General features: G+C 42.0%; 1 protein-coding gene across 2 annotated transcripts; it reads right to left on the bottom strand.

Annotated features, from left to right (window-relative positions):
- Positions 1 to 6,201: 6,201 nt before the first annotated feature.
- Positions 6,202 to 208,926, bottom strand: Sntg2 (syntrophin gamma 2). 2 transcript variants are annotated; one of them, XM_032907580.1, is made up of 17 exons: positions 208,729 to 208,926; positions 137,174 to 137,311; positions 131,965 to 132,021; positions 131,810 to 131,867; positions 112,964 to 113,007; positions 112,821 to 112,862; positions 100,197 to 100,284; positions 90,053 to 90,144; positions 80,175 to 80,302; positions 67,232 to 67,361; positions 65,278 to 65,316; positions 58,500 to 58,619; positions 50,763 to 50,834; positions 47,930 to 48,136; positions 25,373 to 25,465; positions 18,850 to 18,960; positions 6,202 to 6,976 (listed from the first exon to the last, which is right to left on the bottom strand). In XM_032907580.1, the coding sequence occupies exons 1-17, from the start codon at positions 208,798 to 208,800 to the stop codon at positions 6,845 to 6,847; spliced, it is 1,623 nt and encodes a 540-aa protein (XP_032763471.1). In that variant the 5' UTR covers positions 208,801 to 208,926; the 3' UTR covers positions 6,202 to 6,844. The 2 variants fall into 2 exon arrangements, with proteins under 2 accessions (XP_032763471.1, XP_032763472.1); XM_032907581.1 differs by lacking the exon at positions 208,729 to 208,926 and having other exon boundaries at positions 131,965 to 132,016; positions 137,174 to 137,382.
- Between the last annotated feature and the right edge of the window lie 46,961 nt (positions 208,927 to 255,887).

A 255,887-nucleotide genomic window follows, 5' to 3' on the forward strand; every position in this document is an offset into this window, starting at 1 on the left:
AGGGATAGCTTAGCAACTGGGACTCCCCCCCACACACACACACCTGTATCCAAACAAAGCACCCCTTCCTAGTACTTTCCTAACATCTGGTTAGAATCTCCCCACCACCACACTCAATTATTTATTTAGCCAAACACATGCTCAACTACATCCTGGAGGTAACATCAGTATAGCATTCAAGCCTAGACTGATTTGGGGTATATGCACAGTAAGGCAAACTTTGTCACAAACTGAACTTTTGGGAGAGAGGAAATCCTCTATTTACCATCTTATGCCTATGCATGACTGGCCATGCACATTATTAAAATCAGATGCATCTTGGGAAAGACTGTGAGTAGAGAATAAAGGCTTATGTAACCTGTCAATCAAAACAGAAAACATTCATGCTTCTGCTTCTAGTGATCAACTCCTCCAGGAGCCATGGATAGAAGCCCTGAGAAATAGTCCTGAGCAAATCTCCCTCAGGGCCTGCAGCCCTACTGCAGTATGTCCCCTCTACTTTCATTTCACCTTTGAATAAACTCTCTTATCATTTTGCTATTTGTGAGCACTTTTAAATTCTTAGAACTAGACATTAAAAGCAGGAAATACTCAGTCCATACAGTGATCACTGGTTACCATTTCTTCATTCAACATTTCAACCTCGATGATGCTACAATACTGTGTCATGTGATAATGAGTCCGATAATGCAGCCCACGGTCAAGGTAAACAGTTTTCTAAGGAAATAATGGAATAAATGAGGTTTTAGTTGGGAAAACTCTTTTTTTATGTTATTAGATAACATAAAGAACAGGCTTTCTTTTTTCTTTCTTACTTACTTTCTTCCTTCCTTCCTTTTCTTTTCTTCTTCTTCCTTTTTTTTTTTTTTTTTTTTTTTTTTTGCTGAGCACTTGTCAAAGCAGAATGGAATAAGGTAGATGACACATGTTCCTAAAAAGAAATCAACGTCTATTGTGTTAGCACTGTGTCTATGAAATATACAAACAATTGAGGTAGATTCCTTTTTCATTTCTTATGGTAGGGCCTCACTAAATGGTCAAGGCTGGCTTCAAATTTGTGATCCTCCTGCTTCAGCATCTGGAGTCCTGGGATTAACAGCACCACCATGCATGGTTTCAAAATTCATCTTTTAAGAAGCCAGTAGAAAATATTTCTCTAAGTTTAGTAGAACAATGCATATAGAAACATGGTCAAAGTCTTCTTATGGACAAAGTCGTAGCCTGTTTAACGTAAATTTATTTTCAAGGTTTAATATGTCAGACAGCCAATATGAGCTCAGTGACATACATACCAATGTAAGAGTCCTCAGCAGATGGACAATTTCATGGATGCTCCAGGGAAGGTATCACAGAGTGACTGAAATCGGCGGCAGGGGAAAGGAGCTAGCAGGGGAGTTTTCCACAACTTGGGATACTTGGCCTGGAAGGTTGACACTTGTGGAAAGGACAGATGGATGCAGGAGGAGGATGAGCTATGGGATGGTTTGAGGATGCAGGGACCAAGAGCCTGATTCTCCATCTCATGCTAATCCCTATGGCTTTCATTAACATTCCTGCAAGAGGCTTTTGAGTCCCAACAGGAGGTGGCCATTGCAATCTCTATTGTACTCCTCTCCAGATCACTGCTCTCTTTGCCCTCCCCCACTCAGCTGGATACACCTCTGTGGAGTTTGACACTGCTCTCTGAGGCATCCTGGGCACTGACATTATTCTCCTCATCAAATTCCTGTCCTCCCTGCAGACCTTAGTGGACCACAGGTGGAGTCAGATGTCATCATCTCTGATTCCCCTCAGCCTTATGCATAAAGCTGCCCTGGAAACCCTTTGTAAATGGAAGAGGAAGCCCACTCTTGGAAACCAAAGGTAGCACATATGCTGCTAGATCTTCATGTACACAGGGTTAGGCGACTCTGCCTGGTCCCACAGTGGTGGTGTGGAAGCATCTGGGAGATTCGAAGGTGAAGGAATGAAGCTGGGATCTGGGGAAGGGATTCACAGAAACAGATGATAGGAGCAGATCTGACCTATTTACTGATATTTTCTGGTCCCTCCACAGTGAACACTGACCAATTTAAAATATCAGAGATTGCCACATGAGTTCTGTGTGTCCAAAGTTTTAAGTCAATGCAGAGTGGTCCAGAGGAATTCACTATTCTTTGAGTGTCTGCCCTTAAACAAGCCAACACTCTCTGGATCTACAGCTCCGTACCTACAGCGCCTTCCGGAAACAACTGATGTGGGATGGGAAGCCTTTGGTGTCTGTCTGAGTTTTCTCCCCTGTTGCTGTGATGAAACATCCTGATAGACAAAGGGTTTATATCCATTCACTGTTCACAGTTCTCCATGGTAGGGAAGGCAAGTGAGTAGGAGCTTGAAGTAGCTTAAGGTGGAGAAGCTCCTCTGACACATATTCCTACTGACATGTTATGCTCAAAGGCATATTTAAAGCAACACTAGACTGAATCTTTTGAAATTGTGAACCAAAGTAATGACCTGACTTTGTGATGTTTACATCTAGCATTTTGGTCATGGCTATGCAAAAGTCATTGACCTTCTCCTCCTGATCTGAAATTCTGGTACAGCCTATAAAGTTTCCCCAAACCAACTTGCACAGAAAGCCCGTTTCTGTGTCTAGCCTCCTCCCTGCTGCCTTTGAAGGTTGAGCTAAAGAACTGCCACAAATCTACCCAAAAGGGAAGTGTCTTCCCTCTCTCTGCGGAGTATGCCAAGCCTCAAATTTGCTCTGAATCCCAGTTTTAAATGAGCAATTTATCGCACGAGAAACATTTTTCTTGGTGGTAAATATATGTTGTTCAAGTTTTCTAGCTGCTACTCTGGTGAAAATGTAAGAGTTAAGAACCAATAAAATATCCATCCTTCACCCAGCCAAATCCTGTGGAATCTATTTTGCCACTTCCAAATATAAAATATATTTTTTTAAAGCCAAGTGTTCACTAAAGCTGTCTCCACTGCCTCCCTATGCACTGTTCTTTTAATACTGCTGTCATACTGCCAAAGCTGTTGGGGGATTTATTTTTAAATTCAGAGATATGAATTTGGCTTTCCACTCACTTTCAGAACCATTTAAGTTTCTTCAGCTTTTAGAATGATGCTGTTCTGTCAAGAGATGTGGTTTCTCTGTTAGATGTTTGTACTGTTGGATTAGTCAGGGTTCTCTAGAGGGACAGAAATAATAGAACAAGTACATATTACAAATGGGATTTATTAGCTTGACTTACACAAGGACTGGGTAGGTCAACAATGACAATTTGCATGCTGGAGAGGCTGGGAACCCAGTAGCTACTCAGTCTAGATTCTCATGATTCTTGTGCCTCAACAGTCTTAATCTGATCCTGGAGGACTGGAAGGTTCTAGAGAGCCACTGGTCTTCAGTCCAGGGAGAATACTGAGGAGGATGGGTTTTGATGTTAGTGAATGCTGCTAGCAACAGTTCAGAAATGATTCCTCAGAGCTTCCTGTCAGGATTAAGGGTCCAAATAGGTTTCATTGCTTTGTCCTTCTCTGTTTCCGGCCTTTGTTGACTGGAGACAAATGTTTCCTCCACGATCCAGACAGAAATACCTGGACTTAGCTGCAAACAAACTGGAAGTGTTTTGGGAAATGGGGCCTATTGTTCTTCTTCAAGGTTATCTGGGCCCCTAGTCCTGAATATAACTAGTGGAAGGTGTAACAGAGCATATCGGGGAAGAGGGAAGGGCAAAGTGTGGCAGATGGATACACTGAGTTCCCATAAAATCAACTGTAAATACAGGATTTTGGTTTTTGGGAAAAGAACTTATTTTGATGTGTGTGTGTGTGTGTGTGTGTGTGTGTGTGTGTGTGTGTGTATCCCTGTGTAAGTACACATATATGCATTCAGCTGTCAGCAGAGGCCAGAAAAAGTGTTGAATGACGAGAACTGTAGTTACAGGTAGTTGTATACTGGGAGTGAAGGCTGATCCTTTGGAAGAGCAACAAGTGCTGTTAACCAGCAAGCCATATCTGCAGACCCCCATTAAGAGTTTTGAAACACCATCTTCCTTTTTGAAGCGGGAAAAGGCTTCTCCAGTAGCTGTTGGCACTCTATATTGATGACTCTGTTAAAAAGCTAGTCACAGGACGGAGCCCTGGTCCCAAACTCAGTGCTTTAACCCAGTCTAAGAAGCTCTGCTGGTGCAGTGGCTTCCTGATCTCCATGCTCAGACCAGAACCCATTATGAATTTTATATATTTATCTCTTTTTTTTTTTTTAAATCTAGCTTACATTTTTGAAATCTGTTTTTACTCATTGGCTTGCGATCATTTATTTTGAAAGTATGTCTCAACTGATTTCTTTCTAAAAGATGGGGTTCTTGTTTTTTCCCTCAGTAACAGAGTCCAATCATACCTGCTAGCCTCACTTTGTTAAAATCTAAGGTGCTGTGAATGGGCCACACAAACTCAATCCGAAGGCAAGACACACAGATGTGTTGGGTGCTACCCCATGACACATACAATGAATTTCTTTTAATCTCACTTTTTTTTTGCCTTTTAGGGTCATTGGTATTCCTAGTCTTCCTCATGAAGGTTGTGAATAAAGTATCAAGATAAACAATGATCAAGAGATGTTAACCAATGGGAATTATCTATTTGGAATGAGCTTCTACCTATATTTGAATCGCAAATTAAATGAGGGTTGATGACTTGGTTTACAATAATTTCCAAAATGAGACTCTTCCCCATTTACACACACTTAGTCAGTAGAAAGCTTTCTGTTCTTAGTATTCAAATGAGAGAACATGCATGAATGTTTGTGTTTATAATGAGAGCTAACGTACATGAATGTTCATGTTTATAAGATGATCACACTTAGCAGCTCAGAGTCTACAGGTTGCTTGGTAGAACTAAGACACCAAGTGGGACGTGGTGGGCATCGGGGACACTGGCTTGGCTCATTGCCAGTCTCGTCATGCCTCATAAGCCTCAGTGTCTTCATCCTGGAAGTAAGAGCCCAAGACAGAGTTTACTCACACCTGAGTGAGCTGGGAGCTGCCAAGGACCCCACAAATGGCCTCTACAGAGAGCACAGCCATTTTTTTTTATTTTCTAATAAAATATAGAACTGAGATGATCTTAAGATTAGTTAGGTATCTCAAAAGAAAATAAACATCTGACCCAGGAGCACGTACTGAGATCCTTAAGGTAGCTTGTCCTGAGAATGGTTTGGATGTGAAGGGTGAAGGTTTTGGTACCTGGAGGAGCCTGGGCTTAAAATGTGCCCACAACCACTTCACTTCAGGGTGCAATATTTGGCACCTGTGTAGTGTAGAGAAGGCAGTGGGCATCTGGCTATTTTTAAAATGTGCACCTTCCAGAAAGAGCTGTGCATTCACACACATATGAAAATAAACTGTAGGGTTTAATCTTCTGGGGGAAATGCTGTCACCTTCTCTGGTATCCAGTAAGGTCCATATTGGATACTGAGCATTTTCATAAAAAACAAAATGAAAAATTTCCCCATTTCTTCAACTGTAGTTCAGAACACCTTCCAATTTTGAGTGGGTTTTGTTTCTTTGTGGGTTTTTTTTATATAGAGAAAAATCTGTTCAACTTGGAGATCAGTGTATATATCCCCAAAGAGGATTTGGAGGGAGGGCACTTCATCACTCAGTCTTTTTCCCCTTTAAGTGTATGTTCACAGAACTCTTAACCTCCTGTTGCTACAGATAGTCAACTAACAGGAAGTCTGGGTAGAAACATGAGAACCAAGCCCCACACAGACAGTTCAAGGGTAGAATCGGAGGACCACTCCATTCCCACTAGAGTCTGAAAGGGCATCATGTATAACACATATGCTATATACATGATGGAGAAATATTGTATAAGAAGGAGGTTGCAATTTCAACAACAGAAGCACAAAACTAGTTTGATAGGGTGAAACTATATCCTTCCTCCCAGATATCAGATAAACATCTGTGGATGGCAGATAAGGAGCTGTTGCTGAGTGCCTTCATTGCTTCAAGGTCTGAAGGATAGCTAGCCCTCGGTGGTGTTTGTCTCTGCTTTCCACACGGCCCCTGTGTTTCCTTCCTCTCTGCAGTCAGATGGTTACACTCACCCTTTTCTAGAAGCCTTGACAAATGAGCATAGAATCACACCTTTCCCTAACCACAGCCTGAATTTCTGAAAGGAAACTCAAGAATTCCATTAAATTGCTTTTAATAAGAAAAATAGAAAAGTCCCAGATTAGAAGTTATAAACAATATGAAAGACAAGGAAACCAAAAGCATGTGCTGTATTTGATTAATTAGGAAAAAATAGAATTCACATTTAAATGATATATAATTCAATTGCATAATAAACATGTAAGCATTTAATATAAAACTAAATAATTCAAATTCCCTCATCTCTCTCTTCATTTATCACCCTGTTCATTTCACAACCCAAATGCCTGTCCCACCCGTGACAGAGAGTTTGGTAATTGTAGGCCTGTAGGAACCCCATTTCTCCTAAGAAAGAGTAAATGGTGGCTTCTGACTCTCCTACCTGGCACTTTGCAAAAATAAAATTTGGATTTCAAGAATGCAAGCAGTGAACTGTGGCGTTACATCACCGGCTGTTTGACAGGCTGGGACGGGATAGTTTCAGAGGACCCTGAGTTCCTACCACCACTGTGCCTGGTCAGGTTGATACCCCATTGTCAGATTCAACAGTCTGACCCATCTGTGAAACTAGCGATGTCTTTATTGGTATCACAACTATAGGCTCATTATAAAACCACACAAAGTTGCAACATTGTGCAGGAAAGGTTTGTTTCTTAAGAAAATAATTTAACTGTTCGCACGCAGCACTCCTTAGACTTGTTTTAGCTGCTGCACATGTATCTTCTTGCCACGCTCTGGCTGTCCATGAATGCAGGGTCTAGGGAGGCCACCTTGGCAGCAATGAAGGAGTGGATGCAGTGGAGGACTGCTGTCAAATCCTGGAACTCCAGCTCCTGAGGATGAACGAAACAAGACTATGGTCACTGAGAAGATGCATTATGGTAACTTTCAGCAAATTCAGTTCTTTGTGTACGCCAAGACTCGTTCTCCAAGTAAATACAAGTGCACGGTAAACCAGGTGATGTTAAAATAAAGGCGGTATTGCACAGTCAACATATATTTATAAAGATGGATATGCTGTTGTTGGCATTGGTACTCAGACAATGTAGGCTGTGTCTCCTTAATCTCCATACAGGTTGAGATGCATGTCCTTTACTCAGCATTCCTCCTTAGTTGGTGATAGGTCTGAAGCTAGGGTTTCTGTCTTCACCGCAGGCGAAAATGCCAGGGCTAACAATGACTGTGCGATCAGAGTCTCATGGTGATGGGGCTACCTGTTTGCTTACCCTAGTTGCATGTGTGCCCTTTTCCAAGTGTGGCTTGTAATGGGCCTTTTTAGAAGCGCAGTCAGAGTCCTGCTATGTGAACAGCACGTGGAGGGAGAGACCTTGGTTCCTCCACATCCAGTTGTCATGTCAACAAAAGGGAGAAAGGATGCTCAAGAACAAGATACTTTAGAAGGTGATACTTTAGAAGCTTTTTAAATTTAAGGTAAAAATACCTTAAATTCATGGGTCCTTACTTCTCCACCTTAAAGCTCTCAAAGACTAATATTGAAGAATAAAACCTATATAAGCCATTACAATTATTTTAAAAGAAGTAGTAGTAATAAGTAGTAGTAGTAGTAGTAGTAGTAGTAGTAGTAGTAGTAGTAGTAGTAATAGGAACTTGCCCAAATTTAGGAAATAATAATAATAGTAATAAATAATAATAATAATTATTATTATTATTTTGTGAGTGCTACTCTTGTAGAGGTCAGAGGACACTTTGTAGAGTCAATTCTCTTCTTCTACAATGGGTTCTGAGATCAAATTCAGATGGGTTCTGAGCCATCTCACTGGTCTCTGAGATTATTTTCTCCCCTACAAATTTCCCCACACAAAGTTCCCAGTCCCAACCAACAAAATTGGCAATGAGCCTACAAGACAATATACAAGCTGAAGTCTTCAAATGTCATGCTGTTACAGAGAAAAGCAATATTAGTGTCTTGGGATACAAATCCACCCCAACCTGCCACCCATCCAACAGGCAGAAAAGGTGATTTCAGTACACGACTGATGATTTTTTTTCTACTCTATGCTGTATCAATATGATGAATTTCCAATATGGCAAAGAACAGCACAGTTCCTTTTAAAGTGACTGTTCATTCATTGACATACCACTTATTAAAATTGAGCAAAATTCAATCATATTCTAAACTGCTGAGATAAGACCACAGAGAAAACGTCATCATTTTCAGGAGGACAGTCTGCTCAGGCTTGTCAGTCCCTCAGTTGTACTTGACAGGACCTCTGGGATGGGAAGTCAGCACACCTGCCTACAGGAGAGATGGCAACTCATCACAGGTGCTGAAGTCCTCCTGGACACCTGATGTGATATTTTTACTAAGATTACTAAGGTGCTTCCTAAGAGAAGGACCTCATACTGTAAAGCTAGCTTCTATCTTCCTTTACAGAAGGCCCCACCCACATGCCTCTCTTGGTGTGTCATCCATTCCCTTCAGAAACTGCTCCTGTACTGGTACTCAGGACCCTGAACCAACCAGAGTGCCAGGGAAGGGGATAGGAGAATTCGCTTAGAAATGGCAAAGTTGAACTGCTGGTACATGGAAAGTGTGAGTCAACTGGAAAATGAATCCCGTTGAAATCATACCTGGCCAGAGAGGGAAAAGGCACAGGTATGGGGTCCCTTGCACTTAGAAGCTGTCCTCTACCTCCTTATACCTGTGACCCAAAGGTTCTCTTTTCTTCTTGACAATGTAAGATCCTCCTTTGCATGGAGGTAAAGCTTAACCTTGACTTTTTACCTGCATGAAATAATTACTTTTTTTTTTTTTTTTTTTTTTGGTATGGGTAAAGAACAAGATGTCTCGGATGCTTAGGGTTTCCTTTATACCACTAAAGGGATTTCATAGCAGAACTCTATACTTGCTCCATGAGCACCCACATCCTGGTTGTTGGATCCATGAGTTGAATTACCTAGCTGCTTTTCTGGATGTCAACCCGTCCTTGTGTTTTCTGTACACCGTGAGATGATAGTCAGGATGTTTTATCACTTTCAATTTTTCTCCATAAGAGAGGAAGACCAAGGAACATTCTTGAACAAACACAACATTCTTGCAAGCTTACCAAAACTCTTACTTTCATCTGCATACGCTCCTGATCGTAATCATCTTCTCTGGGGGATGAGTGGAAGGACAAAGTCACAAAGCCCCACATCACGTATGCTTCCACAGCTGTGCTTTATGTACAAAAGCTGAAAATTGCTTTACAAATTCCTACGATTCGCTCAATAACAGCACGGCACTCTGGAAGAAGCAGCCAGATGGCCACTGGCATGGAGATGCACATCTCAAAGCAGCCTTGGCATTTCCTGGCATGGCAATTTGAAGCCACGTGAAAAAAAAATTGAAAAGACTATCTACCACAAGAGAGTCACTCTGTGCAAGATCTCAGCCAAGAGTGTTCCTGCCCAGGAATCAAGTGTGAGCTTCTGAAAGCAGGAATCAGTCTTGATCCAAATACCGAATCTGAACACTTCACAGAACATCCTTGGTTTGAGCCAAGGGCCACGTCATGGTACCTGCTGCTCGGCCTAGATCCTAAGCAGATGCTGCCAGCAGGGCCATCCTGAACTACCCTTTTTGCAAGAGTTGTGAGCCAAAGACACGTTTGGCTTCTGTTGGGACAGGACATTCATAGTGAGTCCAGCGTTGTCTCTGTGCCTGCCACTCCCTGCTGGCCCCTTAAACATGTGTCCCAGGGGTGGCAGGCTGCCAACTCCCACCCGCTGAGAAAGAGAATCTGTACACTTGAGTTGGACGTCATACAGCAGGGGTACAGCAACTGCCTCCAAATTTGTCTGACAGACCTTAGATAAAGATAATTGTTTTTAAAAACAAGTTTAGAGAAAAGCCAAGAAAGCCATATCTGTAACTATAGACTGACCCTTTCTCAGGTCAGCTGAGCTGTCTTGTCTAGGAGTGACGCATGGGCTGTTTTTTTCAAACACATTTGACATTTTGAGAATGGGGTCTTCCGCCACAAGTGCAATGGAGCCCTGAGAAGCCCAGGAGAGGATGATTCTTGGCGAGCTATACTGCTAAAAATATAAATAAATAAACGCTATTTCTACATTTAGTCGTAGCTTCTTGTCAGTGGAGCCTCAGTACAGCGCCTGAGTAATAAAGCAGGCAAATCTGGAAGGAAACCCTGACCGGTGACCCAGTCCCTGCTCACCCGTGTCAGGCTGGGTTGGAATGGAGTTGATGGCTAATGCCTGTGACAGAGATGTCGCCTTGCAATGTGGACTCTGGTTCCTCCACATACTGGCTGGGCAGTCAGGTAGTGAGTAAGCCAGTGCCAACAGCCCTCCAATGTTTTTAGCATGTGTTACTAGCTCTAGTGTCAACCATCCTCCCATGATTACTAATGGCTTGCCACACGGCTAGGAAATTTTCTGAAAATTTACTTCATGAATCTGGTGCCATTTTGATCAGATACAGTGAATGATTGAGCTGGACAACCAGGAGATTGTGTAATCTCCCTGTCAGTGAACCTGTAACCTCATAGCAGCTCCTGTACCATCCCTGAGGAACTAAGGGTGATGACAGGGATCAGGGGACAGTCACTGGAGCGTCATCAGTGTGAGATGGATATTATCCCTTTATCCACATAGCTTTGTCAAATCAATAACATCGCCTTGCCTCAAAATTACAATTTAAATGAAGATAAAAGTCAGAGACCACCATTCCAGCTTTAAAATGAGGAAATGGAGTTCAAAACAATCTTCCAAAGTGACAAGGCAGAAATGTCACTTGAAGTCAGGGATCCAAGAAGCCCCATAGGACTTCGCTGTGTCCCCTGCTAGAGTTTTAGGAACTTGGTACAACAGTGTCACTATGTTGCAAGCTGCCTGGGGAGAGTAACCTCAAACAATTCTTCATCACCAGGATTCCTGAGTTTCTCTGAAGAACAGAATTTAAGCCTTTTCCAACTTCCCTATTCTGCAGATGTCTTTGTCGACAGGTGGGTAGCATTGTTGAAGGGATGTCCAGCTGCCATCACACTAGAGGAACTTGGCCAGGAACCCCACCATAACGGTATCAAGGAATGGAGGGGAAGGTAATTTTGATGGTTCCTTCTTCCCTTGATTCAATTCTTGAATAAAGCATTTTTACATTTGTGCAGGGGTGGGGTTAGAGACATTCCAGAATAGGGCAGGAGCCAAGGAGCAAAAGCAAAACGCCGATGGTAGCTATGGGTCTGTGCATGTGTATCATTAGGGAGAAACTATGAGTGGGTTCTGAGATATCCTTAAGGTCACGGCCCAGAGCACACAGCACACACATCACTCTAAGGACGACCCTTCAGGAAGTACAGGGAGCTATGGATGGAGGGTGTGTAGGAGGCAGAGTCATGTCTACGGGGCAAGGACGCCTGTCTAGTATGAGACAGAGAAGAAGGCCTATGGAAAGAAATTCTTTTCAGACAAGGACAAGAGTCTGTGAGAAAAGATGAGGGCTCGAGTTAAGGTAGACGAAAGGCAATGCCAGCTTTGAGAGGTGCAGATATATGCAGGGTTAGGGCTGCTCTTCTTGGTACAACCTGGATAAAAGATCCCCAAAGAATCAGGACTGCACCTGCGAGGGGTGAAGCAACCAGTGTGTGTGTGTGTGTGTGTGTGTGTGTGTGTGTGAGAGAGAGAGAGAGAGAGAGAGAGAGAGAGAGAGACAGAGACAGAGACAGAGACAGAGACAGAGACAGAGAGACAGAGTAAAAGACAGACAGAGACAGAGACAGACAGAGAGGAAGAAGCAGGAGAAGACGGGGAGATCAACTCATGGTAGTCAGTCTGGAGCTGGAGGGAATAATGGAGAGTGTAAGAATCCACTCTTTGCCTCAAAGGAGGCGCCTCTCCTCACTTTATTTGCAATTTTCTTGCCTCAGGTAGGCTGTCTCTGGTTTCACTCTCCCAGTCTTAGCCACATGTGGCTCACTGAAATGTGAAAGTACTAGAAATTTCCAGAAGTCAACAATTTGTAAGCTTTAAGTTCCCCACTAATTTGTGTAGCTTGATGGAACCACACGGTCTCCTGTTTGTTATACCAGGATGCAGACATCCTTTGGCCCAGTGAGTCCACACTGCATACACTGCCTGCTGCTAGTCACTTAGGAGCCATCTGTTGTCACACCAACTGTCTTGGCACCACGGTCACCCTTACTCTGCTTAACGATGACCCTAAAGTAGAAGAATAGTGATACTCGGCAATTCAGATATGACAATAAGAAGATATAACCTGCAACAAGTTATGTTTATTACAAATTTGTATAAGAATATTTGTTTGGCATACACTGGAGGACATATCGACAGATGCACAGGTTTTAGTGTTAAATTAATTACTTTTAGGAATCACTGTGATCTGTGATCTGGCTCAAGGAATTTAAGGGAGGAAATTTTACTTTGGCTCAAGATTTCAAGAGATTGACGTTCGTCACGCTAGGCACCAGGTAGGAGCTGCTCATGGTGGGTGGGAGTGTATGGAGCATGGGGAGGCAGCTCTTCATATCCTGAAAGACCAAGAAGCAGAGGCCTCAAGCCAGAAGCAGATATATAACCTTCAAGTGCTACCCCAGACACTCAGGTCTGCTAGCTGGAGCCTGGAGCTAAAGTTTCGACAAGGTCTGGAATCAGCAATAGTAGCTGTGGACCAAGAGTTCAAACACATGTGGGGAATATCTCAGATTCAGCTCAAATAGGTATTGTCTGTGACTTCTGGTAGCCACTGGGTCGGGAGGTGTAAGAACATTCCTTCTGGAAAGGGAGATCCTCTTATAGCAAGTTCATGTTTGTCTCAGTCCCTGTTCTATTGCTTGGAGAAGCACCGTGACCAAGGCAACCCTTGTAAAAGAAGGCATTTAATTGTAGGCTTTCTTACAGTTTCAAAGGCTTAGTCCATTCTCATCATGGCAGGGAGCATGGCAGCATGCATGGCACGAGAGAACTAGCTGAGAGCTTTGCATCCTGATCTGCACAGAGGCAGAGAGAGACTGGGTCTGGCATGGGCTTTTGAAACCTCGAAGCTCACCCCCAGTGACACTTCCTCCAAAATGGCCATGGTACTTAATCCCTCTAATTCTTTCAAATAGTTCAACATTTGAACATCTGGCATTTACATACATGGCCAGCAGTGCCATACTTACTCAAACCTCCATGGTATTTGGCAGGCTTTGAAGGCATATATTTTAAAATGTTTGCTGTCACCCTCAAAATTGGCGTCGTAATCTGACTGTAGGCAGTGGTCTGCGTTAGGTGATGAAATTGTCTGTTTTCTCTGGTTCACATTTTTTTTCAAAAAGGATTCATTTTAATTAAAAAAATTATTTGTATGGCTATATGTCTGTGCCAGGTATGTACATATGACAGCAGGTGTCAGTGGAAGCCAAAACGTGATATCAGATCCCCTAGAATTGAATTAAAGGCATTGCAGGCCATAAGGCATAGGTCCTGTAAATTGAACTTGGTTCTAAGTCATCTCTCAAGCACCCCTGGTATACATTCTTAGTCTTTCTCCTTCAGTAAATAACAGAATTACAAATTAATGCCTCTTATTGACATTGGCAAGATTTTTTTTTTAAGACAAACATGACTTCTCTAAGTAACCTTGATTCTGTCACATTTGGTGCGTCCACATATTTTAAGATGGACGAGAACTTTTGGCAAAGCTGTTTTAACTAATACTTTTTTTTTTTTTTTTTTGTAATTTGCACTGACTCCAGGGTATCTCACACACATACCGAGAGCGAAAGAAGCTGGGAATGAGGAATGACTGCGTGGTTTCACCTTTTTTTTCCCTGTGCTGGTAAATATTTTATTTGGAAATTTCCATGTTCCGACAAATACAAATAACTCCTACACATTTTATTCAACCAAGGTCAACATCTTGAAGGACAGTATAGAATTTCCCTCATTTTTAATTTAATGTTGAGGGGTAAGTTATTGATGGTGATGCCCTGGGAAGATACCTTCAGGTTGCTCTGGTGTACAAATAATTTACAAATGCATGAAGCTGGCACTGGCTCATACCACGATGGGCTTTGCCACTTGGGGTGTCACCAGGCTCTGCAAGGCTACTCAGCGCAGCCTCCTGGGCTTTCTTCTTGGCCCAGTGAGGACGGCAGGAATAACTTCCATCTCTCTTTTTAGGGAGGCACACCCACACTTTTGCTTCTCTTTCCCTTTTTAAAAACATGGTGCTCAAATCCACTTTTCATTCTATCAGTAACATGAGTTGTTTCTTTGAACCCAAACCTTCACTCATCTCCAGGGGCAGTGAATAAGGAGAGTGCACTCACATTCCAAAACATAGAGGGAAATTGGGCCCAGCTGTCTCTGCTTGTAGAATCTGTTATTTCATCAACTATAATTAGAAGCAAAGTGATTAATAAAATGGACGGGGAGTGGAAGAGATAATCTACGCAGTTCCCTTGCACAGAGGAAAAAGCAAGTTTACAGCACATGTCTGCAGGGGCAGCTAGACCAGCCATGCTTCAGGGTGTCTAATACTCTCGTGATGCTTGGCCATGGGGACAGTGTCTTTTCATATGTGGAGATAATCCTTTGACAAAGTTCCTAGCAACCCAGTTAGCTTTCTAGATATCTCCCCTTTCCAGGACCTAGGGCTTGAAGCTCCTATGAACAGACTTGTCCTCAAACCCAAGCTATATGCTGGCGTTCACCGGTATCCACCTGCCTCACTTTAGAAAGAACATCTCAATGTTATGCTAGTTTTTTTCTGCCTTGAGATTTTTTTCTTCCTTCCTCTAGCCTAGAGAGAGTTAGCAGCAAAGCTTCAGAGATCACTCTTAGGGAACAGACTTCCTATATGCTTGCCTCACTATACGGTCAGCTTGTTCAGGAAGCTTAGGATGCGAGTTGCCACAGAGCCTCAGAAACTAGCTCCAGCCTGGGGACATCTTAGAGGGGTAACTGTATCATCAAGTTACCACTTGGTACAGAGTATCTTCTGGTGGAAGGAGAGTTACATACTTGCCTATAGAGCACATTTAGCTGTGTGTTTCTGTTAATAGGCTAGTTCTAATTCCACGGTCAGTCGGAACACTGTGATTCTAATCTCACAATGAACAGGACACACTCGAAACAAAACTAAGCCAAAGAAAGCCACCTGCTACTGTGTAATGGCTGAGTGGCGTGAGCAAGCTTGCATGGGAGCAGACTCAAATGACCCTGAGGAACATTGGAACTGAGCACCGCTCCTGAGGGGTGCTGCACCTCTGCCTCTGTTCTTCCTCTCTTTCTGCTGCAGAGGTCATTCAGTTGTCCCTGGTTTCTCCTCATGAGCAGTGTAACGATCTGTCTAATGGCTGGGTTGGGTTGGCTACTCCATTTTGCTTCTTCTGACTCCGAAATAGTTTTTCAGTGTGACTAGGGCAGCAGCATCAGTAACCCATGCCTGGCATTGCTCTCTGTCTCTCTGCTGCCTGCTCTCAGCTCAGGTTACTCACACCCAGGTCTCCGCTCTGCATCACACAGACTTTATTGGCTTCCTGATGACAGAGACAACTCTTACAGAGCGAAAATTATGTGCTATTGTTTCTCCCAAAGACAGAATTATTCTTCATTAGACCGTGCTTTGTTACAAGGATACAGATGGGGATATTAGGGGTAAGATTGGTCTGCAATGATGAAAGCACTTCATTTTAATAATGAGAATATTTTTCTTCTGAGAAACTTGTAAAACGCTGGGTATATTTAGTACCCCCCCTCTTCTTCCCCTCCTCCTCTCTTATCCTTCCCCACTCTCTTTCTTCCTTGAGACAGGGTCTCACGTATTTCAGGGTGATCTCGAGCTTGCTGTACAGCTAAGGATGACTTTCAACCTGTGATGCTCTTCTACCTCCCAAACGCTGGGATTACGGGCATGTGCCACTGCACCCAACATTTTACAGTACTTTGTGTGTTTCTGTACTAAGTTTCTCTTTCTTTCAGTGTTAAGACGGACTTATTAAACACACGTTCGGTGGACTTCATGCTGCAAAGATAACCTATCTAAACCTGTCCCAAGAAGCTCAGTCTCAGACACTGAAGAGACTATCAGAAACATAAATATATCCAATGGACCCAGGAATAAGGTGTGGGGTGGTGGAGTCACATCACAACAGGAGCTAGCTGAGGGGGTGGGGACAGTTGTTTCACCATTACCCAATCCTGCATCTCCTCATAATCTCATGGCGAGTCATATAAGCAGTCAGCTTAATAGAACTCCAGGAAAGCAAGTCTTTCATTTATGAAGATTTTAGAAGTGGGGGAGATGGCTCAGTTGGCAAAGTGTTTGTCACACAAGCATGAAGACATGAATTCAGATACTCAGCAACCACATAAAGACACCATCTTCCGTCCCAGCGCTGGGCAGGCAAAGACAGGTGGATTTCTGGAGCTCACTGGCCAGCCAGCCTGGCTGAATTAGTGAGCACCAATACAGAGAAAACTCAAAAAAAATAAGGCATAAGGCAGAGAGGAACTGAGAGAGGCATCAAACACCAGCCTCTGGCCTCTACACACAGTATGCGTACATGTGCACACACCTACATGAACACACATATCAGAGAGAGAGAGAGAGAGAGAGAGAGAGAGAGAGAGAGAGAGACAGAGAGAGACAGAGAGAGACAGAGAGAGACAGAGAGAGACAGAGAGAGAGAGCGCAACTGACTGATGATTGAATGATTGAGGCTGTGTGCTAACTCCAAGGACATCTAGAGGTCTAATTTCCCCCCTGCTTCATACACTGTAGCATCTTCAGCTGGGCAGGTTATTTCTGAGTGAAGCAGAGTTATGTAAGGCAAGGCATCACCCCTGTTTCTTTCCCTCACTGTGGTGAGATTGGGGCTGGACCTGCAGAAGCCTCCAAGGCCAGGAAGTGAGCCTTGTTTTTGCTTTACTTCACTTAAAACCTCAGCCCTTTTATGCCTCATCCATGCTTGTGTTTCCAGAGAAATCCTGGTAGTCTGAGATCTATGAAGGATCAGGGCTGGGCTGCAAGTCTGTGCATCTCAATCTGTTGAGATGTATCCACAAGCCTCCCAGGCATTTCTAGGTATGTACATAAAATTTCTCATTTTTTTCTTAAAAAGATCTTCACGTGTTGTTTAAAATTTTTGTTTAAACTAAACTTATTAACTACCATCATCATCATCATTAAACTAATTTAAATGAGATTTAAAATTTTTAGTTTAAAATCCTTATTTACCCACTATTCATCTACGTGACCTCTATAAATATTAGGTCTTTTTTTTATTTTTAAACCAACCAGGATGGAAATCTGCATAATTCACGCTAAGGGCCACAGAGAAGTTAGCATTCATTTCAGATCACTACCTGACAATTCCCTTTCATCACAGGCTGACACACCTTCCCCTTTATCAACATGGCTGACCTTCAGTGGACTGACTGATGGTTAACAGATAGGAAATTAGACCTTTAAGTCCCACAGTACCTAAAGGGGCAGCCCAGATGCTAGGCAACCATGCGCTGTTCCTTCAACATGTGTTCCAGGGTACAACAGTGCCTCAAGCCTACCATGAACCAACATCCTCGGGACCCTGTGACTCCCGGGCTGAAGGAGTGAGTGGACAGATGCAGGGAAAGGTGACAGACCCCTCCTGACAGGAAAAATGCTGACAGGAAAGTGCTGCAAGTCACTCTCTGCTCCACTTTCCTCACACTAATCCCCACTCAGGCCCCAGGACTTGGCTCAAAGTAGAGGGTAAGATGCAACTTTCTGAGACAGCCCAGTGTGCTAAGAGTCTTGTCCCCTCACTTTAAACCTCAACACAGGGGTCCACAGCTAACCCCAGCTTAGGGCTTCACAGGATGTCCCCCCGCCCCAGAGCGTCATACCTGTCCTCCAGCTCAGGGCTTTACAGCTTTTCTCTTTCCCCCAGTGCAGCACCTCAGGCCTCCACAGTCTGCCCTCTCCACCTCAGGAACCAAAGCCTGAATGTCCCATGTAAGGAACCTGCAGCCTCCCACTTCCCTTCAGGGCTCTACACCCTTGTACTGACCATGGCCTGTCTAGTATGCACCTCTATCGCCGGCTTCGGCCAATTCCTCACATAGAAAAGCCAAGCAATTGTATGTAATTTCTCTTCTTCGTGGAAACATTCTTTCGTGGAGTGAGACAAGGGCAGGATAAAAATAGACCCTAATCCTTCACATATAACAATGTCAGGTGGGTTGTGTTGCTCAGGTTAATTTCATAAGAAAGAAATTCAAGGAAAGAGGTGACATTCTGTCTCTAAACAATGCATATGTGTTACACACACACACACACACACACACACACACACACACACCCAGAAATCTTTTAATACACTAAATTTATGCTTTCATTTGACAATAGTATGTATTAAAGTTAGTTTGTTGATGATGACACACATGTAAAACCATGAAGAACATCTACCTATTAATAATGAAGAGATATCTCAGTGTAGCACCTCTGAAAGGGACAAGGGACATTTTCGTTTATTCTGTGCCTCAGACATTCTATCAGACAATGCAGCTTGCAAAACTCGATTAGATTTTGGCTTCTAGAGCATTTTCATTGCATCGGCTTCCTACTGCTATTTACCAAGCAAATTGTGGATTTTGTTAGAGTTAAATACTTTGTCTCATCTGTCACAGCTTCAGGTCACAAACCCTCCATGACCTCTCCCTGTGTGTCTGTGGGTGCAGGGTGCACAGGCGTTACCTTCGTTTCAATCTGTTTGGTGTCCGGATTCTGAAACAGCAGCTTTACTCGAGTTTTCCCGTCATCTGAAGATCCCTTAAGCTGGGAGAACTTGAATCTCCAGAGTACGTTCTGCAGGGAGATGAACCAAATGAGTGATTTATAAGCAGGGCTATAGTTAATTAATCGATTCATTTAATTAGTAACTGTTATTAATATGAAGCACCTATTGGGTAAATGCCACTTGTTCTGACATGACCTTCAGTGTTGAGAGGCTGACCCCATCCCTAGCCAGTTCAGGGTCTCATACGGGCCTTTCTAGTCCTCACCCTGCTTTTTCCAGTCTGGCTTTCCTGTGCCTCTCCTGGAAGCTTCCTTCTTTGCTTATAGGACTATGAAGTCAACCGAAGGCTGGCCTCAGGCCCTGTAGGATGCCCACCCATTAAAATGGAAAGCTTGTATCCTGGTTGATCACCTCACTATGGCTACACAGGATCATTCAGCCTCGGGTTCCCGAGAACCAACAGGAGGACGCGGGCAGCTCTGCCTTCCACCACTACCTCAAGTGCCTCTGAAGCACATGCTGAGGTGTTTCAGAGGTAAAATGTAGTCCCAGTCCTTAGGAGGCTAATATGGTAGGGTAACCGTAAGTTTGAGGCTAATCTGCCTCACATAACTTCAAACCAGCAAGGGCTACCAAGGGAGAACATGCCTCGCAAAATAAGAAAAATGCAATCTTTGTTGTCCTAGAAAAATACCAATGGGGATTAGCAATGTTTTAGCCACCTACAGGTTGTTTCTATTGCAAGCATCATTTTCTAAATGAACAAAGCATTTTCAGCATTAGGCAGACAAGAAGAGGAGAATGGAAAGTCTCAAAAGCAGTTCTGTTCCTCTAGATGGTAAGCCGTGTGCCATGCCATCCACACTGGCCTCAGGATTCCTTGTGAGATTTTTCATAATGAACCGTGGACATGGATCAAGAGAAAAGTCTCGGAGCTCATGCTGATCTCATACTTCAAGACATTTGGACTCCGCAGTATCTTGAGAACCATTCACTCTATCCCTGCATTTCCTCTGTGCTGAGGCCAAGTCTCTGCCAGCTCTGGCAGATCTGAGTACCAGGCTGTTTTCAGAGTAGGAATTAAGAGAACATGAAAGAGTTTCACCCCAGTTACAGCACAGGGTCACCAGTTTCCTCATGTAGCCCTTATTTGGGGTAATGGAAGAAAATGATGTTCGGCTTCTCCTGTTTTGGATTGTGTTACAAGACATCCAGGCCCACATGGTGCATGGGGTGGTCAGCAGGCTTATTCCCTTTTTTATTTCGTGTGAGCCTTATGTCCTCAGCATGGTGATGCCATGAGCACCTTGTTTGACACTTATTTAGTTCGTTGTCTTTAATGGCTCACTGTCTGTTCTTTTCAGTTTTAAACATTCTGAGCTTTCTTTCATGCATCTAAAATGTAATTTTTTTTATTTAAAAGGAAACTATTTCAGAAAACCGTGAATACTATTTCTGCCCGTGGTCCTAGCAAGCTACTAAATCTCCAAACGCCAAGCCCTTCTTAAATATGCAACTGAGCCTCTGTACACAGATCTGGGCTTGCAAGCTGGGAACTCAGAGCTCAGATTGGTTGCTTAGAGATCATGACACAAATAGTGCTCACTTTAGTTTAGACATCAGGAGATGGATTTGAAAGGGCATTGAGTCCCACTGGAGTAATAAAGGCCAAGGGGCATCTCAACACTCAGTTCTCAGTCATGGAGCTGGGAGACATCTTTGTGTGGTTTTAGCAACCACGGCATGCATGCATATATGAAGTACATGACCTTTGCTTTCCTCTCAACAGTGACAATTTCATTGATAGTCACTGCTCGCCCCTTCAAAACCACTTGGGGCTTTAAGGTATTGAAGGTGAAAGTGACACGGATACCCATTTAGGAAGCCTGGTGGGGTCCACAGGGGCCGTAACACTGGGATCGTGGTGTTTTGCTTCTGCCAGTAGAATGACCTCAGTTCCTCAGTCACTTCCTTTTTCTTTTGAATTTGAAGGAGAGGCTTTTTTTTTTTTTTTGGTTCTTTTTTTCGGAGCTAGGGACCGAACCCAGGGCCTTGCGCTTCCTAGGCAAGCGCTCTACCACTGAGCTAAATCCCCAACCCCTTCTTTTGAATTTGAACTTCTCTAGTCCTAACCTTTTAGAATTATGGGATTCCAGCCTGGATTCAGGCTTCACAGGCACCATCCCAGCATCAAGCAACCAGGAGCTGTGCACTGAGAAAGTTGGAGCACTGCTGCTGTTAGCAAGGAACACCCATGAGGTAAGAAAATTTCATAAGGCAGGAAATTCTGGAGTGTGACTTATTTCATAGAGGGACAGATCCCCGGTGTTGCTGGAAATCTGAGTGGCATAAACCCTGGAGTCCTCAGCCCTTTGTGGTTGCTGTAATCTTACTAGAGACAAGGCTGGGTATTCACACTGTTCGAGATAGCTGGTGGGGGAGGAGGAAGATCTTCTTTGGGTATCTGGCTGTTCTTTATTCTATACATGTGAGCCTGGAACTTGGCTATTAAAGGGAAGTAGTCAGTCTCTGCTTTACTTCTTCACTTCCAGCTCTTCCCCTGCCTCCACAGACCACGACAAGACCAGAACATCAGTTAGCATCAAACTAAGGAGCAAAAAATGTGTTGACTGGTGCTATGCCAGCTAGCCTGTAGACATATCAGGTCCAGGACTGAGGCCACATACCTAGAATGGTGTTCTTGTTTATTCCCATTTTGATGACTTTAAAATACCTTTGTAGAAATGGAAAAATGTTCTGTGGTCTTCTCATTTAGTATCAGGGGAGAAAACCTGCTTGGCTGTGTTTCCTGCCCTTCCTAATTACTCCTTACGTTGGTGAAATAGATGCTGATAAGAATAGACTGATGCTCGGAGACAAATGCTTGTCTCTCCCTGGTAAAAGAGAAATGAGGATTACAGAACTGAGCCATTAGTATATGAGGGACAACTACGCGGATATCTACTAAAGCACAGACAGTTATCAGAATCCTAGCACTGTGTGTGTGTGTGTGTGTGTGTGTGTGTGTGTGTGTGTGTGTGTGTACTGAAGATGAAACTTAAGGCCTTGTGCATACTATCATCCTCTCCCACCAAATCATAGTCTACCCTCAAACTGTGTTTTCTTAGGCCTTTGATAAGGAGAGCTACTACCAAGTCATGGATGTAGCTGTGTCTCAGCAAAGATGCAGTAATGAACTGATTCAATGGAGTGAAGGCTTGAAAGAGTCTCTCACATTCCTCGCCCCCTCTTTGTCTAGGTGTGTATGCAGAAGCCAGAGGGTTAACTTCGGTTGTTCCTCAGGTGCCATTCACATTGTTATTATTATTATTATTATTATTATTATTATTATTATTATTATTATTGACAGTCCTGTTATTAGTTTGGAATTTACCAAATAGGTAGGGCTGGTTGCCAATAAGCTCCCAGGATTGACCTGTCTTTGGCTCCTCTGACTCCCTTATGTGGTTCTGGGGCTGGACCTCATGCTTGCAAGGCAATCACTGTATTGACTGAGTGACCTCTGACCCCATCCTTGTCCATGACATTCTGGGTAAGGGGCAGCCTACTTTATCTAGCCCAAGGAGGTATTAAATGCTTGACATAAATTCTAATGCTTAATGGCCAAGGGTCAGACTGATCAGATAGTCTGTCACCATGCAGTCTAGTTCCCAAGGGCTCATAGCAGTCCTGAACAACATTATGAAACAAACGATACCATTTAAAACCTTTGAAAGGTTGATTTTCAGGGAAAGATGCTAGATAAATGGTAAGACGTGTCCTCAGAGCCTCCTTTGAGACCTACCATGGGAATAAGGGGCATTGCTTGGTAAAAAGGAGGACAAGGGAGCAGGAAGGAATTTAAAAGCGAAGGAAGATGGCGGATGCATGACTTAGTTGATACTGTGTACTGTGGGTTCAACCCCCACACAAGAGCAAGGGGCCGTGCAACCAGGAGGCTGAACATCCTGCTTGTAGCCTGTGCAGAGCAGCTCAGAACTTCCCACAGATCTTTATAGAAACAGGAAGGGAACTACAGAACACTAGGCCCCTCTTCTAACTCACTAGGTACCAGACTTCACACCAAGCTCTTCCCTTGCAGTGTTGCTACCCCTGGCTGCACACCGGACAGTGGGTAGACATGGGAAGAGTCTCACAAATGGTCTGCTGAAGAATCTTGTGTGTATTGTTCTATTCCCTGGAGTGACAGGAAGACTGGCTAAACAAGCCAAATACAGAAACACGAGTGGACCATCTGTGGAGTCTCCAGCAGGCAGTAGGACTGCTGTGTTGTGCTTTGCTCTTCCTAAGTAAGGGCCTTGGCCAGGATCTAGTCCAGGATATTGCCAAGTGCAGCACAAAAGACACACAGAATCCTTCAGACTATGTTCTATCCTTCAGAACACGCAAACCTGCCCTTAAAGCAGAATCCTGAAGGTCTTAGATTTGGCGTCCTGAAGGGCAATACTGTGCATATCAGAAAGGAAGAAGCAGAAACTACACGGAAGACGTTTCTTCCTCCAAACCATACGCATCCTTGAAGGACACACTTGACAAGAATATTCGGGTCTGGCTTCTAGATCATATTAGTAGCAAGGGCAGGTCCTGTATCTGCACAGGTGCCACGGCTACAGAAAAGTACAGCAGGAAGAACCCTTGACAAGGATCAAGAAGTCATTTGCTCACTGATTCTGTGCTGTAAGCAGGAATGGCCTTTGATGTTGGATGCAGAATTGAAATCCATTCTTGGCATTACATTTTTATGCAACTGCATTTTATTTTTACTACGATCACCACATGACTCCACGGGGAACATCATGATAATTTCCCTGCGAGGAAGTGAAGTGAAAATGTTTTTAGTGAGTTTTCAGGCACCAGGCTTCTGTAACAAAAGCCTTCCTTTTCTGTCTCAGGATTTCTTCACCTCTGTACACAGACTTCTTGGCTATTTTAAATGGTGCTCTCTCTATTCTGTTAATGGCAGTGGCTAAGCAGCACTGTGGTCCCCTCTCATGGACATCCGAAGCAGCACAGTACAGTACCCTTCCAGGTACTGGTACTGAAAAACCTTCTCCAGACATCTCCACGTGTCCCCTAGAGGGCAGACTTGTCCTGGCTGAAATCTTTGTTCTGGCAGAAGGAAGGGCATGGGGAAGAGCTCTAGACAAAGTTGCTGCCTGGGAGTACTTATCAACTGCCTGAGAGACTGGGTCACGAAACAGCATAGCCTAAGAGGCTCAGAGACCGCAGTTTGGAAACAGCTATGAGAAAAAGATTGCTGGTTTTTAGAAGCCTTCGGTGAGCCTTCACTTCTTCAGCGTAGGCTCTGGGAACGAGGGGAGGCCAAAGCTGAGCCTGCCCAAGGCATGTGGAAAACAGGTTTCTGGAAATGTCGTTATGGTTAGTAACAGAAATGAAGACACGATCCAGTAGAATCCATGTGTATGAATGAGCTTAAGCACGAGGCCCCAAAGACCAGACCACATTGCCATCATTCATGTCGACGGCACATCATCAAACTGAAGCTTTATGCAACAAGAAAAGCTCCAATAGTCCAGAGGTTCCTAAGTGCTGATGGGCAGCAGCCAATCGGATGGGACCCACGCTAGCCCGAATGGACAATGGGGACGACCATTCTGCTTTGCTCTGCAAGAGAAACCACAGGAAGCTGCTTCCTGTGAGCCATGGGGTTCTGTAGCAGGAGGCCCCTGGATGCTGCTTGAGCCACCCACGGAAACCACTCTTCTGCTCCCACGGAAACCACTCTTCTGCTCCGTGGGGCTGCAGTAGGCTGTTATGCTTTGTCCTTGCTAATAAAACCCAATGAGATCTTCAAACTAAATCTGTTGGTATCCCAGGGCCACAGCTCCTCACAGGCACGCTTCCTCAGGCATCGAGCATTTGTAATTAGCAAAGTAGGTTTTTATAAATACTATGTGAAAAAAGCCTTGGCTCCTCACGCTGGCAAAGAACTCCTTAACACTCATGTAATTTGGAGAGCCCTCAGATGATGGTGGAAATAATCCAGCGATTTCTATTGCTTACACCGGCAGCTTAATCAATACAGCTGGAATCAAGGGTGGCTTTTCTATTCCTGGACACATGCTCCCAACACGTGGCGCTTACTCTCACCAAAAACGATGACTCAGGTTTTAAGCGATGGTTCTTTTCATTATGTTCTCGTGTTGTGGGTTTTTCCTTCAGAGAGATTATGAAAACCCATCCACTCTGCGTTTTTCTCTCTCCTTCCCTCCCCGTCTCTGTCTCTGTCTGTCTGTCTCTGCATCATAGTTACTAAACGCCATTTCACTGGAGTCTTTGCTGCATAGATTCTACGGCCCCAAACTAGCAAGTCGGGAGGCAGATAATATAGGCAGACCTTGGGTTCACGCACAACTGGAGGGAGCTGCCTCCTCTCAGGCATATCAGAGTAAGTGCAAAGTAGCATGCACAGGGCCACAGGACTTCCTGCCATCTTACCTTTGTTTTACTGTCAAAGCAGGTGAATCCCAGAGCAAAGTCCACCGTGAAGCACAGCATTTCTCCTTGCCAGCTGCACAGATACGTTTTGGACTAGAAAAGAGTATTAATAGTGAATGAGCGCTCTGCAATAGTTCTGGTTAACTGTAGGAAGGAAGCTGGCACATTAGCTACTTTAGTCAAAGTACACTGTTTTAATTCCGAACACACAAACTATGTAGAATTAAAGGGAAGGTTTGGGGGTTGCAGGGAACTGCAGAGACACGTGTAGGCACTGAGATCGTCCTGGCTTTACAGTTTTAGACAGACAGAGGTTGTCTTTAAAGGCATCCACTGAACAAAACCAAATCACGAAAACATTTCAACAGGTGTCTGTTCTCCGATGTACTTTTAAAAACTCTCCCTGCAATATCTGTGTGCTTTAAGTGTTTCACGGCAGTCTAGGGAATATAAAAGGTATATAGTTAGGAACAGTCCTAAAACTGGAAAAGCTGTTTTTATTAACGTCAGTAATCAGTCTGCAGGTGAAGTTACCCCAGACTACAGAAGATGTGAAGCCATCACTTGTGTGGGGAAAATCAGGGTGCTTCTCATGGGATAGATCTGAGGGTCTTGCTTAGGGATGATGATGGGACAGGACTTGATTGTCTGACTCTCCGACTTATGTACTCAACATTGGGAAGTCAGGAGGAGCCCACCTCACTCCTGCACTGCTCCTTATCACTCTACCCAGGATGCCGTGGGCATCCTCCGCACTGTTACTGACTCTCCCACTTAGATCTGTTATATTATATTCTCTTCCTAGCAGCAAGACAGATGCCTGGAATAGCATTAAAATATATCAAAGATCCCTGGTGAGGTTGTCACTACATCTTGGCTCTACTCTCTCCCTCACCTTTCATGGGGTACAGAGAGCAGGCCCATGAAGAGAGGACCCTGTGCAACATGACTTGACAACCCTTCATCTTTCTCAGCCTTCCATCAGCTCCCTAATGCTGCCAGGTATTCATTTCTGCTCATAAACATGCACACAGTAGCAGCTGCCCACTGCCCACTATGTGGGCTACTAGTGCTTTGATGCTGGTAGGAAATGGATGCTCCAATAATGGTCCCAGCTTTTCCCCTAACTCACCTTCCCTAACTTGACCCAGAGCAGAAGACGTTGCCTTTTGCAAGTCCATGGCAATTTATGTTCTCATAGTTTAGGACTCACTACACTTCTAGAATTTACATGTAGTGATTATAAACTGAGAGAAAAGATTTATTTCTAGGGAATCACTAGTTTCTTGTAGCCCAGGTCTCTGACATCATGAGAATAGTAGAACTGTGAACCCCAGTGGATACAGCCTGGTCTTTGGAGGAAAACACTGTTGTAGAATGTTCCAAACTCCTGTGCTTTTCCAGCCCCTCAGAGTCTCAGAAAGGACAGGGAGAGACATGGAAGGTTTGTGCAGAGGCTCAGCCCTGTGGAATCTCACGGAAGAGGCAGCCAGTGGTTGCCAGGCATCTTTAGAGTCTGGCATGGTGTGCATATGTGCATTAAAGCTCAGCATCTCCATTGTGTTGTATGTTAACTCCTCTTCTTTAATATGTTGGAAAACACCTCAAGTTCACATCTGCTTCCAGTCCTCTGAGAAGAGTAGGCCTCATGGTCCATTCAGTGGGAGAAGAGTATCAGAGAAGTGGCCACTTTAAAGGTACCCTTGTGGACTGCTTACATTTTAAAAATATACCAGCAGCTTAAACATTGTAATGTAACCGATAGGGAGAATTCTTCTGACACATATTTGGAATTGTTCAAGATATACAGGCTATAAGAATGACTTACTGAATAGCTTTAGAGCTGCTGTTTAAAGTATGGATAAAAGTTACACACAGAACACTTTGACTGGCTGGGCAGAGAAGACCTGCCTATATTTAAGGGACACTACAGCATGGCATACAATGACCCATAAAACAATGCTTCATGGTGACTGTGGCATAGGACACCTAACAAAGCTCTCTGAATAAATTACTATGCTCAGGAGAGATGTATTAAATGCCTCCCACTACAAATGCCTAGACCTTAGAACAAGTTTGCAGAGCATTTTAGAACATATTATATGAAAATGTCAGAGAGGCCTTAATAATAGCTCAAAGTATATGGCTGTGAAGGTCAGCATCAGAACAAAAGAAACGGCAGCGACAAAGACTAACCAGTGTTTAAGAAAAACATCAAAAACCTCAAGCACAGAATCATATGGAGCTTTTGTTTTAAAAAAAAAATCTCAAGACAAAAACCAAATGAGAATACTAGTGATCAAAAATGCCTTCTCAACTTTGTTCTGGAGAAAGAGCCTTGTTGCCTAGAGATGGTGCAGAGTTAGCCCCCTGCAATTGCTCGTATCCAAGGAGGAGACTGTGCAAAGAATTAACAGTCGGTTGGGTTCAGTATGGCTTAACGGCAATGCCAGCTTTTAGGAGGCAAAGGCAGGAAGACTGTTAGCCTGGGCTAGCTTAGCCCAGACAGTCTGACTCTATCTAAGATAACAATAAAAATGAGGATGTCAATGATGATTATGATAAAGACATCAATACAAGCAACTTGGAAAAGTCCTGGGCTTTAACACAGAAAAGCAAGGAACAGGTCTGATCACATACCCCTATGTCAAGCTTGTCTGTATTCGTGAAGGATGTGATGATGTATAGTGTCCTTTCTAGTGCTGTGTGTGTGTGTGTGTGTGTGTGTGTGTGTGTGTGTGTGTTTATATGAACGTATATCAATGTTTGATTTTATATGTGTATGTATATATGTATGCATGCATGCCTCTGTCTCCTGCTTTCCTTCCCTTCCATTTCCTTTCCCTTCCATTTCCCTTCCCTTCCCTTCCCTTCCATTTCCCTTCCCTTCCCTTCCCTTCCCTTCCCTTCCCTTCCCTTCCCTTCCCTTCCCTTCCCTTCCCTTCCTCCTCCCTTTCTCCTCCCTTGATTAAGGGTAACTGCTTTCAATTCTTTTCTAAATATTTGGTCGAATTCTCCAATAGCATCTAGTCTAGGTATCTCTTTCTTGGGGAAGATGATCTGCCTCACCTTGATTGGAACCCTTGATTTTTGTCACTTGCTCTATGTATTCAGTGCTCCACAGGACCTGTCTACAAGAAGTCTTCTGCCATGGTGGTTTTCTTTGCTGGTTCTAGCAGTTTATGTTTTTCCCTCTCTTTCTTTCCTGTGAGCTTTTGTATATAGGCTCGTCAAAGTTAATGATATTTACAGAGAGCCAGCTTTGTGATTTGCCTTAATACTTCTCTGACACATTAATGACATAATGTTTTCAAGTATTTGAGTATGTTCCTGTTATCTTTCAGTTACTGTTTACTGTTTCCAATTTTGGTTGGAGAACACAATTTAAATGGTTTTAGTTCTTATCGGTTTTCTGTGGTTACTTCATAGTCTGGGTATGGTTGATGTTGGTCTATGTCTCACAATCCTTCAAAATAACTTCCAGTCAGCTACTGTTCAGTGGAATGCTCCGTAAATGCTTCTTGTGATTTGCTGTTGGTTTGTTTCCTTTGGCTCCGTCAACTTTTACTTCATATATTTTGCAGTTCTGTGTCTAGTGAACACACACACATTGCCAAGTCTCCTTGGCCGGGAGTTGGCTGCTCATCATCCCACAATTCCGCCCGCTGTAGCATTCTTTGCTTTGAAGTCTACTTGATTTGATGACTGCTACCCTTGCTTTCCTTTGACCCCAGCCACATGGTGATATTTGAGGCAGCCTCTCTGTAGACATCACATGGTTGGGTGGTACTTGCTGTCAGCGTAACGCATTCATTTCTATGTTTAATTGCTCATACAGGTTTTAATTGAGGGGATTTGTGATGTCTCAGTTTCTGCCTGCCATTTCCTGTTTCCAGTTTGCTTCCTTTCTGCTTAATGCCATGCTAGTTAGGAAAATGTTAGCATTCTGTTCTTATTTGCCTGAAGGGTTCTGAGTTTTGTCATGGCTTTCCTCACCCGAGAGACTTACAGAGGCTCACCTATGTCCATATGGCCTCCCTTCCCCATTCACTTGATTTAAGCATTTTCTCTACGTACATTTGGACTCAGATGGACAGTTGGTACGGCTTTTGCTTCAACCACGGCATGTGAAGATCTCTACCCTTTTCTTCCCTCCTCCTAAACACTCTGGGTTCCTACTCTTGCTTTTTCTTTTCTGTTTAGAGAAATCCTTTATCTAGTCCTTTCAGGAATGTCTGCCAAGGATGATTCATCTTCATTCCTCCTTAATTAGGAAATGCCTGGAAAGACATTTTTCATCTTTGAAAGGTATTTTCAATAGCTATGGGATCTGTAAGACAATGTCTTTCCTGGCACTTAAATATTGGGACCCTTCTGTCTGCCATCATTCTTTTTTTTATGAGAAATTTCGTGCAATCTGCATTATTTTACTCTGTAATCTTCTGCTCTCTCTGGCTGATTTCAAGATAGTTTCTTTTTTTTTTTTTAATCTAATTTTCTGAGGTTTAATCACAGCGTGTCTGTTGGTGTGGGCTGCTTGCGGTGTTTCTGTTTAGCATCTGCTCACCTCTTAAATGCACAGGCTTCTATCTTTGAAACTTTGAGCCTGCTGTAGCCTGTCTTTCCTGCGTTCTCCTCTCAGGTCTCTGGTCAGAGGCATTACACCTCAGTCTACGTCTTAAACCTGCCCTCCCTCTCATCTGTACTCTCTTTGTTACTCACATAGACAGTTTTTGTCAGCCCGGGTTTGGCCCCAGCCCCACCTTCTACACTTATCTTACCTCATTGGCTGAGTTTTTAATTCAGTCACAATAATTCACACATTTTCATTTTCTATTTTATTCTTTCTCTCCTCTGTTGTGTTAGTTTTCTTTGTGCTTATGATATTTTTATTTGTTAGCATATATTCATACTTGCTTTTTGAAGCATATATTTTTTAAAGACACAGCTGCCCTCAAATCTTTCCCAAAATAAGTTTAACATTTCTGAATTTCAATGTTGGCACCTGGGGACTGTCTAGCAAGTCTCTGAGATGTTCCTAGGTCTTGGCACGACAGGTGGTTTTCTTTTGCAGTCTGGGGAGTTTTGTCTTATGAGATGTCTGATCTTAGGCAAATGTTCTGTTTGAACCAATTCCTTGATATTGTCTCAGCAGAGGGCAGGGTGTCAGGTGGGCTAGACGCGCAACTCCCCCTCTTGCTTGGATTCCTTGTTCACCCTCGATGAAGATAAAAATCCTGGCCATCTACTTGTCTGCTGTGAATACCCCTAGGAAGGATGTTTGGGCTTTCCCATAGCTGGCAACGGTGGAAATCCTGGCTCAAGAAAATTTCCTACCTCAAAGTCAGAACCATAAAACAGGCTTCAAAACCATGTGAACCATGGAATTTCAGTAAGCAGGCATACCCAGCATATGCCTGGAGCCAGGGGTTGCAAAACAACTTGGCTTATCTCTCACCTTGTAATTTATTAAAAACCAAGTAATAATAATAATAATAATAATAATAATAATAATAATAATAATAATTAGAAAACATTGTCTGGGCCTGGTAAAGCTGGGCCCTACCTGACCCCATTCTCTAGTACTACAAAACCTGATTCTCAGATCCTGCATGGCCCGTCCTCCTGTCCCCTCAGATACTGAGCAGCAGGTTTGTGGTCACCACGATCTTATACCAGTAAGCCTGTTGTAGCTGTTTACATGGAAGAGCTGCTATGTAGATGATTTTTTGTTTACTAGGCTGCACCTTTAATTTAGCATAGGGCTTTTGTGAGTCAGTTACTGGGTTTCCTGGTAATGGCTTCTTCAGTTCCAAATCTGAGAAAGTGAGGCAGAATGAAACCCAGGAATCACCCACTTGGTTCTTTCTATCCCAAGGCTGCTAGCTAGTCAGTTTCTGCTGTGGTTTGGATGTAAGTGTCCCTGGAATAGATGGATGCATGGAGGAGTTGGTTCCTAACTGGTGGCCCTATTTTGGGAGGGCACAGAAACTTTGTGGCTGCCACAAGCCGAGAAACTTTGTCTACAGACTGCCTCCCCACAACCCAATGATATTTTTCCTCACAGCTGGCCAGGAAAAAGTGATCATGAACTGAACCCCCTGAAACCAAGAGGTAAAGAACATTTCTCTTTCCTGGCTCTGCCAGCTGTTCTGTGCTAGTTACACAGAAACTACCAATTGTTTCCCTGTTTTCCTATTCCCAGAGATATCCTACATATGATGTGTAATATCTAGGGTTTTACCCCACTTAGTGGAAAAGAAAGGGGCCTTATGCTATCCTTTAGTAATAGTGTCATAAGAGTATTTCTAAAGATTGTATTTTTAGTTTTTGGTCATGACATGATGTAATGGTTTACTGAAAACATTTCAAAACAATCTACTGCTATTGAAATTCCAGTGAAGGTTTTCTGTGACAGTCCCCTGGATTCTTAGTTCTGCATGCAGTTCTTTCTAGAAGAGAGGCAAGCACATAGCTTGGCTTTCCCTCCCTTTCTGGTGGCCACGGTAGTTCTGCGTACTGCAAGTCTACACAGGAGCACAGGAGAGCACGCTGCAGCTGAGTGTGGTGGGCTGTGGAGCCGCTTCTATCTGAGCTATATTCAGAGACCATCTCAACTCTTCCACCTGTCCCTGAGAAGTGAACGGATTAGCTCATTAGCTCCAGTGAACCATGAACAGGGACCCTGCCACCCTCAGCATGACAGGATAGACCCTGTCCTTACAAGGAAATGCAGAGATTGGGTTTAGAGCTGGCCCATGTCCACAGACAGCTCATCCTTACTAAGTACAGATCACTTTCCAAGGCTGTGGAGGACCCAGTGTATGGGTGGTTTTCCACAGACACCGCATCACAGAGAAACCGAGGCTTAAGCTGAGCGCTGTGAGAACTGGAGATCTCGCGCTGCCCAGTGTGCAGAGCTGTGGGCGTCTCCTGCTACCTTCTTTTGGCACAGTGTGCCTGTTGCTAATCAAGACTCCCAGACCCTGAGAAGGCACAATCAGAAAGGTTCTGAATACCTACCTATGCTTTCATCTCCAAAATGCCACTCCAGAAAATTACATGTGTGGTAGTAGCAGGAAAATCAAGATAATTAAGATTAAAATAGCTCTTTGTACGATGGTGGGTTGTGAACTAAATCAGACTGTGCTAAAATGTAGTTTTAAATAGCACATTTGGGTTCATTTTCACATATTAAAAAATATTCACACTCTGGTACCATTAAATAAACAAAGGCATGGATATTAGCTTTTGAAATATCATAGAGAACATGGAAGGATGTTTAAATGGAGGCTGATAAATAACAAAGGAGCTGGGGAAGCAATTCTTTTCATTGAGAGGAGCAGGAAGCCTGGGGCTGTTTGGAGACACCAGGGCAGCGAAGAGATTGAAAAGCAGCTGCTGCAGAAGCCCTTCTGGGGCAGCACAGACACAGGGCAGCCTTCAAGCCCCAGCCCACTATCCACTTTAAATTATAGAAGAACAATGCTAAGTCCTGCAGATCATACCCTCTCAGTTACGTAGGTCTCTTGATTCCCTTTTAAGGTGCACAGCTTGCAAAGCAAAGGGAGGAGCTCACTGTCCTTGTCCTAGTGCAGGCTCCTAATCTTGCTACACACCACTAGAGATCAGAGCTGAGATCAGATGCGACGAGGGGTTGAGTCCCTTCTAGGTTGTAATGTGCTCCCCTGAAAAGTATGTCATGATCCTAAATCAAGTGAACACAGTGCTAAATGGGAGGTTTACAGAGTTAGATGTGGACATTCAATAAAGAATACAGATAGCAGCCCAACATTATGCTGTGACGAACTAGAAAAAGAAGAAAAAAAGTGGAATAGAAATCTAGAAAAAGGAAAAAAGATAAGAAAAAGATAAGAAAGGTAAAAAGAAATGTAAATAAAGGAGGAAATAGAAAGACAACACAGGACATTTACAGACTAAAAACCTTGAAAAGAGTTTTTTTTTTTAAAAAAAAAATTTAAAGCCCCAAGTCTAGCTGTATTGGTGAAGTACAAAGAAGACTCAAATAACTCAAGTCAGAAATCAAACAGGGCATACAGTTGCTGATTTTGCAGAAATAAAAACACTGCAAGAAAATACTGACAATTTCACATAAATAAATTAGATAAATTAGATGAAATGGATGTGTTCTTATGAGACACACAATCTTCCAAGACTGACTGTTATGAGGGAAAAAGTGGGAACGTTTAGAGAGCTGGTAAAGGCACTGAGCCTCAGCTAATCGACCAACCCAAAGGAATCCAACAAGCCACTCGGCTTCACTGGCAAATGCTACCAAATACCTAAAAATGAATGAAAATCTCTTAAAAACTTGAAATTTCATATTTCCAGGCTTGCCTCCTGAGACAAAATCTGCCTGATCTTGATGCCAAAAACCAAAGCCCCTCCAGGAGAAAAGTAAAGACCAGTCTTTCTAATGGATACCAGTGCCCAAGTTTACCACCACCAAGAGCAGCCAGAATTCAACAATGCATTATAATCATTGCATACTTCGACAAAGTGTTCTTTATCTCTGTTAAAAAGAAAAAAGATAGCCGGGACCAGAAACTCAATCAATGCCCTGTAGTATATTAAAAAAGGAGGGAGGAAACTTTATCATTTCAATTTACCTAAGAAAGGTATCGGCACAATCCAACACCATTCTATGAGTCAGACAAAGAGACCACTGATATACACATACTGAAACTGTACCATCTGAGAAGGGCTGTGTGTGAAATCCCATGGCTAACATCAGTGGTAAAAGACTGTGAGGGTTTCGTGTCTCTGAAAGAAACAAAAAGCATGCAAACTGGAAATAGAGACAAACAGAAACTCATCTTTGTTCACAAATAATGTGAACTTTTATGTAGAAAATCTTTAAAAAAAATCAAGAAAATTGAACACTATTCATGCATAGAAAATAAGTAATGGAAGCCAATTATGCTTCTACATGCCAATCATGAACAGCCTAAAAAGATATTAAGGAATAATCTCATTTATAATTACATCACAAAAAATAAAATATGAGGATTAGAACAGTCAACCAAGTAACAGAATACTAACCAATGAATAAAGTATTTAAATTAAAATACGTAACCAAGGAATTTAAAAAGTCATACACTTAAACCTTGAGAAGTCATCTTGTGTTTCTACACAGGAGATGTAATGTGGAGGTGCCTGTACTACTGGGATTCACCAATGCAAACTCATACAAACTCCAAAGACATTTTCATAAGATTATAAACTGTTGCAATCGGGCTGTGCTCGAAGTTATTCCAATTGTGTAAACATCCAGTGTTTTTTGTTTTGTTTTGTTCTGCTTTGTTTTGTTTTGTTTTTGTTGTCTTCTTGGAGGGGAGCTGTGCCTTGTTTTTGAGACTCTCCATTTTAAAAGCAGCATTTCATTCTGACTTGCATACAAGCACAATGCATGCACCTTGCTATGGTCTTAAATATCGCCTATCTACATGCTCTAGGAATTGCCTTAAACTTTGTAGTTAACAACCATTTACCAACAGTGAAACAACCCTTGGGAATTAATTCTCTTAGTTCCAATTTATAGATAAGGAAACTGAGGCACCACGCCCCAACCCCAGCCCAGTGGAAATGTCATGGGGACCTTTCTTCACTTCGCAGACATTTCAGTCCAGCCATTGAGGCTCAGAACAATAGTTGGTACTGTGAGTATAAGTACGGCCTTGCTCATTGTGACCTTGGGCATTCTGTGGAGCATTCCAAGTGAGGATGGTGCTATTAATAGTGTTCTCATTTAGCTTCCCAATCAACAGTATTGCTCTAATTTCCCGTCTCCTGCTGATTGCTCAGGTCAGAGCCGCTTGCTTCTGTCCCACTGCCTGAGCCCACAAGCTCATGGTGGTGGCTTCAGTGTTCTCTGGTCCCAAGTGTGGCTTCCCACATTGCCTCCATGACCTGTATCTGTGAATCCTACTAATTTGGGTGCAATGTAGTGAGGTTATCCAGTGGAAGGCATGGCATCTGTGGTTTCCCCAAGGCCCATTTATCTTTGAAGCCCTGGCTCTGAGCAGGAAGAGAACCCTGGTGAACAGGCTCATGAGGAAGCGAATAAGGAAGGACAATAGCAATAATAAAGGCCATTTGTTGACAAATTTTCTTTGAACTTGGTTGTCCTGGTTTGTTTATTTGTTGACAACTTGACACAAATTAGAGTTGTCGGAAGTAATACTCTACTAATATTTTACTAGTTATGTAAAACTATCATTTTAAGTAAAAAAAAAAAGTAAAAGCAAACTAATTTTCTTTGGTTTATTCAGTGAATACGTGTCATATTTTTATAAAGATCTACCAATAAACTATAAAATATAGTGGTTTGGAGTGTATACCAGAAGAATATACTACCGGTTTTTAGGTTGCTTTGTAAATTTGGGGAGTACTTCATTTGTGAGAGCATTCCTTGAAGATTTGGGGTTCTAGTGTCAAAGAAAATAGGATGCTGGTTACCATGAACTTGTGTTCTGGAAGGCCATCTGGACTCTACTGTTAGACATATAACCAGGTCAGTGGTCATCCCTCCCTACACCATCCACCAGAATGCGATTGTTAGGACAGAGAGACCAGAACCTTCAAGTTGAAAGCAATTAATAAAAGCTAATTTGGCAGGCTCTTCTGGAGAAGGAATGGATTAAACCCTGAAACATAGTAAGTTGCAGAAATAAAAACAGTAGCACAAGTAATCCAATTAAATTAAGCTATGATGTGCTTTACAGGAATACTGTGACAGCTCTAACCCAATGTAGGCTCCAGCAGCTTTCGGATAATATCCAGAGAAGCTAATGTGCCAAGAACAACACTAGGTAAGAGTCTTCATCACCTCAGGTCATGATGTCTTCTGGATTTATCCACTGAGCCACCTTATAATGACACTACCCTAGACTGACCTCAACACACTGAATAGCTACACAGAAGCTTTTGGTACCTGGAGTGGGGCAGTACCACATGATGTCCCTGAGCATTGTAAAGTTGTCAGGAGGCCCAACAGGGGCCTAGACAAGTGAAAAAGACTGTTGTACTCACAGTGTGGTGAGTCTAGCCTGCTAGAGTACTGGACAGAATAGAATACCCAGTAGCATCATGGTAGAATTATCCATAGAGAACACACTCCGTAGGTCTGGCTTTGATCCTCAAAGACAGCCTCATGGAAAGATGTTTGGCTCTTCTTCAGGAATTCTTGGCTCTAAGATGTGTGACATAGACCACTGAAAGTCAGTGTGGAGTGGATAAGAGAAGTATACAGCAGAGAAAAAGGGTTCTTAGACATTGCTCATCGATGCTGATGGGCACAGGCAAATCACATTGGGCAGAGCCTGATCCAAGATAGTAGCCAAAGACTTCAGGATCAAGCAGGAGCAAAATGGATATAGGTACAAATGTGTCCGTCCTTGGCAAATCAGGATCTCAGTAGCTTGAGAGGACACTCAGAAACTGTCCTGCCTTCCTTCCTTCCTGAGAATGTGGGCTCCCTTGTGAATGCTGCCTGTTGGCTTAGACGATGTCCTCTATAACCACTCCAGTATGGTCTCCATGTATGTATTCTATGCCTCCTGATACCAATTTCCCAGCTCAGGTGCTAGCTTGGGCTCACAGTGTACTGTCTGGTTTCAACTTGATTGTGCCCCCTGAGGAATGCAGAGCCCACAGCATAAGGCATAATTCAGTAAGTGTCTGCTGTGAGAAAAAACATGCCACACTGAAAACACCCAGTTATCTCTTAGAAGGAGGTGAATTCTGGGCAGCTAGTAGATAGAAGGAAGACACTGACAGGGAAATCAACTTATTTTCAAACACTGCAAAGATGAAGCGGGCACACTGTCCCCAGTCAGGCTCTAGAGGCCACTGGTCACCTACTTCTTTGCTCCCAACATGGTATCTTCTCACACCCCTTGTCTGAATGTATCTTCTAGGGGTCTCCAACTGCAGAGGTACCCTAGTGAGATATTTGAGGATGAGGGCAGCCCAGTGTGCCGTTCTTGACTGGTCTGTGCCCAGGGTTGGTTAAGGGCCTGAAGAACATGTTTGAGTCAGTACAGACCCCAGTGCTCTTTTAAGCTATTCACCAGCACACAGCTAAGACCATCCTGCCAACCTCGAAAACTTGTGAGTCTCGTATGTTAGTGGTAAAAGGAACATGAGCTTCCCTATCTCCCTAAGGACTGTTGGTGACAAGCTGTCCTGCCTTTCTACAGTCTGATTTCTGCCATGTGTTTTTGCCCATCTGCCATGTCAAGATACTGCATCAAATGTCCTATGTCCATCCTTGGCATCTGAAAGGAACTCTTAAGTTCTCAGATATTCTCCTCTCTGGATGAAGTGTCTTTTGGGAATTCCTGTTGTTGGGCTTGTGGTTTAACTTCTCATGTAAGTGACAATGACATCTTGGGATGGGTCCTTGAAGGATACCTGAACTCAGCTTCATGTTATCCACAGAGCACTGCTATGGTGCTTCCTGAGAAGGTTTGTGGGAGGGAGGAGGTCAGAAAGGAGGCGATTCACCAACTTTCCTCCACAGATGGTCTGCTCACTCCCTTTAAATGTAGTAATTCATTGTATGATGCTTGACTCGCAGCTGGTCTTATGGTGGTGAGATGATATTAGTTATGAATACAATTCTGATGCACGGGGAAGTAGGGCAATGGAATCAAGAGAACCAGACCAATGGCGCTAGGAAAAGAAGTCCCAGGCTTAATTCAGATCAGAAACTGGACAGACAGAAGCCACTGATGCAGATAGTGCTAGACCAGCATCCAGGGAGAGGTTGGGGATCAGTAGTCTAGGAGAAGACAAGGAAACTCCACAGGGCTCTGTTCAGAAACTACACATCCCTACATGTGGGGCAAACGGTATGAGTTTCATGTGCATAGAGAATGGGCCAACAATGGGAGTGGGAGGGAGGACTGCGGGAGGGGCAGAGAAGAGCTAAGGCAGCAGAGTGAGGAGAGGTGATGAGGGGAAGGGATGCTAGGCCTGAGACAAGAGGCTGCAGGACCTTTAACTGGAGGGTGTTCTAACCACAACACTCAGGGTACATTCAGACTCTTGCTGGAGCATGAGGAGTCTGAGCACTTTCTGCCTGTGGCTTGTCATGGGGCAGGCCCAAGAGGAGGCTAGGAAACCTGAAGAGAGATCACATGCCATCTAGTCCGTGACTAGCTCACTACGGAAAAGTCTCTGCTGCCTTTTGCTCTACGTGCTGTGCATGCACACATGGGAGCAGACGAAAGATGGAAGGGCAGCTAAGCCTTAGCCTGCACAGCAGATTCAGGTGTGAGAACAACCAAAACTTAAACATGTTAGCAAATCAGCACACAGGCGGAGAGCTTCACGACATGGATTTCCTTCTTTTGGTGAGGTCACATTCCCATGGGAGTGAAGGCACAGCAACATCAATCGGTATTCTAACAAAGTAACTCTGCTCAAGGCCAAGGTCTTCTTGAAATGACTAACTTTGCTCTTTCACAAAGTCATGAGAGAAAAAAAAAAACATGTTGGAAACAGCTGCTTCTTGGCAACAGGAGATAAGATTGGCCACTATATACCTGGTTGGAACTGTGTACACCATACACTCATATGCACACATAAACACATCACACAAACAACAAGCACAACACATACCACATACATATACACAAACATACAAACACAACACACACATATACACACACATACATATACACATACACATACACACACACACATACACATACACATACACATACACATACACATACACATACACATACACATACACATACACATACACATACTGACTAGCTTCAGTCAAGCCCTAAATTCTACATTCAATGATAGTCTAGCCTCAGAAGATGCTTGAGGCCATGGTCAGCAGCATCATTACCTCTAAATATCCACCAGTAATGCCTAGGACTTTGGGCTATATCGTTAAGTGGCCAAAGGGGTTCTTCATGTATGACAGGAAAAAAAAAAAAGACCTTCATAAAAATAATCTGGGTCATCAGTCAAACCTCCTGAGCCCTCACTATAGGAAACCTGTTGTCAGTACAGACCTATCCCAGGCTTCATAGATAGACCAGAGCCAGGGCAGAGGTATGGGGTGAAACTTTTCAGCCAGTTGCTGCGTATAGCTCTATAAACCCACCCCAGAGCTCCAACCCACAGAGCTGTGGGAGAGAACACCATAGTGCCAGGTAAGCCAGAACACACACGGTAACTCCTGTGTCAATAATCCCAAGGCTCCCGTGCTCAGTCTTTCAGGATACTACCATTTTCCTGTGATGGTTAGCGAATCCATTATCTTATTTCACTCTCGAGGCTGGCTGAAAATACATCATATCCTCATTTAGATCTCTGTTACTTTACATTTCATATTTGCCTTTTCCAAATAGTTTCCTGGGAGGTGTTTGTGTTGGGCAAACATAAACACAATCTAAATCTACCTCCTGTGTGCAAACATCAGGAGGGGCAGCCACTGCTAAGTGTTTTCATGGATATTCATTCCTGGATTGCTCACCAGCCTGACGGGAGGAGCCGGTGGTGCTGAGCTCACCTCTCCTGGGCACTCCTTTCAGGACCCATTAGCATGAACCATAACTGATGATATCACTGGAGGTTATGAATTAAGCCCAGAGAACGAGTGGGTAATGATAAACATGTGGTCAATGTAACCTCCCACATATGTCTACCATGATAACAGACTATACCTCTATAGGTGGTAGATTGTTATGAATTGTGAATATTTGATTTTGATGGGTTAAATAATACTGCAAAATGCTTAACAGAGACAAAATTCTAATAGAATTATAAATTTCAAATAGATTTAAATTAAAAAAATTGTTACTTGGATGTGTCCATGACATGTGTGTGAAAGTGTATATGAAAAGGCTATGTAGGAACTAAGAGGATGATTTTATGCACAGAGTTCTCTTGTTTCACCTTTAGATGGAGTTAAGAATTTGAACTCAGGTCCTCAGACTCGTGTGGCATGTACTTTGCTTCCTGAGTCAGTTAGCCAACACAGATTTTAAGGAAAATTTTAAGAATGTGAAATGAATAATATCCCTATGAAGTCAATGTCCCCTTAATGGTGAAGAATATCTCCCAGAGAATGTTCAAGTAAGTGAATGATTGGAAAGGCTCATTTCAATGTGGATTTATATGGAACTTTAAAAAGGAGGCAACCCCAGTGTCTGTTTTGTAGGCTGAGAAGCAACAGGAGAATGCTAGAGAGAAAGAAAATACAATTTGAAGAGTAATGGGCATTGCATTGATGGTTTTAAATTAAAATGAAAACCTGGCTAATAAGCGACTTCTGTAAACAGCTCAGCAAGCCAGAACTGAGGTACTCTGCTTTGTGTACAAAATTAAAATAAACTAAAACTTAATTGCTTTTGGTAGCAAAGCGGTGATGATCTTTTAATCATCTCATTAATCTACCCAACTACTCTTTAGTATTCCATCCGGTGTCTCTTTGGTTCTTTTTCTCTTTAAGAATAAACAATAAAACATATTTGTAGTAGTCACAAGGTATTAGAATTCTCTTACTAACAGTGGTTTTTTGAAATGACTCCAAGATTGAGATTTCTCTAAAAATTATCTGGAAAATTAATGGAAGCACTTAGGGAATTGTATTTTGCATATTCCAAAGTGAAGTGTATTTTAAACGTTAATTAGCTAAATTACTGGTATCACTGGAGAGATAAATAGTAATCGCTTTAGAAACAATATGCAAAAGGAAGGCAGTTTGCTTTCCCATCCTCTGACAAACTCAAATCAACAAAGTCAGGTCAGCAAATGTCCACCTTCCCTAGGGATCTCCACAGCACATGCTCCTAGGTAGGCAGTCATGATGTGCAGAAAGTATATTGCCTTCTAACCTCATGTTATCTGTGGTGGTCAGAACCAGATCTCTCCTGTCTGTCCCTTTTGCTTACAAGGTGGGAATACCTCCTGGAGGAAGTGGTCCCAGTCAGCTGCTGTTCACTGGTTCTGTGGGTTCAAAGAACCCATCAGGCTAAAAGGATCGAAGATTTACCACAGTCCCTAAGACAATGCAAACTGAGAAACTTGATAAGTAAAGACTCCAGGGGTAGCAGAACAACTCACACACTAAATTTTAACTCCTGTATGTCACCCGCCCTCAGATTTCACTTGGGTTTATTTGCCCATTATTGAGGAACACTGATGGGATGGTTAGTGTTTGTTTTCTCTGGTGACAGAAGACACAGTAACCTAACTTGGAAGAAGAAGGCATGAGCAAGAAAAAAAGAACTAATACTTGAAGAATGAATGAGGACCTCGATAATTCAAGAAATGAAGGATAGAGCAGTTAAGACAGTCAGTGTTAGGTAAGGGCAAGTCTCACCAGTATGCCTAGTGTGCATCCCTGCCTTATGATATTCTGGTCATTCTGTGGGTTCTCCCTAACTGAGGTTACGTGGAGTGTGGTAAAGGAGTGGAGAACATATGATGTTTGGCAATTTGTCCATAACAATGTAGTTCTGGGTTTGTTTACAACTGAAAGAAATGTCCTCCACTGTTCAGACAGCATTGAGGGTCAGCTGATGACATTTGACCAGTAGAATCATGCCAATGGTTTCATGATATCCAGTAGATTTGGTGTGCCTTGGTGTTGGAGAGGATTCTGCTAACTGGGAAGCTATGCCAGCATTATCTCTGTCACAAGTCTTAAAATAAGACAGTCACATATCCTCAGTAGATCTCCCAGTGCTTGCCTTGGTACTGAGCTCCTGCTTCATGACTTCAGGGGAGGGGGATCCCCTCCAGGACTCCACTGTGTAGTTGTAGCCAACTTCCCTGCAAAATGCATGCTGTGGCACTATCATGAGAGACATCACCAGCTCCTTTCCTGGTATCCTCACAGAGCCCACATAAGCGACAAGCTGTTGTCTCTGTTGTCACGTGTCATCCATCAGACGAATCCCTTTCCATCTCTGAATATAGATTTCAGTTGCTTAACATGGTTTTCAGGTTGTTGCAGATTTCAGTTGTTAAAAGTGTAGCTGTTTTGAGCACTTTCCTGAATGTCTAGGTGAGCAGGGCACCACTGACCTATAGTAGTGTACTAGTCTATATTGAAGACCCTGACAAGCCTGGGACATAGTTCAATTTGCTAAGAGTGGAGACTCCAGCTTCTTCAACCTTATAGGTAAGTGACTCCCTCCTCCTCCTCCTCCTCCTCCTCTTCTTCTTCTTCATCCTCGTCTTCCTCCTCCCCTCTTCTTCTTCCTTCTTTTTCTTGAGTCAATCATTTGCCACATATTCTTCCCTGAGAATTCCTGACAAGTGAGATAGTAATGACTGTCCCCAAATCAACCTTCTCTGCTTTTAAATAACTCTAAAATTAGGACACATATCTTGTCACTGTCAAAATGGCGGGGCCCTGTCCTGTGTTCTTCTTATAGAAGGATAAACTAGGGTAAATATCTCACTTATGTCTAGACTGTCCATGAGTGCTCCCCTGGCTACACAGAGTTAGGTTTTACAAAGGAAAAGACTCAAAAAGCTTCCCCTGAATACCAGGACGCTCGCTGGTCCCATATCACTCCAGATTCCCTATGTGTGGGCAGCCTGGGATGAATCACTCCTCTGCACAGCTGGGGTCAGGTGGGCCATCAGACGATCCTGAGTAATGGGGAAAAATGTAACCTTGGATGACAGTAATCGCAGAGGCTACACCCCTTTCATGTGTGACTACTTACTTCTTTATTGTTTTATTTGGGAACACTGAGAGTGGCCAAGTGCATATAAAATACATGATGTACCAACAATCAAATCAACCCTGGTGTAGTGATACTTCTGAGTATACTTTGAAAACCAAGCTTTGTTCAAAGAATAGTTTTCCAAGCACTGGAGATCAGGTAGAGGTGCAAAGCCTCTTGCAGAAAATCGTGCTTCCCTCCTAGAGATGTCATGCAGTCAGTTCCCATGGGTGGCAGAGGGCCTTTGATGTGAAGCACAAGAATAATGATATCAGAGCATCAAATGTCGCAACTGAGGCCTTGATCTTCCTGCACTCTGAGCCTTGCTGCTCGCCGCCCAGCAAAGGCATCACAGAGGACCCAGCTGCCCTGTGTTCATTCAAAGGTGAGAGTTACTCTCCAGCAGGGAGACCTGTAGATTAGCCTCTTTGATCTGCTAGAGCAGAATGGTGGTGGTGGTGCTAGTGCGGAGAACAAACACCATCACAAGGGTTCTGATACAGAGACAAGATGTGCACGTAGGTGTCTCTACAACCATGAACAAATGAAGGCCTGCAGCTAGGTGTAAGCAGCACTGTTCAGACAAACCTCTTAGGCCCAAGTCTCCACACCATGCTTCTCACCTATAGTTACAGGTCACTCAGTAAAGTAGTGTCCTTAGTGGACATTCAGCTTGTCCTTGTTTAACTCATTCACTCTTCTTAAGTTGTTCACATGCAATTTAAAAATAATTCCCTTCTCCCCTTCCACTTTCTTTTCCAAGCCTTAGGTGTTGGCTATAGAATCTGTGATTGGAAATAATTAAGTAGGAAATACTTGAAAGAATTCATGTGTTTAAATTCTGTTCTGTTCTGAGTGGCGCAGTGAATTCCTGCTTCATCTCCCTCAGTTTAGCACTGGATGTAAATCCTCCCTGGTCTAGCATGTCCATGCCGTGTGTATTACCTTCTCATTAATTACTTAGAGGTTGTCACGACCCTTCCATCCTCTCAACTCTGATGGCATTTCTTGTAGACTGTCACATCTCTTGTTTGTACAGTTCTTTTACAGTAGCCTGAGCCTACATCACATACTACAACAGCCATGTTGGCACCTCCTCTCTTTCCATCAGGCACTGTATCATCTTACAGCATCATGCCTCACAGCAGGGGGGTGAAGGCAGTTCTGGAAGCTATTTAGGAGAATTGGGTTTCCTTCACATTACTTACTACATTGTCATTGCTACATTATACCTTAACATAGGTACACATGTACAAGTAAACATTGTATGCAGGATTCAATACATCCAAGGTTTTGGTAACCGCTGGGGGCCTTGGAACATAACCAGACCTTGAAGGTACAGGGGATGTAGAAATGAAGACAGTTTTACCATTGATTCTGAGATGGCATGTGCTTTAAAAATCTCTGGGGAGTATGGGATTCCTCTTGTACTCAGATCCCCTTGTCTTTTAGAAAGTCTGCAGTGGTCTGACAGTCTGTTATCTATGACAAGGTCCTCTTTCCCATAACTGAGATGCTTCTAGCCCTCTCCCACTCTGCTTCAGGGGAACTGATGTCTTCCCAGTCCCCAAAGTGGAGGTTAGTGGCAGAGACCTTTTAGCAGATGATGTTCCCTATATAACAGTGTGGTCTGATGGGCTCCTGTTCCAACCTGGCAGAATCAGCCTGAAGAAGAGACCTGAATTTTATCATTTTCTATATGTCCTTGTCACCTAAACATTCATAAGGAAATGCCTTGCTTCTGAGAGGTGATCTATTGGGTAGTTACCCAGAAAATACATCCAAGTCTGAAGCTTAGCAAAGGGGAGTTACTGGGGGGCCACCTTCTCTTCTCACTGCTGTTGGCAGAACTAGTCCTGTTACTTGTAGCCAATAGCAACCTATTAGACAGATATTTTACACTTGCTGGCTCTATGTTATTACAAAAAAATATTTCCTTTCCATTTTAATTGCTAACAAAATGCTGATACTGTAAACAAAAAGTTAGAGGAATTGATGCAGGGAAAATGCATGCAAATATTTCAAACTTCAGAATAATATGCACAAAGTAATGGATATATATTTTAATAAAAATATTCTGGCCTGTATAGCAAGGCAGTTTAAAAGCTACCTACTATGATTTTGGCATTTTCACTGGAATTCTGGACACAGTAATGGGGAAAGTGGATCAACAGAAAATGTTAGACAATGAAACTTTAATGATTCAATGATATCTGTAATATGGATATTATTTAAAACAATATCACATTAAGACAATGTCAGTTGATGAGTCTGATTAGTAAGAAGCCTCAACTTACTGTTCTGAATCTGAGGGCTTTTCTGCACAATGTCTTGTCCATGTGGGCAAGATATAGAGGATCTTATCTATAGACATGTACCCTGAGTCCATGAGGCACAAAAGACACCATTCAGAAGTCTTTCTGTAGAGGTGATGAGTCAGCTAATACATGCAGGAAAATGAGCTCACAGCTGCCCCAGGGCAAAAGAACCAATGATATCAACACTACAATCATGCATATCACCCTGACTTAACACTATGAACCTTGGGTTGGCACAAGATCCAAGTCAGTATACATAAGGCCAGTGAAACAAGAAAAAAATAGAGATGGGAGGTGCATGAAGTAAATGTGGCTTTGTTCATTGTCATCATCAAACGAGACTGGTACTTACTATGTCTGAGATGTAGCAGTTAGGAAGTGCCTTCATTTTGTCTCTAGGGAGGCTGTATGTCTTATTAGAACAGGGCATATAGCATAGGAACTCCTAGGCTACACCACTATAATTTAATTTCTAGGTAGCTGTGAAAAATCATTAGAGTCCTTATGTGCAGAGAAGTAGGAAGGAAATCAATGTTGCCTTCTCTGCACATTTAAAAGTCAAATGTGGTATGTGGAATGCGGGAGGCCTGGCATAAAGTATGTATGGGCTTCTAGGGTAGTCTGTGATGCATCTATGTTAGAATGCATCATGCTATAGTTTGGAGGACAACTTTGAGCAAGTCACTGAAAGAGAAAGATGTCTAGAGTTGAGCTTGCCTGAAAATCAGAAAGGCATCCATCCCTTCTCCTGTCTACCTGTTTCTTAGAAGGAACCCAGGAATTCAATGACTATAAGTCACTTCCTGAGTAGAGCATTGTTGAAAATAGCATCAGGACCATTCCTAGGTTTTTAGAACAGAGTATCAAGTTCAAGTAAAAGTGAAGCCTTCAGACTCTCTTGAGTTTCTGGGTCATCTTCCCTCCTTTTTTAATGAACCATGAAAGACCTGTACAAGCTCCATACTTGATGCTAATACTATTTCCTTCTGAATTTGACTCCTCTCTTCCAACCTTAATCAATCTCTCTCTCTCTCTCTCTCTCTCTCTCTCTCTCTCTCTCTCTCTCTTCTTGTCTGTGGTAATTTCCCTTAGTTACCTTTACCCTCTTTTAGAAAATGAACACACATAAGGACTCACTGTCCTTTGTGAGGAGAAGTTCTCCTTTCTAACAACACTACAGACACAACCATCTATCAGACTGAATAACTCATAGTGCCCACCAGCTTCCCTCCAACACTAAGTTCCATGATTGAGCTTCCTCTTTATCTCAGCGTATCTCCTGGTTGTCTGACTATGTTGTCTCAGGTCCCTGGACTGAAGCTCTGTAGAGCAGTGGCTAGATGGGCACCATCCATGTGTCTCCAAAGCAGAATCCGTGCTACTGTTGTCAGAGCAAAGTAGCCTCAAAGTCTCTCCCCTACAAGGGACATCTCAAAGCTGCCTTCTGGTGGCATGAGCTACCTATATAGATGTTTTCTAGGTAGCTACAAGGTATCATATCTAGTAAGTGCTTGAGGAAGGAGAGCCAGTGTTGTGGACTTTCCCTTCAATGTCATATTCTATAAAAAGTGAGACACCAGGTTGGTGCCTCAGCTCCAAGATGCTAATGAGGATCAGGAGCCAATTACTCCATACCATGAATGATGGCCAGTTCAGTGGACGATCTCACTTTCTGGATGTTAGGGCATTTATTGATTTAAGAGACTTCACATGTAATGAATTTTCAGGGCTGATCAGTGCTCAGTAATGGCTCAGCACATCCCAGAGCCCATGTGCATGTTGGCAGCTGAATGAGAGGCGAATAAACAGAATCGTTTCCTGCTGGAAACGCAGCACTTGCTTTTAGTTTCTGTGATCACACTCTTAGTGTTATCACCAGGCTAGTCATGAACCCAGAACCTTGGCTAGGAGACAGACCTTGTCTGATGCATTGCTTCATTTATTTCCTGTCATTCTCTAGCAGGACACGTCCTATGAAGAGGCCCATATTTACGACAACAGAGACCATAATGCCCTCTTCCTTATCTGCTCAGTGGACACACATTTAAATTTGTGGATGATTTATTTGCTGTCCTCAAGAACAGAGAAGCAATTCAGACACACGGCTGTATCATGTTCTCCTTTGGGGCATTAAATCTGAGAGGAAAGGCCATTAAGTGCCTTAAAATATTGCACATCCAGGTGATACAGAGCAGGTTATAGCTGTCTCCAAGTCTACTGCTTTGCAGCCTGCAAACCCCTCCCACAGCAGCAGGTGAGTCCCGCAGTGGAAGGAGAGTCAGCCCTTTCTTCACAGTAAATAGGAATGCAGATATGAACCTAGATGCAAGCGCCCATGACAGACAGCTCTCCTTATTAATGAAGGCCCTGCTCGGCATGGATGATGGCTCTGACGTTCACCTCTCACAATTCTCTTTCCTGAAATAAATCCTTATTTCTACTCTAACCAGGTGTCAGATGTTGTCCAAAAGCTGATAGTGAAGAAAGTGTGAGTCCCCCAACATACTCACCCCAGTTCTCTGAACTTCCATGAAAGTTGCTCTTTGGAATGCCTTTTCCCACACAGCTAGCTCGTTACCCAGCTCCACACTGAAGATGTGGCTTTTCCCGTGGCTGGCTAGGACGCTGAAGCAGTATGACCTGGGGTCTTCACAGTCTAAATCTTGGAGACCAAGATACAAGTTTGCCTGTAGCCAGTAGTTATCTGAAAGCCAAAACTGAAGAACAGAATGGATTGGAAATGGGTCAGGACTGGAGAGTTGAGCCAAGACTTCAGAACCCAACCCATTCTTTGGGAAGAGGGTTGCATTTGCCTGGTGTGGTAGATGTAACCTCTTCCTTACAATCACCAAGTAGGGCAAGTGCTTTAGAAATGTTTTCAGAACAACAGCTGAAGCAATCAAATAGGGATAGAGCACGGTGATCCATCACAGACTCACCCAGCTGCCCATACTTAATAACAGGCCGCCATAGCCTCAGAATGTGTCTCTGATGTGCTTGTTTGGGATACAGCCCATTGGGATTCTTCATGTTGAGGTTAGCTACAGGGACCTGGATGTCACCAGTTGTCCCTGCTTCCAGATGAGGGGTAAGGAAGCAGGCAACAGGGACTACTAAAGGAGGCTTCTGGGACAGTCCATCCTCCCACCCCCCAATACAGATATAAAAATGACCCACAAAAATATTGTACATAAGATATGCTCAGGCTCTGATCATTGGAAGCTAGCCTTTCTTAAAAACAAAACAAAACTCTGATACCTACCTTTAAAAAACGTTGTTTTAAATATAAAAACCTTTGAGACTCTCGTTTAGTATAAACCCAACAAACTAAGAAAAGCATAGGGGAAGTTTTTGCCTACACTGGCTCTTCAGAGGGGCTGGGCTCGGTGCTCCTAAGGAGACGTTTAGGTGCAGTGCTGCAGAATGGCGGGTTGTTATAACTGCTGAGTTGTAAAGGGAATTGCTATCTAGTGATATCTCTCTACTGCAGAGTCAAAAGCATACCCTTGTTCTTTCTCCTTTTCAGCTATAAATTGTAGGGAGTGAGCTCACAGTGGAATGAATAAACCTTAACTAGAGGGAGGAGCAAGGAAGAGATGGTACTTAGAGAAGAAACTGAGCCAAGAGGTATAAACGGAGACCACTAGCATCCTTATTAATCATCCTTATTAATGGATTCATCATAGCAACTATGTGTTTATATTGTCATGCTAACAATACTAAGATGACAGAAACTCTGATCGCTAAGACATAACACAGCTAGCTTAATATCTAATAACTCTAAATAACAGGTGCAATAAAATGTAATTTATTTATAAAGAAATTGTTTCTGGATAGACTATGAAGTAAAGAGCGGTAATTCACAGATCCGGCCACACAGTGACATTCTAAGGAACATTAATGTAAATTGAACTCAGATGTCTGAGTCACATCTCACACCATGTAAAATTAGATCCTTTGCCTTTGGTAAAGCTCCCTCTAGATAAGCGCAATGCAGAGAAGGTTGAGAATCCCCACAGTGCATTGTCCAGGCCTTGAAGAGCTGAAAACTATGGTTCATGACACAGGGGACATGAAGGATGTGGTAGTGTCATCCCTAGCAAGTTTTTCCCATGTTAAGGGCCTGCCATCATACCAGTACCTAATTGGCAGAGACAGAAGGGTGAGTCCAAAGCCACCCTCAAATATAGAATGAATTTGAGACTAGTCTGGGATATATTAAAATACAAAATAAAACAAAATCAGACCAACCAATCAAACAAAAGATATACCAAAGCTTCTAACAACATGACTAAAAGAATTCCCTCTAAAACTGAAAGCCCTGGATTTCGGTGAAGCCCTATGTGTCCCAGGGGGCTCGTGGCATCCTGCTCATTATTCCCACCATGTCAGTACAGCAATGGAAATAGACAGGACTCACAAAGACTCACTCCAGCTATGCCTGTGTCCCTTACGCTGAGCCCTTGTCAGTGATGACACCTTCCCAGTTGGGGAAACTGTCTTTCTGGCTATGGATCCACCACACCAGAGCTGTTAAATACATGGGACAATTCTGACAGCATCAGATGATTGCTGCGGGCAATCCTCCCTCTTTATTATCTTTGAAACTTTCCTCTGATTGGATTGAATTGCCTTACTTGTTTTTCTGGCCTGTCCAGCCTAGGTCACAAACTTGAATTTCATTACTAAAATAATTCTCAACAGGTGCAAGATGTTGGATTGGCAGTTAAGAGTGCTTGCTGTACAAGCATGAGGACCTGAGTTCAAATCTCCTTTACTTGTAGAAAAGTCGGGATGACCATATGCATCAGGAACCCCAGCATAGTTAGGGACAGAGAGGAGAATTGCTGGTGTACCTCCAGGTTCAAGGGAATGAGGTGGAAAGAACGAGGTACCTAGCATATTCTCTTTGCCTCTGCATATTCAAGGGTGTGGGCATTTACACACACACACACACACACACACACACACACACATACACACACACACACACACATGCACACACACACAAACACATGTATACACACACCACTGCTGCTGCTACCACCCACCCATACATCCATTCATCCAAATGCCCATCCATCCATCCATCCATCCATCCATCCATCCATCCATCCATCCATCCATCCATCCCAACACCCACCCGTCCTTTCAGCATCCAGCCCCCATCCATCCATCCAACTCAGTAAGCAATACCATGGCAACGTCACTAGACTGGAAAAGCTGGGAGAACAAGAAAGGCTCATCCTACTTTCTCATAATACCCCTCAATGAACACATTGCCCCTCCCACTCTGGAGGCCATCTTATCTCTATGAGGCATCTAAATGCCAAGGATACCTACCTTGTGAACTTTAAACAGCACCTCACAGAGGTTATAGGCACGTTCTGCTCGTCCCCAATCCAGTGTGCTTACCTGTGGGTAAGCAAACAGAGACATTCGTGTCGAAGAGGAAGCTGCTTTAGCTAAGAACGCAAGCCCTTCTACCATGGAATGATTCCACAGGTCTCTACGTAGATGTTAAACTTCCCTTGCCTTGAGTGGCAATCGACCTTGTAGTCTGTTGTGGGTTCTGATTCTGCATCCTCCTCTGATGTACACCATGAACACATGAATACAAAGAATAATACTTTGAGAAGCACACTGGTAATATGAGAACTTTATACTCCTGGGGATAATTTTAATTTAAATGAGGGTTTGACTCAATTAAATTTTAGTTAAATGAAGAAAATATAAGGTGAGTGCAGAAAATGTAAGGTGAGTCTGAGTATAGGATGGATTAGTGTGACAGTCAAGCACACACACTGTTGGCTGGTCCTCTGTCCCTCAAGACTACACTCCCCAAGTGTTTCTGCCTCAGAAATGAATGGAACATTTACCTAATCAATTTACCTGTTTTTGGTTGGTTTGGCATATCCCATTTCATAACTACTAACTTTTAAATGATGTGCTATGATTTGTAACTTACACTCACATATATGATCTCAGAGTTAAACTGTTTCTGGTTAAAAACTATATAGAATTCTGAGCAGTGTCAGAGATAGCTCTCTTCTGTTGACCATGCACATAGTCTTTCAGGCATTAACTCGAACAGGGCTTTTCTTGTTGCCTTTGAGACACTGAATCCACAGGTATTTAATTAGCTCGTGGCTTCCTAGCAATTGTCCCATCACGCAAAATGCTGCCCGAGTTCTTAGATGCCAAGTAGCTGGAGCTGGACCACTAGCCAAGAGTGAGCTTGACACAGAAGCATCATTGATGGGTGACCATTTAACCAGTCCTTGCTCCAGAGCCAGCTCTCTGCTACTGGAATTCAACAACGAAAATACTGGACAAACAAACCTTGATTGAAAGCAAGCAGGATAAAAGTGCTAATGTGAAGCTTGGCTTTGGAACAATTAGGCCTCCGTGGCTTCTGCAATCAGCAGATGGTAGTCCTGGCTGCATCTTTCTGATTCAAAATGTCTAAGACGTTCTCACCCCTCCCCAATGCTGAAGTGTTCAGGGTTCTCAAGACAGCACTGTCCTAACTCAAAGACAATGCTCTCTGTTCCTATCCTCTTCCCCTGTAGTCCTATTTGCATGAACAGAGGATATACAGATGTCCCTCAGGGTAGAGCCCCATAGCCATTGGTATTACTGGACCAAAATAAATCACATATGGTGGGTGCCCCATTCAACCTTCCCATTAGAGAATTGCTGATTATTATAAGAGAATAAAAAAACAACAACAAATGATTAAACACACTATTCAGAGACATGCTCCCTTAAGATCTGATGGGATGTTTAAATATACATCACTCATAGTCATAATTTTGCCTTTTCAAAATATAGTTTGTAAAAGAAGCATTTTCCTATGTTATTTTTCCCCCCAGAAACAAAATGTGAATGATAACTCAGAACTTCAGTGTGTAGATTTATCACTTTTGTAAGCCTGACCTTTGTGCTGGACATTTTAGGTTGTGGTTATATTTTAATCATTGTAACAGTGCCATGATTATTACATTGAAGACATTACATTCGTGTCTCCTGTTGTGTCAAATGCATCTTCTTTATTAGATTGTCATCTGTATATGGTAGAATGGCCTGCCTTCTATGTTCTAAGGTAAAAGTGGAAGTGTTTCTTATTGTTGGCAAACTCCAGGCCTTCTTGTGCTATATTTAAGGCATTTTCTGGGCTCCTAAGTTCCTTCTGCCAGGAGGCCATGCCTATCAAGTGGGGATGACCCCATCTTCATACTAGCCCCTGAGATGCTGAAAGTGACTGATACTCCCATCTTGAATTCTGCATAAATCATGCCCTGCCCCTCATCCTCTCACTGTGATGGATTCGGGGAAGAGACCCTGTCCAGTTAAAGTGGTGAGACAGAAGGCGCTCAGGTCTCTGGGATGAGACTATCCATCATAGGACTTGGGGCAAATGCCCCACCTGAGGATTGCTGGAAGTCACGATGGGTGTTAAAGACTTTGGTTACTGACAATGCCTGGACAGAGGTTCCTCTGTTATAATAACATGTCGCAAAGATGCAAAGTGACCTGAATGACGGGGGTTAGGAGGGATATGGCTGCCCTCTATCTTGTGTTTGTCTGTAAGCCTAAACTCTCTAAAAGCAGACTGTTTAAGAAGCAGCTCTTTCTCTTTGTCTGCTTTCCCCAGGCTACCTGAACTCCATGTTTTCCTAAAGGCTTGTCAGAGACCAAGACCTGATGTCATCCCTCATATCCATAAAAAAGACTTAGTAGCCATGTATCCAAGCAGCTGTGTACCAAAGCACTCACCTAGCACTTCATCCCTGCCAGTGTTTGCCCATCTAGTGTACCCTGGCTTACTACCCAGCAGGCCCTGGGAGCACACTGGCAACGTTTTCAGAGAGGAACACATCTGCTGAGCCAAGTCCCACCTTGGAGCTTAGCCAGTAGAGTCAGATTTGATAGTCCGCAGCCAGCCTGGTTCTAGCCTTTCCCCACACGTCTGGGGCGTGGATATGTCTAATCCAGTAGAAAGGCAAACAGGAGACATTTTTGTTTCTCCTTACAGAAAGGATATTATCAGCAAGACATTTGTCACATTCCACAGGCTTCTGTTCACTTTGTATTAGTTATATGCAACTCTACAGCCCAGCTGTGAATTCTGAACACAGCAATCTCTCAGGTACCTGTCCAGATATCTACATAGCTGACGGAGGAAACAGTTGATGCGAACAGCCATTTGACACCGTCTGACGGATATTTACATATTCATAACCAGAATATAAACGCAGAGTTCAGAATCTCAGGTCTGCCTGGTTAACAGTGTTGTGACAAAAGTGAAGGTCTGTGGAGCTCTGAAGTTCTCTGCCTTAGTGCTCAGGGTTGAAGCCTTCGAGTAGCTACTGTGCCTGCTATGCCTGCCAAGACAGAGGTCCTTGGCCTTGTGGGGGGGTTTCAGATGAAGCTCAGTGACATCAGTTTTCATTTCTAAGTCAAGTGACACTGGCACATCAGGAAAATCTCTAGTGGGACAGGTGAGTTGGCCACCTCAGCTTCTCCTGGCACTGTGAACAATCGAGTTTCAGGTCACCCCAGGATTAATCATCAGTGCCCACTACTGAGGAGCTGCATGACCACCCTGTTATCCTTGTCTGGTGGGTTTGTGAGGAAACACAGAGGACCCCAAGCTCTGTGAAGGAAGAGGAAGATGGAAGGGAGAGGAGGGAGGGCTTTTAAATAAAAACACCGAATTTACAGTGCAGCATGCATTTAATTATTGCTCTCCTTACAAAAGAATTGCTGATTCTGCAAACCAGGTTCTCTGTGATATTGTTTCCTTAAGTGGAAGCATCTCTCATGTGTCAAGCACAACTTGCATCCTGCTATGATGCTTTCACGGTGTTTCTCTCATGGAAGGGATGAGACCACAAACAGAGAAGGGGTGCTCAGTTCTGTGCTGAGCTATGATCTAGCTAGCCTCCTGTCTCAGTCACTGGCCCTGATGATAACTTTGCCTGGTAAGGCAGAGTCAAGACAAGCAGAGACTAAGCCAGCTGACCTCAAAAGTGCATTGCACAGAGGGCAACAAGCAGGCATTCACGTGAGGAGAGACTAAGGATTTCTAAACCACATGTCCTTCTTGTTTCCCTAAGCAATGGCACTTGGCGATTTTCTGCCCTTCCTGGCCATTCGTGGCTTTGGGTAAAGCAAACATTTTAGACTCTAAGATAGACAATATTGATATGTTTTAGGGTTACTGTGGGATATAGGTCACATCAGGATGACATAGCAGTTCCACATGGGAGCCATCCTCATCTGCAGACTTAAGTCCATTCTTTCCAGATAAACTTTTACAAATGATAGAATATATCTGCCTAATTGACACTTGGAAAATTACTGTTAGTATTTCCTGCAGGCACAAGAGCCTTCACCACATAATTTATACAGCAGTGCTATGTGATGCTGTTAAAATGATTTCACAACCTTAATTTTTTAACACATTTTGATGGTGTTTGAAAACATGAAGAGATGAAGCATCACCTTTTAGATTTCTGTTTGCAAGGCAGAAATAAATATTCTATCAATGAAGTTGAGCAAAGTGAAGATTGGGGGTTAGGGACGGTGAGGTTCATTTCATGCTGGACCCTGCTTCTTCCTCAGCAGGATACCTCACATAAAGGCTGCTGGTCCCCATACCCCTCCCCTCCTCCCACCTTTTGCCTGGAGAAAGTCAGAAACAAACCGTCCTTGAATAAAGGACATTACATTTTAGCTCTTCCTAAATTTTCTGTGGTAAGAATGTCTAGGTCCTTCTAGATTACATTTCAACATTCTGACAAGACATGTTGAAAACTACAGCTTAGTGAATATTTTGACTTTTCTGCCATGTCAAGCTTTTCTAAATGCCCTTGGGATGAGGGCTAGTTGTGCTGTAACTACTTCAGGGAAGGAAGTGACAATCATTTGGGGACATTTGCAGAGTCACCTGTGTGGCTTCAAACTCCTGGCATAGGAAATTCCACTTCCTTCCTCTAGAGAGGTCGAGAGGACGGATTGACTTTACTCAGATGAAGTCTATCCTGTGGAAAGATAAGTGTGTGCCCTGCTTGCTGCATAAGGTCTCCAAAGAGAGTAGTAACTTGGGAGATCTTGTCTGGAACTCTGGGCTCTGCATATGACCATGACCACTCACTACTGGGTCTACCCAGTAAGATATGTGTCAGAGCATCCTGACACTGGATTGTCTGCAAGTCATTTATTACTTGTCTCTGATCCACGAACTTCAAGTTTCATGTACGATTAAATAAATAATAATATATTTATTAAAACTTAATGTTTAAGATTTGGGAAAACTGAAAACTGTTATTGAAAATTACTAGCAATGCCAAGATATAAATCCCAGACTCAGGAAATACATATAAATATTTAGGTATAAATTTACTTACCATATTGTGTGCATTGCTATGACAACAAAAAGCTGTTTAATATTAAAAGCGTGACTTTTATCTCTTAAATTTTATGTGCTTCAGAACTTTAAAATTCACTCATATAAGAAAGCTATCCTGTGTTCACCTTGGCTCAGCGAGATGTTTCAGTCAAGATTTATTATCTCTGACATACAACAGGGGAAAAATTGGGATAAGGAATGTAAATAAGTTGCCTTGTGTCCGTGGCTGGTAAGTGGAACAATTATGAAGAAAACTTGTAGCTTCAAGCCAATTCCAGTGAGACACAGAATAATTCTTCTTCATTGTCCTACACAATCTCTCCTAGCTTGATGTAAAATATGCTTTGGTAATTGTGGACAAAAGATGAATTGTTTAAAACATTTCATTTTGTTCAACACTATTCTGTTATGTAAGGTAAATTTTTATCTTTCTATTTAACGCATTGTCTGGGCTGCTTTTGGCTTTTTCCATTTTTGTTTCTTGAAAGGCTGTCCATCTTGGAGCACACGGCGAATGAATGAACCTCACCTGTTTGTCTCTAGAAATGGATAGGCATTGAGCTAAGTTTATGGTATAAAAACAAACGAATATAAAAACTTTGCTTTCATTGTCTAGCTTCTAAGCTATTGTGTTTTGCATTTTTGTCTTTACTCCTCCTGGCTGATAGTGTACAATATGTAATCAAGGCTTTCAAATTACTCAGAAACTAATTATAACCCTTTCCTTTGTTGCCCTTAATTCGAAATGGAAACAGCTGTTACGTCTACTTCCAATGGCGTTGCTGGGCATTGTAGATGCCATCACGCTGCCCTACACTGTGAAGACCCTTGTCCTGGCTGCCCCTGCTGTATGGAGGTCTTGCCCTGTGGGGCCAGTTGACTTGGCTAAGTGCTTGGATGGGTTTCCTCCATGCATTCTCTTTCCTTCTCTTGTAGAGTCTAACATTTGGGAACACTTGCAATAGTACATCATCTGTTTCTTCCTGAAAATTGCTTCATATTGATTTGAGGGCTTCAACCACAAAATGCTTTTGAGACTTGCAAGCTTCCCCCACCTGAAAATATCCAAGCGGTTGATTTTCCCCTTTATATCTCATTTCGAGATTTTTCTGACATCTCCAATTCACTGAGAACAGCTGTAGAGTTCCACTATCTTCCAACAGAGGGGATTAGCCAGCCAGTGACCATTCAGCCATCAGAGTGTCTATGTAAGTCAGTTTACCTCCTAACAAGCAGTGACTTTATTATCATTTCAAAGGGCTAGCAATGACAGCTATGTTACCAGAGAATTGAAAATTACACAAAGACATAGAGTCTGTTCAAAGGGAACCCTCTATGTTGGTCTGACTCTGAGTTGGATATTCATTCACACTTCACACTGCTTGCTTTGACCATTTTGTTTCTTTCACATAATTACCACAGAAAAGGAAACTCCTTCGGATGAGGCCTAGGGGAAGCATAGAGCACGTTTAGCAATCACAATAAAAAATCCAGAGAGATGAGCAATGTGCTCATATGGTCCCTACTGTTAAAACTACCTGCATGCCACTGATATCACTATCCTGGTATCATATCTGAGTATGATACTACTATGCAAAAATATCTACCTACTCTCTGAGACAAAAGCATATAAATCAATTAGTAACCTTAAGGAACATTAATTAGTTTACTTTCCAGAGGGTTTAATCAATGCTTATGGAAACATATAGGTGATTGTAATGTGAATAAATTTTCAACATAAGATTTTTTTTTAAATAAAAAAGCCAAACTTGTGTCTAGGTACACTGTTATCCTAATCCAATTCCAGGGAAGGAAAAAAACACATTAAAGAGCAAACCAGTGAAGCAGCAGTTCTTAGTGAATCAATTTTCCTACCCTTAGCCTTTCAGCTCATACAGGATGTACACCCTAAGGGAAGCTGGGAAAGGGTGCAGCTTCAGAAAATATAAAATTGTGCCAAACATTTGTGTAACTTTAATCTCATTTTAATGGTAGAAATTTATGTCATATCTGTGTAGATTCTGATTTTTCAGAGACACCGAACTAAGTTTCATTTCTTGCTTGCAGTTCTGATGGGTCAGACTCCCCAAAAGTTAAAAAAAAAATCTTCAAATGATGAGCATTTGGGCAGAGCACTTAAAACCCATTCGGCCAATCTGAGAACAGTGTGGGTAGGAATTGGAAAATAAAACTGTAGAACGGCAGTATCCACTCTTAACATTTGTGTGATAAATCCCACTAAAGCAGGCTGTTAGGTGTAATCAAATCTGGAAATTGTGTAAGAAAGAGCGGCTTTGGAAATTTCATTATTTAGACAGTTTCGTTAGAAATATCTAAAGAGGGGACTGCGCTTTGCTTTGATTGCATTCTGGATTCTTCAACCATGTAACTGTCTACATCCCACCTCCACACCAGCTGATACTTGAAGCAGAGAAATGCTACAGCTGTTTGAACTGAAAGACAGAAATGGATTCCCTTTATGAGTTTGAAATAAGTCACTTGTGGTTAATCCATAAGCATTCTAACCACTGAGATCTAGAGGAGGCTATAAGCACCCATCTAGTCTCTGCCTTCTTGCAAGACCCAATCTATCTTCTGCCGGGCCCATATGAGTAACCCTAGCAACAGGCCCTGTCACCCACCAGATGCACAGGCATCCTTACCGGAGGAGCGCTAAAAATGTAGAATGATGAACCTCTCAGGGCCAAGAACTTGGATCTGAAGTTCTGAGGGTTGTTGTCAGCTCCTTGGAGCCTCTCATTTACCCATCCCATGTGCACCACCTGCAGAGGGAAACCTTGGAAAATTAAAAGCCAAGCCTTAATGAAAACGTCTTAAGAGCAGAATACTAACCATATTCAACACACCACGTTCTGTGCCTTCAACCCAACATGCCCAGGAAAGACGGTAAACCAAAGAAGCCTGTATGAATCTTTGAGTTCTAACTCAAACTCGATAGAGGATAAAAGTATATGATAGTTTGTGGTGGATACTCAGATCCTTGTGGAGTAAGGCTCTACACAGTAGCTGAGTTGTGGGTTTCTCATACTTCTTAAAAATGTGTTGTTACAAGGCTGGAGAGATGGCTTAGCTTTTAAAGGCAAAGGATCATAAGTAAAAGGACAAAAACACACTGTTCAATTACACTGTACTACAGGATGGTTTTTCTCATTCTCTTGTGCAGATTCAAAAATAGGTCATTATATTTTCATTGTTTATAGTAAAATATAAGGCATCCTACAATGTGAAAAAATGACTAAGACTTTCTTTAGCATTTGACTCCTTAGTAGTGAAAGTAATGCAAAACAAAACATTTTTACAACTCAGATAGTTTCAGTCTTACTCCACGGAATGTAAAGTACAAAGTCAGAACGGGGTTCAGGTGAATCAGGGAAACAGTGATACAACTTGAGAATCCAGTGCATGACTTCAGCCTGTTAAAGAACAATCCCTTATCACCTACTTTTATATGTGGCACATACATTTTAGTAAATGGCATGAGTCACTTCAGTTTAATTTTCCCATCTCCACTCACTATAAAAAAAAAAAAACAAAACCTTATTGAAGAAAAACTTAAAGTAAGACAGAGTTCCCAACTACTCCTTACTTCTATCTCTACTTTGTAGGTAATGTCTATATGTAGTCCTGGTTGTCCCAGTAAGCTATGTAGACCATGCCGGCCTCAACCACATAGATATCTGCCTGCTTCTGTCTCCCTACCACTGTGACTAAAGGTGAGTTCCATGTCTGGCTTTAGCACTTTAAATGATATATGCACTATTTCAACCAACATTACCCAGCATCCTTTGGGGCTGAAGACCTTGAGTCCAAAGGTTTTGGACAGAAACAGAAAGCTCACTAGCAATTCCCATAGCCCAAAGTGGAGCATCCCTTCATCAACTCTTACTGAGTAACTCCTGGCAGCATTCACTGTCACACACCATAGACCTATCCTCAGGGTCAAGATGTCAGCTGACAGCTAAAATGCAAACAAGGCAGACTGTGTGGAAAATAGTCGTCATGGCTGAACAGAATCACTGCTATGATATGTAATGAATACAAATGAACGAATGCCCCTCAGATCTGTAACTTTGTCATTGATTAAATCTGCATGTGTGTATAGAAGCAATATGTATGGATATTCAAGGGTGTGTAGTGCTTGTCTGTGCATTCATGTAATGTCCAGAACTCTATCTTGGCTGTCATTTCTCAGGTACTGTCTTCCTTGGCTTTTTGAGATGGACTCTCACGCTGGCTTAGAACTTGTCGACTCTGGTAGGCTGACATGCCTACAGCTCCAGGGTTCTACTTGTCTCTGGGTTATGAGCATATATCACCACATCAAGTTTATTTCTTACCAACTACATGAGGTGCTTATGAGGCAAGGACCTCACCAACTGAGCTACCCACCTCCTCAGCCTTAACTTTGTCTTACATGTGCTCCAAGAAGGTGAGTCAGATTAATGTGATATGATAAAGTGACTATAATAGTATCAAAAATCTCATGTGACTTGGGATACCTTTAACATAGTTTGGCTTTTATTATAAAAGAGGCTAGAATGCACAATATTGCATGATAACCATGAGAATTTAATCCTGTGTCTTAGAAAAGCCCCAGGCACAGAGACTGCAGACGGAAACAAAACAGTATTTGCACTGTAAGAAAACTGCTGGAATTGAAGTCCTTGAAGGTCTTTTGGATTTGGCAACGTTCCAGATAGAAACGTGACAGCATTGGGGTCTTTTGTCTTCCTCCTCTTCATATACATTGCAATGAGCTGTGACATGTGGGCACAGCAGAGAGGATGGTGACATTCACAGGTGAATGAATGAGTGTGGATAAGTCTGAGTGCAGGCACCACAGACAGCTGGAAGGTAAAGTCAAGGCTGCAGGTCTGGATTCCCAGTTGAAATAGAGAAGCTACGATCTCTTCTCCCAGCAGCAGAATTCAAACAAGGATGAACAACCCTTGGGTTCCTGTTCATTTGAGGGCCACCATGGGTCGTCAGAGCTACAGGCATTAGCTGAGAACCCAGTGCCACCTCTGAAAGTGCTGCAACCAGCATTTGGCTCTCCTTGTCTGCTCTGTCCTTCCCTTCATCAGTGTCTGGGTGACTTCACGCTCGGTCAATACCATGCGCTCACATAATTCAACAGGAATTCCATACTGGGGAGTGGCCAAGAAGCTGCCGCTGTAGCCAACATGACAGCTCAGGTTGGTAAGAATGTGAATCACCAATTAGTTGGATGTGAACTTAATTAAATCCCAAGTGTAATTTAATGCTGCCCAGATAGCACAGAAGTAAGTTATGGCTTTGCTGTTATTCAGAACACTGGCTACCTTGTGAATCTTCTTTATGTATGTATAGCTAGTTCGTAAATAATCTCCAGGAAGCTAATCTTATCTTTCACATTATGAATTTTTTAATGACTTGCTGCATGTTGTAAGAAGTGTATATCACACTTTCATGGATGCTGCCCTGATGGCATTAGGTGATATAATTAACTGGGAACCCAGGGTTTCACCACCTCCACAGAGAAGTACAATTTCATCTATCTGTTCTGGTGTCCTTTCTGTGAAAGTCCTGTTTCTTGCTGGGCCAGCATAGGTACTTGGTTAAGCCTACAAAAAATTGTGACTACACGCCTGACTTTTTATTCTGTACAAAAAATGCTACTAACATTATCCTTGGGGTGTTAATCAAGGCATCATCTCTGTCAGTTGGAAACCAAGTTAGAAATTTTAGAAGAAATTTACTTTGGAAATAAATAAAGCTGTTTGCAGTTTTACTAGGGTGGATGCATCCTCAGAGTGTGCTTAGTTTGTGCTTAATGTCATTATGTTTATGTTGGCTCTGTGTGTGTGTGTGTGTGTGTGTGTGTGTATAGACCAAAGGGCAACAATAGGTGTAATTCCTTATGGCTGTCTAGCTGTCTACTTTTTTTTTGTTTTTTCTTTTAAAAGGGTCTCTTATTGGCCTAGAATTCACCAAGACTAGACTAGCTGGTCAGTTAGCCACAGGGCTCTTTCTGTCTCTGCTTCCTTAATACTGGAGTTATAAACATGTACCACTATGCTTGGCTATTTTCAATGGGGATTCTGGGGACCAAACTCAGGTCTTTATGCCTACAAGGCAAGCACTTTACAAGCTGAGCCATTCCCCCCACCCCCAGCACAACTTGGCCTTTGTTTAAGACAAGAGTCCTCCAGTTTGAGCAACAATTTATAAGGTTAAATGCCAGGCATCAGAATCTATGCCCCGTGCTTATTGTACTGGTGCCTAGACTTTCTTCTTTTTATTTCAATTTTATCAGTTGTTACATCCTGTGCTAGATTGTTTTAGCTCAACCTGACACAAGTTAAAGTAAGTCATCTGAGAGGAGGGTACCTAAACTAAAAAACAAAAACAAAAACAAAAAAAAACCCCCACAACTCCGTGAGACCTGCTGCAGGCAAGCTTATAGGGCATTTTCTTAATTAGTGACTGGTTGGAGAGGGTCCAGCCCATTGTGGGTGGTGCTATCTCTAGGATGCTGGTCCTGGGTTTTATAATAAAGCAGGCTGAGCGAGCCAGTAAGGAACACCCTTCATGGCTTCTGCATCTGTTCTTGCCTCCGGATTCCTGCCCTTTGAGTTCCTGCCCTGTTTGAGCTCCTGTCTTGACTTCCTTTGATGATGAATATTAATATGGAAGCATAAGACAAATAATTTCCCTTCCTCCAAAATTTCTCTTGGTCTCATATTTCACCACAGTGATGACAACCTTAAAACTATGCCTTTGTTTTTTCACATTTATTCAATTATTATTTGTAATACATCAACAGTCAGTGGTTGCTTAAGGTGAAAAGATATCACTTTTCAGTTTTGAAGTGCTCAATGGCAAATCCTAAGACACAATACAGAGTGTGTAGAGCTTGGAGCGGATGTGTGCCCCTCCTCTAGAGCACGCCCGAACATTCAGGACGGCAAGGATGGTTTGAAAGCCATCCACACAGCATGACGCTCCTTCCATGTCTAATATAAAAACACTAATGGACCCCCAGGCAGGTTCGAAGTGATATGCAAATTTTGAGTTCAGAAATAAATATATGAATAAATAAAATCCCAGAAAATAAAGCTTCAGATTTCCACTACGTGAATTTGTTTTGCTGTAGAGATGAAGAAATCAAAGCTCAGATGTCAGTGTGTTCAATGTTTCTGCCAGAAAAGGACACAGCTGGATTTAGGTCCCAGGCTTTCCTCAAACATGGCGATGTCAGCGAAGTGTGCTGTGGAGTGGAGTTCGTCAGATGAAGGCGATGCCTCTTGATGTGAAAGGTGACTGGTGTGGGACCTGTGGGCTCCTCAAAGATTGTGCAGTAACAGGGGTTGCCATTTCACTGTAGGCTCCTGATATTCAGTGACAGGAAGAGGTGAATGCCAAAGTGAAGGAAACATATCCTGCTCACAGGACAATGCTCTTTCCTGATAGGAAAATTGTTTGTATCCACCTGCAAACCCCAGCATTCTCTTCAGTGATCCAGAGCCACGTCTGAAGATAACTCTTTGTATGGGCACACTGGAACTCACTAACCTCTCCCTTCGGGAGACCTGACCCTTCCACCTTCTTTATCGTGCATGGTGATCTCTCCTTTGGTCACAGATATCTCAACAGGCAACAGAGCCCCGTGGCCCTCAGTGGATTGGCCGGAGGAGCTGAGGACAAGGACCAAGCCACTCCTTGCCATCTTTGAAGGGGCAGACTCCCTAAGCATAGAATTTTAGAGATGCTTCAGAGTGCTGAGGGGCTAATGGAATTCAATTTCAAAAACAGTAAATCATGTGTGGAAAAAACAAAACAACACAAAGTCAGGTCAACATCTCACCAACGACAGATAAATTGAGAAAATGTTTATGTGTGAACCCAGTGGAGGTGTCTTAATGGACAAAACTATAAGAAATTTATTCTGCAAACTTTAGTGGAAATGTAATATTTTAATGTGGGAAGATATAGGATGAATGCTATTCCTGTTTGAAGACATTTATGGAAGTATTAATCATACTAGCTTAGCCCCTCTTTAAGCTATGAAAATAAAATAGCTGATGGTTAATTTATAACATATTGAAAGTAATAAGTTATATTTAGAAGAGTTATTATTATCAGTGTAAAAATGCTGACTAAAAGGCCCAATTAAAGTGCAGACTGAAATCATTGTCTTTCTCAGTCAACATTGAATTGACAGAGCAACGTTCCCCTGCGTGTCATTGTCTTGAGTTTAGATTCTGATGCTAACCACTGTTTAAAGAGCATTCAGAAGCACCAGTTTCAACAACAGGAATGCATGGACATTGGTTCTCTTGGGGTTATAACTCATGCTTCTGTAAACCTATGTAAGATGTGATCCGGCAGCCAATGGACTATAAACAAGTTCCCCTTCATGTGCTCAGCCTAATATGTGACTAACAGACACTCCATGAAAGCGGGAGGGGGCCAGGAGTACTGATGAGGAGCTGATGTTGAAGAGGGGCCTGTCAAGGGGGGAGAGTCTTGCTCTAGGTAATACCCCATGTGAGAACATTGCCCTGAGGGAGTTGGGTGACAGGATCTTAGGCACAGACATTAACACCTGCCATGTCAGCAGCTCCTGGGAGCCCCGGTGACTATAGATTAAAATGTTATAAACTGAATTCCACCTCTGTGTTGATGAGAGTCTACAAGGATGATCTGGCCATCAGGAGTAGGGGTGTTGAAGATCCAGATTAATTTATTTTTATCTTTAGGAAGATGTGTGGCTCCCATCCCTGTGACAGTCAGGAAGATCCTTTTTCAGAATGTATTACCAGACCACTAGCTACCGCCAGTTCCACAGCTAAGAATGTCACCAGAATGCCACATGTGAAACCTACCAGACTTTCCTATTTTGCTTTAAACAACCAACTGGATGCTCACATTGCTGTATTCTAAAAGTAGCTTGACTTATGATTTTCTCTATTCTGTTACCGTGAAAACTTCATGAAACTGTTACTAAACTGGAATATGGTATTGGCGGGGGGGGGGGAGACCTCCACATGTGTTTGTGGGCCATGGTTATTGAGATTTGGCTTCAGAATAAACTCTCATTGAGTCAATAACATTATACAACAAAATGATCCTAAGTCACACAGGCCTTTCTCCATCCTGAATGCTCTTTGGGCTCTCTTATAGCCCTCTCTAAATCCTGTTCAGATCACATTTTCTACTGAGCACAACCCACAGGCATCATTTATCTCTGTAAACACAGGTGATCAGAACGGTCCCCCAGTGTGTTCCTAGATAAATAAAGAGCTTTGAGTTCACCCATGTGGCAGAGTCTACCAAATTTGGTATGATTCTCCCTAGCATTTTCCTATCTAAATTCCACAAAAGGAAGCAGCCGCTTTGGGGCTTGGTTATCCTACTGGGCTGAAGGCATACACCTACCTGGTCACAGGGAGAACAGCATTTGTTTGCCATTTTCATCTGTAGAAGGAAGACAGCAAGGGGTCAGTGTGCCACGCACGCTAGTGCCTTCATTTCTCAGCTTGTCTAAATGGCAGCTGAAATTAACCAGCCCAGGAAAGTTCCTTGGAGATGAGTTTCCTCTATGCTGTGCTTATCTTCAAATCAGAGCAAATACAAATTTATCGCAGCAATTCTCAAAGCAGGAAAACAATGAAACAAAACGACGGGCACAAGTGCATTAATGTCATCATTCCCAAATACCAGTCCTCGAAGTGAGGGCAGCTGGGGGGTGATAGATGCTTAGACTCTACCATGTTGAAAAAAAAAAGGAAGGTGGCCTCTATTCTGTGTCATATTACAATGACCAAGGCCCACAGTGAGTAGTCCATTCCATACCTAAGTCTCAGAACCATGTAGACATGTAGATGTGACTTTCAACAATTTTACTGTGAAGAAATGGAAGTTCATAGGGAGATGCACCCTATGCTGTGAGCCCACATGTCTGCCCTGCCATGCTGCCCAAGGGTCACCTGTGATGGTCACCCAATAAGGAGAACTATGCACTCACTAGCATTAATTCTAATGTTAATCCAGCCCCACCTGTCTCCTTTCTGTTTGCTTATTTATCTATTTAGTTATTTAATTAAAAAAATTATCCATCCAATATCATAGGGATTCAATGTATGGAATATTGAAAGTGGGACTGTAGGAATGTGTTTATTTTTACACCATTAAAGGATAACTCTCATGCCTTCAGAGTAGAATCTCTCACATGACTGCATCTGTAAGCATCTCAGATTATTCAGCTAACTTCTCTCAAGCAATGGCCAGGATAGGCAGGAGCTGAGGAAGGAGGGGCCAGCAGGCACTAGGCTGTGTGATGCAGGGTATCACAGGTTGCATCAAGCTGCCAAGAGCAGATAAAGGAATGTGGAGCAAACATGCAGCATGAGTATTGGGAGGGAACGAAGATGGGAACTGGGCCAAGTCCTTGGCCGTGGGCCAGTCCTACCACAGCTACATGGATACAGCTTGCAGTACTTCATGAGAGACTCAGCAAGCAGTTGATGTTCCCTTCCCCAGCTCATCTCCACTTATTCTTTCTTTTACAAATCTTACTGACTTCGAACATTAAACTTATCACCCAAGGCATAGAATGCTTCTTTCTGGACCAGTATATTTGGTTAGGTATGCCCTTTTTATTTTTATTTTTTTAAAATAAGAGAGAGAGAGAGAGAGAGAGAGAGAGAGAGAGTTGTGTGTGTGTGTGTGTGTGTGTGTGTGTGTGTGTGTGTGTGTGTGTGTGTGTGTGTAAATGTTTGTGCTCATGTTTATGTGTGTGTCACATACTTGGGGAGGCCAGAGGAAAACCAGGGTGTGTGTATCATATTTTTATCCCAGTTAGTAGTTTATCCAAATGCCACATTGTATTAAGATAGTTTGAAACAGAGATGGGGGGGCAGGGAAGGGAGTGGGAGAGAGAGAAATATACAGAGAGAGAGAGAGAGAGAGAGAGAGAGAGAGAGAGAGAGAGGGAGTGTGTGTGTGTGTGTGTGTGTGTGTGTGTGTGTGTGTGTGTGAGAGAGCGAGAGAGAGAGAGAGAGAGAGAGAGAGAGAGAGTGTGTGTGTGTGTGTGTGTGTGTGTGTGTGTGTGTGTGTGTGTGTGTGTGTGTGCGTAAGAGAAAGAATGAGAGGGAAGGGATGGAGAGATAGACAGAGAGGGATCTAGCCTGGGGGTTTCCAATGTTTGTATCTAAACACATTTTAATAGGTTAACTTTTAGTTATTTGAGCTGGATTTCTGATCAATTGAAACGAGTGTATGTTCTGTATGCAGATCTAACCTTACAGTGGGTTAATTTATCCTTGGAAGCTTCTCATCATTACTGCTAATGCAAACAAGTGAGGGAGTAAGCCCTGGGCTTTATGCTCACATGTTGAAGCGTCAGTTCATTGATGTTGGTTGAGATTGCACGCAACCAATCGGCACAGTCCTGGGCAGTGGAGAACTGAAGGGCTCCTGTGCTGGCTCCGTCCAGGGCCAGCACCTCCAATGCACTGGACCTGCAGCAGGAGGGAGGATACCAGGGAGCAGGTCAGCTGGAGAATGACACCAGCAAAAGGGACAACACCAGGGAGCCAGTCAGCTAGAGCATGACACCTGGTTGGGAGTCCAGCAGGGGCCAGGTGCTTCCAGCACGTGCTGTGCTATGCTCAGCTGTGACACACTTGTGAAAAAGCAGACAGACAGTCTTAATCCTCTAGTCAACAACAGGTATAATGGACTAGCCTTACCAAAGTGAGGATCCACACTGAGCTCCCTCACTAAGAGCTGCTTCAAATTCAATAGGCACAAGGAAAGCCGGTCAGATGGGAAAGAAGGTTTGCTCTGGTTGAAATCTTAGAGTTATCATTTTATAGGCATCTTAGATGTAATTAGTTTGAAGCCCACCTTACCACCTGAAACCTAACACTCCATTAAACACCAACACACTCAGTGCTGATAGGGGCTGGGGTGTCCCAGTGCATACAATTAGGATCCACAGTGGAGCTCCAGAGAAGCCTGGGGTCCTTGCTTCAGTGTGACCAAGGGGAGGTGATTGACATAAGGCTGACTCAACCGCCAGTAACTGTCCCTAAAACCCACACTGCCCATGTATCTATCCACAGTCCACACTGAACCATGTTGTAATAAGCTCTCATCTGTGAGTTCTGCGAAGCAAGGGGGAGGGCATAAGCGGGGAGAGCTACCAAGAGTTTTCATTCCTATGAGTGAGTAATCTTTCTTTTTAAAACAGAGATCCCTGATGGTTTCAACCTTAATAAGCAGTTCTTGAAGGAGAATGAAACATTTAATTATTTCCAGCTGATTTCCCAGCTTGGTAGGATATGAAGGGTGATGAATGCATTTCTGAAGGCATTGCCAGAGGATAAAGCTAAGGTGGAGGTGAGTTTAAAGTGAAGGTGCAGCTGGCTGACAGAATGGCTTAGGGAATGGGCCAAGCCTCTTTGCCGCTGCCTTCATAACTGTCTTGTTTCTTTCAATTGTGTCTTCCAGGTAGAGCCATTTGTCTCTAATTCCTTCATTTCAAGGTTCCTTGTTCCTTGGTTCCAAGGCATGGCTGCTTTAGACCTGTGTGTTCTGCATGACAAATTATTACTTTCTCTACGTGGCACGGGACAGCATTAAAAATCCGTCCTTGTGTTTATTTTGGACATCGCAAGGGCATGGACTTTATTCTAACTGCACTAGAAAGTCACTGAGAGGCTCTGAGCAAAGAAATGGCATGATGAGAAATGGATGACAAATTTACCAAAAAAAAAATGTGTTGTAAATAGGCCAAAGAGACAGAGTGGAATAAAAGAGAAAACTGTTAACTGCTGGAGTAACCAGGCAAGGAGAGTGCTCAGGGAAGCCAGCCTGGGTAGGTGGCAGGAGGGGAAATTAGTGGAGAGATTAGACTCAGATCACAGGGCAGCTGTGCTGGAGTAACTGGACCCAGCATGTGGGCAAGGCCAGACCAGGGACACTGGTTTGGGCCATCTGTTTTCTTGTGAGGCTTCCCAAGTAGAGCTGGGAGTGGGTGGTGGAACAGTCAAGTGTGGGCACTGGGGACATGTCTTGTCTAGAAATAGAGCATGTAAGCTGTCCACTGTGGAGGGGTCAGGCAGTGAGAAGGAGTTAGCTCACTATGGAGCAATTTGGTCAGTGTAGCAGCTGGAGAAGGGACAACCAGAAGAGAGAGAACAGCATGATGACTGTCTGACAGAGTGGGAGATGCTAGCCTGGTTGCTTCCCCAAAAGCCAGCCCCCAAAGAAAGATTTCTGCAAGAGGAACAAGTGTTGGGGTTCTGCCGTTCTCTGTATACCAGATGTGAAGACTCCTACTGCCCCCAAATATAGACAAGATATGCAAACCAACAGATGTGCAAATTAGAACACAAGAAACACAAAGAAGCCTTGCAAAGGGGCTCTTGCAAAAAGCCCAAAGTGCCTCAACTATTAAACACACAGATATTAAAGTAAGCAAAATGTCAGGCCAGTATTCTAAAGCTTTCTGGTAAAAACGATCAAGAGCCTGAAAGAGGCTACAGAGAAGCTGATAAATTCAATCGAGAATAGAGAAAAATAGACCTGGACTCTATTCATTCTTCAGACAAACAGGATAATAAGCAGACTCCAGGGCTCTGGTCCTCATTTGTCAGTGGGGAGGGTACCATCCACCCAGGATGATGTTTGAAGACCTATGATGACGGAGTAATGTCAAGTCCTTTGTCTGGATATGAGTGGACTCTCAGTTAATGGGACCAAAAGAATTTTAACAGGATTTGATTATGCTTTATGAAAGTATTATATAAAATTTCTTTCTACATTGGAGAAAACTATTGATTAAGGATATGGAAGATGGCTGGAGATCTTCCACAGTATACTTGAGCTCTCATCTGAGATAGAGACCCCGTCTCTCTTTCTCCAAGATGCTGGAATGCCATATATAGTCCCTTGTGCATCCAGAGATCCTGAGGCCCAAAGCTTTGTGCCTACCCCAGCAAAGTCTTATACTCCCCCCTCAAGATAGCTATCCCTCTCCAAGGACAGGACTGCTTCCAAGGGAGCTGTGGCATCCACCTACATGGTCAGCAGCTAACTGCTGTCTACTCTCACCAAAAGGCCATGCAAAAGTCATGTAACGTTGAAGGAACAGTTGAATTTCAAGTAGCAACTCCTTCTGCTTTCTCTGGTCTTGACCATTCTGTATCACTGCACACCCACATCCATGCTAGTGACCATATATTCTGATTATGTCTTCTGCAAATGAAAACCTGCTAGATTTTCTCAAAGCCAGTTGAAAGAAACATATTGAAGTTATGTCAGAGTTCAGTGATGGTGGTGGCATGTGAATCGATCTGCCCATCAAATTCCTCATTTTTAAACTTTCATCCTTATTTGCGTCATAATTTCCAAACTTGGTATTTTTTAACTTGTTCCAATAGAAGTCTCACTTTTATATCAAGACCAAATGCTAAATGATACCCGAAGGGTTTTCTGAGAAAACTTCACCAATAAATAGATTGGCTTATTAAAGGGCTTCATGTACCAGGGAATTGTACTGTCCAGATGCTCATGGAGCTGGGACAAGCTAGGACTCATCCACACCATGCACATTGCTCAACATAGAAACAAACCCTCTGCTCATTTGTGCCGTTTCTGTTTTATTTGGATACTGACAGGAAATTTAAAATAAATTCTTAGTCTGCTTGGTGCTTAAATTCTTCTCCAGGAGCCTTGGGCAATGTTTTCTGGCTAGGATTTCACTGCTTTTTATAGAGGCAAGAAAATAAGTAAAATATTTCACGGGGTCCAATGGGTAGAGTCAGGGGAATCAGTTCAGAGCCAGCCTCAGCTCTAGCCATGGGAGACCCTGTCTCGAGAGTTACCTAGGTAGTTAAACCCAAAGGAAAGAATACAAAATTGTATGCCCCTCTCCTATTTTTGCCTCTTAGAAATGACTATTCTTTGTGCATGTGTGTACATGTGCTCATGCCTGCGTGGGGATGAGTACCCTTAAAGACTAGAAGGCAGTGTGGGATCACTTGTAGCTAGAGTTACATTGGTATTGGGAATCTCTGCCCTTTGAATGTGTATCTTCAAATATGTCGACAATGTGCAAAGAATCCTTATGCTTTTGAAATGAAAGTATATTAATTCTCTTTGTATCTCTCTGTAAGTCTTAGAAGTCAATGATTAAATAACATGGGAGGGACAATGAGGATCTTTTACACATCTCACACACAATGGTATTTAAAATGAACAATAAGGAGAACCAGCTGGCAGATGCCCTCCTTTTGTAATAAACACAGTGCATCAGTTTTCAAACACTGCAATGGTGTTATCCTCACCCTATGAGGGTGTTATCATTGAGATTTGGAAACTGAGCTTATACATGTTAATCACTTATCCAAGTGTACTCGTAAGGCCAGGCTAGCAAAGGCAAGAACCCACAGTCATCACCAGGAGAGAGGAGGGGTTTCTGACTCCAGCCCTTTCTTAGCACCTGATATTAAAGACATCTGATCTGGAGAAACTATAAGATACCATGCACTGAAACCATGGCAACTGCTTGCTGTCTCCAGGAGCACATGACTCATTTCTCCCTGACCTCCCTATTCATTTGTACCTGGCTTCTGATTTGGGTTTGGTAATTCTACATTGGCTATTATGGCTAGTGGCTGTCATTTTCCCTTTTCCTTCTGGGACAGGACCATACTCTGAAAATGCATGGGAGTCACATTGCTACCTGGGTAACCTGGCAGGAGCTCTGAAATAGGTTTTATCTAAGTAAAGATAAACAAAGCAAAACCAACAACAACAGAATTCTCTATGCCAGAAAATTGCTTGGCAATTTTTATTATCTTAGGATCATGTCTATGCTGAGCAGGAAGCAGGCGTCATTTGTAAAGCACAGTTGAGAAGTCTCCTTTCAGCTTCATATAAGAAAGACAGTTCACCCAAAAGAAGAAATCTGGGTAGATGGTCCCTGGGAAAGACTTGGTCTTCATAGGTGGCAGGCCAAAGAACTGTCAACATCAGTGTTGTCTGTAGGACTCCAGAAGGAGGTCCATTGTCACTTTCTACATATGAGAGCAAAGTGAGAATCTGGTGACAGTCCCCAGGGTCACCAGAACAACTCTCCATACATGATCTGGTATTCCATGCTCTTCAATGACAGACAGATCACTGATGCTGTCTGGCACCTTGCCTGTGGAGCTCTGTCACAGCAGCCCCCAAGGGTCTAGACTCTATCTAATGTGCCAGTTTATCCCACCCTGGGAGAGTCATTGCCTCTAGAACCTTTTCCATCTCCTTTCCCCACTGAGGCTCTGAACCTGGCCATTAATTTTCTTGGATAAGAACTAGTGACTAGGTCCTTTTCTTTATCACTGTGAAAAGTTCTTAACCACCCCGTAGTTCTTAAAGATGAAGAAGCTGGTAAACTGAGGACAGAGAGTCAAGATAAAATGACTCTGCCTGCCGCAGTGAGTTAGGAGTAGAGAAGTCACATGCCTCTACCACTGACAGGAGATGAAAAGATCTGTGAGCACAGCGGGCAGCCAGGAGCAGGCTCTGGGGAGAAAGTCATGCACATCCTATCCTTCTTTCATCTATTATGATTCAATTCTTCCAACTTTAAAACCTCTTCCTATTTATTTTCATTTCGGATCTTGAGAGCCTATTAAATCTCTACACACAAAGGAAAGCAGAATCAACTTAGCGTTCAAATGGGAAGACTTGTGATGAGTTTATCTTGCTCAGCTAAGAAGCGATCTTTGTGTCTGAAAGTGGAGGCTTCAGTATCCATCAGCACACAGGGTACTAATCCCTTACAGTCAAGATGAATAATCCCCAGAGATAGAAATGACAGATTCTACATGGAGAAGCTGATATTTGATGCAGGGGGAGAGGCAGACAGAGAGGTTGAGGGAGTCAGACTCAGAGGGAGAGAGGAAGTCACATCTGGAAGAAAGATGGCTGGTTGGGGCAGCAGGGCAGGAGTGTGAGGATGGCAAAGGGAAGAGTTACAGAAGCATTTTGCTGCTGGACCCAACTGCAGGGACTCAGATCAGGACAAACATATATAAATGGTCACTAGCCAAGGCAGCGGACTAAGGGAGAGACTCAGAAGAATATCTGTGGCTTCCGCAGAATACTGATCCCACTGAACAGCTGTAGCACAGCTGTCGGGAACCCATGTAGCAAGTCATTATCTCTTTCCACCAGTCTTCTGTCTATAGAACGAGGTTCTCTGTGGATTTATAGACAGTTCACTGAGAACGAAATGGCAATCCTGTCACCTGCTTGCTGCTGGCAAGGTTGTGAGGTCCCCAGGCAGAGAGGAGCCCTTCCTGGATAGGACGAATTGAGGTTTAGGAGAGAAGAAGAAGAGCAAAGCAGCTGCTCTTCTGCCAAGGCATCTGACACAGCTACCTGGTAACAACAGGAGATTCTGTGGTTGTGGGAAAGATTAAGCTTGCGGCTGAGTCTTTAACAGCATTCAGAATAAACACTCAGCTAGAGGACAAGCATGGGGCCCCAGTACTGACAACTCCCATGAAGACTTGACCTTCACTGTCACACACCAGAATCCTCAGTCGCACAGCAGGCCTCCCTTCCTACGGAGATGAGTGGTGTTCAGGGCTCTGCTTCTGCACTCTAGCCGAGGCTGGCACCCGAGGCACACAGGCTTTGAGAACACTGTACTGTGGGAGGCCTTGACCGCCTGACACATTCTATAGAGAAGCTTTCTGTAAATTTGTCGAATGAGTGTTTAAACATGGCACCACCCTTTGCAAAGCAGATCAAAGCATTTATCAGGATGGCTGGGACTTGCACTATCACCTCGCCAAACGTGCTCATCTGCAATGTGCCTGATTCTGTTTTGACTTTGCGAAGCCCATCTGGTTCTCACTGATTCTTCTTATGTAAGGTGAGTGCTGCGGAACAAATGGGGTTTCACTCTAAGTTACGAAACAAAACTTCATTGTTATTTGTAGAACCTGAACAGATGGGGCAACGGGACCCAACCTTGTACTCTACACTTCCTCCCACTCCTTTCCCTTTGCCTTTCTGCTCCCTTTTCCTGAAGTGCAGAAAGAACAAGGCCAATGACTCCTTATCCTTTTCAAGGCCGGCATGAAACAAGAGGTGAGAAAGGGGCTCTCTGTATGGGAAGATAGAGACCGTGCATCTTGGAAAGGATCACGTAACACAGGATAGTAGGTGAGTGTGGGCTCCTGCACTAGTTAGTTTTGTGTATTAAGGGTCTCTGGAGAAACAGAACCAGTAAATATATATATATATATATATATATATATATATGTATATATATGTATATGTATTATATATTATATATTTACCAAGAGGATTTATTAGATTGCCTTACAAAGTCTGGACTGGGTCGTCAAACAATGGCTGTCTTCTGGAGAGGTGGAGGACCTGGTAGCAGCCTATAAAAATGGATGCCTTATTTCCTAGTGTATTATGGCCTTCCCAGAGGCACGTCTCTTTATAGACATATAGATTATAGATGTAATCAACCAGACGATGAAGATTAACGGCTCTTCTTTGGAGACATTCACTCAAATCTAAACGGTCTTCCTTCATTTTGGTCTTACGTTCCTAAGACATCTGCTCAAGGTGTCTGTCTCCCAGCCCCTCTGTGCCTACAGTTAGACTTTATGTTACTTTCACAAAACCATCTCAGGCAGCGGTGACGTGTTCAGCTTACCTCTTCTCTTCCCTTTGCTCAGACAGAACAAAGGTCACCTACAAGCAGCACCAGCGCAGGCCCCAGAGGGCACCTGAGGGCAACTCCAGGTGCCAGCCCTGCATGCCTCTCAGGACCCACCCTCAGAGCTCTCTTCTCACAGAAACTGCCTCTGGGCTTTACCAACCCTCTGCTCAGGTCTACAGTTTTTTCACTGTTAGAAAGATTGTTGATGGTCTCCTGGCATAAATATTGCCTTGCATTTTAGCTTGGATGATGGGCCAGCTAGACCAATACCTTGATCTTAACCTAGCACGACCCCAACAGTGATCATTTAATGATGGCTCTTAATCGAAGAGCTCAAAGAGGCAGTGACTGTCATGTGTCAGCTGCTATGATTTTACTGATTTGTTCCATAGTAAAAAAAAATCAGTTTGGTAAAGCTAAGAAAAGCATTAGCTTTATTCACTCCATGAGAGCTTGCTTTCTTTATAGCATCCGTCGTCAAGATGAGCTTTTGAGAGAGGCATCTCCGTAGCTACCCCAAGGTGCAAGGTTGCATCTGGGGCTGAGCAGTCTATAATGCAACATGGCTGAAGGATCCTAGGCATCTTCCTTTCTGCCCTTACAGAGTTGAGCTTGCTCTACCATTTGGAGGAAGGGGGGAGACCCTCTGAGAACATACAGGTTGTTGTTATGAATTAGTTTCATATCAACATATCCCGCCCTCAAATTCTCACTAAACAATTAATTTCTGTTTGTGTGGTATAATTTAAAGACAGTCAAGAAAGTCTCAAAGAGCTTGGTCACATCTAAACCTGGTTCAGAGCCTGTTTCTGAAACCATCCAACAAGGGAAGAGCCTAATATCAGGATCATTGAAGAAGGTTTGATCATCTGAGCATTTCCCTATAACTCAGGGCAGTCTCTCAGCTGTGGGTCCAGCTCTGCCCTACAAACACATGGACCTACAGGGAGACATGGCAAGCTTGATCTTGTCATAGCAGATGCTAAACGGTCCCTGGATGTTCATGAAGCTCCTTGGGTTATGAACAAACCAACCCACACGGGTGACCCACCAACTTCTGACACTGAACCAGGCCTGCTGATCTTAGTTTCCAGTAGTTCTCGACAGGTTGGGAGCTCAAGTAAACACCTCCCATCTATAGGCTGGGAATATCTATGTCCAGCCAAAGTTCTCTAGGGAGACGATTGTGAAGTCTCTAAGGCAGGCCTGTCTCCCACCATCTTACTGTAAACCCTCTGTGATTCCAAGACTTAGAGCTCAATTCCAGTTCTTCTTGCCTATGCACTGAGAAAGGTTTGCCTCCACAAGCCTGGATGGAAATGTTTCACACAGTGCTCTGCAGGATCTTGAGATGGCCCTACACCTAATGTCCAGGCCCTACAACCACAGACCAGAGCAGCATGGACTACCCAGAAATCTTTTTAACATTTCATCAGTGTCACCTAGAAACTCAGAGGAAGACATTCCACTTGACGAACCCAGTTCCAGGTTAGCAGCCCCATAGAACGCACAGTACTGGGGTAGCCCATCACAGCCAGGGTAAAATAGTCTTTAGAACCCTGATGACCATCAACTGTGACTTCTACTGCAGACGCAGATTAAACAGCTGACTTAATTGTACAAAAGACAAAGTTAATGAGGTAAAATGCAGGTTATTTTTAATAAGACAATTAGAGGGGAAAGCAGGAAAAATGAAACAAAAGAGTAAGTAAATCTTGGTAGTCTGACGGGAAACCTTCAGATACACACTGATGGGAGTTCCACATGGAAAGAAAAGAAGCAACAGGTGAAAGCAGTGTCTGGAATCATCCTGAATCTTGGGAGATATACAGAAATCCAGACCCAGAAATCTTGAAATACCCCTAGAGTAATCGATTCAAAATGGCACAGCCAGATGTATTAATCAAATGCTCAAAAGGGAGAACTCTGAAGCAGCAAAAGAGAACAAAAGTATCATGTATAAGGGATCAGCCCTCAGATTCTTGTTCAAATTCTCAGGAGAAACCATGAGTGTCAGGAGGGGGTTGGGCTAGTGCCTTTACAGTGTTAGAAGGAATAGAAATGCCAAGTGAGAATACAATGCCTGCAAGGTTGTCCTTTAGACTAAAGGCTGAAGGATTTTTATCACCATGACAATCACAGAAATGTTAAAGGGATTCCTCAATCTGTTATGAGGAAAATGTTAAATAATGCACAAAAATGTATGAACATGAACACTCACTAGCTTTGCCCTAGGGTTGAAAGCATCTGCCAGTATGTGGCTCGGATAAAAAGAGGTCTGAGAGAAAAGCAGCGCATGCCTGCCTGATGTCTTTCACCGAGTGTGTTTATCACTGTTGCTACCATCCTCCTGTGACAACACACTCCAGCTTCTTCCTTCTATCAGTGTAAGTTAAACTCCACTGTTTGTTGAGGAAATTCCTTGGCTTTGATACTGGGTGGTAGCTCTTGAGGCGTCTAGTTTCAAGGACTAAACAGCTACCAGGTACTATGTCTCTCTGTGTGCAGAAAAGCACTAGACTACCCTGTCCCCAAGAGTATAAACCAACCTAAGAAATTCCCTTTCAAGCACACACACACACACACACGCACACACATGCACACGCACACACCCTAATACAATATATTCAAGACCAATAGCAGCAACAATGTCAACATGTGGGCCTGCACAGCACTCAGTAGGGGTTGGGGGTGTCATTCACACTACAATTCCTTGTGCAGAAAAATCTGTCTCTGTTTACATAGAAGAGAAACTGAAACTAACATTTGAGTGTGTGTTTTACACATGTGCATATCTGTATGTCTCCCCCAAACAAACAAGAACAATAAAAGTAGACAAGAATTAAAGGAAAGGCAACTGAAAGCCTAATAAGGCTAGAGGTTGGTTCTTTGAAAGACAAAATTGATAAAAATTTGAAAGGTTTAAAAAAAAAAGAGAAGACGAAAATCAGAAATGAACAGGAAGATACTGCAAACGATCTGTAGGAACAGGAAGGGTTGTATGCTGCAACAGGGGACCATTTATACCAGCTGTTTGCATAATCTAGGAGGTTAAGGTAATGTAGAAGAGAAATTCCTGGAAACACACAGAAGACTAAGGCTGAACCAGAGTGAGGCAGAAACCCTCAGGGAGCAATCCTCAGGGAGGGTGGATTAACAGTTTGCATTCTCTGGTGGCATTTCTGATTTCTACAAAACATTACAGGAACAAAACAAAACTAACCAACCAACCAACCACCACCAAAATCCACCACCACCACCACCACCAAAACAAAACAACAACAAAACCCATCACCACCATCAACAACCACAAAACCCACCACCACCATCAACAACCACAAAACCCACCACCACTACCACCAACACCACCACCACCACCAAAACAAAACAACAACAACAACAACAACAACAACAACAACAACAACAAAAACCTATCAACACTTCTTAAACTTTTCCAAAGAATCAAAAAAGATAGAACCCAGCTAAGGTAACTCCCAAAAGACTATGACTACCACTAGTCTGACCTCAAAGCCAGACAAGAATATGAGCTATGAGGAATACATGCATATTAACAAACAAATTCAACACAATAACAAATGATCATTTATGTAACCATCTAGAATTTGAGATAAAAGCATAGTTAAGCACACATAATAGACAGGACACACTAGGCCAAAAGAGTGAAGGGTATAAATGCATGACCATTTCAATGGAGACAGAAGAAACACTTGACAAATTCAGCATAATAAAAAAAGTCTCAAAACACTGGGTATGGATCATTCCTCAACAAAACCAAGGAATGTTAAAAAAAAAAAAAAAAAAACCACAGCACACATCATGTTCAATGATAAAATGATGCAAATTTCCTTTATAATTGGGAACAAGCTAAGAATGTCCACTCTCACTGCTGGTTTTCTGCATAGCATTGGAAGTACTAAACAGCAAGATGGCAAGAAAAGAGGGAAAGCTACATGCACACACACACAGGAAAGAAAGAAAGAAGACACTCCCTGCTGATTACTTGATCCACTACAAAGACTTCACACACGCATACGCACAAGCTATGTGTAAACTGACACAGGGATTCACTGTAGCCTGAAGATACAAAATCAACATACATACATCACTAGTGTTTCTAAACATGAGGAACAAACCACATAAAAAGAAATTAAAAGAGACAATCTCCTTTGCAAAATAATAAAATAGAAAACTTAAGGAAGTTCAGGAACTACCTACTGAAATCTACAAAACACTGGTGAAAGAAAGTAAAGAAGGCAAAAATAGATGTAGTTACATTGAGTTTTTATGGATTTGGAAAATTATTATTACTAAATGTCCACACTATAAAGAGTAGCCACATTAGGCGCTAACAACTGCCTGTAATCCCTGTTCCAAGAGATCTGGCGCCCCCTTTTGTCCTCTGCTGGTACCTACACCCATTTGCTCCCACACTTAGCAAATAAAAAGTTCTTTTTTTTTTTTTTTTTTTTTTTTTTTTTAGTAAATTGTGCATTTGCACGTTGGGGAGTCTAGGGCACGTGAACAGTTGCGGTGGAAGTCAGAAGCCAGTGCTGGATCCTCTGGATCTGGAGTCACAAGTGGTTATGAAATGCTCAGTGTGGGTGCTTGGGACCTCTTAAGTGACTTAAGCACTTAGTGGTTCTTAACCACTAAGCCATCTCTTCACCACTAACAAAACAACAACAACAACAACAACAACAACAACAACAAAACCCTTGAGGTTATTTTGCTAATTTGATCACCACGTATTGTATGTGTTTAAATATCACGCTGAGCTCCATGAATACATAGGTCATTATGTATAAAAAAGAAGCCCATAAACACACACACATGTTCACACCAACAATCCCACAGTTCAACTCCACATACACACTATACTCATACCACATAACAAACACTGCAACCACACACACATATTTCATGACAGACAAAGCTCAACTTACAACACCATGTTCATGCTGCATCTTTGCTAAATTAAGTGGGCACTGTTCCCTGTATCTGGCTTGTCTACAAATTCAAACAAGGAGCCCTGGCTCCTCAGATTACCCAGAAGAAGGGTACATGAGCCTTCACAGATGCATCTTGTAACTCCATAATTAACAGGGCTTCCAAACCAGTAGCATTTATTGATCACAGGAGCTGGCCTAACCGTCTTACTTTATTAATTCAAAAAATGAAGATCACTGAATTTAAATGGCTTCTAAATATCTATTTGTAATTTAGAAAAGCATGCAATCTTTTATAATTGAACCTATTCTGTTGTCATTTAAAGTTGAAGGCAGAATTTCTTCTTCTTAGACTATTTCTTGATCACTGACAATTGCTCTTGCTAGAAGAAAGAACAGCTCCCATTTAAAATAAAATCAGTCATTCCAACTGCTTCTGTGTCGCCTTCCTCTTGGGCCTTCAACACTTCCTCAAATGCTGTCCCACAGAGACAGTGCCTGTGCCTGCCAACAGTGCCATTAGACAGCAGCAGATAGAATTGGTATAACGTGGAGTTTGCCAGACTTTCCCACAGTGCCAGGTTCATTAGTTTTTCTCACTTCCGATGTTGATTACATACCTGAGCTTTTCTGTTCCAGCTTTGTATCTGGAGATCCGAGCCATAGACAAAGGGACTGACAAGGTGTCTAGCCAACGCTTCTCATACTTTGGTTCATTAGCTATGGGTGAGGAAGGCGATGATGGAGCCTGTGCAAAATAAGGAAGAGTCAGTCATCACAGGACCAGTCACCACACGGTCCTCTGGAGACGCTTACAGGTAACTGAGGCAGCCCTCCCATAAAACTCAGACCAGCCCACTTCCACTGATGAAAACATTCAAGATAACTTCTCAGGGATTCAGAAAGAAAACAGCACTCATACTTGAATCTAAAAGCTTTAAAAAATATGTTGTAAACAAAATTTCTTTTAGAAGTGAAGAAGGCTGAAGGAGAAGCACACAGAAAACTGCATTTGGAGGAGGATCTCATAGGCATGACAGATCTTCCTAAAGTTAAAGATGTGAAACCTTAGGAGGAACTCAGTCAAGACAAGCTGAGCTAGTGAATGTCAGAGACCCAGTAATATGGGCTAAATTGAAATTGCTTCTACCAATGACAAACGAACTCCAGTTATGAGACATATTTCTATGCCATCATGGGCACGGTGGGTCTTTTCTTTGCTAGACATTCTGAAAGATGTGAAGTTATACCTCTTCTTGACCTGAGAGAACACAGTCCCTAAGAGAGTGACTATAGCTCTTACCACTTAAATTTCAAGTTTCAGAAATACTCAAGGACATGGCTTTCAGCCTGAGACAATAGGTACCTTTGAATGGAACTGGGGCAGAACTTTGTCTAACAGAATAGGTAAAAGTTGACTCATAAAATGTCCTTGTAATACCAGTTTTAAAACAATCATGGATCTGGTATGAAGCAAATAAACAACAAAATAATCAAGCCCCCAGATCTTGAGATGGAGGGAAGCCAGACAAGTCACTTAGCTGCAAATGAAAGGCACCTCTGATGAGAAAGGAAGGTGTCCAGGGGCAGATATGAGGGCGGCCCATAGAGCAGGACTCTCAAGGATGAGGACACAATCTAATCCAGGGCCTAGCCACTTACGCCTGCCCATTTTAGAGTCACTGTGGAGTGGGAAACATTCTACTTTCTCCCTTCTTGAGAGAGTGTGTTCATTGTGGTCAACTTGGTCCACAGTCTGTGGCTTTTCCTTTTCCTTTGGTATCAAGTATTCAGGTGAAGAACTGCCTGGGAAACTGAGCCAGGACCCCTACTGCCCAGGTCTGGTTTTGGTGAAGCTACTTGGTCCACTTGCCTGATGGGCTTGAGGCCGAAGAGATACATCTTTGGGGATGTAGAGAGCAGACAAGTGCTCTGCCAACAGGAGCGTAGGCTGTGAGCTTGTGGGACAAGTCTAGTTACCTGGCTGTGCCCACAGGTGTGTACTCGCCCATGTGGGACAGGACTTGCTCATGGAGGAGGGGGTCATTGTGAGATGGCACTAGCTTTTTTGGAAGCTCACCCTTGGGCACTGCTAACAGGCAGCAAGAAAGCTCCAAAAAACCAGAGGGGGAAGAGACATCAGCAGAGTGGGCACCCTCCAGAAGAACAGATTCTGAATAACCTCTGGGGCCAACCACACTAACCTGACAGATGTCTACCTCTAGCCCTCACAATTTGTAGATTAAATTCATGATTCTTAATGAAATAAAACACTTTGTTAAGGAAGCAATGGCCAGGATGAGGTACATATCTACAAACGCCGGACACAGCAGCTGCGATACGATGATTTATGAAGGGACAATTGGATTTACCTCCTTGCATTGTATCCAAAAGGGTCACATACCAGAGGAGCCCTGCCAGGCTTCCTGCTCTACATTCCCAATCAGCCACTACACTCTGATGGTTATTCAGGAAATAGGAAACAGGTTTTATTTATTTATTTTAGGTGAGAAGAAGAATATACTAACAAGGACAGTAACTGTTGGAAATGTGTTCTTCTCCCTAGCACAGATTAACTAAAACATCTTAGACTTTCTTCTCACCCTAGACTGAAAACTATGTTGATGTCTATGATTGTTTTGGCCAAACTCCTACAAATCTCATGTCTAACAGCATCGGGCTGAATGGAACCCGACTCCTCGTTGGCAAAGGCATGTTCGTCATCCTGAGGCCGTGGCTTCTATAAGCAGTTGAGACACATTTATCTACCAGGGAGGGTAAATGCTACCATCAAAACATCACATCAGAAGCTGTGACAGCATGGGGAGTCCTGAAGCATTCCACAATTGTGATGAGAAAGGTGTGTGTCCAAGATGTCACCTCTCTGGACACTCAGTTGGATGTCCAGAGAGTCAAATGTGCCTCCCCTCTACTCCAAGCACAGGGAAACCTCAAGGTTATCCAGCTTGACAGCAATCATCTATGTCTGTCTCTAACCCCTTGGTTCCCTCCCCTATCTTTGCCATAAGCAGCCTTTCTCCTGTATACTTGTGTCTGTGGATTCAGCTGGATAACGGAGAGCCTGGATTTCCTGGCTCTCTCTTGTCACCCTGTCAGGTTATTTCTGCTTTGTCACACGGTCCAGCTAAATCAGAAATCTGCACCTGTCCCTTTGTCTTTTCAAGTCAGCAGAATAGCACATTGTTCCTTTTCCATTGTCCCAACGCAGACCTCCACCCCCCAGAGGGCGTGCTTTCCTGTCACCTGCCTTGCTGTCAGAGCTGACAGTCTTCAACCACCTGGTTCCTGTTGCTTGAAAGCAAGTGCCCTTGCCTTATCCAGCTTAATGCTTTTTAAACTGCTACCTCCTGTCATTTGGAATCTCCTTGTCTGAGACTTGTGCTACAGAGGAAGCCTGGGTGGCTATTTAGATTTCCCTGTCTATGTCTAACAACATGTAGCACACTGACTTGAGAATCTCACTGGGAATATAAATCACATAGACAATTTCTTAAAGACAAGCCCTCAGGCCAGTTTCAATGATATACAGTTTATTGATACTGGATGTGACCCTGGACTCTTGCTGTAAGTATCCATGTGACCTTGACCCTGCAAGTTTAGTCCCACACTGTGGACTGATGCCTTGGTGCAGCTGTCACTCTGAGTGGATCCTCTATTCCTTTTGTATCTTGAGCTGTTACAGGAAGAAGTTTGTCTCCAGCTTCTTGTATTTGTGAGTTGCACAAACATCTTGCGGTGTAGCATTAGCAGAATTTTGCAAACAAATTTTAACTCAACATTCCACTCCTTAGAAGACAATTCAACGCTTAACAACATTTAAAATAATGTCACCTTGGAAATGAGTATCAAGTGATCTTGCCTAAGGTCTGATTGGTAAAGCCACAGGCAAATAGAGCCAGGTAATATCTAGTACCTTGCCAATAAGCCATGTCCTGTCTTTACTTCATCTGAGCACAATGTGTGACCTTCTGCTACTTCCAGAAGCTAGTAAAAACCTCTCAGAACTCACAGGTGAAGCTCTATTAATTAATTAATTAATTAATTAATTTAGTAATGTTTATTTCCATGAAATAAAAATTTAAAAGCACTATACAAAATGACTAAGGACTTGCTTGCTAAAGGTATGGTTTGTTGCTATTTTGACATAAAATGCATTTTATTTTTTAAAAATAATTCATTACTCAGTGAACATTATGAAGCAGAGTACAAGTGAGGTGTCAGTTTGAACACAAAGTCCCTACACAGCCTTTGATGTGGCGTGTGTATTTCTTGCACCAAGCTCATTATGGAGTGCTACCATGTCTCGATGTTATTTGTAGATAACCATAGAATGATTTCAGTTTTTAAAGAATGTTTTGATCAATAAATAATCACTAAACCTAAAGATAAGAGAGTCTGTCTCTAGCTGTGCGGACACTTCATGCTCAATCGAAAAATAATGATGGCCGCTCAGCAGACAAAAACCTGCCTGTGGGTCTCAGCTTGCAATTTCCATCCTCACAAATCCTGCTGGGGCTGTGGGCCCTTGGTAATGTGATTTTAGAGAACAAAACTGCACAGGCATGATTTTTAAAAAGAAGAGAGAGAGCAACATTTGACCCCAGCAGAGAGAAAATGACAACCGCAGCAAGGCCCTGGTTGACAGGGGAAGCTGTGAGACACTCTGCATGTGCACAGGCAATGCCTTTCCCACTGGGACTCGGTCCATTCTGTTCTTAGAGGGGACTGCCATTTATAAGTGCCTGAGAAGTATTAAAAAGAACATCTCAGGGAGAAGTCCCAAGTACTGCTATGCCTTAAATCTGGGCAAGATTGTAGATGACAATGTCCGAAGTCTGGCTGGGAAATCCCCAGTAAGCAAACAAAGAAGGTACCTAGTGCTCTCTTTCACTTCATCCATGCACAGCCTGCTCTAGCTTTACCCATGTCAGCTTGTCTAGACTATAGTACTGAGCAAAGAGAGAGTAATGGGAGATCGCATTCTACTAAATTTGAAGAAGCATTTGCTGAAATAGAAGAGATAGTTGTCAGGACCCCTGGCCTGCCGATTCTAGCTCTGTGCACAATTTGTGCTGTGGCCTTGAAGCCTTGTGCACCTCTAACTTATACACACCTGCCCTTTGACACCTGACTCCACTGACATTGGTCCTTTAACCATCTGGCCCTCTGCCTGCCTGGTTCCTTGGACACCTGGCTCTGCCTACTCCCTTTGACTCTGTGTCCCCACACCTGTGTGTGCAGCTTTGGCTGCAGAAAAACAAAACAAAACAAAAAAAGAGTAACTGAAAAGTTACTTGCTAAAGGCCCCGGGTCCTGCTTTCATGCCCTCAGAGGTATTTTTGTGAGTGGGAGTTTAAACTGTAAACCATGTTGAATTGGAAACAGGCTGTAAATGCTGCATTTGCATCTCTCTCTCTCTCTCTCTCTCTCTCTCTCTCTCTCTCTCTCTCTCTCTCTCTCTCTCAACTTGTATTATGGTCTGCTGCAGAAGAGGACTAAGGATGCACAAAACGTGTTCAGGGCTCTCTTCCCCATAGCCGAGAGTTGTGTCAGGTTTATTTTGTGGCTGTGATAAAATAGCAAGGAAATGGGAGGAATCGTTTATTTTGGCTTTTTCAGCTTATGGTTCACGGTTGGCTCCACTGTTGTGGCCTGAGAGGTGCGTGCGTGCATGCCTGTGTGAAATGCTACAGTTGAAGATTGTGGTGTTGCATGTTAATTTCTTTCCTCATAACTGTGAATAATACCTGATACTTAAGAGAAGGCAGATTTACGTTGGTTCAGTTTGAGAGTACAGTCCATGCTGGTGGAGAAATCACGGTGGCAGGCATAGCTTGCCATTGGAGCTGTAGGCCCATTGCATCCACAGCTGCCTAACTAGAACTTTACAAATCTATGTCTGCCAGCGATATAAAAAAGGCTCCACAACTTCCTCAAACAGCGTTGCCCTCTGAGGACCGAGTCTTCAAACACATGAGCATGTCAGATTTATTTCACATTCAAGCCATGATATGGAACAAAATTGTTGACCTTAGGGCATCCTGGAAGCTGAGTATGTAACCAGAAGGGATCAGGACAAGATACAGCCTTCAAAGGCATGGTTATAGCTTTCAATCAGGCTTCAACTCTTGGCTTCTAACACTTCCCAGGAATATTATCAAATTACAACTCAATCAAAGGACTAAAATTCACTGATCAGGTAATGACCAAACCACCCTTCATTGACTGGATCCAGCATCTGGAACCTTCCCTTTATATATAACTGTTCTGAGGAATACCTCACATCTAAACTGTAACAGGTTCTAAATGCAGTATATAAAATAAGCTAATTCCTTGCTTTCTACGCTGGGCAGGAGCTTCCGTAAACTCAGGACAACTTCACAGCCACTCTCCAATGGCAACTAGCATGGAGTGCTTGCCACAGTCCACATTTTATGGCAGGGAACCGTCATGTAAAGTACATTCTGTTCACATGAGAAAGCAAAGCACACAAAGGCCCTCAAGTCCTGCAGGAGGGTGCAGGTCTGCGCTTTCAAACTCTTCACTGACAGCAGTTCTCTGCCTTCTGAAGCTTTCCCAATTGCCCTGGTACCTCCTCGGGAAACCCATGAGGTTTCAGCTTGCTCTGGTATCACCTTTCTTGCTTTACGGACCTGAAAACATCTCTGACGTCCCCAGGAATGATAACTAATCTTGACTGCTAGCTTGATTGGATTGCTAAGTTCAGAGGTAAATAATGCATATACCACAGTCAGTCAGTCAGTCAGTCAGTCAGTTTGTCTGTTTGTCTGTCTGTCTGTGTGTGTGTCTGTCACTCTCTGTGTCTGTCTCTCTGTGTGTCTGTGTGTTTATCTTGGATCTCTGCCTCCCCCCCCCCTGTGTTTCCCAGTGGGGTATCTAAAGTGTGTGTGTGAGGAGATAGGTCCTAAATGTGAGCTGTTCCTACCAATAAGCAGGAAGGAAATGGCATAGCAAGGTGAAAGAAGAAAGCTAATGAACCTGGGTGCTCTCTCTGTGCATCCTGCCAGCACAGTGCTCGAGGCTTAGTGGTGGCACAAGCTTCCTGCTTTGATGAAGACAGAAACCTCTGAAGCAGTGATCTAAGACACATCTGTTCTTTGTTAGTTTGTTAGCTTTGGGTACTAAGTGATAGCAACAAGAAAACCAACATGCCTAGGCAGGCAGCTGAGCCATGAGAGATGTCAGAGAGTGTGGGGCCTCTGCAGATCCCATGTGGAAGCCAATACTAGTTTCCCACTAAGACCTTCACTCTCTCACACTATTTCTAGGATCTGGACCCCAAACTTGGTGCCTGTCTAATTTTGAACATTCACACTCCATTCTCTGTGGGGTTCTCATGAAATGACCCCAAGCTCTTTATTTACCTCTTGTGCTTCTGAATCAGCCCTGAGCAGCCTCCTCATACTACCGCTCTCTCAGAGTGGCACCCCCCCCCAAGCCTCCATGAAGTGTTACTTTACATGGACCAGCACAGAAAATGGCTTGGCACAGAAGCTGCCCACTAGGACCATGGCAACTCTGCCAAAGAACAGGGTGTGGACCCCAGCTGCCCTGAAAAACAGTCAAGGTGCCGAGTTTGCAGACAGTGCTTCAGGGCACCTCTCCTGCAAGACAGGCAGCTAGCACAAACCTCCAGGACAGGAACCCTACTCTCCCTCTGTCCATGGGTGGGAGTGAGTGAGGATATAGGAGAGGCAAGTCAAATAGTTCCTTCCCAGCCTTACTGTGAACAGGCTAGGATACTCTCTGTCAAGAAATACAATTTCATTCTGAATTACCACGTCAGGTAACTACCCACCGCCCCCGACTCCTAACCACCCCTGCATTATCTGGGGGAAAACCGTCAGAATAAGAAGCAAGCCGGAAGGTTGTATTGATGAAAGTGATTTTAACAGCTGGAGGAACTGGAGTCAATTTGTACATAATTGCATCCATGTATTCACACAGAGATGAGAAAACAGGAAGCTCTGTGAGTCAAAGGGAGCTTCCCCCCACCTCTCAAGCCTGGAGGACACTCAGAATGCAGAGAATGACTGTAAAGGGGTGACCAGAGTAGACCTTCTGCTCAGCAGACTTATCTAGACATCCATACTCTATTCTTCCAATCAGCCCAGAGTTTGGAAATTATCCTTACCTTATTAAAATGTGGGCCTTAAATGAAATTACGATGATTTTAAATGTGAATTGATGCTGTAGGTTGAATGAGGAGTGACTCCTATAGGCTCCTGCTTTGAATGCAGTCTCTAGTTTGTGGGATATTATGAAGGATCTGGATCTTTAAAAGGTGGGGTCTTGTGGGGAAAGAGGGTAACCGACTGGGCATTTGAAGGATGCACCCCAGGCTCACCCCACACTTCCTGCTTCCTGGTCTGATATGGCCTGCTGTAGAGTAACGAGCTTCCACCACTTGCTTGGCTATCATAAACTCCTCCCTGCCTTCCCATGGAGGGCTGAAATCCCCTGGACCTGCAAATGAAATAAACCTTCCCCTCTTGGAGTGATTTTTCTGAGGTATTTTTGTCTCAGTGAAAACAAGAGTAACTAATAAAATGGCTTAGAATATAACTGTTTATATGACTTGTATAAATGGGTCTTATGGGGAAAAAGATTTATACCATCTGTATTTGTTTAAAAAATAAAACAAGATCAAATTCTCATGTACCATGAGGAAATCATATGCTTTTTTCCCCTTGCAAGATCCAAATAAGGTATCAGAATATTTCAGGTTAGAACTCAGTCCAAATACAATATGGATCTCTGAACTTCATACTCTTCAAAAACAAACAAATAGTTTTCAGAAATCAGAGGTATAAAAGTGAGGCATTAGAATAAGCTAGACTTAAAAGTCTGCACTGGCTCCCCCAGTTTAGAAGGAAAGGTTTTCTAAAGGAAGCACTTTTTAATAACCAGGTAATGAAGACTGCTGTCAGTATGTAATTTAAGGTAACTGCTACCTGCTGTCGGAGATGATGGGTTATTTTGACGGAAGCACTACATCCCCCTTTAAGCACTATTCATAGCAGATCTTACATGCTTCCTATTTTGAAAACAGAGGTTCCCCGCTTTAGTTCAGGGAAGAGGTGTGCCATCACTTTGTCAATCTCGTCATTTTTCTCTCAGCTTCCTTAGTATGCTATGGTAAACATTACATCAGCAATTATTCACCTCCTGGTTTTATTGTCTTGTTGATTGTGACAGTTATGCTGCTGTCAGCCACAGCTCACTTCTCCTTCCCTGCCTTTGAGATCCAAGGTCCCCAAAATGGTCATCAACCATGTCGTCCTCTACCGAGAGTGTGTTCCTAACTGGGTGTCTCCTCTACCTTCAGGTACATCTTGCAAGAGGCAGGACTAAGATGTCTATTTCAGGTTATCAATGACTCCTGTGTTTAGGGTAACACAGAAGAACAGCCACTAGAGCCATTTTCTGCTTTTCTTTGCTGACTTGCCTCAACTGACTGTCAATATGCTACCCAGACCGGCTTCAAACTCCCGAGCTCAATTGATTATTCTGTCTCCGTCTTCTCTCCTGAGTAGGCGAGACAGACTATTGAGGTAGGCTGCTGTGCCTGGCTCAAAACTGAAGATTTAAAGTCAGGTTATGGCTGTGAAAATTAGGATGTTGTTCATTTCTGGGCCCAAAACTGGAAGATAGAACTTATAAGTGTGCTGTTTATTCTTTGTTAGTTACAGAAGCCAAATTTTAAATTACTGAGAGCTATTTAAACTGTCAAAGGAAGGAGTTACGACACCTTGTAATTATATGAACAAACACGAGTCTTTCCCCCTGAGTTCTCCCTGAATGTGGGAGTAAGATAGGATCTACTATAAAGTACACTTTTAATCCAATTGTGGGATGCTAAGATTCAACTTCTACGCTAAGGTCTCTGTGGACCCATTGCCCAGAGAAAGGCTGGTCTCGGCATTAGGAGGCAGACCTAGGGGAACAGGCACTGGTGTTTGAGATGATGCTTTTCCCCTTCCCAGTTCTAGGCTCTTAATAGAGGGAAGGAGAGGCACAGGACTAAGTCTCTTTGTAAATATACAGTGCTCATGCTTCCTTGATATTGTTTCTGAATTTGGGAATAAACTCTCACTGTTCACCTTTTCACGTGAGTCTTCTGGAAGTCCCCTAAAAACAACTTGAAACCCTGTTGTTAAGGTTGCCTGATACCCAGAGGCTACTTTGAATTCCACCTCAAAAGAAAAAAAAAAAGAATCGTGTTTGCTCTCCATGCACTTATGAACTACTGGTTTATACTGTCTTTGTGGGTTTAATGACAAAGACCCCACATGGGAGTGAATGCCAACAGAACTGACTCTAATTCCTGTCATCACTGTTTCTTCCAGAACACCTACAGGTGCCTCTGCTGGATCATGGACAGTTTCCCCCTCAACCCGGAGCCCTTAGGATTGGGGTTTCCAAGTCATGAGGTCAGGGGATTGCACGTACTTACTGTGTGGCTGCAGTGTCCATTCAGGTGCAGACCACTGTCAAAGAGAGGCGATGAGGCCCTGCTGCTGTGGTCACTGGATGGCCCTGGGGACCCTGAAACAAAGCAATAGGCCTTTATTCCAACTTTAGTTTTCAAGCACATCATGTGTGCCTATATGACTGCAGGATGGCAAAGCACACAACTCAGGCCAGTAGTTCCTTGCTATGTTCCTCTCAGGGATGGGAAACTAAACTGGGGGCATGGCTGTCTGTGCTACTTTCCTAGTGAGAGTTTCCTTCTCTTTGCTAGGACCTGGTCTTCCCATCAATGCTCCTAGTGCAATCATTTGCCCATCATGTCATCAGGCACTATCAGTTTGTAGAGCAGAGCTGTGCCTAGAGTAGGACCATGAGCCCTTGTAGTCTCCCATCCTGCTCCTTTATCATGGCATATTTCCTCAGAGTTTTTGATTAGTGGATGACTCGTAGGGAATTCATTGCTACAGACAGGCAGTATAAGAATGCAGACAGTGCAGTCAGAGAAGGCTTAACCATGTATCAAAGCAGACCACCACCAACACCATTATCATAATTATCTATGAAGAACCGAGTTAAAATTCATTTGTGTATTTAAAAATGAAGTGAATTCGCTGTGTAAAAAAGAACAAAAAAGTGTTGCAGGGTAACATCAAATTAAATGGAGAGAAATTCAACTAAAATCAAGGACAAGACAAGGCTGCCCACTCTCTCTGTATCTAGTCAACACAGTACTCAAAGTTGTGGCTAGAGCAATAACAGAACTGAAGGAGATTAAAATGGAAAGGAAGAAGAAGTATTGTTATTCCTGGATAATATGGTAGCATACATAAGAGACCCCAAAATTTCTACCAGAGAACTCCTACAGCTGATAAACACCTCCAGCAAAGTGGCTGGATACAAAATAATCTCAGAGGAAATGAGTAGTCCTCCTGTATACAAATGATAAATGGACTGAAATTAGGGAAGCAACACCCTTTACAATAGCCACAAATAATATAAAATAGCTTGGTGTGACTCTGATCAAACAAGAAAAAGACCTGTATGACAAGAACTTGAAATCTTTGAAGAAAATGAGGAAGATATCAGAAGCTGAAAAGATTTCCCATGCTCATGGATTGGTGGCATTAACATAGTAAAAATGGCCATCTTACCAAAAGCAATCTACAGATTAAATGCAATTCCCATCAAAATCCCAACACAATTCTTTACAGACCTTGAAAGAGCAATTCTCAACTACGTATGAAAAAAAAATCCCAGGATAGTTAAAACAATGAGTACAATAAATGAGCTTCTGAGGTAATCATCACCCCTCTCTTCAAGCAGTGCTACACACCAATAGTGATAAAACAATGTTGGCATAGAAACAGATAGGTTGATTAATGAGATTGAATTGAAGACACAGAAATAAACCCACACACCTATAGACACTTGATTTTTGACAAAGAAGCCAAAACTATACAATGAAAAACAGGAAGAAGCATCTTCAAATAATAGTGCTGGTCTAAGTTGTATTTACCTGGATGTCTGCATGTAGAAGAATACAAATATACCCATATTTATCACCCTGCACAAAACTAAAGTCCAGTGGATAAAAGGCCTCAACACAAAACTGAACTTACCAAGTTTAATAGAAGAGAAAGTAGGGAACTGCCTTGAAAATGTTGACCCAGGAGACTGATTCCTGAACAGAACACCAATAAATAGCTCAGGCACTAAGATCAACAATTAATAAATGGGACCTCGTGAAACTGCAAAGCTTCTTCAAGGCTAAGAACACCACTGATAGGACAAAACAGCAGGCTACAGACTAGGAAAGGATCTTCATGAACCCTGCATCTGACCAAGGACTAATATCCAATATATATAAAAAGCTCACCAACAAATTAAACAACATAAATTAAAAATATGGTCCAGAACTAAACAGAAAAATTTTAACATAGAAATCTCTAATGGGGGTGTTGGGGATTTAGCTCAGTGGTAGAGCGCTTGCCTAGTAAGTGCAAGGCCCTGGGTTCGGTCCTCAGCTCCAAAAAAAAAAAAAAAAAAGAAATCTCTAATGGCCGATTAAAACATTTAAAGAAAAAATATATAATATATATATATAAATTATTATATATATATATTATATATAATTAATTTTATATATATACCAGCTTACCACTCTTTGAAATATACCCAAAAGATGCCCCACTATACCACAAGGACACTTGCTCAACCATGCTCACAGCAGCTTTAGTCACAATAGCCAGAAACTGGAAACAACCTAGATGCTCCTCAACTGAAGAATAGCTAAAGAAAAGGTAGTGCATCTACACAATGGAATACTACTTAGCTATTAAAAACAAAGACATCATGAAATTTTGTAGGACAATGGATGGAACTAGAAAATACCACCCTGAGTGAGGTAACCCAGACCCAGAAAGACAAGCATGGTATGGACTCACTAATAAGTGAATATTAGCATAAAATACTGTATAGCAATGTTACAATCCACAGATCCAAAGAAACTATGTAATAAGGAAGGCCCAAGTGAAGATGCGTGAATCTCACTCAGAAGGGAAAAAAATAAACACTGGAGGTGGATGGCGGGAGGGAGAGGGTTAAGGAGAGGAATGGGGTTGGGGACCAGGTATAGGGAGAGGGGATATGAGAGAGTGAGCAAGAGTGGTCAAGGGCACCACAGGAAGACCCACAGGATCAACTAATCTGGGCCCATGGGGTCTTACAGAGACTGAACCACCAGCCAAAGAACATGCAAGGGTTAGACCTAGGCCCCTGCACACTTGTAGCAGATATGCAGCTTGGTCTCCATGTGAGTCCCCTAACAATTGGAGTGAGGCTGACTCTGACTCTGCCCCTTTCCCTAGTTAGACTGACTGGTTGGGCCTCGGAGAGGATGAACTTGGTCCTGCTGTGACTTCATATCCCAGGGTGGGAGGGTACCCAAGGGGGTCTTCCTGTTCTCTGAGGTGAAGGGGAGGGATTAATGGGGGAAGGAATCATGAGGGAAGGACTAAGAAGGGTGTGACTGGGATGTAACATGAATAAATTAGTGAAAGTGAATGTGGCATGGATGTCATTCATCATCAGTTTTACAGATTAGGGAACTGATAGATCTTCCTATGACATCTGTTGACAATATTACAGGAATGATCTGACTCAAAAAGGTTTTCCTAGGGATAACATGGAAAGGCTCCCCCTCAGAGACAACAGGTGCCCAATAAACACAACTCCCTTTAAGAACAACCCTGCAACCACACGCGTTCAACAATCAAGTTAAACTTGTAATTTCATTAAGAACTATTAGGAGAAGCTGTTTCAACCATTCACTCAAGGTCCCAAGGGCAGCTCCAAGACAAAGTGTATTCTGTGACTACCCTTAGCCCCCATTATTTTCAGGACAAACATGCATGTGGGCAGATCGTGTGTCAGTTCTTCTCATTTTTGTGGTGACATCTCCTAAAGGCAGATGGTTGAACACCCCTACCTAACTGACAGTCTCAGAAAGACTGAACATCTGTCAACACATAGGAAACCCTTTAGAATCCACAAACAGAGAGACAGCCCTGAGATTGGGCCTTCTGAGCCCTTGGAAAGGAAGCAGAAGTGCCAAGAACAGCATAGTGGCAGGCTTTTCGCTGACTAGCTGCAAATCATGGTGAGGGGGGGTAATGGTATAGAGTGAAACAGAAAGGCAGCTCCTCTCCCCACCAGCCGCCTGCAGGTAAAGACAGTGAGAAGGGAACAGAGAAGCAAGACACCATTCTGTATGTCGGCACCTGACCATGTCTTCTTCCTAGGTCTTGGTGGACTGTCAGTACCCCTTAGTGCACATGTGCATCCACTGTCTAGTGACAAGAAGGCTCAGAGCCTAACTGCTCTTCTCCATTTCACCTCTGCACCTCCAGACATGCACAGCCCAGCAAGTCAGTGTCCCTTACCCACCTACATCATATCTGTGAGGATGAGTACTAGGAAACACTTCACCACATTCCTACATTTTTGCTTCTATTTAAATGAACCATGCTAACAACTAAAACTTCCTCTGTTCTTTTATTACCCAAAACACATACAGTTGTTGCCCAGTAGAATCTACCCCAGCCCAGATTGTGTTATTTTTCCATTACAGAGTACTGTTTTTGCAGTAGCACATAGTTTACTTTGGTTATTTTACTTTATTTTAGCATCTCCATGTACACTTTAGGATAGTCCATGCAACACTTTCCAAAGTCCTTTCATTCATTTCCAAAATCAGCTTGTCATTATTTGAAAGGGAGATGAAAACATTTCAAACTGCCAGGTGATTTTGTTGTTCACCATAAACATGTCACCATAAACATGTGTCTGAAGATTGGCCCAACTTGAGATCCATCCCATGGGTGGGCACCAATCCCTGACACTATTCTGATGCTATGCTGTGCTTGCAGATAGGAGCCTAGCATGGCTGTCCTCCAAAGAGGCTCTACCAGAAGCTAACTGAGACAGATGCAGATACTCATAGCATGGACAGAGGTCTGGGACTCCTGTGAAAGAGAGGAAAAACTGAAGGAGCTGAAGGGGATGGCAACCCCATAGGAAGACCAACAGTGTTAACTAACCTAGATCCCTGGGAGCTCCCAGAGGCTGAACCACCAAGCAATGGGTTGGTCTGAGGTTCCTAGCACATATGTAGCAGACGACTGCCTTGTCTGGCCTCAGTGGGAGAGGATGTGATGGGAGAGTCTCTAATCCTGTAGAGAATTGATGCCCCAGGAAAGCACCCTCTCAGAGACGGAGAGGAGGATGAGGATGGGGAGAACTCTCTGAGGGGGACTGGAAGGGGGCAACATTTGGGATGTAAATAAATGAAATATTTAACTAGTTGAAAAAATTTTTACCATTAAGAAAAAGAACAAGATGAAGAAGAGGAAAAAGAAGATGAAGAAAAGGAAGAAGCAGGAGAAAGAAGAGGAGGAAGAGAAGGAGAAAGAAGGTAAGAGGAGGGGGAGGAAGAGGAGGAGGAAGAGGAGGAGGAAGAAGGTAAGAGGAGGAGGAGGAAGAGGGGAGGAGGAGGAAGAGGGGAGGAGAAGGAGAAGGAGAAGGAGAAGAAAAAGAAGAAGAAGAAGAAGAAGAAGAAGAAGAAGAAGAAGAAGAAGAAGAAGAAGAAGAAGAAGAAGAAGAAGAAGAAGCGGCAGCAGCAGCTATGCGTAATAAGTGAAGAAACTTACAACTGATAGTCTTTTTTAGACCCTGGATTTCTATTAATTAATTTCTCAGCGACTGTCAGATTTTCTTTCATATCTCCAAAGATAGAATAGTCCCAATATTTTTCTGGTTACTACCAGCATTATCTATTTTCAAAGCTTCTCAGTATTAGTAATTAGGATGTGTAAGAATGTGTATGTGTGTGCATATGTATGTGCATGCCTATTTGTGTCTGTTCACTTGTGAGCAGGGTATGTGTGTGGAAGGGTACATGCACATATATGAAGATGTATGTTGAAGATAGAGGACAACTTCATTTATCCTTTCTCAGGTGTCATCCACATCAGATTTTGAATCAGGGCCGCTCACTAGCTTGAAGCTCACCAAGTAGGTTAGGGAGCCCCAGGAAGCCAGACTTCTCTGCTTCTCCTGCACTGGAATTACAACTGTGTTTCTCCATACCTGCCTATTTTTATGTAGGGAGTGGAGGATAGTTTCAAGACAAGCACTTTACTAAGTTATCACCCCAACCTTAATTCTATAATTCTATTAATTCTATAAATAGTTGTTATAAAATATTTATAATAAGGAGTTATAAAACTTTGTCCTTCGAGGGCTGAATTATATTCTGTCAAAAGTTCTTTCTGCATGGATTAGATACAAAGCAGCAGGGCCACAGAGGGAAATATTCTGGCAGATGTTCTAAGCTAAACATGGCATTGCTGTAGGACCCAGAATCTCCTTCTTTAGGTTGAGTATTAACAAAGATGTCCAAACAAAGCTTGTTGATGAATGTTCACAGAAGCATAATTCATAACAGCTCAGAAATAGCAGCAAGTGTCCATTAGCTGAAGAGTAGATGGAACAATGCCCTACATCCATATAAAGCAGAGCTATGCAGCCATAGCAGATGCATGTTACCTCACCAACGACTTTTGAAAGCATCGCATTGAGTGCAAGGAAGTAAAGGCGAAGGTCATGAATTGTCTAACTTCATTGATAAACATTTCCAGAAAAGGCAAATCCACTTTGAAAGCAGTGGCTTTCAGTGGCTAGGGCCAGGGAAGGTGGGGAGGAGTTTGACTGCTAGCTTGTAGAGGACTTTTTGGGCAGTAGAACATTGAGAAATTTAATCAGTAGTGATGGCGTATGGCACAGGGAAATACTAAACAATATGCAAGGTCTATCTGTATAAAACCATCAAGTGTCTGAGTGTCTGGAAAAATCACACAGGTCTGTTCAATCTCTCTGGGTATTTATTTTCCCATTAATATCAATTTAAGAAATGCTGAAGTAGACATTTTCTTTACAAGTCTGTTGGGATTCTTCTACATCAGCAATCACCTCTGTGGGACAGGTGTTGGCTTCAGACAAACAAGCAATTCAACAGGGGCTGCTCAGGCAGAAGCAATTTTACCTCAATGACCTGTCTTCACCAGAGGCCATTCTGCATGGATTTATGGAATGGTTATGGCCCTTTTGTTTAAATTTTTATAGAGACTATGACTTAACAGTTTTAGGTTGTAAAGAACAAAATAAAAGGAGAATGGACATTTATAGAATTAATGGCAAATTCAGTACGCATCCCTGAACTCTGCTTTGGTCCTGAGCAATAGGGCTCCCAGGAGTTCACGGTAGGTCTAGCCACAAAGGCTGAGCTCTGCACAGGCCCTCATCAAGGGGGCTCAAAGAGCTCCTAGCTAACTGAAAGCTATAGGGCAAGGCCTCAGATTCCAGTCAAGTCTGTGAATGTAAGTTAAAGTTCTTAGGTTTGAAGAGCTCTTTTATCCTTCAAGGGAAATAGTGGTCTCAGAGTCATGGTAGCCTTTCCTTTTCAACAAACAGATATTGAAACCTTTGTAGCTGTTGGCTCTACTGCTCCCATTACACCAGGGTTAGCAGCCAACAAACACTGTTCTCTCTCCAGGCAGAAAGGTTACTGACCTCTAATGGAAGGTGGGAAAGGCTGTGCAAGTGTCCTGTCATCTATGTGGTTCCTGTTGTCCCTCGGGCCAGGCTATAACTATCCCTCACTTTCTATCTCAGTACGCAGGCACATTCAGAATAAACAGACCCATGCAGGAGGTGATAAACACTCATCTGGACATAGGCTGCTAAGTACTCTGCGTAAGCAAAACTAAGATGGAAACATGCTCTGCACGGTTACCAGTCTCCTATACTGTGGAGAAGAGTGTTGGTGGCTGGCTACAGCCTCTTTTGAACACAGCCATAAAAGCCCCCATCATTTCCAATTAGAGTGTTTCTGTCCTTGTTCTATGGCTTGGATACATGTGCCACAAAGGCCATGTGTTAAACGGTGTGGTCTCAGCCTCTGGTACTACTGGTAGATAGAGGATCTATTAGGAAGAGACACAAAGAGAGTGTCTAAATGGGAGGTGCCCCTCAAATCCATCCCCTCACAGCTTAAGGAACCCTGATGGAAGACAGGAAGAGTGTAGGAACCAGAGGGATAGAAGACATCAGAAGAACACGGCCCTCTAAATCAAGTGTGTGAGGTGCAAATCCACTCACAGAGATGGAAGCAGCAAGCACAGGGCCTGCATGGGCCCTACTAGGTCCTCTGTATACATACCCTAGTTTTTAGCTTAGTATTTTATGGGGCTCCTCAGTGTGTGAATAGGTGGGTCTTTGAATTTTGGGCCTGATCTTGGGATTCTTTTTCTTCTCTTGGGTTGCTGTATTCAACTCTGATATAATAGGGTTCTTTTTGTTTTATCATATTATAACTTTTGTGTCAAAAAACTCTTAGCCATGCCATCCCCCCCCAAAAAAAATGTGTGACTTAGAAGGAAAAAGTTGGGTGATATGCCCTTGGCACTCTAAGCCCTTCTAAGTCTCTCTCTTTGCTTCCTGATCACCAATGTAAGCGGATACCACTACCATGAAGCACTCTGTGGTACCCTGGGTTCCCATAGGCCCATAGCCTCATGACTATCAACCAACTGCAGTCAAACAAACCGGAAATCAGTCAAAGGGTCATTCTCCCCAGCATTTTGTTATAGGCCTGGAGCAGAGAGAAACACAGGCCTCTTCATTTCCCACCCAGAAGTTCATAGATGGCACAAACTTTCTGTCCTTCATGGTCCACATGCCAGCACATCCACAGCAACTGGACCCCACTCTGGTAGGCACACTGCTACTTCACATCCCACCTCTGTGTACATCCAATGGGCCATACTTCCTGACTCAGCTTCCCAACTATCAAGACATGCTCTGGACTTCACTCACTGAGTTGATGGAATAGGTCAAGTTTAATACTGAAAATTATTACTTAAAAAATTCTCCCCATTTTAATATTTACCTTCTTTTATCACTCTACTATGTTCTTGTTCTCTCTCTCTCTCTCTCTCTCTCTCTCTCTCTCTCTCTCTCTCTGTGTGTGTGTGTGTCTGTGTGTCTGTGTGTGTCTGTGTGTATCTCCCCCCATCATTTCAAACCTCCCTGGTAGTACTGATAAAATACTGAGTCTTGTATCACCTCCCACACCATCTGAGTAGCTTGTAGAAAGTCCATCATAGGCACCACCACATCCCTGTCTCTGTACACATGGGACCATTGCTAGCATCATCCATGGCATTCCACAGCGACAGCTGTGATCTCCCTTCCAGTCTTTGATCTGTTTCTTAAATCTACTTTCCTTACTCTGGGATCCTCCCATCACATCAGCACATGAAACCCTTCCATGTCCTCTTCCACATCATCCTTGTATCCTCAAGAACTTTTCACCTGCTCTCCTCTCTCCATTTCACAAGGTAGTCTCCATGGACACAAGGCAGGTCACAACTCCTATGCACATGTCTATAGAGCAGCTGGGTACCAATTTCTCTAAGAATGGTGAATATCACAGCCACTCCCTGTGTTCTGTTGGAGATGACAGATTCAAGGGTCCCAGGAAAAAGAGGGTGGAAGGAACATCTGAGTCCAATGGCTTTTCTGACAGAACATGGAATAGGTTGTGTGGTCAGATCAAAAGGCATCAGGAATAGCACCTAGGCCACTTATACAGTAAATAAGAGAGATGCCGACAACAGGTTATAGTGATGGAGGAGGAGAAGGGTGAGTGGATACCAAGACGGACCAGGGAGAAGGAGCCACCCTTTCCTGCAAGAAGAAAATGGATGGGAGAGTCAGTCACGATAGGAAAGGAAGGTTGCCCAAGGCCAGGCAGCAACTGCTGCTGTCAGCTGTCCCTGCACTCACAGCAGCAAGCGTCAGCTCTAAGGAGCCTAAGTCTCATCTTTCAGAGCTTTCCTAGAAGTAGAAGAGAGCATTCAAGAGAGTCCCACATCTACACTGCTAACCCCCCTACCCCCCTCAATGCAGGACCTTCTGTTAAATGTAACCAGCTAGGGAGAAAAGTTAAAGTCACAAACAATGATTAGTACAGCACGTTTCTAGGTTTGATATAAATCACAATCTTGGTGGATCAAGTACAGTAGAGTATCACGAGCTCTGCCCCATCATGGTAGGCACTCTCAGATGTGCATTCACATGACTGGGCTGTAAACTTAATATGAGGTCAACCTATATATTATGAATATAAACCGCTCTACACATAGGCACATGAATGTATGTGTAGAAAACCATGTGTGCATGTGCGTTTGTGTCTGTTAGTGAGTCTGTGAGTGTGCACATGTGCTAATGTGTGTGAGAGTGAGTGTATATGTGCATGACTATATTTGTGTGTATGTAGGTAAACACAGTAGCAGGGGTTGTGAAGGAAGGCACAGAGTTAGTGGCTTCTGATGATGCTGTCTGGAGTGCCTTGGGGAACTGTTGTTCTTTGCCTGTCTAAATCATTCTTCTCTCTGAGCATGTGTTTAGAAAACGGTTTATACCAACTGTTCCAAGATATGTGGAAAGATAATGCTGGAAGCAAGAAAATTCCACAATACATTAGAATCCCACCCTTTCCCACTTACCTAAAGGCAGCTTCAGAAATGAGGGTGCTTCCCTGAGGTACTCAACAGTGATGGTGACAACATCGCCAGCATTTCTCAGAAGATGCACCTGTTCAGAACGTGAGAATAGCACTTCACCATCACAGAAGAAACAGAAGTAAGTGAAGCATGAACTCTCTTTATGGATCTTTCTTGATTTTTAAGAATTTGTTTCAGAGTTATCTTAGAGATACTGAAATTCCATTGGGCTAAACTAGGGTAAAGACAATTGGAGATATATATATATATATATATATATATATATATATATATATATATATATATATATATATATATACACACACACACATACACACACACAACACCTTTGCTTTGACTCTGAATGTGTAGGCATCAAAAGCAGCCATGTTAAGCCACAGAGCAAGGGTCCCTGCATGCTAAATAATTTAATCTACCAGAAAGTAAGATCCCATGCATGAGAAGTCAATTTGTTGATACAAATCGCCAAATGTCAGGCACTGGCAAAAGACATAGCAGCTGAGTGACCGTGACATAACCATATAATTTCAAAGGTCAAACATCACCTTTACTGGGGAAAATGACAGATATCATTAGCTGTGATGTGATACTCTCTGCTGAAATATCAAACTACTCATGTGGGTTTGGTTTTAGTCACACATCTCGTATCCATTACTTAGGGAACCCAAGGTCAGTTTCTTGTATACAACACATTTATGCTTAAGTTGATTTTATTAAAACACTATTAGCAAGGCAGTGATGGCACACGCCTTTAATCCCAATACTCAGGATGCAAAGGCAAGCAGATCTCTAAGTTTGAGGTCAACCTTGTCTACAGAAGGAGTTCCAGGGCAACCAGGACTATATAGAGAAACCCTGTCTCAAAGAACCAAACCAAACCAAACCAAACCAAACTGAAACACAATTGGTCTACATGCTATAAATCTGCTTATTAGGACTGATTGGAGTCACTTGCTGTCTATGAACACAAAGTCTTACCATCAAAGGCTCATAACCATCTCCTTGGACCTTCCTCTCTGTGTACGCCTGACAAAACTGGTGTATTATTTCTACTCCTCAATTTCTTCATACATTACCCTCAGCAATTCTTATTTGAACAGCTACTGTATGGGACAGTGTTTTAAACTCTTGGTGGGGCAGGGGCAATGGGTTAAAGAGTGAACAGAGACAGATGAAGGTTCTTTGGCCTCTAGTATCAACATGTCTTTCATGGGCATGGCTGCCCCAAATCAGTTTCATCTGAGCACAGCTTCTGAGCTGACCAGATCCTGAGTTGGCCAGACCTTCTGAACTGACCAAGCATTGTGTGTCCACCAGTTTCTACTCCATGACATGACTGTCTCGCCATGTCTTTAGGCCTTTATATGCCACGGCCTCGCACACTTTTTCTTTTACACTGGAATTACTGAAGCCCTGCCCCTGTCCACTCTCATCGTGAAATTGGATGTTTCTGGTATATGTCCCCAAGTGACAGTCCCCAAGGAACAGCAGCAATTACAAAAGGTAACCGTGGCGGCTGCTGGCAGAAGGAGCTGCTGTCAGTGCAAGGCAGTGGTCTGCCAAGGGAAAGAAGCCTGTAGGTCTTTGCAGACCTGAAGACATCCGTGGCCAATACTGATTTTTTTTCCTGCTTACTGCTGCCACTAGTGACCGTGTGTTTATAGCATCCATGCTGCAGACATGTCAGGTGTATGTCCTCTATATCCATGTGGTCCTGAGTATTAACTTGTCTCATACTTTCCAAGGTCCCACCCAAGGGTGAGGCTGAGCCAACCTGACCCCATCTCCCTATCTCCAACAGCATGTGTTTTTTTTACCTGCTGTTCAGATAAGGGCACATACATTTTGCAGAAGGAGGGACACATCACTATCTGTCCCGCAACAGGTCCCACTCTCTCAATTTCCAATCTCTGTCTTCAAAGTACATTAGAACACACAGAGCAGAAGTGGGCCTCACACCAAGCAAGGATATACTGAATTGAGCAGGGAGGAGGTTTCTCCTCACTTGGTACATATCTCAGGAGGTGACCCATCCACACTTACTCCTTGGCCAGTCCAGGAAAGCATGACTATCTTCCCTTGGCAAGCAAAATCCAGGAGCAGATGGGAAAGGCACAATATAGCTGCATCCTCTTGCTGCAGCAAAGGGTTTGCCTTATAAATCTTACTTCAGGATGCCTTATCTCTGGACAGGAGAAAGCCACAAGGGCTCGTGAGTGGATAGCCATTGTGATACTCTGGTCCTGAGAGCTCAGTACAGCTTAGTTCCAAAGAGCAAGGGCGGGAACTGTTGAGACCTGTCGAAGCCAAGTTGCCACCACCTTGAAAAGCTCCCTCTATGCTCCCCACACAGCACAGCCAGGCTATGGTGGATCTGTGGATTTGCCATGGTCAGTTTGCTCTGCATGTTGGTGCTAGTGTGTGTGTGTGTGTGTGTGTGTGTGTGTGTGTGTCTGTTGAATTATTAAAGAAAATGAGATGTAAATCTCTTTAATGAATTCCAGAGCCCTTCAGCAGAACCAGTGTGGATTGAAGCATTAAAAGGTGTGATCGCATATTTATGTGAGTTTATATGTATCTTGATAATTTTGCCTGAGACTAGCAGAGCCATCTGGAAGAGCATGGCTGTGTGGCCTGAAATATTCAAGGACTTTAATTAAAGGTTAGTGACTTTAAAAAAAATATCTTAAGTCTCAAAGTGCTCACATCACCCCAGTCTTTCAGGATAATGTGTGGGTAAGAGACAAGTCTTGACTCACCTCTCTTCTAGGTCAAAGCCTATGTGTGGAGCAGGAAAAAAATCAGTATTGGCCACGGGTGTTGCCGGGTCTGCAAAGACCTACAGCTTTCTGTCCCTTGACAGATCACTGCCTTGCATTGACAAGCAGCTCCTTCCACCAGCAGCCACCACAGTTACCTTTTGTAATTGCTGCTGTTCCTTGGGAACACATCCCAGATGGTAGTGTGAACCTTGCTGGGCCCATTGCTATAGGCTACTGTTTTCATATCTGATTTCTAAGCATAACCTCACAGGTAAGCTTTCTTAATGAGGTTTCCACATACCAATTGTTTTCTATACTTCTATACCATCTGGGACATTCTCTATATGTTAACACCCAAAGCTGTCTTCTGAGATTCTCCAGGCCCACAGGAACCAAACACCAAAAGATTCCTTGACTATGATTATGTCAGCAGGGTTGATTCTTGTGACATACTGTCCTGAAGCAGGAGAACTATAGTTCACCATGGAGAGACGCACTCTCATGATCTCATGGTCACCTCCCAAGGGCCCCACTTCTAAACAGATACAAACACTGTGCTATAAGGAAGACTGAGGCGAGGGCTCTGGGACCTCAGTTTAGAGTCCTCTGATTCTTGGAGATATGAGTAGGTGTCCTACATGGGGAGACATGAAGCAGACCCAGAGGAGTCACTGCACAACTTTGGATACAAAAAGTATTTCAAATGCAATGGAAGAACATGCATTTTAAAAGGTAAAAAAATTTTCCCGCACCATTTAAACCTTGCAGACCACTGTGAAGAAGTTTGTGCCTTTCCAGAAATAGTCACAGTAAAGTCCTGTCTCAGATCTCAAGGGCAATTATCTGTTAAAGGGCAATTGGCCTTATCTGTAAAAACTCACTGGTGCCCGTTTGCTCAGTGAGCACACAGTGGATCCGTCAGTTCCTGTAGCATGCAGGACTGAGGCACCATAAGATTATTCACTCCAGTGTCTCCGTTCTCTCGGTAATGGATACATGCCCTAAACGCTGGCAGATTACTTTCTTTGCCTAGAACAAACATCACAGGTTCATGATTTTCTGGCTATTGTTGGATTTCTGTGTCTGATTCAAGAATGTGCCTGGTTTAGGTTTGCAGAGTAGATCTGGCACTGGGGGTTTGCTCACTGACCTCTGGCTCACGGGCCTTGCCTGATGTCTTTGCAGCAGGAACCCAGCTAATACACTAATGTCCACCCCCATTGTTAATGGTGCTTCCTTCCCTCAGGAGCTCATACTGTTTTACAAACTTGTTCCTTCATCTTCGTCACCACATCTTTGTTTAAATTCCATGTTAATTCTCTCTCTCTCTCTCTCTCTCTCTCTCTCTCTCTCTCTCTCTCTCTCTCTCTCCCTCCCCTCCCCTTCCTTCCTTCCCTCCTCCTCCTCCTCCACCTCCTCCTCCTCCTTTCTTTCCCTCCTTCCTTCTTTAGCCTTCATGAATGTGTAAAAGTTCCTATCTATCCAGAGGTATTGTTTAACTATGTCTCATAAATTCTGATCTAAGAAATGTTTCAATGTTGTTCATGCTTCTTTTATGATTTAAAATATTTTTTACGTATTTTAACTTGGTTAAAAGTTTATATTATAGCAATGTGAAAACCTTACAAACAAGGTTCATTTATTTATTCTTTTTGGACCAGTAGAAATCTATGTTAAGCTTCCTTTGTGACTTAAACTACTTCAAACATTCCATGTATTCCAAATATTCCACATGGATATTATGGTGAATAAATACACACACTTACACTTACATGTAGACATTTCTGGACATAGATTCATGCTTATACATTCACACACACACATACATACACACACACACACCCTAATATACACCAATATAATACATACAGATTGTTTTATAAAATTAGTTTACCTGTTTTCCATATATTTTCTTTTTTATTATATATTTTTTTACTTACATTTCAAAGGTTATTCCCCTTCCCAGTTTCCTGTCTATAAGCCCCCATTCCCTCCTCTCCCCCTCCCCCATATGAGTATTCCCCCTATACATCCCACTTATTGCCCCCCCCATTCCCCTGCACTGGGGATCCAACCTTGGCAAGACCAAGGGCTTTCCCTTCCACTAGTGCCCCTACAAGGCTATTCTCTGCTACATATGCAGTTGGAGCCCTGGGTCAGTCCATGTATAGTCTTTCGGTAGTGATTTAGTCCCTGGAAGCTCTGCTTGGTTGGCATTGTTGTTTTTATGGGGTTGCAATCTCCTTCAACTCTTTCAGTACTTCCTCTAATTCCCCCCAAGGGGGTCCTAGTCTCAGTTCAGTGGTTTGCTGCTAGCATTGACCTCTGTATTGGACATGCTCTTTCTGTGTCTCTCAGGAGAGATCTATATCCAGTCCCTTTCCGCATGCATTTTTTAGCTTCATCAATCTTATCTAGTTTTGGTGGCCACATGTGTGTCAGGCTCTGAATGGCCATTCCTCGAGTCGCTGTTCTAAACTTTGCTTCCATATTCCCTCCTATGAATATTTTACCCCCTTTTAAGAAGGAATGGGAACATCTGCATTTTGGTCATCCTTCTTCTTGAACTTCCTGTGGTCTGTAGATTGCATCTTGGGTAATTTGAGCTTTTTGGCTAATACCACTTATCAATGAGTGCATACCAAGTGTGCTTTTCTGTGACTGAGTAACCTCACTCAGGATGATATTTTCTAGTTCATTCCATTTGCCTATGAATTTCATGAAGTCGTTGTTTTTGATAGCTGAGTAGTACTCCATTGTGTAGATGTACCACATTTTTTGAATCCATTCCTCTGTTGAAGGGCATCTGGGTTCTTTCCAGCTTCTGACTATTATAAATAAGGCTGCTATGAGCATAGTGGAGCATGTGTCTTTGGTGTATGTTGGAGCATCTTTTGGGTATATGCCCTAGAGAGGCATAGCTGGATCCTCAGGTAGTGTAATGTTCAATTTTCATATATTTTCAATTATTTTTGTTCATACAAATGTGACTAAATGAAAATTTAGCTTTGGATATTCAAGTTTAACTGTAACATCAGGACACTAGCTTGTATGCACAATCTTGAGGTTTTCTTTAAATCCATACTTCTCCCTTGTTAAATGACACATAGAAAGTCTGGCCAACTAAAAGAACTAAACTCTGAGTGTCTCCCACCTCTTATCCCTAGCATTGCAACACAGAATTCAACACCTGTAGAAGAGCTGGAAGGGCATCCAGGATACCATTCTATGCCTTTGTAGAATAAGAACAGATCTACAAGGTGGGGGAGATTCTATCCTTCCCAGAGACAAAGCTGCTTGAAGCCTCCATGGAAAATACCCTAGCTCACTTCCTTGTAAGCACATCACATTCTTGATAGCAGAGCTCGGTCAATTAGACTTAATTTGGCATTTCCCCCTTTGCAGTTGCTGGTGTTCTTTGAGCATAGAAACCAAGAATTAGCAACCTTATGGAAATGTGAGCAGCATGCCAGCCTGAACTTCAGCTGAACTGAAAGTTCTATTCACTGGGCTGCACCTAATCTTCATCCTGAACATCGGAGTGCAGGAAGGGCATGGTCACTGTGAACGAACTGCACAGTCTCTCAGCGATCCCACTTCCCAAGCTGACTTATACCAAATTAAATTCAAATTGATCTAAGTGACTTCGATCTCTGCCCCACAAATTGAGACTCCAGACTGACCCAGGCTAAATACCCCAGCCGGAGTAAATGTCTTGGATTCATCCTGGTCTCAAGTTGTGGCTATGAGTGTCTGGGCTCTCACAAATATAGACACTTCAGAGTCTAGCCCCTCTCCCTCTTTCCCCGAGATGACATCTCTCACCTCTCCCCCACCACACCTCTCCTTTTTTGCCCATCTGATCTTGAGTCAATGCTATGTCAACTGGGTAGCCTGTATTCCCACCAACAGATTTGCCACCTGACAGTCTGGCTTCACTCTAAGTCAACCTATCCCTCTCAGAGGAGGATCTGCCTTTGCTTCATCTCAGACTAAGTCAACCACTCAGCCTTCTGAAAGCTGCACCCCACTTACTCCATTATCCACACATTCATTCTGTGCTGAGCTCTTCCTCCTGGACCGACAATATATTGAAGCACCTTGTGCCAGAGAAACAGTGTGTTGTGTGTAATCAGTGGCATTTCTACCTTTCCATTCACAGCAAAATGCTGTTAAAATTTGGCTAGCTCTTCAACCCCTCCTTATGTCTGGCTCTCTCAGATCTCTTCACTATTTCCAGTCCAGCAAAGCAGAATACTTAACCTTTATAGCTCATGTAAGTCGGCCTTCCTGGCACCGTTAACTTGGCTGCTCCCGTTCCCTGATCCTTTCTGTCAGTCCTTTTCTGTGTGCTCCATACTTGTCTTCATATCTGTCTGCCTGGCTAACCCTTCTGTCCTTGCTGATTTCTGAATGCCTGCATCCTGAAGGAGAAGACCTTCAGGGCCTCACCCCAGTGAATGTCCCTTTTCAAACACTCGCTGCCAAGCTCCAGCTTCCAAAACCAGATATACACTTAATGTCTCCACTTCACATCTCAAAGCAATGTAACTCTGCAAAGCCCTTTCCTCAAACACAAACTTCAATCATGTGGCTATCTCTGTGCAGCTACAGTAGAGACAAACTCCATTTGTACTGCTGTGGCCAATGAGTCTGTTACTCTGAAACTCAACCTGACCTTAAATTACTACATTTTGGACACATCATCTTAAAGAGTTTCAAGCACTCATGAGCACATGTGTGTATGTGTACGTGTGTATATGGTGTGTGTATGTGTATGTGTGTGTGCATGGGTACAGTATGTTGGCAGGGAGGAAGGAGGCAGCACCGAGCTTCTGAGCAAATAGGGAAGTCCATTTTTTTAATACAGGGAATTTTCATTTCATGCTCTAGTATTTTAATTTTGATGAAGTATTAGATTGACCAGAGTGTCATAATCCATCTGTTTATTTTGTATGATGTTTGTTTTACTAACTCTCTTCACTTTACATTCTCAAAAAAATTTTTAATACATCTATGTATTGCTGTTTCATAATCTAATTTTATAATTTAAATCTATTATTATTATCATTATATTATTATTATTATTATTATTATTATTATTATTATTATTATTATTTTCAAGACAGGGTTTCTCCATGTAGTCCGGACTCTCCTGGAACTTGCTTTGTAAACCAGGCTGGCCTTGAACTCAGAGATCACCTGCCTCTGCCTCCTGAGTGCTGGGATCAACGCTGTATGCCACCACACATGGCTATGAAGTCTGGTCAACCCTTTCCCTTCTCCTGTCAGCTCCATGCTGTGTGGTTGGCTGTTGTTGCTTGTTTGTGTTATCAGTCTGGACTGACTGATGGCCACCCGACTTCCAGGTAACTTCATGCATCCCACTGTTTTGTAGATATTTCCTTTAAGGGAAAACCTTTCTTCAGGTAGATGAAGGAAGCTCCAAGAAATATAAAAGGCCTGGGAAGTTCAGAAAAGGAGAACACTCACAAATCCTCTCCTGAAAGCAGCAGAGAGAAGAGAGAAGGTCCTCTTCGGAGGACCTGCCCGAAGGCTGGGTGTTTCCGTGTTGTGTGTTATCACCCATGCAGAGGTGGGTCCCACCTGATGTACACACAGTTTCCTTTGACCCACTTGTGTTCTAAGTAACTCCAGTACATCCATTGGTTCAGCAACCAGGCAGGGGAAATGATTTCTTTGATAGGTCACTGCTGAGGTGAATAGGTAGCGAGAACCTTGGCAACTGTGAGGATTTCCTGGTTTTGTTTAAACACCTTAAGGAGTTATTTTTTAAATTACCTTGAATAATTTCATAACAGAACTATGATTCTACCTTTTCATAACTAGATTCTAGCATGTGTTCAGCCTTTTGTCACCCTGGCTTATTTTAAACACAGGCATCTCCTTATAAGGCACATGCTAAGTCCTTGTTTTGGTAGCTACCAATTCATGTTAGCTGCCAACATTGAGAGTCCAATGTGCTTCCTGAGATGCTGTATCATTAGTTATTAGCATGGGAAAATAGATACAATTTTAGCATCCACCAGGGTTTGTTACTTTCAGTCAGGTGCATTTTTACTGCTTGATATAGTTACTGCATTTAAACAGATTATAAAGTAAACCATGACCAAGTTCTAGCCACAGGAAAATCAAATGTCTTCTATGAATAATTATAAACTTTGAAGCGGTTTCCACCTTCTCACTTTCTTTGCATCACACAATTGCCATCCACCCATGTACTTAAACAACTGAATTTTGATTTTCTAAGAAGATATCCTTTGGAGTACTCATCATTATCAGGCATGAAGCAGACCTATTTGTACCTTTTATATTTGGATTTATATTTTTAACGATTTCATGTTTTCTTTACAACTCCAAAGAAGCAGGTCCTTTTCTGTGTCATTCGAACAAAGACAAGGCAATTTTCAAGAGCGGGTTAGTTTCCTTCACATATTGTGGCAGGACAATCACAAAGGACAGGCTCTAATGTTTGGTTTCCCGTGTCAACCTTGTTGGTTGGCTTCTCCCAGGAGTTTCAAACACAGGTCCTCTGCTACAGATTTCACATGCAACATGTATACACATACACATACACATATGTTTGTACACAGGTAAACATACACATATATGTCTTCTCTCATGGGTATCTCTAGTAGCATCAAATGAATCACTGATTAGCAGCACACTGCTCAAAGTGATGGGGCAGTGTAAACTATTAACTGGGGATTCTTTTCTTTTTTGTTTAGATTGAAATCACAGATACACAAAAAGAAACTCATCCAAGTCTGAGCTCAGGGTGTCGAGGTCCTCCATACTTGGGGTTACAACTCCTTGGCTCAGTGTTTTCTAGAGTTCTTGCAGTGCTGGAGCCTGCAGCTCTCTGTGGCCTTGGCTTTCTAAAGCTGATGGCATTCTGTAAGATCAGCTTTCTACTTTGTCTTTTGTTCTCAGTACTTTCATAGTGTTTATGGTCTCAACACTCAATTCTAAACCTCAGCTCCCCCAAATGAGTTCCTAACTACTCTGACACTCTTCATCCACTGTCTAGCAGCAACTGGAATGTTTGTGCTAGAAGCTCAAACAACTGTCTGTCCTTCATGCTACCAGCTCAGCTTGGCTTATCCATCATAAAGACTCCAGAGGGGTGGGATATAGAAATGGAGGGCGGGGCACAGCGGGGAGGTCTTTTGGACTGCTGCCATGAGAAGTGAGAGGATGACTGTTTATATAACCAAGTTCACATGCCCATTCCCAATCATGAGTTGTAGAGGGGTTCTTCCCCTCCAGACTGGGAACAGTAACAGAGAGGTCACTGGAGTGGTGTGGGTGTGCGTGTGCGTGTGCATGCCTGTGTGCATGTGTGTGTGTGGACAGGCTCAGGGTCTTCTGAAACCATTATGGACAAATCAAATAGCTCTGGCAGGGTATTTAAAGTAGCCGTGACTTAAGCAGTCTTCTGAGCAAAAGCTGTGAACTGTTTATTATCCATAACATTTGTGACTGGAATAAAATCTCTTCTGTGTTAGCAACTGTCTTGACGCATCTGTGCCTAGATCCAAGTCTCTCTGAGAGGTTGTAAGATATTTAAAGTAACCATTTATCTTGATTACAGCTGGAGGAGCGGTAAGAAACACGGCTGCATCATAGGTGGCTCCCATGCACAGGCTTTTCTTTTTCCTAACTTTCCTCATTACTTCTTGTGTTCCATTTCAATAACTTCTGCTTTAGATTTTCTTTTTTTTTTTTTTCCGGAGCTGGCGACCGAACCCAGGGCCTTGTGCTTGCTAGGCAAGTGCTCTACCACTGAGCTAAATCCCCAACCCTTGCTTTAGATTTTCTTGATTACTTTCTTCTGCTGACTCCTTTGGAGAAACAGTTACTCACTTTACTATAGATTTTTAAAATGTATTTTTAGTTGATAAACTATGTAACTATGACAATGTAATGCAACACATTGAAATGGACATAAGGCTGAATGATGACAGCCATCAATCTTCTTTCTCTGAGTGGCCATACATCTCAGATCTATACAAGAAGTGCATGGACAAGTTTCTGTCTCCAATACAAGCCAGTAGAATACTATGCAGTGCTATGACAGAAGCATACAGCTGGGCTACAACGAGAAACTACTGATTAAGTCATATGTTTACACATTTTCATCAACTTCAATTCACAGGTTTTTTTTTCAAACACAGCAGTCTAAGATTCACCTTGCAGATATGTCACCTTGAGGATATATTTATGTTAGAAAGACTGTTTACATTGAGCGTAATTGATCATTTTTCTTTAAGCACTGAAACCAGAATTTATTGTAAGATCGAGAGAGGAAAATTGTGTAATGTATGAGGTATTTTACAAATGGGACATCTCTAGGAAGCTTATGATCCTGACAAAATTACATATATCATTAATGGAGCTCTGGTTAATTTATTTTGTATCACAAAATAATGTATACATAAAATTTGATAAAAGTATATTAGTGTCAAATAAGTCTTGGTATAACAACATTTATAGAATCTGCATGGATAAATGTCTCTAATTTTATTTTCTTACTACTAGAATTAAAAAGTTAAGAAGTGTATGGTTTTTCTTTCCATTGTGTTTTTTTATCATTAAAAAATTATACTTTGTAGAAGACAAACAGCAGTATTTATCACTAGGTCTAGAAAGCTAATAACGACCATATCCCCCAGTTGATCATAAGCCCCAACTGCACATCTCTAGAGAATAAGAAACATGTCTGCCCATTTGTGGATCTCCCTCTAGCCTGGCATTCAGGAAACAGCAATAAATATGCCCTGTGTGAGGATATTAATAAATCAATGGGTTGCCCGTGCTGAGCAGGTCTTCATCTAGGCAGAAATCACTGCAAACACTCCATCTGCTTTTCTGTGAATTCGGCTCTGGGTGAGGGGGGTGGAGGGGCTTTGCCTTCCTTAGGAATAGAGATGGCTTACTGAACAGGCACTGATGAGTGCAAGGCTGAATGGAAGAATGCCCATGAGGGAATGCTAACTAATTAAGAGCCTATCTGAGTTTAACAGAAACACAGAAAGAGACCTGAAAGGAACCCTTCCAGGTCTCTTCCGGCCCCAAGCCTGCCTCTTGCTTCATATTCCCTGCTTCTGCTCCTTGCTCTGGTTTCACATCTCATGCCAGCTCAGCATGAGCTGTTGTGCCAGCACCCAACTCCCCTCCTCCTCCATCTTGTTTCTCAGGACCCAGCTTTAATGCAATCTCCACATTTGCTCCTTCTTTCAGGGACCACTTGGACACTCATTATACACGCTTCAGGGCACCATTCTTTGAATGGCTGCACTGTAGGGCTCCATCTCTTTCCAAACACTAGATTTGATGCCTCAAGATGAGGTCTCTCTCTCGTCCTCCTTTGCCCTTTAAGGCCCAACCTGATCCGAATCCATTTTCTTGGAGTCAACTGCTTATGAATACCTTTGACCCACATCATCTTAAGCAACCACTAAATGTGCCTGTCACTAGAGCCTTCCATATGATATTCTGAGCCGATAGGTCAGAAACTGAACACTACACAGTGGGGGTCTGTGTAGTTCTGGAAAAACCTCAAATAAAGCATGGCAGACTTTGATTTTTGCCCTGAGGTGACTCTAAGGCAATGTAGGAAGTCAAATGATCCATGAATTTCTGTGCCCTTCGATTTAAAATGAGCTAAATCATATGTATTTCCTTCAGTGCTTATGGAGACCTGCAGGTCCCTGGTGTGTCTGCGTCTATAAACATACTCAGATAAATATGGGTTAATAGAAAAATATATTTAGAAGAAAATAACATACCAAAAATAGCCCCCCCCAAATATAAGACTTACCACTTCTTCATGGGTTGCATTTTCTACATTAATGCCATTAACCTGAACAGACAAATGAAGAATTTTGAGGATAATGATTGATTGGAATAAGTTTAAAATTGAAAGATGGAATAGAATTAAACATTAAAGCGTAAGGTACTGACCTGTAGCACAGCATCTCCTATGAACAACATCTCTGTCTGGTCAGCTGCAGGGTTGCAAAAGCAGCAACATTGTTAAGGGGATCTTGGCAACTTTTCCTTACAGCAGTCTTTAATCAACATTGTGCTTCTAAGAACCGACATCCATGTGCTTCCGTGTCTGCAAATGTTTGTGTATATGTGCCCAAACATGTACTCTCTGATGTGTTTGCATAATCAGTGTTTGTGTGATTGGGAGAAAACAGTGACGAAAGTGTGCGTGCTAGCAGGTAGGTGTGATATGTATATTCACATGTATGTGCATGTATGTGCACACCTATGTCTACCAGTCTGTGTTGTGTGCATTGCTATGCACATGAGTTTGTGCGTATATGTTTATGCATCATTGTATATGGGAGTGGGAAAATGTAAGACACCAGTGAGCTAAATGGATGACCAATTTTAAGCATGTTAAGAGATTCGTGAAGTGAAGCATAAGTACCACTCCCTCTAAGGATAGATTTGATTGAAGTATATGGAAAGTGTGGTTCACACTTTTCATCACAGACAATAAACAAGGAATTTCAGAAGTCATTCAGCTTCTCCTCGACATGAATGTGCAAAGATTGCTGTCATTGAAGAGGAAGCCCTGCGCTCTAAAGCTGAATGAAATCTCACACACATCTCCACTCGACATCTTCTTTGTCATAGGGTAAGAGATGATTCAAAGCAACTGAATGGACTTGCAACATACAAAGCATCTTTTTTCATATATGACTAGAGAGAAGTCTGTTTGTGCGACTGTTTGACTTTGTAAAGATCTTTCCTTAAATACTAAAAAAGAATGACCTATTTTTTTTTTTTGGCATCCAAACTGTAACAGTTGTCATGAAACAGAGGCAGGGGAAACTCTCTGAGACTAGCTAGCCTCACTGTAGGATAGCCAGAGCCACTGTAAGACCCTTTCTCAAAAACAAAACAAAACAAAACAAAAAACAATCAACCAACCCAACCCAACCAACCTAACAACCAAACAAACACACCATATAAAAAAGATATTGACAATTGTCAATATTATTTCTACTTGTTGACAACATTAAATCAGATGGGAAATAAAATATATCCTCCATATATCTGAATCTTAAAGCAAGGATGTTAAGTAATCTGGTTCTATCTTACTGAGACAACAGACAGAACCTCTCAAACCATGTCTTGCTGTGTTCAGGTCAGACAGTCTTCCTCAGATCATCCCTTTTGTGACCAGGTCTCCCTTTGGCTAAGCACAGATGCTCAAAATTCTCTTCTCCCTGTCTTTGCTGCCTCTGCTGCCATCCCTAGCCCTCAGCTGTACCAGAGTGGGATGGGGCCCAATTAGAATCATTGGTACTCTGGTATACAGGAGGGATCTAAGAGATCTGGGTTGACAAAACCATCAACACCCCCCCCAAATTTCAAGGACTCAAATTTCATTAAAAGATATTGCACATTCAATAGAAAAAGTATTTATAAGCTATACATGAGTTTTCAGGGGTGTATGTCTTTGTCTTTTGTCAGAAACATTGGGGATGTCTGTTTTGTTCTCAGGATGGCCAGAAGACATCAGTGAACACAGAGAGATTTCCCTCAGGGAGTAGAGAGTGCAGGAACCAATGTTCAGCCATGCCTATACCTATATTCCTGTGCAAGGCCATGTTCATAACTGTACCGCCATACATGCTACCCCTTTCCTATGCACCCTGGGCTGTGCCATGCTTATATCTGTCCCCTCCTGCCTTGCCATGCCTGCACTCCTGTGCTACACTGTGTCCATTTCTGCATCCTTATTCCTTTTATTTGAGTAATGCTTATATTGGTTCCTTCCTGCCATAACATATTAGTACCTATTCCCATACTAAACAAAGCTCCAAATATTTCTTCCTGCTATGCCAAGCCCTACACCTATGCTACTATTTATGGATTCAGTGTATTCTCTGTAGGAATAGGGATTCATTAGATGACAATGAATGCTAGATGGGGTGGTCTATGCACCGAAGCATTTTCTCCTAATGCCTCTTGCATAGGATAATGTTTGATTGGAGAGAAGTCTGCTTTGTCACAGGCATCTGTGTATCTGATTTAACACAGTTCCCATTTGGAATCAGCTCACAAGCCACCAGGACTTCCATCTGCAAGAAGCAGCCATGTCCTACAGTCTCCTGAGTGGATGTTGTATTCTGCAGGCTGGGCTGGGTGCAGGTGCTCTATGCCAGCCGGGCAAAAAGATGATGAGCCCTAAGAAACTACTGCCCAATTTTAACGTGTACACAGACACCATGTTATAAATTCCCAAGTAATGAAATTAAAATGTCAGCAGTCACCTAGGTAAATAGCAAAGCACTTGAATAAAATTTCAGAAGATTTTGAGAGCGAGTGAATACCCTTAAAGAAAATGGGCAAGCCCTCCTTTAAGCAGAAGTCAGGCGACCAGAAGTCAGTGGTAAGTGCCAGCTGACTGATGTGTCTCTGGTTCCTCTTTGTTCTTGCCTGAGAAGGCAGTTCTTCTCCCTCCACTGGGAGTTAAAGAAGCAGTGGAGGGAAAATTTTTGAAGAACAGAGAGAGGGAATTGGCCCCTGCTCGCCTTTCCTTCAGGAAGGAAATGCAGGCACAGGTGGTCTGCCCATAGTGTTTCTTTGTTGTTTGTTCTTTTGTGCTATTTGTGGAAATAACCAGATTTACTAGAACCACCATTCCTTGAATTCAAAGCAAACTCTAAGCTTTATTTCTAGAACAGTCGAGGCTCTTATATTTGCAATACAAAAATAGTCACACGGCAATTTAGTTAAAGTGTTATCTACAATTTCACTGAACTTAGAATGATTCCTGCTGCAAATATAATTCTGGCTAGAATGACCATAGAATAGCTCATCTGCCTTATACTATATATACCTGCCATCACTAAGAACATCTCAGAATAAAGGAAATATAAGACGGCAAGCAAGGACCCTGTTCAGTTCTTGGTTGTTAAGGATTTGACTGGGGCCACCAAGGGAAAGTAGGAAGTGACCCAGTCTCAGATGAACAAAAGGTAATTAGGAATCATCTGTAGAGCCCAGTTCCCTACAAGTTGCCACTAGGTCCTGTTATGTCTGCTCATCTTTCTAAATCCTGACTCAGGAAAGTTCAACGTTTCCTTTTTCTTCTCTCTCGTTCTTCAGAGGCTGGTTAGAACCACTTACACGTGGTGTTTCTAGTACTTGAGGCTTCCTTGCCATTTCTCAAAAGCATCCTTCCCTACCTTGTGGCTGCCCTTCACATCAGCTTAACTCAACGTGGCTTTTTTTTTCTTTCCTTCTTTTCTCCTCTTCCAGGTAGCTACTGAGATCCACAGATTTTAAACTCATAAAATTGTCCTGAAGCGTAAAAAATTCTTCCCCCCTGAATGACAAACAAACAAAGCTAAGGCAAACACGAGAGTTGGGTTTGATTTTAATTGTGACCCTCCTAAATAACATAGTCTATTTCATCGTATTAGACTACATTTGTGGATTTCAGCTGAACAATGATTCTAGCTCATCTCTGTGGACTACAGCCGTTATGCAATAAACAAAGCCCGATGTCTTGGAATCCACACAGCCAACCCTTGACAGAGGGAGGTCTGTTTGTGACGAGCGGAATCAGCTTTCACTTGTCCCAGTCTTTATTTCTCACTTATTGCTGAAGGACTTCAGTGAGTATAGTATACTCCTTGGCAGTCAAGAGTTTTATTCATGCAGTTTCCCTTTTAAGAACTTTGAGTCAGGCCTGGTGGTATATGCCTATAATTTCAGCATTTGGGAGTTAGAAGGAGAATCATGAGTTCAAGGTCATTCTCACCTTTACAGCAAAGGGCAAGGACAGCCTGGGCTACATAAGACCCTGCAACCTTGGACCATAGTACAGGTAGAGGTAGTTATAATTTCCTCTAGTGCTGGTGTCTATCTCTCTAATGTTCCTCCACTAGAAATGTGATGTGCTCATGACCCCATTTGGCACTCTTGTGGCTGATATTTATCCTTCCCAGAGTACAACAAACAACACCATAGCAACCTGGGCCCAAATAGGAGCACAACTACTTTTTAATGTAATTTTCTATGAAGAAGAAAAAAAAGCATAATATTAAAATTAGATTTTTGTCAAGAGTAAACAACAAACAATATATTATATATTAGCCCTGGGAACCTGTTAAAATAGGAAGTCCTCCTTGACCATCTGTGTTTCTAGAATAAATGCTGGAGTACTGTCCCTGAGATAACGCGGGGGTTAAATGCAGGTTTTAAAACACCAAAGCAGATCCACAATTGCTGGACATTTGAGCTGTGATTTCAAAATACAATTTTCTCACAAGAAACCTATACACAAAAGATCCTTTATTTGATTCTTTTCCTTTGGCGGGTTAGGCCTCATGCATGTTAAACCCAAGCTCTAACCCTGAGCTGCCTCCCCAGCCCCCATAGCCCAGTGTAAACCAGAGCATCTGTGTATGTACACATGTGCACGCATGTGCACCCCAGCGTGGGCACAGCATAACAGGACCTAGATGACATCTGTTCTCACCTTGCACTTCTGCCGCTTTTACTTAGTTTTTGTTCCGGCACTGCCACAGTAATAAGATGTTCACGCATGTTCATTGTTCTGGTGAATCGGGGAAAGCAGCACCCCTGCTTATGCAGCTTTCCCGTGGTGTCACTTTCCCTAGCTCTGCCTTGCGAACGGAAACCAATTAGGCCTGTCGTCATCTGCTGCAGGTGTTCCCTACAGCCCCTGAACTCCCAGCACATTTTGTCCAGTCACATGGGCCTAGGGTAAGCAGCCAGCCGCAGTGGCTATCTTCCGTTTAGTCATGCATTCAATAACCCGGACTCAAAAATATTAAGATGGGAAATTATGCTATTTCCATCAGAGATGGGGACAAGAGGTCCAGGTGTCCTCATGTTGGGAAGGTGGTCACTACCTATGTCAGGGAACCTACCATGGGAGGTCAATATCTGAACCCAGTTAATTTCCCAAATCCTGCCTCTGTAAAGATTGTATGGCTTGAGAATTTTCAATTCTTCACCTAAAATGAGGGAGACAGATTTTACTAACTTCAAAGTATGACAGGATTGAGCAAGTGAGGGAACTGCTAGCTGGGACGATGTCCTCCATATTCTGGGACCTCCAGGGGTAGCGGGACCTTAGTGGTTATTATTGTTTGAAGTTTTTTCTTTTCGATAGAACCCAGGCTCTCACACATACTAGAAAGGGTACACATAACAGCTATAGTCACAGCTTTCTAAAGAGGTGTAGTTTACTGCTAACAAGGTCATCTTCATCCTATGGTAGTTCAAAGGATACAACTTTAAACTTTAATTTCAATATTAAATAGTACTTTCTGTCTCCAGGAAGGTCCCCAGAAGCATAAGACAAGGATCCATTTGCACTGAGTGACTTCAAGAGCAGAAGCAGATGACCAGAACCCCATGCCTTGGGATCTGTGCAGGTTGTGGGTAGGTACTAGGAGGTTTAAGTATCATGTTCTTGGAAAATCTGTGTGGGTCCTGGCTAGGCTTGAGAAGTTTCCAGGACACTGGTCTGGGGATCTGTCCAGACACCCAAGTAACTATAACCCATCAGCTCCATACTGTGGTTGGTAGACTGGTTCTGACAGCAATTTATAGTAGCTTTCAGTGTTTCTGTTTACCTTTCTTTAGTTTTGCCTTAACTCAGCTGCTGGAGATGAAGTTTCCTACACAGAATTTAAATTAAATCTGCAATAGATAACGTGTGCTTCTGAGCTCTTGAAATATCCCAGGATTCTTTTTTGTAGCTTTCACATTTCTCAGTCAGCTATGCAGTCAATTTGATTATCCTTGTCAAGTTCTATTTATTCTGATAGGTTTAAAAGCATATCTCTCATTGATGCCTTAACAATGAAGAAAGTTGACATAGTCTCCCTTTGATTTGTGGCCCAATTCGAGAGTGAAACAAGAGCATCCCTTATTTGGGTTTAAGGATAGGCTAACCTGAAACCAGAACAAAACTTGTTTGGCACTGTAAATCAAAAAGGGAAAAAAATTAACATTAAAAAAATGTGACTTCACATCTACCTTGTCGGGCAAGTAGGTTCCTTATAATGCACTTCTGACAAGTCCATCCAGACACTGAGACAAGACAGTGTCACATGGCTCCAGGCATTCAGAGAGAAGATACTGTTTTTCCGCAGTGAGCCCAAATATTCACATTTTAAATTTCAAGAGGAATGTCTTTACAGCGTCAAATCGACAGGAGAGTGACACATGCTGAAGAAAAAGTCTTTCATCTGAAAAGCAAGGTGCCCAAGATGGGGCTGCCTCCAACCTAGATGTAGGGGATGACCATGGTGGATGCTCCTGGGCATGTGGACAGTGGAGTCACAAACACATCCATGAAGCTAAACATCATTGTTATTGAATTAAATAATATTAAACACATTAATGAAATATGGGAATCAGAGAAGCATAAATGATCAGGAAAGAGGCTTAATATTAATATTATATGTTCAGCAATACAAATGAAAAATATCAAATGGGAAAAACCCTAATGACAAGAATGTTCATGGAGTGGATGGCAGGCACTGATGACAGAAGCCTGTGGGGAAGATTAGTATATTTCCATCTATCTACTTATCTATTAACTATTATCTGTCTCTCTGCCATCTGTCAATGTACCATCTATCATATATTATGTATATATCAATCTACTATCAATTAGTATTTATCTTTCATCAGTTGACTGATATACATCTATCTATCCATCTGTACTGGCTATTCCTGATTGTCAACTTGACTGTATCTGGAATGAACTACAATCTAGAATTGGAAGGCTCACATGTGATCCTGATTTTGAGGGTGGGAGATACAAGTTTCTGACCTGAATCTTGGTATGGAGATCATGAGTCATAGTGGCTATGAATTCCAGGAGGCTAAGGCAAGGAGATCTCAGAGTTCAACATCATCTGTGACAAAGCAAGTCCCAGATCCAGGCACACACCTTTAATCTGGGCCATGTTCTCTGCTGGAGACATACATAAGGACATTGGAAAGAGGAAGCTTCTCTCTTCTTCACTTGCCTGCCTTGGGGACTGAGCAAGCACTAGATCCTTGGATTTTCCTTCACAGCTGCTGCTGACTATTGTTGAAGAGTTGGACTACAAACTGTAAGTCATCAACAAATTCCCTTACTAAATAGAGACTATTCATAAGTTCTGTGACTCTAGAGAACCCTGACTAATACACCATCTATCCATGCATTCACGCATCCATGCATTCATCTACTTATCTATCCATTCTTACCCACTAATCAATCCATCCACCTAAATTACATAAATGGTTTTACTGGGTACATGCGCAAACATCTTCAGGAATGACATACCATGGCCCATCCTTAGCCTGACACTAAACTACAGTCCAAATTACATTAGTCTTTGTAAGATCTCATTGCTAGCTGAAGGCTTTTGGCCACACTTCACCTGAATATCCCATAAAAGAAGACAAATTGATCCTAATTCATTTTCCAGGGATTTTTTTTAGTATAGTTCTCTGTATCTTTACTAACTGTTCTATTTAGCATCATACCCGTGCAGGGTCCACACCTATTCAGGTTACTAAGAAACAATAGTTGGGACAGCCTGTAGAGGTGAGTAGCATGTGGTTCTCTGAGCCCCACTATCTCTGGGCTTGCTCTTTGGTTCAGAGGAGCCTTGAGGAACACCAAGAGCATTCTGCCTCAATGTGGAAATCTTCAGACTCCAAAACTAACCACTGTGGAGCCCTGCCCATCCACCCATCCTAGTTGGACCTTCCTGCCATCAAAGGTGGTCCTTCTGGGACAGCCTGCAGAGGTGAGTGGCTGGATATTAACTTATAGAAATCAGTAGCCCTCCCTTATACAAATAATAAATGGGCTGAGAATAAAGTTGGAAAGACAATAGCCACAAATAATATAAAATATCTTGACATAACTCTATCCAAACAAGTGAAAGACCTGGATGACAAAAACTTCAAGTCTCTGAAGAAAGAAACTGAGGAAGATATCCAGACGATGGAAAGATCTCCCATGTTCATGGATAGGTAGGATTAATATAGTAAAAAATGGCCATCTTACCAAAAGCAATCTACAGGTTCAGTGCAATTTCCATCAAAATTCTACGACAGTTCTTTATAGATCTTGAAAGAACAATTATCAACTTCATATGGAAATAAACAAACAAACAAAAAACAGGGTAGCTCAAACAATCCTGAACAATGAAAGAACTTCTGGAGGTATTACCATTCCTTACATGAAGCTGTACTACAGACCAATAGTAATAAAACTGCATGGTATTGGTACAGGTCAAGCAATGAAATTGAATTGAAATCCCAGAAATAAACCCACATGCTTATGGATATTTGATTTCTATAAAAGAAGCCAAAACCATACATTGGAAAATAAGAGAGCATCTTCTTGCTGGTCTAACTGGATGTCTGCTTGTAGATGAATGCAAATATATCCATGTTTATTACTCTACACAAAACTCAAGTCCAAATGAATCAAAGACCTCAATGTAAGACCAGATATACTAGATGTAGTAGATCTGAAAGTGAGGAATATCCTTGAACTCATCAGTACAGTAGACAACTTCCTGAACAGAACACCAGGGGCTCAGGCACTAAGGTCAAGAATTATGGTACCTGATGAAACTTAAAAGCTTCTATAAATGATAAGATACCATCATTAGGATAAAATGACAGTCTATAGATTGGGAAAAGGTCTTCATTAACATCTGACAGTGGGTAATTATTCAAAATATATAAAGAACTCTAGAAGGTAGACACCAACAGTCCAAATTTTAAAAAATGGGATACAGAGCTAAACAGAGAATTCTTAAAAGAGGAATCTCTAATGGCCAAGAAGCACCTAAAGAAATGCTCAAAGCCTTTAGTCATCAGGGAAATGCAAATTAAAACTACTCTAAGATTCTACTTTACACCCATCAGAATGGCTAACACTCAAAGGACAGCACATGCTGGGTAAGGGTGGGGGTGGGGAGTGTTAGTAGGGAGTGTGACACCCAGAGGGGGCCTTCCCCTTTTCAAAAGAGAAGGGGAAGGTGGAATGTGGGGAAGACTTGTGTGAGCAGGTACTGGGAGGAAAGAAAAGGCTGATATTGGGTTGTAAATTAATAAATAAATTAATAAAAAAATTAAAAAAATAAAATTATTTCATCAAAAAATAACCTAATTTTAAAAAGAAACAATAGTAGTCTTTTAATTATTATTAAGTTACCATTGTGATCAACTTATTTAATTAGCTAATTCAAGCTGTGTGCCATGTGTTTTATTAGTACACAATGAGATGACCTGCTGTGGCACAAAGATATATATACATACACACACACACACACACATATATATATATATATTATATATATAAAATTTTTTACTAAAATGCTCTATACTAATGGTGAGAGACTGGGTAAATCATCATTTCTACTTGTTTCTTGGCCTGTAAAACGAGCAAAAGCTTCTATGCCATTTCTCAACGTTTCAGGAAATTCTTTTCACTTTTTTAAAGTTATAATCACCATTTCAAACTTCAAAAACTAATTTTTACCACTCATTCTTCATGATCTCTGTGTAGTTTGTCCTGGCTTCTAAAACTTTGCAAAACCAAAGATATCATCACTAAGTTTTATTCAGTTACCAAGGAAAACTTCACTCTATCTTACTCTGAGAGGTCAGGTGAGTGACTGCAGGCTATAATATAGACAGTAACAATGGCATGGGTGAGCTAAATGACAGATGACCTTCGATTAAGATGCACACGCAGCTCAAGGTACCCTGTGCCTCTGTAACCTCACCCTACATGTTTGTTACACCTGTATTACAAAAGCATGAAGCAACCTGTGTAGAGGGTGGGAAGTGTGTTTGCATGCTATATAAGGTATGGATGAGGAGAGGAAGGTAGATCCCCTGAGAGAATGCCAATGCAGCTGCAGATAGGAGCTAGGTCAGAATCAATGACACAAAGAGGGGCTAAAAAGTCAGATGGTTCCACTTGTACAGCAATGAGAGTTGTTGTCCATTTATGGGTAGGTGGGGTCAACAGGTCACATAGCAGAATTATTTCCAAAGAAGGTAAATATTAATGGAAATTTATATCCTTAATGTTAGCATCTTGTTCCCATGAAACAACCCCATTCTAATAAAATGTATGCAAGACCTTTACAGAAAGGTGTGAAACTTGCTGCCATTGGGGGAATGGAACATTTTGTGCCTTTTTCTCAGTATGACCCAGCTTCATAGGCAGCCATCATGATGACCACTTGACCTGGAGACATAAAGGTTTTGTCACATGTACTCCAGGTGCCTCTTTGGATGGAAAAGCAAGTGTCCCAAGTTGAATACCCAAGTGGCTCAGCCTGAATGCATGAGAAGCTGGTGGACTTTACTCTTAGGACATGAACACTTTGCAGAATGATAGTCATGCATTCTGCTCAGTTCTAAGTGACTTTTCCTTGCTACTCTGTGGACACTCTGGAAGAATGAGAAATTGTTCTCCCCTTGGGTTTTGACACATTCTGCCCTCAGCTTTCGATCTTATTAGCCATTTATTGCTGCCTGCATGTAGCAAGCCTCTGCTCAGAATTCCTGAAGAGAGACAAGAAAGCATGGGCAGGGCAGGGGGATGCTACTTGTCAGATTGATAGGCTGGTAAGATGAAGCAATGTCTTCATCAATGGGAGTAAGGCTCCTAGACTCTTAGAGAATCCAATAAGTCAAAGAGCTGAGGAACTTCTGCAAGCCTGTTGTAGCTACCAGGAAGCTAAGCCATAGTTTCCCAGATAGGTATGGGGGGCAGCTGTAGGAGCTGTTACCAAACAAGAAATTTGTGTTCTTCCACTCAACCCTCTTTTACACTGAAGACATTAAAGGAAAATAGAGCACTAGATTTCTCAAGACCCATCCGAGCACTCAGTTTGTCTTCCCAAGGACATGACTGTCCTTCTTTGTCCTGTAGCAGTCGCTTTGGCATGTAACAGAGCCCAGCAGTACTCACATGAGACTCAAAGGCCAGCCAAATACTGCACATTGCAATTGAAAAACATAAAAACTTTCATATTGCTAAATGTACATATTTTTAAAATTGTTTATGTATTTTAAGTGTATGAGTGCCCTGTCTACATGTATGCTTGCATGACAGAAGGGGGCAGAAGATCCAATGGTTGTGAGCCACCATGTGGTTGCTGGGACCTCTGGAAGAGCAGCCAGTGCTCTTAGCCACTGAGCCATCTCTCCAGCCCCTAAATTTATATACTTATGATTCTATGCTTGAGGCTATTTAACATAATATGTATTTGAGATGAATATATATGTATATATGCATGTATATATAGATTAAAACTAAAATATTTGCATGTATACTCATATATACAAATATAGCAAATATTAGGTAAATAGGCAAGAATAATTAGATAAAAAGGCAGACAGAGGAAGATAAACAGAAACACAGACTGAGAGACTAACAATGAATTCCCAGATGATCTAATGACAGATGAATAGATTTTCATCTGTGACTCAGTACAGTTTTCTTTATTAGGCTAAGCATCCTGGTCTGTCCAACTCTGTGTCTGAAAGACAGCAAGATACTAGACACTCATGATGGAATTTCCCAGGGAAAGGAAGGTAGACAGAGAGAGCTACAGGCTGCTGCAGCAGCTGCACTGGTCCTGTCTACTGCCCTTTGCTGTTCCTGCTGGCTGTCTTTCTTCATATGTTAACAACGTGACAAACCCCCATGTCAGCGTAGACATTCCTACATGGGGCAATGCTATCTTCCTTCCTATATGGAAAGAAGTGAAATCACGACAGGCGTGGTGGCTTCTGAGAACCTCTATTTGTAGTTTTATCATGCAAAATATATAGTAGCTTCACAATCAGAGCAAGGGGAATTTCATGATGCTATTTCTAACATTTTCATTCTAGTTAATAACAACTTTTAACAGACAGTGCTGCCACATCTTTACTTACCACTACACATTTTTAAAAATTAAAACGAGCCATGTACAATGCATAGTACAGTAACCTGGAAAGACTATCAAAGGCCATGTCCCATCTCAGTGTCAGTAACTCTTTTGCTTGCCTCCTGCTTGATTATGTACCCTCAACTCCCAGATCTGCCTCTCATATTGTTCCCAATAGTTCCCAGTAAAGGACAAAGACTCCTTATCTAGTACTGAGCCATATCCGGAGGAAAGTGAGCTTGGGCCCTGTTCCGCAGTTTTCTCCTTCTCTTCTAACCCACAAAACCACAACACAGAACCACACAATATTGTGAGTCTTCTATGTACCATGTTAACATGAGAACAAAAAAAGACCAGAGAGTAAGATAGCTTGGACGATGGAAACAAAGTAGGATATCAAAATGGGAAGAACTGTCCATGAACACAAGCAAAGGAAAGATGGTCCAGTGGTGCACATGGGGCAGTGATGTCCATGGGGCAAGGGTGGTCAGGTATCCTAGAGATATCCTAGATGAATAAGGGAGGCCTTGGGTGGTACAACTGGAGAGAATGCATGCAAGTCAAGCAAGGCCATGTATTCTCATACACGAACTACCATGTTCTCCACTAAGAAGGTAGAGCCTTTGGCTCCTGAAAGGAAAATATACCCTGAAGCTAATGGTAAAGAAGAAGCTCTCATAGTAAGTCATGGCAAGCAAGTTACCTCAACTTCTCAGGAGGTGAATTTGGGGTCCAACTCTAATCAGAGAGACAGAAAGGAAAGAATAGGATGAGGTTTCTCTCTTAGGAAAGGGAAGTTGAGCTGCTTGGTGATAACCCACATTTCCCTCTTAAACTTGGAATAAAAGATTTATCTTCTTTCAACACTGCTGCCCTACTGCATGCATGAGACAAAAGCCTGAAGGAATTCCCACAGGCTAAAGGCAGGCAGATGCACATCAACACCATTATGCAGAGCTCATGCCCTCCTTGGTTGTAAACCCAAATGCTCTTTTTCCAGGCACTGAAGACTGAGCATGTTTTACCACCACACTCTTTCCTACTGGATAAACTACATGACTCCACAAAGCATAGCCCAGAACCACAGACATGGAAGATGGGATCCAGTGTCTGGGCTCAAGCTGCATTAACCAGGCTATTTTACAATTTCTTTTTTTCCAAATGCTCATGATAAGAAAAAAAACTCAAACCGTAAGGGAATGTGTGTCCATTAAGAAGCACTTTTGGCTTCTTAAGAAAAGGAAGTTTAAGTATAAAAAATGTTTGAGGTAACCGTCTTAATAACTTTTCCATTGCAGTAATAAGATACTATGACAAAGGTAACTTATAGAAGGAATATTTAATCTTGGGATCATAGTTCCAGAGTGATAGAGGCTAAGATCATATGGTACGTAGTATGGCAGCAGGCAGGCATAGGGTGGAAGCAGGAGCTGAGAGCTTACACCTGATCAACATTCACAAAGCAGAGAGGAAGCTAAGTGTGAACGGCATGGGATTTTGAAGCCTCAAAGTCGGTCCTTAGTGATGTGCTTCCTCCAAAGACCACACTTCCTAATCCTTCTTAAATAGTTCTATTAACTGTGAACCAAGCATTTAAATGTAGGACCCCACAGGGACCATTCTGATTCAAACCACCAATGATCTAGTTATAAATCAATTTGAGGTATTCAATAAAATCCTGTGTTCAGCTAAACAACTAATGATCAGAACACGCTATATGTGAAGAATTCTGATCTTATACCTAACTTTATATGAAAAGCTGTTTTAAACCTCTTCTCTATCGATACTATAAGACATGATTAAGCTAAGTATCATCCAACCTTACAACACAGTAACCCAGTAAAGGAGCGATACAACGGATGTTCAGGAGTCAATGAAGAAGAAGCAGAGATGTTAACTGTTTCACCAACTGCAGTGCTGTGAGGGAGGGGTTGTTACAACTGCACAGTGCTGTTAGGGGCTACATAGAACAGCGAAGCCAGAAACCAGGGATGGACGTGGAAGCAAGGACTTGTTCCAGTCCCTGATGTTTATCCTTGGAAACTCTTCCAGGTGTCTATGCTTTCAGTGTCCCCCATCTAAAATATGGAGGTGATCCCAGCCAGAACCCATAGGGTCTTTAGAAGCCACTCGATGAGGTACAGACACTGAAGTGCCCACTTGGATTATGTTTTTATTCGAACTAGAGCCACACAAAGCTATTGTGCTTTCCCTCTCCTTTTCTAATGTACTCTACGAAAGCAGGTTAGTCTTTTGTCACTACTCTCAATATCAACGTCAATGCTTGTCATAGTGTGAACGCTAAGAGAAAATGAAGAGAGAGAAGGAAGAGGGAGAAAGGAAGGAATGAACAAAGCAAAAGCTGTAATTATACTAGTCATGGGTGTTTCGCCTGTGTGATGGAGTCTTTTAATTACCAAATGAATCAGTTACAGACATGTACAAATTTGATTTGACATAGGTGAGAAATCAAAGGAACTAAATTTTGTGATGAAGTTTTAATGCTCTTAAATTATTTTCAAGATTCCTTTAATAAAATATGTGATGATAAATTTTTCCCTCATGATGTCAAAGTGACACTGTGTATTACTAGGGATTTGGAGACAGAGAGGCTCAGACTAGCATCTGCTCTGTGAATGGACAGTTCCAGGATCATCTGGTTCCCTAGCCATATGTGGCCAGAGCCTGTACGTCTCTGGGCATCTGAGATCATAGTGGGGCCAGGGTTGTCCTCATCTAAATCCTAGGGTTGGTTCTAAGTGTGGTCTGAATTCTACAACCTTATGACATTCCTGTAAGGCATCACAAGGATCCGTAGTTGGATCAAGCTCAGTAACATATTCCCCAGGAGAGGAGATGAGAAAGACTGCCTCAGCTCCCGTGTTCTTTTTCAGCCATCTCGTCAGCATCCTCCCTATCTAAATGTGTCCTTATGGAGTTGCCTTGGTTCATCAATTCAAGTTAAATCCTCTGAATCCTGTGAACTTAAGCATGCACATTCCTCTGGACAGCTCATGCAATGGACATGGAATGTTGGTTTTCTGCCCTTCCTTTCCTTCACCTGACTCTACGGGGCCACTTAAATCACTTTATCAAAGTCATTGTCACCTGTTTTAGAATCAGCATACTACACTCTGTGTCTTCCTGCTATCATGGTTCGTCTTCAGCAGTCTAACACTGCAGCTACAAAGGGCATCTGGACCCTGACCATTGGCCCTCAAGCACAGCAGAGCACCTTGCATCGTTTACCTGGTCCTCCTTAGCTTGCATGTGATGGTCTTTCTTACTGCTGCACCTGCCTGGACCCTCTCCACACAGCAGTCGCATATTTTTAAGGTGCGAAACAAACCTTACCATTTCAAGAGATTTCATGTGGCACCTCTTAATCACTACAGCAAAACCATTACTTACATAGCATAATAATTTTTTTAAAAAGCCATGCTTTCTTATTCTCTCCTCCTTAACATCTTATATATGTCATGTGGTTCCTATTCTCTGAATGTACCTGGTGTATTTATTGCCAGTTCTTACAGCTGTATACAAGTCCTGCAGCAGTCAACTTCGGTCTCTGCACTAATGCCCCCAGAGAGCTATTTGTTGAACAACATTGGACAAATTCTTGGAAATATACGAGAATTCCTGATTTTGTATTCTCCTTTGATCCAACAGGTTATTTCAACCTTGCTCCCAAGAGCAAGACAGAAGAAACAGCCGGAGGGGCATCTGTGGTTAGAGAATGAGAACCTCACTAAGAGCTCTGAGCCACAGAGAATGCTCTTACTCTATAGGCCTTCCTTCTAGGGATGCTGAAATGCCTATTCAAGTCAGGATGAGCATCTTGGAGTATGCTGGGTTATAGGCAGTTTCTCTTGGAATAAACAGGTATTCCTGGCCTCAATGTCTTATTCTGGTTTCTACCTTTCCTACACAATTCCTAGCCTGTCTGAAGACTCCACACTTTAATGGATGATAGTGTGTACTCTGAATGTTCACATCGGCATGAGATGCACTTCTCATGTCTGGGAATAGCTAAGAATCTGATGCCTTCATGCATTAGTGATTAGAGTACCTACTGCTGTGAGGTCAATCCTCCAGGGATCCTGCAGCATTGGGCATTAGGTACCACATTCCCCACCATCTTCATCATGTGGAGGGGATAACCCTGTGTCAGCCTCACATAGAGATCCAGGGTGAGCCAGCCCTCCTTTGCCTATGACCTTGAGCCTGTGTCATACATTAAGTTAAGAACAAGTGAGAACAAACTCTAACCCTAACTGCAACCATAACACTTACATTTCCTTTAGACATTTTATATAAAATATTATAGGATATTGGAAATAGAAGGTGAACAAAATGAAGACATGAAGGAAGGGGTCTTTGAGGTACTCCATCAAAGCACTAAGAAGATATTGTAGGAAAGGGCCCAGTGCAGGAAAACATAGTCAACAGATTCTCAGGTCTGGATGCTTACAACAATGGTGGCTATCAGATGGAAAGAGGCATGTGAGGTGATACCAAGCCTGACTGACTGGACTGCAGTTCTCCAGAAAACTGAAGAAAACGGTCCCCTCACTAAGGGCACTGAACCAGTATGCCAACTCTAGACAGCTCCATTGCAACCTTCTAGGTCCTGTGCCCTTTGATCACACACATCTCATCACAGTAACCAGTTACAGGGGGAGCCCCAAAAGCTCATGTAGACCCCTCTTCTCAAAACCACAGCCCCAATTCCACTTTTCAGTTGTCTTAGGCGGCCTCTTACACCAAAATTTTCTCTCTCAATTGAACATAAAACTCTCCACGGACTTTTATCTCTGCTTAGTCTAATTCCTTTTCTGAAGCATTTCCTATCCACAAGTAAAAGAATGCACCATTGAAAAAGAACTGATAATGTTTACAAAGATTACCTATATAGAGAGAAATGCACACGAGCAATCTTCCTTCAATTATTAATCAGCCAAGCAGATGGTTGACGGGGCGCAGAGGTAATTAAACAGCTAACACACAAGAGAATTGATTTATCCCTCGCTTATAGAATTTTACTTTCCATGCACCAGAGCCTACACTTCTGCAAAGCATGTCAGCTCCACAATTACATTTGATAAACAACACAGATTCTGCAGTCAAATTTAACCACAGCATTTGTTTCTAAATGCTTTTAAAGTCTCAAAAAGAATGATTATTTGATTCTGAGAACTGTATAACTCTTTCATTTTCCTGCTTGCCAAGGTTAGCGCTAAGCTCATATTTTCCGATCAAATGAAATTTCTTGGTGCCACCAAGGGGGAAATATATGCATACTAATATGTGTGCTTCCATTTCTTCTATCCTGACCCACAGGTGGTGTCGTCCATCCTCCTGCCTCTGGGGAACACAGAAAGCTGCATACTTAGGCTTACTGGCTCTCAATCCTAATTAAATATCCTGTCTGCTCTAAGCAGGGCTTATCACCTTGCTCAGAAATGGGCAAAGTATATTCCTGCATTGACTCCTAAATGTCCTAGGTGAAGACAAATTTTCATGTAGATTCTACTTTTATAATGAACCGTGCGAACACTCCTCTCCTTCTCAAAAATGTATTAAAAGGTGTCATGGGGCTCCCTAGTTCCCCTGAAAATTCACCTCTTGTTTGAACTGTCTCTGCAACAATTCTATGCCTTCTGTGATCTCTGTCAGCAGTTTGGATGGGTCTATGACACAGACTTCTTGAATTCTCTGCCATTAAAGCACTCCACCTACATTGTTCCATGCAATCCGGACCAAAGCTAATTGTATCGGGCCAAGTTCTCGGTCTAGTAGAGTCAGGTGAAATGAATGAGGAGGTTTTAAAAGATAGCACAAGCTTATTCCTCTCCTTGCCCTATGTCCTTTGTTTCTAACAGGAACAGAGTCAGGGTCATGGGAGTCCACGGTGGCTGGCCACCTCTAGATTTGGTCTCTGTGTGAGGTGTGGGAGTTCACCCAACTGACCACATGTCTAGGTATCCTGACTTACTTCCTTTTCAAGTTGAGACCTAAGGAGGCATGTTAACCCCCAGATGACCAGACTGCAGGGCATCTGTATATTAACTCCAGCACACCAGTCCTAGGGACAGAGTTCCCTGGGCAGAGGGTTGGTTTGGGATGATAGAGCTGGAGGAGGGGCAGAGGAAGCTGTTATGAGAAGCTAAGGGCAGCATGTCCAGTAACAAAGGCACTTTGTGCCATTGGAAAACAACCCATTTGCTGAGAATGACCTGCCCCTTAGGAAGTTCAGCCCTCACCTTTTCCTGTGTGATGGTGTCCTCTAACAAACCATTAGTTCTGTCATTACCAATCAAAGCTGGTACCCCTGTGATGGGCTGATGTGATACTAATGCCACAATGGCCATGTACCTTGGTTCCAAGCAGTAGATTTTCACCTCCTTTCTAGGTCACTCTTGAACATGTCTGGAGTTCTACTAAGAGCACGTTATTGTTGTGTCTATAGGCTCTTACCAGAGATGCCAGTGGACCCTACAGGGTTTCAACCTATATTAAAGACCTCTTAGCTTTAAACCAACTGTAAGAAACCCATTTCCCAGACCTGTAGTAGTAGTAAATACTCTCTGTATAACTGATCACATCACACAGCAGACAGCCTCTTATGGCCTGGCAGGGTCAGCATAAGTAGAAAGAGCAGCCAGCATGTATCAAAGAACCAAACACATCTTCTGAAAAGACACACAGCTTTAGCAATGAAGTGTAGCTTGTAGAGTATAGCCAAATACATGTGTGCTAACTTCTAACACTTAAAAAGCTATTTTTCTTATACTGGTTACAATTTCATGCCCATCACTGGGACCAGTCTTACCTGCTTGGTCTTTGAATATTTTGGATATGACGACAGGCACCCCATGCTCTGCTCCTCCCTAGAAGGCAGAGACGTGAGAAGAACATAGTTATCAGGTCTGGCACTGAGGGCTTTGGGACCTGAGGGGCAGAGGTGGCAAGAAATCAAACTCATACCTTGATACTTAGGCCCAGGCCACCTACAGGTTGTCTGCGAAGTGTAACAGTTCTGTGCTTTAAAAAATTTTAGGAAAAAGATAAGTTTAGGTCACAATGCCGTATCAGAGAATGAGCAAAAGAATGCATATATAACTTCCCAATTAAAACGTAAGCGATTCTTAATACAAACTTCCAGTTTGGCACTCTCCAACCTGTGCAAGTAGCAATACCATAGCCAACCTTCAACCAGTGGTCTGCACATGAGGAAACAAACTTCATGGGAAAATCAGGTCCTGATTGAGGCATCACTGGAATTCCACGCAAAATTGCTACAGAGCTGGTTAGTTTGTTACCTCACCCTCGTTGTTGCTGTGACAACAGAGCCCCATGGGGACAATGCCCATGTCCATTCTCCAGGTGGGAAAGCTGACTCCCTTTTGAAATTGCTCTCTTAATACCAGCCCCAGAAGGGAGTGCCCCAGCACAGACCTAGGCAGTTTAGTTCCACCAAGGTCATCAGTATGCATTCCAGAAGAAGTGATTTTTTTTTCATGCCCCTAAACAAAAGTGGCTGATAACATTTAAATCGAAATGGGAATAATAGCTAAAAAAATATACTTATAATTAGCAATCTACTTCTTATGTCTTACATATGAAATTATGTCCACTCGTTTTTGCCATGGTCTAAACTGACAGAAAACATTTTGCCCAGCTTTATGTGGTCTTGAGACGAGTTGGGCAAGAACTGTTTTGGAAAGGACAGACGAGATGTCTGGGGTGCAATAATACGCAGAGAAAATATTTCTTCTCCTATAGTATTTTATAGGAACCATAAACATCATATTTAGCTGAAAAGTAATAACATTCAGACTAAAGGGCTCCAAAGAGTCAATGATTGGAAAGCAAAGGCAGAGGCGGAAGGTCAAGGAAGGACACCCGGGGACCCTGCTTTGTCTGGGACTTGGGTACCACAATAATGCAGAAACAGGAGGCTGCTAGGAAAAGCTGATGTGGCAGGTGTGATGTCTTCTACAGCATTCCGTATCAGCCTGTAAATATACTCTGAGGAAGGACTATGTCAGTTATAAGATGGCTAAGTTCTAACTGGATGTGGTGGCATATGCCTGTGCTCCTAAGAGAGCTTCCCAGAACAGCAGGATACCAGAGACTCAAATCTGTTACTTCCCACACAGTCAATGCCTTAAATATATGATAAACTCAAAATAAAGAAACCAGAAAAAAAATAGAGAGAGAATAAGTACACTTCACAGGGTCTATGAGAGAAAGCCCCGCATAACATCGGAACCGGCAGTATTATACTTTGTGCAAAGATTGTATGCCTAAGCAGTGAACTCTTAGAGCACACAAGGATAGGACTGTGTTTTAGAAACCTTAGGGGAAGAATGGTCATTCTCATTTTCCTCATTGAGGCCACATTCAAGTGCACCTGGCTCTCATCCCAGACACTTTGTCAGTACGTGTCTGAGAGGCCAAGAGTGCTGTCAGCCACACTGCAGCAAGAGAGAGCAGCCCCACAGCCTTAAATCACACTCATCACAGCATTAGTTACAACATTCAGAATCGCCAAACAAGCTGAGTGTCTAAGGATGAATGGATGGACCATAGTGGAACACCAGCTAACCTCGAACAGGAGGGGGAGATCTGTGACCGCATCTATGAACCATTAAGTGTTATTAATATGTTGAGACAGCTCAGGCACTGAAGAAAAATATAGCATGATCTCACCTCTCACAGGTGCCTGGGTTACAAGGTGCAGATGTAGTAATATTAGTCCAAGGCACCAAGTGTGAGCTAAAAGATAGGTAACATATAGACAGGTGTGGTGGCACATGTCTAAAATTCTAGCACCTGGAAGATAGAGGCAGGAGGATTAGGAGTTTATGTCCATCCATTGGTTACATGGGGGACTTTGAGTCTAGCCTGGCCACAGGGAAACTCTATTTCAATGAAATACAAACAAAAAAGGGTTTAGTTCTGGGGATCCGACTATAAAATGTGTGGATGACAGTTCACAGTATTGTATTGCACACTTGAAGTTTGCTAGGAGGGTAAATCTTCTACTCCAATACCACTGAGAGCTACACACACACACAGGAGAATGCATGCAGGCATAGATACACATACACACACAGTGAATTCACAAATTAATATGCTAGCTTAACTACAGCCATCATTTCACAAAGTATATCAGGACATTGTACCTCTAAATATATGTGATTTTATTCGTAATTTATAGCTTAATAAATCTGATAAAGTAAAACTTGTCGTAATAACAGAACATCCCCCTATTAGGAAAAAAATCTTAGTTAGGGATTGCTTTGTGATAAAACACTCTGATCAAAATTAATTGGGGGAGGAAAGTGTCTATTTTAGCTTGCAGGTCCAACATCACCGTTCATCATCCAGGGAAGTCAGGGCTGGGACTCAAGGCAGGAGCCTAGATGCACAGACCTGAAAACAAGTTTGAAACCGTAACAAAATTTAGTTCGGAAGTTAAGAAGTGAGAGTCACTGAGGGTAAGAAATAATACTATAGGTAAGCAGCTTCTAGCACTTCAAAGCCACTTTGGTGTCTATTGAAAAGGTGTATAAAGTGCATGAATTATCCATGTCGTAGAAGATAGCTTGTCTCAACACATTAATAGTCAGAAGCAAATGCCAAGGCCTGAGTGCCAGCTGATTGTTAGGAGAGGGCTGGGCTGAAACCGAAGTGCGATCTCTTCTAAAGGTCATTTCATAACACATCATGGGAGGGGCATGAGACACAATTTGAGAATTCACTCAAGTACCCTACAGAACACACCCACTTCCCAGGAAGAAAGCATTGTCACATTTCCTCATCCCTTCTGGGTCAGGTCCTCTGAGGAGTGAGGGAGGGCCTGTGTGTGCACGGGGAAGAATGTTCATTTGTAGTGGGGTGTGCAGATTGCACCCTGCCAGGCGTCAATCACATTACACAGGGGCCTCATTCAACTCTGTATCCAGCTCTGAATGCTGTGGCCTTACTCTGACCATGGTTCTTTCTATCATTAAGGAAGACTATTTAAAAAAAAATAAAAATAAATCAACCATTTTATTTGAATATTTTAAATATAGTCACTTCACAAGTTTATAGAGTAAGTTGACAAACATTAGCTATGAAAATTTGAATAATATGTTTAATAAGCTGGAAAATAATAATTGTATTGTTACACACAAATAGGTAACCTTATGGCTCACAGAAAATATACCTTTTTTGGAGGTTAGATGTAGAATATTCACAGGCATGCTCATAAATTATGACTCAAAGGCAGCCTCGATAAATTTCAAAGGATCAATATCATATAAAGTTTGTTTTGGTCAAAAATACAATGAAGCAACGATAGCTAGAAGCAAGGATTTTGAATGGTCTTTCCCAAAGAAATGATGAAGATGAAGGGTAGCTTAAGTATCCTGAGTCGGTCAGTACACAGTGCTGAAAGGCCTTCGTGGTACCCATGAAGACATACAGTTATTACTTGTCAACCCCACTCCCCCCTCAACCAAAGACCCATGTCTGGAGAATGAAAACCACCAGCTGGAAAAGTATACCAAACACTTAAAAGAAGGAAATAATAACTCTACAGGAAGAGGTAAATAAATTGCAAATTATAGCAAAGAAAATTCAGAAGCAGAGCTGAATGTGTCTATATTCAGCCTTTGGAAAAGGTTAATAAGAGAAACTACTGGTGAGACAAAAAAAAATGATGTAATAAAACCAAAACCAGGCAAGAAATTAAAATGACAGACAAAACAGATTTAAAAACCAGTAAAACAATACTCTGAACACATACTACTTAACACCAATACATTGGAAAACACCCACGGATGAACTGGGGACCTCTGTAAAAATAAGAAATGCTAACATTGGCAAAAAGTAAACAGAACATCAACTGCTCACAGAGAGAAAAGAAGCTGAGATTCCAGACTTGTCCTGCCCTCAGACCTGGGTCCCTGGGATTACAGCCAAGTCCTGTAAAGCACAGGGGAAAAATGTCTCTCATTTCAGATAGAAATACTGGTTCATTTAGTGGAGTAAATTTAATCATCACTCTAAACTAAACCAGGAAAAAAAGTCTGTTTATTTTACTTGCAATCAGAGTTAAAAACAATCCCAATCAAACATTAGCTAACCTACCCCAGTAGGTAATTAAAATGGGTCACTGTTGGGGCTAGAGGGATGACTCAGTGGTTAGCAACTCTTGCTGCTCTTGCAGAGGACCTCGATTTCATTCCCAGCACCCATATGGCTGCTTATATCTGCTTACAATTCTAGTTGCAGGAGATCTGATGCCCTGTGCCACCCCCGATGTAGGCTGTTGCATCTTTGTGGTGCATATAACCCTCTTCTGACCCACAACGGGTTCTGTCCTGATATTTCTCTTGAACACAATGATGAATCCAAGAGTGGATTGGTCTGTGCAGCAAAAGCTCTCATCTCCAATCTCCTCTAAATGACTAGTTCCAGCAGACTCTGATGGCCGAGCTATGTGAAGAACTCTTTATTCCAAACCATACAGCGGTTGAATAAAAGCCAGTGTCACTTTGTTGTTGTTGTTGTTATTGTTTTTGATTTTTAGATAGACTCTTACTCTGTGCATCTTACTAGCTTTGAACTTGCTATGTAGTCCAGGCTAGCCTCAGACTCATAGAGATGTGACTGCTTCTGCCTCCAAAGTGCTGGGAATAAAGATATGTGATACAATTTTTAAAAAGTTCATTCCTAGCCAGAGGTGTCCATGCTAAGTAATGTAGAGCACATCACGCTAAGCAAGCAGAGATCCACGGGGCCCACTGTCCAGCCAGCCTAGCCAAACTGAGGTCCTCTGGGTTACATAAGCAACCCTGTCTCATGAAACAAGAAAAAAAAAATCCCAGGAGAATCTGATGTCAACCTCTGGCCTCCACACATTCATACATGTGACTATACTGCACGTGCGCGCACACACACACACACACACACACACACACGTGTACATCAAACCTCCTCCACTCCCACATGCACTTGGAAAAAAAAGTGGAGAAGGAATGGGATAGAAACACAAAAATAATAATTAATTTTGTGCTGTAATCAACTGGTACTTGGGGACACGTAAACTACAACATGCAAATTTCCTGTTTGAAGGCCTTTCCTGGAGCTCCTGGGCCTGGATCGGTAGGAGCCATGCCCTGGAAGCAGGAGCACTTACATTAGCACCAGGAGGAGCTCCCCCAATGCAGACGACATCTTGCTTTTGGATCGTCAGCACCTCTTTCGTCAGCTTTAGGCGGACATCGTAGGCATTTTCCAATCCTTCATCATACAACAAGGCCAGAGCTGTTTTGGTCTGTGGATAGAGTGGAGATATGAGCAAGAGGGTGCAGCAGCCCTCAGTAATGACAGACAATAGGTGCCTCCTTCCCTAGCACCTAACCGGTGCACACACAATTCCCTTCATGTGTGGTAGGAACTCAAGTGATTTACAGATAGACCTTGGACGTATCTTTCTGTAGAGCTTCATTTTCTCGGTACCCTACCGATGCTGCGTGGGGGTTTCCTGACTTCATGAGCCATGCTTCCACATCCTCAGACCAGAGGGGCTCAGTGTGTAATCCATGTCTCCATTTGCAAACGTTTATTCGGGGTAGCAGAGCTACCTCAATAACTCTTGATGGGAAACTTCAGAACACTGAGAGTCCCTCAGGGTCAGTGCCCAGAACAATGACAACAGAGGTGGCAAGAACCTGTCCAGCAGGTGCAGCCCATGGCACAGGGCTGCCACCAAGAACAGTCACACTAGGTAACTGCCTTCTGAGGAAAGAGCTCGTGCTGATAAGGACAAGCAGGGCACTCAACTGACGTGGAAAGGCACAATACCAAGTCAGGTAATTCCAGTATGTCAAGCACACGGTCACATACAATGCTAATTTTCAACAAATTCATTGAGCCAAGTAACTTGTGTCAGTGAGTTGTCCTGGTTAGGAAAACCTATGGGCCCGGAGACTCCAGGAGTTGAAAAAACTGGAATTCATTCAGAGGGGAGAAGAGTTATCTAGAATGAAGGACAAAGACAAGGCGCTGGCCCTTCAATATGTGAATGTGACATTCTGATCATACATTACGTGATGCTTAATCTCTATGGCTAACTTGGCTAGCTGGGGAAATGCCTAGGAGGCGTCCAGCAGACTGAAGTCAGACTATTGGGGACATGGAACTGTGGAAGGCACAGCCCCGCTGGAGGACGTGACTCCTTGAGGGTAGGCCTTTGAAAGGAGTATCTTATTCTGCCCATTTTCTGTTCTTTCCCTGCTTTCTAATGCCAGGATGCCATCCACATTCTGCAGCTCCCAAGATGCTCCGGCCATGGTCTGAAGCAACAGCGCTGTCATACAGTGGTGACTCGGTGTAATCCTCCTGCCTCACGAGTGTTTTCATAATCCTTTTCACAGCTATAGAGAAACTGAGAAATACACATTTAAATACTGTATGCCATCCATTTAAAACCTTGCCAAGGAGAACAAGCAGGACTCAATAAAGACCTGAAATGGGCCATCTGCTGCCTTCCTTAGCCATCTGAACCAGGTACCGTCAGTAAATCCAGCCCCTCAGATGTTAAAAAAAATTTAAAAGTCGGGGACAAAACCAATTTGGAGATAATTAAGCTTTCTAAGTCAAAACTATAATTTTATTCTAATCACTTTTTTCCTATGAAAACATCCACTTACACCCAACTACAATTAGCTTAGCAGAGATAATTGTGTGCCTTGACGTAAATATGATGCAGCATCCAGGGCATGTGCAGTGTGCTCACCTCCATAGACCCTGCCCACTATCCTCAGAAAACCCACCCCAGTGGACCAGATGCAAAGTAGCGAGGAGATCGCAGCTGGCACCGAATCTAGGCAGGGAGGAGAAGGAATCTTCCTTCTTCCTACCCTTGTCCAACCCAGAACTCTCACCACCGTACCATGGCAGCCAACAGGTACAGTCTTTTAACTAGATAACCAGGGACCTTCTCCTTCACTGGTACCCAAACATAAAAGTTACCTCAATCCGCTTCTTTAAAGTAAACTTGGGTTTTCTCCTTCCCAAACAAAGAATTCAAACCTAATTAAAAATGAACTCCTATCCCTCCCATGGTGTTTCCATTTTGAGGTGGACAGTGTTATTGTATGTTCTCTATTTGTTCTCTATATGGGAACACACCTAACCTTCTGAAGCCAAAGGCCACAGTGTTGTTCTGAGCATTTAACCACCTCCCAGTGCCATCTATGCCCCATAGGAATTCTTTATTGTGACCAGGGGAGCCTGCTAAACGGTGATCCATATGGCATCTTTCTTTTGAAAACAAAACAAAACAAAACAAAACAAAAAAGACCCAGGAGTCTCCAACCTTACAGGAAAAGCAACATTCTGCACTGAAACATTTTGAGATGGATGAACAGCGGGTTCACAGACATGAAGCTAAGTATGTCATCAGATAGCCTCTGAACCCACAGCAGACGTCCCTGCTACGTTTCACCTGCTTGCTTGATGATTCCCCCAGTGTGTTTGAAAACTGCCTTGATTTATAATGTTCTGTAACTGTAAAAACATCAGGAACGTGTTACCACATTGGGACATGGTATGTGGGGCAAACTGAGTGTGAGTGCCTGGATCATCATTTCTCATATTTGGCTCAAACATAAACAATCTCTTGTTCCCCTTCAGGCGAGAGCTGGGCTTTGTATCAACACAGCATTTAGCTTACGATAAACTGACGGTTTTGTTGCAGAGATAAAACTGTAAGTCACTCTCTCAGGGTTAAAGCAGGCAGTAGTTTGAGAACATTGGCGTGCTGACTGTTAGATGCATAAACATCTCTGTGCCTCTCTCCACAGCCCACTCCTTACTGTGAGGACAGAAAAGCTCTGATCACATCGCTAGGCGTTTGACCCGGTAAATTGGTTTTTACCTTATGTCTGTATGTATGCATATTAGCCTGTGTGTGGGTACACAAGTGTGAGTCTGCATGTAGAGAGAGGCCAGAGGAAATTGGTTTTTATCTTGTGTGTGTACATGCATGTGCATATGTATATTTGAATGTGTGTGGATACATACATGTGTGGGTCTGCATGTAGAGGCCAGAGGAAAGCTTCACATGTTGATCCTCAGGTGTTTTGTCCACCTCTTTTTGAGACAGGGTCTCTCATTGGCTTGGAGCTCACTAATTAGGCTAAAAGGGAGTTTGAGTCCCTACCACTCAAGTAAAAAGTTGGGCATGGTGGCATGTCCTTGTAATTCTAGCAGCTAGGAGGGAAAGTCAGGTGGATTGCTACAGCTTACTGGCCATCCAGACTAAACTACTTGGAGTCCCAGATCCCAGTGAGAGACCCTGTTTCAAAAAACAGCATGGACAGTATCTGAGGAATGACATCAGAGGTTGACCTCTGATTTCTACAGAAATAAGCACAAACATACATACAAATACAGCTCATATACCTATACAAAAGGAACATATGTGTGCAAGAAGTAAACAGAAGGGATAGTCATATAATGAATAAAAATTAAAATGCATCTCGAGCAACACCGGGCATGCAGGATGATGTTCCTCACGTTAGCACTGACATAATACTGAACTGGTCACCAGATGACGTTTTAAAATCATTATTCCTGCAGCTTAGTCATTGACCCCCTGCACAATATATAACACAAGATTGTTTATATGTGTAATTTCACTTAAACATTTTTATAACCTCTAGGATTTATTTTTCAGTAACTGGAATACCAAATCAAACAGAATTTCTTAGCACAAGCCAGACTTCTCATTAGTGACCTTGAGGGGACTGAAACCAACAAGGAATTTGAAGCCCATTCCAACAGTGACCTCAACACCATTACATATTAAAGAAATTATCATTTAAAAAGTCACTATATAAACATAAGACTAAAACCAAGGGACATACAAGAAATAGGAAAGTCAAGGGTATACCCCAAATCACTTTATTATTATCACATTATATCATATCTTATCATATCCTATCATCATATCACATCATTATTAGTAATGCATGTATACATGCTTGCTAGGGTACGTATATAGAAGTCAGAGGACAAGTTTGTGGATGAGGTTCTCTCTTACTAGCTTTACTTGGGTCCCAGGGATCAAAGTAAGGTGACCAGGGTGGGTACTGTTGTTGTTGTTGTTGTTGTAGTTGTTTTAACTCTTTCATAAATCGCATCCCAACTGCAGTTTCTCCTCTGTCCTCCCCTCCCCACCTACTCCAGCCTCAGCCCAATCCACTTCTCCTCCATGTCCCTGCAGGAAAGGGCAGGCCTACCAGGGATTTCAACCAAACCCATTGATCCACCTCACTGGCACATCCATACCAGTTTTACGAGGCACTTTCATAGCAATAAATCTCTACATTTAAATGAAAAAGACAATATACATGTCTTTAAATCATGTTCCAAGGATATAGGGGACAGAAAAACCAAACCTGAGGTTTATGTACAGAGTGAAGAAAATAACAAACAAGTAAAATAGAAATTATAAAATTCACAAGGGAAAAAATTCAATGAATCTAAGAGTTGGTTTTTCGATTACTCTGTAAATTAAATAAACCTTTATCTAAGGAGAAAATAAGGGAGAGTCAAATCCAGAGAGAAAAGTACAGATGTTTGTTTTAGCTACACAGGTGTGGGAGAGCCATCAAGAACCCATGACAGAGTGAATCTGAAGGTGAATGAACGTGGAGATATTGCACCACATGCCACAAAAATAAAAACACCAGCAGTGGCTAAGAACAACCACAGACCAACAAGTTGAGTATCCTAGAGGAAGTAAATACATTCCAAGAATAATATATCTTAACATGATTTAACTGAGCATGCATGGGAACCTCGAACAGAACAATAGTAAACAGAATACTGACCTGGTCAAAAGTTTCCAACTAAGAAGAGCCTAGAAATAGATGGCTTCCAAGTTGAATTCTGACAAATGTTCAAAGGTGAATTAATGTCAGCATTCACAATCTCTCTAAATGCAGGGCTGGAGGAAATACCTCTATATGAGAAGGCTAATTTTGAAGCTAGTAGCACCTCACACCAAAGACCAACAATGACACCACAAGAGATTACCCGCTTAATCAACACTGATGCATGGGTTCTCCACAAAATATCAGCAAACTAAACTCAGTAATAAATCAAAGCAGCACATACTGTGGCCAAGTAGGTTGCATCCCTTGCATACAAGACATAATTCAATGTACTATATCTAAATAGTTAAAAACCACATGATCATCTCAGTCGAGACAGAAAAAGTATTTTCTAATTCAACATCCTTCCTCGATTTAAAAAATATCAGCAGTTTTCATATAAAAGGGCTTTCTTTCAATAGAAACATTGAGGAAAATCCTCCCACTAACAACATCAACTGTTGGGAAATTGAATCAGAGTTTATAGCGGGGAAATAAGAGCTCCTTAACAATGGGCATATCTGCCATGTCACCCAGTGGTCTGGCAATGAGTTTTGGAATGAGTATCACAAAAAACCTTGAAGTGCAACAGCAGAGTTAATAATAATAATAATAATAATAATAATAATAAAATAGATGTGCTTGTAGTAAACTAAAACAATTCCACAACCAAAAGGAAACTGTGAAAAATTAAATGACAAAGAAACGATGTATGACATCCAACCAATATGGAGCTAACATGAAATTCACATACAGCTCATACAATTCAATCACTAAAACCAAATAAATGGGTGAAATACAAAGCAAAGGTTCTGAGTGGATGTTTCCTCCAAAGAGGACACGGGGTGGCCAAGAAGTGTGCAGAAAGATGCTCAGCACTGTTTACCTGGGTAATGAAAGTCACACTGAGGATGAAATGCCACCTCCTGCCTGGTTGGACCCCTATTATCAAAGTCAAGGGACAGGATAGAGGATTTAGTTCCATGGTAAAGCATTTGCTTAGCATGCCCAAAACTCTAGCTCGGTTCAATACCCAACAGTGAAAAAGAAAAGAAGTAAAGGGTGTGAGAATATAGTGGGTATAGCCAATATGGTAAAGAGTGTGTGAGTGCCTCAAAACAAACAAACAAACAAACAAACAAAACACTAAAAACATAACTGCCATGTCACCCAAGCAATCCCCCAACCTTTCTACACTGAGCCTTAAATGGAATGACCATGTCCCAGTGGCAGCTGCACCCTCATGCTCATAGAAGCATCTATCTCAAAACAAAAACAACCTGTTTCTATCAATGGATGAACGGATAAAACATTCAGGTTACATCTAGACATACCTAAAAATTATTTTTAACTTAATAAAGAAAGAGAACCTGTTATTTGCTTCAACACATATGAAAGATACTGGGCTACATTTTGTTAAGTACATGTAGGAATATACACGTGACCTGGTTTCATTTATGTTTGAAGTCTTACAAATGAATACATCAAACACAGAGATAAAACTATCAGGAGTGCTACAGAGAAAATGGGGCAACATAGGTCAGATGACAGGCAATACTGGGTGGATAAGGGACAGCACGGAGGCCATGCCATGCTTGCAACAGTATGATTTTTGAGATTTCTGTTAGGTGAGTAAATTCCATACGGGTTACTCTATGAAATGGAGGGAATTGCCAGCTTGCTTCACTGTAGCAACTGTCTCACTAGTCGCATCTTAAAACCTCATGTGAAATGCCTTTGACACACAGAATAAAAATTGTTTAAATATATTCAAATACACAGTCTGAGATAATATGAAATATATACTATAAGGCTCATGATCTGGAAACTATTGCCAAATTCAGAAAGGAAAATATTTTCTTGACAGATAATTTAAACTTCTAAACTGCAAAAGCAAGCAAACATCACCACATCAGACAAGGCATATCATAGAAGGTAACTATTAAGCAAACACCACTCTCTGTTTGACAGGAGACTAATTCCCTGTTTTTGCACCAAGTAATGGCTGCATGGGTTATGTTGGTGCACCTCTGTGGACACTATATCGCAATGTGGCTGGGGACAAGGCCAATTTATATCCTGCTTCAACATAATTATGAATGCCCTCCCCTTTGGGTGTTTGAGCAATCACTTGCTCAGTAATCCAGACAGGAGAGGGGCTGTAAAAGAAGAGGTCTGGTTCCTACTTCCCAGTGGACAGGTGGTGAAGGAACACGGCCCCCCTTCTATGAGATTGTACTGTCCTCAAGTTCAGCAAAGAAGGGTTTTCTCCATGTTACTAAGGTAACCTGGAGTTTATATTAAGCTCCTGGAGAGATGATAAACTTGTTTGTATCTTTCCTTTAGTGGCCTTCTTCCTGCCACCTGAGTCATCTGTATGAAATCCCAGGAACTGTCCCCATGCTTGGTTTTTGACCTGGAATGTCTTTTGAATTATCTTTTTGTGAAGCATGTTTCTTATAAACAATGTAGGGTTAAATCCTTGAATTTTAATCAGAGCCATTCTTGTCAAGGCCCTTTAAGGAGAAACCTGATACTATTTGCTTTATATATACCCCAGTTGGTCCTTGTTTCCTGTTGGGATCTTCTATTTTTCCTTCCTTTTGATAGGAATTAGCTTTCTATAGGCAATAAAGGAAAAGGTGAAGGTAAACAGGTATGCAACGATGAGAACAAAGTGACCATGCTTTCATTAACAGCCAGGAAGATGCACCCAAACTTGGAGACCAAGCACACCTACAAGGTTGGTGACAGGCAATCCCAGTGGAGCTGACAGGAACTAGAAAAATGACTCAGCATCAGCAGCTAATGGACAAGTCAAAGATGGGGAAAGAAAGTTCTCAAAGTGTGATTACTCACCAGTCTAAGTGACCAGCACATCAACATCCTATAATCACCTCCTGGGGGACAGAAATAGGCTATGGGCACACATACCCCATTTTAGTCAAACTCAACATCCCTAGAGTCTCCCTACACGTTATGTTGGCCCCCAAACAAGCAGTTCAAGGGGTTCTTCCTCTCCTGGGCCCTCCTACTCTTGGGAGTTTCTTTTACTTTGTCTAAATTATACTTTAAAAAGTTTAATCTCACCTTGTTCCCATGTGTGGCCCTGGCTTTAATTATTAATGTGAGACGAAGAGCTCAAGGGGCAGTGTTCTGGGTGGCCATTGATTGTCCAACACCTGAGTTTTTTGAGTTAAGTACATCTGGGATGAGAAAGACTCCATCTTTCTGACCTTCTAATCCTGCCTTCTTGGAATGAGTCAAGTATGTCTGAGTCAAGTCAATTATAATTAGTGATTATTTTTAGCTATATCTCTTTGTCATAGTTTCAAAAATTTCTCTAGAGGTGAAAATTCTCTAATACCATCTCTCCTCCTTCTGCTGCTCCAGTAGCAAAACTCCCCTCTCTGCCCCAGGCCTGGGATAGGTGCTAGAGACATATGCTGTACACATGGTCCTTTGTGTTTGTATATATGTTCTGTTACATAGTAACTGAAGAGGCAAGAAAGTGACATCTGATTTCCCAGGTTCAAGAGGCACAGCTCCATGGACACACTATGGTGAGCTATGATATCAGAAGTACAATAACAATAAGGATGTCTGAAAAGACATAAGGAATCATACTATTATCTATCTAGCTTGCTAACTGGAATTAAGACCTGCTCATCAAGAGAAACCATGTCTGGTACTAGAAACCTAGCCAAATACTCAACATAGTCATAGATCTTGGAGAGGAACACACAACCACTACTTTACTAAACAAGCATAATCTATAACACATTCTAAATATTTGTTCTTATTCCTACAAATAAGTGTAGCTCTCACCTCTTGTCAAAGAAATTTCTCTTTGCAACAACTGAGACCATTACAGTAATCCACAATCGACATGTAGAGTTGGGCATCCCAGTCCCAAATGATAGATTTGTAAAACAATTCCTGCATCTGAAGCTCGGGGATCATTGCAGAAAATGGGGTAGAAAGATGCTAAGAGCCAGAGGAAGATGAATTTGTTGAGAGGTTGTGTCTCCTAGCAATGTCAGAAGATATATCCATAGAGTCTAACCACCATGACTTTGGAAGCATGAGCTGAGCAAGGCTGAGACCAAAAGAGATGCTAACATGGACGAGTAAAGTTCGTGGGGCCTCAAACCCAGACAAAAATGCTACATGCAACCAATGAAAGCTGAGAGGAGGAGAAATAGTGTTTTCTAGGGAAGAGCACGCTGATTAGTTTATCAAGTATCAAATGGTTATCACTAAAATCTCTCTCTCTCTCTCTCTCTCTCTCTCTCTCTCACACACACACACACACACACACCACCACCACCACCACCACCACCACCACCACCACCACCACCACCACCACCACCACCACATGCAACAACAAAGTAAAAAAGAGGCCATGACTTTAAAGAGAAAAGGAGGGAGTATGAGGAGTATATGAGAAGGTTCAGGGAGAGGAAAGGGAGGAGGAAAGTGAGGTACTTATAACCTCCAGAAAATAAATAATGAGCAAAACCCAACATTGTCCTGTGGAGAAATACAAGTAAAACCAGAAATAGACTAGAAAACAAGAACAATCTGTTGTGGACAGCTTAGGACCATGAAAATATAGGAGCTCACCCCTAGAATTAGTTGTAAAACTCATCAACACGTCTCAAATGCTGCCCAAGTCTGGGCTTTGTAGTATGTGTGGTGTAGGTGGAGCCTCTATTACTGTCATTGCAAACTAAGATGCTCCTGAGTGGGTCCTTATGGAAAACTTGAGACATTAAATAAGCAGGCTTGAATTAATGTATGATCCTACACATTTTCTAGAATGAGATGCTTCAGATCACAAGTGGTGAAGAGCCATACCATGTTCAACTGGGAAAAATAAGTCATAGATGTTTATGTCTGAACATACGCTAAGCTTAACTAAACAACACATGCGTTGAGCCACATTTAAAAGTGACCATAAAACCAACAGGGCTGTCCTCAAAGGAGAAGACTAGAAGAAGAGAATAGTGCAAACATTCTGATCTAGAGCGGAGTCAACAGCCTTTCCCTAGAAGGCTTTTGTATTACTGCAACCCCAGAGAGCATGAAACACTATTGGAAAAGGTGGCTTCACTGTGCCAAGGGTCAGTTACTTCTTATTCATTAGGACACAGCAGTGCCAGCCTCTAGATGTTCGCAGAACTGCTGCCTGACACAGCGGGGCTCAGGTTGGCTCTGACAGCAAATACTTAGCACCACAATACCTTTAGGATTAAATCTCTGTCCTGCCAAAATCACCAGCATAGATTTTCTTTCTCAAACCCTTAAAACTCAGTCAAAATCATATTCATACTCAAAGTCCCAGCCATATACGACCGAGGTAATGAAAATGCTAGACCCTGGAAGAATCAAACACGTCCTTGGCAGCAGGAGAACAGCCCCAAAGATCACTAGAAAAAAATTACATGTAGGTATGCCTGGGGAGAGGAGAGATTATAAAAACAGAAAGCCTAAAAGGTGATTTGAAACAGACAGAGTTTAAGGAAGATGAAAAACAGGCGAAAATAATTGGAATAAAACCCACAGAGAAATATTGCTAAGTCAAAGGACAGTGCAGTAGGAAGCTAGGTCATGCCAAGTTAGCTTAAGTGCATAACACAATGGAAAGGAAAATTGAATATACAGAGATGGCAGAAATCAAAAGTCAAGTGAGGATGGACCCCCTTGTTAAGGATGGGTAGTGGCCATAGGAAGATGTAAGAGTGTAGATGAGCCCACAGGAAGGAAGGTGAGACTGAGAGGTGGAAATGGGATATTAACAGCAGCAGCCCAAGTCACAGCCTTTTGGAGCAACTGCACCATAAGAGTAAAAGAAAAAGAAAATGATAGCACTTTTCCCTTTCAATAGGTTGCAGATTTATATCCCTGACTCTTTTCAAGTTTAAATTCACTGGCACAGGTAGAGTTTTGTGCGGAACACAAAATTATTCAAAATACTCGTGAGACAGGTCAGAGGGACCTGTTTCTCCCTAGGGGACCAGGGCAGAAGTTAAACATCTTTACAGCACTGTTAAATCACTCAGGATAATAGCCTTTATTGGAAGCACCGCTTTATAGCTGAGTCTTCATTAAATCAGCTAAAATGTTGCAGTGGGGTGAGTCACTCCCTAGTTCACAGCTATTAGACCCTTCTCTGGTGCCTGGCTGCCCTAATGTAGGTCTGTCAGCCAAGCAGCCAGCTTACCTGCTTTCAACAGAGAACTATCTGCCTTACACACTCCTGGATGTCTCTGGAAAGCTTGATATTGAAGCACAAGTCAGGCTCCAGAAGGCACAGTGCCAGTCAAGACTGATTGAAAACAGCTCCTGTTTGACTTTTTGCCATCACAAGCCTAGGTGGGCTCTAGATGAGCCTGTAGCCATTTTCCACCCAAGCCAGAGGGGAATCACTTCCCCTGATTGCCTACCAGACGGCCTGTGATTACTGCAAACATACTCCTCCATCTGCATGAAGATTGTCTTGATTGGTGCAAACACCTTGGTCATTCTGTCTTTCTAGATTTGGGAGGAAGCTCTTTCAAGGATTACAGTAGCTGCCAAGTTCTTTCATTGAGCAACAGCCTCCAGCATTCAGAGCCAAAACTCTTCTGAAGCCTGGAATGGAAATACTAATGTTCCTACATTTGATTAAAGAGCTTAGGTCACTATTATAATCCTTTCACACAGTAAAATCCAGGGCCCTGTAACCATTGTTAGTAAATTCTTCCAAATGTTTCAGAAAGGATAAACATGATACAAATTCCTCCACAGGGCAGGAGAACAGAAAACGCTATGAACCTCCATCAGCCTCAGCTGGGGCCAAAGCCCAACAAGGGAGGTTTTATAACAATGGATCATGGATCAATCACACTTGTGATCAATGTAAAAAATCCAAGGGGATAACAACCCCACTTCCAAAAAAGAGTAATAGCTTTAGAGAAATGGAAGCAAAATATAACTCAGTTTAAAAATTAGCACAGCCCATAATATATAACAGTTATCTAGCTAGATAACAGCCTATCCATGGCTGGCATCAACCTCAGCCATGACCTCCTATGGTACAGTTCCTGGGAGAGACCCTGCAGGATCTATCGCTGTCAGGGAGCCTCCACTTATAACACGACAGTCCTAGAAAGAACCAGCTGTCAACAAAGAGTTCGATCCTGGGTAGAAGCTAAAGACAGTGATAATATTAGAGGTAGTACACTATTCCAGAAGTCTCTGGGGGTGGTCAGAGGCCAGCCTGCTACACAGGGAATGAATACAAGGACATTGAAGATATCCCCCAAACACTCTATATAAACAGTCAAAGAACTTACATGGCTCTTAGTCTAAAATACTTGATGAAAATCCATCACTCATTCTCAATAAAACTTAATCGGAAGGAGCTTCTATGGCCTTAAAGGAACAAAGGAACATAGGCCTTCTGAGAAGTCTAACAGAGAGCTCCCAGTCAGCATAATAAAATACACACACACACACACACACACACACACACACACACAGAGAGACACATGCATTAACATTATAAATGAGAAATAAAGCTGGCATATTTCACAGATGATACTATTAAGCATCTAAAAATATTTCTTCACAAAATAAAGACAGAATAGCAATTTGTCATGGCAATTAAACTATCACTTAATGGTATATTGTGCCAATATTTAAAGTATATTTCAACATATAAGTAACAAAAATATGAGATAAAAAGACAGAATATGCAACAACATTACATATTGCCATTATTGTGAGTCTACTGAAAGATTGCCAGATCTCTACATTAAAAATTATAAACATTACCTACGGGTTAGGTAAATTAATATTCCCAGGTTCTCAATTCTCTCCAAATTAAACTAAACATTCAAAACAATTGAGATCATAGTCTCAGAATTTATTTTTTAAATTCAAAACTCTGACTATAAATTTCAAATGAAAAAGGCCAGCTACAGTCAAGGACATGCTGAAGAAAACATAAAAGTCTAAGAGTCCTGTGAACAGGCATCAAAGACTATTGTAAACCTAGGAGAGTATTTTTCAAAATAAGAAATTGTTGTAAGGACATATCCAGAATGGACAGAGGAAATGCAGACTCCTGAAAAGGTCTACACATGGTGTGTCCTATTCATTGTGATAAGACAGCCATTGCAGTGATGTGTGGAAAGAAAAATGCGTAAAATATTTGCTAATGGCGAGAAAGTGAAGCATGACGCATAAAATCAAGTGTGGCTTAACTGCACAGTCAACTATGAAAGGCAAATCGGTAAAGCAGTGGAAACAAATTTTTAAAAATACTCATTAACATTAAAAGCTTCATTATCATTAGGAAATAAAGGTTCCTTAAGCATCACAAAATATGTTCTAATCTGTAAGCTAGAAATTGATAAATTACTCTACATTGAGATTGAGAGATCCTAGTCAATAAAAGAAACTGCTACAAGAACAGGAAGGGAACCACGTGGATAGCTCCCTCTGCTTCTCCTCCATTTCCTCCTTCTATCGCATATATTTGAGAGACTGATGATTATGACATTAAAATATTCCTGCATCACTAGGCTCATCTCATCGTTCTGTTCTTGTCAGAAGCACAATGACCAAAAACAATTTATGAGAACAAAGGGTTTATTTCACCTTGTACTTGAAGATTCCAATCCATCCTTGAAGGAATGTGGGGGCAGGAACTCCAGGCAGGAACCTGGAGCACTAACCATGGAGGGATGGTGCTAACCAGCTCAACATACACAGCTAGAGGTCTAATCCATCCCAGGTTCACTTACGTAGGAACAGCACTGCCCACAGTAGACTGTTCTACACCATACTCTACATCAATTAGCAACCATGAAAATGTCTTACAGGCAACCTTGCAGGCCAGTCTGATCTAGCTATTTTCCACCTGAAATTCTCACCCTTAATGATGGGCTCTAAACAAGTTGACAGCTGCAGCCAACTTGGAAAATCAGTAAGAACAAAGAGCTAAAATTAGTTAAGTTACATATGGGCCTTTCAAAAAGATTACCACAACTCAAAGTGGGGTGGTGCCTAAGCAAGGGACTATCTCACCGTCACCTCACCAGGAAGAGATACAGACGGCAAAAGAGTATATATGCAAAGATGCTCCTCTGAGAGGCCTAACAAAGAGCTGACTGAGACAGAAGCAGATACTTAAACACGTAACCCATGAAGTTGGGAGCCCCTGTGGTTGAGTTAGGGAAAGGTTGGAAGAAGCTGAGGAAGAGGGTGACTCCATAGGAAGATCAGCAGGCTCAACAAACTTGGAGCCTTGAGATCCAAGGCCCCAGACATATATCCAGCGGAGCGCTGCCTGGTCTGGCCTCAGTGAGAGAACAGGCACCTAACCCTTGAAAGACTTGAGGCCCCAGGGAATGGGGAGGCCTGGCCGGGTGTGTGTGGAGGAGTGATGGGTGAGGACATCCTCTTGGAGACAGGAGAGGACTAAAGGGATGAGGAACTGTCTGAGGGCAGAACGGGAGGAGGGTAATGACTGCACTGTGAAAAAAAAAAGATTAAAGATAAAAAAGGAAAGAAAAGATGTTCCACCATATCATTCCAATGAGTATGAATGAAAAGATCTAGAGCCCCAGCACTAATTTCCAAACATCCAGAAGGACGGGTTCAATGAAACTGTCACTCACACATGGTGGGGCCAGCAACTTGGAACAAGGTTGGCTTCTTAACAAAATCATATGTATGCTTGCCACAAGGCCAGCAAGTTTTCCCTTTGGCGTTTACCTAGGAGTTCAGAACTTGTGTGTTCACTGAAACTGGATATATTTACAGCAGCAGCATCCGGCCGAAGCAACCATGATGTTACCCAATAGACTAGAGCAGTAAAGTGTGCTTCACACAGACAAAGGAGCTATTCCTCAATCCTGGGAATCAACCGGTTATTTAGCCATGAACCAGGCATGGAGACCCATCACTCAACAGAACAAATCAGTGCTTGGGCTCCCCAACACCAATATGTGAAGTCTGTTGTTCTAAAAAAAAATCTATGTTTACTAACACATATTAATTATACACAATAGTGGATTTCAGTATGACATTTTTATAGACACATTTTTTAAATAAAAAATTCCCATTACTTTGTTCTCTTCTCACTCCTGCTGATCCCTTTTCTCTTCCCAATTAGGCCATCTCTTCCCAATTAGGCCATCTCGTCCCTTCTTCTTTCACGTTTATGTGTGTGTATGACACATACACAATCTGAGAGAGGGATAATTTATAAGTTCAAGGGCACTTTACCAGTAGCTACAACACCAAAGAAAATGTCTCTTACTCCTCTAGTAACTATTAACTGACTCAGAGAGCTGTGGGGGCCTCTTGAGCACCCCCACATCCATGAGACCTGCCTGTAGTTTGCTTTACACAAGTTTTTTCATGATGCATCATCATGAGATGGAAATGCTCTTTACAATAGCTGTTATCTCACAGAGCATAGGCAGCCTCATTTCTGCTTTGTAATATCACATAAGATAAAAAACTGAGGTGACAGCAGATGCTGGAGAGGATGTGGAGAAAGAGGAACACTCCTCCATTACCGGTGAGACTGCACTGTGGAAATCAATCTGGCGGTTCCTCAGAAAAATGGAAATAGTTCTACCTGAGGACCCAGCTATACCACTACTAGCCATATACCCAAAAGCTGCTCCAACATATACAAGGACACATGCTCCACCATGTTTATAGCAGCCTTATTTATAATAGCCAGAAGCTGGAAACAACTCAGATGCTTCTCAACAGAAGAATGGATACAGAAATTGTGGTACATTTACATAATGGGGTACTGTTCAGCCATTAAAACAAGTTCATGAAATCTGTAGGCAAATGGATGGAGCTAGAAAATATCATCCTGAGTGAGGTAACCCAGACACAAAAGAACACACATGATATATACTCACTGATAAGTGGATTTTAGCCCAAAACCTCAGAATACCCATGGTATGACCCACAAACCATGTGAAGCTCAAAGAGAAGGAAGACCAAAGTGTGGATGGTTCAGTTTACATAGAACCAGGAACAAAATAATCACAGGAGCTAGAGAAGGGAGAGACAGAGACCAGAGAGGGAGAAAAGGAGAGGAGAGGGAATAAATGGGTCCAGGAACAGGTATTGGAAGGAACAGGAGAGAGGTACACAGAGGAGAGGGAATAAATGGGGCCAGGTATTGGAAGGAAGAGGAGAGAGGTACACAGAGGATCGGGAAATTAAATGGAAACATGTAGCACGGGGGATGGGGACCTGGGGTAGCTGCTAGAAAGTCCCAGACTCCAGTGAAGTGAGAGGCTCCCAGGAACCAATGGTGATAACTTTCACTAAAATACTCAACAAAGGGGAGATAGAACCTCTAGAGACCAGCTCCTACTGGAGCATGACATGACAGGCATGACCCCCAGTTGAGGGATGAGGCCACCCATATACCTCAAAATGTTTAACCCAGTAATGTTCTCATCCAAAAGAAAGATAGCAACAAAAAATAGAACAGAGACTAAAGAATACATCATCCAGAGAAGCCCCACCTAGGGATCCATCACATCTCCAGACACCAACCACACACATTATTGCTAATGCCAAGAAGCACTTGCTGACAGAAGCCTGATATGGCTATTCGCTAGAAGGCTCTACTAGCACCTGAGCAAACAGGTGCAGACACTTACAGCCAAACTTCAGTCTGAGCCCTGGGACCCCAATGGATGAGATAGGGGAAGGATTGAAGGAGCTGAAGAGGATTGCAACCCCATAAGAAGAACAATATCAACTAACTGAACCATCAACCAAAGAGTGTACATGGAGGGAGCCAGGATTCTAGATACATATGTAGCAGAGGGTGGCCTTAACTGATATCAATGGGAGGGGAGGGAGGTGACGCCCCTGTGTAGGGGGATGCTAGAGGAGTGAGGTGGGAGTAGGTGAATGAGTGGAGAGAAGCACCATCCTAGAGGCAAAGGGAAGGGGGTGAAGGGTAATGGGATGGAATGGGGAGTTTGTAGAGGGGTAACCAGGTAGAGGGATATAATTCAAAATGTAGATGAATAAAATGATTAATAATAATAAAAATATATCTGAATGCTACTGTCAATGGCATCTTGGAATTGAAGAAATGCATCATGGAGTTGTAATCATTAGAACTCTGGGATCAAATGTTGATAAGTTGAGAAAAAATCAAAGGTATTCAGCAAGATCCCAGAGCACATCACTAGAACCAGAAAACCTGTTCCTCACAGCCAATTACCAGGAGCAGAAGCTTAGTTCTGGGACTACTGTTTCCTTATCCAAGAAGAAAAAAAGAGAGAAAAAATCCAACCATGATGATAAAAACAAACAAGTTATATTCTCATGGCATGCTGGACATACTAAGGAATTTAAGTTAAAAGCTTTCTCCCATTTTCAGATTGGTCTTCTATGTAGCACAGGCTGGCCAAGTGCTGGAATTGCACCTGAACACAGCTTCTAGCTATATAAGTCTTTTAAAAGTATTTTCCTGATTGTGGTTGTTTGGTATAATAAAAAACAAAAACCGTTTGCGCAAAGAATACACCTTCAGCTAATTCTTCTCACCCAAGAACCTGTGAGTGAAACTCACAGCATCTCCACGCAGCCTATGTAGCTCATGTGATCATGGGACATGGGTTTCACATCCTCCCCGAGTGGGTGACAGGATGAACCTCATTGATTTGTTCAACAGAGAAAAGACATGTTTCCCTGCACAAGCCACTAGACCTAAGTCACCACGACTTTCCCTAAAAATCTACCCTTGTCACTTATCAAGAGTTGGCAGAACAGGCAACAGAGATGAGAAGAAAACTCAGAAATCAAACCCCTCATTTGACACACACCCAGGCTCTGTCACACAAGTATATTTTTGAAGCATAATTTACATCTAATGTCAAGGGTGGTGGGCAGAAGAGAACTTCACAGCCTACACTACCCCCCATCTTTCAGCCTCCTCACAAATGGTACTTTCCACTGAATTTTAAAGTGTTATACACCATCGGGCCTAATGTGAATTCAAAGGAAAATATATAAATTAGTCTTTATTTGGCAGATGAAATCAAGAAATTTGTATTCGAGGAGACACTGTGCCCTGCTCATCAGTAGACTGATGTCTTTGTTGGACAGGTCCACGTGGTTCTGGGGGTGGCACAAGGGAATCACACCTGAAGGAGAAGACTGAGATCTTCTCTAAGTTGAAAGGCTTGAGAAATGTAGGTCAAATCATCTCAGAGAAAGAGGAAAGGACTGAGAGAAAGGAGCCAGGGGACTGCAAAGCCAAAGAAGGAGGACATAGTGGAGAGAGAGAGAGAGAGAGAGAGAGGATGCAGAATGAAAGGAGCCAGGTGATAAGGCTGTGGGGCTGATAAAAGTTGGAGACGGAGAAGGCATCCCCATGGGGTGTCCACAGGAACCACCTGGTGCTGGAGCACAACCTCATGGGGAAAACTACGGACTATGGATTTTACAATTGTTTCCACATTTTGTTGAGGAAAATGGAGAATGGTTAGAGCCAAGGCAAAGATGCAGCAGTGAGGGCCTGAAGTATGTATGGCTAGGAACAAAAATGAGGGAGGGTGGCCATGTTCGAGCCCGTCGCAGGTGTCAGAGGATCATAAAATGAGTATGATCCCAGCAACCTACCATGTCCTTCTGATTCTGAATGTCCTGGCCAAGCAGCCGAGCCCCAAGCACCTCATCCAAGAGTTGTAAAGAATTTCACTATGAATGTCTGCACTGAGCTGGGCTACCAACCAAATGCCCCTAGGCAGACACAACTCGGTGTCTGTTAATCATTAGTAGGAGCCACAGGTATAGTGTCCAGTGGTCTGAGTAGAAGTGGAGCTTATGTTTTTCCATAATCCAGAGAAAATAAATGAAATAAACTCTTGAAAATTCTGCATTAAAATATGTAGAGACCCAATGTTTTGACTAATGGTTCTCCACCTTCCTAATGCTGCAATCCTTTAATACAGTTCCTCAAGTTGTGGTGATTCCCAACCATAAAATTATTCTACTGCTACTTCATAACTGTAATTTTTATATTTTTATGAATTGTAAATATTTGATATGCAATATATTTGATATGTGTAACCCACAGGTTGAGAACTATTGTTTTAGAAAATGGCAATCAATGCTCAATGGCATATACTAAGATGTCTGCTGTAGGAAGAAAACTAGCAACCTGTCAGTAACTGGACTATGGGTGTTTCTAAGGAAAACAGACAGAAATCATCCAATAGCTCTAAGTCCTATTTCTATAAAAGCAGAAACTAAAGTAAGCCATAGATCAAAGGCTTCTCCAGTATCCAGCAAAATGACTGAGCAGCAGGACTCGGTGCATGCCTCATTTCAGCAGGACTTTAAAAATATATCTGCCTGTCTGAACTGGATTTGAAAATGCAATCTAATTGTGGGGAAGATGTTGAGAAAATATTATACACCTATAAAATCTATTTGAGAGTTATAAAGGTAATTACACAATCAAAATAAAGTAAATGGATTGCTACTAGGATCCAACTGTCAAGTCTTCTGAGGATTACTGCTCACAAAATGCATATTCTGACAAGAGTGTTGCTACTGACTGGAAAAAGCAAAACTAAAGAAGTCCCGGAAACCGGGAAAGGGAATAACACTCGAAATGTATATAAGAAATATTCAAGTTAATAAAAAAAAAGGGGAAAAAAAAAAGAAATCCCTACTTTTACCTACAGGCAATACATTGGTTTTAGATGTGAAGAAGGGGGGATTTTTACATAGTCCACAGCGACATAGAAGTTCATAAAGAGGAACAGACTGACAGGATATATAATTTTTAAGTAAAGATGACCTTCTTTGGAAGAGATAAAAACATAAAATATGGATCATTTGGGAAGAATAAACTGCAGGTAGGAACAGGGTAAGGAATAAATGTAAGACACCAACGTTTCCCAAATGCGTCTGTGTCACAGATGTCACACTTGACTGTAAAATTAAATTAGACACAAGCTTCTCGCGCTTTAAAAAGAAATAACAGCTTCAGTTACTGGATTTAACAGGCTCATCAACATCCATTTGAACATCGTGCAAACCTGTAACAAGGCTGAACTTGAACTGCCATGTGTCAAAACAATGGTAAAATTAATCATACTTTATGGTTGAATTCTTTAGAGGATAATTCTTCTTGGCTAATTGTTAAGATCCTTCTCTTATACATTGAATTAATTTAGAATGTCAGATTACAATACTAAAGGGACAATCAAGAAAGCTGTTCGTTTATACACTAATTAATAGGACCAGAGGCAGAACAAATAGAACTTTGCTTCAAGAGGGACTTCCCCAATCCAACAATGCTCCCTAGTATATACAGCATTCCCTAATACACATTACACCTTCCTGTGTGCATGGCAGTGCCTAATCTACACAGCATCCTCCACTATATAGAATCCTCCCTATACTGAGTCCACGGAATGCCCCCCCCCGTCTGTGCAGGACTCCTGTCCACACCATGTCCCCAGTCAATACAGTAATACCATTCATGAAATGTCTCACCCCATCCTGCAACCTCAGCAGCTTTGCTTCACATGCAGACACAGCCATTCTAGAACTGAAATTCTTTTCCACAAGTAGCTGTTCCAAGTTCATTCCAAGTTCATGAATCAATAACATTGTTAACATGGCAGCAAGCCTCGAAACATATCTACATATTTGACCCAACCTTTAAAACAATTTTAGATGCAGTGTTCGGCAGAAATTGACAAATCAATTCTCAGTTGTATTTGGAAAATCAAGAATTCTAGAATATTTCATAAGATTTTGGCAAGAGGAGCCAAAATAGAGAAACACAGACATCAGCTTCAGAACACGACAGTGGTGCATGGTGAAGCCCTTAGAGAGAGCATGGTCCAGGCATAAGCATTGGTAACTAGATAGCTTAATTAGAATAGGGAATCCAGAAGCCAGGACCTTGCTCTCAATAAATGGGGCAAAGATGCAAGGTCCAGTGATTATAATCCAAATTCTCAGGAGGCTGAGGCAGGAGGATGATACCTGGCCTTCATAGTGAAGCCCTGAATAAAAATAAAATAAATATAAAACGTCAGAGAAGAAAGATACCAGGATAAATGGACACACATGCAAACAATGTACACGTGTCCTACATTTCATCATACACCGGGATTAGTTCAAGGTAATTTGAAGACTAAGAGTAAAGGCAGTGTGCTTAGTCAGGATGCTCTAGAGAAGTAGAATTCTTAGAGTGAATAAGTATATGCATTAGAGTCGCTTACAGGCTATTGTCATACTCGTCCAAAAATGGCTGCCTGCCAACAGTAAGATCAAGAATCCAGGAGTTGTTCAGTCTATAAGGCTGGAAATCTCCCATCTGGTCTGGTCTTCAGTGTTCATTAAAATGTCATACCACTGAGGGAATGCCTCAGCAGCAGGAGAGAACTTGCCAGCGAGAATAAGCACACGAGAAGCTTAAAGATTTCTCTCTGCCCTTGCCTTTTATTGGGCTGTCACCAGAAGGTGTGACCCAGATTTAGGGTGGGTCTTCCCATCTCAAATGATCCAATCAAGAAAATGGCCACCTGCTTGGTTTTAGTTGATTCCACATATGGTCCAGTTGACTGCTAAGGTTAGCCATCACAGGTGGCATATATATATATATATATATATATATATATATATATATATATATATATATATATACTTGTAGCAAAGATCTGACATTGGTTTCTTAGAACTGACAAAGCACAGAAATCAAATAGAAAGAAAAAAGCAAAATCAGAACCTTTGTGCTATATAGGACCATATTGATAACATTGAAAGAGAACCCACAGATATGACTAGTGAATTACAAATAATGTATATAGTAAGGATTGTCTACAACTCAAAATTCAATAACAGTTTTAAAAAGAAAAAGAGATAGGAAAAGTCTTTTGAGGAGACAACCAAACTCCACGATGTTCAGCAACACCAATGGGTGCAGGTGAGACCAAACCACGTGAGGCTCCTTTTGATATCCATTACAATGGCCCTCAGGTGAAAGTAACCCAAATCTGAACTTTACAAGGATGAACCATTTGGCATTTGTGCAATTCTAATCACATTCATTATTGAGTAACACTTGGTTGTGACTTCCTCTGGGCGGGGCTCTCATCCAAGATTATATCTTTGTCCCAGGGACAGTGCACTGTTAGAACACAGGATGGAGAAGTTGCTGTCCTCACAAGAAGTGGGCACAGATGTACCCCAGAAGCTACAGGGCAGTATTCACTAACATGGGATCCTTTCTTACAGCTCAGGACAAAAACCCTTTAATACCATGGTGATGCTTAAAAAAGAGATGTGGAGGGAATAGAATTCTGGATTTGCTCGTTCTGATGTCCCATATGGGTCTCAAAATCAGAAGTATCTTCTGAGGATAGCAGACACAGATAGAAACAGATACAGAAGAGGCCATGATGTATCTGAAGTTGTTAGACAGGGGGAAGCTTTGGGGCTGCTCTATACACCCTACATGAGGAAAGGACAACAGAGACGGTTCAGCCTCTCAACTAACACATGAGTCTAGACGGAAACGAGCCTCTCCCAGAAGTCCCACCAGTGAGTGTGCAGGCAGAGGCTGAGCACTCTGAGTGCTGGTGACTCTGTACACTGCAGAGGGATCTACTGGGAAGGCTTGGGTTACTTTACAAGACCCACTCAATGGCTGTAGCTTCCAGGTAAAGCTGTGGACGTGCATCTGCCTCCGACATTGTATACAGGTTTAGAAAGATTGGTCCAATGATAATTGTGAGCCGCTTGCTTCTCCAGACACAGAGTCAGATTAAACTGATGTATTTCTTTTGGACTGAATTTAAGAAATATATTTTAAATTCTCCAAGCGTGAAGTAAAACAAAATATCAAATCTGCCCCATAACGGATTAGCCTGTGTTTCTTTCTCCTGCAGGATTACCTGACATTGTGCTGTTCTGCCAAGTCCCTGACAATGCAGTGTTTGACGACGTCATCATTGGCCAGTGCAGGTGAAGGCTCTCAGGTTACTCTATTGCTTGGACATGCTTTGGCTGCAGTTCTGACTTTTTTTGTTATAGATAAACCCAGGCTTAATTTTTCAGTTTAAACATTCTTTGTGTTTTTGTTAGAAATCTATGTAAACTATACCTTCATGGAGAAAGATAATAATCTAGAGAGTCACACTACATCTATTGAAGTATTTCTGTTTTCTCACTTTTATTATTAAAATCCTTCAAAGATGAATTTTCTTCTGTTTACGTTCTAAAGTGTGGTTCTGCTGTCTGTAGTCATGGATCAGGTCACTGACATGGTGTAAGGAAAGCTTTGTGGCATACAGCTCTCTCTCTCTCTCTCTCTCTCTCCCCCTTTCTCCCTCCCTCCCCCCTTTTGCTCCTTCGCTCTCTCCCTCTTTTACCTTCTCTTCTTCTGTTTCCATAGAGACCCACAAAGCCTGTACTATCACCCTTCTACCCTCCCAGACTAAAGAAATCCCCGTTCTAAGGATCAATCAGTGTAGAACCCACAGCTGTCCCTCACTTATAGCTATTCTATGCATCTTTCCTCATCCTCTAAAACTAGAGAGAATTTTCTTCTGTGCTAATCACGTAAAAAAGAGGTCCTGGAGCAGAGCTGCAGCTGGTCTCATGGTCATTGTTTCAGAGAGAAGCAAACTGCTAAGTTTACCAGCAGTTTTGTGTCTGACTGAAGACCACTGTGCAGGTTTAGGTCATGTCAGTGCAGAAAATGTCCAGAGACCAGAGACAATGGTCAGTGCTCAGCCCTATGTAGGCTGCAGGAGCTCTGGTGGCCAAGACAAATGGGAGGAGGGGACAGAAAGATGTTCAGATTAGGAGAACTTATACACACCTCTAAGAATGACCCATTACCCATTTTCTATAAAAACTATGTTCTTATACTTTTACAAAATATTGCCTTTAATACTGTGCTTGATCCCTTGGGAAGAAAATAGCAAAGCCTTTTTAACTTCTCAAATCTTGAGACTACATCTGTCCACACATGCCTTAAAAACAGTTATCCCATCTAGCTGTTCACAGGCACACTCTTCTTCATGTTTTTCTACTGCAGGAGAGCAAGAGTGGAGTTATACCAAGGTAACTCCCCACCACTAGAAGAAATCCAGGGGAAGCCACCATCCAGGCTACGCACCATCATCTCAATCCAGGGAAGTGATGTGGAGCCCAGCCAGTTTGTATCTGATTATAGAGTCCAGGAGAAACACAAATAGAATTCTTCAGTATTCTTTGATATGTTTTTGCATTGCTGGTGATGAACCCTAGAGCCATGCATATATTAGAGAAGCACTGTACCACTGAGCTGTGATTCTGACTCTAATAAAAACCTTTTAAATTGTCTGGCCATATCTTACATATAAAGTAAAAATGACTCGTTTCAACTCAACATCAATATAAACCAGGAGACTTCATTCTCCTGCTCCTTAGTGATTCCAGCTCAGAGGCTTGTGTTTGTCAGTGGATTGGTTCCTTCTTACCTGCAGCCTTCCCCTTTTATCCTCTGTCTCTTTTCTCCCCTGAGTGGATATTAGTCACTCACTCTCCCAGCTCTTGTTTCTCAAGGTCTAAGACCCAACCACCATACAGACTGTGCCTAACACTCAAGCACTTAGCTGGAAGGCAACTCTTTCAGAAGTGAGTGAGGAAAATGACTAAGAGAAGAGTCATTTCCCTGGCCAAGGCTGTTGGGTAGAGTTCTGAGAATCCTTTATTCATTGAGAGCATCACTGGTCACACTTACACTCAAACCTGTATGGTATTAAATTGTGTCAAATATTAACATGTCAGAGGTCCAAGAACCTTGGGAATAAAATTTTTTGTTTCGGAAGCATACTGGAATCCTCACAGGGAGCCACTGACCATGCACCTTTATAAGGTAATGGCCCTGACTTAGGGAGGATCAGTCTGGAGCTGAGTCAGCTCCTGGGACAACAAGCTGGAGGAGATGACAAGGCCAGAACTGAGCTGGTCTCTGAAACTCATCAAGGTCTCACCAAATATAATATAACACAACATAGCAGCCAGTCAAAATTATACTAATGACACTGCTTTTCCCTCCTAATAATATTAGAGATTACCTAATCCTTCTGGAAATTTTTCCTAACCCTAAATAAAAAGGGCCTACAAATCCCTCAGGTCATCATCATTTTGATCAATGGTTGACTCCTGCTTGCCTGTAATTTCTTCAGAAAAAAATGCTCTTTGTCTTTGCATACTATTTAAGTCTGGGGTCTTCCTTTAGCGATTCTTGGACTCTTGCACATGCACTAGGCACATGGCCCCTAAGGAAAACAGAAGGTGAAATACCTCCAATCTTAGATGTTTATCAAGCAAGGACCATTCACCCTGAAGCTCACATACTATTCTCTTTCCAGGTCTGACCCACGGTAACCTCCTGCCCATTTAAAGCTATGAGAGACAACTTCTGCTTTCTCTGGGTCTCAAGGGAACCTGAGGTGCATCTTCAGAACTACAGGTGACCAGCAGATCCAGTCCCTTCCCTGAAAGCTTTGTCACAATCAGGTAGCTGAAACACCCTATGAACAGAACTTCAAGGAGTCCATTTGTGAAGTCTGAGCCAAAGAATGAACATAAAATATGTGCATGTGTTTTTTGTACTTAGAAATGTCGCTTTCTTGGTTACATCACTGAATAGTAGAGCTCATAAAGCAAGCTAATGAACTATGAAAAAACTGGTTTGGTTGGTTTTGGTGGGTTTTTTTTTTTTGTTTTTATGAGATGTTACGAGTAAAAATCTTTCCCCATATTTAGAAATGACTACAATTTATAGTTTATGGAGTTTCTGCACCTTTTCTTCAGTTTTAAGGAAAATTTGCTTTTCGAGCCTCGTTTTACTCAGCCGCTTTCAGCATTAACTTTGCAAACTACAGCTCAACCACTTCTCCTTGATGCTTTACTAAACTATCCAATAGCTTGTACACCTACCAAGACGCCATTCACGTTACTTCAAGATTTGATGCTTGATGATGAAAGACAGCACCTCTGATCATCATCTGTGGCTCATAGGTGGTTGTGGGACTCTACTCCTTCACATCAAGTTTTCTTGACGGAGATTACAGACAGACCAAGCTGACATAAGTGTAGATTTTGTTAACAGAGCAGATGAGCTACTTCATCACAAAGAGCAGATGTGGAATCAAAGCCCAAATTATTTCATTAGGAAATGCATTTCTGTGCTAAGATAATTATCTACACAGTCAGGGCAAGGGGCTTGGATCTCCCCAAATGCTTGGTATTACAATGTGATTTTCCTAAACCATCCTTAGCAACAGAAAGGCTGTTTTATGCAAGATTCATGATTGTCTTCTACAACACAGAAACCCAAAAATTATTCAGTCAAAAGTCAATGGAATTTAACCATGTTTAATATGCATTAGCAAGCATCATAATTTTTAATTATGAAAATGGTCTTTCCCTACTGTTGTCATTTGATGTTCAAAATAATGAGGGAGTGAGTGGAATTCAAAAGAACTATACTAATTTTCTGTCATTTCTTAATGAGTACAAATTATTACCTAGTACAAATTAATATTTTAAGGAAGATTTCTATAATTGCTTCGATGTACCTCAATATCTTTAATGACTGTAAATGATGTTCATAAATTACTCATGTGGTTGCTCAATTAATTATCTGCATTGGAATGAGTTTATATTGTAGTATTCTTGCTAGTACACAGTATTAAACCTATTCATTGTTTAATTTGGTAATGCACAGTTGACTTCTGTACGGGAGAATACCTGATTGAGTACATAAGCTCACAGGAAAGTGCACCTCTGGAGAGTCTTCTGCCAACCTTGGAAGCCAGAGTATCTGTTGTCATCTCACCTCTCTGTGCCCACCTGAGTCTCAGAGGTCAGTAGCCCCTCAGGTTCTCACTAAGTGGAAGAGAACTCTCTGGCATCCCATAAGTAAAATGTCTCTGCTATATCTTTGAACAATCCCTAAAGGCCAACAGGAGAGCAAATGACATTATCCATTGCCCAAATCTAAGGCATACTGTAAAGACAGATCACAGGACACCTCCATCCCACGTGTGAAAAATAAATAAATGAAGGAAGGAAGGAAGGAAGGAAGGAAGGAAGGAAGGAAGGAAGGAAAGAAAGAAGAAAGAGCAATTAATCTTTGCAACCAGATTGCAGTTTCCTGGAGCTCTGGCCTGAGGTAATGGATTGTTTTAAAGGTCCAGAAAGAAGGAGAGGACAGCCTGCAAAGGAAAATGAATCTTACGACACATGGGTGGAAGCTGTGTCTCACAGATCCCTGTGCTCGCTACCTGACCTGTAATAACATGTTTTGCTAAATCCAGTCTCAAGATACATGTTTATCCTAAAACCATGTTCCCAAAGATATAACTCCAGCTACATCTGTATTATGAATGACCAATGAGAAGACTACATTTCATCCATGAGTATATACCATGTATACTCTGCCTGTGGAATGCTTAACAGCCATTAACAGAAATGAACATATTCAGAACTGCGTCCAATCAGAAAACAACCCTTAAATATTTCTGTTAAAAATTAATATTGTCTATGGAGTAGCAAATAAAAAAACAACTACAGCAGAAAAATGAGTATTTTGAAATATTTGCACATGGTATTGATTTTTATATTCTTTACTGAATGGACTGCATCCTACAGACAAAGGTTAACAATAAGCCAATATTAGAGATTACTTCCTACAGACTGGTGTTAGTAATAAGCCAATATTTAGTTAGCAGTTTTACTGTTGACACTGTTTTCTTTATAATTTCAAGAATACTTAAAGTACACAGAGGGTGAGCTGACAGTGTTATTGGGGGTCAAGATTTTCAGTCATTGAAGAAAAACACTCAACAACAATTTTATAGATTTTAAAAAATGTATAATATAAAATTTGAAGTATCATTGATTTCAAGTATTTTTAAAATGTCTGTTTTTGATCTGCCCAGAAAATGGCCTTACTACCTTTTGATTTCTAAATGTACAATATTAAATAGTAATTAAACAGTAGAGTTTGAAAGTGTCTCATCACTCTGGAAGGAAGGACATATCATTTCTAGATTCTAGAGGCCCAAGGACCAGAATCAACTCTTTCTATCAGGGCAAGAACTCATGAGGAAGGTCAGCAAGAGGACGAGGCCAGCTTGCAGAACCCCCTACTAATCATGCCTTAGACATTTTAATTATTAAAGAAAACGGTGATTTTTTTTGTGTGTGTGTGTGTGTGTCTTCATCACGTTCCTTAGATACCAAGTAATTGGTTAAAATGGCTAAGGGCAGTCTACACTGGAATGTGTTTTAAAAGATGGAAAAAATATTTTAGTGATAATCCAAAAATATATTAAGGGGGTAATGTATACCCAGTATTCCTAAGTGAATTATCCAGATATAATTTAACATTTACTTATTTGTTTTGTAAAAACAACAGCAGCACGCTCGCAGAGGATTGGAAGGAAGTGTCACAAAGGACACCAGAAGCCCTGAGTGGCACTGTGTGCAGAGTTTCTTTAGGCTTGTCTGTGGAAAATGGTGATTTTAACTATAACATGTTCATTAAACTAAAAAATGGGCACATATGCTGACACTCAAGCAAAATGCAAGGCAGGAGAAACTAGGATCAGCACAGCAGCATGGGTTTCAATACCACTTTCTACTATGGAGACTTACAATTTAAGAGACAAAATTAGATCTGGGTAGAGCTCAATGTAGAACATTCCAGCAGCCTGGGTGAACCCTGGTTCCATCCCTAGCAACACATTGGTACACACAAAGGAAAGAATTAAATGCCAAGCTTTAATTTCAAAGAGAACCTGTAGTTATCCAAAGCTGATGGAGAAATGCACTGAAACACAGTAGAAAATTGTGTTTCTGTCAGATCTGTGAAATAACTGATTCAGGAGTCAGACAGGGTAACACGGATATGGACGAGAGTGTTGATAAACACTATTTATGATGGTTAAATGACTAAGACAGATGATAGATGATAGATAATAGGTAGATAATAACAGACTGATAATAAATTATAGATCCCTGGTAGAGACATGGATACAGGAAGGTATGGAAAAGAGAGGGAAGCCAGGGAAAGGCAGGGCAAAGAAGAGGGGAGCATAAGTTAGTTAAGTTTTGTAAATCTGTGAGCCGTTCCCAAACAAATCAGACACTCAGCACGTGAGCAATGGTAACGCCTGAGAGAGACTCAGACACTAGCAAGTGATTTTTCACTAGTTTGGCAGAAACAAAATAAAACATAGGTTAAGAAAATATCATAAAAACTTACTTTGGAAATATAAGTAATAGATAATAGTTGTTTATTGGCCTGTACACTTTACTTTTTTATGTTTTAGAAAATATTCATTGCTATAAATTGAGAGAATGATAGGGGGAGCCCATGCATGGATCAAGCACAATTATCTCCACACAAACTTTGTGGGTAAGGACGACTAGCAGATTTGGAACAAAGCTCATGCCAAGTCACTCCTGGAACTCTGGCATCCAAGGCATATCACTCTAAGTCTTTACTGTAGGTGACCACTCAATGCAACCAGGCTAATCACTAAAAGGTCAGCTGAGGGGGCGGGGGGCATGTAGAGGACAAAAGATACAGCCTCTGGGCTCAGAAGGGCCAGGTCCACACCCCAATCCCCATTACTGAGAGCATTTTGCCCCCAGTCCATAGTCCGGCATTTACCTATCCTCACCTAGCTTCACCCTGTGACTTCACACTGGATCCTAATACTTAGGAAGCCATGGATGTAGTCACACCGGTGACATTGTTAGTTTTGAGAAGAGACTCACCACTAAGTCATATGTACCACACTCTGTGACTCCTAGTGTTTTGGACAATACAGAGAGTAATTCCAAACCTCCAGCTCTTCAGAGTCTCCTTAAATAGAACTATCACCCATCTGAGCTTGTCTAATCCTGCTGTGGTTCCAGAAGTATTGATCACTGAGAAGTCTATACAGTGGACAGTCTGTGGTGATACAATTGGCTTCCATGTGTTTCTGCTTCTATCCCTTACCAGATCAACTCTATACAATCTGCAGGGTGGTCTCCCTGGCCCTGCCCTCCATTCACACCACACAAAAATCACCTTTTCTGGACATGATAGCATATCTGTGGTATTTCCCAGCAAACCTCTCCTTTTTTCTCAACTCACATGTGAACTAATTTTCTACATGACTCCAACTGGTGTCCTTTCCATTCTGACTTTCAATCATTGTCAGGCTAGCATCTGTACTAGACCATTAGACCCTGCTCTAAACATGCTCAACACTGGCAAAAGACCAAACTATGTCTTAACTTTTATAAGAATCTCCAACACTAGAGACCTGGGCATCATGTTTTAGCCTCCTCTCTTACCACTGAGAAAAACCAACTGGGGCCATGGCGTGTGAACAATAGTCCTGCAGCCCCCACAAATGCCTTGCTTATGGTCACCTTGCAAAGTGCTCCTCTGAGACTGATTTACTGAAGTTCTGACTGGCCCTGTAGACCCTACACAGGTCATTTATATATTTTCTAGGTCAAGAAACTGTCGGGGTGGTGGCATATATCTCCCTGCAGCCTTAGCTACTATTCCTGCATCCCATGTCCAGCACTCCTTTAAAAATATCCTGCTGATGCTGAATGAAAGGTTTAACATGAAAGTCAATTAGAAAGTGAAAACACCCTGCACTTGGGCCCTTGCCAACTCTTTTATAGAATTTTTCTCTGTCTCCATGCGCCTGCTTTGTGACCCACACTGCCCCAGCTCTTTGCAGCATGAAAGCTGTCAGCAGTTTTCTGCACATGTAGAGCTTACTCCACTATATTGGGTGTGCACAGCTCTCATCTCTGTTAATCTCTGATTCCCAGACTTTCTCTTGATGCTGTCTGTGATGGTCTTCATTGTCAATTTGACTGGACTAAGAATCACCAGCCTGCAAGGCCTTCCTTGTTTCTTGACTGACCATTTCCTTAATGCAACAAGCCTTACTTCATAGCTACCAAGATACTTCAGAAACTAGCCAGCTTTGATGGCAGCTTTAAAAACCATTGTGAATTAATCCTGTTTGAATTATTATATACCTACTCATCACAAGTAAGAATCAATAGATGCTCTTTATTGAAATGTATAGTTTGATGAAGAGCTCACTGACAACATCTATTCGTTTATTGTGCAGACACCAAAAAGGTGGGAAAACATCAACCAACCTTGTGGAGAAGGTAAGACACAGCCAAGAGCAGTCTGGGTGGTTCTCTTCAGAAGCTTAGGTCTAATGGGGGCATTTACAAGCACAAACCGCCCAGAGCAAGACACATTTTGTCACCATGTCACAAGATCACAATCTTCCATTCCCAAAATATCAACTGTATAACCTGAATATGAAGGCTGGAGCCTATCTGTGTCTGATACACAGACATGTGGAATGACTTTCGTTTGCCAAAGACAGCTCAAAGCACAGAGCCCAGGAAGCACACAGAGAATACCCATGTTTCATGTTTTCCCCTTTTCAAAACTCTGCATTCCATCTAGGCCTTCAGCCCATGAGATGGTGCCGTCTATGCTCTGTATAGCACTTTACAGTAGATAATCCTCTCTGGAAATTCCCTCAGACAGACCCACCATGTTCTTTATGAATCTTCTGGACTCTTCTCAATCCAATTGAATTGAGACTCAAGATTAACCATCACAAGCACAGCCTTTGTTCATTTGATACAACATCCCTGTCTTGGTCTTGAAAGATGGTTATGCACCATAAAATGTAAAGTGCACAGTCTATCCATAAGAGTTTCTAATCTTAACAGTTCCAACACTGTCCATCAGTCTAAATTTAAATGCCCTCCAACAATGAAGAAAAACACAGCTTTGGGTTCCTGTTAAACCTAAAAATCAAGACAGATACTTCTAGCATACGATGGCATCAGCATTTTTATTTGATCTATGACAAATGAGGGCAGGCAATGGGGATTAGACTAAAGCAAAGCCAAAACGCAGATGAGAACATAGTAAATTCTGTAGCTCAGCTCCTCAGCAGAGGCTTTCCTTGTCATCGGTTCCATGTCCTAGGCATCTCCAACTTTCTGAGGCCACTACATCATCCATGTCACCCTCACTGATTTACTCACTGCTTTCTCAGGGGATGCCTACAGGGACTCCTGCCAGGCCTTCCTTGGAAACTTTGCTGGGTGCATTCATTAGCCTATGACTCTTGCATTCCACATGCTTGCAGAACCAGCATTCTGGGGACAAGACCCTGCCAACCCAGTACGTTGGTAGGCATTTAAACCGTGGCTGAAGCTTCTGAGTCCCTGCATGGGTGAAGCCGGTGAAGCATATCCTAAGGAAACAACTTCCCGGGGATCTCTGTCAGCAAGGTGTTCTGGTGAGGGTCTTTTCACAATTAAAAACATTTTATAAATGGGTTTGCATACATATATTTTGAGGCAGAAAACATGTCATGCCTTATAGCACTGATCACTTAGAAAACCTAGCTCAAAATAAGACAAGACATTCAACATCTTAAAATCTGTTTTCTTTCAGGCTTCCCCTCCTACTACTTACCATGTAAAACAGAAGCCTGGCGGTAATCATCTGCTTTAGCTATATATAAATTCCATATCTGAATGAGTGTTGCTGTTCCAATTACCCACCTCAAGCTACAGAGTGAGGTGATAATTGCCAGCCAAAATCGAAGGGACCTAACATCTGAGGTCCACAGAGGCCACATAAACAGTTCACCCACAATTTCATAAACATGTCCACTCTGAAATGTTTAGTAGCTACAAAAATAGTCACTATGGCCCAGCACTGGTTCTTTTCCCTTCAACCCAAACTTTCATATTATTAAATTTGTTTGGTGGTTCTCGGATGCTAGATAAGCACGTTGTCACTTAGATACAGCCACCGTTGTTTTTGTTTTGTTTTGATTTTTTCTTTCGGTGTTTCCTGGGACAAATCCTCATCCTGTAATACTGGCTGTCATGGAATCACAAAGTAGTCTCGACTGGCCTCGAACTTGTATCAGTCATGCCATGCCTGTCTCCTGAATGCTGGAATTGCAGCTGTGTGCCACTATGCCTAGATCAATATTTGTGTCTTAAGATCCCTGTGAGTTATCTCTGAAACAGTGAAAACAACATTGTATCCTCAGATGGACATCTAAATATGGACGCAGCCCATGGAGATCATGCGTGGTGGCAACCTCTCAAAGCAGGCAACTCCCCGTCTTCCTCACCATTCTAAGCATCCAGTAGGCACCGGCAAGCTCATTGCTGTCAATGCGGGGACAGGGATGTGAGAAATAGGGAGACAGGATTGGAAATGAGATCATAAAACAGAGGCAGTATTCTCTTTTGCCACGTTCCCTCTCTATTGTAAAACCCTTCTCCCAGAAGACTGTCTTCTTGGTGAATATAGCAAGACTCTATCAGAAACCTTTCCAAAGCAGCCAGCTGCACACAGACACCGAGCCAACAGGGCACCAGGATTCTGGGCTGTGCTATTGTTAAAGCACACACCTGTGCACTACGCTTTTTCTATATATCAAGAGATATGTTATTTGTTCCCTAGGAAATTTCTAGTCTGTCTTCTTCTGTGTACATTTTAATGAGCAAAACATTTCACAATTACCACCTGAGAGCAGCTACTGTTCCCAAAGCTTGTTATAGATTTTTAAGTAAATATGTCTGCTCTTCGTTTCAAATGGGACCACAGCAGTAGGCCAGACTTGTTATGAAAGCCCATGCATTGCTGTTTCCATGCCTCATCGTGGTAGCATTCAAGGCATAGTCCAGCACTGCAGGACTCAATGTCTGGCTTCTGTCTCCCCTGTTTTCCCTACAGCTTCAATTAGCATACTAGTTTTAAGATATGCATGACTTGGGAATTTGGCTCACCCTGGAAGCTCATTAGAAATTAACATCTGAGATAGAGAGCTTCAGGAAGAACCAGCTAAAGTCCTTTTGGCTACAGAAAAACTGAAACTGGCCCATCTGAGCTGCAGTAGATAGATGCAAAGAGCCAGTCACCAGCTCTCCCTTCGGTAATATGCAAACACACCATCAGAACACTAGGATACACACTCATTGGTCTGAGGAAGGTGTTTATTGAGGAGATGGGAGAGAGAAAAGAATAGTAAATTACAATAGGAAAGAAGACCGCTGTGCTTCCTTCTGAAATGATCCGCCCCACCTGCAAAAACAAAACCAATCAATGACTTTCCTGTTGGTATTTTGACTTTCTCTTTAGTTATTTTAATTTTATATGTGCTGGAATGTTTTGCCTTTGTATATGTATGTGCACCACATGAATGTCTCCATCCTGCCAAGGTTAGAAGAGAGCAGCAACTACCCTGAAACTATAGTTACAGATGGTTGTGAGCCACCCTCTGGGTGCTGGGATCTGAACCTGGGTCCTCTGCAAGAGCAACGCGCATTATTAACCGTTGGTCTAGCTTCCAGCTCTTCCTTGGTATTTTAGAAGAGGTCACAAACTCTTTCCCTTTAGTTTCATAATAACATATTATGCAAAAATGATACTCCTTGGAGGTAGGAAAGGCAATTTTATACCATGCATTATAGAGGCACATTTGCACTTCTTATTGCATAAAGAAATCTGGAGGTACATGTTATTAATAACTCAGTTCATACCATAAGTCTCAGAGAAAAGGCTGACCACCAGACCAGAGGGACAAGACTAAATTATGGAGTGATAAATTACTAATGTTCCTATCGTTTGAAGTCTGCTGCTGGAGATGGGAGAGTAGGCAAATTGTCAAGATGTTAATCCTCTGTCTCCCCAGATGGCTAACAGAATGTCTAAACAAAGTGCAGTTTAAAGACTCAGCTCCTGCCTCTTGTCACTGGTGTGAATATGCACTCTGGTATTCTAGTTACAATATTATACTCCAGTTCACTAGAGTTTAGTTAAATGTTTTATCTTCAATTTTGATAGAAATGTCCACATCAAAATTAATGATGTATATAACGATTTGTGGGGAGACGTTCACCATTTATAAGTAAGTATTATTATGGTCAAAGGCTCTTGTCTTAACTGCAATGTGGTGATATGGCCAAGGTGAGCCTCTGAGAGGTGACTAATCTTGAGGATAATGTCTGAAAGGCAGGATTAAGGCTAGCACCTCTGTAGGATACTTTTCTGTTTTGGCTCTAGGAATAGACACTGACAGGGACCTCTGTGGTCTAAGAAGCCCTTTTCAGCTCCCCAGTCTTGATCTTCTTGCCCCCAGAAATCACAAAGAGTGAACTTGTCAATTTAGAAACCCTTAGAAGCAAAGGGTCATGGCACCACCAAACTGACCTTCCATATCCATTGAAAATAGTCAGCCTCCATGAAAACAGGCAGAACTCTTAAGTTTTCGTGTTTACAAAGAACACTAGAGAAAGAAGGCATCAATAAAAGCAGATTAAGCGAAAAACTCTCTTTCCAAGGTCAACAGAAACCCAATGATCAGTGAGAGGTGAGATGGTCAGTCATATGCCTGGGAGCCTGGGACGCAGAGCCAATAACAGGAAACATCAATAAAAGCATTAATAAGAGCACCAAAGAAATTCACTGGAGAAAGGGTATTTTAAAAATGCTGCTTAAAGAATTGGAGAAACATGCTTAAAAATGTTAATGACAGTTTAGGGGAAGATAAAGAGAGAAGGGGGAAAAGGGAGGGCAAAGGGAGGAGAAAAAGGCAATCAGCACTGCTACATAATTTTAAAATATTTGTCTTACAAAAGACATTTCTCTGCCTGTGCATGGAGCTGACCCAGTCCCACACCTCTCTGTATCCAAATCCCAAGGAGGAGAGAGCTGGACTCTCAGAAGTTTGGATAAACCTGAGAGCTCAGGGGAGACCACTACATCTGCTCACATTCCTGCCCCACAGGAACATGCCTAGAGTCCTCTGGACACAGGAACTTAGGAACAGTCAGAGAGAGGATCCTTCCAGTCTCTGCCTGTGCCCAGAGCTAAAAGCCAGTAGCCAGGAGCGCTGACAACCTGAGAGCAGAGGTAAGACCAACTCTTCTGCTCTGTGTGATCCCCCTGGAGCACTCAGGACACACATACTCAGGAGCAGTCTGGGACAGGACCCTTCCGATTTCTGCCTGTGCCTGGAGCTGACCTGGTCCCACAGCTCTGTGTACCTAGATCCTGCCAGGAAAAAACAGGCCTACAGGGGTGCTGACACACAGGCTTACAGGAGGGTCAGAGACAGTAAGACCAGCTAACACCAGAGAAAACCTGATGGCCAGCACAGGAACTAAGCAACAGAAACCAATACCCTTTCATGATAAAAGATTTGGCAAGATCAGGAATTCAAGGCCCATACCTAAACATAGTAAAAGCAACATACAGCAAACCAGTAGCCAACATCAAACTAAATGGAAAGAAACTTGAAGGAATCCCACTAAAATCAGGGACTAGACAAAGCTGCCCACTCTCTCCCTACTTATTCAATATAGTACTCAAAGACCTAGCCAGAGCAAACAGAAAACAAAAGGAGGTCAAAGGAAGGTACACAAATTGGAAAGGAAGAATTTAAAATATCACTATTTGCAGATAATATGACAGTATACTTAAGTGACCCCAAAAGTTCCACCAGAGAACAACTAAGCCTGATAAACAACTTTAGCAAAGTGGCCGGATATAAAATAAGAAAAATCAGTAGCCTTCCTCTACTCAAAGGGTAAACAGGCTGAGAAAGAAATTAGGGAAATGGCACCCTTCACAATAGTCACAAATAACATAAAATATCTAGGTGTGACTCTAACCAGCAGGTGAAAGATCCGTATGACAAGAACTTCAAGTCTCTGAGGAAGGAAATTGAAGAAGATATCAGAAGATAGAAAGATCTCCCATGCTCATGGATTGGCGGGATTAATATCGTAAAAATGTCCATTTTGCCAAAAGCAATTTACAGATTCAAGGCAATCCCCATCAACATTCCAACTCAATTTTTTCACAGAGTTAAAAAGAACAATTTACAAGTTCATTTGGAATAACAAAAAATCCAGGATAGTAAAAACTATCCTCAACAATAAAAGATCTTCTGGGGGAATCCCTGACCTTCAGCTGCATTACAGAGCAATAGTGATTAAAAACTATATGGTATGGGTACAGAGACAGGCAGGTAGATCAATGGAATAGAATTGAAGACCCAGAAATGAGCCCACATATCTATCGTCACTTGACCGTTGACAAAGGAGCTAAAACCATCCAGTGGAAAAGATAGCATTTTCAACAAATGGTGCTGATTCAACTGGAGGTCAGCATGTAGAAGAATGTAAATTGATCCATTCTTATCGCCCTGTACAAAGCTTAAGTCCAAGTGGATCAAGACCTCCACATCAAACCAGATACACTCAAACTAATAGGAGAAAAAGTGGGGAAGAGCCTTGAACACATGGGAACTGGGTAAAATTTCCTGAACAAACACCACTGGCTTATACACTAAGATCAAGAATCAACAAATGGGACCTCATAAAAATGTAAAGCTTCTGTATGGCAAGGACACTGTATTAGGACAAAATGGCAACCAACACATTGGGAAAACATCTTTACCAATCCTACAACTGATAGAGGGCTTATATCTAAAATATACAAAGAACTCAAGAAGTTAGACTCTAGGAAGTCAAATAACCCTATTGAAAAATGGGGTACAGCTAAAGAAAGAATTTTCAGCTGAGGAATATCCAATGGCTGAGAAGTACCTGAAGAAATGTTCAACATTCTTAGTCATCAGGGAAATGCAAATCAAAAAACCTTAAGATTCCACTTCATACCAGTCAGAACGGCTAAGATCAAAAACTAAGGTGACAACAGATGCTGCGAGGATATGGAGAAAGAGGAACACTCCTCCATTTTTGGTGGGATTGCAAGCTGGTACAACCACTCTGGAAATCAGTCTGAAGGTTCCTCAGAAAATTGGACATTGTACTACCTGAAGACCCAGCTATACCTCTCCTCGGCATATATCCTAAAGATGCTCCAACATATAACAAGGACACATGCTCCACTATGCTCATAGCAGCCTTATTTATAATAGCCAGAAGCTGGAAAGAACCCAGATGTCCTTCAACAAAGGAATGGATACAGAAAATGTGGTACATTTACACAATGGAGTACTACTCAGCTACCAAAAACAATGACTTCTTGAAATTCATAGGCAAATGCTGAGTGAATTAACCCAATCACAGAAAAACACACATGGTAAATACTCACTGATAAGTGGATATTAGCCTAAAAGCTCAAATTATCCAAGATACAATTCATAGACCACATGAAGCTCAAGAAGAAGGATGACCAAAGTGCAGATGCTTCAGTCCTTCTTAAAGGGGGGAAGATATTCATAAGAGGAGAAATGGAGACAACGTTTGAAGCAGAGACTTAAGGAATGGCCATTCAGAGCCTGCCCCACCTGGGGATCCAGCCCATATACATATAGCCACCAACCCAGACAATATTGCTGTTGCCAAGAAGTACATGCTGACAGGAGCCAGATATAGTTGTCTCCTGAGAGGCTCTGACAGAGCATGACGAATGCAGAAGCGAATGCTAGCAGCAAACCATTGAACTGAGAACAGGGTTCCCCCATCAGAGGAGTTAGAGAAAGGATTGAAGAATCTAGAGTGACTTGCGTAAGAACAACAATACCAATCAACCAAAGCTTACAGGACTAAACCACCATCCAAAGAGTACACATGGTCAGCCCCATGGCTCCAACTGCTTATGTAGCAGAGGATGGCCTTTTGGACACCAATGGAAGGGGAAGCCCTTGGTCTTTTGCCAAGGCTGGACCACCCACCACCCCCGTGTAGGAGAATATCAGGGGGCAGGGAGGCCGGAAGGAGTAGATGGTTGAGGAGGGGGAACACCCTCATAGAAGAAGGGGGAGGGGAATGGGATGGAGGATTATGGACGGAAAACTGGGAAATGGGATAACATTTGTAATGTAAATAAAAAATATCCAATAAAAAAAGAAATGATAATAAATATTTAAGAAAAAACAAACAAAAAAGGCATTTTTTTCTTCTTTTTTTCTTTTTTCTTTTTTTTTCGGAGCTGGGGACCGAACCCAGGGCCTTGCGCTGGCTAGGCAAGCGAAAAAGGCATTTTTTTAAACTGAGACTGGAAAACAACTGAAAAAGGAGAAATGCAATTATATCTGTATTATATTGTATATGTTTATGTATATTGATAAGATAATTATAGTATAATAAATATCTTACACATATATACATATATGTAAAAATAGTGAACATTAGTTATCATTCATGAAGGATTGGGATGTGAATGGCTCTAGGGTACCAACTCTCCCTCTGCCACCTGGCTGTCCCTGTAAGGTAGGCAACTGTGCTCTTGAATGGTGACCGCCTCCATCACCTGCTGATATATAGCCATCTTGCTGCCTTTAGCCATTTGCCCTCTGCCTTACTTCCTTCTGACCTGCCTTCCACAAAGTTCCCATCTCCTCTCAGCTCCCAGCAGAGAGCAGGACCCTCAGTGAGCACCCGATCTGTCCTGTATTGTCAAGTGGCATTTCTACTACCATATTTTCCTGCTTAGGTAATCACTTGGAGGAAGAAGACATATTTACTACTCCTGCGTCTTCCAAAGCACATGGTATGGAGTATTCACATAATCATTACCTGGACTCCGTGGATCACGGGTATGTTTGAGTGTTGTGAGTGTATGCACCATACACATAGGTAATAATCGTTTGTATAGTAGCACTAAACTAATATTCCATTTAGATAAAAAGCTTCTGAACAAAAAGTTGTTGTAGTTTACAAATATTTTGGCAAATTCCATCCCTAAATTTCACACTACATGTACTGCCAGGTGATTTTCCTGTGCACGGTCCATTCTGGCATACTTAGAAAAAAATTTTAAACTATACGTGTGCTTTAATTAGACCAGGACTACATGGTATCTTTGCCATTAAAAGAGCCAATCATTTATTTCATGAAGAACAAAGTGCTCTGCCTGCTAATGAAGAACCTTCTCAGGTGTTTGTTTTTATTTCTCCACAGAAGTATTGAGGATATTAAAAAAAAACTTTTGAAAGATTAATTTAATTGTATGCATATGAATATTTTGCCTGGATGTATGTATGTGCATCACATAGATCCCTGATGCCCAGGAAGGCCAAAAGAGAGCATCAGATCTCTTGCGGATTGTTAAGAGTCATCATTTGGGTGCTGGGAATCCAACCCTACTTTTCTAAAAGAGCAGCAAATGCTCTAACCACTGAGCTTGAGTTAGGGAGTTAAGAGAAAGCTGATTAAAGCAGGTTCTGGCTTCATGCTCCGCCTGGAAGTCTCCTTACATGGGCCTGAGCTATCTTGCTTAGTCTCTCCTTTTCATAAGTAACCATAACCATCTCATTCATAGCATGCAGATACCATCTTCTGCATGGGACATACAGCCTCTTTCTGACCTGACAGACTGCCCATCACTCTGGTAAGTATAGTTTAACTTGAAGGGAAAAAAAAGCCCCAAGCTTTCCAGTATTAAAAGGGAAACAAACCTGACTTATTGATTTCTCCTTTTCAAAGAATAAAGTTATTTGGGTCATGGCATCCCAACAGCCCCATGAGTGCCTGGGAAGAAACTCCTTGACACAACCTCAGTTTGCACATGTAGAAGAAAAGGGGGACATTTGGCAAATATGTAGCCCATTCTTTCTCCTCCCCTTGTATGAGGACACTTTACTTGCAAGAAAAAAAATGTGATTTCCTTGAAAAATAATATAAGCAAATTAATAGAATAAAATGACATTCCCTTCCCTCCTCTGTTTTTATGCATACTGTATATGTAATATGCATAGATGTGTATGTGTGTGCCTTCAGGGGCCAGAGGTCCTTATTGCTCACCTTAGATGTTGAAACAGGGTCTCTTGCCCAATCTGAGCCTAGTAATTTGGATAGTGTGACCAGAGTGCTCCGGGGATCCGCATGTCTCCTCCCCAGTGCTGGGATTAGATGTTTACGAGCAATTGCTTTTTCTCTTCAAATTATGGCATTCAGATCCTTCAAGGTTACAGCACAATGGCCCTGGAGTAAGGACATCAGCCCTAATGGTAATGCCACAATGGTCCATTGCTAAGAGGCCTGGGAAGCAGGCTCAGAGCAGGGGCTGTCCGAGTAGCACACTCATATTCGGAGCTTCTTTTTTGGCTTCCTACAAAGAAGAGGCTACTAAAGGGAAGGAAAGCCTCAGAGTAAGGAGGGCCCTAATTACAGAAATTGCTCAGCGTGACATGCCTTCCAATGGTTTCTACATTTGCCACATGAAAACAATCAAAGAAGAGTTTGTTTTTGTGTTGACTGAGCATGGGCGTGCTTACAGGATGTTCTTTAGCACATCTGAGGGAAGCTCGCTGGCAGAGACACAGACTCCAGGGAGCTGGTGTGGTTCTCTTCAGAAGGTGTACTCTCCTTGTTGACTTTGCTTTAGAAACCAGATCGTGCCTAAGAACAAAAGTGATTTTTCTACATAGGGTCCTTCGGAATCACTTGGTGATTAAGAGTTTGAGATGGACAGAATGCAGTTATTTGTTTTCGAAAAAAATAGAAATGACACCACAAGAAGAACTATAGAGTCAACTAACCTGGGCCTGAGGGGGCTCACAGAGGCTGAACCACCAACAAAGAACATGCATGTGCAGAACCTAGGCCCTTTACACATGTGGAGTTGATATGCCTTATGGTCTGCGTGTGGGTCTCCTAGCAACTGGAGAGGGGGCTGTCTTTGACTCTGGCTCTGTTTCCTCCCTTTGGATCCCTTTCCCCTAGCTGGGCTGCCTTGTCTGGCCTCAGTGGGAAAGGGTGCTCTTAGCCCAGTAGTGACTCCATGTGCCAGGTAGGCTGGTACTCATGGGTGAGGGGAGTCCCTGTTCAGAGTAGAAGAGGTAGAGGATAGGGGAAGAGGGATGTGAGGGTGGGACTGGAAGAGGGGGGAGGGGAACTGCAATCAGGATATAAAGCGAATAAATAAGAAGAAAAATAGAAATGAACAGAAGAGTTCTTGTCAATAAAAATGACACAAAGCATACTTCTACACAATATCTCAAAGCAGATTATATAGTCTGTAACGACATCATTTCTAGTGTTGTTGGAGGAAACACAAACGTGTGTGTGTGTGTGTGTGTGTGTGTGTGTGTGTATGTGTGACATATTAGCATCTTACATTAAACTAGAAACAGGCTGAGTCACACCCAGGAGGCTGAGAATCCAACAGTAGTTTGGTCCTCCAGGCTGGGTACCTCACCAAGCAGAGCAGTCCCACAGTTCTGGTCTCACCTGGGAGACCAAGAGCCTGGGAGTTGGTCAGTCCACTGTGTTTGGTACCTCAGCAGTTACGATCTGGTGTTTAAAACTGGCAGGGTTCCTTGAGAGTTGCTGATCCTTACTACAAGATGCAAGTCTGGAAATGTTGGTCTCGGATTGGCTAGGAATCAGCAGCAGCAGTAGAGGTGGCAGCATTAAATCAGATCAGAGGCAAGAGGGAAGACCAAGCAAGCCAATGGTAAATACACTTTCTCTGCCACACGTTTTTCTTTCTGGACTGCTACCAGACGGTGCCACCGCAAATTGGGTGGATCTTCCTGCATCAATTAAGGCAATCAGGACAGTTCTGTTGAAGTTGCCCATTCAGGCAATTCTAATTTGTAGCAAGTTGACATTAAAACAAACCATAATGACATTTACATTGGTAAAGTACAGAATAAAATTTCTGTCTGCATACTCTGCCTGCATATTGCATACTGCATATCTGAAAAGCAGATAATCTATTTCCTGCTAATCTGAACAGTGGCTCTGGGTGTTTCCTACTTAAAGCAATTTAACACTGTGCTCTTCACCTTAACTGGCTATTGCTCAGAACTGGTTTAATCAGTACTTCTGGGTGCATGAGTCCTTAGTGTTGCTATGTACATAAGAGGTATGGAATCCTTCTGTGATTAGTGCCTATGCAAAGGAGGTACAGGGTTCATTGGAGAGCATGAGTCATGTAGGCCAGGATGCAGAACAAGTCAACACAGAACTCCTCAGGGGACCTCACAAAGAAGTCTAGTCAGTGTAGAAGAGAGCAAAGCAGAGGGGAGAAGTCTCACAAAGGATGATGCAGGACAAGCTAGTATAGAGCTCATCAAAACACTTCAGAGAAGGATGCAGGACTAGTTAACATATCACTCAGCAGAGAGCATAAGTCTCATAGATAAGGATGAAGGACAGATCATCATGGGATTTAACAGAAGTCAGGCACCTCACCATAAGGATACAGGACAAGTTAGCACCATGCTCAGAAGAGGCTGGAAACCTTGTGGGACTAGTAAATTGAGTCCCATCTTCCAGCAGAAGAGGAAGAGGAAAGCAGGACAGGTTGGTGACATCCATTAGAGGAAGAAAGTGTTGACTGGGCTCTCCCCAGGGTCCAACAGTATTTCTGCTTTATTCTGGAGACATGAAACAGAGGAGTGTTGTTCTAGCTAAGAGGACACAAAGCCTATCCACAGGTAACCATCTCTAACGCTGGCTACAAGTTTGCCTTTGATTTGCTTTCATTCCCTTTGGAAGGGGTTGCTAGTAACAAAATAAAGCTTGACTTGCTCCACTGTAGAATGCTACTGGTAGGAAATGGCGTTTTCTCTTCCTTGTAACAGAAGAGATAAGACAAGAAGCAGCAAACACAGCATTTGACAAGAGTAATTAATATTACAGATTTGCGAGTGAGCCTGCTGAGATTCCAATTTTAACCAACTCCACTCTCTAACCTTGGGTTACTCAATTTCTTTTTGCCTCAATTTCCCCCATATAATTCAGTTCCCCAACAGGGCTGTCACCAAGATTATTTAGATAACATCTATAAGCTAACCCTAACCTTCAGTCTCCTTAACAGAGTTGCAGAAGCCCTGAGCATGGAAGAGAAGTTACTATATCTAACATTCCCTTAATGTGTTTCAAAGACAATAAAATAGTTTCTCTTTTGTTTGTGTGACATCAAATATTAAACACATTTCCCTGTGTGCAGTCTTCCTTGTGTGAGTATTCATGTGCACTGGGACTTATGAATGTGCATATCAATTTGCATGTATATATGTGCACATGGACAGCCAAAGACACATCAAGAGTCATTCCCCGGAGGCTCCCCTCCTCCTCATCCTCCACTTCCTTCCTTCTTCACCATCATCATCTTTTTCAGACAGGATCTGTCACTGGCCTGAAACCTTCAAGCTAGGCTTTCTGGCTTTCTGGCTTTCTGTTCAGCATGCCCTAGGAGTCTGTCTGCCTTTCCAGCATTGGGATTATAAGCACACACTATCACACTTGATTTATTTATGTGGATTTATGGAATTGGACAATTCAGGTCCTTGTGCTCACGGTGTAAGTCTTCTATGCACTGAGCCATCTCTCCATTTTCCGAAGCATGCATTTTGATACCACACCTGTACATTTATTATGTATGCCAGATAGCACATGGAGCTGAAATTACAGATAAACATCAGTGGCAAATAGAAAGCTTTGTAGGAACCATTGTGTTCTCAGAAAAACAAGTGATAAACCCAAACCTTCTCCTTCTCTTCAATTTAAATATAAAACGGGATGGAAATGTGGGTGTTCTAATCTAAAATTTATCATCTATGGGCTTCCAGAAGTCTCTGTGACTTGGAAACACAGTATTTCCTATGCTGATCCCAGATAGTAGGAAGAAGAATGGAGTCCATGAATTATTCATTTCATATGCCCAAGATATCCTAGAGGAAGCCATCTCCCTCCCACTGCTCACGGAAACCAGCTTCTCTGACCTGTTCACCTACAAAGAGAAGTCCTTCAATGAGCTGACATGTGAAGAGTTAAGAGGGGTGGAACTAAGAATTCATGGTAGAGCAAAGCATATGGAAGTCTCCAAATGCCACAAAGAGCTGGTAGTGTTATATATAATCATCTCATGTTTAAGGGAATGATTCCATTAGATGTGTTGAATGATAATTTATGTACTAAAATTTTTCAAGGTTTGATTATTTGTTACTGTTGAAGACTTATTTTTGACTGGACTGAGAGACTCAGAAGTAGCAGTTCTCCATGGAGGACAACCTAGTTTCTTGTAGTCTATCCCAATGTTTTTCTTTGGTGTCCTTCATTTTGTTGACCAAAAATTTAGCATATTCTGAAGCTTCTTCCTTGTTTCTCTTAGTGAGTTGTTTCTTTGTAGCAATATGTTGGCAGTTGTGTGGCCAGGACATACAGAATAAGAAGATGCTGAATCTTGGGTGTTCCACCATCTGTGAGTATATCTGTGTATCTGTCAGTACAGAAACCAATCTCAATTTGTCTCTGTCTCTGTCTCTGTCTCTGTCTCTGTCTGTTCTCTGCTTCTGTTCTCTGTCTCCATCTCCCTCTCCCGCCCTTTTACAGTGACCTGGTTGAAAGGGCTCAAATTGGCATCCTTAAAATGAGTCTAAGAACAGTTCTTTTCCCCAGTTTTCCTTGGTCTATAACAGGAATGCCCCTTACTCAACAACATGAACATTCTGCCATGAGTCATGATACCTTGCTTCAAGGAAAACCTTGTATATCATTCCCACCCCTGATTCAGAGAATATAATCCTTCCACTCTTTACCCAGAGTATCCATAGCTACTTTTGTAGCCATGTGCCTCTCAGAGAAACTAGGAAGCTTGTGTTCATCTTCCACTTTAATGAGTTTCTGAAAACCGGTGGCTTCATTTTGACAATGCCAACTGCTAGGAGGTGCCACATTAAAATAAAGCTAGCCGTGGGAGCAGGTCACATAGAACATTTATTTATTCGTGGGTAGAAAATTAAAGGAGGTAGAATATAGCACATACAAGAACTCCTATTTAATTTAAGACAAGTTATTTAGTGGCTAAGAATTAAAGTTCTCACTACTGTCCTTGAAAAATATCAGATGACATTTACCTACTAAACTTGAGCAGAAAAGCAATAATTTTATAGTTCTTGGAAAACAAACTTTTTAATAATTCTGGAAATGTTTGCTTCCAGTGTATTCTCAGGTATTTCCTGAGTCAAAGTGTGACAGTTGTAGGAGTGGAGAGGGACACCATTTTCTTGTCATCTCACATCTGCTTGGACTATCAGCCCAAGTACATGGTTGAATTCATTCATTAAAATATAATCCCAAAGCACATGCATCTAACATAACACACCAAGGCATTAAAAATAGAGAGCAAATGAATACAAAGAGAAATAGCAAAACTAGTGAGCTACAGTGGAGACTTCTTCTTCTCAGTAATTAGTGTAACGAAAGTTGACTAAAAATCAACAACGATACAGAACATATGAACCTATTGCCACACAACTTTAGTGACATTTGTAAGGAAAAACAAAGACAGCAGAATATACTTTTTCAGATACACTTGACACACTCATGAAGATAAACCATGTTCAAAGCCATCATACCAATTCTGAAAATTCATGAGAACTTTTCTGACACAAAGTGTGTTCATTCACACTACTAAATAAGTAAAAATCACAGCTATGCAGAAAGTACATCAAATGATTTTGCTATAGTCCATGGTGTAACACTACGTTGGAAGAGCCATTATGGGGATTTGGGGATTTGGCTGATGTGTACCCTAGAAAATCAGCAAGAATCATGCTGGGTCATTCTATAGGAGCCTTCCTGTGACCATTCTTCTCAAGAATTTATTTATGACATGGGTGTGATGCTTCCACTGAGGTCATGCCCTGAAAGACACACAGCATAAGCTTTTGCTGTGCTCATTCTGTGGGAACCTTCTCTGGGTCTCAAAAGGAGGTGGGTTCTTAGCACAAACCACACCATCTACACAAACTGCACATAGTCCTCTGATTGGGAAGAGAAGTATAAAGATGTTTCCAGGGTCCAGCCACACTTTGCAAATAGACCTCCATAATAGAGAGAGTCTGGGTTATGCTAGGATAATGGTTTTGCAAAGAATAAAGGAAATAAACTGAGAGGCTTCCAGAAGCAATGAAGATACTGCCTAGTAGAAGCATACACTATCGAGTACTTACAATCGAAAGAAAGGGGATGGGTTGGATCAATTTATGAGATTCTATCTAAAGTATAAGAGGAAAAAATGAGTTTCAAATTAAGGAGTAATAGAAAAGTATGATTAAAAAATCTAATAAACTTCAAAACAAGAAATAAAAGTAGAAAGAATGTTGGGACTAGTAATACACTAGAGAAACCATGAGTGAGAAAACAGCAACAAACAGGGAAGGAGAGAAAAAGAGCAAGATTCTCCAGAATGAGGACCTGGGTGCCATCCGTGAAGAGACCATGGGCTTCAGAACCCTGCTGAAGAATACTCTGAAGGACATTTTGCAAAGCACATTAGTATCACAAATATACCACACACACACACACACACGCGCGCGCGCACACACACACACACACACACACACACACACTCACACACACACTCACACACACGGTGGAGGGGTGGATCTACTGTGATCCAGTGATGTTTTTTCCTTGGAATATAAAGTGGTCTTGATTTTCAAAAAAAATCAATATAATTCATTCTATTAACAGACTAAAAACAAACAAAAAAACCAGCCATGTTATCATCTTAATAGATACAAGACACATTTCATAAAACTCAAGATATTCTTCTACCACGAATCCTAGAGGTCTGGCTGTCAAGATAGCATTCACTGCCTCATCTGAAAACCCGATGGCCTGAGTGAGTCCAGGCCCAGGAGCACACATGGTAGAAGCATAGCGCCAACTCCTGAGATTCCTCGAAGGAAATCTCCTGTCGTTAAAGATCACATGAAAATGCATAATTAACAATGAAAAACTAAATACTTCTCCTTTAAGATCGGAAATAATGCAAAATGATATCTCAACCTTTGCGTGTGCAATACTATCCCTAAGGGACTACAAACTGTAATCAAGCAAAAATAAAAAAGATAGAAATAACAAGGATAATACACTAAGAAACAAATACCTTATTCACAGGTAATCTGATCTTACATTTTTAAAGGTCCACAAAAGAACAGGAGAGACAGCTTAGTGGTTAAGAACTCTTGTTGACAGCCAGAATACAGCAAATACAGAGGCGAATGTCAGCAGCAAACCACTGAACTGAGAATAGAACCCCCATTGAAGGAATTAGAGAAAGAACTGGAAGAGCTTGAAGGGGCTCGAGACCCCATATGTACAACAATGCCAAACAACCAGAGCTTCCAGGGACTAAGCCACTACCTAAAGACTATACATGGACTGACCCTGGGCTCCAACCTCATAGGTAGCAATGAATAGCCTAGTAAGAGCACCAGTGGAAGGGGAAGACCTGGGTCCTGCTAATACTGAACCCCCAGTGAACTAGATTGTTGGGGAGAGGGCGGCAATGAGGGGAGGGTGGGGAGGGGAACATCCATAAGGAAGGGGAGGGGGGAGGGGGATGTTTGCCCGGAAACCGGGAAAGGGAATAACACTCGAAATGTATATAAGAAATATTCAAGTTAAAAAAAAAAAAAAAAAGAACTCTTGTTGACCTTACAAAGACCTGGGTTTAGTTCCCAGCACCCACACAGCAGCTCGCAACCATCTGTAACTTCTATTCCATGGCACCCAACATCCTTTTCTGGCCTCTCCTGGCACCAGGCATGCACATGGTGTACAGATATATATGCATGCACATAAAACATTCATACTCACAAAAATAAAATTGTGTTTAAAAGAGAAACCAAGGAGATGGGCCTAGTGGTTCAGGCACCTTAGCTACCTTAACTCCTTAGGAGGCAGAAGAAGAAGGTTTTCAATCTCAAAGACTGCCTGGGTTGCATAATGCATCCAAGGCCAGCCTGAGAAAATTAGTGCAACTCTATCTCAACGTAAAAGCAAAAAGAGAATGTTCTAGCTCAGTTGTAGAGTATCTGCCTTATGCTCGCAATGGACTGTGTCTCCTCTAAACTCAAGAATCAAAATAAACCCTTCTTCCCTCAAGTTATATTACTTGGGTATTTTGATAATTAAAAAGTCACTAAGGCGGTCAGACTACAAAAAAGCCTGAAAGTGCTTGAAGCCAGTGCTTGAAGGACACCCTGGATAAGTGGTGCTGTGAGAAGGTAAAGTTTTGCAACAGCCCACACAAATGAGCCTCAGACAGTCCCCAAGCAGTTTGTATTGAAACACTTGAAAATGTAACAAAAGCACCTTTATTAGTTTTGTGAACAATTAATGCCAAGAAGGCTTGGTTCAATGGAGATTCCTTTCAAAGGAATGAGCAAGGTTTTCCTCAGAAGTCACGGGCACACTGCAGTTATCTATCTAGTCAAAGCTGCCTGAAGAGTGGGTCCTACATAAGCCATGCCTTGTGCCCAGAGACGACAGTCATCTCTTAACACTGCAAAGAAGAGAGCAAGGCCCCAGAGCTCAGATGTTATCACCCACAGTTGAAGGAGACTGGTACTTCCCTAGGTAAAAGGAGACTCTGAAGTGAGATGTCTAAGAGCACACAGTGAGTTTTCTTGTCTGTGAGTCTTTTTCACAAAACCTTTTCAGCTGACTTACGGTATCTAGGACAGAGTCACTACTATAACTTAAAAAGTTCTAAAGTCAGCCTCAAAAGAAGATATAATTTAGTTTAGCATTTATTGTTTCCACAGATACTTTCCTGGCATCAGGTCCAAAACACCCACTGTTGTAGGCAGGGAAAAAAAAACACCCACTGTTGTAGGCAGGAAAAAAAAAACCCACTGGAAAGAGACACAAAGGCTTAAGCCTTTGTAAAATGAATCTATAACTTTTAAGTCCAATATATTTGTGTTTCAAAAGTACATATTATCGGAAGTTGATCTGGATAGGTTCATTATTGTTAATTTCATTAATTCAGTTGTGAGCACAACTGTCAAATACCAGAGTGAGGCATGTCCAGGGTCAAATGACTACCACACAAGTCCTCATGCACATCAGGCAATGTGGCAGCCACCTGCTCACCTTCTTGGTACTTTGATGCAATGGGTTTCTTTTTTTTTTTTTTAACGTATTCAAAGTTAGAAAATTAAGCATCATGTACATAAAAAAAATTGTCTCTTTGGAGCATGTTCCCTTCCTTATTTACTTGGTAAGAATCTATTTTCATTTTAATGCAATTTAGAATTTCTTATGTTAATCTATTTAAATTTGTGTTTAGCAATTTTTCATCTTTAAAAGTGCTTACTTTAATTTTTTCATTATTTATTGGATATTTTCTTTATCTACATTTCAAATGTTATCCCCTTCCTCGTTTCCCCTCCAGAAACCCCCTATCCCATCCCTCCACCCCCTGCTTCAGTGAGAGTGCTCCCCCACCCACCTACCCCTTCCTGCCTCCCTGCCCTGACTTTCTCCTACCACGAGGGTCCAGCCTTGGCAGGACCAAGGGCCTCTCCACCCACTGATGCCTGACAAGGCTCATCCTCTGCTACCTATGTGGCTGGAGCCATGGGTCTCTCCACGTGTACTCTTTAGTTGGTGGTTTAGTCCTTGGGAGCTCTGGGGTGTCTGGTTGGTTGATATCGCTGTTCTTCCTATGGGGTTGCAAACCCCCTCATCTATCTCAGACCTCTCTCTAACTCCTCCATTAGGGACACCATTCTCTGTCTGATGGCTGCCAGTATCTGCCTCTGTATTTTTCAGGCTCCTGTCAGCATGCAGTTTTTGGCAACAGCAATAGTGTCTGGGTTTGAAGATGGCATATGGGATGGATCCCCAAGTGAGGCAGTCTCTGGATAGCCTTTCCTTCAGTCTCAGCTCCACACTATGTCTCCATTTCTCCTCCTATGAATATTTTTGTTCCTCCTTCTGAAAAGTACCGAAGCATCTAAACTTTGGTCTTTCTTCTTCTTGAGCTTCATGTGGTCTATGAATTGTATCTTGGGTATTCTGAGCTTTTGAGCTAATATCCACTGATCAGTGAGTGCATACCATGTGTGTTCTCTTGTGATTTGGTTACCTCACTCAGCATGATATTTTCTAGTTCCATCCATTTGCCTATGAATTTCATGTAGTCATTGTTTTTAATAGCTGAGTAGTACTGTATTGTGTAAATGTACCACATTTTCTGTATCCATTCCTGTTTTGAAGGACATCTGGGTTCTTTCCAGCTTCTGGCTATTATAAATAAGGCTTCTATGAACATAGGGGAGCAAGTGTCCTTGTTATATGTTGGAACATCTTTTGCGCATATGCCCAAGAGTGATATAACTGGGTCCTCAGTACTATGTCCAATTTTCTGAGGAAATGCCAGGCTGATTTCTAGAGTGATTGTACCACTTTGCAATCCCACCAACAGTGGAGGCTGATTCCTCTTTCTCCACATCCTTGCCAGTATATGCTGTCACCTCAGTTTTTTATCTTAGCTATTCTGAGAAGTCAAAATATCACTATTTGCAGATGATATGATAGTATACTTAAGTGACCCCAAAAATTCCACCAGAGAACTCTTAAACCTGATAAACAACTTCAGCAAAGTCGCTGGATATAAAATTAACTCCAACAAATCAGTAGCCTTCTTCTACTCTAAGGATAAACAGGCTGAGAAAGAACTTAGGGAAACGACACCCTTCACAATAGTCACTAATAATATAAAATACCTTGGTCTGACTCTAACCAAGCAAGTGAAAGATCTGTATGACAAAAAAATTCAAGTCTCTGAAGAAAGAAATCTAAGATCTCAGAAGATGGAAAGATCCCCCGTGCTCATGGATTGTCAGGATTAATAGTGTAAAAATGGCCATCTTACCAAAAGCAATCTACAGATTCAATGCAATCTGTATCAAAATTCCAACTCAATTCTTCAGAGAGTTAGAAAGAGGAATTTGCCAATTTATTTGTAATAACAAAAAACCCAGGATAGCAAAAACTATACTCAACAATAAAAGAACTTCTGGGGGAATCACCATCCCTAACCTCCAGCTGTATTACAGAGCAATAGTGATAAAAACTGTATGGTATTGGTACAGAAACAGGAGGATAGATCAGACCCAGAGAATTGAAGACCCAGAAATGAAGCCACACACCTATGGTCACTTGATCTTTGTCAAAGGAGCTAAAACCATCCAGACAGCATTTTTAAGAAGTGGTGCTAGTTCAGCTGGAGGTCAGCATGTAGAAGAATGCAAATTGACCCATTCTTATCTCCTTGTACAAAGCTCAAGTGCAAGTAGATCAAGGACCTCCATATAAAACCAGATACACTAAAACTAATAGAAGAGAAAGTGGGGAAGAGCCTCAAACACATAGACACAGGGGAAAATTTCCCGAACGGAACACCAATGGCTTATACTCTAAGATCAACAATCAACAAATGGGGGGTCTCATAACATTGCAAAGCTTCTGAAAGGCAAAGGACAGTGTCAATAGGACAAAAAAGCAACCAACAGATTGGGAAAGATCTTTACCAATCCTATATCCAATAGAGGGTTAATATCCAATGTGTACAAAGAACTCAAGAATTTGGACTCCAGAGAATCAAATAACCCTACTAAATGGGTACAGAGCTAAACAAAGAATTCTCAACTGAGGAATATCGAATGGCAGTGAAGAACTTAAAGAAATGGCCAACATGCTTTATTTTTTTTAAGGAGGTTTTAGATTCATGAAATTAAACACTTCTCAAATCATGAGGTTTATCTGTAGGGGTTTTAAAATCTCAAAACACAGTGTGGTAAAAGTTGCAATTTCTATAGCTCTGAGATCACAAAAAACAAAACAAAACAAAACAGTGACACGAACCAGGCATTACCCCAGTTTCATGACAACAAAAGAATGAGAATCTTGTTCAAAGTCAAAATTGCCAATATCCACCTGTATCCGTCCTCTCAAATTTCCAGCTACTCAAGGAGTTAGGTCAATAACCAGGTCAGAACCAGATTCCTGCTTGCTAGAGGATGTGTTTATTCTCTACTTGGAGTTAATTGTTGTTGTAAATAAATAAAAATAAAGTAAAAGTAAAAATGTATAAACGAAAACCGGGGGTGGAATGTTTTCCCTCAGGGTGTTTTTCCCTGCTAGGGTTCCACACCTCGCTTCCCCAGATATCTTCTGGATATCTTGGCAGAAACACAACCCAGCCACACACTTTCTTATACTGAGACTCTTACACAAAAGAGCATACAACTGGTGTTTTTACCCTGCTAGGGTTCCACACCTCAGTGCCCCAGATATCTGCTGGATATCTTGGCATAAACTCAGCCCAGCCACACTTACTTAAATTGAGACTCTTTCTTAAAAAAAACACACACTCATTTAGCATTAAAGCAATCCAGCGTCTAGATTTGGCAGATCCACATTACACTGTCCTAATCCCAGTTCCCAAATTACTCATCCCTGCACCTTTTATTTACCAAGTCTCCAGCTTCTTCTCCCCCCTGGTACCTCTAACTCCTCTCAGTTCCCCATCGTCTCTCCAACTCCTCCTTCTCTTCCTCCTGGCTTCCTTCCTTAACCCCTCCTCCCTCAACTGTCAATCCTCACCCCCCCCTGCTCAGGTTCCACTCGCTCAACTGTCTCCAACTGTCAACTGTCAACCTAACCTCTGAATCTAATCCCCCTCTCACTCCCAACTCCTACCTCTGCCCAAATCTCACGCTCTTGCCTTTATTTAACAAATTCAGAGAAAACCCCAAGGCAAACCACAACATTTCCCCCTTTTGTCCAGTTAAAAAACTTTTCCTATACATAGGTGAACTAAGCATCATTATTACCATTCTGCAATTTATAAAACCAACAATATGCTGATCACCCAGTCCACCAACTCTGTTCACCAACCATGTTATCCACACCACATCTTGGCAAGGCAAACCACAACATTTCCCCCTTTTTGTCCAGTTAAAAAACTTTTTCCTATACATAGGTGAACTAAGCATCATTATTACCATTCTGCAATTTATAAAACCAACAATACGCTGATCACCCAGTCCATCAATTTTGTTCATTAACCATGTCATCTATACTAAAAACTATACTTGACTATATCCTGGTTCTAGATCCTATGCCACCCTAAAACTACTCTAACAGATTTATCATCTTTCTCAATACTAAACCATTCGGGTTGTCTATGAGACTACTAGTCTCCAACCACATCAGAAATCCAAGAATGATTAATATTACCTGAAAATATAGGAAGCACAAAACATGGCTTCCAAGCTTAGCCAATTTTATAAAGACTGCTGATCACCTGGACAGTCCCCTTATTCCTTAATATGCTGGAGCATCAGTCTTCAGCCTTCTGGCCCAGGATCATCTGACAGACCTTATCAATGCAGATTTTGAAGGGCTGATCACCCTGCCTCGGCAGAGATTATCAGTCGACTATTCTGCATAATTTGTCCCTTTCTGGACAGTGTCTTGTCTGTAGATGAATTGAAGCAATTTGCTCAGTGGCTGCGTTACCACGATTTGAGCAACTCCATTGATGCTCAAGTTCTTCTTCGAGTCTAAGGGGCCCTGTCAGGGGCAGACAAGTCTCTAGTAAAATGATCTAGATGAAGAAATGTCCATAAACAGGTTATTCTTTGGACTTCTGATGCCTTTGAAGATTTCCTATCTACATAGGCGTTTCTGAACTGTTAAGCATAGAGTACCGTTGGCCCTCTCTAATCGAAGTATTTACAAAACCCATCTAAACTGACTTAGAACCATAACCTTGCCATCTGACCCTTAGCTGGTACTGGTTAATCAACTAAAAATAATGTATAACAGCAGTTATAGGACCGGGTCTAAGACTTGTATTCTTAGATGCATAGTGGAGGCACAATGCCCATGTTAAAGTAGCAATATTAATCTCAATTATAAATCAACAAGAAAGTATACCATTGAAAACCTCGCATTTGTGTAAAATGCATTCTATACCAATGAAAAGATTACAGCTTCAACTTTGTATCAATTACAAACATTTCTATCAATGTAAAATATAGCTGTAAAATTTTGTTTAAGAGTAAGTTTGCCAATCTATCTGTTTGTCTATTTCTCTAATTTCTATGTATTACTATATCTAAGAAGGATACAAAAAAGGAAAGGAAAAGTAGCAATCCCTGAGTTTACATTCTCTAGTTTCCCCTGCCCAAAGCTACATTTGTATTGTATCCCTTAAAAGAAAACTTATCCACAGTTCTTAAAATAAACAGAACCATCCACCCCAACATAAGGAAATGGGACGACGATCTTCCTTGTCTGCTTCTAGCTGGATTGGGGCGAAAAATTCCCTTCTGGGGCCCAAGGGGTATTAGGAAAAGTTGGCTTTGTCAAAGTAGAGCTAGCCGGGATTTGCCTGCCAGTCATTCTGTGCTGAGAAAGTTCATCGCTTAGCTGACATCTTGACTATGACAGTCTGAAGGGCTGGATAAGTAAGATGTCCATTCTGGGAAAGTTCTGAAAGCAGGCCTTTAAATCAAGCATCTTCAGTGTAATTAAGGGAGAATCAAACACGAAGTTGGACTGGAAAGTCCCGGAATCTCAGCATCCCAGAGTGTGTATCATTTCAGAGCTATCTTTCTCTTCCTTCTTCCTGCAGCACACAAAACTTTACAAATTTTATGTAGTTCTATAATTGCATTTTCAAATGGGATAAGCAGGGGCATTACAGTTTTAAATAAAGATCAAAAAAAAAATGACTTTGTTTTTTTCAGGTTAGGTTAATCATAAATCAAACTTTCCTTAAAATTTTTAATTAATACATCCATGGGTTATTCAAATTCTTCATAACCCTGTGGATGATCATTTGGAGGCCTTTTGTTGCAAAATATCACTGGCTGTTTATAGACATTTCAGTCTCAGCCAGTTCATACACGGAGACCTAAACAACCTCATATATACATCACCTATTTGTTGATCGTCTTAGTCTCCTTTTTCTTCTGTGTTGCCAAGGACTTCAGGAGGTCTCCCCCTGTTCTTTGAGTTCCTGAATTCTCTGTTCAAGGTTTTGCTTCCACACTTTGAATTTTTCTTTATATTGTACTTCTAATAATTTGTTATCCATTATCTTTTGATTGATTAATTTTAAAAAGTTATTCTCTAAGTCTTGCTTCCAAACCTCATTACTTTCTCTCTGCTGTTCAGTATGATCTGTGAGCTGTTGTATGTTCTGTTCTAACATCCTTTCTAGTTTCTGTCTATCACTTTCATTTTCATCTTTCTGTCTCTTATTCTGATCTATAATTTTCTGTGTCTTCAATTCTAGTGTTCCTTCTAGGCTACATTGCCAAGATTTAATTTTCTCTTTCTGTTGTTCATGTTGTTCCATAATTACCTGTATCTTCTGTTCTAAGGCTAGAAATTTGCTATTTAGGGCTGTGTGCTGTTGTATGTTCTGTTCTAACATCCTTTCTAGTTTCTGTCTATCACTTTCATTTTCATCTTTCTGTCTCTTATTCTGATCTATAATTTTCTGTGTCTTCAATTCTAGTGTTCCTTCTAGGCTATATTGCCAAGATTTAATTTTCTCTTTCTGTTGTTCATGTTGTTCCATAATTACCTGTATCTTCTGTTCTAAAGCTAGAAATTTGTTATTTAGGGCCCTGTCTTTTGAGAAGATATAGTAAATCAGAAGAATGAATATTGCAATACTGGTAAATGATAAAGTGTCTTTTTCCTCAAAATTCTCAACTGTCAGACCATTCAAAATATCATTCCATAAGGCCCAAAAGATATTCATTATGTTTCTCATCTTTAAGTATTATAAAGTTATATATCTCTCTTACATCAAAGTAGTATCTGATCTGAAGCCCCTTGTACCTTTTTCTCCCTCTGCTTCAGAATACGTGCAGTCCTCTCGATTCTTCGTAGACCCTCCAGACCTAGTCAATTCCCAATCCACTAGTACTCCTGCCTATTCTGGGGTTGAGAGGGAAGTAAACTTTTATCTCAGGTTAGTTGAGTTCTAATGGTTTAGTTGGGCGCCATATGTTGTTGTAAATAAATAAAAATAAAGTAAAAGTAAAAATGTATAAACGAAAACCGGGGTGGAATGTTTTCCCCTCAGGGTGTTTTTTCCCTGCTAGGGTTCCACACCTCGCTTCCCCAGATATCTTCTGGATATCTTGGCAGAAACACAACCCAGCCACACACTTTCTTATACTGAGACTCTTACACAAAAGAGCATACAACTGGTGTTTTTACCCTGCTAGGGTTCCACACCTCAGTGCCCCAGATATCTGCTGGATATCTTGGCATAAACTCAGCCCAGCCACACTTACTTAAATTGAGACTCTTTCTTAAAAAAAAAAACACACTCATTTAGCATTAAAGCAATCCAGCGTCTAGATTTGGCAGATCCACATTACACTGTCCTAATCCCAGTTCCCAAATTACTCATCCCTTGCACCTTTTATTTACCAAGTCTCCAGCTTCTTCTCCCCCCTGGTACCTCTAACTCCTCTCAGTTCCCCATCGTCTCTCCAACTCCCTCTCTTCTTCCTTCTGGCTTCCTTCCTTCTCCAACCCCTCCTCCCTCAACTGTCAATCCTCACCCCCCCCTGCTCAGGTTCCACTCGCTCAACTGTCTCCAACTGTCAACTGTCAACCTAACCTCTGAATCTAATCCCCCTCTCACTCCCAACTCCTACCTCTGCCCAAATCTCACGCTCTTGCCTTTATTTAACAAATTCAGAGAAAACCCCAAGGCAAACCACAACAGTTAATAGTATCTTTTCTCTCTCTCCTTTTTTAAACTTTTATTTTTCTAATTTATTTACCTCTTCCCAGCCAGATCCAAAGTCAGGATAAGGTTCCTCCAATCTGTCTTTTATAAAATTAGCCTATTTTCTTTACTCAGCTTCATTGCTTAGCACTGTAATTAAAGAACACAACCTTTCCATCCACAGAGAGGCGTAGCCTCTGCTTTATAGGAAAAGACACTCATCTCAACTCACTGTATCTGTTGCAGAGGCTGATGGTGTTTCCAGGTAGCTAAAACTCAAACCCCGCTGTTCTACACTTTAAGGTGATGTGATTAAAAGGACTATGGTTAAGTGGAACATGGATAAGCCATAGCTGTAAGGCAGCAGTGTGTCCCCACTGCCCCTCATAGCCAGGACTTCTCTGGGACGAGGAAACCTACCTCTGCCACACTTAGCTGTATGTCCAGCTCAGACCCTGGTGTACCCAACACTGGATGGCAGCTCAGCTCTGATAAAACCATCACTGATTTACGCTGCTTCCCTGGGAATGTGCTCATATGCAGGACAAGGCAGATCAAATTCAAGAAGGTGCAACGCTGTGTGGAAACAAAGTGACTATGGCTATGAGGTAAGCAGGATCAAGGAAAAGATGGGCTTGTAGGCAGGGTCCTCAGGAAGCTGTAACTCAGAATTCCATTTGCTAACCCTCCACTGAGTAAGCAATCAAAACAGGTCATCTCCCAGAGTCGTAGTGATGACCCAGATCCCACCATTTCCATCTGCTATTTCCCCTTAAAGACATAACATAAAGCGGGAAGGATGCGTTTGGGCTCTTGGCTTGAGGAAGTTCAATCGATCACAACAAAGAAGACATTGTGGTGAAAGTGGCTCACAGCTGTGGCAACAGGAGCAGGAGACTGATGTTTCTATCTTACAAGGATTCGGGAAGCAGAGACCTTAAGCCAGAGCCAGGGCAGGCTGTAACCCATGGGCTTGACTCCGAGGTGAGGGACAGCCACTTAAGCCAGAATCATGAGGGGAAGAAATGAGAATGGGGAAATAGAAAAGCAAACCAAAGGCAGATGTCTGAAGAGTCGAGGACATAGAATGTCATTTTAGCTAATACAAGAGTTGTAAAGCAAGGAGGATTTCCCCTTGGTATGCCATAGTGACTCCAGAGATTGCAGAGATGGCATACCTCCAGAAAGCAAGACACTGAAAATGGTTGTACGTTGCCATGATCTGTTTAAAATGACCACAGCCTCTGCTAGAACTGAGCAGGCTGACAGCAAGCATTGTTGAACTGGGGGATTTTGAGGACCATCTCAGCAGGGACAACAGATTCTTGAAGATGGCCAGTCTGTTCCCCAGCCATGCAGGCACCGTTCCATTTCTCAGTGCAACTCGGGGACACCCTGAGGCTGATGCTGATGCCTTGAGGAAACCTCCGAAAAAGTGAAAAAATGCACTCTGGTTCATACTAGGAATTCTAAGTAGTCAACGTTTCCGACTGAACACTGCAAGAGAACTGAGACAGGAGTCCATAGGACATAGTGAGTTTCTAACAATCCCTTGCTTGTAGATTTATGGACACGTGGACAACAAATATATGAGTGAGAAATGAGCCAAGACCAGCTGAGTTCTCATCCTCAGGTCAGCACTATCTGGCCTCAACAGCTTGGCTCAAAGTCGTACATGACACCAGCAGCAAAGCAAAATAGGCCATGATATCGGTGAGGATAAGTACAGTGTGAAATGCACAGTGTAAGCCACAGGTGAACATCCCCAAACACCTCAACTCCGGTGGTGTCCCCAAAGTACACCGATGTGATATAAAATGTTAGAAGGACTGGAGAAGCCATTTTCTGAAAGTTGTGTGTAGACAAACCTGAGTCTTCCCTGCTCAGCAGGAAAGCTGAATGTCCTGTGTCGATTCTGAATACAGGCTGTTCTGAACATTCCCTCGAAAACCCACTCTGAAATTTAACTCTCATATGCAACGGCCAACCTTAGAGTGGCTCTGGAAATGTGAGAGCAGCTCACTTAACCCTACATTGGCTCCGCTAACACAGGTGTAGGTCAGTTAACACATTGGGAGGTTGATTTATCAAAGAGGGATCAGTTACCCCACCTGCAATACAGAAAATGACGAAATACTACTCCAGAAGTTGCAGGTGTTTGGGAGAAACAAATCCAAACAATCGAAACTGGAAACAAGTAAGATATACTTTAATAGAATGATCCTGACTTACAAAAACAGATGAGCATGTCTGGATTTTAGGAATTAAACTTGTGTCCCAGCCAAACCAAGGAACTAGTCCTTCTCCGGGCTCTTCAGCACTTCACACACATTCTATATTGAGGTACTGGTACTGACCACCCACCCAGACCTCAGAAGCTTGAAGGCATTCAGACACAGAGGGTGGCAGAAAGGCACAGCTTGCAGCACCAGCCGGTGTCCTGAGCTCTACCCAGAGTAGCAGTTCTCAGAGAAGACTCCAGCCTAGGTCAGCTGGCCTGGCCATCTTCACAGGCTTCTGCATGGACCCCTACCTGTCATCTTCTTGCTCCTTCTCAGTCCAAGTTTAAAAGAAAAGCAGTGGACAAGGCAGTGTAGGGAGGGCCTGGGGGCTTCCGAATAAACTCCCTATTCTCTGCTTTCTTAATGAACAACACAATGCCAAGCTACAAGTACTCACCTCTACCTTAATAAGAAAGCAAGATTCTCTGAGGACACAAGAGAATTTGGCAGAAGAGCTGGAAGGGAAGAACTTAAATACCCAAGGCACTTAGACTCTTCAGAGATTTGCAACGGGCCTGGCTGGCCCGGGGTGAGAATAATTACATAGGACAGAGAAGCACCATTGCTCAGAGACAGCCACTTCCTGGAGATCTGCACTTCACCCTAATCAGACAGTTTTTCCATCTCACCCCTCCCCCACATACATGCTTTAATCACCAGTTCCCTATCCACCACTGAGCCTCGTGTAGTGGATGTTCATACCAAAGAACGTGTATTGAGTTGTAACATTGCCCAACCTAAAAATGCCTGCCTCCCTCTCCAGCTCCCCCTCCCTCCCTCCATCCATCTCTCTCTCCCTCTCCCCTTCTCCCTCTCCCCCCTCCCCCTAAAATTCCTCCCCAGTTAGGCACACTGTCATTTTACTGAACTATGATACTTAGTCTTTTTTTTTTTCTTAAACAGGATGTGTTGCCCAACCTGCCTTGAACTTTACAACCCTCCTGTGTTAGCATTCTAAAATGCTGGAATACAAGCTAGTGATACCAAGCCAGCCTTGGAAATTAATTTTTATCATTAAATCAGAATAATTAACATCCTTAATATAGTATTAGATGCTTATCCAGTACAATTCATTTTGTATACAGAAGAGGAGGGCATCCTATGTGTGTGATTAATCATTTCATTATCATTGGCTATTAGCAGTTTCTGAATTAGAATCTGATTTTTCCTATTTTAAAGTACTTTGTTACTTTTAAATCCTAAATGTCAATTATGCACATTAGATATCGATATACATATATATCGATGTGTGTGTGTGTGTGTGTGTGTGTGTGTGTGTCCTGGAACTCCTTCTGTAGACCATACTGGCCTTGAACTCACAGAGATCTACCTGTGTCTGTCTCCTGAGTGCTGGGATTAAAAACCACAGAGTTTACCCACAACCACCTGGGGTTAAGAAATGTCGGTCAAAAGACACAGTGTTTCAGTTAAGTTTGGAGATCTGTGGTAGCTTGCTTATAGTTAGAAAAATGTGTCATATTTTGAAACTTTGTAATGAAATAGGTTTTAAGTTTTTAACTACAAAAATATCTGAAAAATATTTTTAATTAGCAAAATACTTTTAGGATTTAAAAGAACTGTTATTGTTCTAGTTTTAAGAGAGTTCAAATAAAAAACAATTTTGGAAGTTCACAGTACTTTTTCATATCTTTCTGGATTTTAAATAAACAAAGTTATTTTCAATACCTACATTATAACATTTTTTGAGTTATAAACCAGTTTTTACTGCATTTCAAATCCTAAACACCAATTTAGACAGTGTTGACTTTAGATTTTTTTTTCTTCTAAAGCAATTACAGGAAGTCTATAAGGCCTTAGCCGATTCAGCTTCAAAGAAATGTCATATCTTTATAGAACTTTTAAGATGCCATTTTTTACACAAAATATTGCTCTCTGGAGTTATAACCAAAATAAAAAGTAAAAGACAAACTGGAAAAGGAACCAGGCCTGGCATTGCAGTCCAGAGTCTGAGGCAGGAAGAATTCAAGTTCAAGGCTTTCCTGGGCCACATGATGAGGCTTGAGACTATCTCAACAAAACCAAAATAAATGAATAAAACAAAATAGACAGTAAAATAAACTTTATAAACAGAAGGTTAATACAGAAGAAAATTTATCCAAGATGATACTCTAGTTTGCAAATGTATTAAATCAAGAATTTTGTTATTATAAACTGAATTATAAAGTATTTTTTATTGGTTTGACCTTTCCATTTTGGAAAGCCATGTTAGAAACAAGTTCTTTTGAGCTAACTCAAGAGGAAAAGCCTTTCTCAAAATTGATAGCCACGATTCTAGAAGTCTCATTCAAATTTCTTAACATTTGTTATGGCTGCTTTTTTCACATAATCCTGCCTCTAAACAAAACAGAAAATCTGACACATGTCTTTGCTTGTATCTCCTCATGGTCTCACACAATGTGTCCAGGGCACCAGTGTCCTGACCTTCCAGCTATTTCCAGTCTGAGGTCATGACCCAGAGTGAAAACAGGTGACTTCAAACATGGATTTATTTCTTTTGTGTCTAACAATCTACTTGCCAGAAATCTGGGCTGGGAGCTTTGTTTTGGCTCAGAATTTTGGAGGGCTCAGTCCATCACAGCAGTGAAGGCATGAAGGGCAACACTCCAGTTAGGAGCTTGTGGCCGTTGGTACTAAAAGTGGGATGAATTAGGAAGCAGACAGAACAGAACTGGATCCAGGAGTGGGGATGACCATCAGACAGCCACCACTAGTGACCTCCTTCTTCATCTAGACTCCATTTCCTAAGGGTTTCCCAGCCTCCCTAAATATCAAGAGTCACTGGAAACACACATTTCAAGCATGAGACTGTGAGAACAATTCAAAGCCAAAGACAAACAGAGGCCTCCCTCCCTCCTTGCTGGTTTCCCATCTTCTTGTTCTTATTGATCCTGGCTAATACGAAGTGGCCTCTAACAGAAATATTTACTATCATTTCTCTCAAGTGTACAAAGGATGGAGAGGGGCAGCCTGCGGCCAGATCCCTACTGATGCAGCTGCTGGCTAGAATATCATGGATACTTTGTCCTTTAACTTATCCAGAAATGGTGAGCATCACCCATGCCCATCTGAGGGGCTGGTGCTACCTAAAGTCATGAAGTCCTCCGAAGAGCTCTCATAACATAGCACTAGGAGCATATTGACAACCATGGAAATATTTTTAATGGCTTGGAGGGAGGTATCTATGCTCAAAGGCAATCAAAGGCATGTGTTTCCTTGAAAACTTCATTCTTTTTTATTTAATTTAATTTTTAAATTTTACTTTGGTGTTAAGGTGTGTGCAGTTAGGGTTACTATGAGAATGTTACTGTGACGATCTACCTAACAACTACCAAACCTCGTTTTTTTCCATACTTCTATAATCAGAAGATCAAGATCAAACTCCTTAGTGCTTCTGTAGAAAACCGTTCCTCCCTTCAGCTCTGGAAAGGTCCCTGTGTTTCTATGGCTCACAGTTCTGCTCTCATCCCCCTCCCTGCCTCAGCGTGGCCTCCCAACTCCTCACCCAGGCTCCCTGTTCCTACACCAGGGTCCATGTCCTCTGTTAAACACCATTCAGATGATTCCTGAGTGGACCCTCTCAGAATCCTTAACTTACAGGAAAGCCCTGTAGACTCACTTGCTTATAGAGTGTAATCTGCTACACTCCCAGAAGAAGGGGGAGAAATGGTGGACACCAACAGCTGGAGGAGAGAACTAGAGAGCTACTGGCTAAAGGAGAAGCCTTTATGGTACTTGAAATTGCTGAGAGAAGACATGCACATATCTTAAATACCTTGACACATGCTCACATTCCCAAAATGGTAAAATTGGGAGGTGATGCACATTACATAATTTGTAGTTAGTATACATGATATTCATACAATGAATACCTACATACTTTGAATATATATACATTTTAATATATATACATATATTTTAATGTATTCATATATTTTGAATATATTCATATATTTTTAATATATACATATATTTTGAGTATATGCATATTTTTGAATATATATACATTTTTGTCAATTAAACACTTAAAAGTTAAGAAATTACATCTCAGTCTCCGAATAAGGCAATATTAACCACATGCAATTTCATGGATCATTAAGATGTAGCTTTAAGTTTAGGAGACCATACGTCTACTCCCTATGGAAGACATATGGAAAGGCAGAGCTGAAGACTTCCCCAACATATTAAATGTTTGCCAAAGAAGCCTCAGTGGGAAACCTAGCTCAGTTTGTCAGAACCCAGCTGCCTTTCACAGGAACAGTGATGGTTCCAGGTTTACAAAACTGCATGAAGTCACCAGGCTCTGGACCTGCTTCTAACAAAGGAGTACCAGGGTGGTCAGGACTTCACACAACTCCACAGGAGTGACGATGGCCACCCTTACTGAGATGATCCAATAGTGACAAAAGCACCGAACTGCATAAGACAAGCTCTTAAGAACTTGTCTAGAAAGTGAGTATCAAAGCATCAGGGCAGGAGAGCAATGATCTACCTTCAGTGCAGGAAGGTCCCTAAATGGGCCTGGGTCACCTGTGAATCTCCTGTCTTTCTGAGCAGGCACCAGAACCCTGAATCTCTTCCACTCTGAATGTGCAAGGGAAATGGAAATCTTTGCTCTAATAACTCTAGTTCCACAGAAACTATGCTCTGTATAGTGAATGGGCATATGTGTTGACTAAACATGTGTGCAACATGTCTGTTACCCACATGTGTGTGTTGTGAGTTGCAAGCATGTGTGCTTTGTATGCATATTACTTATATGAATGTTGGTCCACATGCTGTTTATAGTATATACACTTGGGCAGATGTACAAGTGCATGTGCTATGTACACGCACAGATATAAAGAAATGTAACTGTTATGTGCACATATGTAATATGGATAACATGTGCACACGTTATGTCTGTGTTTATATAATGTGCATTGTTTGTATACACATTTTGGCATGAAGCATGCAAATGTGGGATGTATAGGCATAGCACACATGAGTAACTAGCACATTTAGGATGTATGTGTACCTGTGTGGAGCAGGCTGCACACAAATCCCTCAACTCTATCCCTGCCTCTGAGGCTAAGCAGGCAAGACCCTCTGCATACTCTCAGCTCTGTATCCTCTTCCTCTCAACTCCGACACCAGCTGTTCCTTTAGTCCCTTCACCTCTGGTTCTCAAATTATTGGCTGGCTCACAGACTCCCCTATCCAAGCAAAGGAAGCTACAAAAGGAAGAGCCACTCCTTGTAGGCCTCCTTGATCAGTGTAATCACTAACCTTGCTCAAGGATATACTCCTATATCACAAAACTTTCCTCAACAATAACCATGAACTGTGCACCACTTCTGTGTTTCCTTTCTTCATATGCAAACCTCTCTCAATAGCCTCTGCATTTATCTCTGGTTATTCTGGTCACGAGCACGGGCAAGGAATCTGCTCATTTAGGTCTTCAGTCCGAAAGGAAGCCAGCCAAACACAATGCCATACACCTGTAACCCTAACACTTGGGAGGCATAAGCCAGAGAAACAGATGTTTCAAGGCATCTGGGCTACAGAGGGAATCCAGTGTCCTAAAACAACAACAAAGATGAATAAAGCTCTGGGGTCAGACAGGAGCCGGAACCAAGTCTATACCTGCATCCCATTGTGCTGCTGTCTTTAGTTTACAGTAAGTGTATGGATGGACCACGAGAGGCGCAGTCAAGTCCTGTAAGTTATGCATGTAGGCACATGGTCACATTCACAATCACACAGCGTTTTCTAAATGGTGCAGTCTTCAGCATCCCAAATTCTCACCCTCCAGAGACTGGTGGTGCTACTCACCATGCACATGCTCGCTCCCTCTCTCAGAGCACAGGAAGTACTTACTATGGCTAATGTTTCTAATTACACCAGGAAAAAGATACTATCTATCTTGCTGCAAACACAATAGCTTAAAAAAAAACCGCTGGAGTTGAAGTTTTACTATGGAATAAACAATGTTGCAAGCAGGCAGAATGTCCTTTAGAAGTCTTTAGCACCAGCCAAAAGGCAATTCTTGATGTTTTCATGAAAGCAGTGGTACCAAACACTGGGTATACTTTTAACTATTAATCAGGTTGCCTTCCTCCCAATATCTAGAAATAAATAAGAGGATGTAACTTACGCCTACAATGTCAACACCAGCATGTGGTGCTAAACAGGCTGTTTCTGGCCCCCGTGGAGTCTGAGCATCCCAGGTTTAAGGTAGGAGAAGTAATTTCACAATACTAGGGACATAATGAACACTCTAGGTAATTACAGTGCAAAAAGTCAAACTGATAGAGCCATTTGGAGAAGTATAATTACCTGAAGAAATCACTAAGACAATCTTCAACACTGGGGAACGGAATAAATTACATTTAACCATTAATGGTTATACCGATGTGTAAAACTAAAATGTAGCTACTGTACAAATAAAATGGCATAAATTTTAGTGAAACATCAATAAGCTAATAATGAGTATAAAGTAAGTGATTGGTTCAAGAACCAGAATTGGAACTTTCCCCTCTCATTCATAATAATAGAAAACGAAGTCAACCAACCGAGAGTCTAAGTGATACCTCTGCCTTGCCTCCTCCTCTGAAGGAAAAGAGTGTAATCGCCACTCCTTTAGGGATACTATTGTTATCAGAGTTGGAACTGTCCCTTCTTAAATGCCAGACACAGGCACACTTCTCCTGAGACTGGCACAGGGAAGCTCGTGGGCATGGCGTCAGCAGTGGGTGCTGTTAGGAGGTTCTGGCTGCAACAGCAACTAGAATGAGCAGTGATAGGGAAGTGAGGGCAATGCCAGGCTAGCACCACTCTTCAGGAAATGAAACTAACCAAGGAAAGTTAGAAAATCAAGGCCAAAAGTTCAGAGGGCACAGTTTAGTCAACACAGGCCTGGGGTTGACTCTATGATGCTCAGGCATGTGGAGGTCAGAGAGGAAACGCAATTCAGGATTCAGTAGAAGGCAAGCTTTGAAGATATTTTCTATGAACCCTCAAACAGAGCTGGTCCAACCAGAATGGCTTATAGACAGCTTTGGGAAGCACAGAATGAAGCAGTGGCATAGTTTGGGGAGCCCGGGGATCAGGCCAGTAGCAAAGAGGTTATGCAAAATAGCTTCCGATGGCTGCCCTATATGCCCTAGTGTGACAGTCACCATATTGGGTCATGAAGAGAAGAGAAGCGGTGGTCAATATACACTAAAGCTGAGAATCTGCCTGCAGACAAAGGCACCGGGACTGGGCGATGGGGTTAGCCTGTCCTCAGTGAGGCAGATGACATGCTCAGCAAGTGGGGTGCAGTAGGACACCTCTTGCCACAGGAAAACTAAGAGAACTGGAGACACAAATTGGGGGTGGCCCACTCCCTCTCTTCTACCTCATCTTGGAAAGGGCAAGAGGAGGAGGGTTTCTTTGTTCAACTTCTAAAAGCTGAGTCACCGAGTCACCCAGCAGTGCGGGAATGTCCTAGATGCAAAATGTTTGTTTTTCATGGAAAATAAATTACAGATTTTATTGGGATTACTGACAATTATACCACACATCAAAAATACAACTGTTTATTATGAAACCAGGGGGAATACTACAGTTATATTTTACCTATAACAAAGTATTACCACTTGGATCTCTGTTTGAATCAGTTCTAGGAATGAGATTCAACAGTGTTATGTGATTTTTCCATCCCGTTACTTCAATTTAAATAAAAATAGATACATTTATTCTTCATTGGGCAGGGCTTAAGTGAATTTACTGCTGTCTGGAGAGAGGTATACATTTGTTCCTGGGGTCCAAGAAACAGTGATGAGAGAAATAAATCCAAAAAAAAAAAAAAATGAAAGTCAATGACCACAGTGACACACACAGTGATTTTAATATCTCATGTGATTGTATTTATCGTAATACAAGTCAGTGCTGTAACCAAGTGGAATGTATCCAAATGTCAAATGGATTTTGGTGCCTATCCAAGCTGGGTAAGTCAAAATGCTGACAGTTTAGAAACAGCATCATTCTTTCACCATGCAAAAACATTACTGTAAATATTAAGGCAGATACTGCATTAGGCAGGTAGAGAAAATGGAGATAAAACAGGTTAAACAGAATGAAAATTTAGCAATTTTGGAGACAGTAGTCTCTGAAATTAGAACACCTTATGTGTTAAAAATATAACCTGACATTTTTATAACTTTGCAATTACAGCCTTAAATAAGCTAAAAAAGGCATAGTCGTTTTCCTTAAATCTTAATTATTTGCCTAATAAAAATGTAATGGATGAATAATAATACCAGATCTGAAAAGAAATATTTAACAAGGAAATTCAAACTGAAAAAGAATCACATAATCCTTGCAGCACTTTTTAATGGCATGTGTTGAAGCGTGCAGGATGGCAGAGTTTTAGTTGTCACTGGGCAGGATAGGATTTCGAAGATGCCCTGTGTGTCCTTGGGGGGAGAGAAGCACAGCCAGAGCTCCCAGAGGAAGCCAGGAATGGCCTTGAGTGGGGATCAAGTCCGCAAGGGGAGCTTAGTGCAGAAATAGAAGGGATAAGCCGGCTTCCACAGTCTGAATGGGACTCCAGTAAGGCCTAGGAGACAGCGCCACCTCCTGTTGGCAGAAAACAATGCAACTTTTTCCAATGCCATGTGAGCTCAGGGCATCATTAGTGGTTATTGGACCGCAAGGGAAAGGCTTACCAGTATAAAACCCAAGTGCCCTTTCCATGAAATTGTTAATGTCCTTTCCCTAGAATACCTTTATAAACCTTTTTAAATTTCATTTTATGCAATTAAACTGCTCAGTCTAACTGAATACCCAGTTTCTGAGCTCCATACTACCTAAATGTATGTATAATGTATGCATGTATCACAGAATCACAATGCGCTACACACTAACATGTGAGTTATATGGAAACTGTAATTTTTAAATGAGTTAATTGCTGAGGGTGACTGGTGTCAGGACTCCCCAGGCCGGGGTTGCTAGTTCTCCAGTGCTATGCAATGAACTGTAAGTACACTGCAAACCCTGGGTACCAGCACAACACAGCACAAGGGAGGAAGGGGAGGCCCCTCTTCTGTGGAACTCACTCTACCTGATGTGATTACAAATGCTCACATTTCAGAGCGCAGAACCCTGGGAAGGTAACCATTTAATAACAAGGGATCTGGGTGCAATGGCTTCCCTCTCGCCTTGTGCTTCAATGCCATCACCTCTGGTTTCTCAAAAGTGTGCTGGGCGAGCTGTCCTGGAATATATATCTGAAAACTATACAGATATGTAGATATAAGAAGTTGTTACACATATTTCAGGAAAAAAAAGACCAATTAAATTTCTGGTATTTTTGACAAGTAAATATCATTTTCTAAATTAGGTCCTGTTTATATGTTCAGCATGAGACACGTCTCCTGGTAAAAACAAATGACTCCCTATTTTAATATCCATGGATTTGGCCTATGATGTCACGGGCACCAAAAGAAATTCTATTGGTGAGATCAAAAGTGTCCGAAAGAAAGAAGGGCATGTAACAGGAGCAGGAAACAAAGGGGAGAGTTGGGATCCTTCGATGCCTGCTTAACTTACTTCTGCAGTAGTGGCACTCCTAACCTCCCTCCCTGCAAAATGGCTAAGTGATGCCATTATTAAATGTGCCTTCAGAGATCTCTGCACCTTCCCATGGCAGGGCAGGGTGGATCATCCTGTGAGTCTGCAGCTTCCCAGGTCACACTGTTGTGTGTTGACCCCCTGAAAACAGAAAAATACTCAAGAAACACAAGTCCTGCTGAGAACTGCAGACTCTCGGTCCACGGAATGGTTGATCTCAGAACAGAACTTTAGGAAATGACCTAACTCAGAAAATGTGTGTGAGACACCAAATCTGCCCCAATTGCTATGATTCAAATGAGCAGCCATTCTGAAGAATACATTACACTTTTGACTTCAGACAGAAAAATTAAAAGTAGGACTACAATAGATCCAGTACCATCTATGTTTATAATTAATTTTCTAAGTAGATGCTCGAAATTCTGTCAACTGAAAAGATTGCATAGCTAGGCATTGACGTTCAACTCAGTACAGTAATTGTTAAGGAACTGTGGAATTCTTCAAAGATGTCTATGATCCAGGGATTTGCCAGGTGTCATCCATCAGAGGTTCGAGTACTGCAGCATGAAGTACAGTTAACACAGTCCTGGGAGACTGAACTCTCCCAGGATATAAATATCAATCTTAGCAGATTTACTTTGAATACAACCTCAAACCTCACATATTGGGGTTTTGCACTGCATTACTGCAAACCACAGGTATGTTCTGCGTGATGACTTAAGTGTGTGGCCTTAACAGTGGCAAAAGTTCCCTTCGAGTACAGTTCTGATGGGCCATTTCACGTCATCAGGGCTCCTGTTACGCACAGGATGCTGAACAGGTCTTGGGCTGTCTAGCAACCTAGTGATTGACATGGAGTTCAGCAAGATTTTTGAAGGCTTCCATGAAATGCATGCACTTAAAACAGAAGTCTGCCACTTCTGTTTCACTAAATCACTTCCACTCTTCCTCTAATGATAACAGTTACTAACAAGACTTGTTGCAAGACTATTTCCCAAAATGCACTGTGGGAGGACATTCTATTGAAGTCCCCAGAATAGTACGTCAGAAAGCCAGTGACAACTTGCTTCCTTCCATTTCCAGGTAATCTTAAGTGTATTTTCTAAGGTATGAGTCCCATCTGCTGTACTTGGGTAACTAACTACTCACATTACAAAGTATTTTAAACAAAAAAGTAAAATAAAACAAACAAACAAAAAACAAAAATCCCACCATGTTCCACCCAAAATGTTGAAGATGTCGCAGGACTCCCTAGGATGGTTCAACTCGCAAAGCAGATACACTGGTCTCAACCCAGTAAACATAGCACTGTGCTCTAGCTATTTCTGAAGCAGTGTGACTGGACAGTTAGCAGCCAATCCAGCCTACAGTCTTAGAGACCTTTGTTACCCTAAAAGGACCTTATTCTCCAGTAGTGCTGAAGGTTTGGGCGTTTGAGCATAGTTAAAGAGGAGGTGTGACTGCACCCCAGGACACACCACAGCTTCCTAAGGCCACGATAAACAGCTGCCGTCTTGCACCCTTTCCAGAACACTTGGTTGTGCTGTGTGGGTGGCAACTTGAAGGTTTCCAAGAACTTTCCGTTTTTGTTTAAACCAACATTTCAGGGTTTTGTCAATCAATAGTTTCGTTTTTTAAAAATAGGGGGGTGGGTGGGTGGGTAGGACCTAGAATAGACTTTTAAAAACATGTTGCAAAGTTGACCCATCAGCATCCTCTTGGTTTCTGGAGATACTGAGCTGGTGGCCCAAGCGATAAGCAGAGGCAGTTGGCATCACACCTCATCAAGGGGACAACGAGAACCCCTGCACAGTGCCTGGGTTGCTGCAAAAGCCCCTGCCTGGGACCAGAGAGACCACTCCTTGGAAGAAATGCTGGGCAGAGCCCAAACCCCATGGTCTGGAAGACCTTAGCTACCACGCAGTAAAAGAAAGCACCTGTGCCCCATGACCCAGATGTTAAAGATAAGAAAATAAAAACCTGCACGCTGGTAACTGTGATGCAAGGAAGACAAGATTGCGGTACCCAGGGGCTCCTGGTATCCACTATGTCCAGGGCCCAGAGCCAACCCCCGCCCACAAGAGCCACCCGGAAAGGGGGACACAAGGACTCACAGAAAGGAGGAGGCGCTGGGAAAGGAGGGGAGGCAGGGAGACTGAAGGGACTCAGAGGGCCTCCAGGGGACCCCACTCACCCGCGCGGGCACCAGTAGGTGAGTAGGACGCCCGCGGGGGGCGGCCAGGGACTGCGATCCCTCGGCGCTCATCGCCGCCCACGCGGCTAGGCGTGCGCTTCGGGCTCCGGAGCTCCTAAGTCCAGCGCCTGCACGGCGCCCGCGCCCCTCTGTGGACAGGCTGGGGCGGACAGAGCCAGCAGCCACTGCGCTAGCAAACAGGGCAGGCTCGGAACCCCGCCCACCTCCCAGCAGCCCGGCCCCTACTACTCTGTTCACCGCCCACCAAGTCCCGCCCGTTACCATCAAGCCCCGCCTTATGCCCGGTAACCCCGCCCACCAGCTCTGCCCTTCCACCTCCAGTCAGTGATGATGGTTGTACTGGTTTGTGAGAACTGTAAAGCCAGCTCCCACCTCCGTGCGGGGACCATCACTTCCCCCAGCTTGGTCAGCAAAGTACAGAGCTGAAACAGGCTCAGATGCGCGCCTCCCTTAGGGTTGGAAGGCTAACCGGGCACCTGGGCCATTGGGGACCAAGAAGCTATTCCCAGTGGATTCCGGTGGTACCATCACTAGTACTTACAGATGCTTCCTGGTCACTTCTGCTGGCAAAGCTTGTTAGATTCTGAGTGTGGTGGTGCTTTATCCTGACAGCAGCCTTGGGTCCTTTTTCTGGATTTCCACACCATAACCTAGCCTGGCTACCCTAAGGATCTACTTTCTGGGGAAAAAAAGAAAGCATTAGTGGTCTCCATTCCTGTATGCCTGTCTTTTCCTCTCGTGGCATCTACTTAAGCTACAAGCTCCACTCTGAGGGCAGTCTAGGTTCTGTGCCCCCAATTTTACTCTGTCTCCCATACTTTCCAAAGAGGCTCCAACGTAGTCACCAGTCTAAGTTGAGAGTGTCTTTTATTAGATCATATTTGTGTCAAAAGAAATATCTTAAAAGCGATATTGGGACCCCTAGCTACTATCACTCACAGGCATGGATGCACCAGTGGACAGCATCCTGAGATGCTTATCTTGACTTTACTGCTGCACTGTCAAGAAAAACTGGCAGTCTAAGGTGGGGTTTTCATGGTCATGGCTCACGATGGATAGACAAATGCGGAGCAAACCATTCGCAGCTGAAACCTGAGTGGCCTTGGGTTTGTGACCCAGCGGTACAGGAGCAAGGCTTTCCAGGTTCCCAAGTCTTATTCACCCTCTGCCTACAATTCCACAGCTTTGGTTCATGAAGTTGCATTCTGAAAAGTACAGGAGTTCAATCTCTGAGAAATCAGAGGTCTGAAGATAGACCTCAACCTGAATTACAAAGGGAAGATTCATCCTGTAGTCTGAAGGAGAGGTAAGCATGTACTTGTTCATCCTGTTAGAGTTGGTAGACTGGATACAAGTTCAAATTTTGCAGGTAAAAACAAACAAAACAAACAAACAAACAAAAAACCATGGGCATCCTCTGCTGAAAGCTAAGCTAATTATTAATTTGGTAAATACTGTGTCTTTCTTGGTGCTCACTGAAACCCTTTCTGTGCTCACTCCATGGTCCTTGACTCAGGATACTTGACACACACTGGGGCTGCTGTGGGAAGCTATACAATTCAGGCTTGAATAGTTTCTCAGATTTTGTGCATTAGGAGCTAGGGTTGCTCGTAAGAGTTCTGCTACTTCATTTCCAAAACAGTGGGGCCCCAGTTCATAAGAGTTAACAGTAAGAACACTGACCATCCAAAACCCTGAGAGGGCCTACCTATGTGGTGTGAATTTCCTCCAGTTTGGCTCAGAAGTCTCCATGATGCAAGTGGAGTTCTTCCTGGAATGCTTCCCAAAGTGAGTCAGTGTCTCCTTAACTATTAACTCAAGTTAACGGAAACACTGTCAGGGTAGCACACAGCCACCATGATAGGAAAGCCATGGCAGTGGGAACTTGGGTGAAGCTGGTGTCTGCAGTCAAGAAGAAGGAAGAGAGGAATACTTAGTGTTCAGTTCCATTTCTCCCTTTAATTCAGTCCACGACTCTGGCACATGCATTGGTGCAACCCGCATTCTGAGTGGGTCTTCCCACCTCACTTAAATCAATACAGAAACTCCCTCAACTAGCAGACCCAGGTGTCAGAATACAGTCCAGGAATGGAGGCCTGTGAGGAGAATTCTGGGTGCTCGTGGAACGCCACAAAAAAAATAAGACAAGAGACTTGTGACCTCAGCTTCTTCAAGACAAGCAATTGTTCTTGGAATGTGTTTTTGTACTTCTGGGTGTAGTAGATAGTGGTGAGTTACTTCAGATCCCTTATGGCTTGCTGATCTGTTACTCAATTAATTATTTATGCCTCCATGAAAAAATGTGTTTTTGCCACATGAACTTTGTCCCTATGGCTGAATACAGCTTGAACTCATGAGAACGTTACTCACAGGACCTTTCTTACCCCTCTGAGTATAATTGTCTGGGGATCTGTATAAAGTTGGCTATTGTATGTGAAACTTTAGTCCACCTCATTTATTGCCTTTATTCTCCAAGATACCACGGCCTTTGGAGCAGTGACACCCACAGTTTTTGTCTTCTAGAGGGTGGTCAGTGGACTTGGTCCTACTATCTGCATCAGAGGGACATAGCAATGTCTAAAAGACCAACCACTTGGCCTGCCTACTAAAGGCTAAAAGTGACTTCTATATTGCCACCCGAGGGTCCCGGTCTTTGACACATGGGCCTAGGGGGATATTCAACACCCAAACTGTAGTCCCATCCCTCTGTATGAAGCTTATGCCTCCATTTCAGATGTTTTTTCCAATTCAGCAAAGACTTATTCAAATTATTCAGATTTTTCTATTAATGTCCATTCTCTTTGGCTTTCGTTGGCTCCAGTTCTAGCTCTGGGTCATGTGTTACTATGCCAGGAATTGCTTCAGTGTTGATATTTTGTGTTTGTTTGAACTCTCTTCCTGGTTTGATTTATTAATATATACTTTTAGGTCTATCACGATACATCAGACTAGAAAGCATGATGCTAAATCTGCCCCAACTCTCATCATGTAAACTAAAGCACTTGGTTAAGTTAATGACTTCAGACTTACCCACTATGAAATTAAGTAATACATATTGTAAATACTAAGTAAATTTTTACCATAAATGTGAATTGTGTTCCCCATTTCTGAAATACGATACCCCAAGAATGAGTAAGTGTCTCACATAGTATCTGCGGCTCAGGAGCTGAGAGTTACTGGCCATGAAGGTCTTCTAGGCTCAAGTGGCCTTGGAATCATGTTCTGGTCACAATCCTTCTCCTCCAGCTACTTTCAAGGAATGCATGTAAATAGCAGCTGATCTCCCTCAGGATAAGCAATAAGGTATAATCTCCAATTCTATGTGGCCCAGCTTCAGAAAGCACCGAGTACTGCCAGGCAGGGAGACTGTGAACTACTCATGGGCACTGTTCAGTCCTTGTGTGAAGAAACAGGGACAGCAGCAGCAGGAGCGAATCTATAATAGGGGCTGCAATGTCGCATGTGTAATCGTGGATACTTGAGATGTCCTTAGGTGAGATCCTTGACCATGTCCACTATTGCTGTGACGGTTGCCAAATAACAATTTTATAGTTTCATTGTGTGGATGTGTAGGTTTGTAGGTGGGATGTGCGCTAGGCTTGTGTTGATGAACACTTGAAAAGCACTTTGGCTCCTTGCTCATCAATTTTATTATTTCCTTCCACTTTGTACAGGCTTAATATCTGGAGATCTTTATGTTTATTGGAGAGGATACTCAGAATATTAATGCCGTCCTTCCTATTTTCATAAGCTGCCTATTCATGCTATAGCTTTTTAAAGCTTACTTTTTGTAACATTATTAAATATTAATTATACTTATGACTTATTTTAATTGATATCTATAGTTTTAACAAGTCAAATTTAAGCTGACAAAACTTTCATCTCCCATATACCTATAACTAACTCTTTTCAACTAAACAGGATTTATTTTTTTTAACATGTAAACATTAAGTCATATTTGTCAATTCTCAGTTTTTCTGTCTCTAGCCATTTTTAATCAGATTAAAAATCTGATTATCATTAACAGAGAGGTGTAATAAGACTTTGAACCCAGTTTTGCCTCTGTAATTTTGGAATAACACTAGTTTTGATAAGGCAGTTTAGGATTGTAGTATTGGGTAATACTACAGTGGCTTGTGACATGAGATTCCTCAGAGAGATGGAGACTGACATTACTCACAATATAAAAGATGGCCACACAGGGGTAGGACACTGGTGCAAGTAGATAGAAGTGTGGGTCACTAGCAGCATAGGAGGAGCTCTGCCTTGGCTCCTCAACAGATCTGATGAAGCTGCTTTGAGAACCTAGAGCTCCAGAGAGCGGGGAGAGATGGACTCTGACACATTGTCTCCAGGAAGGACAAGTGCAGGAGAATATCTCCAGCTGTGCTGATTAATCTTATGAAGAGGAGAGAAACAGGTTCTGCGGATAACCCACCTACTTGAGAGCTTGAGGAGATGGTGAGGAGAGGCAGCTGAGATAAATTAGGAAATAACACTGACTTTGTGGTTTCTAACTCCAAGTTTTCGGATGCAGGTATAGAAGAACCTAGAGTAACTGCAAAACCCACAAAAGTAAAATGGTACAATGGGTGGTGGGGTTGGGGCACAGTAGAAAGGGGAGAATATCAGAGTACATGTGTTTCGAAGGAGGAAATGGAAAAAAGAGAGGGAGGTTTTAACTGGGGGTAGGTAAAACAACAGTCATAAGAAACCACACCATTAACTATCTAGCTAAAAGTAGCAGTAGTGTGTGTAGTAAGAGTGTAAATACACAAACATAATGAAAATCTCTACACTGATAATGCCCACTGCAAGAGCCATAGACTAGCAAAAGCATCAACACAAATGTTAAGAAGCCCTTTTTGTATTCTCTGGCCACTTGTCCTACCACCTTCATCAAATATGCAGATCCTGAACCACACAGGTTAGCTTCCCTACCCTGACCCATTTACCCTGCTCACTGGGTCCTCTGGGGTACCCTAAGCTGCCCTGAGCACTCTGCTATCCCCAGCAGACCTCCAGTCTTCTGTCATCTCTCTAACCGCCTCCATCAGACTTGCAGGTCCTGAACCATAAAGACCTACTGATCCAGAACCACGCAGTCAAAGGATACCCATCAGAGGTGTGCCACTCTAGCACCATCAAGATTAACCCTACTTCAATTACCTACTACATTAGGAACATCCAGAGACCAAAGTCATCCAGATGGCTTAAGGCCCTCTAAAGAACACAATCAACAAAAGCAAGGGCGATATGACACCTTCAGTGCTCCCCTACTACAGAAAGCCCTAAATATTCTAACACAACTGAAGGACAGGAAAATGACCTTAAATCCCATTTTATAAAGACGATAGAGGCCTTTAAAGAGGAAATAAATAAATTCCTTAAAGATGCAAGGAAAATACAATTAAACAGATGAAGGAAATAAATAGAACTGTGCAAAACTAGAGACTGGAAATAGAAGCAATAAAGAGAACAAAAACTGTTGGGGATTTAGCTCAGTGGTAGAGTTAGCCTTTTAGCAAGCCCAAGGCCCTGGGTTCGGTCCCCAGCTCCGAAAAAAAAAGAAAAAAAGAAGAAAAAAAAAGAGAACAAAAACTGAGGGAATCCTAGAGATGGAAAACCTAGGAAAGAGAACAGGAACATCAGATGCAAGCATCACCAAAGGAATACAGGAAGTGGAAGAGAGAATTTCAAGTGTAGAAGATACAATAGAAGAAATTGATAATTTAGCCAAAGAAAATGTTAAATCTATAAAATTCCTGACACAAAACATCCAGGAAATCTGGGATAAAATGAAAAGACCTAACCCAAAAATAACAGGAATAGAAGAATCTGAAGAGTCCAAGTTCCAAGGCAAGAAAATATACTCAACAAAATCATAGAAGAAAACATTTCCAATCTAAAGAGATGCCTTTAAGTATACAAGAAGCTTATAGGACACCAATCAGACTGAGCCAGAAAAAATTCTTCCAGCATGTAATAATTAAAGCACAATATCTACAGAACAAAGAAAGAATATTAAAAGCAGCAAGAGGAAAAAGGTGGTAGACCTATGAGAATACACCCAAGTTCTTAACAGAGATTCTGAAAGCTCAGGGGCCTGGACAGATATCTCACAAGCTCTAAAAGGCCATAGGTGCCAATCTAGACTACTATACACAATAAAACTGCCAATCACCAGAGATGGAGAAAACAAGATATCCCAAGACAAATCCAAATTTAAACAATATCTATCCACAAATCCAGCCCAACAGAAAATGTTAGATAGAAAACTCCAACACAAGGAGGATAACTACATCCAATAAGTAATTAATATACTAGCAAAACCAAGAAAAGGGCATGTATGAGCACACACACACACACACACACACACACACACACACACACACACCACTAACATCAAAATAATAGAAAATAATAATCACTGGTCATTAATATCTCTAATATCAATGGACTCAATATCCCAATAAAAAGACACAGGCTAACAGAATGGATGGGAAAACAAGATCCATCATTTTGCTGCATACAAGAAACACTTCAGCAACAAAGCATTGCTTCAGAGTAAAAGGCTGGTGACATGTTTTCCAAGCAAATAGACCCAAAGAGCAAGCTGGAGTAGTCATTCTAATATCCAATAAAATAGACTTCAAAGAAAAATAATCAAAAGAGACAGGGAAGGACACTTCATACTCATCAAAGGAAAAATCTACCAAGATAATATCAATTCTGAACATCTATGCCCCAAATACAAGGGCACCAACATTTGTAAAAGAAACATTGCTAAAGCTTAAATTGCACATCAAACCCCACACATTAGGAGTGAATGACTTTAACCTCTCATCAATTAACATATCATCTAGACAGAAACTAAACAGAGAAATAATGAAACTAACAGACACATTATGAATCAACGGGGTGTAACAGACAGCTATAAACCATTACACCCAAACATAAAAGAATATACCTTCTTCTCAGTACCTTGTGGATCCTTCTTCAAAATTGACCATATAGTCAGTCACAAAGCAAGCCTCAACAGATACAAGAAAATTGAAGTAATGCTTCATATCTTAACAGACCATCATGGATTAAAGCTGGATTTCAACAACAGAAACACCAGAAAGCCTCCACACTCATGGAAACTGAACAATTCTCTTCTCAATGATCTTTGTGTCATAAAAAAGAAAGAAATCAAAGACTTCAATAAAAATGTAGGCACAACATACCCAAATTTATGGGACTCGATGAAAGCATGCTAAGAGGAAAGTTCATGGCACTAAGTTTCTCCATAAGGAAATTGGAGCAATTCAAAAGTATACCCGAAAGCTCTAGCAAAGAAGAGGAGGAAAAGGGAAGAGAATGGGGAAGAAGAAAAAAGAAAGAAAGAAGGGAAGAGGAGGAGGAGGAGAAGGAGGAGGAAAAAGGAGGAGGAGGAGGAGGAGGAGGAGGAAGAAAGAAGAAGAAGAAGAAGAAGAAGAAGAAGAAGAAGAAGAAGAAGAAGAAGAAGAAAAGAAGAAGAAGAAGAAGAAGAAGAAGAAGAACAACAACAACAACAACAACAAGAAGAACAAGAAGAAGAAGAACAAGAAGAAGAACAAGAAGAACAAGAAGAAGAAGAAGAAGAAGAAGAAGAAGAACAAGAAGAAGAAGAAGAAGAAGAAGAACAAGAACAAGAAGAAGAAGGAAGAACAAGAACAAGAAGAACAAGAATAAGAAGAACAAGAACAAGAGGAACAAGAACAAGAGGAACAAGAACAAGAACAAGGACAACAAGAAGGAAGAAGATGAGGAGAAAAGAACAACAACAACAACAACAAGAAGAACAAGAACAAGAACAGCAAGAAGAAGAAGGAGGAGAAGGAGGAGGAGGAGAAGGAGAGGAGAACAAGAACAAGAAGAACAAGAACAAGAAGAGCAAGAACAAGAATGAAGAAGAAGGAGAAAGAGGAGGAGGAGGAGAAGGAGGGAGAGAAGGAGGGAGAGGAGGAGGGAGAGAAGAAAGAGGAGGAAGCAAGCAAGCAAGCAAGCAAGCAAACAAGCACACCAAAGAGAGGAAGGCTGAAAATAATCAAAATCAGGGCTGAAATCAATCAGAAACAAAGAAAATAGTACAAATAAGAAAACAAGAGCTGGTTCTTTAAGAAAATTAACAAGATAGACAAATCCTTAGCCAATCTAACCAAAACACAGAATATCCAAATAAACAAAATCAGAAATGATAAGGGAAATAGTCACTGAGAAAATTTAAAGAATCATTATGTTTTACTTCAAAAGCCTATACTACACAAAAATAGAAAATCCTAAAGTATTGGATGATTTTCTAGACACCACTGACCAAAGTTAAATGAAGATCAGGAAAACTATTTAAACAACTCTATAGCCTCTAAGAAAATAGAGTCAAAAAAGCAGGGGGGAGGGTGTCAACCAAAAAAACAGCCCAGGGCCAGAGGTTTTTAATGAAGAATTTTACCAGACTTTCAAAGAAGAGCTAATACCAATACTCCTCTAAGTATGCCACAAAATAGGAACAAAATTGACTCAAAATAATCAGTATCCTTCCTTTATACAAATGATAAATGGGCTGAGAAAAAAAGGGAAACAACAGCCATTTACAATAGCCATGAATAGTATAAAATATCTTGGTGTAACTCTAAACAAGCAAGGGAAAGAGGTATATGACAAGAACTTCAAATCACTGAAGAATGAAACTGAAGAAGATGTAAGATGTTGGAAATATCTCCAATATCTATGGATAGGGAAATTTAGCATAGTGAAATTGGCCATCATATCAAAAGCAATCTACAGATTCAGTGCAATTCTCATCAAAATCCAGACACAATTTTTCACAGACCTTGAAAAAGCAATTCTCAACTTCATATAGAAAAACAAAGAACCCAGGATAGCCAAAACAATCCTGAACAATAAAAGAACTTCAGGATCCAACCAAAAAAATAAAAATAAAAATAAAAAAGCATCTTCAAAAAATAGTGCTGGTCTAACTGGATGTCTGCATGTAGAAGAATGTAAATAAATTCATGTCTATTACTCTGCACGAAACTCAAGTCCAAGTAGATCAAAGACGTCAACATAAAACTGGATACACCAAATCTAATAGAATAGAAAGTGGGGAATAACTTTGAACACACTGGTACAGAAGACAGCTTCCTGAACAGAACACCAATGGCTCAGACTCTAAGACCAACAATTGATAAATGAGACCTCATGAAACTGAAAGTCTTCTGTAAGCAAAGAACACTATCAATGGGACAAAATGGTAGCCTACTGATTGGAAAATGGTCTTCAACAACCCTACATCAGACAGAGGGCTAATATTCAAAATTTATAAAGAACACAAGAAGTTAGATAGCAACAGCCCAAATCATTCAATTAAAAATGGGGTACAGAGATAAACAGAGAATTCTCAATAGAGGAATACCAAATGACTGAGAAGCACTTAAAGAAATGTTCAAAGTCCTTAGTCATCAGGGAAATGCAAATCAAAACAACTCTGAGATTCCACCTTACACCAACCAGAATGGCTTAGATAAAAAAACTCAAGTGACATTATATGCTCACAAGGATGTAGAGCAAAGGGAACACTCCTTCACTGTTTGTGGGAGTGCAAACTTGTACAACCACTTTAGAAATCAATTTGGCAGTTTCTCAGAAAACTGGGAATAGTTCTACCTCAAGAACCAGCTAAACCACTCCTGGGCATATACCCTAAGGATGCTCCACCATCCCACAAAGACACTTGCTCAACTATGTTCATAGCAGCTTTATTCATAATAGCCAGAAACTAGAAATAACCTAGGTGTCCCTCATCTGAAGAATGGATAAAGAAAATGTGTACATCTACATACAATGGAATACTACTTGGCCATTATAAACAAGGACATCATTAATTATGCAGACAAATGGATGGAACTTGAGAATATCATCCTGAGTGAGATAGCCAGACCCAAAAGGACATGCATGGTATATTCTCACTTATAAGTGGACAGTAGTCATAAAATATAGGTATGTTACTCTCAACAGACCTGAAGAAGCTAAACAAGAAGGAAGGCCCAAGCAAGGATTCTTGAATCTCAGTGATAAGGGGCAATAAAATAGTGATAGGAGGCAGATAGAAGGAGGAAACTGGGTGGGTGAAGGCATGGGGAGTGGAAGTGTGTGTGTGGGGGGGGAAGGGGTGGTGGTGTTCAGAATCAAGTGTGGAGAGGGACAGGAGAGATGGCCAGATGGCCATGAAGATGAATAGAAATCTGCAACTGACAGAGGTGGGGAGGTGGTGGGAGCATCTTGATAAAATGACAGAGACCTGGGATAGGGGAGGTGCCCAAGAATCAATGGGAATGACCTTAGCAGTATCTCACAGCATTGGGGATATGGAACATGAAGAGGCCACCTCCTGCCACCAGGCAAAATCCCCAGTGCAGCAATAAAGACACCAACCCATCCATAAAACTTTTGACCCAAAATTTATCCTGTCTACAAGAAATGCAGGGACAGAGGATCAGGGGATAAAACAGAGACTGAGGGAATGGCTAACCAGTAACCTGCCCAACTTGAGACCCATCCCATGGGCAAGCACCAATCACTGTCGCTATTAATGGTGCCCTGTTATGCTTGGCGGAATCTAGCATGACTGTCCTCTAAGAGGCTCCTTCTAGCACCTGAGTCAGACAGATGCAGAGACTAACAGCCAAACATTGGATGGAGCTTGGGGACTCTTACAGAAGAGTTGGGGAAAGGATTGCGGACCCTAAAGGGGATGGAATCTCCACAAGATGACCAATAGTGCCACCTAACCTAGATGCTTGGGGCTTTCAGAGAATGAGCTATCAACCAAAGAGCACACACAGGCTGGACCTAGGCATACGTAAGAAATGTACAGCTTTGTCTTTATGTGGGTCCTGAACAACTGGAGCAGGGAGGGGGGTGGCTATCCCAAAAGCTGTTGCCTGCATGTGGGATATGTTCTTCTAGCTGGGCTGCCTTGTCTGGCCTCAGTGGAAGAGGATGTACCTAGTCCCACAGAGACTTATGAGCCAGGGTTGGGACATACTCAATGAGTCCTCTACCCTATCAGAGGAGAAGGGAATGGAAGGAAGGATTGTGGGAGGGAATGACCAGGACAGTGGGCAGTGAGTGGGATATAAAGTGAATAAATAAAAAAAAATATAATGCCCTTTTGGACATTTTGGTCAAAGTTGTCCAAGCGACTCCCAGACTTGTAGGCTATTGCTCTTGCTCCTGATTGCTACCCAAGGATGGATAGTAAGTCCCTGTTTCAGAAGGCATTATGAACTTTGGACATAGGACTTTTGGACAAAGGACTTGATGTGGTACTGACCCAAAAGTCTCCTCCATTAGAATTAGCTCTCATGGTACGCAAAAGCACCACACAAGCTTCCCATGGAAGGCAGCAAACAATAGTCCAGCCCAGCTATGAAACCTTGGACTGAAACAATGACCAACATGGCATTTAACCATAAGAGTGGAGTAATGACATGCATTCCTTAACAGTAGCCATGACTCTCACATTAGTCTTAAGTCTCATTCAACAGGAGGGGAAGATGCCTAGTACTGGAAATTTAGTCAGCTACCCAGGGCTAGTGAAGTCATGGATCATGGAGGAGAACCTACAACTACCACTTACTAACAAACACTGCATAATTCTTAACTACGTTTTAAATGTTTATCCTTATACCCACAGATAAGTGGAGTTCTCACCCCCTCATCAAAGATAATTCCCTTTGCAACAGATGGAAACTATTAGAGAAAACCACAACTGATTAAAATGCAGAGAACAAGAAATACTCTGGTTCCTAGTTCTAATTGACAAGTCTGTAACACAGTTCCTGCACATAAGGCTCAAGGATTATTGCGAAAGAGAGAATGAAGTAAATATTGTAAGAAACAGAGGGACAGGGAGGTTACCAAGAGATTGTGTCTCCTAGAAATGTCAAGAGGCTGCACCCGTGAAATCTCATCAACATGGCTGCCTAAAGAAGACCCAAACAAGGGCCATGCTAGCACAAAGGAGGGGACGCTCAGTGGCCTCAACTATTGACAACAAAATACAGGTAATGGGGCAATGCTGAGAGCATGAAAGCACTCTTCCTCAAAGTGCTTTACTGTAACTTCAGAAATTGACAAGGAAGGAAGGAAGGAAGGAGGGATGGAAGGAAGGAAGGAAGGAAGACGGAAAACATTTTTAAAAGCACTAACTTACCTCTAGGGTTCACACAGCAAACCCTACAAGTCAGGAGTGTGCTTAGGGACAGGGGCTTGTGTCACAGCTTCTATTGTCAAGCAGCCGCAGGGCATTTCCTCCTTGATGTTGCAGGCTTGTTGACCACAGTAGTTTCTCTTATTGATCCATTGCTATGCACTTATTGCCAGCATGTGTGACATTCTTTGAGTCTGACTGGAGTCTTTCTTGACATTCATATGTTGCTACATATGTAGATGTATATGGATCATTTCACTACTTCTTTTCTCGCTGTCTAATGTCTCTCTTGAATCTCGTCTTCTTTTCAGCCAATCGTATTTTACTTATGTCATTTTTAAGTGTGTTATGTACACAAGACTTCTTTTCAAGTGTTCCCCCAAAGCTTGTCTTCATGAAGTGGCTTTATCTTGTTCCTCTGTTACCACCCAGATGCAATGAGGGCCTCTGAGGCTTCAAACAAGATCCAAACAAGGTCATTCTCCTGCACACACAGGCTTCTCTTGACTTACAAGTTATTTATTTTAATTTCAACAGGGCCAGAGCAATAGAGTGCCTCTTTTACAGAATTTGTTGAGATTCAACCACAGAGTGCTGTGTGCTCCGTTTCTCCTCTCTCTGTGTCTCTCTGACTCTGTCTCTGTCTCCCTCTCTTGACTGACCTCAGTCCTTCTCTGACTTCCATTAAATTCACTCTTCATTCTCCAAGTCTACTCTATCAGGAACTTGGCATTCCTGGGAAGACCTTGGGAAGGTAGATCAGAAGAGTAATCCTTTAAATGTGCAAAATTAAACACAAAGCAATCACAAGGAAATAGGGCAAGCATTTTAAACTCTAATTTATTGAAACCTCCTGATGACAGTGTTATGGAAATATTTGAGTCACTGTGGTTTGCAGCTCCCACTTGTAGTGTAAAAAAAAAAATTCTGGATTTTACTTAGGAATAAACAACAAAGGGCTCTCTCCATATTTTCTCCTTAAGATTAGATTCTCCAGGTGCTCATCTGGACTTTAAAACTGTTAATTGACTTGTTTTTACTTTGAAGATTTCCTACATTAGTACATACACATTTGCATGATGTCCCCCCTCCTTCAATTCCTAACTTCATGCTTCATGACCACTTCTTATATATAGTCTATCCCCTTGAGTCCAATTATTTGCACTCTGTTACTTGCATTTACTGATCTGTTGTTTGCATTCATTTGGGATTCATCACTTAGCAAAAAGAAGAAACAATCATGCCCAAATCTAGTAGATGAAAAATTAACAAAATAATAATAATAATAATAATAATAATAATAATAATAAATAACAAAGCAATACAAAGAATCAATGAATCTAAGAACTGATTTTTAAAACAACAACAATAACAACAACAAAAACAACAGAATGCCTTACGAACCCTTAGTTGAATTAACTGAAAGAGGAGACATATTTTAATAGAAATATATATGAACAGGGAAACATTACAAAATACACCAAGAAATTCAGGAAAGAAAGAACATAAGGACTACTTTAAAAATCAATATGCAATTAAACTTGAAAATCTAAAAGGAATTAACTGCCAGACACTCTCAGTCCCAGTCCACCACAATTTAACCAAGAAGAGATCAGTGACTTCAACAGACTGATGACAGATAACAAAAGTCTCTTGACTAAAACCGACCCAGATCCAGATGGATTCACAGCTAAATTCTATAAGAAAGGAAAAGAACCACACCAATACTTCTCAAAATATCTTCCCAAATTAGAAGTATAAGGAACACGAAAATGCATACTGGGAAAAAGATAGCACTTTCAATAAATGCTGCAGGGAAAACTGGATGTCCATTTGTTAAAGAGAGAAATTAAACCCCTATGTATCACCTTGCACAAAATTCAGCTTCCAGTGGATCAAAGGCCTCAATGTGAAACATAAACTATAAAAAAAAGAAAAAAAAAGCTAGAGAGTACTCTACAAGATTTGAGGACGGGAAAGGACTTTCTGAATGGAACTCCTTTTGTCCAGGAATTAGTTCCAACAAGCAATCCTCCCCAGGCCTCATTTGTGCTTTCAGACAGGGACATTCACAGAGCTCTTGGTGACAACAAAACCCATAGATGTGATAAAAGTAATTACAAGGTTTCTGTCTAATCTGATACTTTCTGGTCTCAATAAATAGAGTTAGAAAAACAGAAAATGAGTGGGTTTTCAGTAGATTGAAGTTCTGATTTGTTTTTTTTTCTGATAGAAACATTTAATTCAGAGATAATGATTGTAAAGGAAGCACTTTTACAGAACACCCAGGCACAGCCAAGAAAATGAGGGTTCTTTTGCTATATTACTTAATTGGGGGCCACACATCTCTCTCATCCACTTCTTACCCAATAATGTACTGTGTGTCGAGCACTATATACCTCAGGCTCTCAATCCTGAAGAATCACATTTTCAGTTCTCCAAGGTCTTTGACCCCTGGGCCAGAACAGTGGCCTCTGCCATCCATGTTTCAGGCACCTCCTTTTCCACCAGCTCCCGCCCACCAGCACTCATCTGCACAGGACCAACAGGCCAGCAATTCTGTGTTGTCCAACATTTCCAGCATATTTGGAGGCACTGGAGTTAAAGATGCGTAGCTAAAGTATGGTCATCGCAGAAGCATGAAGAGAAGAAGTAAAGACCACAGAAAGAAAGTAAAGGTAATGAAGAAGAAATAATAGTGACATATAATCATAGCACTAATGAGCCAAGATATAATAAGCCAAGACATATAGGAAAGTATGACATGTGGAAAAGTATATATATATATATATATATATATATATATAATACATATATATACACAATAATGTATATAATATAATTATAAAATATAAAATATAAAATATGATATATAATATATATTAACATTGATGACTTCAGTGCAGTTTATCAGTCATTTCATTAAAATAGAATTGATATAACCAGTGAAAACCAGTCTTAGAGGCTGGGCATAAGCACAGTAGGCGTATACTATTTACCAAAAGCACACAGGCCTCAAGGCTACAGGTTAAAATGGAAAATAGCAAAGTTAGAATTTTAAGATGCACCTGAGTGAGTCCTTATCTGTCCCCACCAATATTAGGCAAAGTAGACTTTCAGAGGAGAAGACATCAAAGGGCCACTTCAGAAAATAGCAGTGCTTTATCACAAACTAGCTTGTGATATCATGGGCGTAGCTAACACCTCATCATAACTTCCGCGAGTTTAGTTAGCTAGATAGCTGAAGAAAACTTAGGTGGCTAAAAGTCAAACTTACTGTCAATATGAAAAAAATCTGATCTGTTCTTAATATGTGAAGTAATCACTTAAAATCGAAGGATTGAATTGTGTCTTAAAATGAACCTGTCTGCTACATTGTACCACAAAACTGGAGTTTTCATTCGTATGCATATTGAATGCTTATGTACATACCGTGTGCTAGACTGAAACTGTCTTTTAAATGAGTTTGTAACATGAGTTTGTTCTCTGACTACAACAGAACTAAGTTCAAAAGAAAATTTCAAAGATTAACCACTTAACTTCATGTGTTTGGGTATTAACATTCAATTCCTATGTAACCCATGGACAATTGGACAATTACAGCACACATTAGTAGATGATTTGAACTCAATATGAACATCATAGCCTTCGCATCGAAATTCACCAGTTGCCATTAAATTATGCCTTGAAGAAAATTTACAGTCTTCAAGTCCTAATTACAAAAAGAAAAGGTTAAAAAATTCATGAGGCAAACATCTGTCTCTGACAGTTAGAAAAGGAAGAATAAATTAAGCCAATAACTAGATGAAAGGACGGAACAGAGAAGAGAACATAAATTAGTTAAGTAGCAAATCAAACACAGTAAGTGGATCAAAGGGAAGGCACACAGCCTGTGGAGCGTGCATGGCAAATAAGAGAAAAGCAGAGGGCTCTCGACCTTGCGGAGGTGGCAGACATTAAACCAGTGAGGGGTGGCTAGTCGCTAGACATTTTCTTACTGACTGAGCCCCTCAGAATCTCTTTTTGAGATTTTGCAAGTTACCCATTATTTTTATTTATTTTTAAATTTCATCTCTCTGTGTTGCATATATGCACATGGGTTTGTGTAGCTGTGTTTCTCTCTCTCTCTCTCTCTCTCTCTCTCTCTCTCTCTCTCTCTGTGTGTGTGTGTGTGTGTGTGTGTGTGTGTGTGTGTGTGTGTGTTGTGTGTTTGTAGAAAGGTGCTCCAAGTGCTTGTGTACGTAGAAGCCAGAGGTAAACACCAGGAACACCAAGTATCTTTCTCAATCATTCCCCATCTTTTTTTTTTCTTTTTAATTTTTTGGTTTTTGGGGTTTTTTGTTTTTGGTTTGTTTGTTTTATTGAGAAAGGGCCCTGGACTTCCCCAGTTCCCACAGCCTGGCTACCCTGTGAACACCAGTGATCCACCAGTCTCTGACTCTCCTGTGCTGAGATTACAGATACGTATAGCCACTCTAGGCTTTTTATATGAGGTCTTCATCTTTAACACCCAGCATTTAGTAACTGGGTTATCCCCCTAACCACACAAGCTCCTCTATAAGAAAATCAAAAGCTGCTGCACCTGTACTCTGAGTCTTGGTTAAAACTCAGGTCACCTGATGGCTTTATTTATTTATTTTGAGACAAAATCGCATTTTTTTTCTTTTTTAGCACAGTCTGGACAACCTTCCTACCTCAGACATGTGTGCCAGTACTTCTCACAAAGTTATCTGAGTTTTAAGAGTTATCTTTGGATCTATCCATGGAAACTGCTGTATCAGAGACAGTAATGTATTTTCTCACAGTTCTGCGTAGCTGGAGTCAGAACTACATGTCTGCTATGTGCTTCCCTGAAGCTGGATTTCCTGAGCTCCTGGACATTGCTTTCTGGGATTCTGGGTGCATTGCCCCAAGATACACCTCTGTGGCTGCATCGTGCTCTTTGTTCTGTGTTCTCACAGGGCTGTCTTTACATAAGGACCCTGGGATGACCTCGTCTTCATGAATTGTTCTTGTACATGATCCAGACAATTCTCCTTGGGGTTGGGGCTTGTCAATAAGAATAAAAATGCTACCCAATGGGATTATCTATTTGAATGCTTAGCTTTCGGGGATTAGCCCTATTTCAGAAGGATTGAAAGGTACAGGTTTGTCTAAGGAAGTGTGTTACTTGACATGGGCATGGAGGTTTCAAAAACCTACACCTTCCTTATTCAGTGCCTCCTCTCCCCTCTCCCCTCTCCCTCCCTGTGGATCAGGTGCTCAGCTACTGCTCATCGCCAGGAGCGAAACCATGTTCTCTCCATGATAATGGACTCAGCCTATGAAACTGTAAGCAACTCGGCAATTAAGTGCTTTTTTTTTTCTAAGAGTTGGGCTTGGTCATGGTGTCTCTTCCTAGCAATAGAACAGTGACTAATACTGGGCTCTAGTCAAAACTCCCTCTTGCTTAGTGGTTCTGGTGTAAGCGTCATTTACTTTTGTGAGAAGGGGAAGGAGATGGTCTCTGGCAGGCTGAGATGGTAGAGTGGGCACTAGAACTTGCTGGACCTGGGAACAGCTTTATCGATTAGAACGCACAATAGCTTCAATTTTCCAAATCACTGGGATGGATTTTCCATTTCGGTGGCTACAATTTTCCAAATGGTTGAATTTACTCACAACTGACAATTTCAAGGCTTCTTGATAACTGCTGATTCCTAGTTTGAGAATGTATTTTATTTTGAAGGGATTATTTACTGATTATTTTAGATTTTAGTTTCTTTTGTTTAATTAAGTAATAGAGTTCAAATCTACCTATCACGTCAAAGATTGTCATTCACATGAAACAGGTTTTTGTTATCAGTGCTTATATGAGAGCAGTCGATGTTGCCGTCATCTAGAAGTGTATGTGTGTGTGTGTGCGTGTGTGTGTGTGTGTGTGTGTGTGTGTGTGTGTGTGTGTGTGTGTGTAAATGCCAGAGAGACCAACAAATGAGTATCTTCCTCCTACTACCTTTGGAAATAGGGTCTCTCATTGATCCTAGAGATCACTGATATCACAGTCCAACATAAAGGGAAGTCAAGGAAGGAACTCAAGTCAGGACTCTAGGGTCAAGAACTGAAGCAGAGACCAGGAAGGAGTGCTTCTTACTGGCTTGCTCCCATGGCTTGCTCAACGTGCTTTATTATACAACCCATGACCTGCTCAAGAGTACTGCATACAGTAGGCTGAGCCCTTCCACATCAGTCATTAATCAAGAAATTGCCCTCACAGACAAGCCCATAGGTCAATATGGCAAGGCAACTCCTCAAATGATGTTAACACTTCCCAGATGACCCTAGTTGGGTTTCAAGTTGACAGAACACATACCCTACACACTCTTATAAATAAAATCCTCAGGATGAGAAGTTGATGGCTCCCTATTCCCAAATATTAGCATACATTGCCATTTAAAATTCCCTCTGAAACCATCAGCTTTTTTCTCTTTAGAGGACTCCTCAAAGCCAATAACTAGACCTGTGTTGGGGATATAGCCATACTGGGTGTAGCAACTGAGAGGAACAATCTCTTTCCTTGGGTAGTGGAATTTGCCTATCACATTGCCTTGTGTTTAAGATTGGAAATACACTACCAATAGGGTCTTGCACTTCTTAATTAAACACACTTCAGTGTTTTCTTCCAGGTCCCCTGGGTGTGTGCAGAGAACAATTTTTGCTCAATATGCCTACAGTTTACTGAGGACTGAGTCACAAGTCTTGTTTGTACTGTGAATGTTTTACATGCCAATTTCTGTAGGAATCGATAAATCTAAAGGGCTGTCGATCCATGCATGTATCTTCATAGCTATATTAACTGGCATAGTATGGGCACATGGAAAATTCCCAGTGAGTATCTGTTAAATATGAATGAAGAGGATTTCTTTCTCTCCCACACTTTTCTAAGACAGATTTTTGTCTCCTGTTAAAATGGAAACAAGTATATTCAAAAATCCACAATTTAAATGATTTACTATTCGGTAACATGTTTTTGAAGTATCTGTTATGCCAGGGAGCTATGAAACCAGACACAAAGTACAGGTGTGATGCGGTGATTTAACTGTATCAGGAAGAGGTCAGACCTTCACCAGAGGGGAGTACAGTGCAGTGTCATGTAGGGGCCCTGAGTCCTGCAAAGTTTGCCTGTTGGAAGCGATGCCCTTGAAACTCTCCATTATTGATGCTAATATTATGGTTAGAGTTAAGTATGACTGGGTTCATGGAAAATCCCCAGCCAGTTGCAGAAGACTAATACAAGTTTGGTGGTCAGGATGAATAATTATATGATAAAGTTCTGACCTTGCTGAGAAATACATCTGATGTCAAGATGCCCAATGTGATGACCTGTAGCCTTTCTGAAAAGGTTGACATCAGCTGACCACACGAATACTGTGTCCTTGGCCTGTGTAAATGTTTCCCACTTCCCCCCTCTCTCTATTACCCCTGTTACGATATAAATTCAGCCTTGGGAAAAAATAAAATTGTCGCCTTGATCAGACTCTTCACGTCTCTTGTCCCCCACTCTCTTTCAGGTACCCTCTGCTCCCTCGTTGACACTTGCCTACATCATCCTTTCAAGTGCTTGAATTCTCATACTTCCTCTAGAAAAATAACCTGGAGAAGAAACCAAAGTTTTCTATCCTTCATGAGGAAGATTGGTCAAGTCTGCCTGAGACAGTGGTCAGCCTTTCCTCTGCACAGCACCTAGAGTGCTATGCATTCACTCCAACTCTCCTCAGAGGTCACTGCTGGCTCTGTGCACTTTGACCACAAGGGTCTGTGGCATCTCTACCCATCCATGTAGATTTTATTACCTATTCCATTTCAACATTCACAGAGTGTGCTGATTGAACCTTACCTGACCATAGGTCTGAAGTAGGTCTCCAGTATATGAAGCTCTGAGCCCAGTGTGCTGGGTCTTTGGGTAAGGGATCATGTTAAATGAGGTCTGAATCTAAATACCTGATGATGGGATTAGTGCCCTGAGAAGAGTGCTGAGGAGACCAGAGAGCCTGTTCTTTCCACCATGTAAAGACAGGGAGTCAGCAATCAGCCTCTCAGGAAGAGAGACTGTTACCAGATCTACCATGACAGACCTTGTTTCTGGCTTCAAGCCTGCAGACCTGGGAAAGGATAAACCTTGTTGTTAAGTTACCTGTCTATGGTGATTTGACTTGAAATCCAGTCTGGACTTAGGGATACTTTTAGTGGTCTTTGGATTACACTTTCATTTGTTATACCAATTTTTGCAGGAATGTAATTGAATTCTTTATAACTCATTTGTCTTTATAAAATTCTTAATATTATTGATGATGAATTCATTCTCTATCATCCCACTTTAGATAGTAGGGAAACATTGGAAATTAGGATTTGTGAAATCTAGAGAAAGACTAGGGAGATACTTTGGTTGGTAAAGTGGACCATGAGGCCCTGAGAGTTTGTTCCTATATACAATTTCTGAACTTGATGGTGCATATTTGTAATTTCAGTCCTCTGGAGACTCTCTGGAGCCTTTCTGGACAAACAGTCTAAGTCTAATTAGTGATATCCAGGTCAACAAGAAGTCTTATCTCAAAAAAGGTGAACAATGTCCTGAGGATACAGCCATGCCCACACAGAGCTGCACACACATGCTCAACTGCAGAAACATACATACACATGAATATATGTGCACAAACACTAGCATAAAATCAAAACACTATTTCACAAGGTTTCCCTATAGATAACCTATTGGTGTTAAACATGTTCTCTTACCTTCCTGCTTGTGAGCATCTTACTGGCATAAATATATATCCCATATGTAACAGGAGTGTCAGGATGCATTGTGATTTGCTCTCTATCATGCTCTCTGAGTAGCAGTAGATGAAATATATATCTATATAATCATATTATTCCATAGAGCTCTCTCTGGGGTATAGCATGAGATATTTAGCTCCCTTTATATCATTGGTACCCATTGTTATCAACTTGGATGAGTCATTAATTGCTAAGGTATTTGGCCAAATGTTATTACAGATGCATTAGTTACACACCTTTCTATTTCTATGATAGAACACCACGAACAAGGCTATTTACAGAAGAAAAACTTTATTTGGTTTATAGCTCAAGAGGGATAAGCTATACACGAGAGCACAGAATTGTGTTGGCAGGTAGCAGGCAGCAGTCATGGTGGCACAAACAACCAAAGGCTCACATCTTACACTGCAAGCAAGAAACAGAGAAGTCACACCGGGGATGGTGAGACTCTAAGAAGGTTGTTTAGCAGTCATATCATCATACCAGGGTCTCTGGGAGGTTGGCTGTATGTGACATCCATCCTGGAGTCTGTCACCCCAGAATTTCCCCTAATGCAATTAAGTTCAAGGCTTTTATAAAAAGGAACAACAAGCCCTCCATTCATAGGAGGGCATTCTGTTGCTTCAGGCAAGCTATACCATCCACCTACTGGCCTTTAGGCTGTGTCTTATGCCAAAAGTCTTGGGACTTGTCGAGGTGTCTCAATGATGTGAGCTGAAATCTTAGAGAAGATTTCTACAAACAGACACACACATAGTATTTCTGCAACTCTCTCTCTAGTTACTATCCATAACACTGACATAATTTTCTTTCTAACTATATATAGACATACTAATCTCTATATAGATATGTACAGATAGATATTCATCACATCATTGTTTCTGTTTGTGATCTTTGATTAAAGTATTAAAACAGTTTCAGTCAATTTGTAATTAAAAAAATAACACCACAGAGAGAATGTTTATTGCCTTGTGTGGGATTCCTAGCAGTGAGATTGCTAGTCCATGCTAAGTATGTTTACAGGCTGGAAACACAGAGCCATACTCTAGGTGGTAATGGCATTCACTTCTTCCCCAGCCCCTCTAGGTTTCATGTTGCCTCTGAATCTCTGGAGTGGCCTTACTGTCTCAAACATCTTTTATTTTTAGTTGAATTTATTTATTTCAACCTTAAGATTACTCTCATTTATTAGTTGGTAATTATTTCTCTCTATGTTAGGTTATGTATACAACATGCATTTCCAGTGTTCTGCATACAGCATGCATTTCTAGTATCCTGCATACAGCATGCATTTCTAGTGTCCCGTGTCCAGCATGCATTTCTAGTGTCCTGTATACAGCATGCATTTCTAGTGTCCTGTATCCAGCATGAATTTCTTGTGTCCTGTTCCAGCATGCAGTATCCTGCATACAGCATGCATTTCTAGTGTCCTGTGTCCAGCATGAATTTCTTGTGTCCTGTTTCAGCATGCATTTCTAATATCCTGCATATAGCATGCATTTCTAGTGTCCTGTGTCCAGCATGCATTTCTGGTGTCCTGTGTCCAGCATGCATTTCTAGTGTCCTGTGTACAGCATGCATTTCTAATGTGCACGGTACTCATGCGATTCTCAGTTCATGTGTCTCAGTGAGAACATCCTGCCACAATTCCAGTGTGGGTTGCAAAAGCTCCCACTGGATTCACTCTGAGCATGCTTTACCTAGAAAAGCATTTTCTGTTCTGCCCTCTTTCAAGTGGAGCTTTCTCTGATCTCTTTTTACCCTTTTCTGTCTATTTTAATAATTACTTATAAACATGAATTTCTTCATTACAAAACCTGAAGGAAAAATCTTATCCATTTTTCTTATCCATCATACTAGATGAAGCTATCTGCATGGTAATGTCTCAGACACATTGAAGGGACAAACAAAACCTACTCTAAAATGTAAGAAGGCGACATATAGAACTAAAGATAAATGAAAAGGATACTTATTTTTGAAGAGATATCTCTAGAGAGGACTACTTTAAAATGGAGTTGTTATTTCACTTTGAATAAATTTATCCTTGACAGAAGAGCATCTTATTTGTTACCACATTTTAAGTAATGTGTGAGCCAAAAATACAGCTCCCAGGAGGTTTGTCGAAAAAATATCAAAGGCAGGCACAGGGTAAGTTTCAGATGTCTTTTCTGGTGTGACTTCTACACTGCTGGTGGCAGCTAAAATAGTCAGGTTTTGGGTATATGGAAATGTTTGGTTTTTGTTTGTTTCTTGCTATGTTTTTCTCCCATAGCAATCCGTGGTGAGGACGCATGAACATCTGCTTGCCGGCTGTGCAAGCTTTGTGCTAATGTTTCCTATTAATGTTACCCCAGTTGTTAAATCCTCTGCACTGAGATCTCTGTCACATGGCCAGATAAATTATCAAAATAACTAGTCTGTACTCAGAATCAGGGGGAACCCAGCAGATATCCAGTATCTAGGTTTTACTTCATGAGAAATTTATAATTATTTTTCTACGGGACTCCACGGGGCTCTGCCGCAAGATTCCCTAGGCACCACATCTCAAAGAAAACTCACTCAATTCGTGAGGTTTTTTTTTTAAGTGTTCCTTAGTTTTCCTTATACTTTACTTTTCTTGAATCACTTTTAATTCTGACTTTGAATATTTCTATCTAAGCCTAGCCGCACGCACGCATGCATGCACGCGCGCGCGCGCACTCGTGCTGCTGTCCTCTATTTTGTTTATGGCATTGACAAGTGCATTTGACTTTTGTTGCAAAAAAAAAAAAAAAAAAAGGCATGAAATAGTGACATCTTAATAAAACTTTGGTTAATAGGAATTGAAGAAAAAGAAAAAGAAATCTTATAGAGGCAAATGCTCTGTTACCGAGCCTTGGCCCTGAGCCTGAGAATCTACATCTTAATTAGCAAAGGCACCATGAGGCGGTGCAAACACGAGATTATAAGCAAACCAGAACTCCAGGAGATGCCAATGTCCAAGATAAGTAGATACTAAGTGAAAAGTACCCGCACTGAACATGCTCGCTCGGCTCTTCCCTGACTGCAGAGCCTGTGTAAGCAGTACGACCACCAGCCTCTGGAGGGGCTTGCACTGGTCTCGGCTGCATCATCTAGTCACTGAGCACTATGGCATGTTCAGAAAGGATTCCTTAGAGAACATGGAAGAAACTTCCTTCCTAGTCTGTGTTCTCCTCTAGGTGTCTCACAGTGCCCTCCAGGTGAGGCGTCTAGATGACCAACTTCCGGCTTGTGTCCCCGTGGGTCCGTGTCTAATCCTGTGACCCTGCCCTCTTTTCCCACATTCCGAATCCCGAAGCCCTCCTGCTGATATGACATTGCATTGGAAGAGCTCACACTTTTTAAAACTGAAGCTCTACTTCCTTCAGCCTTCATGATTCTTGCAGCCAGATGGCAGTACCATCTCCTATACAAAGATGAGAAAGCCAAGAGTTAAAGATCACATGCACCTTGATTTCAACAGCTTACCTCCTCGATACATGGCCCTGGCTATTAATACACAATAACCATCTGTCTGATCAACGCTGTTCTCATATCTCGCTTGAGATAGATTGAGATAGATTATGTTTGCCCTGTAGGGCACGGCTTACACCCTGACCCCCGCTCCAAGGATGACTTCCATCTGAAAGAAAGTAGACTGTGAAATCCATATGCAAAGCATCTGAGTCATCATCTTTATTTTCCTATCCTTAGTCAAGATTGCCTACAAGATGGACTCACTGAGCACATCAGCTCTCACAGATTAAAAGGAGCACTTGGGGGGTTGGGGATTTAGCTCAGTGGTAGAGCCCTTGCCTAGGAAGCGCAAGGCCCTGTTTCCCCAGTTTTTTGTTTTGTTTTGGGTTTTTGTTTTGTTTTTTGTTTTTGTTTTTTGTTTTTTTTTTTTTGTTTTTTGTTTTTTTTGCAGAAGTCCTAACAGTGGGAGCAGGGGCTGTCTCTGACTTTTTTGTCTACTTTTGGAATCCTTCCACTCCTACTGGTTACCTCATCCAGCCTTAATATAAGGGGAGGTGCCTAGTCTTATTGCAACTTGATTTGCTGCATTTGGTTGATAGGATGTCCCTGAGAAGCCTGCCCCTTTCTGAAGGGCCCAGAGGCAGGCCAGAGGACTACATATTCAAGGCAAAGTTTGGTCCTATCATGGGCTTCCCACCACATCTAGAGGTTTCTATAAAGGGTTTTGGCAAAGAGAAGGATGGTTGCACTATGATCTGCCTTGTCTTGCCGTGGTTGTGGTGAAGATTCTCACTGGGACTTAGAGTCTCAGTGTGTACACTTCTGTGATGTCCACTCTTTCCAGACTGAGGTGAAAGGAGATATTGAACGAGCACAAATGCAGGATGATATGGTGAGCAGCCATACCTTGCTGTTAGAGTAACAGGAGTGCATAGAGCTGTAGAATGGGTGACTGTACCCATTCCCGGGTGAGAGATTGCATATGGAGAACTTGAGTCCCTCCCAACATGCAACTTTTCATGATGCCATTTCAGGGTTTGTGGTATTCACAAACACCCTTGAGGAGGAGAGAAGCACAATTTAACTAAGGACTTTAACTTTCAACATGAGCTCAACACAGATGCCAATAAGCAGCCCAAAAGCACTAACCTTTGTGTCATTTGAACAGAAACACTTGCACAGAAGATCCCAGTATCCCTGGAAACGGAATCTAGGTCTCACATAAAAATGTAACAATTGCTACATGAAGGTGTATGGGTGTTCCCAGGACCTATTTGTACAAAGGTAAGAATGTGAGAGGACTTGGCAGCATTAGGCTTCAGCCCACAGGCCTGGGAAGATCTCTAACTGGTCTGCAGCTCTTCATTCACATGCCAACTCCTTGCTCGAGGGCCTCCATTTCAACCGAGACAACTTGGCTTTCATCTGTCATCTGTGCTATGACCCTAACATGTTCTTAAGTTTGAATTCCACTGTGTTAGAGGAGATTTGCAAGAATCCATTAGAAAACAAATTTCTGGAATCCATTAGGAGGCAGATCCCTGGAATCCAGTAGAAAATAGATTGCTAGGCACGAACTTCAGAAGAAATAAAATGGAAGATGTTACAACAGAGAAATAGCCCAGAACTCTAGCATCGGCAGGTCCTCCTAACAGGCAGTTAGTCTTTCTCAGGAGCTCAGAGTTTCTTCTGCTCTAATTTAAACTCACAAATGAAATGCCAGCTACAGTGCCAGGCTTCCCATGTCGTTAGGGAAGATGTACAGAGGGAATAGAGTTTCTTGGTGCCTAAGCCAGAAGCATCAAGCAAGGTGCCTTCACAGCTTTGCAAGCTGAGAGAAACTGCTGCTCACCTCCCCTCTGTGAGCTCCCACCTTAGATCCATTCAGCTGGGGAGGCAGCTCCTGTATAGCTGGTCTGGAGGCTGCCTATACTTTCTGCTGATAGGAGGAGCTTGATGTACACTTTTAGCAAGAAACACCCCCAGAACTTGTGTTTTGGGTAATTTCCTGAGGCACAATCTCTTGCTGGTGTCGCAAGAAGCTGTTGTGACCAGTTTGTACTCTGTGTGTGGTTTGTAGCTCTCATAAAGTTTCTGGAGACACTTGGATTTGCCAAGCCTAATGGAACTGCATCGCAGGGTGTAAATCTTCCTCCTGGACAATTGGGTGTAGTAGCAACACTTGCTTCTTGTGGGTAGAACTTGCATGCAGGACTGTTTTGGCCCACCAATGCCAGAGTTCTGGGCTTTCTTCTCAGTTTGTTGTAACATCTTCCATTTTCTTTCTTGTGAAATTTGTGCCTAGCAATCTATTTTCCACTGGATTCCAGGGATCTGCCTCCTAATGGATTCCAGATATTTGTTTTCTAATGGATTCTTGCAAATCTCTTCTAACACAGTTGAATGCAAACTTAAGAACATGTTAGGATCATCTGAAGTCTTCTTTCTGCTCAGGTCCTTTATCTCACCTAGCAAGCTCTCGTTTGGCATGTATGGCAGGTTCAGAATCAGCTGATCAGGACAGCTGAGTTCTGTAACCTCTGTCTGTATAAACAAGAGTGAAAGGATACCTGAGTGGCATCCTCCATGAATTTCTGGGTATCCATTCATACTCAGCAAGGTTTCTTCTTCACATACCATTGCTTAACCTTACACAAAAATACTTGTACTTTGGAAATCCTGTCCAGACTTTCACAATACACATTCTTAGAAAATTTGATTTTTAAATAGTTTCAATCCTTTTAGCTTTTGTTGCTCTACATGTAAATCATTAGTTAAACCAGCTGTTAATATAGCCACAAATATTTTATAGAGTGTCAGTCTACCTAGTTCAAGTAGAGAGTACAAAATTAATCTCCATATCGAGCAGGGCAGAAACAGACTGCCCTAAGCACACGTGTCAGAGGCTCTCAGAGCCAATGGTAAAGAAGTCACCTGGCCCTTGTGGTGCCTCCCACATCTAGTTTCTTGTAGTGCCTCCCACATCTAGTCTCCTCTCTGCAGGGGGACCAGTTCTTGTCAGACTGACTGGGAGCTTGCTCTTGTTTCTGGCTCTTCTGGACTGGCCATCTCCAAGATGATGCATCTATCTTTAGCTGACCTTGGGGTTTGACATTGGCTTGTGCTGAATATCTTTGGCAAGCTCTCTGCCTGCTGTGCTACTGAGAAGACCAGACAGAGCAGCTGCAGGAAGACAGGGGTAATGTCTCCAGAGCAGAGGTAAGAAGACTTTGCATCACTGATCATTCATGCTTCTATTTGAAGGCTGAAGGGTGAGACCGTGGAGGCTTGATTGTGTTAGTGTTGTGATGAGCTCCACCAGAGGCCAGAAGGACAGACATTTTTGATCCCAGCTATCACTAAGAGTTAACTCTGCTCTCTTGCCAAGAGCCATAGGCAGCTAACTACAGAGGACAGAATTATAGCTTATTTTCAGTGGCCTTTAGGACAAAGGCACAACATGAAAAAGGTATCAGGTCACACCCTACCCTGAGGTCTGAAGGTGTCCTCAACTCCCAAGCTGCCTATGCATTACCTATGTATTTGTATGTGTGTGTGTGTGTGTGTGTGTGTGTGTGTGTGTCCCCATCCAATACACACACATATGATGAATATTGATTTAAAACCTATACGTTCTGTGAACTCTGCAGGGATTTTGGCGAGATAGCTTAATTCAGTAGACTAGAAGACAATGTTGACGTGCTTAATACAAACATATTCCAAGCAGACAACTCCATAAGCCAAAAAATGTGTTTCAAAGTCTAGAATGATAAATAAATTTGCTTGGTTGGCAGCAAAGCTAACATAAAAAAGCATTATGGCAATCTTTGGAAGAGGATGGATAAAGGATGAATAGAATCATGCTTGTAGAACATGCATTTCTTTGTAGAAAGAAAATATGGATGTCTCCTGAGAAGATCTGTCTGAGCCTTACCGATACAGATGCTGATGCTTGCAGCCAATCATTGAGCTGAGCATGGGGTCCCCAATGGAGGAGTTAGGGGAAGGACTGAAGGAGCTGAAGGGGTTTTCAACCCCACAGGAAGAACGACAATATCAACCAACCAGCCCCCACCAGAGCTCCCAGGAACTAAACCACCAACCAAAGAGTATACATAGCGGAAGCCAGGGCTCCAGCTACATTTGTAGCAGAGGATGGCCTTATCTGGCATCAATGGGAGGGGAAGCCCTTGGTCCTGTGAAGGCTTGATGTCCCAGTGTAGGGGAACGCTAGGGCAGTGAGGTGGGAGTGAATGAGTGGATGGGGTAGCACCCCCATAGAAGCAGGGAGCAGGGTGGGATAGGGGGTCTTGGGGGGGATAGAGAAGGGGGGATACCATTTGAAATGTAAATAAATAAAATAACCAATAAAACTTTTAAGAAAAAGAAGGTGTCATTATTGGGCTTCTTTGGGTATTGGAAGTGGGAGCAGAAGAGGATTTTTAGACTGAAAGAGAAGTCAGCAGGGTTTGGCAGTGACAAATCATACCACTGGACTGATTACCTAAATGCTCCCCACCTAACTAAACTTTTCTGTGTTTGCAGGGAACCTCTGGTGTGGCCTTTCTTAAACAGCCACTCTTCCTCTGCTCACAAATGAAGGTTGACAATGTGTTAACCAAGCTTTCTGCTTCTTGCCTTTTGGACACTGCATAAAGCTGTCACCATGTTTTCAGTGGGATCATTGCAGAAGCCAGAAAGCGGCCTTGCAACTCTCTCTGGGGAACTTCAGAAAGCATCTTCGTTCAGTTGTCCCTCAGATACCTTGTCAAAGAACATAAGCTGACCAAATTGCTTCACTGTGAGTTCAAATGGAAAAAGTATAGGTTTTGATGCTTGAGAGATACATCAAAAAATTAACCAATTCTTATAGTTCTTCCACAAGGAACACCTGGACATGACAACTTAGCCTGCAAGAAATCAAACAGGATGATAGCACAACACCAGGGGAGCAGAGTGACCATTTGGCTCAGTGACCATTCTGTCCCATCTTAAACTGTCACCACCAACACTGCAGCACCTCAAAGAAGGGTGGAATTAAGGTCACTCATGGAAAAGACTGACCGCCAGGCAAGTGTAAGAACTGGGATTTCCAACCTGGGAAATGTTTCCAAGGTGAGCAAAAGCAATGCCAGTGGTAGATGTTGAAACAATGACTCTTCCAGATGCAGACAGAGTTTATTCTCAGAATTCATGTCACATCACTAATGAAGCCAAATCGCCAGGGTTAGTATACCTCTTTACTCCTCAGAGCTTCCCAAATGCAGAAGAATGGACCAGTGTCAGAGCCCCACATTTTACCTGTGTGTGTGTGGTGGGGGTCCTTACTATGCAGGCATGGCATGGCATGGTGCCTGCAGTGCTGGAATCGAGAGATGGCTGATACTGCACATTAAGGAGGTCTGGTGCCTGAAGCTGGGATTTCATATTCTGACAAATACTCAACAAAAAGCAACCCAATAGAGAAAGGATTCATTTGGACTATAGTACAGCAGTATTCAGTCCATCATGGTAGAAAAGGCATGTGGAAAGAGCTCAAAGGTCATGTTGGACCCGCAGTGAGGAATTAGAGACAGATAAATGTTGGGATTCCATTCTCTTCCTCCTTTTTGTTCCATTTCAGACCCCCAGACCATGAGTTAGCACCACCCACAGTTTGGGGTGGATCTCCCCACTTTAATTAACCTACCTATACAGTCTTTGCCAGACATGCCCAGAGGCTTGTTTTCTTGTTTTGTTTTGGTTTTTTTTTTTTTTTTAAGTAAGCCTGTAGAACCGATATTATTTCATTGAACTGGCATTTCAAGATATGACATATATAAAATATCCAGAGTGAGAAAAGGGAAGGGAAATCACTAAAATTCAAGGAATCCTATGAAGGCGAAGCCTGACTTCTGATCCAGGCACCGAGCTGGAGATAGTGTGGGCTCCACACAGTGTGTTACCCTGCGCATGGAAGTGAGGACAACATTGTCAATAGAAGCTGACCACTGCCAAGTTCCCAGGACACGCCTTTCCTACACAGAGAACAAAGAAGCAAGCCTCAGCTTCCATCCTGTGACAGCCGACAGGCAGCATAATGCCCAGAGCCTGGGCAACAAGCCCATGGCAAGGACACTTAGCTTTGACCATGACACAACCTTGAGGATTGCAAAGGCCAGTGCTGCTCTCTGCTCCCACCTTCATTGTTTTCCCACCTTAGAAAGTAAATGGTAACATCTGTCACCTGGACTGTCCTCTGTGAAAGGTCATTAAGGGCTTCTGTTCCAAGTTAACCAGACCCATAGACTACAGCTCAATGAACTTCTACACAGTTGGTGGAGCCATTCTGGAAAACGAAGCTATGGAATTTCACATTGGCTTCACATTTTCACTGTTGGTTATGTTTTTATGTACTTAACCATTGCCCAAAATGATAGAGGGGCAGCTAAGAAAACAATTAAATTCATATTTTCTTTTGTAACTCATGTTAGTCCTTCCTCATTTCCTAATATTTGGGTTTTCATATTCTCTTTTCTACATATTATGCTGTAACCACATGTACATTTATTTAATATATATGTATATTACTGACTAGATTCACTATATAAGGGAGAATATTTTTTTTCTTTCTTTTTTTTTTCCGGAGCTGGGGACCGAACCCAGGGCCTTGCACTCCCTAGGCAAGCGCTCTACCGCTGAGCTAAATCCCCAACCCCGAATATTTTTTTTCTTTCTGAGATTCTGTAACTTTAATTTTTTTATTGGCAGCTTTACTTTCTTGGCAGTTCTGGATATTGTCCCATTGTCTGAAGTGGAGCTGGTAAACATTTATCCTGTTTTGTTGTGTTTGCTCTGTTTCCTTTTGTGTAATCCCACCTGTTTATACTCAGGGTTAGGTTCTGTGTTGTCGGTGTGCTATACAGAGAGTTCTTTCTTATCCAATATCTAGAAGAGTATCCCCTATATAGCCTACTAGAAATTACAATGTTTCCAGTTTGAAATTAAATTGCACGATCCAGCTTTAATTGATTTTTGTATCAGGTGAAAGGTAAGAGACTAATTTCTTTCTTCTGCAGGGAGACCTCCAGATTTGTCAGAATCATGGTTTAATAGGTCCTTTTCCAGTATATGTTTTTTCCTCTTTTGTCAAAAATTAAGTGGACATGGTTTTGTCACTTACCTCAGGCTCCTCTGTTCTGTTCTGTTGGTCTTCTTGTCTGTTTCTATGGCAGGACTGAGCTGTCTTTATTACTGCAGCTGTATGGTGTAATGTGATTTGGAGTATTGTGATACCTCCAGAGGTTCTGGACTCATTAGGAGTGCTGTAGCTCTGCGTTCTTTTGTGAGTTCATACAAATTCATGTATCTTTTCCTAAACCTGTAAAATACCATATCAGGATTTTGACAGTTACTGCATTAAAACTGTAATTTAATTTTGGTAGCATGGCCATTTTCACAATATTAATTTTGCCGGTCCAGGAGAATGGAGTGCTTTTTTATTGTCTCTTTTCAGTCTTGAGGTTTCCATCGTAGCAGTTTCCCCCTTCTTTAGTTAGATATATTACTGTAAACTTAATTTTTAGAGTAATTTGATTAGAGTAGTTTTCCTAATGTATTTCTCTGAGTTCTTTGTTGGGACAAATGAAAGTTTCTCTTTTTTTGGTGTCTTGCAACTTTATTGTGTTTGTTGGGTCCATCAATAGAGCCTTTTAAGTAAAGACTCATGTCATCTCCAAATAGGAACGTTTTGACTTCTTCTTTTCCTATGTTTGTTCTTTTTTAATGTCTTTATATTTGCTACTTACTACTGCTAAGACTTCAAGTATTATATTAAATAAGAAAGCTTGGAGTGGACACCCTTGTCCCATTTCTGGTTTTAGATAAAATGTGCTCAGTTTCTCTCAGTTTAATTTAATGCTGACTATAGGTTTGCTCTACACACCCTTTATTATTTTGAGACACATTCTCTCTAATCCTAAAGTCTCCAGAAGTTTCATCATGAAGGCATGTTGGCTATTTTCCAATGCCTTTTTGTTTCCAATTGAAACAAATATGTGGTTTCTGCCCTTAACTTTATTTATGTGGTCATATCATATAATTGTAATGTGTTTCTGAATTCATTTTGAAATATTTTGTGCAGAGTTTTTATATTCATGTGTCTTAAATAGGGTGTCATTGCTGTGAAGGGACACCATGACTAAGGCAACTCTTATAAAGAAAATATTTAATTGGTGCTGGCTTACAGTTTCAGGGGTTCAGTCCATTATCATCTTGTCAGGAAGCATGAGAGCATACAGGCAGACATAGTGTTGGAGAAAGAACTGAGATTTCTATATGTGGATCAGAAGGCAGACAGAAGGAAACTGTCTCACATTGGCCAGACCTGAGCCTACGTATGAGACCTCAAAGCCCCTTCTACATAATGACACACTTCTAAAAAGGCCACACCTCCTCCGATAAGTCCATACCTCATAATAGTACAATGTACCATGGGCCAAGAATATTCAAACCACCACACCATGTACATCAAAGAAATTTGTTTATAACTTTCTTTTTAAAGCATTTTTTGTAGTGTCCTTACCTGGTTTTGGTATTAGGATAATACTAGCTTCACAAAATGAATGTGTTAAAATTCTATTACTTTCTATTTTGTTGACTAAATTAAGAAGAATGTATATGAGGTATTACTTGAAAGCTTGATAGAATTCAGCAGTGATTTTCTTTGTGGGAAGGCATTTAATAACACTTTCAATCTCATCTCTTGTAATAGTTCTGGATGGATAGATAGATAGATAGATAGATAGATAGATAGATAGATAGATAGATCGATACACATGTGGTGTATGTATATATATATATATATGTGTGTATATATATGTTATTACATGTTTACATATATACACATATGTGGATATATTCCTAAGTGCAGCCTAGTCAGTCAGTATAATGTTTCTTGCATGTATGTTCTCAAGGCTGACCATTTGGTATTGGACAACCATTTAGAGTCTTCCCTGGAGAAGACAATTTCTCCTTCTCTCAGCATTCCTTAGTTGCCTGTGGTTCTTTCTACGGCTTTTCCGTGGGAAAAGAATGAAGTTCAGTCTCTTCTTATTGACTGTGCTGATTCAGTTACTGTTGCTGAAGTCCTGGCTAATGACATTTTCCCAGGATGTGGCTGCAATCCTTCCTGAGGGACATGTTGCCAGCTGATTCACTTTCTTAATATATAAAGATAAATGTCATGCCTTGCTAATGGAAGAGATCATTCATATTTATGAATTTCTTGCCAGAGAGGAAGAAGCTTTAAAAATCTTTCAAGAACTACACTGAACTCACAATATTTTACTGAGGGTATATTCATGGCCAAAAATTGACAATCAAAAGATTGCCTTGGATATTTTCCATGAAATACTATGTGCTTCATATAATCAAAGTATTGCCTTGGATATTTTCCATGAACTACTGTGTACTTCATACATACGTGAATTTAAGAGCCTATTTACAAACATGCACCTTCCACAGAAATCTACCAAGTTATTCACATTTTTAATGAATAATTGATAGAATAAAGTAATCTTTTGGAAAATTTCAGAGAAAATTAATTCCACAATTGTTGAAATCTATGTGCTTCAGCACTGAGTGAGAATTGTTTAAAATAATGTAGCAAAAACTTTGATCTGGAGCCACATAAGGCTAAGGAATTCAGCACTAAGCTCCTAGAATTCTGCTCACATTTTGCAATCAGATATCATTCAAAAATATCTAACCTTTTGTGAAGGCACTAATAGAAAAGCCATTAAAGATAGTCACTTACAATTCCATTATCAAACTGCAAAAGAGATTTGTACTAAATCATATTTCCTCCAACATTAATCGCATTACAAGTTGGGTTTGAGGAGAAAGCCATTTAGCTGTGCCCCTGAACAAGCTGGAACCCTTGACCATTTTTCTTGCATGAATATACTATAAACTGTTCTGGGGTATCATGGTCTATGTCTTAAGATTTCAGAATATTTAGGGCTTTTCTTGGGAGCAGAGCAATGTTAATTAAATAACTCCTTAGAAATGCATATGATCCCCTGTTAAAATTTTCAAAGATGTAGGATACATCACAAATAAGGTATGATAGAATTCATGGGAAAAGCCTAAAAATATTATAACTCTTATAATTTATAAGTTTGCTCTATGCTAGACACTGTTCATGTATCATCCAATGCCTGTCACCTCAGTAACAGTCCTTCATGTCACTGTTAGCTTATACTTGTGAGAGAGAAGGAAATGAAAGTGAATGGCTCAGGGACTTAAAGTTAACTGTGTAGTTATTCAAAACAAATAAGCATTTAGGTGGTCAGCTACGTGATGGACCATACATGGAATCTGGGGTGAGATGGGTCAGGATTACAGAGGTTCATTTCTATTTGTAGATGAATGCATCTGTTTAGGGGTGGCTGGTATATTAAATGATAGATCCAGAAGACATGAATGCTACTGTTCATGAGACATGGCGAGGCTAAAAGCCTAACCTGTAACCTTATAAATCTTCCTGGATTAGAATATTGGGCTTGTGAACAAGAATTCCTGAAAAGGAGTTGGGTCTGTAACAACTGATGAACTGATTAGAACTGTCCTGATATGGGGAGTTGGAATGTTACAGGCCCAGACTTTAATTACCATATCTCAGGCGAGTTTTATCCCCTTGAATAGCCATTCCTTGACTTTCTCTGTATCGGAACTAATATTCTGTGAGGAATAAATTAAAACATTATGGCATCTATTCATTCAGCATACCGCTAGCATCCTCCAACCCCAAAGCTAAACATGTCATTAGAGAGTCCTAAAGAAAAGCTTTTTCCATCTCATACTACCTTCCTCTGTCATGTAACCAACAGAGTCATTTAAGTTTGCCTTGATTTGTGGCTTTCTTCATTTTATAAAACCATAAAACTTCACAAAACTGCTGCCACATTAAACCTGGATTTTTGGGAAACCTAAAGGTGTGGTCCTGGTCCATAGTCACTCAAACCAGCTCTCGAGTAAACTACCCCTTATTTCCGGTTTACAGTGAGAGCTCTGCCTTTTCTTTGTTTTGTGATGAGAGGCTCCACCCTAGGGCTCCTTGGGTTTTCAAATCCTCAGGATGTTTACTTATTGGTAGACCTTGGGTGTTGGAAAGCTTGAACAAAATAAATGAATCTGGGTTAGTGGATTCCCACCAATTTTACATCAATGGCAAATGAAGACACATTTCAAGGAGACGCCCTTTCTTCACTTCCAGGTCTACTACGTGTTGATATGGGCTCTGTATCATTGCCAACCTGATTTAAAAATCAGGTGAACTACTGCCAGGGTAGAATCACATAATTCTGTCCCCGAAGGGAAGAAATGTTTGTTCACAGTGCCATTTATTTATTAGCCACTAAATCTATTATGCAAATAAAATTGTGAAAATACCACTGTGTTTATCCTGTGGCTGAAACGCTTATGGAAGAGAAGCCATTGAATATTAAAATACTTAGCACTTTGTAAACGTATGTTTTAAAAATTATAAACCAAGTAAATCTATTTCTTTAAAGTATGCTAATAGATGGATAACCAGTTAAAATAAGTAAATTGTTACTTTGTGCCAACTACTGACAGTTCTTTGGTCTAAGGCTCTGGAGAGCATGTGGCACTGACAGGACCCAGACATAGTTCTGAAGGCAGTGACCTCAAATTAGTGGAGAAAACTCCTTGAGAAGCTTACGGCCACGCGCACCTTAATATTGCAGGGTTTTAGTGCAATGGGGAAAAGAAGAGTTTTAGGAGAAAAACAGGATGTGATCCAGGCCAAAATCACAGGAAAAGTCTGTCACTTCGCCTGCAAGATAAAAGCAGGACAATCGTTAAGGGTAGAAACACGTGGTATAGCCTTGTGTGAGGGAATTCCATGGAGGATGTCAAGAACCCGCTGGGTTGGGCACCATAAGATGTCAGTCATCTGTTCTGGATGCGGGTGGGCTTAGAACCTGTGATTCATTGTATTTCTCCTCTTTTCCTTGTTCTTTTTCACAACACAACATCGATTTGTCAATGTGTCAACTACATTCCTGTACTGGAAAACAGAGGGGAACGTGTGGGAGAAGAAGGCACAGCCGCAGCAGACAGAGAGGAGGGCTTGCATCACACCTGTAAGTGGTAGGGGTTAGAGTCCACTGAGCAAATACTTGAGAACAGAACATAGGAATGGAGGTTTGGGAGACATTCCAGGTATAATGGGCTGCAGCCAGTAAGGTGTGACCAAACTTCAGCCATATGAGACCCGCGCTTCCTTGCCTAGATCTGTACTGGTAGTGGGTCTGTAAGAACTTCTGGTACAGAAATCCATCGTGGGACTCGTGGTGGTCAGCTGGAGCCTCCTGCCTACAGGAAAGTGCTACCCCATGACTGACTGAAGAGTCTCCTCTACCTTGGTAACTGGGCTTCTCTGCCAGTCCTGTCAAGCACGGGTGGCCAGCTCATAGACATAAGGATGCATCCTCAAGTCAAGTTCCTGGAACTCCTCAGCTGACACTGGTGACAGCCAGACAGCTCTGTTCCCTCAGTCCCAGAAGTGGAGCACTTCATGAGGCACAGCCTTGCAAGTCCCAGCCTGTGAGTCTCTGGTATTCTCCTTCCTGAGATGTCTCAAGTGCCGAATGCTATAGCCTCCAGGTACTGCAATCCTGAGGAGGGAAATGTGGGCTGCAAGGTGAGGTGCCCTCTGTTAGTGAATAAAGTAATTCTGGAGGCGGTGGGAGGAAAATGCAAGTCCTAAGAGGCAACATAGAACACCCACATGTCCCAAAGAACAGTGGGAAATGGTACTTTTCTCCTCACAGGAAGAGAACTTGGTCAAGTGATCTGACCACTCCTGTGAGCTGCCGTCTATGTGGAAGACACAAGTACACCAAGCATCTGAAAGTTTAAAAAGGAAACAAGAAGCAAGTTAGAATTAAAAAACATCTGAAGAAGCTCTGCTGCCAGTGAGGAGGTGGTTGAACACCACCCCACCAGGCCGAGGCCAAGCTTTGTGGAAATAGCTTTCTACAGAGCACTGGAGAGAAAACTAACTTCAATAAATACTACACAGGCAGTCAAGAGGGAATGGCCAGGATGGATGACCAAATGAAGCTGTAGCCGGGTAAAAAAACCTCCCAAAATTAAAGTTAATTGGCAGCTAGTTAGGGGTCTCCTGAGACATGGATGTTACCTCAGCTCCTGGAAAGTTCCAGGCCCACAGGTGGCTGAGAGTAGAGCAGAAGACCCCAAAGTTTCTCATCCACCTTTGAATCCTTTCCTCTCAGGCTAATCTTTGCTCCATCCAGGACATTGTCCTCTCATGAGAACAATGCTTATAACCCTAAACACAACAGCATACACATTAATAAATAGAACATCAGGCCAAAAATCTGGGTGCTTTGTAGATAGGCTAAGCTGTTAAGTAAAATTAACCATCAAACAAATGAAAGAAAAAGAAAAATCATTAAAACTGTGAAATGCTGCTGTATACCTTGCTAGAACTTCAAAGCATTCAGTGGCAAGGCCCAGGGAAGCCACAATTAAGTTTTCCTTAAGCAAAGGTGAATTGGAGCTGTACATTAGAAGGGCCTGCTTCCACCTGTGGGAATCAGCCTGGAGTGTTCACTGCTAAAATACAGATCATTAGTCGGGGTTCTCTAGAGTCACAGAACATGTGGAATGGACGGGGAATTTATTGGAATGACCTACAGGCTACATTCCAAGTAATCTAACGATGGCTAGCTGTGAGTGGAAACTCCAGGAATCAGTCCCACAAGGCTGGTTTTCTGTATGTGCTGGAATCCATAAAGGTAGGCTCCATTGTGAAAGACTAGACTGCTGTGCTAGTAAGACAAGGGCAAGCAGAGAGCAAAAGCTTCCTTCTCCCACTTCCTTATACAGGTTTCCAGCAGAAAGTGTGCCCCAAACTAAAGGCACCTCACTAAAGGATCTTCTCACCTCAAGATCCAAATCAGAGGTGCATCTTCCTACCTCAAAGGCTCAGACTAGGAGTGAATTCACCCCCTTTGAACCAAGCAGATAATCTCTCACAGATGCGCTCTCCATTTCTAGACAGGACTTTACTCCAGATGCAGTCAAGTTCACAACCAAGAATAGCTGTTTCACATCCCAGAACAAATAATAGAATTTAGAGAAAATAAAATGAATCCTAAGGACCAAGGGTGAAATGTCACATGTGTTAGCTGATCGGAAAAAGAAGTTAAACCCATGGTTCTTGTGAGTATCGTGGCAGCCTGGAAACAGAAAAGCAGCCGTGCAGAAGCCAGATGGTAGCTGGCCACTAGGAATTCTGGATCAAGAGTTACCGTTCTTTGGACATCAGGGTCATAAGCAAAGTAATGGGCATGTAGGCCACCCAGGATGTTCCCCTGAGCTGACTTCTGCAGAGGCATTCTGGGGCCAGTGCAGGAGTCACCCAGCTTGCTCCTCTGTCATCAGGGACCTGGTCCCTGGGAATAGGTATTTCCAGTGTCTGAAGACGTGATTTACGCTTTACCCACTTTTCCAGCTGTATATTTCAGAAGGGTAAGATTGTCAGGTTACCTCGAAGAGGGTGAAATAAGCCAACATTTATTACTCTGCTAAATGGAAAAAGTAACAGTTTTTAATTTCTTCTCATGGATTTTTAAACTGCTTTTGCCCTTTTTCTTTGTACACACACGAATGCTTAGAGATAAAGTTCACGCAAAACCTGAAATTGGTGCTACACAGTCTTTTGGAATTGAACAAATTACTTCTTTGGTATGGGGAGAGATGATACAAGTAATTCTTTCCTAAATTTCAAGCAAGCTAAAATACAGCCTCTCATGTTGTTGTTTCTGCTTTTTTTCTTTTTTTGTTGTTGGATTTTTTTTTGTTTTTGGCTTTTGTACAGTTTATTTCACCTTTCCCCTCACTACGTTTTCAACGAGTACCACTGAATGATGTCACCTGATCCTGGCTTTACAATTTCATCTTGCTGTCTTAGTAGAAATGAAATTTCTTAAAATGGCTTGTGTCAACTTGGCATGTCTGGGAAAGAGGGAACCTCAAATGAGGAATTGCCTCTATCAGATTGTTTTGTTTTGTTTTGTTTTTTGGGAATACCTGTCAGTCATTTTTTTTGTTGTTGTTGCAAATGGATGGAGGAAGACCTAGCCCATTGGCGTCATCTGTAAACAGGCAGTCCTGGGCTGTATACTTTGCATATACTTTGAATATGCAATGTAGGACCACCTCCAAGCAGCATGCTTCAAGGGCTTCTTTTTCTGCCTTCAGGAATCTTCCTTGGGTTCCTGCTTTGGTTTTCCATCATAAAACAATTGTAACCTGTAAGCCAAACACTTTCCTCCCTAAGTTATTTTTGGTCAGTGTTTTATCATCTAAAGGAAAAACCAACCAGGACAGCTTAGAATTTGTCACTGGGTAGAAATCCCAAAATTAGCAGGTTCTTCATTTTCTTTATCCTCCTCAAACACGGGTCCCGTGAAGCCTACAGAAGTTCCTTACCGGAGGGGTGAGTGGAATCATTGAAAGTCAGAGTCAGCATCATCGCAGAGGACATGACACGAGTGTCCTTTACAAGAAGTCAGCAGGCTGAGATATACAGGGGTCAGAGTAACAAGGGATAAGTGAGCCCTGCAAGTTCTTTTGTGAGATTTTCATCAGGTCTTCTCACAACATCAGAAATACAACAGGATTTTACACTTCTCATTGTCTCTCTGGTGCCATTCCACAGGAATTCATTTACTGGAGTCTTACTATGCAAACTTACCTATCAAAAACAATAAAATCTTAACTATTAACCATCATATAACACATATTTTAGATTCTAAACAAAGTGTCTTCATTGTGTGTAAGAATAGATACTTTACAAAGATAAATATTCTTTCATTTAGATGTCCATATTTCTCAAAAAATATGAATTGCAAAATAATTTCTACTGTGAATCAAACAAATAATTATTGCATTATAAATGACAGATATGTCTCTAAATATAGATTCTTTAGAAAAAGGATACTACAATATCCCAGGCATAAGTTTTCATTGTGGATTGAATAAGAAACATTCATTATGATTCTTTTAAATTTTTATCTGAAGATGCTAATAGGGACAGCTTTCACAAAGGTATTTTTAGACAAACGTACATGATTCAAATAAAAAATATAAAACAATTAAAGCTATTATATTAATTTAATTGCCTTTCAAAAATATTTTATTGTACAAAAGATTTTAAAGTGTACTTTTGGAATTCACTAGAAATTTTATTTTAAATCCTCAGGACCTTTTGAAAGATTCCTTTTAAACACTGAAATTATTTCTACTGTTCTTTTCTAGTACTCCACAGCCAGATCATCAGCACTAAGGAGCAGTTCTTTGCTGTCCTGGCTGAGGTCTCAGCAAAACCCATGTCCCTCTGAGGATGACAATGAGCACATTCCTTCACCCTTCACTGTACGAGGCCATAGAACACCAGGAATAGCTGACAGGGCTCCAATCCCAACAACCGTCTTTGAGCTCACGCTGGACTTCTTTTTTTATTGGATATTTTATGTATTTACATTTCAAATGTTATCCCTTCCCCAGTCCCCGCCTTTCCAATCTTCCTTCCCTTCTTCTAGGAGGATTCTCCCACTCCCACCCGTCCACTCCCACCTCAACATCCTGGCATTCCTCTACACTCTGTGGGTTGGGGGGAGTCGTCACAGGACCAAGGGCCTCTCCTCCCATTGATGCCAGGCAATGCCATCCTCTGCTACATATGCAGCTGGAGCCATGGGTGGCTCCATGTGTACTCTTGGGATGGTGGTTTACTCCCTGGGAGATCTGGGGTATATGGTTGGTTGGTATTGTTGTTCTTCCTGTAGGGTTGCAATCCCCTTCAGCTCCTTCAGTCCTTTCTCTAACTTCTCCATTGGGGTGCCCATGCTCAGTCCAATGGTTAGCTGCAACCATTCTCATCTGTATCAGTAGGGCTCTGGTAGAGCCTCTCAGGAGACTTCCATATCAGGCCCCTGTCAGCAAGCGCTTCTTGGCATCAGCAGTAGTGACTGGGTTTGGTGGACTTACTAATGCACTGCTCTGTGTCAAAGAACTGAACTCAGCGCAAAGCAGAGCATAAGGAGTATGTGGCCATCAAGCTGGACGACTGAGCTGCACTCTGGTGAACATGTTACAAGGTTACCCATCTCTCCTAGGCACCCAGAAAGAGCAGTGCACCTAATTTCTGAATTCCTAGCTCTACTAGCTGGTGAGAAGGTGTTGCTTCTCATTGGCTGCTCTACCCAGGCCTTTGCCAGCTGCAAATGAGCCTGGTAAATGGCACTGTAAGATTTGTTCCTCTTCTTCTGTTGGTGACATTCATGTAGGTGCTATGATACATATTTCTACAAATAGTAACGCAAGAAGCAGCTGCGTTTACACCCCACAGAGCATGTGTATACCCAGCTGTCTCTGAGGCTCATTGCTTGTTCATACTCTCCGCCCACATGGGTCACCAGTGAATTACTGCCCATTAGGCTGCTTTTGCACAGAAATGCTGACTTTCGCCATCCCAGTTGGGCGTACATCACACTGTTTGACATGTAGCAGAGAACGAGTAGCACTATATATTTTCCAAAGGTTGTAAACAAACCTGTTCTCATGAACTGCCCATTGTTTGGTTGGCTTTAACCTTACTGCTCTCCGGTCTGTTAATGCTCTGGGTCCAAATGCTGCATTCCTCCACGCTGATGTGACTCAAGTTCAGTGAAAGGAATCCTTCTGGTTGAGGGATATGATTTTAATGTGAGCCCCCACATACAGCTGTGGGGTATTATCTTGATTACATTAATTGATGCTGAAAGATCCATTCCAGTTGTGGGTGGTTCCATTTACAGAGCTAGGAACCCTAGACGAAATAAAACAGAGGAAGGGAGCTGAGCTACATGCAGCCATTCATAACTCACTACTTCTTAATGTGGATATGATGGACTTAAACTCCTGCCAGTGAGACTTTGCTACCATGATGTACCATGAGGCACAATAAAATCCTCTAAGTTGCATTAGTCAGAGTATTTCATCCCATCAAGAGGTAAAGAAACCCAAGCAAAAGTGGTTGTTTTAGGGCTACTTCCATTATAGACATTGAACATTAACTCTCACATATCAGTCTATAGAATAAAGTAATGAAGAGATGAGAGAAGGCTGCTTTGCTACCTACTGACTTCTCTTCTCATTAGCAGGACCAGGGCATTCTTGATACCCAAGGTCTGAGTTTACAGCAGGCTCTTGCTAGTTTCAAGCCATAAAGTTTCTGCATACAAATCTTCTAAAGTATCCTTCCCCTTTAGACAGCTGAGTTATTCTTTGAACAGCATAATTACCATATAAAGGGTGAATTTCCCATCTAAAGGCACCTGAGGCATTTCAGATTGGAGTCTCTGGAAATGACCTTGCTTTTAAGGTGCCTTCAAATCAAGACTCTTTCACTCCTGCCATGAGTGCTTTGCTCTACAGATGAAGGGGAGGCATTGTTTCAAGCACAAAGAGGGCCTCACACCCAGCCAGTCCTGAAAGGCTCAGGAGTGCCTTTATAAGATCCTGTAGCAAAGAGGAGGTGTTGGGAGCACAGGATGCTGGGGCTCAGCCTACCACTGTTTCCTATGTTTTAGGCCCCTCCAAACTAACACCTGAAAGTAACCGTGTAAAACTGTTGTCCAGAGTGCCTGGGACTACAATCGCCTGGGTCTCTGGAGGAGGTAGACATTAATACCTTCTAACTATGAACTGTTGAGGTGCAGATAGTAGCTGGCTTGTGGTGCTTTGGGTACTGGTGCTTGAGGTGGTGAAATGGCTGGGGACTCCTCTCCTGCCTCTGGAGGCTCCTAAGAGTGAAGTGTTTTTCATTACAAAAATTAAAACCATGAACTCTGTGCTTACTCTGGGTCTAATGTTTATTTTTTTCTTTGTTTTCCCAGCCCTGGAGCTTCCCTAGATGGTCCAGGTAACAGCCACAAGAGCCTCTTGTGCTCTTTCATGGTCACTAGACAGGATGGTAAGGCTTTGAAATATGGCAGAAATGGCCCAGATTTGGACTAACACTTTTTTTTGCTGTGTTTTGATAGCCAATGTGGTTAACAGTGGGGGTCGGGGGAGGCAGAGGATATGGTGGTGCCCAGATTGCTTCTAGGTTGCACGTTCTTCATGGGTTATGCCCGTGTTCTCATTTCTTTGTGCCCTGGAATCTCTGCTTGAAGGAGAAATACCAAGTCATGGCAGGAAAGCAGCAGTTGAGGGTTTAGTAGCTGTGGTGAGGTTGTAGTGGTAAGATCTGCTAATGTTGGCAAGTCACTCTGCTCGCTAAATGGCATGTACTCCACTGTTGGTCTCCTTAAGATTCAGACACTGGCTTGGCCAAGGCACAATGAGGATTAATGCTTTGAGAGAGGAGCTTGTTCCAGAGGCCAGGCCCAATGCAGCACACTCGAGATGAACAGAAAAGAGCAGGAATATTGAGAGTAGGCTATGTCCTATTCTAAGTTACTCTGTGTTGTGTCAAATGACGATTTTCAGGCTTGGCTTTTTACACTGGATGCCTCCATTTTACAAGCATCCTTTGCTTCATTTTGGAGAAGAAGGCAACTAAAACCCTGGGTGGGCCCAGAAACAGCTATAAGGCACCATCTATCCAGCACCGATTAATAGATGACTTATTCCTACAAGTAGAAGGAGAGCTACCCTACCCTCTAAATTTATTGGGGTGAATTGAGACTATCAGAGCACATGGTATATTAAAGTAATATCAGAGAAACCAGGACCAAGAACTTAGTGGATAGATTAGAGCAAGGAAAAGGTGTAACTTTTCCATTTGGACGAGAGAGAGAGAGAGAGAGAGAGAGAGAGAGAGAGAGAACTATATGGTGTGTGACATGTGATGCAAGTGACTATTAACAATTTTGATTGGAATAAAAGCACCTTTTTTTCCCTTGGCTAGGTTATCAAGGAATGGGGATTGCATGACAAATTACCGATATTGAGGAAAAACAATCACACTTTGTGAATTCATTGTTATTCAATACATTCTAACATTATGTAAAGATAGAAACCTGTTCATATATGCCTCAATAATAGTGTACTAACAGCAGAGAAATTGAAGCACAATAGAAATAAAACTATAACTGATAAGCGTTATGAACTTGGAATTATTCTGGGTATGGTGCTAATCTACCTTGGGTGGCTCAGTGTGGCTGGCCTTGCTAGGTTAGTCTCACAGAATGTCTATATATCCAGATGCAGAAAATGCTGTAGAGCTTATTAACTGTGGAGTTTGATTTAAGATACTGAATGACCTATAATTCTAATGTAAGAACACTTCATAGTCATCTGTCTATGAAGGTTATAATTGATGCTTGTGTGTGGAGTGAGTGGAAAGCAGGAACCCTGGCTTCTCACGGGGGCTAGCTCAGGGCTCCTTAACCACATCCTTATGTCCAGCATCTCTGGATACAGAATTTTGTCTTACGGTTATTTACTTTGACAGTCAACAAACTCTGTGCCCTTCCTCTTAATGTTTCTTTCATTGCTCATGACAAATCTGCTGCCCTGGAAGCCAACCATCAAGAAGGTGACATGCTGGCTTTCTCTGAATGTTGTTAGATGTTTTTCTTTTGGCTTCAAGAATGTTAGTAATGATGTATCATGATGAGTTTATTAGGTTTTTATCCTGGCTAGGGTTTCCTTAGCTCTTTAAATCTATAGGTTTATATCTTCCACACATTTTGGACTGCTCTGATACAGTTTCTTCAAGATTCTCAGCCCGAGTCTCTCCTTAGGAAATGACAGTTGTATAGCAGTTGGAAGTGCAGTCCCATGGGACTCGAGAGTTCCTTGTGGGCAGGTCTACCTTCACCTTGTTGTCCATTTTTGTAGTTAGACTTTTTACTGACTATACCCCTGAGGTCATAAGTTTATTCTCCTTTGATTATAAGTGTCTTCTTTCTCATTTTGAGTTTGCACTAAGGTTGTTATTTCTTCAACTATAACTATTTTTTCCAAGATGTTTTATTTTCTTACTTGCTTTCCAGTGGTCTTAGTGGCCCAGTAAGAGTTCTAAGACTATGACTGTGTGATTGTTGTCTTGGTTCTAGTAAAATTCCTTGATGGAGACTCAGCTCTCAGTCAGCATTCTCAAGTTCAAAGCTAGTAAGTGAGTCTCTGATTTACTCCCTCTGTGCTGGTGAAGGTACATGGGAAATCTTGGCTCTGCTGTTTGTTCTGCCCATTGTCCCAGCTGACTTCAGATGCTACACGCCCGAGGAAGAGGTCAAGGGTGCTCCTGCTCCTGCCCAGGGCTCTAGAAAGCAGATCAACTCTGGAATAGCAGGAGCTGCCTCCTCCCAATGCCAGCCAAAATGGAAGCAGAAGGAAGGAGCTAGAAATTCCTCCTCTGCTTGGGTCCTTGGTCGATCCCAGCCTATGAAGGTAATTTTGGTCTATGCCTGCTGATACAGCTTCTGGTTCTCTTTTATGATTTTAAACATAAAAAAAATGCTGGGCCTACCATACATGAAAATGAAGAAATGTCTCAAATGGTAAAATACTCTTCTTGCAAGCACATGGATCTGAGTTCAATCCCTGAAACTTATGGGGGAAAAAGAAGATGAAGGTGGTGGTGTACACCTTCCCAGCACTGAAGAGCCATACGCAGTGAGATCAGCGAGGTTCTCTGCTCAGCCAGCCTCGCCTTCTTCATAAGCTCCAGACCCTGTCGCAAGACCAAAATTGACTGACATCTGAAGAACAATACCTGAGGTGTCTTCTGGATGCTTCATCCACATGTACCTACATACACATATTCCCCTGCACACACAAGCATGAGCACACACATACACATTCATACATACACACACATACATATACATACACATACATACACACATATACACTCACACATACTCACATACACTCACACACATACACTCTCACACACACACACTCACATACATATTCACACGCACACACACTCTCATACTCACACACACATACACTCTCACACATATTTGCACACACATGCACATGTTGAATTGTTTGACTGTGTTTGTTTTATCATCTAACTAGACAATTTTACAAGATTTACTCTTAATGTGTCTGTGTTTGTGTGAATATCATATGTGTGAAGATATTTATAGAGACTGAAGGTATTCAAGAGGATGTTGGATCCCTAGAAGCTAGAGTTATAGACAGTTATGAGGGAGCCAATGTGGGTTCTGGAAATTAAATTCAGATCCTCTGAAAGAACAACAAGCACTTTTATTCATAGCAACATCTTTCCAGCCTCATCAAAAAATTTTTAGAAAGCTTTAATTTATTTCGCTTGCTTGCTTCTTCTCTGTATATCGGTATGAGTGTATGGACCTGTGGAGTTGGGGTTATAGACATTTGTAGGGAGAACTGGATTGCTAGATGGATACTAGGATCTGAAATCTGCTTCTCAAGGTTGAAGAGGAAACGGTCCTAACTACTGAGCCATCCCTTCAGCTCTGTGTAGACAGAATTTAAATGCACAGATTACTTTTAAAAAAAATCTAGTCAACTCTTTATGTCTGTGGGA

This window comes from Rattus rattus, chromosome 7 (assembly GCF_011064425.1).
Source record: "Rattus rattus isolate New Zealand chromosome 7, Rrattus_CSIRO_v1, whole genome shotgun sequence".
In the NCBI taxonomy this organism is placed as follows: domain Eukaryota; kingdom Metazoa; phylum Chordata; class Mammalia; order Rodentia; family Muridae; genus Rattus; species Rattus rattus.

Coding starts and splice junctions, on each gene's coding strand:
- Sntg2 (XM_032907580.1), bottom strand. CDS start 208,800: ATGAGCGCCGAGGGATCGCAGTCCCTGGCCGCCCCCCGCGGGCGTCCT. Junction 90,145..100,196: donor ATTTCTGAAGCTGCCTTTAG/GTAAGTGGGAAA, acceptor GCTTTGTTTCAG/GGTCCCCAGGGCCATCCAGT. Junction 80,303..90,052: donor ATGGACACTGCAGCCACACA/GTAAGTACGTGC, acceptor TATTTTGCACAG/GCTCCATCATCGCCTTCCTC.